Source organism: Salmo salar, chromosome 06, assembly GCF_965601325.2.
Source record: "Salmo salar chromosome 06, fSalSal1, whole genome shotgun sequence".
Classification (NCBI taxonomy): domain Eukaryota; kingdom Metazoa; phylum Chordata; class Actinopteri; order Salmoniformes; family Salmonidae; genus Salmo; species Salmo salar.
In genome coordinates this window covers 25,266,688-25,532,500 of record NC_138296.1, presented here as the reverse complement: position 1 = coordinate 25,532,500, position 265,813 = coordinate 25,266,688, and the positions used below count along the sequence as shown (strand labels likewise).

The following is a 265,813-nucleotide window of genomic DNA, read 5'->3' as shown; positions in this document are numbered from 1 at the left end:
ATTAGGTGGCCATGATGGTATGAGGACCAGATTGGGAATTTAGCCAGGACACCAGGGTTAACACACCTACTCTTACAATAAGTGTCATGGGATCTTTAGTGACCACAGAGAATCAGGACACACGTTTAACGTCCCATCCAAAAGACAGTGCCCTACACAGGGTAATGTCCCCAATCACTGCCCTGGGGCATTGGGATATTTTTTTAGACCAGAGGAAAGGGTGCCTCCTATTGGCCCTCCAACATCACCTGGTCTTCCATCCGGGGACTGACCAGGAAAAACCCTGCTCAGCTTCAGAAGCAAGTCAGCAGTGGGATGCAGTGTGGTATGATGCTGGCTAACCATGCACATAGATGCAGCTACAGCCACAGCCAAAGCCAGCCAAAGCCACAGCCAGCCAAAGCCACAGCCAGCCAAAGCCACAGCCAGCCAAAGCCACAGCCAGCCAAAGCCACAGCCAGCCAAAGCTACAGCCAGCCAAAGCCACAGCCAGCCAAAGCCACAGCCAGCCAAAGCCACAGCCAGCCAAAGCTACAGCCAGCCAAAGCCACAGCCAGCCAAAGCCACAGCCAGTCAAAGCCACAGACACAATCCTCCCACTTACAGTCTAACAGTCACGTAGACTGATTACATGGTCGGCCTTGTCTGCTGGTGACATTTCCTGGCCTGCAACGAATGGCTGATGCGAGGCAATCTATGTTTCCATGGAGACCAGCGAGCTGCAGTTGGGTTTAGATGTGCGTGGGGAGCAGAGAGAGCTGATGGGAAGGACTAGAGGGCCCAGAGGTTTCCACACCACATCTGTGGTCCCACCTGAGCATGATAAGTGGTTCACTCTCCAAACAGGAGTGCATAATTGCAGCGGTATTGAATGGATTTAGTTTAATCGCAGAGGCGACCTGAGTCGAGGTTTCGGACTCTGAGAAATCTCACCTCCCTTGCAGCAATATCTCCTTGCTGGCAACCAGGTCAGGTTTCATGATATATTACAAAGGGGACAATATTGGGCTCTCTAACCATGTGTGTGTGTGTGTGTGTGTGTGTGTGTGTGTGTGTGTGTGTGTGTGTGTGTGTGTGTGTGTGTGTGTGTGTGTGTGTGTGTGTGTGTGTGTGTGTGTGTGTGTGTGGGTGGGGGGTGGGGGTGGAGGGGGGGGGGGGGGCATGCGTAATACATGGTTGACTAACCTGCTGCAGCATTGGTATTCTTATTACCTCACTGTGTATAGAGATTCTGATTGACCCTGTGTATAGAGGTTCTGATAAACTCCTGTGTATAGAGATTCTGATTGACCCTGTGTATAGAGGTTCTGATAGACCCCTGTGTATAGAGGTTCTGATTGACCCCTGTGTATAGAGATTCTGATTGACCCCTGTGTATAGAGATTCTGATTGACCCTGTGTATAGAGGTTCTGATAGACCCCTGTGTATAGAGGTTCTGATTGACCCCTGTGTATAGAGATTCTGATTGACCCTGTGTATAGAGGTTCTGATAGACCCCTGTGTATAGAGGTTCTGATTGACCCCTGTGTATAGAGGTTCTGATAAACTCCTGTGTATAGAGGTTCTGATTGACCCCTGTGTATAGAGGTTCTGATTGACCCCTGTGTATAGAGGTTCTGATTGACCCCTGTGTATAGAGGTTCTGATTGACCCCTGTGTATAGAGGTTCTGATAAACTCCTGTGTATAGAGGTTCTGATTGACCCCTGTGTATAGAGGTTCTGATTGACACCTGTGTATAGAGGTTCTGATTGACACCTGTGTATAGAGGTTCTGATTGACACCTGTGTATAGAGGTTCTGATAGATCCCTGTGTATAGAGGTTCTGATAGACCCCTGTGTATAGAGGTTCTGATAGACCCCTGTGTATAGAGGTTCTGATTGACCCCTGTGTATAGAGGTTCTGATAGACCCCTGTGTATAGAGGTTCTGATTGACCCCTGTGTATAGAGGTTCTGATAGACCCCTGTGTATAGAGGTTCTGATAGACCCCTGTGTATAGAGGTTCTGATAGATCCCTGTGTATAGAGGTTCTGATTGACCCCTGTATATAGAGGTTCTGATAGATCCCTGTGTATAGAGGTTCTGATTGACCCCTGTGTATAGAGGTTCTGATTGACCCCTGTGTATAGAGGTTCTGATTGACCCCTGTCTATGGTGGTTTTGGTCCTGAATCAGCAGGGATGCTTTCCCTGTTAGAACGGGTGCTGATATGTAACTATGGCAACAGGGCCAACTTCTAGCTTCAGTCACTCTTCAAAAGGTCACATCTGCATGTTTAATAAAGATTAACACCCATACACACCACACTTACACACTCACGCACCCACCCACGCACACACGCATGTACGAACACACACAAAAACGTACAAACGTACACACAGACAGACACAGACAAACACACACACACACTTATAATGCTAAGCTTCCTCTCTACTTTGACTCCTTGCTTTAAAGAAATTGCTCAATTGCATCATAATTATGCAATAAAAAAAAAGTAAAGAGAGTCTACCATTTAATATAAGGAATTTGAAATGGTTTATACTTCTACTTTTTCTTTTATACTTAAGTATATTTTACCAATTACATTTACTTTTGATACTTAAGTATATTTAAAACCAAATACTTTTAGACTTTTACTCAAGTAGTATTTTACTGGGTGACTTTCACTTTTACTTGAGTCATTTTCTATTAAGGTATCTTTACTTTTACTCAAGAATGACAATCAGGTAGTTTTTCCACCACTGACACACATACAAACAGACACATACATAAACAAGCATGAACGCATGCAGACACAGACGCAGGCACACGCCAACACACACACACTGAGCGTATGACAGCCACAGGAGCTGACAGAAGGACACGTTTTTATTTTTATGGTTGTCCCCATCATTTGTCCCAGTAACACAAGCCTGTGACGATAATGACACAAAGGACTATAGCTCATCACATATCTCCACGCATCTCTTTATTAACCAGAGACAGCAGAGATATTCACACGTTCTCTGATTAGAGAGCTAGAGCTCCCACAGCTCTCATACCAAATCACTGAAAATAGATCTTTTTTTCTCCCATAGATCTCATTTCCACACCCTGATCTGTTTCACCTGTCTTTGTCTCCACCCCCCTCCAGGTGTCGCCCATCTTCCCCATTATCCCCTGTGTATTTATACCTGTGTTGTCTGTTGCCAGTTCGTCTTGTTTGCCAAGTCAACCAGCGTTTTTGTGTCTCAGTGCCTGCTTGTCGTAGTCTCTCTTTTTCTTGCCCTCCTGGTTTTGACCCTTGCCTGTCCTGACTCTAAGCCCGCCTGCCAACCTGTACTTTTTCCCCACCTCTGGATTATTGACCTCTGCCTATCCAGAGCCTGCCTGCCGTCCGGTACCATTGCTCCACTTCTGGTTTACTGATCCCAGCCCGCCTTGACCTGTCTATTGCCTGCCCCTGTTGGATTATTAAACCATTGTTAATTCAACGCTGTCTGTATTTGGGTCTTGCCTTCAAACCTGATACTCAAACCAAATCACTGAAAATATATATTTTTTTCTCCCACAGCTCTCAAACCAAATCACTGAAAATATATATTTTTTTCTCCCACAGCTCTCAAACCAAATCATTGAAAATATGTTTTTCTCCCACAGCTCTCATACCAAATCACTGAAAAAATCTATATAATTCTCTCACAGCTTTCAAACCAAATCACTGAATATATATTTTTTTTCTCCAACATCTCTCATACCAATATATATATATATATATATATATATATATTCCAGATGTGACTGTCTCATCTCCCTTTAATTTAGCATATATTTGATGAAGCCCATTCAAAGACAGTACAGGACTTCAACCAGGAAGTAGGCAGACGTTCATAGGGTATAGAGAATAGTGCCATTTGGATGAAACCTATGGTAGTTGTTCAACACAAAATGAGGACAATAGGGGTCTTATTAAATAGCTGGCTTATGGCTGGCTGGTTTGACTGTAATGTGCTGTTTTCTGTAAAGCGCTAACTGTTGTCTGTTGGAGGCCTCTCATTGACCTGCTGTATACTGGGTGTGTGTTGCTGTACTGAGTGTTCTGTCTGTCCTTCCTCCCCATCTGTCAGGGAAGCAGCAGGCTGCAGGGGTTCATCTCTGGGCTGACCTGGCCCCAGGCTGCAGGGGTTCATCTCTGGGCTGACCTGGCCCCAGGCTGCAGGGGTTCATCTCTGGGCTGACCTGGCCCCAAGCTGCAGGGGTTCATCTCTGGGCTGACCTGGCCCCAGGCTGCAGGGGTTCATCTCTGGGCTGACCTGGCCCCAGGCTGCAGGGGTTCATCTCTGGGCTGACCTGGCCCCAAGCTGCAGGGGTTCATCTCTGGGCTGACCTGGCCCCAGGCTGCAGAGGTTCATCTCTGGGCTGACCTGGCTACAGGCTGCAGGGGTTCATCTCTGGGCTGACCTGGCCCCAAGCTGCAGGGGTTCATCTCTGGGCTGACCTGGCCCCAGGCTGCAGGGGTTCATCTCTGGGCTGACCTGGCCCCGGGCTGCAGGGGTTCATCTCTGGGCTGACCTGGCCCCAGGCTGCAGGGGTTCATCTCTGGTTCATCTCTGGGCTGACCTGGCCCCAGGCTGCAGGGGTTCATCTCTGGTTCATCTCTGGGCTGACCTGGCCCCAGGCTGCAGGGATTCATCTCTGGTTCATCCCTGGGCTGACCTGGCTACAGGCTGCAGGGGTTCACCTCTGGGCTGACCTGGCCCCAGGCTGCAGGGGTTCATCTCTGGGCTGACCTGGCCCCAGGCTGCAGGGGTTCATCTCTGGGCTGACCTGGCTACAGGCTGCAGGGGTTCACCTCTGGGCTGACCTGGCCCCAGGCTGCAGGGGTTCATCTCTGGGCTGACCTGGCCCCAGACTGCAGGGGTTCACCTCTGGGCTGACCTGGCCCCAGGCTGCAGGGGTTCACCTCTGGGCTGACCTGTCTACAGGCTGCAGGGGTTCACCTCTGGGCTGACCTGGCTACAGGCTGCATGGGTTCATCTCTGGGCTGACCTGGCCCCAGGTTGCAGGGGTTCACCTCTGGGCTGACCTGGCTACAGGCTGCAGGGGTTCATCCCTGGGCTGACCTGGCTACAAGCTGCATGGGTTCATCTCTGGGCTGACCTGGCTACAAGCTGCATGGGTTCATCTCTGGGCTGACCTGGCTACAGGCTGCATGGGTTCATCTCTGGGCTGACCTGGCCCCAGTTTGCAGGGGTTCATCTCTGGGCTGACCTGGACCCAGCTGGAGGCCCATGAGCTGGACACAAGCTCGGATCCAGGAGGGAACATGCACATTTTCCTAGGTAATATTCATTAGGGCACAACCTCACAAAATGTTGGTGGACTCAGACTTTGTGATTATGTACACTATGTTGTAATCTTTGAAGCAGAGAGGCATGTTTGTGAGGGAGCAATGTCTTTCAGGCTTGGTTGCTAACCCAGTCATCTTGAATAGAGCAAGTCAAGTGTGTAAGTCAGTGGAGGCTGCTGAGGGGAGGACAGCTCATAATAACGTCTGGAATGGAGTCAATGGAATGGTATCAAATATATGGTTTCCATTTGGTTGATACCATTCCACTGAATCCGTTCCAGCCATTACTATGAGCCGTCCTCCCTTAGCAGCCTCCACTTGTGTATGTGTGTATGTGTGTGCTTGTGTGCTTGCGTACATCCGTGTGAATGCCAGAACGTGTGTGTGTGCGTATGCCTGAGTGTGTGTGCGTGTTTGGGAGAGCCTGTCAATCTGAATCAGCATCGGGACTGATAACGTCAGCTAGAGAGAAAACCGTTTTAATCAGAGGAGGACATTGAAGTGGATTGGTGTGAGCGTTTCACTCTCCAGTAGATATTTATTTTAGTGGGAGCATCAATCTGAGCAAGCTTCGTTCAAAGGCCGTGAGGAGGGAAAATTGTCCATGAGACAATTCAGGTCAACTCAGGTGTCAGGTGATAAACATGATAAATACTAGTACTCTCTCTGTTTCTGTTTTCATTACTTGTTCTCTCTCACGCTCTCTCTCTCTCTCTCTCTCTCTCTCTCTCTCTCTCTCTCTCTCTCGATGTCACAGGCTTATCTACGTGTCTGCTCCTCTCATTAGAGCGAGATACTCCTCCAGACGACTAATAGGAATTACCCACAAAACACACACACATGCAAGCACGGATGCAGGGAGGCATTTACACATACTTGGCACACGCACACACAAACACACACGCGAGCACAAAGACACACACACACACGTTTGTTTTACTATCCTTGTGGGGAACAAACAATTGATTCCCATTCAAAATCCTATTTTCCCTCATCCCTAACCCTAAAATTTACCCTAACCATTAACCTAACCCTAACCTTAACTCCAAACCCCTAAACCTAACCCCTGACCCTAACCCTAATTCTAACCCTAAACCTAACCCCTAAGCCAAAATTGCCGAAATGTCACCACTTGTCAGAATTGTCCTTGTTTTACTATCCTTGTGAGGACTTCAGGTTACCAAAAGGATAGTAAAAACCAAAACACACACACACACACACACACACACACACACACACACACACACACACACACACACACACAAGCAAAGTCACACACACGCACATCTGACCACGATGCGCTTAACCAGCCCCGACAAGACAACAACCAGAGGAAGGCCACAGCAACAGGTCCCGCACCACATATCTGATTTGATTTAACAGTGAAAGCTCTCTGTTGTCATGGCAATGGACATCCTTTCTGTTGTGAAAGGCAAAGCACCTTTTGAAGTAGAAAAATAAAGGTATGCATGCAGAAACATTGGAACGAGATTGTCTCTTTTACTCCCACATGGGTATTAGTCACTTAGAGAGAGTGGATTAGTTAGCCTGGTTAGTGGAGCTTGATCGTATACTGTACTTAGCACACAAGTAATGCTGCAAAACAAAAACCAAACAACCTCTGTGAATCACTGGCTACGTCTCAAATGGCACCCTATTCCCTACATAGTGCACTACTTTTGACCAGAGCCCGAAGCAGTGTATTATTTGGGATGCAGGATGATGATGAATGATGATTCTGGTACGTGGAAGTGAATATGTCCACATGGACTAGGGCAGTTATCAGAAGGAATTATCAATATTAAATAAAAGCAATATCAACTACCTCCTCCACCATCTCCTCCATCTCCTCCTCCTCCCTTTCCTCTTCCTCCCTCCTCTCTCCTCCTCCTCCATCTCTTTCTCCACCTCCCTGTACTCCTTCTCCCTGTGATCCTCCTCTTTTCTCTTCCTCCCTCCATCACCTCATTACCTTCTATCTTTTCATGTGTCACCTGAGACGATATGTTTTGAAGACATCTTATCAATCGCTTCTTATGAGAGCAGGGCTCAGGAGAGGAAGAGGGAGATAGAGGGATAAGGCGAGGGAGGGGAGAAGGGAGCGAGGGATAGGGAGAAGAGAGATAATGAGGAAAGGAGAAAGAGAGAAAACGCACATGTGTGGTAAGAGAGAGGAAGACAGAAAAATAAGTAAGAGAGAGAGACATTATTATGAGCCGTCCTCCCCTGAGCAGCCTCCTCTGGTGTGTACGTGCGTGTGTGCGTGGGTGGGTGGGTGTGTAATGGCAAGGCAGTTAATCCTCTCACAGTGTGTAATAGAAAAAACATAATCATCAAGCACAAATTGATCTTTCCACAAGGGCTGGATTGAATAACGCCCCCATGCTCATCAGAACATAAACATTGTTTCCTCGCTGGAACATGTAAGTGCAGCAATCACAGCTCCTTACTTCCACCACTCTTCTCCTCTCTGTGAAGACTGCTGATGTAAAAACTGTTTTAGAAAATTGATTACATTTTAATGGACAGTTTACCAAGAGGCATACAAATACATTAGCCTTTCTGAGAATTCACGGTCGCCCTTAGCAGCCAGTGTGTTTAGGAGGGCGCTTGTGTGTGTGTATACAGTAACACATGCCCTCTGAACTCTGTATCTAAAGCGAGTCAGTCCCCCTCTCCTCTCCCACTTCCCTCTGCTCCCATCTCTTCCCCACCTCCCTTGACTCTCTCCCTCTGGTAGTGCTTCAGTTGCTCTCCTGCTCTGACAGATAGAGGGTACTGGGACTACACTGTCACTGTCACTGTATATACTCTCACACTCTGACAAACAGACGCTCTTTCACCCCTCTCCCCTAACCCCCCTCCCCCCACCACTACTCATTCTACAGTACTTCCCCCTCCCCCAACTGTAGCCAAGCGTGCTTAAGGTAGAAAGTGCCATTTACCACAGATCTAGGATCAGATTACCCTTCCCCAAATCCTATTCTCCAAGACTGGAGGGGGGGTGAGACCGTTCTGATTTAATCTCTTCAGTTTTGGTTGGAAAGGAAAGGGTTAACCCCCGAAGAGAAAAAAAGATCCAATCAGGATTTTTCTCTGCTGGTCTCAGGGGAGATAAATCTAGCTAGCTAAGTCAGTCATTGGCTAGGCTAAGACATAAGAAGCTAGATAAAGGCATCTGCCATTCAACCAGTGTTGTATTCGAGACCACCTAAAGCCAGAACGATTCAAGACCAAGCCCGGAGCAAATCGAGTCTGAGTCAAGACCAAGACCGGGAGGGGGACAAGGGGTCCAAGACCGAGTCAAGACTGAGACCAAGTCCAATTTAAGACCATAATAGTAGTTTTGTCAAATCAGCACCATAATAAGAGTTCTAAATGTCCAGTATTTGTGGGTTCATATTTCAGAACAACATATGGATTCTTTAGACATTCAGAATAGTGACAAATGCATCCTGAGGGAAATTAGAGCCACTCTACAAAGTATTACTAACCAAACACAGTTCTGAACAATGGGCCTTCCACGCCTTATAAAATAATGATTATAATAATATAATAATGATAATTATATTATTATTTTCAATGATGTTCTGATTGAATGTCTTCAGCTTTTGTTGCAAAGGAAAGGGTTAACACTGAAGAGAAAAATGTCCAATCTTTCTTTGCTGGTCTCTGAGGAGATAAATCTAGCTAGCTATGTCAGCCATTGGGTAGGTCATCAGAAGCTAGATAAAGGCATCTGGCATTTAACTGTGTTAGGGCAACAGTTTGGACTGACAGTGGAATCAATCAATCACATTTTGACTGAATGAGTGGGATTGTTTTTAACAAAAACATATGGAAACTTCTACCTTCTTGAAGGCCAACAGGTCACTGCACAGTAGCGAGCAGTAGTTTTCCCACGGTCTAGATAGCTAGTTTTTGTTGTCGGCTAGTTTGCAGCGGCTGCAGCAGGTGTTATCAAGGAGGATGTTGTTGCTAATTTGTTAGATTCTCCCTTTTCAAGAATAACTTAACATGAAGTTAAGTTTCACATGATTATCATCTGGTGAGTGGAACTGTGTTTTTATTGCAGTGCGCTCGCTGTTGTTAGCCATCTCTGTGAAAATGACTTACGTGTGTGAAAAATTGTTGCATTTAAAGTGGAACTGCCAGCATTTTAGCAACATGAAATCATATTAAAATCTGTTCATATACACCCCCAGGAAGAATATGATACTTAAAAAAAATTATAATCTGACAAGCTTAGATATGGTCATTTTCATGTTTTCATAAATTCTTACAATGTTTAGGAATTACATATAATAAGGCAGTTGTGAAAATGATATAGCAATATAGAGTGGGAAACCGGCCGTGCATTTGGACAATTAATAAACACTGCAGTAAATAAAACCGAATAAAAACATTTATCAAGGCACAAAGTGAGACCCAAATGCAGACACAGGAGGTAGATGGTTGGAGTCTTACAATGTTTATTAATCCAAAGGGGCAGGCAAAAAGGTAAAAACCAGATCAGAGTCCAGGAGGTACAGAGTGGCAGACAGGCTCGTGGTCAAGGCAGGCAGAAAGGTCAGCGGGTACAAAGTCCAGAAACAGGCAAGGGTCAAAACCGGGAGGACTAGAAAAAAGAGAATGCAAAAAGCAGGAGAACGGGAAAAACACTGGTTGACTTGGAAACATACAAGACAAACTGGCACAGAGAGACAGGAAACACAGGGATAAATACACAGGGGAAAATAAGCGACACCTGGAGGGGGTGGAGACAATCACAAGGACAGGTGAAAGAGATCAGGGCGTGACAACATCTGTCTTGTCCAGGACCGTAGTCTTCACAGACTGGTGTGCTATATCCAATCACAGCTACAGTAGACCTTTATACAAACAAGCCATTTGCCACATGGGCTTGCCATCGTTCACTTTGAACTAGACTGTGTGTTTACAGGCATTTGTAACAGTACGACTTTAAATCATTACAACGCATTTGCCAAAAGCCACAAAATACACCTGAATGGATTTCTGCAAATACGTAAACATCACGGGAATCCTTACATTTGGGAACTTTACAGTCCTATTGATCAAACAACCATAAAAAGTTAGGCTCTCTCTCCCTTAGTTATGCACATCAACAACAACAAGATCAACAACTAATGCTAGCCGGAACAAGATGAGCTAAAATCTAACGAAGGAACATTAGATAAACCCTCTCAAACTAGTTGGCGGTCAAAATTGCACTGAAAAACGATTGTGAATTGTAGCCTACTCGTCCTTCTGCAGCTTGCCTGCCAATGCATGCTTGTCCCAACCAAGTACCCAAGCTAACTGGCTAAGGTGCGCTAGCTACTTCCAGACACAAATGAGAGAGAATTAAAGTTCTTGCTAGCTAACCAAATGACACCTGCATCTCTGGCTGTGTACAGCCACCGAAAAAACGATATGAGGGGAACAAGTCAGTCACTCACCCACTCCTCCAATGGCATGACATTCTCCTAGCTAACGTTAGGCTCCGTGTTTTTAGCTTGCTACGTAAATAAACTGGATCTCAGGAGCCCGTATAACTTGGTGCATATCCGGGAGGGAGATGAGTGGAAGACAGCGTTTAGTACCACATCCGGCCATTATGAGTACCTGGTCATGCCGTACGGGTTGAAGAATGCTCCAGCAGTCTTCCAATCCTTTGTAGACGAGATTCTCAGGGACCTGCACGGGCAGGGTGTGGTGGTTTATATCGATGTCATTCTGGTCTATTCCGCTACACGCGCCGTGCATGTGTCTCTGGTGCGCAAAGTGCTTGGGCGACTGGTGGAGCATGACCTATACGTCAAGGCTGAGAAATGCTTGTTCTTCAAACAGGCTGTCTCTTTCCTAGCGTATCGCATTTCCACATCAGGGTTGGTGATGGAGTGTGACGCATTGCAGCCGTGCGTAATTGGCCGACTCCAACCACGGTAAAGGAGGTACAGCGGTTTTTAGGGTTTGCCAACTACTACCGGAGGTTTATCCGGGGTTATGGGCAGGTGGCTGCTCCCATTACGTCACTGCTGCGGTGGTCGGCTGAGGCGGACAGAGCTTTTGGTCGCCTGAAGGCTCTGTTTACCTTGGCTCCCGTGCTGGCTCATCCGTGCTGGCTCATCCGTATCCCTCTTTGGCATTCATAGTGGAGGTGGACGTGTCCGAGGCTGGGATTGGAGCCGTGCTCTCACAACGCTCGGGTACGCCACCGAAGCAAAACTATGACGTGGGGAATCGGGAGTTGTTGGCTGTCGTCAAAGCTCTGAAGGGCATCGGGCATCGGTAGGACGGTGCGATGTCTTAGTGGGAAGTACTGGTGGTCCACTTTGGCCAAGGACGTGAGGGTTTATGTGTCCTCCTGCTCGGTGTGCGCTCAGTGCAAGGCTCTTAGGCACCTGCCCAGAGGGAAGTTACAACCCCTTCTCGTTCCACAGCGGCCGTGGTCACACCTGTCAGAGGACTTCCTGACAGATCTGCCTCCGTCACAGGGCAACACCATGATCCTGGTCGTTGTGGATCGGTTTTCTAAGTCCTGTCGTCTCCTCCCTTTACGCAGTCTTCCTTCGTCCCTACAGACTGCGGAGGCCCTGTTACCTCATGTCTTCCGGCACTACGGGGTGCCTGAGGACATAGTTTCTGACCGGGGTCCCCAGTTCACATCCAGGGTGTGGAGGGCGTTCATGGACCGTCTGGGTTTTCACCCCGAGAGTAATGGGCAGGTGGAGAGAGTGAACCAGGATGTGGGTAGGTTTCTGCGGTCGTATTGCCAGGACAGGCCAGGGGAGTGGGCGAAGTTCATCCCATGGGCAGAGATGGCCCAGAACTCACTCCGCCACTCCTCTACAAACCTGTTGCCCTTCCAGTGCGTGTTGGGGTATCAGCCGGTCCTGATACCATGGCATCGGAGCCAGACCGAGGCTCCTGTGGTGGACGATTGGGTGAGGCGCTCGAGGGAGACCTGGGAGGCCGCCCACGGGTACCTTAAACGGGCCGAAGGTCGGCAGAAGGCAAGCGCTGACCGGGTCTGGCTCTCGACCCAAAACCTGCCCCTCCGCCTGCCCTGCCGGAAGCTGGGTCTGCGGTTTGTGGGGCCATTTAAAGTCCTGAGGAGAATAAACGAGGTGTGTTATAGGTTACAGCTCCCCCCTTATTACTGTATTAACCCCTCGTTTCATGTGTCTCTCCTCAGGCCGGTGGTGGCTGGTCCGCTTCAAGAAGCTGAGGTGTGGGAGGTCCCTCCGCCCCCCCTGGACATCGAGGGGGCCCCGGCATATGCAGTTTGGTCCATACTGGACTCGAGGCGTCGGGTGATAGGCCTTCAGTACCTCGTGGATTGGGAGGGGTACGGCCCGGAGGAGAGATGCTGGGTGCCGGTGGAGGACGTATTAGACCCATCTATGCTGAGGGAGTTTCACCGCTTCCATCCGGAACGCCCTGCGCCTCGTCCTCCAGGTCGTCCTCGAGCCATCACCGATCCTTTTTTCCTTTTCCGTTTGTTTTGTCTGTGGTTCTTTCACACCTGGTTTCATTTGCCTTAATTTCTGTGTGTATAATTACCCCTGTTGCCTGCCTAGGTTTGTGCGGGATTATTCATGTGATGTTGCTCGTTAAGGTTGTGCCTTATTTGTTTTCACGTATTATACCAAGTGTGTATAACTTTAGGAGCGTTGGTTTTTTCCCTCCTTCCGTGAGTACTGGTTTCTCTGTTGTCAAGGGTGTTTAATTTGGTATTGTACCTAACCTGTATGTTTGTGGACTTGCCTATTAAAATACGCATCTCGTACACCTCTGCTCTCAGTGGTTGGGGTAAACATACTCAACAGCGTTCCCTTCTCTCTCCTAGTTCAGAGAACTGTTTAGCAACCAACCAAGCCACACCAAGCTACTCTGCTCTATATGGAGGATGTAGAAGTAGTGTTGTCCTCTTGATGTTTTTGTTCCCTTACCTACAGGTCATATTAGATAGCATGTGACAGTTCGCCCAAGGCCGTGTAGCATTTGTTAAAGGCCCAGTGTAGTCAAAAACGTGATTTCCTGTGTTTTATATTGACTATGAGTTTGGAATAATACTGTAAAATTTAGAAGAAATTATAATAATGACCGTCGTGTAAGAGCTGTTTGAAAAGACTGCCTGAAATTTCAGCCTGTTATGGTGGGATGGAATTTTGGCCTTTCATGGTGAAATGTGTTAATAGACCATGCAATAAGAAAGACAGTTCCAAACCTTTCTGCCAAAAACAGCAAGTTTTCAGTTCCCCCTCCCTACTCAGACCCCTCTCAGATAGTCCTAGCAAAATTATTTATTGAGACATTGCTCTTTGCTAAGAAACAATTTTTATTTATTTTTGACCATACGTACCAGTAAGGTACTTCCAGTGGTGAAAAAAGTATCCAATTGTCATACTTGAGCAAAAGTAAAGATACCTTAATAGAAAATGACTCAAGTAAAAGTCAAAGTTACCCAGTAAAATACTACTTGAGTAAAAGACTAAAAGTATTTGATTTTAAATATACTTGAGTATCAAAGTAAATGTAATTGCTAAAATATACTTAACTATCAAAGGTGCAAGTACAGTGGGGGAAAAAAGTATTTGATCCCCTGCTGATTTTGTACGTTTGCCCACTGATAAAGAAAGGATCAGTCTATAATTTTAATGGTAGGTTTATTTGAACAGTGAGAGACAGAAAAACAACAAAAATATCCAGAATAACGCATGTCAGAAATGTTATAAATTGATTTGCATTTTAATGAGGGAAATAAGTATTTCACCCCCTCTCAATCAGAAAGATTTCTGGCTCCCAGGTGTCTTTTATACAGGTAACGAGCTGAGATTAGGAGCACACTCTTAAAGGGAGTGCTCCTAACCGCAGCTTCTTACCTGTTAAAAAGACACCTGTCCACAGAAGCAATCAGTCAATCAGATTCCAAACTCTCCACCATGGCCAAGACCAAAGAGCTCTCCAAGGATGTCAGAGACAAGATTGTAGACCTACAAAAGGCTGGAATGGGCTACAAGACCATCGCCAAGCAGCTTGGTGAGAAGGTGACAACATTTGGTGCGATTATTCGCAAATGAAAGAAACACAAAAGAACTGTCAATATCCCTCGGCCTAGGGCTCCATGCAAGATCTCACCTCGTGGAGTTGCAATGATCATGAGAACGGTGAGGAATCAGCCCAGAACTACACGGGAGGATCTTGTCAATGATCTCAAGGCAGCTGGGGCCATAGTCACCAAGAAAACAATTGGTAACACACCGCCGTGAAGGACTGAAATCCTGCACCGCCCGCAAGGTCCCCCTGCTCAAGAATACATATACATGCCCGTCTGAAGTTTGCCAATGACCATCAGAATGACTCAGAGGACAACTGGTGAAAGTGTTGTGGTCAGATGAGACCAAAATGGAGCTCTTTGACATCAACTCAACTCGCCGTGTTTGGAGGAGGAGGAATGCTGCCCATGACCCCAAGAACACCATCTCCACCGTCAATCATGGAGGTGGAAACATGCTTTGGGGGTGTTTTTCTGCTAAGGGGACAGGAGAACTTCACCGCATCAAAGGGACGATGGACGGGGCCATGTACCGTCAAATCTTGGGTGAGAACCTCCTTTCCTCAGCCAGGGCATTGAAAATGGGTCGTGGATGGGTATTCCAGCATGACAATGACCCAAAACACACGGCCAAGGCAACAAAGGAGTGGCTCAAGAAGAAGCACATTAAGGTCCTGGAGTGGCCTAGCCAGTCTCCAGACCTTAATCCTATAGAAAATCTGTGGAGGGAGCTGAAGGTTCGAGTTGCCAAACGTCAGCCTCGAAACCTTAATGACTTGGAGAAGATCTGCAAAGAGGGGTGGGACAAAATCCCTCCTGAGATGTGTGCAAACTTGGTGGCCAACTACAAGAAACGTCTGACCTCTGTGATTGCCAACAAGGGTTTTGCCACCAAGTACTAAGTCATGTTTTGCAGAGGGGTCAAATACTTATTTCCCTCATTAAAATGCAAATCATTTTATAACATTTTTGACATGCGTTTTTCTGGATTTTTTTGTTATTCTGTCTCTCACTGTTCAAATCAACCTACTATTAAAATTATAGACTGATCATTTCTTTGTAAGTGGGCAAACGTACAAAATCAGCAGGGGATCAAATACTTTTTTCCCCCACTGTATAAATCATTTCAAATTCCTTATATTAATCAAAGCAGACGGCACCATTTTCTTGTTTTTAAAATGTTCGGATATCCAGGGGCACACTCCAACACTAGTTTAGTGAGTCTGCCAGATCAGAGACAGTAGGGATGACCAGGGATGCTATCTTGATAAGTGTGTGAATTGGACCATTTGTCTGTCCTGATAACCATTTATATTTGTATTTATTAAGGATCCCCAATAGCTGCTGACAAGGCAGAAGCTACTCTTCCTGGGGTCCAGCAACACTAAGGCAATTATACACTGCTCAAAAAAATAAAGGGAACACTAAAATAACACATCCTAGATCTGAATGAATGAAATAATCTTATTAAATACTTTTTTCTTTACATAGTTGAAAGTGCTGACAACAAAATCACACAAAAATAATCAATGGAAATCCAATTTATCAACCCGTGGAGGTCTGGATTTGGAGTCACACTCAAAATCAAAGTGGAAAACCACACTACAGGCTGATCCAACTTTGAAATAATGTCCTTAAAACAAGTCGAAATGAGGCTCAGTAGTGTGTGTGGCCTCCACGTGCCTGTATGACCTCCCTACAATGCCTGGGCATGCTCCTGATGAGGTGGCGGATGGTCTCCTGAGGGATCTCCTCCCAGACCTGGACTAAAGCATCCGCCAACTCCTGGACAGTCTGTGGTGCAACGTGGCATTGGTGGATGGAGCGAGACATGATGTCCCAGATGTGCTCAATTGGATTCAGGTCTGGGGAACGGGCGGGCCAGTCCATAGCATCAATGCCTTCCTCTTGCAGGAACTGCTGACACACTCCAGCCACATGAGGTCTAGCATTGTCTTGCATTAGGAGGAACCCAAGGCCAACCGCACCTGGTCTCACAAGCGGTCTGAGGATCTCATCTCGGCACCTAATGGCAGTCAGGCTACCTCTGGCGAGCACATGGAGGGCTGTGCGGCCCCCCAAAGAAATGCCACCCCACACCATGACTGACCCACCGCTAAACCGGTCATGCTGGAGGATGTTGCAGGCAGCAGAACGTTCTCCACGGCGTCTCCAGACTGTCACGTCTGTCACATGTGCTCAGTATGAACCAGCTTTCATCTGTGAAGAGCACAGGGCGCCAGTGGCGAATTTGCCAATCTTGGTGTTCTCTGGCAAATGCCAAACGTCCTGCACGGTGTTGGGCTGTAAGCACAACCCCCACCTGTGGACGTCGGGCCCTCATACCACCCTCATGGAGTCTGTTTCTGACCGTTTGAGCAGACACATGCACATTTGTGGCCTGCTGGAGGTCATTTTGCAGGGCTCTGGCAGTGCTCCTCCTGCTCCTCCTTGCACAAAGGCGGAGGTAGCGGTCCTGCTGCTGGGTTGTTGCCCTCCTACGGCCTCCTCCACGTCTCCTGATGTACTGGCCTGTCTCCTGGTAGCGCCTCCATGCTCTGGACACTACACTGACAGACACAGCAAACCTTCTTGCCACAGCTTGCATTGATGTGCCATCCTGGATGAGCTGCACTACCTGAGCCACTTGTGTGGGTTGTAGACTCTGTCTCATGCTACCACTAGAGTGAAAGCACCGCCAGCATTTAAAAGTGACCAAAACATCAGCCAGGAAGCATAGGAACTGAGAAGTGGTCTGTGGTTACCACCTGCAGAACCACTCCTTTATTGGGGGTGTCTTGCTAATTGCCTATAATTTCCACCTGTTGTCTATTCCATTTGCACAACAGCATGTGACATTTATTGTCAATCAGTGTTTCTTCCTAAGTGGACAGTTTGATTTCACAGAAGTGTGATTGACTTGGAGTTACATTGTGTTGTTTAAGTGTTCCCTTTATTTTTTTGAGCAGTATATAAAATGTAAAATATTACATGACATTAAATTTCATAACACTTTTCATAACACATTAAGTGTGTGCCCTCAGGCCACTAGTCTACTATCACAAATCTACAATACAAAATCCATGTGTATGTGTGTATAAAGTGTCTTATCATGTATATATGTGTCTGTGCCTGTGTCTCTTCACAGTCCCCGTTGTTCCATAAGGTGTATTTTCATCTGCTTTTTTTATCTGTTTCTACTGCTTGCGTCAGTTGCCTGAGGTGGAATCGAGTTCCAAGTAGCCATGTCTGTTCTTGACTTGGGGATTGAAAATGTAACGAGTACTTTTGGGTGTCAGGGAAAATGTATGGAGTAAAAAGTACATTATTTTCTTTAGGAATGTAGTGAAGTAAAAGTAAAAGATGTCAAAAATATAAATAGTAAAGTAAAGGTCAGATACCCCAAAAAACTACTTAAGTAGTACTTTAAAGTATTTTTACTTAATAACTTTAAATAACTGCGTACTTAATTGTTACCCAGAAATGATTTGATATTGAGATAAAAACGGAAGGGAGGAGGAGAGAGAGTGAAAAATAGGCGGAGAGGGATATAGAGAGGGTGAAGACAAAGCCATGGTTCACTGTCAGTCAGAGAGAGAGATAGAGAGAAAAAATGAAACAAAGTGTTTGTTCAGTGTCACTCAGGCCCAAGGGAGAGAGCTTGAGAGAGGGAGAGTGATGACAGTGAAGCAAAGCGATAGTCAGGGAAAATGGAGAGATACAGAGATACAGAGAAAGAACAATGAGAGAGGGACTGCAAGAGGGAGAGAGAGTTGGTGTACTGAATATAATGAGAGAAAGACAGTGAGAGAGAGAGAGAGAGAGAGAGAGAGCATAGCCTTGCTATTGAGAAAGGCCACCGTAGGCAAACCTGGCTCTCAAGAGTAGACAGGCTAGGTGTACACTGCCCACAAAAGTATGTGGAAACTGAGCTGCACTTCCTAACCTCCTGCCAAATGTATGACCATATTAGAGACACATATTTCCCTCAGATTACAAAGATACACAAGGAATTTGAAAACAAACCCATTTTTAATAAACTCCCATATCTACTGGGTGAAATACCACAGTGTACCATCAAAGCAGCAATATTTGTGACCTGTTGCCACAAGAAAAGGGCAACCCAACCAGTGAAGGACAAACACCATTGTAAATAAATGTATTTTTATTTATTTTCCCTTCTGTACTTGAACAATTTGCACATCGTTACAACACTGTATATAGACATTATATGAAAACAGAGAACTAGAGTAAAAACAGCTAGAGAGAGCGAGAGAGAGAGTGTAGGCCGAGGGCCAGAAGCAGAGGAGCTTCCTGCGAGTCATAGTACTCTACCAATCAAAACAAGAGCACTACCTCATTACTGGACAGCCACTCCAATTTAGCCCAAATCACCACTGACCAATACTGTGTGTTGGGGAGAGATGCAGAATGTCTTGTGAATGCCTCGTGAAAAAGCTTATGTCTCTAAATGTCCCAAAAACTGACCAAATAATAGTACTTTTATGTTGATCTGCTCCCTCGTGGGCAACAACATCCAAACTAGATATTAACTCAAAACAACTTGTAAGGCTATAGAATTTTATAGAAAAACACTACCAATGCAGTCAAAACAAAAACATGGTGGAGAGTAAACACGGAAAGAATGGAGAATCAAACTCTAAAAGAAAACTAAGATACTGTTTGACTGACATGGACAACCTATTTTCACCACCCTGTACGGTCAGCGTGCAACTGCTAAAATCTATAGATGATCAATTAGGCGTAGTTGAGTTATTGTACATATCTCCCCGGCATATGACATTGTTTATGCAGCAGCATACAATACATTTTTGGACTCACCTCCTTGTGCTGTGCTCACTTGAACAGGAAGGGGGCGCGGCAGTCCTTTGTGGGGAAATTTTGTCATCAAACTTTGTCATCAAAATCTGGCATTCCCTGGATTTATGGTGCTATCAAGACAACTGGGAACTTTCAAAATAACAAGGTTGAATCATGATGACGTCATTTATCTTTAGGTCGTAGCTGTAGAAAGGGGCCCAAGTTCCCGACATACAATTCCGAGTTGGATGACAGTTCAAAACCTATTTCCTAGTCGGAGCTTGTTTTTTTTGCCCGAGTTCCCAGTTGTCTTGAACTCACTGAAGTCAGATTTCCCAGTTCCGAGTTCCCAGTTGTCTTGAACTCACTGAAGTCAGATTTCCCAGTTCCGAGTTCCCAGTTGTCTTGAACTCACTGAAGTCAGATTTCCCAGTTCCGAGTTCCCAGTTGTCTTGAACTCACTGAAGTCAGAATTCCCAGTTCCGAGTTCCCAGTTGTCTTGAACTCCCTGAAGTCAGATTTCCCAGTTCCGAGTTCCCAGTTGTCTTGAATTCACTGAAGTCAGAATTCCCAGTTCCGAGTTCCCAGTTGTCTTGAACTCCCTGAAGTCAGATTTCCCAGTTCCGAGTTCCCAGTTGTCTTGAACTCACTGAAGTCAGATTTCCCAGTTCCGAGTTCCCAGTTGTCTTGAACTCACTGAAGTCAGATTTCCCAGTTCCGAGTTCCCAGTTGTCTTGAACTCACTGAAGTCAGAATTCCCAGTTCCGAGTTCCCAGTTGTCTTGAACTCACTGAAGTCAGATTTCCCAGTTCCGAGTTCCCAGTTGTCTTGAACTCACTGAAGTCAGATTTCCCAGTTCCGAGTTCCCAGTTGTCTTGAACTCACTGAAGTCAGATTTCCCAGTTCCGAGTTCCCAGTTGTCTTGAACTCACTGAAGTCAGATTTCCCAGTTCCGAGTTAACAGTTGTTGTGAGCGCGGCAGAAATCATGCTGGATTGACAGCATGGCCAATGTTGAATGTTTATCATTTTAAGCTTGAAAAAGAGACCCTTAAATCCAGACTTGGGACCACACATCCATGCTTGCAGGTAGCCACTGATTCCTTCCAAACCACTCATTGTTGAATTGACCTGTTTCTGTCCAATGGCCGATGAGCACCGGTACATTTTAGCTATAATTTCTCTTCATTATCTCTCTTCATATGACAAGGATTAAAAAGGATTTGCCAGTAGATTGTCGACTTGATTCATGATGATGACCGCTCACTAAGATTGTGAAAGTATGATGTTGCCATGATCAGTCCAATCAAAGCTGTTGTACATATAACGTGATTTGACCTAATTTTATCTGTGGCCAATGACCTTGAGCTTTAGGTTGCTTGATGGTTTCAATGTGACTGTTTGTCATTCTAATGGAGATGTGATAGGGAATACAACTTGATGGTTTCAATGTGACTGTTTGTCATTCTAGTGGAGATGTGATATGAAATACAACTTGATGGTTTCAATGTGACTGTTTGTCATTCTAATGGAGATGTGATATGGAACACAACTTGATGGTTTCAATATGCCTGTTTGTCATTCTAATGGAGATGTGATATGGAACACAACTTGATGGTTTCAATATGACTGTTTGTCATTCTAATGGAGATGTGATATGGAACACAACTTGATGGTTTCAATATGACTGTTTGTCATTCTAATGGAGATGTGATATTGAATACAACTTGATGGTTTCAATGTGACTGTTTGTCATTCTAATGGGGATGTGACTCATTCATAGGACATAGGATTTCTCTTGACTATTAAATTCGTACTGTGTACTGTACTGTACCATGTTTTCAAACTTGATTTGTTTTAATCTGCAGCTAGTTGATGCCTGTCGTGTTTGCTGAATAAAAACAGAATCAGCTGAAAGTGAAGCTTACAAACATAACTTTTCGATTAATCACCCAAAATAATTTTGGGACCAATGTCTAAATAATTGAAAAATACAGTACATCAGATCTTGTCTGATTGTTCTCTAATTCCATCAAGAGATCTGAAGTCTAGTATTGTGTGTGTTTGTGTGTTTGTGTGTGTGTGTGTATGTGTGTGTGTGTGTGTGTGTGTGTGTGTGTGTGTGTGTGTGTGCATCCGTGCACCCGTGTGAGTGCATCAGTGCACCTGCATGAGTGCGTCCATGTGTCCTTCTGAATGTGTATCTCTTGTTCAGTTTCTCATATCTCCTCAGTCAGTCTCTGTCAAAGCTAGTCTTTCCACTAAAGACTTCAAACTGCTATGGTGTCAAATGTGGATCTGTCATAACCATGTCAGTTGTTACCTGCAAAAGACCTGCAGAGGACTTATCACACTCATGGCAATTGGTTTTCTGTGAATCCACTTCTCCCAAACCTCTTTACAAGTTTACATCATCTTCTGTCGATCTCTGTTACAGATCACTGATGTCTCTCTCAGCCAGTTAGTTGTGTGTTACCTGATTTTACTGAGAAGCTCACTGTGATGGAGAAAGGGAAGCTCGGGCAAATACCAGATGTACAGGTTCATCTGTATGTCAGTGGGCTGGTCTACACTGGTTCATCTGTATCTCAGTGGGCTGGTCTACACTGGTTCATCTGTAGCTCAGTGGGCTGGTCTACACTGGTTCATCTGTAGCTCAGTGTTCTGGTCTACACTGGTTCATCTGTATCTCAGTGGGCTGGTCTACACTGGTTCATCTGTATGTCAGTGGGCTGGTCTACACAGGTTCATCTGTAGCTCAGTGGGCTGGTCTACACTGGTTAATCTGTAGCTCAGTGGGCTGGTCTACACTGGTTCATCTGTATCTCAGTGTTCTGGTCTACATTGGTTCATCTGTAGCTCAGTGGGCTGGTCTACATTAATTCATCTGTAGCTCAGTGGGCTGGTCTACACTGGTTCATCTGTATCTCAGTGGGCTGGTCTACACTGGTTCATCTGTGGCTCAGTGGGCTGGTCTACACTGGTTCATCTGTATCTCAGTGGGCTGGTCTACACTGGTTCATCTGTATCTCAGTGGGCTGGTCTACACAGGTTCATCTGTAGCTCAGTGGGCTGGTCTACATTGGTTCATCTGTAGCTCAGTGGGCTGGTCTACACTGGTTCATCTGTAGCTCAGTGGGCTGGTCTACACTGGTTCATCTGTATCTCAGTGGGCTGGTCTACACTGGTTCATCTGTATGTCAGTGGGCTGGTCTACACTGGTTCATCTGTAGCTCAGTGGGATGGTCTACACTGGTTCATCTGTAGCTCAGTGGGCTGGTCTACACTGGTTCATCTGTAGCTCAGTGGGCTGGTCTACACAGGTTCATCTGTAGCTCAGTGGGCTGTTCTACACTGGTTCATCTGTAGCTCAGTGGGCTGGTCTACACTGGTTCATCTGTAGCTCACTGGGCTGGTCTACACTGGTTCATCTGTATCTCAGTGTTCTGGTCTACACTGGTTCATCTGTATGTCAGTGGGCTGGTCTACACTGGTTCATCTGTATCTCAGTGTTCTGGTCTACACTGGTTCATCTGTGGCTCAGTGGGCTGGTCTACACTGGTTCATCTGTATCTCAGTGGGCTGGTCTACACTGGTTCATCTGTATCTCAGTGGGCTGGTCTACATTAATTCATCTGTAGCTCAGTGGGCAGGTCTACACTGGTTCATCTGTAGCTCAGTGGGCTGGTCTACACTGGTTCATCTGTAGCTCAGTGGGCTGGTCTACACTGGTTCATCTGTATCTCAGTGGGCTGGTCTACACTGGTTCATCTGTATCTCAGTGGGCTGGTCTACACTGGTTCATCTGTAGCTCAGTGGGCTGGTCTACATTTCACGCATAATGATCATTATTTGGCTAATAATGAGCGACTTGAGGGAAAACATGGGCTGGTATGACATTCTGGTCCCAGTCGGTCCCTGTTGTGATGGGGAATAGGTACGTACTCTCTATCCATGGGGAAATCCAAATAAAGTGATTACGTGGTTCTGTGCATTTAATGCATTTGTGCTATGGTGTTTATGAGTACATTAATCATTAATCAATGAATCCATATGACACTAATCATTTATAAAGCTCTATTTTATTAAGTTGTAATCAGGTGGGGGAGTTTGATCATTAACACCTGAAGAACTGAAGTTTGGTTTTATCATTCTTTTAGAAAAACCAAACACTTGTGTGTATGACAGGGATGATGTGCTGGAGGCTGACAGGGTACACTTTTAGAAAATAAGGTGCTACCTAGAACCAGAAAAGGTTCATCACTTTGAAAATAACTCTTTTTGGTTCCAAGTGGAACCCTTCCACGGATATCTTTCCACTAAGGTTCTATGTGGAACATTTTCACCACTAACAGGTTCTTAGTAAAACCTCTTTCACCCCAAAGGGTTCTACCTTGAACCAAAAAGTGTTATCTATGGGGACAAACAAAGAACCCTTTTAGTTCTAAAGGTACAGAGACATGCGTGCTGCTGCTTGGGTTCACTGCGACAGAGGCTACGTACCAAATGGCACCCTATTCCCTATATAGGGGACTACTTTTGACCATGGACCCTGGTAAAATTGAAAACACTGTAAAGGGAATAGGGTGCCATTTAGGACGTAGCCCAGGTAACAGAATGGATGTGCTACAGCAGCTAGAGGGTTAAAAGTAGAGAGGCGTGTTCTGCTGCCTGGGTCCACTGCAGACAGACAGAGACACAGCCTACTACTTTAAGTTAGCTGTCTGTCTGCCGGTGAACATTGGCTCTGAGGGGAGCAGAGCTAGAAATGATTTGTGAGCTCATTTGGGAAACAGAGCTCAGCTGTTTCCCAAATGGCACCAATTGGGCTCTGGTCAAAAGTAGTGCACTGTATAGGGAATCGGGTGCCATTTGGGATGCAGGTCAGTGTTCTGCATCCATTACGGCTTCTTCTCACAGAAGCCATGACCTCCAAGATACAATGTTTATGGAGCGTTTAGAAAATGTTTGTCTCTCAATCTAGAACAGCTTTCTGAATGAAATAGAAGTGAAAGCGTGTCATGGTGGGTTAGAGATGAAGCTGTGGGGTTTCTGGCTGAAGGAAGGGAATAAAGGTCTATATATGTAAACTGTATCTCTGTTTAAAGGGGCAATCTGCGATAGAGACATCCGTTATAATTTTTTTTAATTCCCATTGAAATGCCTCATTAGCTTGGTTCAACTGTCATACCACATCAGAACCCAAAATATAAGCTTTTTTTTACTCCACAATGTAATTGTAAACAAACACTGTATATCCTCAAAACATGGTTAAAACTATCATTGATCTAAAGGATGGCGAGTCCTTGCATCCATAGCTCTGTCTATACATTGAGAGTAGTTACATATTGTATCTCGAGTCCCATCTCTCAGCTGTTTACCAAATCAGTGGCAGGGTGATCCTTTGTTGTTGTTTCAACTCCAGATTGCCTCTTTAATAACTCTATGACTATATGCTTACGGCGAAACAGCAATGGTTAGGCCTTGTAGAAAATATATATTATACTGTACCTGTCAGAGAACCTGCTACAAAACAGTGGGTTAGGTGCTTATATGGGTGAGAACAAGGGATGTTTGTGTTTAGATGTACTTGAATCTGTCAGCACAGAACATTACTGCTTTGTAGCTATTGAAATCAGTGCCTATATAAAGTGTTCCCCAAAAACAGAACATGCCTGTCACTTGTTGACTGAAAATCACTACAATTTAGCTTGTCCAGCTGGCTATAATACTTTGACGATAATTCATTATGCAACAACTGTCCTGTGTCAATAGAAAGAAAGGAATTTATCACAACCGCTTTGAAACATTCTCACACTTCATCTTTTGATTTGGAACTTTAAGTGAAACAGATGGGAAGAAAGGGGGGAGAGAGAGATAATTAAACAGTAGAGAGAGAGAGAGAGAGAGAGAAATAGAGAGAGAGAGAGAATACAATATGAGGATAGGTACACAATGGGAGATATTGCCATTCAGTGGAGACAATGTATCTGTCCAATAAAAACTGTGGTGGGCTTTAATGTTTTGTGTTCAAGCTAGATTGCAATGGATTGTTTGATGAAGCTACTATTGAACAAAAAACAACATAATATCTATCATCTTTATAGGCCTATGTTTAAAACATACAAGTACTGTATATAGGCTGTACATTCTACGTTTCCTCTGTAAACAACAAGCAGCAGTATAGCTCCCTAACTAATACAGTAGATCCTTGTACAGGCATTGCACTGGAGTGTCAATATGGTTTAATCCATTGATACATGTTCAATAAATAAACATTGTTTGTAGCTGCCTGGACGGTTGAATATTTACAATGCAACGTTCATTAAAGCATTAACTTATTTCATTACAAAAATGTAGAACGCTAGAGCGGAAATGTATATTAGAAGTGTACAAGACAGATCAAACTATATGAAATTACACAGAGTAGCAGCTCACTATGTTGCCATGTTCTTTAGCTCTTTCTGTCTCTGTGGTCACTTTATAGCAAAAGTTACATTTTAATACTGTACATTATAGGTGCGTTCGTAAATTCACTTTAGAGTGTCAGAGTGCACTCGGAGTGTGCTTTGAGTGTTCGTAAATTCAGAACGTTGTCAGATTGTCCGTTCATAAATTCAGAGTGTTTCGCTCTCGGAGCGTTCAGAGCACACACTGGACACTCTGGCCGAGGTGTAGGGTTGATCTGAGCATTCTGACTTCACATCGGCAGTCAAGCACCCAAGCCAACTGGCTAAACTTGCTTAGCTTGCTTGCTAGCTACTTCCAGACACAAATGAGAGAACACCTCACTCTGAACATGTTACTCACCCTAGCAGAGCTGGTAGAAGTGCTAGAGTGTTTTCATGTTATCAAGAGGGTTAGTGACTGTAACTGTGTTACTGGCAACAATTAAGTTCTGTTTTTTAGCCGATATTTACTTACATCTGTCATAACAACTGAGTTTAGGCAGTTCGTAAATTCCTAAATTATTCTGCGCTCTGGCACTCTCCAACCAGTGGTCTGAAATCGAAGTAAGTTGCCATGGTGAATTTACTAACGCACCCTATATCAGGGCAGTCCTCAAGTGCCACAGAGTCTGTTGCTTAGTAACGGATGATATGGACCAGGAGAGCGGACACTCTCTGCAATCAATGACAGAAATGTATCAGTTAAGGACCAAAGAAAGGAAAATCTGTGGCCCTCGAGGACTGCTCAGAGATCCTGCCTTACATCTTTATCTGTACACTTAAAACCAAGCAGTGTAGTGCAGTGTTTCCCCTTCTACCATTACTTAGGCGGGGTGCCCCACTCTCATTCCTCTGTATCCTTAACTCTGTTGCCCCCACCACCAGCCTCAATTTAGTTTATCTTCAGTTGTATTCTATAAAAACATGTATGGTTTTGGCAGCCTTTGTTGAAGATTCCCCTGGACTAGACTAGTCTGGTCAGTTCTGTTTCAATCTTTTCTGATCTGGTCTGTTCTAGTGGAGTCTACTACTAGTCTAAGGGCTCCATGGAGTCTGGCTCTGCATCCATACAGGTCTCCCAGGGGTTGATCTGGTCAGGTCTAATCTGTTCTACTACTACTAGTCTAAGGGCTCCATGGAGTCTGGCTCTGCGTCCATACAGGTCTCCCAGGGGTTGATCTGGTCAGGTCTAATCTGTTCTACTACTACTAGTCTAAGGGCTCCATGGAGTCTGGCTCTGCGTCCATACAGGTCTCCCAGGGGTTGATCTGGTCAGGTCTAATCTGTTCTACTACTACTAGTCTAAGGGCTCCATGGAGTCTGGCTCTGTGTCCATACAGGTCTCCCAGGGGTTGATCTGGTCAGGTCTAATCTGTTCTACTACTACTAGTCTAAGGGCTCCATGGAGTCTGGCTCTGTGTCCATACAGGTCTCCCAGGGGTTGATCTGGTCAGGTCTAATCTGTTCTACTACTACTAGTCTAAGGGCTCCATGGAGTCTGGCTCTGTGTCCATACAGGTCTCCCAGGGGTTGATCTGGTCAGGTCTAATCTGTTCTACTACTACTAGTCTAAGGGCTCCATGGAGTCTGGCTCTGCATCCATACAGGTCTCCCAGGGGTTGATCTGGTCAGGTCTAATCTGTTCTACTACTACTAGTCTAAGGGCTCCATGGAGTCTGGCTCTGCGTCCATACAGGTCTCCCAGGGGTTGCGTGGCATCTGAGGCATGGAGATGATCAACAGGCTGAGACCACTGAAGACCAGGAGGACGAAGGAGGTGCAGGCACATTCAAAGGACCAGGAGTAGTAGTACTGTTCCCAGACGGTCTCCTCGCTGTCAATCATCCGCTTGGTGGAGTTCCGCATCACCTCAACAGAGATGATGATGCAGAGACCTAGAGGGAGAAGGGGTACAGGTGACGATGGATGGATGGGCAGACGGAAAAACGGATGGAGACACGGACAGAACAAACTAATTAACGAACTAACGAACAAATGAACGAATAACTGATGAACCTGGATGGACAGGCAGAAAAATGTACAATGTTCTTTGTAGTCATGCCTGATGTATGACGTGAATATCTCAGTCAAAGTAGATGTGTCTGACCTGCGAAGGCAAAGAACATCCCAGCAGGCCTCAGCAGGTAGTCCCTCCCCTTCCCGAAGGAGCACACGACACACAGCGACCCCAGGATCATGAAGGCCAGGCTGAACACAGCGATGGCCGCTGCTGAGAGGTTGTACTCTGAGAGAGTGAGAGAGTGAGAGAGCGAGTGAGAGAGCGAGTGAGAGAGAGAGAGAGAGAGAGAGAGAGAAAGAAATAGAGAGAGAGAGAGAGGGAGAGAGTTAACCTGGATTATTTTCAGTGGAGAGATAATGTTCTGGAATGGGGAGATACTATCTCAACTTGTCCAATAAGAACACATAGTCCCATTTTTCTGTTGCGAAACGTTTTGCTACAGTGTGTCTTATTAAAAAATGAACATGGCATGGCCAGTTTAACATTGCTTATGACAGTGCTAATAAGTCAACTTTGAGGTTTTGTATTGTAATGTTTTGTATTGTAATGCTAGAAAGAAGGATCCTCAAGTCAAGCATTTCGGAGGATCAGGGGCCCTCAATCTGTTTATCTTACCATCTTGATTTCCAACAGAAAATCATTCAGTTCTTACTGTAACTCATCTCCCATTCTAAGGCATTGGAACTCCCACTAACCCATCCCCCTCCAATTAACCTTAATCAGCATGAAGAGAATACAGCAGATTGCCCTCTTGAACAGTGTCTTCGTTAAGTATCACTGACTATATAGTTAGCCTGGTTGAACCAGCAGACTGAATGGTGCGATCCCCACTGTGTAATGTGGTCTGTGTGTAGCTGGTGTAGAGGAGTCAGGTGCAGGACAGCAGATATGAGTAAATAAATGTCAAAGACAATACAAAATAAGCGAGCCCACATAAACAAACCGTATTACACAAAAACAATCACTCACAAACAAACATGGGGGAACAGAGGGTTAAATAATGAACAAGTAATTGGGGAATTGAAACCAGGTGTGTAAGACAAAGACAAAACAAATGGAAAATGAAAAGTGGATCGGCGATGGCTAGAAGGACGGTGACGTTGACGTCGACCGCAGAACGCCGAACGCCGCCCGAACAAGGAGAGGGACCGACTTCGACGGAAGTCATGACAGTACCCCCCCTTGACGTGCGGCTCCAGCAGCGCGCCGACACCGACCTCGGGGACGACCCGGAGGACGAGGCGCAGGGCAATCCGGATGGAGACGGTGGAACTCCCGCAGTAACAAAGGGTCCAAGACGTCCTCCACCGGCACCCAGCATCTCTCCTCCGGACCGTACCCCTCCCACTCCACGAGGTACTGAAGGCCCCACGCCTGACGCCTCGAGTCCAGGATGGCTCGAACAGCATACGCCGGTGCCCCCTCGATGTCCAGAGGGGGCGGAGGAACCTCCCGCACCTCAGACTCCTGGAGTGGACCAGCCACCACCGGCCTGAGGAGAGACACATGGAACGAGGGATTAATACGGTAATCTGGGGGAAGCTGTAACCTATAGCATACCTCGTTCAGTCTCCTCAGGACTTTGAATGGCCCCATAAACCGCGAAGCCAGCTTCCGGCAGGGCAGGCGGAGGGGCAGGTTTCGGGTCGAGAGCCAGACCCGGTCCCCCGGTGCAGACACCGGGGCCTCACTACGGTGGCGGTCGGCGCTCGCCGTCTCCTCTGAGCGCTTAAACCATTCGTCCACCGCAGGAGCTTCGATCAGGCTCTGATGCCACGGTGCCAGAACCGGCTGATACCCCAGTACACACTGGAAAGGAGAGAGGTTAGTGGAGGAGTGGCGGAGTGAGTTTTGGGCCATCTCTGCCCAGGGGATGAACGCCACCCACTCCCCCAGCCGGTCCTGGCAATATGACCGCAGAAACCTACCCACATCCTGGTTTACTCTCTTCACCTGCCCGTTACTCTCAGGGTGAAAACCCGAGGTGAGGCTGACCGAGACCCCCAGATGTTCTATGAACGCTCTCCAGACTCTGGACGTGAACTGGGGACGCCGATCAGAGACTATATCCTCAGGCACCCCGTAGTGCCGGAAGACTTAGAAAACTGATCCACAACAACCAGGATCATGGTGTTGCCCTGTGAGGGAGGAAGATCTGTCAGGAAGTCCACCGACAGGTGTGACCACGGCCGTTGTGGAACGGGTAGGGGTTGTAACTTCCCTCTGGGCAGGTGCCTGGGAGCCTTGCACTGGGCGCACACCGAGCAGGAGGAAACATAAACCCTCACATCCTTGGCCAAGGTGGACCACCAGTACTTCCTACTAAGGCAACGCACCGTCTGACCGATGCCAGGGTGACCAGAGGAGGGTGACGTGTGGGCCCAATAGATCAAACGGTCGCAGACAACAGACAGAACGTACAGGCGCCCAGCTGGACACTGGGGGGGAGTGGGCTCTGTGCATAACGCCCGCTCTATGTCCGCGTCCAGCTCCCACACCACCGGTGCTACCAGGCAAGAGGCCGGAAGTATGGACCGCTCCTCTGTGTCATACATCCGGGACAGTGCGTCTGCATTAGCATTCTGGGAACCTGGTCTGTAGGACAGAGTGAAACAAAACGGGTAAAGAACTGGTCAGTCCAGATGAGAAAAGGGTGTTTAGCCCCCTCAAGCCAATGTCTCCACGCCTTCAGAGCCTTGACAACAGCCAACAGCTCCCGGTCCCCCACATCATAGTTTCACTCCGCCGGGCTGAGCTTCTTCGAAAAGAATGCACAGGGGCAGAGCTTTGGTGGCGTGCCCGAGCGCTGAGAGAGCACGGCTCCTATCCCAGCCTCGGATGTGTCCACCTCCACTATGAACGCCAAAGAGGGATCCGGATGAGCCAGCATGGTAGCCGAGGTAAACAGAGCCTTCAGGTGACCAAAAGCCATGTCCACCTCAGCCGACCACTGCAGCCGCACTGGTCCCCCCCTTCAGCAGTGAGGTAATGGGAGCTGCTACCTGACCAAAACCCCGGATAAACCTCCGGTAGTAGTTGGCATACCCTAGAAACCGCTGCACTTCCTTTACCGTGGTGGGAGTCGGCCAATTACGCACGGCTGAAATGCGGTCACTCTCCATCTCCACCCCTGAAGTGGAAATGCGGTACCCTAGGAAGGAGACGGACTGTTGGAAGAACAGACATTTCTCAGCCTTGACGTACAGGTCATGCTCCAACAGTCGACCAAGCACCTTGCGCACCAAGGACACATGTTCAGCGCGTGTAGCGGAGTATATCAGAATGTCGTCGATATACACCACTACACCCTGCCCGTGCAGGTTCCTGAAAATCTCGTCAACAAAGGCCTGGAAGACTGATGGAGCATTCATCAACCCGTACGGCATGACAAGGTACTCATAGTGCCCTGAGGTGGTACCAAATGCCGTCTTCCACTCGTCCCTCTCACGGATACGCACCAGGTTGTAAGCGCTCCTGAGATCCAATTTTGTGAAGAAGTGCGCCCCGTGCATTGACTCAATCACACTGGCGATGAGAGGCAGCGGGTAGCTGTACCTCACAGTGATCTGACTGATACCTTGATAGTCAATACACAGGCGCAGACCCTCATCCTTCTTCTTCACAAAAAATAAACTCGAGGAGGCAGGTGAAGTGGAGGGCCGAATGTATCCCTGCCCCAGGGATTCGGAGACATATGTTTCCATAGCCACTGTCTCCTCCTGTGACAGAGGATACACGTGACTCCTGGGAAGTGCTGTGTCTACCAGGAGATTCATCGCACAATCCCCCCGTCGATGAGGTGGTAATTTAGTCGCCCTCTTCTTACAGAAGGCGAGAGCCAAATCGGCATATTCTGAGGGGATGCGCACGGTGGAGAACTGGTCTGGACTTTCCACCGTAGTCGCACCGATGGAAACCCCCACACACCTCCCTGAGCACTCTTGTGACCACCACTTGAGAGCCTTTGTTGCCACGAAATAGTGGGGTCATAATAGGCCAACCAGGGTAGGCCCAGCACCATGGGAAATGCAGGAGAATCAATAATGAAGAGACTGATTCTCTCCTTATGACCCTCCTGCGTAACCATGTCTAGTGGAGCGGTGGCCTCCCTAATCAGCCCTGACCCTAATGGTCAACTATCTAGGGCATGCACAGGGAAGGGCATATCCACAGGAACAAGGGGGATCCCTAAACTATGGGCAAATGACCGGTCAATAAAATTCCCAGCTGCGCCTGAATCTACGAGCGCCTTATGCTGGGAATGCGGGGAAAACTCAGGAAATGAAATAAACACATACATGTGAGCAACAGGGGTCTCTGGGTGAGCCTGGTGCCGACTCACCTGGGGTGACATGACAGTGCCCTGCCTGCTGCCTCGACTCCCTGAGGAACCCCCCCCAGCACCGACCAGCAGTGTGCCCTCTGCAGCCACAGATGGTGCAGGGAATGGCCCCTCCTCCAGTCGCCCTAAGTGCAGCACCTCCCAGCTCCATGGGCATCGGAGCGGAGGTGCTGGGGGATGGAACTGACAGGCCCCGATCCGGAAGTCCGCGGGCAGTCAGCAGGTTGTCCAAATGTTTCAATATGGTCGCGTGCTGCTGGACGCGCTCCTCTATCTCCACAGGGAGGGCGTCTGCTCCTGCTGACTCCATTCTTCTGGTGAGTGATTCTGTAATGTGGTCTGTGTGTAGCTGGTGTAGAGGAGTCAGGCGCAGGACAGCAGATATGAGTAAATAAACATATTTTACAAAAAAATGTCAAAGACAATACAAAATAAGCGAGCCCACATAAACGGACTGTATTACATAAAAACAATCACTCACAAACAAACATGGGGGAACAGAGGGTTAAATAATGAACAAGTAATTGGGGAATTGAAACCAGGTGTGTAAGACAAAGACAAAACAAATGTAAAATGAAAAGTGGATGAGCGATGGCTAGAAGGCCGGTGACGTCGTCCGCCGAACGAACAAGGAGAGGGACCGACTTCGGTGGAAGTCGTGACACATTGTTTCACTGAGCTCAGCATTCAGTCTGGTTTAACCACGCTACAATACACTAAAACTGTCTATTAGCTCTCAGCATTCAGTCTGGTTTAACCATGCTACAATACACTAAAACTGTCTATTAGCTCTCAGCATTCAGTCTGGTTTAACCATGCTACAATACACTAAAACTGTTTATTAGCTCTCAGCATTCAGTCTGGTTTAACCATGCTACAATACACTAAAACTGTTTATTAGCTCCCAGCATTCAGTCTGGTTTAACCATGCTACAATACACTAAAACTGTCTATTAGCTCTCAGCATTCAGTCTGGTTTAACCATGCTACAATACACTAAAACTGTCTATTAGCACTGCTTCTAGCAGAGGAGTAATGAAGAAAGAAGCCATGTCTCCAGGTGACTCATCCGACTCTCCTTTCTAACCCCCCCTCCAATCCTCCAGGCCCATTGTACAGACTACGATAAGCCAGGGCTCACTTTCCAGTCGTAACGCCCTGACTGAGCAGCAGGAGAGCATGGAGCGTGAAATAAGCGTGATCGTTCTACTCAAGTAGCTACTTTTGTCATGGCTTGGCTGTGGAGAGACACAGAGGGAGACATACAATCTGTGTCTACATGCGTGTGACCTCAGACGTTAGGGTGGGCTGCATCTGCCTGTGATACCGACCTGCTAGGGATTATTATGGATGCGTCCCAAATGGCACCCAATTCCTTATATACAGTAGTGCACTACTTTTGACCAGAGTCCGTAGAGGCATTTTGGGACATAGGCACAGCCAATAGGTCCACATGGCAAAGTGACGTTTTCAACTAAATTCACGCAAGCAGGGATGAGAGGGTACGGAAGCAACCTTTCCTCCGTTGTAACGTCTGCTTCCAACTCACACTCTCAAACACGTAGATCCCCTGAACGCAGCTCACTTTCCAGCCCACTTTCCAGCTCACACTCTCAAACATATAGATCCCCTGAACGCAGCTCACTCTCCAGATCCCAATCGCATGAATTCTGATCACCTGTTCACACACCTGTATGTTATTATCACACACTATTTAGTTCAGTTCTTTGCACCCCATCATTGTGAGGTATTGTTTGTTTTGTGACACACTTCTATTTGGAGCTCTGGTTTTCCCGTAATTTACTCCTCCTGTGTATGATAGTTTTTGCCTGCCTCACAAACGACGCCTTTTGCCTATTCCCTACCTGTACTTTAGCCTATTGGATTTCCTGCTATCAACATATTGCCTAATCTCCCGGACAACGTTACTAGCCTTTTCCCTGCCTGTACTGTTGCCTTTTTGGACCCCCTGTGTATGACCTTCTGCCTGCCCCTGGACCCAGATACCTGCCTCCTCCTGTGGTCCTTTACAATAAACACCTGCTGCTCCCTGCGCTTGAAACCAGCACTCTGTCTCCCATCGTGTTCATTACAATAAGGACACACATAGTTAAAACATGTTTTACTATTACTGGATTCTAGCTCCTGTACAAACGTCACCAGTCAACTCCATTAAACTCAAAGGTTACTTCACCTTCAACCAGTAAATCCTGCTGATGGCTTTCTACCTGTCTGTCTTAATGAGTGTTATCATGCTTATAGCATACTCTGCACACAACAATGTATATCTGTAAGGGGTCTGCAGTAGTCTCCTAGAATAGCATCTGTTTTGAGAAGAGCAATGTGAGATGCAGAAAGAACTCGTTTTTTCCCTAAAGCAGGGATAATAACTAATAGCAGGCACGTCTGGCGTGTGTGTGTGTGTGTGTGTGTGTGTGTGTGTGTGTGTGTGTGTGTGTGTGTGTGTGTGTGTGTGTGTGTGTGTGTGTGTGTGTGTGTGTGAGAGAGAGAGGGAAAGGGAAAGGGAGAGAGAAAGTGTTTGCCAATCACAGAGGGTACCATTCATGTCTGTGTTTTGACTGAATGTGTTTTATTGTCATGCTGAGAGCCCAATGAGCAGTACCACAGACACATAGTATACATCTCATTCCAATTCACCATGCCTCCCCCTCTACAGCATAGGCCCCTCATTGCATGAAAACAAGGATTTACAGTTCTGATACTTAAGGAAATGCACCATATTTGAGGGAATTGTACTCATATATTACTCAATTTACAACTCAAAACTCAAGTTGTAAATTGCTTAAAATCGCCACAGAGAATTTCACAGTGGTGAAACTGACCGAATGTATATTTTTTATTTTTTTTTACAAAACCTTGTGTTGCACTGTGGCTCATTCACCGGAAGCCTGTAACGAAGGAGAGAGAGAGAGAACTCACCTTTCTGAGTTTTGGCTTCGAACCCTTTGGCCTCTTCTTCCTTAGTGAAGTGTTTGAAGTAGGAGCAGTTCTTGGCTGCGGAGGGAAAGAGATGAAAACATTTATTGAAGTGGGTGCAGGTGCATGGTGGCTCTGGGTTGTATCTGCCTCCCAATGCTCCAGCACTACCAATGAGCCTGGCAGCCATTTTATTTTCTCAAAGACCACTTCCGTGGTTGCCGTCGCACTGTGAGGTATTCTAGGCAGAGAGCTCTGTAAATGTTGTAAATCATTTTGTTATTTTTTGTGTTTTTTGTTTCATTATTGAAATACTTTTGGGGGTTTGACTCCTCTGGGGGTTGATAACTTACATCTCGTGGTCTTGACTCTCAGAGTTGAAGAATTGGGATGAAAAGTGTATATTTTTGGCTTATAGCTAGCTAGCTGGCTGTTTGGATTTAAATAATGTAGCCCTGGCTTTATTGTTTCATCTGTCAGGAAGAATAACAACAAGTACAGCATGCTGTGTCCAGAGATCATTTCATCATTAATAAACATTACTTCAAAAACTTTGCCTAAAATCTGGTGTTTCTATGTCAAATGGTCTGTTTCCTATCTCCCTGGACAGAGTGATGGAGAGGTATGGTCTGTTTCCTATCTCCCTGGACAGAGTGATGGAGAGGTATGGTCTGTTTCCTATCTCCCTGGACAGAGTGATGGAGAGTTATGGTCTGTTTCCCTGGACAGAGTGATGGAGAGTTATGGTCTGTTTCCCTGGACAGTGATGGAGAGGTATGGTCTATTTCCCTGGACAGAGAGATGGAGAGGTATAGTCTGTTTCCCTGGACAGAGTGATGGAGAGGTATGGTCTGTTTCCTATCTCCCTGGACAGTGATGGAGAGGTATGGTCTGTTTCCTATCTCCCTGGACAGTGATGGAGAGGTATGGTCTGTTTCCTATCTCCCTGGACAGTGATGGAGAGGTATGGTCTGTTTCCTATCTCCCTGGACAGTGATGGAGAGGTATGGTCTGTTTCCTATCTCCCTGGATAGAGTGATGGAGAGGTATGGTCTGTTTCCTATCTCACTGGACAGTGATGGAGAGGTATTGTCTGTTTCCTATCTCCCTGGACAGAGTGATGGAGAGGTATGGTCTGTTTCCTATCTCCCTGGACAGAGTGATGGAGAGGTATGGTCTGTTTCCTATCTCCCTGGACAGAGTGATGGAGAGGTGTGGTCTGTTTCCTATCTCCCTGGACAGTGATGGAGAGGTATGGTCTGTTTCCTATCTCCCTGGACAGAGTGATGGAGAGGTATCGCCTGTTTCCTATCTCCCTGGACAGTGAGGGAGAGGTTTGGTCTATTTCCCTGGACAGATTGATGGAGAGTTATGGTCTGTTTCCCTGGATAGAGTGATGGAGAGGTATGGTGTGTTTCCTATCCCCCTGGACAGAGTAATGGAGAGGTATGGTCTGTTTCCTATCTCCCTGGACAGAGTGATGGAGAGGTGTGGTCTGTTTCCTATCTCCCTGGACAGTGATGGAGAGGTATGGTCTGTTTCCTATCTCCCTGGACAGAGTGATGGAGAGGTATTGCCTGTTTCCTATCTCCCTGGACAGTGATGGAGAGGTTTGGTCTATTTCCCTGGACAGATTGATGGAGAGTTATGGTCTGTTTCCCTGGATAGAGTGATGGAGAGGTATGGTGTGTTTCCTATCCCCCTGGACAGAGTAATGGAGAGGTATGGTCTGTTTCCTATCTCCCTGGACAGTGATGGAGAGGTATGGTCTGTTTCCTATCTCCCTGGACAGTGATGGAGAGGTATGGTCTGTTTCCTATCCCCTTGGACAGAGTAATGGAGAGGTATGGTCTGTTTCCTATCTCCCTGGACAGTGATGGAGAGGTATGGTCTGTTTCCTATCTCCCTGGACAGTGATGGAGAGGTATGGTCTGTTTCCTATCTCCCTGGATAGAGTGATGGAGAGGCATGGTCTATTTCCTATCTCCCTGGACAGAGTGATGGAGAGGTATGGTCTGTTTCCTATCTCCCTGGACAGTGATGGAGAGGTATTGTCTGTTTCCTATCTCCCTGGACAGAGTGATGGAGAGGTATGGTTTGTTTCCTATCTCCCTGGACAGAGTGATGGAGAGGTATGGTCTGTTTCCCTGGACAGAGTGATGGAGAGTTATGGTCTGTTTCCCTGGACAGTGATGGAGAGGTATGGTCTGTTTCCCTGGACAGAGAGATGGAGAGGTATAGTCTGTTTCCCTGGACAGAGTGATGGAGAGGTATGGTCTGTTTCCTATCTCCCCGGACAGTGATGGAGAGGTATGGTCTGTTTCCTATCCCCCTGGACAGAGTAATGGAGAGGTATGGTCTGTTTCCTATCTCCCTGGACAGTGATGGAGAGGTATGGTCTGTTTCCTATCTCCTTAGACAGTGATGGAGAGGTATGGTCTGTTTCCTATCTCCCTGGACAGTGATGGAGAGGTATGGTCTGTTTCCTATCTCCCTGGACAGAGGGATGGAGAGGTATGGTCTGTTTCCTATCTCCCTGGACAGAGTGATGGAGAGGTGTGGTCTGTTTCCTATCTCCCTGGACAGTGATGGAGAGGTATGGTCTGTTTCCTATCTCCCTGGACAGAGTGATGGAGAGGTATTGCCTGTTTCCTATCTCCCTGGACAGTGATGGAGAGGTTTGGTCTATTTCCCTGGACAGATTGATGGAGAGTTATGGTCTGTTTCCCTGGATAGAGTGATGGAGAGGTATGGTGTGTTTCCTACCCCCCTTGACAGTGATGGAGAGGTATGGTCTGTTTCCCTGAACAGTGATGGAGAGGTATGGTCTGTTTCCCTGGACAGAGAGATGGAGATATATGGTCTGTTTCCTATCTCCCTGGGCAGTGATGGAGAGGTATGGTCTGTTTCCTACCCCCCTTGACAGTGATGGAGAGGTATGGTCTGTTTCCTATCTCCCTGGACAGAGTGATGGAGAGGTATGGTCTGTTTCCTATCTCCCTGGATAGAGTGATGGAGAGGCATGGTCTGTTTCCTATCTCGATGGACAGAGTGATGGAGAGGTATGGTCTGTTTCCTATCTCCCTGGACAGTGATGGAGAGGTATTGTCTGTTTCCTATCTCCCTGGACAGAGTGATGGAGAGGTATGGTCTGTTTCCTATCTCCCTGGACAGAGTGATGGAGAGGTATGGTCTGTTTCCCTGGACAGAGTGATGGAGAGTTATGGTCTGTTTCCCTGGACAGTGATGGAGAGGTATGGTCTGTTTCCCTGGACAGAGAGATGGAGAGGTATAGTCTGTTTCCCTGGACAGAGTGATGGAGAGGTATGGTCTGTTTCCTATCTCCCTGGACAGTGATGGAGAGGTATGGTTTGTTTCCTATCCCCCTGGACAGAGTAATGGAGAGGTATGGTCTGTTTCCCTGGACAGAGTGATGGAGAGTTATGGTCTGTTTCCCTGGACAGTGATGGAGAGGTATGGTCTGTTTCCCTGGACAGAGAGATGGAGAGGTATAGTCTGTTTCCCTGGACAGAGTGATGGAGAGGTATGGTCTGTTTCCTATCTCCCCGGACAGTGATGGAGAGGTATGGTCTGTTTCCTATCCCCCTGGACAGAGTAATGGAGAGGTATGGTCTGTTTCCTATCTCCCTGGACAGTGATGGAGAGGTATGGTCTGTTTCCTATCTCCCTGGACAGTGATGGAGAGGTATGGTCTGTTTCCTATCTCCCTGGACAGAGGGATGGAGAGGTATGGTCTGTTTCCTATCTCCCTGGACAGAGTGATGGAGAGGTGTGGTCTGTTTCCTATCTCCCTGGACAGTGATGGAGAGGTATGGTCTGTTTCCTATCTCCCTGGACAGAGTGATGGAGAGGTATTGCCTGTTTCCTATCTCCCTGGACAGTGATGGAGAGGTTTGGTCTATTTCCCTGGACAGATTGATGGAGAGTTATGGTCTGTTTCCCTGGATAGAGTGATGGAGAGGTATGGTGTGTTTCCTACCCCCCTTGACAGTGATGGAGAGGTATGGTCTGTTTCCCTGAACAGAGTGATGGAGAGGTATGGTCTGTTTCCCTGGACAGAGAGATGGAGATGTATGGTCTGTTTCCTATCTCCCTGGACAGTGATGGAGAGGTATGGTCTGTTTCCTACCCCCCTTGACAGTGATGGAGAGGTATGGTCTGTTTCCTATCTCCCTGGACAGAGTGATGGAGAGGTATGGTCTGTTTCCTATCTCCCTGGATAGAGTGATGGAGAGGCATGGTCTGTTTCCTATCTCGATGGACAGAGTGATGGAGAGGTATGGTCTGTTTCCTATCTCCCTGGACAGTGATGGAGAGGTATTGTCTGTTTCCTATCTCCCTGGACAGAGTGATGGAGAGGTATGGTCTGTTTCCTATCTCCCTGGACAGAGTGATGGAGAGGTATGGTCTGTTTCCCTGGACAGAGTGATGGAGAGTTATGGTCTGTTTCCCTGGACAGTGATGGAGAGGTATGGTCTGTTTCCCTGGACAGAGAGATGGAGAGGTATAGTCTGTTTCCCTGGACAGAGTGATGGAGAGGTATGGTCTGTTTCCTATCTCCCCGGACAGTGATGGAGAGGTATGGTCTGTTTCCTATCCCCCTGGACAGAGTGATGGAGAGGTATGGTCTGTTTCCTATCTCCTTAGACAGTGATGGAGAGGTATGGTCTGTTTCCTATCTCCCTGGACAGTGATGGAGAGGTATGGTCTGTTTCCTATCTCCCTGGACAGTGATGGAGAGGTATGGTCTGTTTCCTATCTCCCTGGACAGAGGGATGGAGAGGTATGGTCTGTTTCCTATCTCCCTGGACAGAGTGATGGAGAGGTATTGCCTGTTTCCTATCTCCCTGGACAGTGATGGAGAGGTTTGGTCTATTTCCCTAGACAGATTGATGGAGAGTTATGGTCTGTTTCCCTGGATAGAGTGATGGAGAGGTATGGTGTGTTTCCTACCCCCCTTGACAGTGATGGAGAGGTATGGTCTGTTTCCCTGAACAGAGTGATGGAGAGGTATAGTCTGTTTCCCTGGACAGAGAGATGGAGATGTATGGTCTGTTTCCTATCTCCCTGGACAGTGATGGAGAGGTATGGTATGTTTCCTACCCCCCTTGACAGTGACGGAGAGGTATGGTCTGTTTCCTATCTCCCTGGACAGAGTGATGGAGATATATGGTCTGTTTCCTATCCCCCTGGACAGAGTAATGGAGAGGTATGGTCTGTTTCCTATCTCCCTGGACAGTGATGGAGAGGTATGGTCTGTTTCCTATCTCCCTGGACAGTGATGGAGAGGTATGGTCTGTTTCCTATCTCCCTGGACAGAGTGATGGAGAGGTATGGTCTGTTTCCTATCTCCCTGGACAGAGTGATGGAGAGGTATTGTCTGTTTCCTATCTCCCTGGACAGTGATGGAGAGGTATGGTCTGTTTCCTATCTCCCTGGACAGAGTGATGGATAGGTATGGTCTGTTTCCTATCTCCCTGGACAGAGTGATGGAGAGTTATGGTCTGTTTCCCTGGACAGAGTGATGGAGAGTTATGGTCTGTTTCCCTGGTTAGTGATGGAGAGGTATGGTCTGTTTCCCTGGACAGAGAGATGGAGAGGTATAGTCTGTTTCCCTGGACAGAGTGATGGAGAGGTATGGTCTGTTTCCTATCTCCCTGGACAGTGATGGAGAGGTATGGTCTGTTTCCTATCTCCCTGGACAGTGATGGAGAGGTATGGTCTGTTTCCCTGGACAGAGAGATGGAGAGGTATAGTCTGTTTCCCTGGACAGAGTGATGGAGAGGTATAGTCTGTTTCCTATTCCCCTGGACAGAGTAATGGAGAGGTATGGTCTGTTTCCTATCTCCCTGGACAGTGATGGAGAGGTATGGTCTGTTTCCTGTCTCTCTGGACAGAGAGATGGAGAGGTATTGTCTGTTTCCTATCTCCCTGGACAGTGATGGAGAGGTATTGTCTGTTTCCGATCTCCCTAGACAGAGTGATGGAGAGGTATGGTCTGTTTCCTATCTCCCTGGACAGAGTGATGGAGAGTTATGGTCTGTTTCCCTGGACAGAGTGATGGAGAGTTATGGTCTGTTTCCCTGGACAGTGATGGAGAGGTATGGTCTGTTTCCCTGGACAGAGAGATGGAGAGGTATAGTCTGTTTCCCTGGACAGAGTGATGGAGAGGTATGGTCTGTTTCCTATCTCCCTGGACAGTGATGGAGAGGTATGGTCTGTTTCCTATCTCCCTGGACAGTTATGGAGAGGTATGGTCTGTTTCCTATCTCTCTGGACAGAGAGATGGAGAGGTATGGTCTGTTTCCTATCTCCCTGGACAGTGATGGAGAGGTATGGTATGTATCCTATCCCCTTGGACAGAGTAATGGAGAGGTATGGTCTGTTTCCTATCTCCCTGGACAGTGATGGAGAGGTATGGTCTGTTTCCTATCTCCCTGGACAGTGATGGAGAGGTATGGTCTGTTTCCTATCTCCCTGGATAGAGTGATGGAGAGGCATGGTCTGTTTCCTATCTCCCTGGACAGAGTGATGGAGAGGTATGGTCTGTTTCCTATCTCCCTGGACAGTGATGGAGAGGTATTGTCTGTTTCCTATCTCCCTGGACAGAGTGATGGAGAGGTATGGTCTGTTTCCTATCTCCCTGGACAGAGTGATGGAGAGGTATGGTCTGTTTCCCTGGACAGAGTGATGGAGAGTTATGGTCTGTTTCCCTGGACAGTGATGGAGAGGTATGGTCTGTTTCCCTGGACAGAGAGATGGAGAGGTATAGTCTGTTTCTCTGGACAGAGTGATGGAGCGGTATGGTCTGTTTCCTATCTCCCTGGACAGTGATGGAGAGGTATGGTCTGTTTCCTATCCCCCTGGACAGAGTAATGGAGAGGTATGGTCTGTTTCCTATCTCCCTAGACAGTGATGGAGAGGTATGGTCTGTTTCCTATCTCCCTGGACAGTGATGGAGAGCTTTGGTCTGTTACCTATCTCCCTGGACAGAGGGATGGAGAGGTATAGTCTTTTTCCCTGGACAGAGTGATGGAGAGGTATAGTCTGTTTCCTATTCCCCTGGACAGAGTAATGGAGAGGTATGGTCTGTTTCCTATCTCCCTGGACAGTGATGGAGAGGTATGGTCTGTTTCCTGTCTCTCTGGACAGAGAGATGGAGAGGTATTGTCTGTTTCCTATCTCCCTGGACAGTGATGGAGAGGTATTGTCTGTTTCCGATCTCCCTGGACAGAGTGATGGAGAGGTATGGTCTGTTTCCTATCTCCCTGGACAGAGTGATGGAGAGTTATGGTCTGTTTCCCTGGACAGAGTGATGGAGAGTTATGGTCTGTTTCCCTGGACAGTGATGGAGAGGTATGGTCTGTTTCCCTGGACAGAGAGATGGAGAGGTATAGTCTGTTTCCCTGGACAGAGTGATGGAGAGGTATGGTCTGTTTCCTATCTCCCTGGACAGTGATGGAGAGGTATGGTCTGTTTCCTATCTCCCTGGACAGTTATGGAGAGGTATGGTCTGTTTCCTATCTCTCTGGACAGAGAGATGGAGAGGTATGGTCTGTTTCCTATCTCCCTGGACAGTGATGGAGAGGTATGGTATGTATCCTATCCCCTTGGACAGAGTAATGGAGAGGTATGGTCTGTTTCCTATCTCCCTGGACAGTGATGGAGAGGTATGGTCTGTTTCCTATCTCCCTGGACAGTGATGGAGAGGTATGGTCTGTTTCCTATCTCCCTGGATAGAGTGATGGAGAGGCATGGTCTGTTTCCTATCTCCCTGGACAGAGTGATGGAGAGGTATGGTCTGTTTCCTATCTCCCTGGACAGTGATGGAGAGGTATTGTCTGTTTCCTATCTCCCTGGACAGAGTGATGGAGAGGTATGGTCTGTTTCCTATCTCCCTGGACAGAGTGATGGAGAGGTATGGTCTGTTTCCCTGGACAGAGTGATGGAGAGTTATGGTCTGTTTCCCTGGACAGTGATGGAGAGGTATGGTCTGTTTCCCTGGACAGAGAGATGGAGAGGTATAGTCTGTTTCTCTGGACAGAGTGATGGAGCGGTATGGTCTGTTTCCTATCTCCCTGGACAGTGATGGAGAGGTATGGTCTGTTTCCTATCCCCCTGGACAGAGTAATGGAGAGGTATGGTCTGTTTCCTATCTCCCTAGACAGTGATGGAGAGGTATGGTCTGTTTCCTATCTCCCTGGACAGTGATGGAGAGCTTTGGTCTGTTACCTATCTCCCTGGACAGAGGGATGGAGAGGTATGGTCTGTTTCCTATCTCCCTGGACAGAGTGATGGAGAGGTATGGTCTGTTTCCTATCTCCCTGGACAGAGTGATGGAGAGGTGTGGTCTGTTTCCTATCTCCCTGGACAGTGATGGAGAGGTATGGTCTGTTTGCTATCTCCCTGGACAGAGTGATGGAGAGGTATTGCCTGTTTTCTATCTCCCTGGACAGTGATGGAGAGGTTTGGTCTATTTCCCTGGACAGATTTATGGAGAGTTATGGTCTGTTTCCCTGGATAGAGTGATGGAGAGGTATGGTGTGTTTCTTACCCCCCTTGACAGTGATGGAGAGGTATGGTCTGTTTCCCTGAACAGAGTGATGGAGAGGTATGGTCTGTTTCCCTGGACAGAGAGATGGAGAGGTATGGTCTGTTTCCTATCTCCCTGGACAGTGATGGAGAGGTATGGTCTGTTTCCTGTCTCTCTGGACAGAGAGATGGAGAGGTATTGTCTGTTTCCTATCTCCCTGGACAGTGATGGAGAGGTATTGTCTGTTTCCGATCTCCCTGGACAGAGTGATGGAGAGGTATGGTCTGTTTCCTATCTCCCTGGACAGAGTGATGGAGAGGTATGGTCTGTTTCCCTGGACAGAGTGATGGAGAGTTATGGTCTGTTTCCCTGGACAGTGATGGAGAGGTATGGTCTGTTTCCCTGGACAGAGAGATGGAGAGGTATAGTCTGTTTCCCTGGACAGAGTGATGGAGAGGTATGGTCTGTTTCCTATCTCCCTGGACAGTGATGGAGAGGTATGGTCTGTTTCCTATCTCCCTGGACAGTTATGGAGAGGTATGGTCTGTTTCCTATCTCTCTGGACAGAGAGATGGAGAGGTATGGTCTGTTTCCTATCTCCCTGGACAGTGATGGAGAGGTATGGTATGTATCCTATCCCCTTGGACAGAGTAATGGAGAGGTATGGTCTGTTTCCTATCTCCCTGGACAGTGATGGAGAGGTATGGTCTGTTTCCTATCTCCCTGGACAGTGATGGAGAGGTATGGTCTGTTTCCTATCTCCCTGGATAGAGTGATGGAGAGGCATGGTCTGTTTCCTATCTCCCTGGACAGAGTGATGGAGAGGTATGGTCTGTTTCCTATCTCCCTGGACAGTGATGGAGAGGTATTGTCTGTTTCCTATCTCCCTGGACAGAGTGATGGAGAGGTATGGTCTGTTTCCTATCTCCCTGGACAGAGTGATGGAGAGGTATGGTCTGTTTCCCTGGACAGAGTGATGGAGAGTTATGGTCTGTTTCCCTGGACAGTGATGGAGAGGTATGGTCTTTTTCCCTGGACAGAGAGATGGAGAGGTATAGTCTGTTTCCCTGGACAGAGTGATGGAGCGGTATGGTCTGTTTCCTATCTCCCTGGACAGTGATGGAGAGGTATGGTCTGTTTCCTATCCCCCTGGACAGAGTAATGGAGAGGTATGGTCTGTTTCCTATCTCCCTGGACAGTGATGGAGAGGTATGGTCTGTTTCCTATCTCCCTAGACAGTGATGGAGAGGTATGGTCTGTTTCCTATCTCCCTGGACAGTGATGGAGAGGTATGGTCTGTTTCCTATCTCCCTGGACAGAGGGATGGAGAGGTATGGTCTGTTTCCTATCTCCCTGGACAGAGTGATGGAGAGGTATGGTCTGTTTCCTATCTCCCTGGACAGAGTGATGGAGAGGTGTGGTCTGTTTCCTATCTCCCTGGACCGTGATGGAGAGGTATGGTCTGTTTCCTATCTCCCTGGACAGAGTGATGGAGAGGTATTGCCTGTTTTCTATCTCCCTGGACAGTGATGGAGAGGTATGGTATGTATCCTATCCCCTTGGACAGAGTAATGGAGAGGTATGGTCTGTTTCCTATCTCCCTGGACAGTGATGGAGAGGTATGGTCTGTTTCCTATCTCCCTGGACAGTGATGGAGAGGTATGGTCTGTTTCCTATCTCCCTGGATAGAGTGATGGAGAGGCATGGTCTGTTTCCTATCTCCCTGGACAGAGTGATGGAGAGGTATGGTCTGTTTCCTATCTCCCTGGACAGTGATGGAGAGGTATTGTCTGTTTCCTATCTCCCTGGACAGAGTGATGGAGAGGTATGGTCTGTTTCCTATCGCCCTGGACAGAGTGATGGAGAGGTATGGTCTGTTTCCCTGGACAGAGTGATGGAGAGTTATGGTCTGTTTCCCTGGACAGTGATGGAGAGGTATGGTCTGTTTCCCTGGACAGAGAGATGGAGAGGTATAGTCTGTTTCCCTGGACAGAGTGATGGAGCGGTATGGTCTGTTTCCTATCTCCCTGGACAGTGATGGAGAGGTATGGTCTGTTTCCTATCCCCCTGGACAGAGTAATGGAGAGGTATGGTCTGTTTCCTATCTCCCTGGACAGTGATGGAGAGGTATGGTCTGTTTCCTATCCCCCTGGACAGAGTAATGGAGAGGTATGGTCTGTTTCCTATCTCCCTGGACAGTGATGGAGAGGTATGGTCTGTTTCCTATCTCCCTGGACAGTGATGGAGAGGTATGGTCTGTTTCCTATCTCCCTGGACAGAGGGATGGAGAGGTATGGTCTGTTTCCTATCTCCCTGGACAGAGTGATGGAGAGGTATGGTCTGTTTCCTATCTCCCTGGACAGAGTGATGGAGAGGTGTGGTCTGTTTCCTATCTCCCTGGACCGTGATGGAGAGGTATGGTCTGTTTCCTATCTCCCTGGACAGAGTGATGGAGAGGTATTGCCTGTTTTCTATCTCCCTGGACAGTGATGGAGAGGTTTGGTCTATTTCCCTGGACAGATTTATGGAGAGTTATGGTCTGTTTCCCTGGACAGAGAGATGGAGAGGTATGGTCTGTTTCCTATCTCCCTGGACAGTGATGGAGAGGTATGGTGTGTTTCTTACCCCCCTTGACAGTGATGGAGAGGTATGGTCTGTTTCCCTGAACAGAGTGATGGAGAGGTATGGTCTGTTTCCCTGGACAGAGAGATGGAGAGGTATGGTCTGTTTCCTATCTCCCTGGACAGTGATGGAGAGGTATGGTCTGTTTCCTACCCCCCTTGACAGTGATGGAGAGGTATGGTCTGTTTCCTATCTCCCTGGACAAAGTGATGGAGAGGTATGGTCTGTTTCATATCCCCCTGGACAGAGTAATGGAGAGGTATGGTCTGTTTCCTATCTCCCTGGACAGTGATGGAGAGGTATGGTCTGTTTCCTATCTCCCTGGACAGTGATGGAGAGGTATGGTCTGTTTCCTATCTCCCTGGACAGAGTGATGGAGAGGTATGGTCTGTTTCCTATCTCCCTGGACAGAGTGATGGAGAGGTATGGTCTGTTTCCTATCTCCCTGGACAGTGATGGAGAGGTATGGTCTGTTTCCTATCTCCCTGGACAGAGTGATGGAGAGGTATGGTCTGTTTCCTATCTCCCTGGACAGAGTGATGGAGAGTTATGGTCTGTTTCCCTGGACAGAGTGATGGAGGGTTATGGTCTTTTTCCCTGGACAGTGATGGAGAGGTATGGTCTGTTTCCCTGGACAGAGAGATGGAGAGGTATAGTCTATTTCCCTGGACAGAGTGATGGAGAGGTATTGTCTGTTTCCTATCTCCCTGGACAGTGATGGAGAGGTATGGTCTGTTTCCTATCTCCCTGGACAGTGATGGAGAGGTATGGTCTGTTTCCCTGGACAGAGAGATGGAGAGGTATAGTCTGTTTCCCTGGACAGAGTGATGGAGAGGTATGGTCTGTTTCCTATCCCCCTGGACAGAGTAATGGAGAGGTATGGTCTGTTTCCTATCTCCCTGGACAGTGATGGAGAGGTATGGTCTGTTTCCTATCTCCCTGGACAGAGTGATGGAGAGGTATGGTCTGTTTCCTATCTCCCTGGACAGAGTGATGGAGAGGTATGGTCTGTTTCCTATCTCCCTGGACAGTGATGGAGAGATATGGTCTGTTTCCTATCTCCCTGGACAGAGTGATGGATAGGTATGGTCTGTTTCCTATCTCCCTGGACAGAGTGATGGAGAGTTATGGTCTGTTTCCCTGGACAGAGTGATGGAGAGTTATGGTCTGTTTCCCTGGTTAGTGATGGAGAGGTATGGTCTGTTTCCCTGGACAGAGAGATGGAGAGGTATAGTCTGTTTCCCTGGACAGAGTGATGGAGAGGTATGGTCTGTTTCCTATCTCCCTGGATAGAGTGATGGAGAGGCATGGTCTGTTTCCTATCTCGATGGACAGAGTGATGGAGAGGTATGGTCTGTTTCCTATCTCCCTGGACAGTGATGGAGAGGTATTGTCTGTTTCCTATCTCCCTGGACAGAGTGATGGAGAGGTATGGTCTGTTTCCTATCTCCCTGGACAGAGTGATGGAGAGGTATGGTCTGTTTCCCTGGACAGAGTGATGGAGAGTTATGGTCTGTTTCCCTGGACAGTGATGGAGAGGTATGGTCTGTTTCCCTGGACAGAGTGATGGAGAGGTATGGTCTGTTTCCTATCTCCCTGGACAGTGATGGAGAGGTATGGTCTGTTTCCTATCCCCCTGGACAGAGAGATGGAGAGGTATGGTCTGTTTCCTATCTCCCTGGACAGTGATGGAGAGGTATGGTCTGTTTCCTATCTCCTTAGACAGTGATGGAGAGGTATGGTCTGTTTCCTATCTCCCTGGACAGTGATGGAGAGGTATGGTCTGTTTCCTATCTCCCTGGACAGAGGGATGGAGAGGTATGGTCTGTTTCCTATCTCCCTGGACAGAGTGATGGAGAGGTGTGGTCTGTTTCCTATCTCCCTGGACAGTGATGGAGAGGTATGGTCTGTTTCCTATCTCCCTGGACAGAGTGATGGAGAGGTATTGCCTGTTTCCTATCTCCCTGGACAGTGATGGAGAGGTTTGGTCTATTTACCTGGACAGATTGATGGAGAGTTATGGTCTGTTTCCCTGGATAGAGTGATGGAGAGGTATGGTGTGTTTCCTACCCCCCTTGACAGTGATGGAGAGGTATGGTCTGTTTCCCTGAACAGAGTGATGGAGATGTATGGTCTGTTTCCTATCTCCCTGGACAGTGATGGAGAGGTATGGTATGTTTCCTACCCCCCTTGACAGTGATGGAGAGGTATGGTCTGTTTCCCTGAACAGAGTGATGGAGAGGTATGGTCTGTTTCCCTGGACAGAGAGATGGAGAGGTATGGTCTGTTTCCTATCTCCCTGGACAGTGATGGAGAGGTATGGTCTGTTTCCTGTCTCTCTGGACAGAGAGATGGAGAGGTATTGTCTGTTTCCTATCTCCCTGGACAGTGATGGAGAGGTATTGTCTGTTTCCGATCTCCCTGGACAGAGTGATGGAGAGGTATGGTCTGTTTCCTATCTCCCTGGACAGAGTGATGGAGAGGTATGGTCTGTTTCCCTGGACAGAGTGATGGAGAGTTATGGTCTGTTTCCCTGGACAGTGATGGAGAGGTATGGTCTGTTTCCCTGGACAGAGAGATGGAGAGGTATAGTCTGTTTCCCTGGACAGAGTGATGGAGAGGTATGGTCTGTTTCCTATCTCCCTGGACAGTGATGGAGAGGTATGGTCTGTTTCCTATCTCCCTGGACAGTTATGGAGAGGTATGGTCTGTTTCCTATCTCTCTGGACAGAGAGATGGAGAGGTATGGTCTGTTTCCTATCTCCCTGGACAGTGATGGAGAGGTATGGTATGTATCCTATCCCCTTGGACAGAGTAATGGAGAGGTATGGTCTGTTTCCTATCTCCCTGGACAGTGATGGAGAGGTATGGTCTGTTTCCTATCTCCCTGGACAGTGATGGATAGGTATGGTCTGTTTCCTATCTCCCTGGATAGAGTGATGGAGAGGCATGGTCTGTTTCCTATCTCCCTGGACAGAGTGATGGAGAGGTATGGTCTGTTTCCTATCTCCCTGGACAGTGATGGAGAGGTATTGTCTGTTTCCTATCTCCCTGGACAGAGTGATGGAGAGGTATGGTCTGTTTCCTATCTCCCTGGACAGAGTGATGGAGAGGTATGGTCTGTTTCCCTGGACAGAGTGATGGAGAGTTATGGTCTGTTTCCCTGGACAGTGATGGAGAGGTATGGTCTGTTTCCCTGGACAGAGAGATGGAGAGGTATAGTCTGTTTCCCTGGACAGAGTGATGGAGCGGTATGGTCTGTTTCCTATCTCCCTGGACAGTGATGGAGAGGTATGGTCTGTTTCCTATCCCCCTGGACAGAGTAATGGAGAGGTATGGTCTGTTTCCTATCTCCCTGGACAGTGATGGAGAGGTATGGTCTGTTTCCTATCTCCCTAGACAGTGATGGAGAGGTATGGTCTGTTTCCTATCTCCCTGGACAGTGATGGAGAGGTATGGTCTGTTTCCTATCTCCCTGGACAGAGGGATGGAGAGGTATGGTCTGTTTCCTATCTCCCTGGACAGAGTGATGGAGAGGTATGGTCTGTTTCCTATCTCCCTGGACAGAGTGATGGAGAGGTGTGGTCTGTTTCCTATCTCCCTGGACCGTGATGGAGAGGTATGGTCTGTTTCCTATCTCCCTGGACAGAGTGATGGAGAGGTATTGCCTGTTTTCTATCTCCCTGGACAGTGATGGAGAGGTATGGTATGTATCCTATCCCCTTGGACAGAGTAATGGAGAGGTATGGTCTGTTTCCTATCTCCCTGGACAGTGATGGAGAGGTATGGTCTGTTTCCTATCTCCCTGGACAGTGATGGAGAGGTATGGTCTGTTTCCTATCTCCCTGGATAGAGTGATGGAGAGGCATGGTCTGTTTCCTATCTCCCTGGACAGAGTGATGGAGAGGTATGGTCTGTTTCCTATCTCCCTGGACAGTGATGGATAGGTATGGTCTGTTTCCTATCTCCCTGGATAGAGTGATGGAGAGGCATGGTCTGTTTCCTATCTCCCTGGACAGAGTGATGGAGAGGTATGGTCTGTTTCCTATCTCCCTGGACAGTGATGGAGAGGTATTGTCTGTTTCCTATCTCCCTGGACAGAGTGATGGAGAGGTATGGTCTGTTTCCTATCTCCCTGGACAGAGTGATGGAGAGGTATGGTCTGTTTCCCTGGACAGAGTGATGGAGAGTTATGGTCTGTTTCCCTGGACAGTGATGGAGAGGTATGGTCTGTTTCCCTGGACAGAGAGATGGAGAGGTATAGTCTGTTTCCCTGGACAGAGTGATGGAGCGGTATGGTCTGTTTCCTATCTCCCTGGACAGTGATGGAGAGGTATGGTCTGTTTCCTATCCCCCTGGACAGAGTAATGGAGAGGTATGGTCTGTTTCCTATCTCCCTGGACAGTGATGGAGAGGTATGGTCTGTTTCCTATCTCCCTAGACAGTGATGGAGAGGTATGGTCTGTTTCCTATCTCCCTGGACAGTGATGGAGAGGTATGGTCTGTTTCCTATCTCCCTGGACAGAGGGATGGAGAGGTATGGTCTGTTTCCTATCTCCCTGGACAGAGTGATGGAGAGGTATGGTCTCTTTCCTATCTCCCTGGACAGAGTGATGGAGAGGTGTGGTCTGTTTCCTATCTCCCTGGACCGTGATGGAGAGGTATGGTCTGTTTCCTATCTCCCTGGACAGAGTGATGGAGAGGTATTGCCTGTTTTCTATCTCCCTGGACAGTGATGGAGAGGTATGGTATGTATCCTATCCCCTTGGACAGAGTAATGGAGAGGTATGGTCTGTTTCCTATCTCCCTGGACAGTGATGGAGAGGTATGGTCTGTTTCCTATCTCCCTGGACAGTGATGGAGAGGTATGGTCTGTTTCCTATCTCCCTGGATAGAGTGATGGAGAGGCATGGTCTGTTTCCTATCTCCCTGGACAGAGTGATGGAGAGGTATGGTCTGTTTCCTATCTCCCTGGACAGTGATGGAGAGGTATTGTCTGTTTCCTATCTCCCTGGACAGATTGATGGAGAGGTATGGTCTGTTTCCTATCGCCCTGGACAGAGTGATGGAGAGGTATGGTCTGTTTCCCTGGACAGAGTGATGGAGAGTTATGGTCTGTTTCCCTGGACAGTGATGGAGAGGTATGGTCTGTTTCCCTGGACATAGAGATGGAGAGGTATAGTCTGTTTCCCTGGACAGAGTGATGGAGCGGTATGGTCTGTTTCCTATCTCCCTGGACAGTGATGGAGAGGTATGGTCTGTTTCCTATCCCCCTGGACAGAGTAATGGAGAGGTATGGTCTGTTTCCTATCTCCCTGGACAGTGATGGAGAGGTATGGTCTGTTTCCTATCCCCCTGGACAGAGTAATGGAGAGGTATGGTCTGTTTCCTATCTCCCTGGACAGTGATGGAGAGGTATGGTCTGTTTCCTATCTCCCTGGACACAGGGATGGAGAGGTATGGTCTGTTTCCTATCTCCCTGGACACAGGGATGGAGAGGTATGGTCTGTTTCCTATCTCCCTGGACAGAGTGATGGAGAGGTATGGTCTGTTTCCTATCTCCCTGGACAGAGTGATGGAGTGGTGTGGTCTGTTTCCTATCTCCCTGGACCGTGATGGAGAGGTATGGTCTGTTTCCTATCTCCCTGGACAGAGTGATGGAGAGGTATTGCCTGTTTTCTATCTCCCTGGACAGTGATGGAGAGGTTTGGTCTATTTCCCTGGACAGATTTATGGAGAGTTATGGTCTGTTTCCCTGGATAGAGTGATGGAGAGGTATGGTGTGTTTCTTACCCCCCTTGACAGTGATGGAGAGGTATGGTCTGTTTCCCTGAACAGAGTGATGGAGAGGTATGGTCTGTTTCCCTGGACAGAGAGATGGAGAGGTATGGTCTGTTTCCTATCTCCCTGGACAGTGATGGAGAGGTATGGTCTGTTTCCTACCCCCCTTGACAGTGATGGAGAGGTATGGTCTGTTTCCTATCTCCCTGGACAAAGTGATGGAGAGGTATGGTCTGTTTCATATCCCCCTGGACAGAGTAATGGAGAGGTATGGTCTGTTTCCTATCTCCCTGGACAGTGATGGAGAGGTATGGTCTGTTTCCTATCTCCCTGGACAGTGATGGAGAGGTATGGTCTGTTTCCTATCTCCCTGGACAGAGTGATGGAGAGGTATGGTCTGTTTCCTATCTCCCTGGACAGAGTGATGGAGAGGTATGGTCTGTTTCCTATCTCCCTGGACAGTGATGGAGAGGTATGGTCTGTTTCCTATCTCCCTGGACAGAGTGATGGAGAGGTATGGTCTGTTTCCTATCTCCCTGGACAGAGTGATGGAGAGTTATGGTCTGTTTCCCTGGACAGAGTGATGGAGGGTTATGGTCTTTTTCCCTGGACAGTGATGGAGAGGTATGGTCTGTTTCCCTGGACAGAGAGATGGAGAGGTATAGTCTATTTCCCTGGACAGAGTGATGGAGAGGTATGGTCTGTTTCCTATCTCCCTGGACAGTGATGGAGAGGTATGGTCTGTTTCCTATCTCCCTGGACAGTGATGGAGAGGTATGGTCTGTTTCCCTGGACAGAGAGATGGAGAGGTATAGTCTGTTTCCCTGGACAGAGTGATGGAGAGGTATGGTCTGTCTCCTATCCCCCTGGACAGAGTAATGGAGAGGTATGGTCTGTTTCCTATCTCCCTGGACAGTGATGGAGAGGTATGGTCTGTTTCCTATCTCCCTGGACAGAGTGATGGAGAGGTATGGTCTGTTTCCTATCTCCCTGGACAGAGTGATGGAGAGGTATGGTCTGTTTCCTATCTCCCTGGACAGAGTGATGGATAGGTATGGTCTGTTTCCTATCTCCCTGGACAGAGTGATGGAGAGTTATGGTCTGTTTCCCTGGACAGAGTGATGGAGAGTTATGGTCTGTTTCCCTGGTTAGTGATGGAGAGGTATGGTCTGTTTCCCTGGACAGAGAGATGGAGAGGTATAGTCTGTTTCCCTGGACAGAGTGATGGAGAGGTATGGTCTGTTTCCTATCTCCCTGGATAGAGTGATGGAGAGGCATGGTCTGTTTCCTATCTCGATGGACAGAGTGATGGAGAGGTATGGTCTGTTTCCTATCTCCCTGGACAGTGATGGAGAGGTATTGTCTGTTTCCTATCTCCCTGGACAGAGTGATGGAGAGGTATGGTCTGTTTCCTATCTCCCTGGACAGAGTGATGGAGAGGTATGGTCTGTTTCCCTGGACAGAGTGATGGAGAGTTATGGTCTGTTTCCCTGGACAGTGATGGAGAGGTATGGTCTGTTTCCCTGGACAGAGTGATGGAGAGGTATGGTCTGTTTCCTATCTCCCTGGACAGTGATGGAGAGGTATGGTCTGTTTCCTATCCCCCTGGACAGAGAGATGGAGAGGTATGGTCTGTTTCCTATCTCCCTGGACAGTGATGGAGAGGTATGGTCTGTTTCCTATCTCCTTAGACAGTGATGGAGAGGTATGGTCTGTTTCCTATCTCCCTGGACAGTGATGGAGAGGTATGGTCTGTTTCCTATCTCCCTGGACAGAGGGATGGAGAGGTATGGTCTGTTTCCTATCTCCCTGGACAGAGTGATGGAGAGGTGTGGTCTGTTTCCTATCTCCCTGGACAGTGATGGAGAGGTATGGTCTGTTTCCTATCTCCCTGGACAGAGTGATGGAGAGGTATTGCCTGTTTCCTATCTCCCTGGACAGTGATGGAGAGGTTTGGTCTATTTACCTGGACAGATTGATGGAGAGTTATGGTCTGTTTCCCTGGATAGAGTGATGGAGAGGTATGGTGTGTTTCCTACCCCCCTTGACAGTGATGGAGAGGTATGGTCTGTTTCCCTGAACAGAGTGATGGAGATGTATGGTCTGTTTCCTATCTCCCTGGACAGTGATGGAGAGGTATGGTATGTTTCCTACCCCCCTTGACAGTGATGGAGAGGTATGGTCTGTTTCCTATCTCCCTGGACAGAGTGATGGAGAGGTATGGTCTGTTTCCTATCCCCCTGGACAGAGTAATGGAGAGGTATGGTCTGTTTCCTATCTCCCTGGACAGTGATGGAGAGGTGTGGTCTGTTTCCTATCTCCCTGGACAGTGATGGAGAGGTATGGTCTGTTTCCTATCTCCCTGGACAGAGTGATGGAGAGGTATGGTCTGTTTCCTATCTCCCTGGACAGAGTGATGGAGAGGTATGGTCTGTTTCCCTGGACAGAGTGATGGAGAGGTATGGTCTGTTTCCCTGGACAGAGTGATGGAGAGGTATGGTCTGTTTCCTATCTCCCTGGACAGTGATGGAGAGGTATGGTCTGTTTCCTATCTCCCTGGACAGTGATGGAGAGGTATGGTCTGTTTCCCTGGACAGAGAGATGGAGAGGTATAGTCTGTTTCCCTGGACAGAGTGATGAGAGGTATGGTCTGTTTCCTATTCCCCTGGACAGAGTAATGGAGAGGTATGGTCTGTTTCCTATCTCCCTGGACAGTGATGGAGAGGTATGGTCTGTTTCCTGTCTCTCTGGACAGAGAGATGGAGAGGTATTGTCTGTTTCCTATCTCCCTGGACAGTGATGGAGAGGTATTGTCTGTTTCCGATCTCCCTGGACAGAGTGATGGAGAGGTATGGTCTGTTTCCTATCTCCCTGGACAGAGTGATGGAGAGGTATGGTCTGTTTCCCTGGACAGAGTGATGGAGAGTTATGGTCTGTTTCCCTGGACAGTGATGGAGAGGTATGGTCTGTTTCCCTGGACAGAGAGATGGAGAGGTATAGTCTGTTTCCCTGGACAGAGTGATGGAGAGGTATGTTCTGTTTCCTATCTCCCTGGACAGTGATGGAGAGGTATGGTCTGTTTCCTATCTCCCTGGACAGTTATGGAGAGGTATGGTCTGTTTCCTATCTCTCTGGACAGAGAGATGGAGAGGTATGGTCTGTTTCCTATCTCCCTGGACAGTGATGGAGAGGTATGGTATGTATCCTATCCCCTTGGACAGAATAATGGAGAGGTATGGTGTGTTTCATATCTCCCTGGACAGTGATGGAGAGGTATGGTCTGTTTCCTATATCCCTGGACAGTGATGGAGAGGTATGGTCTGTTTCCTATCTCCCTGGATAGAGTGATGGAGAGGCATGGTCTGTTTCCTATCTCCCTGGACAGAGTGATGGAGAGGTATGGTCTGTTTCCTATCTCCCTGGACAGTGATGGAGAGGTATTGTCTGTTTCCTATCTCCCTGGACAGAGTGATGGAGAGGTATGGTCTGTTTCCTATCTCCCTGGACAGAGTGATGGAGAGGTATGGTCTGTTTCCCTGGACAGAGTGATGGAGAGTTATGGTCTGTTTCCCTGGACAGTGATGGAGAGGTATGGTCTGTTTCCCTGGACAGAGAGATGGAGAGGTATAGTCTGTTTCCCTGGACAGAGTGATGGAGCGGTATGGTCTGTTTCCTATCTCCCTGGACAGTGATGGAGAGGTATGGTCTGTTTCCTATCCCCCTGGACAGAGTAATGGAGAGGTATGGTCTGTTTCCTATCTCCCTGGACAGTGATGGAGAGGTATGGTCTGTTTCCTATCTCCCTAGACAGTGATGGAGAGGTATGGTCTGTTTCCTATCTCCCTGGACAGTGATGGAGAGCTTTGGTCTGTTTCCTATCTCCCTGGACAGAGGGATGGAGAGGTATGGTCTGTTTCCTATCTCCCTGGACAGAGTGATGGAGAGGTATGGTCTGTTTCCTATCTCCCTGGACAGAGTGATGGAGAGGTGTGGTCTGTTTCCTATCTCCCTGGACAGTGATGGAGAGGTATGGTCTGTTTGCTATCTCCCTGGACAGAGTGATGGAGAGGTATGGTCTGTTTCCTATCTCCCTGGACAGAGTGATGGAGAGGTATGGTCTGTTTCCCTGGACAGAGTGATGGAGAGTTATGGTCTGTTTCCCTGGACAGTGATGGAGAGGTATGGTCTGTTTCCCTGGACAGAGTGATGGAGAGGTATGGTCTGTTTCCTATCTCCCTGGACAGTGATGGAGAGGTATGGTCTGTTTCCTATCCCCCTGGACAGAGAGATGGAGAGGTATGGTCTGTTTCCTATCTCCCTGGACAGTGATGGAGAGGTATGGTCTGTTTCCTATCTCCTTAGACAGTGATGGAGAGGTATGGTCTGTTTCCTATCTCCCTGGACAGTGATGGAGAGGTATGGTCTGTTTCCTATCTCCCTGGACAGAGGGATGGAGAGGTATGGTCTGTTTCCTATCTCCCTGGACAGAGTGATGGAGAGGTGTGGTCTGTTTCCTATCTCCCTGGACAGTGATGGAGAGGTATGGTCTGTTTCCTATCTCCCTGGACAGAGTGATGGAGAGGTATTGCCTGTTTCCTATCTCCCTGGACAGTGATGGAGAGGTTTGGTCTATTTACCTGGACAGATTGATGGAGAGTTATGGTCTGTTTCCCTGGATAGAGTGATGGAGAGGTATGGTGTGTTTCCTACCCCCCTTGACAGTGATGGAGAGGTATGGTCTGTTTCCCTGAACAGAGTGATGGAGATGTATGGTCTGTTTCCTATCTCCCTGGACAGTGATGGAGAGGTATGGTATGTTTCCTACCCCCCTTGACAGTGATGGAGAGGTATGGTCTGTTTCCTATCTCCCTGGACAGAGTGATGGAGAGGTATGGTCTGTTTCCTATCCCCCTGGACAGAGTAATGGAGAGGTATGGTCTGTTTCCTATCTCCCTGGACAGTGATGGAGAGGTGTGGTCTGTTTCCTATCTCCCTGGACAGTGATGGAGAGGTATGGTCTGTTTCCTATCTCCCTGGACAGAGTGATGGAGAGGTATGGTCTGTTTCCTATCTCCCTGGACAGAGTGATGGAGAGGTATGGTCTGTTTCCCTGGACAGAGTGATGGAGAGGTATGGTCTGTTTCCTATCTCCCTGGACAGTGATGGAGAGGTATGGTCTGTTTCCTATCTCCCTGGACAGTGATGGAGAGGTATGGTCTGTTTCCCTGGACAGAGAGATGGAGAGGTATAGTCTGTTTCCCTGGACAGAGTGATGAGAGGTATGGTCTGTTTCCTATTCCCCTGGACAGAGTAATGGAGAGGTATGGTCTGTTTCCTATCTCCCTGGACAGTGATGGAGAGGTATGGTCTGTTTCCTGTCTCTCTGGACAGAGAGATGGAGAGGTATTGTCTGTTTCCTATCTCCCTGGACAGTGATGGAGAGGTATTGTCTGTTTCCGATCTCCCTGGACAGAGTGATGGAGAGGTATGGTCTGTTTCCTATCTCCCTGGACAGAGTGATGGAGAGGTATGGTCTGTTTCCCTGGACAGAGTGATGGAGAGTTATGGTCTGTTTCCCTGGACAGTGATGGAGAGGTATGGTCTGTTTCCCTGGACAGAGAGATGGAGAGGTATAGTCTGTTTCCCTGGACAGAGTGATGGAGAGGTATGGTCTGTTTCCTATCTCCCTGGACAGTGATGGAGAGGTATGGTCTGTTTCCTATCTCCCTGGACAGTTATGGAGAGGTATGGTCTGTTTCCTATCTCTCTGGACAGAGAGATGGAGAGGTATGGTCTGTTTCCTATCTCCCTGGACAGTGATGGAGAGGTATGGTATGTATCCTATCCCCTTGGACAGAATAATGGAGAGGTATGGTGTGTTTCATATCTCCCTGGACAGTGATGGAGAGGTATGGTCTGTTTCCTATATCCCTGGACAGTGATGGAGAGGTATGGTCTGTTTCCTATCTCCCTGGATAGAGTGATGGAGAGGCATGGTCTGTTTCCTATCTCCCTGGACAGAGTGATGGAGAGGTATGGTCTGTTTCCTATCTCCCTGGACAGTGATGGAGAGGTATTGTCTGTTTCCTATCTCCCTGGACAGAGTGATGGAGAGGTATGGTCTGTTTCCTATCTCCCTGGACAGAGTGATGGAGAGGTATGGTCTGTTTCCCTGGACAGAGTGATGGAGAGTTATGGTCTGTTTCCCTGGACAGTGATGGAGAGGTATGGTCTGTTTCCCTGGACAGAGAGATGGAGAGGTATAGTCTGTTTCCCTGGACAGAGTGATGGAGCGGTATGGTCTGTTTCCTATCTCCCTGGACAGTGATGGAGAGGTATGGTCTGTTTCCTATCCCCCTGGACAGAGTAATGGAGAGGTATGGTCTGTTTCCTATCTCCCTGGACAGTGATGGAGAGGTATGGTCTGTTTCCTATCTCCCTAGACAGTGATGGAGAGGTATGGTCTGTTTCCTATCTCCCTGGACAGTGATGGAGAGCTTTGGTCTGTTTCCTATCTCCCTGGACAGAGGGATGGAGTGGTATGGTCTGTTTCCTATCTCCCTGGACAGAGTGATGGAGAGGTATGGTCTGTTTCCTATCTCCCTGGACAGAGTGATGGAGAGGTGTGGTCTGTTTCCTATCTCCCTGGACAGTGATGGAGAGGTATGGTCTGTTTGCTATCTCCCTGGACAGAGTGATGGAGAGGTATTGCCTGTTTTCTATCTCCCTGGACAGTGATGGAGAGGTTTGGTCTATTTCCCTGGACAGATTTATGGAGAGTTATGGTCTGTTTCCCTGGATAGAGTGATGGAGAGGTATGGTGTGTTTCTTACCCCCCTTGACAGTGATGGAGAGGTATGGTCTGTTTCCCTGAACAGAGTGATGGAGAGGTATGGTCTGTTTCCCTGGACAGAGAGATGGAGAGGTATGGTCTGTTTCCTATCTCCCTGGACAGTTATGGAGAGGTATGGTCTGTTTCCTATCTCTCTGGACAGAGAGATGGAGAGGTATGGTCTGTTTCCTATCTCCCTGGACAGTGATGGAGAGGTATGGTATGTATCCTATCCCCTTGGACAGAGTAATGGAGAGGTATGGTCTGTTTCCTATCTCCCTGGACAGTGATGGAGAGGTATGGTCTGTTTCCTATCTCCCTGGACAGTGATGGAGAGGTATGGTCTGTTTCCTATCTCCCTGGATAGAGTGATGGAGAGGCATGGTCTGTTTCCTATCTCCCTGGACAGAGTGATGGAGAGGTATGGTCTGTTTCCTATCTCCCTGGACAGTGATGGAGAGGTATTGTCTGTTTCCTATCTCCCTGGACAGAGTGATGGAGAGGTATGGTCTGTTTCCTATCTCCCTGGACAGAGTGATGGAGAGGTATGGTCTGTTTCCCTGGACAGAGTGATGGAGAGTTATGGTCTGTTTCCCTGGACAGTGATGGAGAGGTATGGTCTGTTTCCCTGGACAGAGAGATGGAGAGGTATAGTCTGTTTCCCTGGACAGAGTGATGGAGCGGTATGGTCTGTTTCCTATCTCCCTGGACAGTGATGGAGAGGTATGGTCTGTTTCCTATCCCCCTGGACAGAGTAATGGAGAGGTATGGTCTGTTTCCTATCTCCCTGGACAGTGATGGAGAGGTATGGTCTGTTTCCTATCTCCCTAGACAGTGATGGAGAGGTATGGTCTGTTTCCTATCTCCCTGGACAGAGTGATGGAGAGGTATGGTCTGTTTCCCTGGACAGAGTGATGGAGAGTTATGGTCTGTTTCCCTGGACAGTGATGGAGAGGTATGGTCTGTTTCCCTGGACAGAGAGATGGAGAGGTATAGTCTGTTTCCCTGGACAGAGTGATGGAGAGGTATGGTCTGTTTCCTATCTCCCTGGACAGTGATGGAGAGGTATGGTCTGTTTCCTATCTCCCTGGACAGTTATGGAGAGGTATGGTCTGTTTCCTATCTCTCTGGACAGAGAGATGGAGAGGTATGGTCTGTTTCCTATCTCCCTGGACAGTGATGGAGAGGTATGGTATGTATCCTATCCCCTTGGACAGAATAATGGAGAGGTATGGTGTGTTTCATATCTCCCTGGACAGTGATGGAGAGTTATGGTCTGTTTCCTATATCCCTGGACAGTGATGGAGAGGTATGGTCTGTTTCCTATCTCCCTGGATAGAGTGATGGAGAGGCATGGTCTGTTTCCTATCTCCCTGGACAGAGTGATGGAGAGGTATGGTCTGTTTCCTATCTCCCTGGACAGTGATGGAGAGGTATTGTCTGTTTCCTATCTCCCTGGACAGAGTGATGGAGAGGTATGGTCTGTTTCCTATCTCCCTGGACAGAGTGATGGAGAGGTATGGTCTGTTTCCCTGGACAGAGTGATGGAGAGTTATGGTCTGTTTCCCTGGACAGTGATGGAGAGGTATGGTCTGTTTCCCTGGACAGAGAGATGGAGAGGTATAGTCTGTTTCCCTGGACAGAGTGATGGAGCGGTATGGTCTGTTTCCTATCTCCCTGGACAGTGATGGAGAGGTATGGTCTGTTTCCTATCCCCCTGGACAGAGTAATGGAGAGGTATGGTCTGTTTCCTATCTCCCTGGACAGTGATGGAGAGGTATGGTCTGTTTCCTATCTCCCTAGACAGTGATGGAGAGGTATGGTCTGTTTCCTATCTCCCTGGACAGTGATGGAGAGCTTTGGTCTGTTTGCTATCTCCCTGGACAGAGGGATGGAGAGGTATGGTCTGTTTCCTATCTCCCTGGACAGAGTGATGGAGAGGTATGGTCTGTTTCCTATCTCCCTGGACAGAGTGATGGAGAGGTGTGGTCTGTTTCCTATCTCCCTGGACAGTGATGGAGAGGTATGGTCTGTTTGCTATCTCCCTGGACAGAGTGATGGAGAGGTATTGCCTGTTTTCTATCTCCCTGGACAGTGATGGAGAGGTTTGGTCTATTTCCCTGGACAGATTTATGGAGAGTTATGGTCTGTTTCCCTGGATAGAGTGATGGAGAGGTATGGTGTGTTTCTTACCCCCCTTGACAGTGATGGAGAGGTATGGTCTGTTTCCCTGAACAGAGTGATGGAGAGGTATGGTCTGTTTCCCTGGACAGAGAGATGGAGAGGTATGGTCTGTTTCCTATCTCCCTGGACAGTTATGGAGAGGTATGGTCTGTTTCCTATCTCTCTGGACAGAGAGATGGAGAGGTATGGTCTGTTTCCTATCTCCCTGGACAGTGATGGAGAGGTATGGTATGTATCCTATCCCCTTGGACAGAGTAATGGAGAGGTATGGTCTGTTTCCTATCTCCCTGGACAGTGATGGAGAGGTATGGTCTGTTTCCTATCTCCCTGGACAGTGATGGAGAGGTATGGTCTGTTTCCTATCTCCCTGGATAGAGTGATGGAGAGGCATGGTCTGTTTCCTATCTCCCTGGACAGAGTGATGGAGAGGTATGGTCTGTTTCCTATCTCCCTGGACAGTGATGGAGAGGTATTGTCTGTTTCCTATCTCCCTGGACAGAGTGATGGAGAGGTATGGTCTGTTTCCTATCTCCCTGGACAGAGTGATGGAGAGGTATGGTCTGTTTCCCTGGACAGAGTGATGGAGAGTTATGGTCTGTTTCCCTGGACAGTGATGGAGAGGTATGGTCTGTTTCCCTGGACAGAGAGATGGAGAGGTATAGTCTGTTTCCCTGGACAGAGTGATGGAGCGGTATGGTCTGTTTCCTATCTCCCTGGACAGTGATGGAGAGGTATGGTCTGTTTCCTATCCCCCTGGACAGAGTAATGGAGAGGTATGGTCTGTTTCCTATCTCCCTGGACAGTGATGGAGAGGTATGGTCTGTTTCCTATCTCCCTAGACAGTGATGGAGAGGTATGGTCTGTTTCCTATCTCCCTGGACAGTGATGGAGAGCTTTGGTCTGTTTCCTATCTCCCTGGACAGAGGGATGGAGAGGTATGGTCTGTTTCCTATCTCCCTGGACAGAGTGATGGAGAGGTATGGTCTGTTTCCTATCTCCCTGGACAGAGTGATGGAGAGGTGTGGTCTGTTTCCTATCTCCCTGGACAGTGATGGAGAGGTATGGTCTGTTTGCTATCTCCCTGGACAGAGTGATGGAGAGGTATTGCCTGTTTTCTATCTCCCTGGACAGTGATGGAGAGGTTTGGTCTATTTCCCTGGACAGATTTATGGAGAGTTATGGTCTGTTTCCCTGGATAGAGTGATGGAGAGGTATGGTGTGTTTCTTACACCCCTTGACAGTGATGGAGAGGTATGGTCTGTTTCCCTGAACAGAGTGATGGAGAGGTATGGTCTGTTTCCCTGGACAGAGAGATGGAGAGGTATGGTCTGTTTCCTATCTCCCTGGACAGTGATGGAGAGGTATGGTCTGTTTCCTGTCTCTCTGGACAGAGAGATGGAGAGGTATTGTCTGTTTCCTATCTCCCTGGACAGTGATGGAGAGGTATTGTCTGTTTCCCTGAACAGAGTGATGGAGAGGTATGGTCTGTTTCCCTGGACAGAGAGATGGAGAGGTATGGTCTGTTTCCTATCTCCCTGGACAGTTATGGAGAGGTATGGTCTGTTTCCTATCTCTCTGGACAGAGAGATGGAGAGGTATGGTCTGTTTCCTATCTCCCTGGACAGTGATGGAGAGGTATGGTATGTATCCTATCCCCTTGGACAGAGTAATGGAGAGGTATGGTCTGTTTCCTATCTCCCTGGACAGTGATGGAGAGGTATGGTCTGTTTCCTATCTCCCTGGACAGTGATGGAGAGGTATGGTCTGTTTCCTATCTCCCTGGATAGAGTGATGGAGAGGCATGGTCTGTTTCCTATCTCCCTGGACAGAGTGATGGAGAGGTATGGTCTGTTTCCTATCTCCCTGGACAGTGATGGAGAGGTATTGTCTGTTTCCTATCTCCCTGGACAGAGTGATGGAGAGGTATGGTCTGTTTCCTATCTCCCTGGACAGAGTGATGGAGAGGTATGGTCTGTTTCCCTGGACAGAGTGATGGAGAGTTATGGTCTGTTTCCCTGGACAGTGATGGAGAGGTATGGTCTGTTTCCCTGGACAGAGAGATGGAGAGGTATAGTCTGTTTCCCTGGACAGAGTGATGGAGCGGTATGGTCTGTTTCCTATCTCCCTGGACAGTGATGGAGAGGTATGGTCTGTTTCCTATCCCCCTGGACAGAGTAATGGAGAGGTATGGTCTGTTTCCTATCTCCCTGGACAGTGATGGAGAGGTATGGTCTGTTTCCTATCTCCCTAGACAGTGATGGAGAGGTATGGTCTGTTTCCTATCTCCCTGGACAGTGATGGAGAGCTTTGGTCTGTTTCCTATCTCCCTGGACAGAGGGATGGAGAGGTATGGTCTGTTTCCTATCTCCCTGGACAGAGTGATGGAGAGGTATGGTCTGTTTCCTATCTCCCTGGACAGAGTGATGGAGAGGTGTGGTCTGTTTCCTATCTCCCTGGACAGTGATGGAGAGGTATGGTCTGTTTGCCATCTCCATGGACAGAGTGATGGAGAGGTATTGCCTGTTTTCTATCTCCCTGGACAGTGATGGAGAGGTTTGGTCTATTTCCCTGGACAGATTTATGGAGAGTTATGGTCTGTTTCCCTGGATAGAGTGATGGAGAGGTATGGTGTGTTTCTTACCCCCCTTGACAGTGATGGAGAGGTATGGTCTGTTTCCCTGAACAGAGTGATGGAGAGGTATGGTCTGTTTCCCTGGACAGAGAGATGGAGAGGTATGGTCTGTTTCCTATCTCCCTGGACAGTGATGGAGAGGTATGGTCTGTTTCCTGTCTCTCTGGACAGAGAGATGGAGAGGTATTGTCTGTTTCCTATCTCCCTGGACAGTGATGGAGAGGTATGGTCTGTTTCCTATCTCCCTGGACAGAGTGATGGAGAGGTATGGTCTGTTTCCTATCTCCCTGGACAGAGTGATGGAGAGTTATGGTCTGTTTCCCTGGACAGAGTGATGGAGGGTTATGGTCTTTTTCCCTGGACAGTGATGGAGAGGTATGGTCTGTTTCCCTGGACAGAGAGATGGAGAGGTATAGTCTGTTTCCCTGGACAGAGTGAATGAGAGGTATGGTCTGTTTCCTATCTCCCTGGACAGTGATGGAGAGGTATGGTCTGTTTCCTATCTCCCTGGACAGTGATGGAGAGGTATGGTCTGTTTCCCTGGACAGAGAGATGGAGAGGTATAGTCTGTTTCCCTGGACAGAGTGATGGAGAGGTATGGTCTGTTTCCTATCCCCCTGGACAGAGTAATGGAGAGGTATGGTCTGTTTCCTATCTCCCTGGACAGTGATGGAGAGGTATGGTCTGTTTCCTATCTCCCTGGACAGAGTGATGGAGAGGTATGGTCTGTTTCCTATCTCCCTGGACAGAGTGATGGAGAGGTATGGTCTGTTTCCTATCTCCCTGGACAGTGATGGAGAGGTATGGTCTGTTTCCTATCTCCCTGGACAGAGTGATGGAGAGGTATGGTCTGTTTCCTATCTCCCTGGACAGAGTGATGGAGAGGTATGGTCTGTTTCCTATCTCCCTGGACAGTGATGGAGAGGTATGGTCTGTTTCCTATCTCCCTGGACAGAGTGATGGATAGGTATGGTCTGTTTCCTATCTCCCTGGACAGAGTGATGGAGAGTTATGGTCTGTTTCCCTGGACAGAGTGATGGAGAGTTATGGTCTGTTTCCCTGGACAGTGATGGAGAGGTATGGTCTGTTTCCCTGGACAGAGAGATGGAGAGGTATAGTCTGTTTCCCTGGACAGAGTGATGGAGAGGTATGGTCTGTTTCCTATCTCCCTGGGCAGTGATGGAGAGTTATGGTCTGTTTCCTATCTCCCTGGACAGTTATGGAGAGGTATGGTCTGTTTCCTATCTCTCTGGACAGAGAGATGGAGAGGTATGGTCTGTTTCCTATCTCCCTGGACAGTGATGGAGAGGTATGGTATGTATCCTATCCCCTTGGACAGAGTAATGGAGAGGTATGGTCTGTTTCCTATCTCCCTGGACAGTGATGGAGAGGTATGGTCTGTTTCCTATCTCCCTGGACAGTGATGGAGAGGTATGGTCTGTTTCCTATCTCCCTGGATAGAGTGATGGAGAGGCATGGTCTGTTTCCTATCTCCCTGGACAGAGTGATGGAGAGGTATGGTCTGTTTCCTATCTCCCTGGACAGTGATGGAGAGGTATTGTCTGTTTCCTATCTCCCTGGACAGAGTGATGGAGAGGTATGGTCTGTTTCCTATCTCCCTGGACAGAGTGATGGAGAGGTATGGTCTGTTTCCCTGGACAGAGTGATGGAGAGTTATGGTCTGTTTCCCTGGACAGTGATGGAGAGGTATGGTCTGTTTCCCTGGACAGAGAGATGGAGAGGTATAGTCTGTTTCCCTGGACAGAGTGATGGAGCGGTATGGTCTGTTTCCTATCTCCCTGGACAGTGATGGAGAGGTATGGTCTGTTTCCTATCCCCCTGGACAGAGTAATGGAGAGGTATGGTCTGTTTCCTATCTCCCTGGACAGTGATGGAGAGGTATGGTCTGTTTCCTATCTCCCTAGACAGTGATGGAGAGGTATGGTCTGTTTCCTATCTCCCTGGACAGTGATGGAGAGGTATGGTCTGTTTCCTATCTCCCTGGACAGAGGGATGGAGAGGTATGGTCTGTTTCCTATCTCCCTGGACAGAGTGATGGAGAGGTATGGTCTGTTTCCTATCTCCCTGGACAGAGTGATGGAGAGGTGTGGTCTGTTTCCTATCTCCCTGGACAGTGATGGAGAGGTATGGTCTGTTTCCTATCTCCCTGGACAGAGTGATGGAGAGGTATTGCCTGTTTTCTATCTCCCTGGACAGTGATGGAGAGGTTTGGTCTATTTCCCTGGACAGATTTATGGAGAGTTATGGTCTGTTTCCCTGGATAGAGTGATGGAGAGGTATGGTGTGTTTCTTACCCCCCTTGACAGTGATGGAGAGGTATGGTCTGTTTCCCTGAACAGAGTGATGGAGAGGTATGGTCTGTTTCCCTGGACAGAGAGATGGAGAGGTATGGTCTGTTTCCTATCTCCCTGGACAGTGATGGAGAGGTATGGTCTGTTTCCTACCCCCCTTGACAGTGATGGAGAGGTATGGTCTGTTTCCTATCTCCCTGGACAAAGTGATGGAGAGGTATGGTCTGTTTCATATCCCCCTGGACAGAGTAATGGAGAGGTATGGTCTGTTTCCTATCTCCCTGGACAGTGATGGAGAGGTATGGTCTGTTTCCTATCTCCCTGGACAGAGTGATGGAGAGGTATGGTCTGTTTCCTATCTCCCTGGACAGAGTGATGGAGAGGTATGGTCTGTTTCCTATCTCCCTGGACAGTGATGGAGAGGTATGGTCTGTTTCCTATCTCCCTGGACAGAGTGATGGAGAGGTATGGTCTGTTTCCTATCTCCCTGGACAGAGTGATGGAGAGGTATGGTCTGTTTCCTATCTCCCTGGACAGAGTGATGGAGAGTTATGGTCTGTTTCCCTGGACAGAGTGATGGAGGGTTATGGTCTTTTTCCCTGGACAGTGATGGAGAGGTATGGTCTGTTTCCCTGGACAGAGAGATGGAGAGGTATAGTCTGTTTCCCTGGACAGAGTGATGGAGAGGTATGGTCTGTTTCCTATCTCCCTGGACAGTGATGGAGAGGTATGGTCTGTTTCCTATCTCCCTGGACAGTGATGGAGAGGTATGGTCTGTTTCCCTGGACAGAGAGATGGAGAGGTATAGTCTGTTTCCCTGGACAGAGTGATGGAGAGGTATGGTCTGTTTCCTATCCCCCTGGACAGAGTAATGGAGAGGTATGGTCTGTTTCCTATCTCCTTGGACAGTGATGGAGAGGTATGGTCTGTTTCCTATCTCCCTGGACAGAGTGATGGAGAGGTATGGTCTGTTTCCTATCTCCCTGGACAGAGTGATGGAGAGGTATGGTCTGTTTCCTATCTCCCTGGACAGTGATGGAGAGGTATGGTCTGTTTCCTATCTCCCTGGACAGAGTGATGGAGAGGTATGGTCTGTTTCCTATCTCCCTGGACAGAGTGATGGAGAGGTATGGTCTGTTTCCTATCTCCCTGGACAGTGATGGAGAGGTATGGTCTGTTTCCTATCTCCCTGGACAGAGTGATGGATAGGTATGGTCTGTTTCCTATCTCCCTGGACAGAGTGATGGAGAGTTATGGTCTGTTTCCCTGGACAGAGTGATGGAGAGTTATGGTCTGTTTCCCTGGTTAGTGATGGAGAGGTATGGTCTGTTTCCCTGGACAGAGAGATGGAGAGGTATAGTCTGTTTCCCTGGACAGAGTGATGGAGAGGTATGGTCTGTTTCCTATCTCCCTGGATAGAGTGATGGAGAGGCATGGTCTGTTTCCTATCTCGATGGACAGAGTGATGGAGAGGTATGGTCTGTTTCCTATCTCCCTGGACAGTGATGGAGAGGTATTGTCTGTTTCCTATCTCCCTGGACAGTGATGGAGAGGTATGGTCTGTTTGCCATCTCCATGGACAGAGTGATGGAGAGGTATTGCCTGTTTTCTATCTCCCTGGACAGTGATGGAGAGGTTTGGTCTATTTCCCTGGACAGATTTATGGAGAGTTATGGTCTGTTTCCCTGGATAGAGTGATGGAGAGGTATGGTGTGTTTCTTACCCCCCTTGACAGTGATGGAGAGGTATGGTCTGTTTCCCTGAACAGAGTGATGGAGAGGTATGGTCTGTTTCCCTGGACAGAGAGATGGAGAGGTATGGTCTGTTTCCTATCTCCCTGGACAGTGATGGAGAGGTATGGTCTGTTTCCTGTCTCTCTGGACAGAGAGATGGAGAGGTATTGTCTGTTTCCTATCTCCCTGGACAGTGATGGAGAGGTATGGTCTGTTTCCTATCTCCCTGGACAGAGTGATGGAGAGGTATGGTCTGTTTCCTATCTCCCTGGACAGAGTGATGGAGAGTTATGGTCTGTTTCCCTGGACAGAGTGATGGAGGGTTATGGTCTTTTTCCCTGGACAGTGATGGAGAGGTATGGTCTGTTTCCCTGGACAGAGAGATGGAGAGGTATAGTCTGTTTCCCTGGACAGAGTGAATGAGAGGTATGGTCTGTTTCCTATCTCCCTGGACAGTGATGGAGAGGTATGGTCTGTTTCCTATCTCCCTGGACAGTGATGGAGAGGTATGGTCTGTTTCCCTGGACAGAGAGATGGAGAGGTATAGTCTGTTTCCCTGGACAGAGTGATGGAGAGGTATGGTCTGTTTCCTATCCCCCTGGACAGAGTAATGGAGAGGTATGGTCTGTTTCCTATCTCCCTGGACAGTGATGGAGAGGTATGGTCTGTTTCCTATCTCCCTGGACAGAGTGATGGAGAGGTATGGTCTGTTTCCTATCTCCCTGGACAGAGTGATGGAGAGGTATGGTCTGTTTCCTATCTCCCTGGACAGTGATGGAGAGGTATGGTCTGTTTCCTATCTCCCTGGACAGAGTGATGGAGAGGTATGGTCTGTTTCCTATCTCCCTGGACAGAGTGATGGAGAGGTATGGTCTGTTTCCTATCTCCCTGGACAGTGATGGAGAGGTATGGTCTGTTTCCTATCTCCCTGGACAGAGTGATGGATAGGTATGGTCTGTTTCCTATCTCCCTGGACAGAGTGATGGAGAGTTATGGTCTGTTTCCCTGGACAGAGTGATGGAGAGTTATGGTCTGTTTCCCTGGACAGTGATGGAGAGGTATGGTCTGTTTCCCTGGACAGAGAGATGGAGAGGTATAGTCTGTTTCCCTGGACAGAGTGATGGAGAGGTATGGTCTGTTTCCTATCTCCCTGGGCAGTGATGGAGAGTTATGGTCTGTTTCCTATCTCCCTGGACAGTTATGGAGAGGTATGGTCTGTTTCCTATCTCTCTGGACAGAGAGATGGAGAGGTATGGTCTGTTTCCTATCTCCCTGGACAGTGATGGAGAGGTATGGTATGTATCCTATCCCCTTGGACAGAGTAATGGAGAGGTATGGTCTGTTTCCTATCTCCCTGGACAGTGATGGAGAGGTATGGTCTGTTTCCTATCTCCCTGGACAGTGATGGAGAGGTATGGTCTGTTTCCTATCTCCCTGGATAGAGTGATGGAGAGGCATGGTCTGTTTCCTATCTCCCTGGACAGAGTGATGGAGAGGTATGGTCTGTTTCCTATCTCCCTGGACAGTGATGGAGAGGTATTGTCTGTTTCCTATCTCCCTGGACAGAGTGATGGAGAGGTATGGTCTGTTTCCCTGGACAGAGTGATGGAGAGTTATGGTCTGTTTCCCTGGACAGTGATGGAGAGGTATGGTCTGTTTCCCTGGACAGAGAGATGGAGAGGTATAGTCTGTTTCCCTGGACAGAGTGATGGAGCGGTATGGTCTGTTTCCTATCTCCCTGGACAGTGATGGAGAGGTATGGTCTGTTTCCTATCCCCCTGGACAGAGTAATGGAGAGGTATGGTCTGTTTCCTATCTCCCTGGACAGTGATGGAGAGGTATGGTCTGTTTCCTATCTCCCTAGACAGTGATGGAGAGGTATGGTCTGTTTCCTATCTCCCTGGACAGTGATGGAGAGGTATGGTCTGTTTCCTATCTCCCTGGACAGAGGGATGGAGAGGTATGGTCTGTTTCCTATCTCCCTGGACAGAGTGATGGAGAGGTATGGTCTGTTTCCTATCTCCCTGGACAGAGTGATGGAGAGGTGTGGTCTGTTTCCTATCTCCCTGGACAGTGATGGAGAGGTATGGTCTGTTTCCTATCTCCCTGGACAGAGTGATGGAGAGGTATTGCCTGTTTTCTATCTCCCTGGACAGTGATGGAGAGGTTTGGTCTATTTCCCTGGACAGATTTATGGAGAGTTATGGTCTGTTTCCCTGGATAGAGTGATGGAGAGGTATGGTGTGTTTCTTACCCCCCTTGACAGTGATGGAGAGGTATGGTCTGTTTCCCTGAACAGAGTGATGGAGAGGTATGGTCTGTTTCCCTGGACAGAGAGATGGAGAGGTATGGTCTGTTTCCTATCTCCCTGGACAGTGATGGAGAGGTATGGTCTGTTTCCTACCCCCCTTGACAGTGATGGAGAGGTATGGTCTGTTTCCTATCTCCCTGGACAAAGTGATGGAGAGGTATGGTCTGTTTCATATCCCCCTGGACAGAGTAATGGAGAGGTATGGTCTGTTTCCTATCTCCCTGGACAGTGATGGAGAGGTATGGTCTGTTTCCTATCTCCCTGGACAGTGATGGAGAGGTATGGTCTGTTTCCTATCTCCCTGGACAGAGTGATGGAGAGGTATGGTCTGTTTCCTATCTCCCTGGACAGAGTGATGGAGAGGTATGGTCTGTTTCCTATCTCCCTGGACAGTGATGGAGAGGTATGGTCTGTTTCCTATCTCCCTGGACAGAGTGATGGAGAGGTATGGTCTGTTTCCTATCTCCCTGGACAGAGTGATGGAGAGTTATGGTCTGTTTCCCTGGACAGAGTGATGGAGGGTTATGGTCTTTTTCCCTGGACAGTGATGGAGAGGTATGGTCTGTTTCCCTGGACAGAGAGATGGAGAGGTATAGTCTGTTTCCCTGGACAGAGTGATGGAGAGGTATGGTCTGTTTCCTATCTCCCTGGACAGTGATGGAGAGGTATGGTCTGTTTCCTATCTCCCTGGACAGTGATGGAGAGGTATGGTCTGTTTCCCTGGACAGAGAGATGGAGAGGTATAGTCTGTTTCCCTGGACAGAGTGATGGAGAGGTATGGTCTGTTTCCTATCCCCCTGGACAGAGTAATGGAGAGGTATGGTCTGTTTCCTATCTCCCTGGACAGTGATGGAGAGGTATGGTCTGTTTCCTATCTCCCTGGACAGAGTGATGGAGAGGTATGGTCTGTTTCCTATCTCCCTGGACAGAGTGATGGAGAGGTATGGTCTGTTTCCTATCTCCCTGGACAGTGATGGAGAGGTATGGTCTGTTTCCTATCTCCCTGGACAGAGTGATGGAGAGGTATGGTCTGTTTCCTATCTCCCTGGACAGAGTGATGGAGAGGTATGGTCTGTTTCCTATCTCCCTGGACAGTGATGGAGAGGTATGGTCTGTTTCCTATCTCCCTGGACAGAGTGATGGATAGGTATGGTCTGTTTCCTATCTCCCTGGACAGAGTGATGGAGAGTTATGGTCTGTTTCCCTGGTTAGTGATGGAGAGGTATGGTCTGTTTCCCTGGACAGAGAGATGGAGAGGTATAGTCTGTTTCCCTGGACAGAGTGATGGAGAGTTATGGTCTGTTTCCCTGGTTAGTGATGGAGAGGTATGGTCTGTTTCCCTGGACAGAGAGATGGAGAGGTATAGTCTGTTTCCCTGGACAGAGTGATGGAGAGGTATGGTCTGTTTCCTATCTCCCTGGATAGAGTGATGGAGAGGCATGGTCTGTTTCCTATCTCGATGGACAGAGTGATGGAGAGGTATGGTCTGTTTCCTATCTCCCTGGACAGTGATGGAGAGGTATTGTCTGTTTCCTATCTCCCTGGACAGAGTGATGGAGAGGTATGGTCTGTTTCCTATCTCCCTGGACAGAGTGATGGAGAGGTATGGTCTGTTTCCCTGGACAGAGTGATGGAGAGTTATGGTCTGTTTCCCTGGACAGTGATGGAGAGGTATGGTCTGTTTCCCTGGACAGAGTGATGGAGAGGTATGGTCTGTTTCCTATCCCCCTGGACAGAGTAATGGAGAGGTATGGTCTGTTTCCTATCCCCCTGGACAGAGTAATGGAGAGGTATGGTCTGTTTCCTATCTCCCTGGACAGTGACGGAGAGGTATGGTCTGTTTCCTATCTCCTTAGACAGTGATGGAGAGGTATGGTCTGTTTCCTATCTCCCTGGACAGTGATGGAGAGGTATGGTCTGTTTCCTATCTCCCTGGACAGAGGGATGGAGAGGTATGGTCTGTTTCCTATCTCCCTGGACAGAGTGATGGAGAGGTGTGGTCTGTTTCCTATCTCCCTGGACAGTGATGGAGAGGTATGGTCTGTTTCCTATCTCCCTGGACAGAGTGATGGAGAGGTATTGCCTGTTTCCTATCTCCCTGGACAGTGATGGAGAGGTTTGGTCTATTTCCCTGGACAGATTGATGGAGAGTTATGGTCTGTTTCCCTGGATAGAGTGATGGAGAGGTATGGTGTGTTTCCTACCCCCCTTGACAGTGATGGAGAGGTATGGTCTGTTTCCCTGAACAGAGTGATGGAGAGGTATAGTCTGTTTCCCTGGACAGAGAGATGGAGATGTATGGTCTGTTTCCTATCTCCCTGGACAGTGATGGAGAGGTATGGTATGTTTCCTACCCCCCTTGACAGTGATGGAGAGGTATGGTCTGTTTCCTATCTCCCTGGACAGAGTGTTGGAGAGGTATGGTCTGTTTCCTATCTCCCTGGACAGTGATGGAGAGGTATGGTCTGTTTCCCTGGACAGAGAGATGGAGAGGTATAGTCTGTTTCCCTGGACAGAGTGATGGAGAGGTATGGTCTGTTTCCTATTCCCCTGGACAGAGTAATGGAGAGGTATGGTCTGTTTCCTATCTCCCTGGACAGTGATGGAGAGATATGGTCTGTTTCCTGTCTCTCTGGACAGAGAGATGGAGAGGTATTGTCTGTTTCCTATCTCCCTGGACAGTGATGGAGAGGTATTGTCTGTTTCCGATCTCCCTGGACAGAGTGATGGAGAGGTATGGTCTGTTTCCTATCTCCCTGGACAGAGTGATGGAGAGGTATGGTCTGTTTCCCTGGACAGTGATGGAGAGGTATGGTCTGTTTCCCTGGACAGAGAGATGGAGAGGTATAGTCTGTTTCCCTGGACAGAGTGATGGAGAGGTATGGTCTGTTTCCTATCTCCCTGGACAGTGATGGAGAGGTATGGTCTGTTTCCTATCTCCCTGGACAGTTATGGAGAGGTATGGTCTGTTTCCTATCTCTCTGGACAGAGAGATGGAGAGGTATGGTCTGTTTCCTATCTCCCTGGACAGTGATGGAGAGGTATGGTATGTATCCTATCCCCTTGGACAGAGTAATGGAGAGGTATGGTCTGTTTCCTATCTCCCTGGACAGTGATGGAGAGGTATGGTCTGTTTCCTATCTCCCTGGACAGTGATGGAGAGGTATGGTCTGTTTCCTATCTCCCTGGATAGAGTGATGGAGAGGCATGGTCTGTTTCCTATCTCCCTGGACAGAGTGATGGAGAGGTATGGTCTGTTTCCTATCTCCCTGGACAGTGATGGAGAGGTATTGTCTGTTTCCTATCTCCCTGGACAGAGTGATGAAGAGGTTTGGTCTGTTTCCTATCTCCCTGGACAGAGTGATGGAGAGGTATGGTCTGTTTCCCTGGACAGCGTGATGGAGAGTTATGGTCTGTTTCCCTGGACAGTGATGGAGAGGTATGGTCTGTTTCCCTGGACAGAGAGATGGAGAGGTATAGTCTGTTTCCCTGGACAGAGTGATGGAGCGGTATGGTCTGTTTCCTATCTCCCTGGACAGTGATGGAGAGGTATGGTCTGTTTCCTATAACCCTGGACAGAGTAATGGAGAGGTATGGTCTGTTTCCTATCTCCCTGGACAGTGATGGAGAGGTATGGTCTGTTTCCTATCTCCCTGGACAGTGATGGAGAGGTATGGTCTGTTTCCTATCTCCCTAGACAGTGATGGAGAGGTATGGTCTGTTTCCTATCTCCCTGGACAGTGATGGAGAGCTTTGGTCTGTTTCCTATCTCCCTGGACAGAGGGATGGAGAGGTATGGTCTGTTTCCTATCTCCCTGGACAGAGTGATGGAGAGGTATGGTCTGTTTCCTATCTCCCTGGACAGAGTGATGGAGAGGTGTGGTCTGTTTCCTATCTCCCTGGACAGTGATGGAGAGGTATGGTCTGTTTGCTATCTCCCTGGACAGAGTGATGGAGAGGTATTGCCTGTTTTCTATCTCCCTGGACAGTGATGGAGAGGTTTGGTCTATTTCCCTGGACAGATTTATGGAGAGTTATGGTCTGTTTCCCTGGATAGAGTGATGGAGAGGTATGGTGTGTTTCTTACCCCCCTTGACAGTGATGGAGAGGTATGGTCTGTTTCCCTGAACAGAGTGATGGAGAGGTATGGTCTGTTTCCCTGGACAGAGAGATGGAGAGGTATGGTCTGTTTCCTATCTCCCTGGACAGTGATGGAGAGGTATGGTCTGTTTCCTGTCTCTCTGGACAGAGAGATGGAGAGGTATTGTCTGTTTCCTATCTCCCTGGACAGTGATGGAGAGGTATTGTCTGTTTCCGATCTCCCTGGACAGAGTGATGGAGAGGTATGGTCTGTTTCCTATCTCCCTGGACAGAGTGATGGAGAGGTATGGTCTGTTTCCCTGGACAGAGTGATGGAGAGTTATGGTCTGTTTCCCTGGACAGTGATGGAGAGGTATGGTCTGTTTCCCTGGACAGAGAGATGGAGAGGTATAGTCTGTTTCCCTGGACAGAGTGATGGAGAGGTATGGTCTGTTTCCTATCTCCCTGGACAGTGATGGAGAGGTATGGTCTGTTTCCTATCTCCCTGGACAGTTATGGAGAGGTATGGTCTGTTTCCTATCTCTCTGGACAGAGAGATGGAGAGGTATGGTCTGTTTCCTATCTCCCTGGACAGTGATGGAGATGTATGGTATGTATCCTATCCCCTTGGACAGAGTAATGGAGAGGTATGGTCTGTTTCCTATCTCCCTGGACAGTGATGGAGAGGTATGGTCTGTTTCCTATCTCCCTGGACAGTGATGGAGAGGTATGGTCTGTTTCCTATCTCCCTGGATAGAGTGATGGAGAGGCATGGTCTGTTTCCTATCTCCCTGGACAGAGTGATGGAGAGGTATGGTCTGTTTCCCAACTCCCTGGACAGTGATGGAGAAGTATTGTCTGTTTCCTATCTCCCTGGACAGAGTGATGGAGAGGTATGGTCTGTTTCCTATCTCCCTGGACAGAGTGATGGAGAGGTATGGTCTGTTTCCCTGGACAGAGTGATGGAGAGTTATGGTCTGTTTCCCTGGACAGTGATGGAGAGGTATGGTCTGTTTCCCTGGACAGAGAGATGGAGAGGTATAGTCTGTTTCCCTGGACAGAGTGATGGAGCGGTATGGTCTGTTTCCTATCTCCCTGGACAGTGATGGAGAGGTATGGTCTGTTTCCTATCCCCCTGGACAGAGTAATGGAGAGGTATGGTCTGTTTCCTATCTCCCTGGACAGTGATGGAGAGGTATGGTCTGTTTCCTATCTCCCTAGACAGTGATGGAGAGGTATGGTCTGTTTCCTATCTCCCTGGACAGTGATGGAGAGGTATGGTCTGTTTCCTATCTCCCTGGACAGAGGGATGGAGAGGTATGGTCTGTTTCCTATCTCCCTGGACAGAGTGATGGAGAGGTATGGTCTGTTTCCTATCTCCCTGGACAGAGTGATGGAGAGGTGTGGTCTGTTTCCTATCTCCCTGGACAGTGATGGAGAGGTATGGTCTGTTTCCTATCCCCCTGGACAGAGTAATGGAGAGGTATGGTCTGTTTCCTATCTCCCTGGACAGTGACGGAGAGGTATGGTCTGTTTCCTATCTCCTTAGACAGTGATGGAGAGGTATGGTCTGTTTCCTATCTCCCTGGACAGTGATGGAGAGGTATGGTCTGTTTCCTATCTCCCTGGACAGAGGGATGGAGAGGTATGGTCTGTTTCCTATCTCCCTGGACAGAGTGATGGAGAGGTGTGGTCTGTTTCCTATCTCCCTGGACAGTGATGGAGAGGTATGGTCTGTTTCCTATCTCCCTGGACAGAGTGATGGAGAGGTATTGCCTGTTTCCTATCTCCCTGGACAGTGATGGAGAGGTTTGGTCTATTTCCCTGGACAGATTGATGGAGAGTTATGGTCTGTTTCCCTGGATAGAGTGATGGAGAGGTATGGTGTGTTTCCTACCCCCCTTGACAGTGATGGAGAGGTATGGTCTGTTTCCCTGAACAGAGTGATGGAGAGGTATAGTCTGTTTCCCTGGACAGAGAGATGGAGATGTATGGTCTGTTTCCTATCTCCCTGGACAGTGATGGAGAGGTATGGTATGTTTCCTACCCCCCTTGACAGTGATGGAGAGGTATGGTCTGTTTCCTATCTCCCTGGACAGAGTGTTGGAGAGGTATGGTCTGTTTCCTATCTCCCTGGACAGTGATGGAGAGGTATGGTCTGTTTCCCTGGACAGAGAGATGGAGAGGTATAGTCTGTTTCCCTGGACAGAGTGATGGAGAGGTATGGTCTGTTTCCTATTCCCCTGGACAGAGTAATGGAGAGGTATGGTCTGTTTCCTATCTCCCTGGACAGTGATGGAGAGATATGGTCTGTTTCCTGTCTCTCTGGACAGAGAGATGGAGAGGTATTGTCTGTTTCCTATCTCCCTGGACAGTGATGGAGAGGTATTGTCTGTTTCCGATCTCCCTGGACAGAGTGATGGAGAGGTATGGTCTGTTTCCTATCTCCCTGGACAGAGTGATGGAGAGGTATTGCCTGTTTCCTATCTCCCTGGACAGTGATGGAGAGGTTTGGTCTATTTCCCTGGACAGATTGATGGAGAGTTATGGTCTGTTTCCCTGGATAGAGTGATGGAGAGGTATGGTGTGTTTCCTACCCCCCTTGACAGTGATGGAGAGGTATGGTCTGTTTCCCTGAACAGAGTGATGGAGAGGTATAGTCTGTTTCCCTGGACAGAGAGATGGAGATGTATGGTCTGTTTCCTATCTCCCTGGACAGTGATGGAGAGGTATGGTATGTTTCCTACCCCCCTTGACAGTGATGGAGAGGTATGGTCTGTTTCCTATCTCCCTGGACAGAGTGTTGGAGAGGTATGGTCTGTTTCCTATCTCCCTGGACAGTGATGGAGAGGTATGGTCTGTTTCCCTGGACAGAGAGATGGAGAGGTATAGTCTGTTTCCCTGGACAGAGTGATGGAGAGGTATGGTCTGTTTCCTATTCCCCTGGACAGAGTAATGGAGAGGTATGGTCTGTTTCCTATCTCCCTGGACAGTGATGGAGAGATATGGTCTGTTTCCTGTCTCTCTGGACAGAGAGATGGAGAGGTATTGTCTGTTTCCTATCTCCCTGGACAGTGATGGAGAGGTATTGTCTGTTTCCGATCTCCCTGGACAGAGTGATGGAGAGGTATGGTCTGTTTCCTATCTCCCTGGACAGAGTGATGGAGAGGTATGGTCTGTTTCCCTGGACAGTGATGGAGAGGTATGGTCTGTTTCCCTGGACAGAGAGATGGAGAGGTATAGTCTGTTTCCCTGGACAGAGTGATGGAGAGGTATGGTCTGTTTCCTATCTCCCTGGACAGTGATGGAGAGGTATGGTCTGTTTCCTATCTCCCTGGACAGTTATGGAGAGGTATGGTCTGTTTCCTATCTCTCTGGACAGAGAGATGGAGAGGTATGGTCTGTTTCCTATCTCCCTGGACAGTGATGGAGAGGTATGGTATGTATCCTATCCCCTTGGACAGAGTAATGGAGAGGTATGGTCTGTTTCCTATCTCCCTGGACAGTGATGGAGAGGTATGGTCTGTTTCCTATCTCCCTGGACAGTGATGGAGAGGTATGGTCTGTTTCCTATCTCCCTGGATAGAGTGATGGAGAGGCATGGTCTGTTTCCTATCTCCCTGGACAGAGTGATGGAGAGGTATGGTCTGTTTCCTATCTCCCTGGACAGTGATGGAGAGGTATTGTCTGTTTCCTATCTCCCTGGACAGAGTGATGGAGAGGTTTGGTCTGTTTCCTATCTCCCTGGACAGAGTGATGGAGAGGTATGGTCTGTTTCCCTGGACAGCGTGATGGAGAGTTATGGTCTGTTTCCCTGGACAGTGATGGAGAGGTATGGTCTGTTTCCCTGGACAGAGAGATGGAGAGGTATAGTCTGTTTCCCTGGACAGAGTGATGGAGCGGTATGGTCTGTTTCCTATCTCCCTGGACAGTGATGGAGAGGTATGGTCTGTTTCCTATAACCCTGGACAGAGTAATGGAGAGGTATGGTCTGTTTCCTATCTCCCTGGACAGTGATGGAGAGGTATGGTCTGTTTCCTATCTCCCTGGACAGTGATGGAGAGGTATGGTCTGTTTCCTATCTCCCTAGACAGTGATGGAGAGGTATGGTCTGTTTCCTATCTCCCTGGACAGTGATGGAGAGCTTTGGTCTGTTTCCTATCTCCCTGGACAGAGGGATGGAGAGGTATGGTCTGTTTCCTATCTCCCTGGACAGAGTGATGGAGAGGTATGGTCTGTTTCCTATCTCCCTGGACAGAGTGATGGAGAGGTGTGGTCTGTTTCCTATCTCCCTGGACAGTGATGGAGAGGTATGGTCTGTTTGCTATCTCCCTGGACAGAGTGATGGAGAGGTATTGCCTGTTTTCTATCTCCCTGGACAGTGATGGAGAGGTTTGGTCTATTTCCCTGGACAGATTTATGGAGAGTTATGGTCTGTTTCCCTGGATAGAGTGATGGAGAGGTATGGTGTGTTTCTTACCCCCCTTGACAGTGATGGAGAGGTATGGTCTGTTTCCCTGAACAGAGTGATGGAGAGGTATGGTCTGTTTCCCTGGACAGAGAGATGGAGAGGTATGGTCTGTTTCCTATCTCCCTGGACAGTGATGGAGAGGTATGGTCTGTTTCCTGTCTCTCTGGACAGAGAGATGGAGAGGTATTGTCTGTTTCCTATCTCCCTGGACAGTGATGGAGAGGTATTGTCTGTTTCCGATCTCCCTGGACAGAGTGATGGAGAGGTATGGTCTGTTTCCTATCTCCCTGGACAGAGTGATGGAGAGGTATGGTCTGTTTCCCTGGACAGAGAGATGGAGAGGTATAGTCTGTTTCCCTGGACAGAGTGATGGAGAGGTATGGTCTGTTTCCTATCTCCCTGGACAGTGATGGAGAGGTATGGTCTGTTTCCTATCTCCCTGGACAGTTATGGAGAGGTATGGTCTGTTTCCTATCTCTCTGGACAGAGAGATGGAGAGGTATGGTCTGTTTCCTATCTCCCTGGACAGTGATGGAGATGTATGGTATGTATCCTATCCCCTTGGACAGAGTAATGGAGAGGTATGGTCTGTTTCCTATCTCCCTGGACAGTGATGGAGAGGTATGGTCTGTTTCCTATCTCCCTGGACAGTGATGGAGAGGTATGGTCTGTTTCCTATCTCCCTGGATAGAGTGATGGAGAGGCATGGTCTGTTTCCTATCTCCCTGGACAGAGTGATGGAGAGGTATGGTCTGTTTCCCAACTCCCTGGACAGTGATGGAGAAGTATTGTCTGTTTCCTATCTCCCTGGACAGAGTGATGGAGAGGTATGGTCTGTTTCCTATCTCCCTGGACAGAGTGATGGAGAGGTATGGTCTGTTTCCCTGGACAGAGTGATGGAGAGTTATGGTCTGTTTCCCTGGACAGTGATGGAGAGGTATGGTCTGTTTCCCTGGACAGAGAGATGGAGAGGTATAGTCTGTTTCCCTGGACAGAGTGATGGAGCGGTATGGTCTGTTTCCTATCTCCCTGGACAGTGATGGAGAGGTATGGTCTGTTTCCTATCCCCCTGGACAGAGTAATGGAGAGGTATGGTCTGTTTCCTATCTCCCTGGACAGTGATGGAGAGGTATGGTCTGTTTCCTATCTCCCTAGACAGTGATGGAGAGGTATGGTCTGTTTCCTATCTCCCTGGACAGTGATGGAGAGGTATGGTCTGTTTCCTATCTCCCTGGACAGAGGGATGGAGAGGTATGGTCTGTTTCCTATCTCCCTGGACAGAGTGATGGAGAGGTATGGTCTGTTTCCTATCTCCCTGGACAGAGTGATGGAGAGGTGTGGTCTGTTTCCTATCTCCCTGGACAGTGATGGAGAGGTATGGTCTGTTTCCTATCTCCCTGGACAGAGTGATGGAGAGGTATTGCCTGTTTTCTATCTCCCTGGACAGTGATGGAGAGGTTTGGTCTATTTCCCTGGACAGATTTATGGAGAGTTATGGTCTGTTTCCCTGGATAGAGTGATGGAGAGGTATGGTGTGTTTCTTACCCCCCTTGACAGTGATGGAGAGGTATGGTCTGTTTCCCTGAACAGAGTGATGGAGAGGTATGGTCTGTTTCCCTGGACAGAGAGATGGAGAGGTATGGTCTGTTTCCTATCTCCCTGGACAGTGATGGAGAGGTATGGTCTGTTTCCTACCCCCCTTGACAGTGATGGAGAGGTATGGTCTGTTTCCTATCTCCCTGGACAAAGTGATGGAGAGGTATGGTCTGTTTCATATCCCCCTGGACAGAGTAATGGAGAGGTATGGTCTGTTTCCTATCTCCCTGGACAGTGATGGAGAGGTATGGTCTGTTTCCTATCTCCCTGGACAGTGATGGAGAGGTATGGTCTGTTTCCTATCTCCCTGGACAGAGTGATGGAGAGGTATGGTCTGTTTCCTATCTCCCTGGACAGAGTGATGGAGAGGTATGGTCTGTTTCCTATCTCCCTGGACAGTGATGGAGAGGTATGGTCTGTTTCCTATCTCCCTGGACAGAGTGATGGAGAGGTATGGTCTGTTTCCTATCTCCCTGGACAGAGTGATGGAGAGTTATGGTCTGTTTCCCTGGACAGAGTGATGGAGGGTTATGGTCTTTTTCCCTGGACAGTGATGGAGAGGTATGGTCTGTTTCCCTGGACAGAGAGATGGAGAGGTATAGTCTGTTTCCCTGGACAGAGTGATGGAGAGGTATGGTCTGTTTCCTATCTCCCTGGACAGTGATGGAGAGGTATGGTCTGTTTCCTATCTCCCTGGACAGTGATGGAGAGGTATGGTCTGTTTCCCTGGACAGAGAGATGGAGAGGTATAGTCTGTTTCCCTAGACAGAGTGATGGAGAGGTATGGTCTGTTTCCTATCCCCCTGGACAGAGTAATGGAGAGGTATGGTCTGTTTCCTATCTCCCTGGACAGTGATGGAGAGGTATGGTCTGTTTCCTATCTCCCTGGACAGAGTGATGGAGAGGTATGGTCTGTTTCCTATCTCCCTGGACAGAGTGATGGAGAGGTATGGTCTGTTTCCTATCTCCCTGGACAGTGATGGAGAGGTATGGTCTGTTTCCTATCTCCCTGGACAGAGTGATGGATAGGTATGGTCTGTTTCCTATCTCCCTGGACAGAGTGATGGAGAGTTATGGTCTGTTTCCCTGGACAGAGTGATGGAGAGTTATGGTCTGTTTCCCTGGTTAGTGATGGAGAGGTATGGTCTGTTTCCCTGGACAGAGAGATGGAGAGGTATAGTCTGTTTCCCTGGACAGAGTGATGGAGAGGTATGGTCTGTTTCCTATCTCCCTGGATAGAGTGATGGAGAGGCATGGTCTGTTTCCTATCTCGATGGACAGAGTGATGGAGAGGTATGGTCTGTTTCCTATCTCCCTGGACAGTGATGGAGAGGTATTGTCTGTTTCATATCTCCCTGGACAGAGTGATGGAGAGGTATGGTCTGTTTCCTATCTCCCTGGACAGAGTGATGGAGAGGTATGGTCTGTTTCCTATCCCCCTGGACAGAGTAATGGAGAGGTATGGTCTGTTTCCTATCCCCCTGGACAGAGTAATGGAGAGGTATGGTCTGTTTCCTATCTCCCTGGACAGTGATGGAGAGGTATGGTCTGTTTCCTATCTCCTTAGACAGTGATGGAGAGGTATGGTCTGTTTCCTATCTCCCTGGACAGTGATGGAGAGGTATGGTCTGTTTCCTATCTCCCTGGACAGAGGGATGGAGAGGTATGGTCTGTTTCCTATCTCCCTGGACAGAGTGATGGAGAGGTGTGGTCTGTTTCCTATCTCCCTGGACAGTGATGGAGAGGTATGGTCTGTTTCCTATCTCCCTGGACAGAGTGATGGAGAGGTATTGCCTGTTTCCTATCTCCCTGGACAGTGATGGAGAGGTTTGGTCTATTTCCCTGGACAGATTGATGGAGAGTTATGGTCTGTTTCCCTGGATAGAGTGATGGAGAGGTATGGTGTGCTTCCTACCCCCCTTGACAGTGATGGAGAGGTATGGTCTGTTTCCCTGAACAGAGTGATGGAGAGGTATAGTCTGTTTCCCTGGACAGAGAGATGGAGATGTATGGTCTGTTTCCTATCTCCCTGGACAGTGATGGAGAGGTATGGTATGTTTCCTACCCCCCTTGACAGTGATGGAGAGGTATGGTCTGTTTCCTATCTCCCTGGACAGAGTGTTGGAGAGGTATGGTCTGTTTCCTATCCCCCTGGACAGAGTAATGGAGAGGTATGGTCTGTTTCCTATCTCCCTGGACAGTGATGGAGAGGTATGGTCTGTTTCCTATCTCCCTGGACAGTGATGGAGAGGTATGGTCTGTTTCCTATCTCCCTGGACAGAGTGATGGAGAGGTATGGTCTGTTTCCTATCTCCCTGGACAGAGTGATGGAGAGGTATGGTCTGTTTCCTATCTCCCTGGACAGTGATGGAGAGGTATGGTCTGTTTCCTATCTCCCTGGACAGAGTGATGGATAGGTATGGTCTGTTTCCTATCTCCCTGGACAGAGTGATGGAGAGTTATGGTCTGTTTCCCTGGACAGAGTGATGGAGAGTTATGGTCTGTTTCCCTGGTTCGTGATGGAGAGGTATGGTCTGTTTCCCTGGACAGAGAGATGGAGAGGTATAGTCTGTTTCCCTGGACAGAGTGATGGAGAGGTATGGTCTGTTTCCTATCTCCCTGGACAGTGATGGAGAGGTATGGTCTGTTTCCTATCTCTCTGGACAGTGATGGAGAGGTATGGTCTGTTTCCCTGGACAGAGAGATGGAGAGGTATAGTCTGTTTCCATGGACAGAATGATGGAGAGGTATGGTCTGTTTCCTATTCCCATGGACAGAGTAATGGAGAGGTATGGTCTGTTTCCTATCTCCCTGGACAGTGATGGAGAGGTATGGTCTGTTTCCTGTCTCTCTGGACAGAGAGATGGAGAGGTATTGTCTGTTTCCTATCTCCCTGGACAGTGATGGAGAGGTATTGTCTGTTTCCGATCTCCCTGGACAGAGTGATGGAGAGGTATGGTCTGTTTCCTATCTCCCTGGACAGAGTGATGGAGAGGTATGGTCTGTTTCCCTGGACAGTGATGGAGAGGTATGGTCTGTTTCCCTGGACAGAGAGATGGAGAGGTATAGTCTGTTTCCCTGGACAGAGAGATGGAGAGGTATGGTCTGTTTCCTATCTCCCTGGACAGTGATGGAGAGGTATGGTATGTATCCTATCCCCTTGGACAGAGTAATGGAGAGGTATGGTCTGTTTCCTATCTCCCTGGACAGTGATGGAGAGGTATGGTCTGTTTCCTATCTCCCTGGACAGTGATGGAGAGGTATGGTCTGTTTCCTATCTCCCTGGATAGAGTGATGGAGAGGCATGGTCTGTTTCCTATCTCCCTGGACAGAGTGATGGAGAGGTAAGGTCTGTTTCCTATCTCCCTGGACAGTGATGGAGAGGTATTGTCTGTTTCCTATCTCCCTGGACAGAGTGATGGAGCGGTATGGTCTGTTTCCTATCTCCCTGGACAGAGTGATGGAGAGGTATGGTCTGTTTCCCTGGACAGAGTGATGGAGAGTTATGGTCTGTTTCCCTGGACAGTGATGGAGAGGTATGGTCTGTTTCCCTGGACAGAGAGATGGAGAGGTATAGTCTGTTTCCCTGGACAGAGTGATGGAGCGGTATGGTCTGTTTCCTATCTCCCTGGACAGTGATGGAGAGGTATGGTCTGTTTCCTATCCCCCTGGACAGAGTAATGGAGAGGTATGGTCTGTTTCCTATCTCCCTGGACAGTGATGGAGAGGTGTGGTCTGTTTCCTATCTCCCTAGACAGTGATGGAGAGGTATGGTCTGTTTCCTATCTCCCTGGACAGAGGGATGGAGAGGTATGGTCTGTTTCCTATCTCCCTGGACAGAGTGATGGAGAGGTGTGGTCTGTTTCCTATCTCCCTGGACAGTGATGGAGAGGTATGGTCTGTTTGCTATCTCCCTGGACATAGTGATGGAGAGGTATTGCCTGTTTTCTATCTCCCTGGACAGTGATGGAGAGGTTTGGTCTATTTCCCTGGACAGATTTATGGAGAGTTATGGTCTGTTTCCCTGGATAGAGTGATGGAGAGGTATGGTGTGTTTCTTACCCCCCTTGACAGTGATGGAGAGGTATGGTCTGTTTCCCTGAACAGAGTGATGGAGAGGTATGGTCTGTTTCCTTGGACAGAGAGATGGAGAGGTATGGTCTGTTTCCTATCTCCCTGGACAGTGATGGAGAGGTATGGTCTGTTTCCTGTCTCTCTGGACAGAGAGATGGAGAGGTATTGTCTGTTTCCTATCTCCCTGGACAGTGATGGAGAGGTATTGTCTGTTTCCGATCTCCCTGGACAGAGTGATGGAGAGGTATGGTCTGTTTCCTATCTCCATGGACAGAGTGATGGAGAGGTATGGTCTGTTTCCCTGGACAGAGTGATGGAGAGTTATGGTCTGTTTCCCTGGACAGTGATGGAGAGGTATGGTCTGTTTCCCTGGACAGAGAGATGGAGAGGTATAGTCTGTTTCCCTGGACAGAGTGATGGAGAGGTATGGTCTGTTTCCTATCTCCCTGGACAGTTATGGAGAGGTATGGTCTGTTTCCTATCTCTCTGGACAGAGAGATGGAGAGGTATGGTCTGTTTCCTATCTCCCTGGACAGTGATGGAGAGGTTTGGTATGTATCCTATCCCCTTGGACAGAGTAATGGAGAGGTATGGTCTGTTTCCTATCTCCCTGGACAGTGATGGAGAGGTATGGTCTGTTTCCTATCTCCCTGGACAGTGATGGAGAGGTATGGTCTGTTTCCTATCTCCCTGGATAGAGTGATGGAGAGGCATGGTCTGTTTCCTATCTCCCTGGACAGAGTGATGGAGAGGTATGGTCTGTTTCCTATCTCCCTGGACAGTGATGGAGAGGTATTGTCTGTTTCCTATCTCCCTGGACAGAGTGATGGAGAGGTATGGTCTGTTTCCTATCTCCCTGGACAGAGTGATGGAGAGGTATGGTCTGTTTCCCTGGACAGAGTGATGGAGAGTTATGGTCTGTTTCCCTGGACAGTGATGGAGAGGTATGGTCTGTTTCCCTGGACAGAGAGATGGAGAGGTATAGTCTGTTTCCCTGGACAGAGTGATGGAGCGGTATGGTCTGTTTCCTATCTCCCTGGACAGTGATGGAGAGGTATGGTCTGTTTCCTATCCCCCTGGACAGAGTAATGGAGAGGTATGGTCTGTTTCCTATCTCCCTGGACAGTGATGGAGAGGTATGGTCTGTTTCCTATCTCCCTAGACAGTGATGGAGAGGTATGGTCTGTTTCCTATCTCCCTGGACAGTGATGGAGAGGTGTGGTCTGTTTCCTATCTCCCTGGACAGAGTGATGGAGAGGTATGGTCTGTTTCCCTGGACAGAGTGATGGAGAGTTATGGTCTGTTTCCCTGGACAGTGATGGAGAGGTATGGTCTGTTTCCCTGGACAGAGAGATGGAGAGGTATAGTCTGTTTCCCTGGACAGAGTGATGGAGAGGTATGGTCTGTTTCCTATCTCCCTGGACAGTTATGGAGAGGTATGGTCTGTTTCCTATCTCTCTGGACAGAGAGATGGAGAGGTATGGTCTGTTTCCTATCTCCCTGGACAGTGATGGAGAGGTTTGGTATGTATCCTATCCCCTTGGACAGAGTAATGGAGAGGTATGGTCTGTTTCCTATCTCCCTGGACAGTGATGGAGAGGTATGGTCTGTTTCCTATCTCCCTAGACAGTGATGGAGAGGTATGGTCTGTTTCCTATCTCCCTGGACAGTGATGGAGAGGTATGGTCTGTTTCCTATCTCCCTGGACAGAGGGATGGAGAGGTATGGTCTGTTTCCTATCTCCCTGGACAGAGTGATGGAGAGGTATGGTCTGTTTCCTATCTCCCTGGACAGAGTGATGGAGAGGTGTGGTCTGTTTCCTATCTCCCTGGACAGTGATGGAGAGGTATGGTCTGTTTCCTATCTCCCTGGACAGAGTGATGGAGAGGTATTGCCTGTTTTCTATCTCCCTGGACAGTGATGGAGAGGTTTGGTCTATTTCCCTGGACAGATTTATGGAGAGTTATGGTCTGTTTCCCTGGATAGAGTGATGGAGAGGTATGGTGTGTTTCTTACCCCCCTTGACAGTGATGGAGAGGTATGGTCTGTTTCCCTGAACAGAGTGATGGAGAGGTATGGTCTGTTTCCCTGGACAGAGAGATGGAGAGGTATGGTCTGTTTCCTATCTCCCTGGACAGTGATGGAGAGGTATGGTCTGTTTCCTACCCCCCTTGACAGTGATGGAGAGGTATGGTCTGTTTCCTATCTCCCTGGACAAAGTGATGGAGAGGTATGGTCTGTTTCATATCCCCCTGGACAGAGTAATGGAGAGGTATGGTCTGTTTCCTATCTCCCTGGACAGTGATGGAGAGGTATGGTCTGTTTCCTATCTCCCTGGACAGTGATGGAGAGGTATGGTCTGTTTCCTATCTCCCTGGACAGAGTGATGGAGAGGTATGGTCTGTTTCCTATCTCCCTGGACAGAGTGATGGAGAGGTATGGTCTGTTTCCTATCTCCCTGGACAGTGATGGAGAGGTATGGTCTGTTTCCTATCTCCCTGGACAGAGTGATGGAGAGGTATGGTCTGTTTCCTATCACCCTGGACAGAGTGATGGAGAGTTATGGTCTGTTTCCCTGGACAGAGTGATGGAGGGTTATGGTCTTTTTCCCTGGACAGTGATGGAGAGGTATGGTCTGTTTCCCTGGACAGAGAGATGGAGAGGTATAGTCTGTTTCCCTGGACAGAGTGATGGAGAGGTATGGTCTGTTTCCTATCTCCCTGGACAGTGATGGAGAGGTATGGTCTGTTTCCTATCTCCCTGGACAGTGATGGAGAGGTATGGTCTGTTTCCCTGGACAGAGAGATGGAGAGGTATAGTCTGTTTCCCTAGACAGAGTGATGGAGAGGTATGGTCTGTTTCCTATCCCCCTGGACAGAGTAATGGAGAGGTATGGTCTGTTTCCTATCTCCCTGGACAGTGATGGAGAGGTATGGTCTGTTTCCCTGGACAGAGAGATGGAGAGGTATAGTCTGTTTCCCTGGACAGAGTGATGGAGAGGTATGGTCTGTTTCCTATCTCCCTGGATAGAGTGATGGAGAGGCATGGTCTGTTTCCTAACTCGATGGACAGAGTGATGGAGAGGTATGGTCTGTTTCCTATCTCCCTGGACAGTGATGGAGAGGTATTGTCTGTTTCATATCTCCCTGGACAGAGTGATGGAGAGGTATGGTCTGTTTCCTATCTCCCTGGACAGAGTGATGGAGAGGTATGGTCTGTTTCCTATCCCCCTGGACAGAGTAATGGAGAGGTATGGTCTGTTTCCTATCCCCCTGGACAGAGTAATGGAGAGGTATGGTCTGTTTCCTATCTCCCTGGACAGTGATGGAGAGGTATGGTCTGTTTCCTATCTCCTTAGACAGTGATGGAGAGGTATGGTCTGTTTCCTATCTCCCTGGACAGTGATGGAGAGGTATGGTCTGTTTCCTATCTCCCTGGACAGAGGGATGGAGAGGTATGGTCTGTTTCCTATCTCCCTGGACAGAGTGATGGAGAGGTGTGGTCTGTTTCCTATCTCCCTGGACAGTGATGGAGAGGTATGGTCTGTTTCCTATCTCCCTGGACAGAGTGTTGGAGAGGTATTGCCTGTTTCCTATCTCCCTGGACAGTGATGGAGAGGTTTGGTCTATTTCCCTGGACAGATTGATGGAGAGTTATGGTCTGTTTCCCTGGATAGAGTGATGGAGAGGTATGGTGTGCTTCCTACCCCCCTTGACAGTGATGGAGAGGTATGGTCTGTTTCCCTGAACAGAGTGATGGAGAGGTATAGTCTGTTTCCCTGGACAGAGAGATGGAGATGTATGGTCTGTTTCCTATCTCCCTGGACAGTGATGGAGAGGTATGGTATGTTTCCTACCCCCCTTGACAGTGATGGAGAGGTATGGTCTGTTTCCTATCTCCCTGGACAGAGTGTTGGAGAGGTATGGTCTGTTTCCTATCCCCCTGGACAGAGTAATGGAGAGGTATGGTCTGTTTCCTATCTCCCTGGACAGTGATGGAGAGGTATGGTCTGTTTCCTATCTCCCTGGACAGTGATGGAGAGGTATGGTCTGTTTCCTATCTCCCTGGACAGAGTGATGGAGAGGTATGGTCTGTTTCCTATCTCCCTGGACAGAGTGATGGAGAGGTATGGTCTGTTTCCTATCTCCCTGGACAGTTATGGAGAGGTATGGTCTGTTTCCTATCTCCCTGGACAGAGTGATGGATAGGTATGGTCTGTTTCCTATCTCCCTGGACAGAGTGATGGAGAGTTATGGTCTGTTTCCCTGGACAGAGTGATGGAGAGTTATGGTCTGTTTCCCTGGTTAGTGATGGAGAGGTATGGTCTGTTTCCCTGGACAGAGAGATGGAGAGGTATAGTCTGTTTCCCTGGACAGAGTGATGGAGAGGTATGGTCTGTTTCCTATCTCCCTGGACAGTGATGGAGAGGTATGGTCTGTTTCCTATCTCCCTGGACAGTGATGGAGAGGTATGGTCTGTTTCCCTGGACAGAGAGATGGAGAGGTATAGTCTGTTTCCATGGACAGAGTGATGGAGAGGTATGGTCTGTTTCCTATTCCCCTGGACAGAGTAATGGAGAGGTATGGTCTGTTTCCTATCTCCCTGGACAGTGATGGAGAGGTATGGTCTGTTTCCTGTCTCTCTGGACAGAGAGATGGAGAGGTATTGTCTGTTTCCTATCTCCCTGGACAGTGATGGAGAGGTATTGTCTGTTTCCGATCTCCCTGGACAGAGTGATGGAGAGGTATGGTCTGTTTCCTATCTCCCTGGACAGAGTGATGGAGAGGTATGGTCTGTTTCCCTGGACAGTGATGGAGAGGTATGGTCTGTTTCCCTGGACAGAGAGATGGAGAGGTATAGTCTGTTTCCCTGGACAGAGTGATGGAGAGGTATGGTCTGTTTCCTATCTCCCTGGACAGTGATGGAGAGGTATGGTCTGTTTCCTATCTCCCTGGACAGTTATGGAGAGGTATGGTCTGTTTCCTATCTCTCTGGACAGAGAGATGGAGAGGTATGGTCTGTTTCCTATCTCCCTGGACAGTGATGGAGAGGTATGGTATGTATCCTATCCCCTTGGACAGAGTAATGGAGAGGTATGGTCTGTTTCCTATCTCCCTGGACAGTGATGGAGAGGTATGGTCTGTTTCCTACCCCCCTTGACAGTGATGGAGAGGTATGGTCTGTTTCCTATCTCCCTGGACAAAGTGATGGAGAGGTATGGTCTGTTTCATATCCCCCTGGACAGAGTAATGGAGAGGTATGGTCTGTTTCCTATCTCCCTGGACAGTGATGGAGAGGTATGGTCTGTTTCCTATCTCCCTGGACAGTGATGGAGAGGTATGGTCTGTTTCCTATCTCCCTGGACAGAGTGATGGAGAGGTATTGCCTGTTTCCTATCTCCCTGGACAGTGATGGAGAGGTTTGGTCTATTTCCCTGGACAGATTGATGGAGAGTTATGGTCTGTTTCCCTGGATAGAGTGATGGAGAGGTATGGTGTGCTTCCTACCCCCCTTGACAGTGATGGAGAGGTATGGTCTGTTTCCCTGAACAGAGTGATGGAGAGGTATAGTCTGTTTCCCTGGACAGAGAGATGGAGATGTATGGTCTGTTTCCTATCTCCCTGGACAGTGATGGAGAGGTATGGTATGTTTCCTACCCCCCTTGACAGTGATGGAGAGGTATGGTCTGTTTCCTATCTCCCTGGACAGAGTGTTGGAGAGGTATGGTCTGTTTCCTATCCCCCTGGACAGAGTAATGGAGAGGTATGGTCTGTTTCCTATCTCCCTGGACAGTGATGGAGAGGTATGGTCTGTTTCCTATCTCCCTGGACAGTGATGGAGAGGTATGGTCTGTTTCCTATCTCCCTGGACAGAGTGATGGAGAGGTATGGTCTGTTTCCTATCTCCCTGGACAGAGTGATGGAGAGGTATGGTCTGTTTCCTATCATCTGGACAGTGATGGAGAGGTATGGTCTGTTTCCTATCTCCCTGGACAGAGTGATGGAGAGTTATGGTCTGTTTCCCTGGACAGAGTGATGGAGAGTTATGGTCTGTTTCCCTGGTTAGTGATGGAGAGGTATGGTCTGTTTCCCTGGACAGAGAGATGGAGAGGTATAGTCTGTTTCCATGGACAGAGTGATGGAGAGGTATGGTCTGTTTCCTATTCCCCTGGACAGAGTAATGGAGAGGTATGGTCTGTTTCCTATCTCCCTGGACAGTGATGGAGAGGTATGGTCTGTTTCCTGTCTCTCTGGACAGAGAGATGGAGAGGTATTGTCTGTTTCCTATCTCCCTGGACAGTGATGGAGAGGTATTGTCTGTTTTTCCGATCTCCCTGGACAGAGTGATGGAGAGGTATTGTCTGTTTCCTATCTCCCTGGACAGAGTGATGGAGAGGTATGGTCTGTTTCCCTGGACAGTGATGGAGAGGTATGGTCTGTTTCCCTGGACAGAGAGATGGAGAGGTATAGTCTGTTTCCCTGGACAGAGTGATGGAGAGGTATGGTCTGTTTCCTATCTCCCTGGACAGTGATGGAGAGGTATGGTCTGTTTCCTATCTCCCTGGACAGTTATGGAGAGGTATGGTCTGTTTCCTATCTCACTGGACAGAGAGATGGAGAGGTATGGTCTGTTTCCTATCTCCCTGGACAGTGATGGAGAGGTATGGTATGTATCCTATCCCCTTGGACAGAGTAATGGAGAGGTATGGTCTGTTTCCTATCTCCCTGGACAGTGATGGAGAGGTATGGTCTGTTTCCTATCTCCCTGGACAGTGATGGAGAGGTATGGTCTGTTTCCTATCTCCCTGGATAGAGTGATGGAGAGGCATGGTCTGTTTCCTATCTCCCTGGACAGAGTGATGGAGAGGTATGGTCTGTTTCCTATCTCCCTGGACAGTGATGGAGAGGTATTGTCTGTTTCCTATCTCCCTGGACAGAGTGATGGAGCGGTATGGTCTGTTTCCTATCTCCCTGGACAGAGTGATGGAGAGGTATGGTCTGTTTCCCTGGACAGAGTGATGGAGAGTTATGGTCTGTTTCCCTGGACAGTGATGGAGAGGTATGGTCTGTTTCCCTGGACAGAGAGATGGAGAGGTATAGTCTGTTTCCCTGGACAGAGTGATGGAGCGGTATGGTCTGTTTCCTATCTCCCTGGACAGTGATGGAGAGGTATGGTCTGTTTCCTATCCCCCTGGACAGAGTAATGGAGAGGTATGGTCTGTTTCCTATCTCCCTGGACAGTGATGGAGAGGTGTGGTCTGTTTCCTATCTCCCTAGACAGTGATGGAGAGGTATGGTCTGTTTCCTATCTCCCTGGACAGAGGGATGGAGAGGTATGGTCTGTTTCCTATCTCCCTGGACAGAGTGATGGAGAGGTATGGTCTGTTTCCTATCTCCCTGGACAGAGTGATGGAGAGGTGTGGTCTGTTTCCTATCTCCCTGGACAGTGATGGAGAGGTATGGTCTGTTTGCTATCTCCCTGGACAGAGTGATGGAGAGGTATTGCCTGTTTTCTATCTCCCTGGACAGTGATGGAGAGGTTTGGTCTATTTCCCTGGACAGATTTATGGAGAGTTATGGTCTGTTTCCCTGGATAGAGTGATGGAGAGGTATGGTGTGTTTCTTACCCCCCTTGACAGTGATGGAGAGGTATGGTCTGTTTCCCTGAACAGAGTGATGGAGAGGTATGGTCTGTTTCCCTGGACAGAGAGATGGAGAGGTATGGTCTGTTTCCTATCTCCCTGGACAGTGATGGAGAGGTATGGTCTGTTTCCTGTCTCTCTGGACAGAGAGATGGAGAGGTATTGTCTGTTTCCTATCTCCCTGGACAGTGATGGAGAGGTATTGTCTGTTTCCGATCTCCCTGGACAGAGTGATGGAGAGGTATGGTCTGTTTCCTATCTCCCTGGACAGAGTGATGGAGAGGTATGGTCTGTTTCCCTGGACAGAGTGATGGAGAGTTATGGTCTGTTTCCCTGGACAGTGATGGAGAGGTATGGTCTGTTTCCCTGGACAGAGAGATGGAGAGGTATAGTCTGTTTCCCTGGACAGAGTGATGGAGAGGTATGGTCTGTTTCCTATCTCCCTGGACAGTTATGGAGAGGTATGGTCTGTTTCCTATCTCTCTGGACAGAGAGATGGAGAGGTATGGTCTGTTTCCTATCTCCCTGGACAGTGATGGAGAGGTTTGGTATGTATCCTATCCCCTTGGACAGAGTAATGGAGAGGTATGGTCTGTTTCCTATCTCCCTGGACAGTGATGGAGAGGTATGGTCTGTTTCCTATCTCCCTGGACAGTGATGGAGAGGTATGGTCTGTTTCCTATCTCCCTGGATAGAGTGATGGAGAGGCATGGTCTGTTTCCTATCTCCCTGGACAGAGTGATGGAGAGGTATGGTCTGTTTCCTATCTCCCTGGACAGTGATGGAGAGGTATTGTCTGTTTCCTATCTCCCTGGACAGAGTGATGGAGAGGTATGGTCTGTTTCCTATCTCCCTGGACAGAGTGATGGAGAGGTATGGTCTGTTTCCCTGGACAGAGTGATGGAGAGTTATGGTCTGTTTCCCTGGACAGTGATGGAGAGGTATGGTCTGTTTCCCTGGACAGAGAGATGGAGAGGTATAGTCTGTTTCCCTGGACAGAGTGATGGAGCGGTATGGTCTGTTTCCTATCTCCCTGGACAGTGATGGAGAGGTATGGTCTGTTTCCTATCCCCCTGGACAGAGTAATGGAGAGGTATGGTCTGTTTCCTATCTCCCTGGACAGTGATGGAGAGGTATGGTCTGTTTCCTATCTCCCTAGACAGTGATGGAGAGGTATGGTCTGTTTCCTATCTCCCTGGACAGTGATGGAGAGGTGTGGTCTGTTTCCTATCTCCCTGGACAGAGTGATGGAGAGGTATGGTCTGTTTCCCTGGACAGAGTGATGGAGAGTCATGGTCTGTTTCCCTGGACAGTGATGGAGAGGTATGGTCTGTTTCCCTGGACAGAGAGATGGAGAGGTATAGTCTGTTTCCCTGGACAGAGTGATGGAGAGGTATGGTCTGTTTCCTATCTCCCTGGACAGTTATGGAGAGGTATGGTCTGTTTCCTATCTCTCTGGACAGAGAGATGGAGAGGTATGGTCTGTTTCCTATCTCCCTGGACAGTGATGGAGAGGTTTGGTATGTATCCTATCCCCTTGGACAGAGTAATGGAGAGGTATGGTCTGTTTCCTATCTCCCTGGACAGTGATGGAGAGGTATGGTCTGTTTCCTATCTCCCTGGACAGTGATGGAGAGGTATGGTCTGTTTCCTATCTCCCTGGATAGAGTGATGGAGAGGCATGGTCTGTTTCCTATCTCCCTGGACAGAGTGATGGAGAGGTATGGTCTGTTTCCTATCTCCCTGGACAGTGATGGAGAGGTATTGTCTGTTTCCTATCTCCCTGGACAGAGTGATGGAGAGGTATGGTCTGTTTCCTATCTCCCTGGACAGAGTGATGGAGAGGTATGGTCTGTTTCCCTGGACAGAGTGATGGAGAGTTATGGTCTGTTTCCCTGGACAGTGATGGAGAGGTATGGTCTGTTTCCCTGGACAGAGAGATGGAGAGGTATAGTCTGTTTCCCTGGACAGAGTGATGGAGCGGTATGGTCTGTTTCCTATCTCCCTGGACAGTGATGGAGAGGTATGGTCTGTTTCCTATCCCCCTGGACAGAGTAATGGAGAGGTATGGTCTGTTTCCTATCTCCCTGGACAGTGATGGAGAGGTATGGTCTGTTTCCTATCTCCCTAGACAGTGATGGAGAGGTATGGTCTGTTTCCTATCTCCCTGGACAGTGATGGAGAGGTATGGTCTGTTTCCTATCTCCCTGGACAGAGGGATGGAGAGGTATGGTCTGTTTCCTATCTCCCTGGACAGAGTGATGGAGAGGTATGGTCTGTTTCCTATCTCCCTGGACAGAGTGATGGAGAGGTGTGGTCTGTTTCCTATCTCCCTGGACAGTGATGGAGAGGTATGGTCTGTTTCCTATCTCCCTGGACAGAGTGATGGAGAGGTAATGCCTGTTTTCTATCTCCCTGGACAGTGATGGAGAGGTTTGGTCTATTTCCCTGGACAGATTTATGGAGAGTTATGGTCTGTTTCCCTGGATAGAGTGATGGAGAGGTATGGTGTGTTTCTTACCCCCCTTGACAGTGATGGAGAGGTATGGTCTGTTTCCCTGAACAGAGTGAGGGAGAGGTATGGTCTGTTTCCCTGGACAGAGAGATGGAGAGGTATGGTCTGTTTCCTATCTCCCTGGACAGTGATGGAGAGGTATGGTCTGTTTCCTACCCCCCTTGACAGTGATGGAGAGGTATGGTCTGTTTCCTATCTCCCTGGACAAAGTGATGGAGAGGTATGGTCTGTTTCATATCCCCCTGGACAGAGTAATGGAGAGGTATGGTCTGTTTCCTATCTCCCTGGACAGTGATGGAGAGGTATGGTCTGTTTCCTATCTCCCTGGACAGTGATGGAGAGGTATGGTCTGTTTCCTATCTCCCTGGACAGAGTGATGGAGAGGTATGGTCTGTTTCCTATCTCCCTGGACAGAGTGATGGAGAGGTATGGTCTGTTTCCTATCTCCCTGGACAGTGATGGAGAGGTATGGTCTGTTTCCTATCTCCCTGGACAGAGTGATGGAGAGGTATGGTCTGTTTCCTATCTCCCTGGACAGAGTGATGGAGAGTTATGGTCTGTTTCCCTGGACAGAGTGATGGAGGGTTATGGTCTTTTTCCCTGGACAGTGATGGAGAGGTATGGTCTGTTTCCCTGGACAGAGAGATGGAGAGGTATAGTCTGTTTCCCTGGACAGAGTGATGGAGAGGTATGGTCTGTTTCCTATCTCCCTGGACAGTGATGGAGAGGTATGGTCTGTTTCCTATCTCCCTGGACAGTGATGGAGAGGTATGGTCTGTTTCCCTGGACAGAGAGATGGAGAGGTATAGTCTGTTTCCCTGGACAGAGTGATGGAGAGGTATGGTCTGTTTCCTATCTCCCTGGACAGAGTGATGGAGAGGTATGGTCTGTTTCCTATCTCCCTGGACAGAGTGATGGAGAGGTATGGTCTGTTTCCTATCTCCCTGGACAGTGATGGAGAGGTATGGTCTGTTTCCTATCTCCCTGGACAGAGTGATGGATAGGTATGGTCTGTTTCCTATCTCCCTGGACAGAGTGATGGAGAGTTATGGTCTGTTTCCCTGGACAGAGTGATGGAGAGTTATGGTCTGTTTCCCTGGTTAGTGATGGAGAGGTATGGTCTGTTTCCCTGGACAGAGAGATGGAGAGGTATAGTCTGTTTCCCTGGACAGAGTGATGGAGAGGTATGGTCTGTTTCCTATCTCCCTGGACAGTGATGGAGAGGTATGGTCTGTTTCCTATCTCCCTGGACAGTGATGGAGAGGTATGGTCTGTTTCCCTGGACAGAGAGATGGAGAGGTATAGTCTGTTTCCCTGGACAGATTGATGGAGAGGTATGGTCTGTTTCCTATTCCCCTGGACAGAGTAATGGAGAGGTATGGTCTGTTTCCTATCTCCCTGGACAATGATGGAGAGGTATGGTCTGTTTCCTATCTCCCTGGACAGTGATGGAGAGGTATGGTCTGTTTCCTATCTCCCTGGACAGAGTGATGGATAGGTATGGTCTGTTTCCTATCTCCCTGGACAGAGTGATGGAGAGTTATGGTCTGTTTCCCTGGACAGAGTGATGGAGAGTTATGGTCTGTTTCCCTGGTTAGTGATGGAGAGGTATGGTCTGTTTCCCTGGACAGAGAGATGGAGAGGTATAGTCTGTTTCCCTGGACAGAGTGATGGAGAGGTATGGTCTGTTTCCTATCTCCCTGGACAGTGATGGAGAGGTATGGTCTGTTTCCTATCTCCCTGGACAGTGATGGAGAGGTATGGTCTGTTTCCCTGGACAGAGAGATGGAGAGGTATAGTCTGTTTCCCTGGACAGATTGATGGAGAGGTATGGTCTGTTTCCTATTCCCCTGGACAGAGTAATGGAGAGGTATGGTCTGTTTCCTATCTCCCTGGACAATGATGGAGAGGTATGGTCTGTTTCCTGTCTCTCTGGACAGAGAGATGGAGAGGTATTGTCTGTTTCCTATCTCCCTGGACAGTGATGGAGAGGTATTGTCTGTTTCCGATCTCCCTGGACAGAGTGATGGAGAGGTATGGTCTGTTTCCAATCTCCCTGGACAGAGTGATGGAGAGGTATGGTCTGTTTCCCTGGACAGAGTGATGGAGAGTTATGGTCTGTTTCCCTGGACAGTGATGGAGAGGTATGGTCTGTTTCCCTGGACAGAGAGATGGAGAGGTATAGTCTGTTTCCCTGGACAGAGTGATGGAGAGGTATGGTCTGTTTCCTATCTCCCTGGACAGTGATGGAAAGGTATAGTCTGTTTCCTATCTCCCTGGACAGTTATGGAGAGGTATGGTCTGCTTCCTATCTCTCTGGACAGAGAGATGGAGAGGTATGGTCTGTTTCCTATCTCCCTGGACAGTGATGGAGAGGTATGGTATGTATCCTATCCCCTTGGACAGAGTAATGGAGAGGTATGGTCTGTTTCCTATCTCCCTGGACAGTGATGGAGAGGTATGGTCTGTTTCCTATCTCCCTGGACAGTGATGGAGAGGTATGGTCTGTTTCCTATCTCCCTGGATAGAGTGATGGAGAGGCATGGTCTGTTTCCTATCTCCCTGGACAGAGTGATGGAGAGGTATGGTCTGTTTCCTATCTCCCTGGACAGTGATGGAGAGGTATTGTCTGTTTCCTATCTCCCTGGACAGAGTGATGGAGAGGTATGGTCTGTTTCCTATCTCCCTGGACAGAGTGATGGAGAGGTATGGTCTGTTTCCCTGGACAGAGTGATGGAGAGTTATGGTCTGTTTCCCTGGACAGTGATGGAGAGGTATGGTCTGTTTCCCTGGACAGAGAGATGGAGAGGTATAGTCTGTTTCCCTGGACAGAGTGATGGAGCGGTATGGTCTGTTTCCTATCTCCCTGGACAGTGATGGAGAGGTATGGTCTGTTTCCTATCCCCCTGGACAGAGTAATGGAGAGGTATGGTCTTTTTCCTATCTCCCTGGACAGTGATGGAGAGGTATGGTCTGTTTCCTATCTCCCTAGACAGTGATGGAGAGGTATGGTCTGTTTCCTATCTCCCTGGACAGTGATGGAGAGGTATGGTCTGTTTCCTATCTCCCTGGACAGAGGGATGGAGAGGTATGGTCTGTTTCCTATCTCCCTGGACAGAGTGATGGAGAGGTGTGGTCTGTTTCCTATCTCCCTGGACAGTGATGGAGAGGTATGGTCTGTTTCCTATCTCCATGGACAGAGTGATGGAGAGGTATTGCCTGTTTTCTATCTCCCTGGACAGTGATGGAGAGGTTTGGTCTATTTCCCTGGACAGATTTATGGAGAGTTATGGTCTGTTTCCCTGGATAGAGTGATGGAGAGGTATGGTGTGTTTCTTACCCCCCTTGACAGTGATGGAGAGGTATGGTCTGTTTCCCTGAACAGAGTGATGGAGAGGTATGGTCTGTTTCCCTGGACAGAGAGATGGAGAGGTATGGTCTGTTTCCTATCTCCCTGGACAGTGATGGAGAGGTATGGTCTGTTTCCTACCCCCCTTGACAGTGATGGAGAGGTATGGTCTGTTTCCTATCTCCCTGGACAAAGTGATGGAGAGGTATGGTCTGTTTCATATCCCCCTGGACAGAGTAATGGAGAGGTATGGTCTGTTTCCTATCTCCCTGGACAGTGATGGAGAGGTATGGTCTGTTTCCTATCTCCCTGGACAGTGATGGAGAGGTATGGTCTGTTTCCTATCTCCCTGGACAGAGTGATGGAGAGGTATGGTCTGTTTCCTATCTCCCTGGACAGAGTGATGGAGAGGTATGGTCTGTTTCCTATCTCCCTGGACAGAGTGATGGAGAGGTATGGTCTGTTTCCTATCTCCCTGGACAGTGATGGAGAGGTATGGTCTGTTTCCTATCTCCCTGGACAGAGTGATGGAGAGGTATGGTCTGTTTCCTATCTCCCTGGACAGAGTGATGGAGAGTTATGGTCTGTTTCCCTGGACAGAGTGATGGAGGGTTATGGTCTTTTTCCCTGGACAGTGATGGAGAGGTATGGTCTGTTTCCCTGGACAGAGAGATGGAGAGGTATAGTCTGTTTCCCTGGACAGAGTGATGGAGAGGTATGGTCTGTTTCCTATCTCCCTGGACAGTGATGGAGAGGTATGGTCTGTTTCCTATCTCCCTGGACAGTGATGGAGAGGTATGGTCTGTTTCCCTGGACAGAGAGATGGAGAGGTATAGTCTGTTTCCCTGGACAGAGTGATGGAGAGGTATGGTCTGTTTCCTATCCCCCTGGACAGAGTAATGGAGAGGTATGGTCTGTTTCCTATCTCCCTGGACAGTGATGGAGAGGTATGGTCTGTTTCCTATCTCCCTGGACAGAGTGATGGAGAGGTATGGTCTGTTTCCTATCTCCCTGGACAGAGTGATGGAGAGGTATGGTCTGTTTCCTATCTCCCTGGACAGAGTGATGGAGAGGTATGGTCTGTTTCCTTTCTCCCTGGACAGTGATGGAGAGGTATGGTCTGTTTCCTATCTCCCTGGACAGAGTGATGGAGAGTTATGGTCTGTTTCCCTGGACAGAGTGATGGAGAGTTATGGTCTGTTTCCCTGGTTAGTGATGGAGAGGTATGGTCTGTTTCCCTGGATAGAGAGATGGAGAGGTATAGTCTGTTTCCCTGGACAGAGTGATGGAGAGGTATGGTCTGTTTCCTATCTCCCTGGACAGTGATGGAGAGGTATGGTCTGTTTCCTATCTCCCTGGACAGTGATGGAGAGGTATGGTCTGTTTCCCTGGACAGAGAGATTGAGAGGTATAGTCTCTTTCCCTGGACAGAGTGATGGAGAGGTATGGTCTGATTCCTATCTCCCTGGACAGTGATGGAGAGGTATGGTCTGTTTCCTGTCTCTCTGGACAGAGAGATGGAGAGGTATTGTCTGTTTCCTATCTCCCTGGACAGTGATGGAGAGGTATTGTCTGTTTCCGATCTCCCTGGACAGAGTGATGGAGAGGTATGGTCTGTTTCCTATCTCCCTGGACAGAGTGATGGAGAGGTATGGTCTGTTTCCCTGGACAGAGTGATGGAGAGTTATGGTCTGTTTCCCTGGACAGTGATGGAGAGGTATGGTCTGTTTCCCTGGACAGAGAGATGGAGAGGTATAGTCTGTTTCCCTGGACAGAGTGATGGAGAGGTATGGTCTGTTTCCTATCTCCCTGGACAGTGATGGAGAGGTATGGTCTGTTTCCTATCTCCCTGGACAGTTATGGAGAGGTATGGTCTGTTTCCTATCTCTCTGGACAGAGAGATGGAGAGGTATGGTCTGTTTCCTATCTCCCTGGACAGTGATGGAGAGGTATGGTATGTATCCTATCCCCTTGGACAGAGTAATGGAGAGGTATGGTCTGTTTCCTATCTCCCTGGACAGTGATGGAGAGGTATGGTCTGTTTCCTATCTCCCTGGACAGTGATGGAGAGGTATGGTCTGTTTCCGATCTCCCTGGACAGAGTGATGGAGAGTTATGGTCTGTTTCCCTGGACAGTGATGGAGAGGTATGGTCTGTTTCCCTGGACAGAGAGATGGAGAGGTATGGTCTGTTTCCTATCTCCCTGGACAGTGATGGAGAGGTATGGTCTGTTTCCTATCTCCCTGGACAGTGATGGAGAGGTATGGTCTGTTTCCTATCTCTCTGGACAGAGAGATGGAGAGGTATGGTCTGTTTCCTATCTCCCTGGACAGTGATGGAGAGGTATGGTCTGTTTCCTATCTCCCTGGACAGTGATGGAGAGGTATGGTATGTATCCTATCCCCTTGGACAGAGTAATGGAGAGGTATGGTCTGTTTCCTATCTCCCTGGACAGTGATGGAGAGGTATGGTCTGTTTCCTATCTCCCTGGACAGTGATGGAGAGGTATGGTCTGTTTCCTATCTCCCTGGATAGAGTGATGGAGAGGCATGGTCTGTTTCCTATCTCCCTGGACAGAGTGATGGAGAGGTATGGTCTGTTTCCTATCTCCCTGGACAGTGATGGAGAGGTATGGTCTGTTTCCTATCTCCCTGGACAGAGTGATGGAGAGGTATGGTCTTTTTCCTATCTCCCTGGACAGAGTGATGGAGAGGTATGGTCTGTTTCCTATCTCCCTGGACAGTGATGGAGAGGTATGGTATGTATCCTATCCCCTTGGACAGAGTAATGGAGAGGTATGGTCTGTTTCCTATCTCCCTGGACAGTGATGGAGAGGTATGGTCTGTTTCCTATCTCCCTGGACAGTGATGGAGAGGTATGGTCTGTTTCCTATCTCCCTGGATAGAGTGATGGAGAGGCATGGTCTGTTTCCTATCTCCCTGGACAGAGTGATGGAGAGGTATGGTCTGTTTCCTATCTCCCTGGACAGTGATGGAGAGGTATTGTCTGTTTCCTATCTCCCTGGACAGAGTGATGGAGAGGTATGGTCTGTTTCCTATCTCCCTGGACAGAGTGATGGAGAGGTATGGTCTGTTTCCCTGGACAGAGTGATGGAGAGTTATGGTCTGTTTCCCTGGACAGTGATGGAGAGGTATGGTCTGTTTCCCTGGACAGAGAGATGGAGAGGTATAGTCTGTTTCCCTGGACAGAGTGATGGAGCGGTATGGTCTGTTTCCTATCTCCCTGGACAGTGATGGAGAGGTATGGTCTGTTTCCTATCCCCCTGGACAGAGTAATGGAGAGGTATGGTCTGTTTCCTATCTCCCTGGACAGTGATGGAGAGGTATGGTCTGTTTCCTATCTCCCTAGACAGTGATGGAGAGGTATGGTCTGTTTCCTATCTCCCTGGATAGTGATGGAGAGGTATGGTCTGTTTCCTATCTCCCTGGACAGAGGGATGGAGAGGTATGGTCTGTTTCCTATCTCCCTGGACAGAGTGATGGAGAGGTGTGGTCTGTTTCCTATCTCCCTGGACAGTGATGGAGAGGTATGGTCTGTTTCCTATCTCCCTGGACAGTGATGGAGAGGTTTGGTCTATTTCCCTGGACAGATTTATGGAGAGTTATGGTCTGTTTCCCTGGATAGAGTGATGGAGAGGTATGGTGTGTTTCTTACCCCCCTTGACAGTGATGGAGAGGTATGGTCTGTTTCCCTGAACAGAGTGATGGAGAGGTATGGTCTGTTTCCCTGGACAGAGAGATGGAGAGGTATGGTCTGTTTCCTATCTCCCTGGACAGTGATGGAGAGGTATGGTCTGTTTCCTACCCCCCTTGACAGTGATGGAGAGGTATGGTCTGTTTCCTATCTCCCTGGACAAAGTGATGGAGAGGTATGGTCTGTTTCATATCCCCCTGGACAGAGTAATGGAGAGGTATGGTCTGTTTCCTATCTCCCTGGACAGTGATGGAGAGGTATGGTCTGTTTCCTATCTCCCTGGACAGTGATGGAGAGGTATGGTCTGTTTCCTATCTCCCTGGACAGAGTGATGGAGAGGTATGGTCTGTTTCCTATCTCCCTGGACAGAGTGATGGAGAGGTATGGTCTGTTTCCTATCTCCCTGGACAGTGATGGAGAGGTATGGTCTGTTTCCTATCTCCCTGGACAGAGTGATGGAGAGGTATGGTCTGTTTCCTATCTCCCTGGACAGAGTGATGGAGAGTTATGGTCTGTTTCCCTGGACAGAGTGATGGAGGGTTATGGTCTTTTTCCCTGGACAGTGATGGAGAGGTATGGTCTGTTTCCCTGGACAGAGAGATGGAGAGGTATAGTCTGTTTCCCTGGACAGAGTGATGGAGAGGTATGGTCTGTTTCCTATCTCCCTGGACAGTGATGGAGAGGTATGGTCTGTTTCCTATCTCCCTGGACAGTGATGGAGAGGTATGGTCTGTTTCCCTGGACAGAGAGATGGAGAGGTATAGTCTGTTTCCCTGGACAGAGTGATGGAGAGGTATGGTCTGTTTCCTATCCCCCTGGACAGAGTAATGGAGAGGTATGGTCTGTTTCCTATCTCCCTGGACAGTGATGGAGAGGTATGGTCTGTTTCCTATCTCCCTGGACAGAGTGATGGAGAGGTATGGTCTGTTTCCTATCTCCCTGGACAGAGTGATGGAGAGGTATGGTCTGTTTCCTATCTCCCTGGACAGAGTGATGGATAGGTATGGTCTGTTTCCTATCTCCCTGGACAGAGTGATGGAGAGTTATGGTCTGTTTCCCTGGACAGAGTGATGGAGAGTTATGGTCTGTTTCCCTGGTTAGTGATGGAGAGGTATGGTCTGTTTCCCTGGACAGAGAGATGGAGAGGTATAGTCGGTTTCCCTGGACAGAGTGATGGAGAGGTATGGTCTGTTTCCTATCTCCCTGGACAGTGATGGAGAGGTATGGTCTGTTTCCTATCTCCCTGGACAGTGATGGAGAGGTATGGTCTGTTTCCCTGGACAGAGAGATGGAGAGGTATAGTCTGTTTCCCTGGACAGAGTGATGGAGAGGTATGGTCTGTTTCCTATTCCCCTGGACAGAGTAATGGAGAGGTATGGTCTGTTTCCTATCTCCCTGGACAGTGATGGAGAGGTATGGTCTGTTTCCTGTCTCTCTGGACAGAGAGATGGAGAGGTATTGTCTGTTTCCTATCTCCCTGGACAGTGATGGAGAGGTATTGTCTGTTTCCGATCTCCCTGGACAGAGTGATGGAGAGGTATGGTCTGTTTCCCATCTCCCTGGACAGAGTGATGGAGAGTTATGGTCTGTTTCCCTGGAACGTGATGGAGAGGTATGGTCTGTTTCCCTGGACAGAGAGATGGAGAGGTATAGTCTGTTTCCCTGGACAGAGTGATGGAGAGGTATGGTCTGTTTCCTATCTCCCTGGACAGTGATGGAAAGGTATGGTCTGTTTCCTATCTCCCTGGACAGTTATGGAGAGGTATGGTCTGTTTCCTATCTCTCTGGACAGAGAGATGGAGAGGTATGGTCTGTTTCCTATCTCCCTGGACAGTGATGGAGAGGTATGGTATGTATCCTATCCCCTTGGACAGAGTAATGGAGAGGTATGGTCTGTTTCCTATCTCCCTGGACAGTGATGGAGAGGTATGGTCTGTTTCCTATCTCCCTGGACAGTGATGGAGAGGTATGGTCTGTTTCCTATCTCCCTGGATAGAGTGATGGAGAGGCATGGTCTGTTTCCTATCTCCCTGGACAGAGTGATGGAGAGGTATGGTCTGTTTCCTATCTCCCTGGACAGTGATGGAGAGGTATTGTCTGTTTCCTATCTACCTGGACAGAGTGATGGAGAGGTATGGTCTGTTTCCTATCTCCCTGGACAGAGTGATGGAGAGGTATGGTCTGTTTCCCTGGACAGAGTGATGGAGAGTTATGGTCTGTTTCCCTGGACAGTGATGGAGAGGTATGGTCTGTTTCCCTGGACAGAGAGATGGAGAGGTATAGTCTGTTTCACTGGACAGAGTGATGGAGCGGTATGGTCTGTTTCCTATCTCCCTGGACAGTGATGGAGAGGTATGGTCTGTTTCCTATCCCCCTGGACAGAGTAATGGAGAGGTATGGTCTGTTTCCTATCTCCCTGGACAGTGATGGAGAGGTATGGTCTGTTTCCTATCTCCCTAGACAGTGATGGAGAGGTATGGTCTGTTTCCTATCTCCCTGGACAGTGATGGAGAGGTATGGTCTGTTTCCTATCTCCCTGGACAGAGGGATGGAGAGGTATGGTCTGTTTCCTATCTCCCTGGACAGAGTGATGGAGAGGTATGGTCTGTTTCCTATCTCCCTGGACAGTGATGGAGAGGTATGGTCTGTTTCCTATCTCCCTGGACAGAGTGATGGAGAGGTATTGCCTGTTTTCTATCTCCCTGGACAGTGATGGAGAGGTTTGGTCTATTTCCCTGGACAGATTTATGGAGAGTTATGGTCTGTTTCCCTGGATAGAGTGATGGAGAGGTATGGTGTGTTTCTTACCCCCCTTGACAGTTATGGAGAGGTATGGTCTGTTTCCCTGAACAGAGTGATGGAGAGGTATGGTCTGTTTCCCTGGACAGAGAGATGGAGAGGTATGGTCTGTTTCCTATCTCCCTGGACAGTGATGGAGAGGTATGGTCTGTTTCCTACCCCCCTTGACAGTGATGGAGAGGTATGGGCTGTTTCCTATCTCCCTGGACAAAGTGATGGAGAGGTATGGTCTGTTTCATATCCCCCTGGACAGAGTAATATAGAGGTATGGTCTGTTTCCTATCTCCCTGGACAGTGATGGAGAGGTATGGTCTGTTTCCTATCTCCCTGGACAGTGATGGAGAGGTATGGTCTGTTTCCTATCTCCCTGGACAGAGTGATGGAGAGGTATGGTCTGTTTCCTATCTCCCTGGACAGTGATGGAGAGGTATGGTCTGTTTCCTATCTCCCTGGACAGAGTGATGGAGAGGTATGGTCTGTTTCCTATCTCCCTGGACAGTGATGGAGAGGTTTGGTCTATTTCCCTGGACAGAGTGATGGAGAGTTATGGTCTGTTTCCCTGGACAGTGATGGAGAGGTATGGTCTGTTTCCCTGGACAGAGAGATGGAGAGGTATAGTCTGTTTCCCTGGACAGAGTGATGGAGAGGTATGGTCTGGTTCCTATCTCCCTGGACAGTGATGGAGAGGTATGGTCTGTTTCCTATCTCCCTGGACAGTGATGGAGAGGTATGGTCTGTTTCCCTGGACAGAGAGATGGAGAGGTATAGTCTGTTTCCCTGGACAGAGTGATGGAGAGGTATGGTCTGTTTCCTGTCGCCCTGGACAGAGTAATGGAGAGGTATGGTCTGTTTCCTATCTCATTGGACAGTGATGGAGAGGTATGGTCTGTTTCCTATCTCCCTGGACAGTGATGGAGAGGTATGGTCTGTTTCCTATCTCCCTGGACAGTGTTGGAGAGGTATGGTCTGTTTCCTATCTCCCTGGATAGAGTGATGGAGAGGTATGGTCTGTTTCCTATCTCCCTGGACAGAGTGATGGAGAGGTATGGTCTGTTTCCTATCTCCCTGGACAGTGATGGAGAGGTATTGTCTGTTTCCTATCTCCCTGGACAGAGTGATGGAGAGGTATGGTCTGTTTCCCTGGACAGAGTGATGGAGAGGTATGGTCTGTTTCCCTGGACAGAGTGATGGAGAGTTATGGTCTGTTTCCCTGGACAGTGATGGAGAGGTATGGTCTGTTTCCCTGGACAGAGAGATGGAGAGGTATAGTCTGTTTCCCTGGACAGAGTGATGGAGAGGTATGGTCTGTTTCCTATCCCCCTGGACAGAGTAATGGAGAGGTATGGTCTGTTTCCTATCTCCCTGGACAGTGATGGAGAGGTATGGTCTGTTTCCTATCTCCCTAGACAGTGATGGAGAGGTATGGTCTGTTTCCTATCTCCCTGGACAGTGATGGAGAGGTATGGTCTGTTTCCTATCTCCCTGGACAGAGGGATGGAGAGGTATGGTCTGTTTCCTATCTCCCTGGACAGAGTGATGGAGAGGTATGGTCTGTTTCCTATCTCCCTGGACAGTGATGGAGAGGTATGGTCTGTTTCCTATCTCCCTGGACAGAGTGATGGAGAGGTATTGCCTGTTTTCTATCTCCCTGGACAGTGATGGAGAGGTTTGGTCTATTTCCCTGGACAGATTTATGGAGAGTTATGGTCTGTTTCCCTGGATAGAGTGATGGAGAGGTATGGTGTGTTTCTTACCCCCCTTGACAGTGATGGAGAGGTATGGTCTGTTTCCCTGAACAGAGTGATGGAGAGGTATGGTCTGTTTCCCTGGACAGAGAGATGGAGAGGTATGGTCTGTTTCCTATCTCCCTGGACAGTGATGGAGAGGTATGGTCTGTTTCCTACCCCCCTTGACAGTGATGGAGAGGTATGGGCTGTTTCCTATCTCCCTGGACAAAGTGATGGAGAGGTATGGTCTGTTTCATATCCCCCTGGACAGAGTAATATAGAGGTATGGTCTGTTTCCTATCTCCCTGGACAGTGATGGAGAGGTATGGTCTGTTTCCTATCTCCCTGGACAGTGATGGAGAGGTATGGTCTGTTTCCTATCTCCCTGGACAGAGTGATGGAGAGGTATGGTCTGTTTCCTATCTCCCTGGACAGTGATGGAGAGGTATGGTCTGTTTCCTATCTCCCTGGACAGAGTGATGGAGAGGTATGGTCTGTTTCCTATCTCCCTGGACAGTGATGGAGAGGTTTGGTCTATTTCCCTGGACAGAGTGATGGAGAGTTATGGTCTGTTTCCCTGGACAGTGATGGAGAGGTATGGTCTGTTTCCCTGGACAGAGAGATGGAGAGGTATAGTCTGTTTCCCTGGACAGAGTGATGGAGAGGTATGGTCTGGTTCCTATCTCCCTGGACAGTGATGGAGAGGTATGGTCTGTTTCCTATCTCCCTGGACAGTGATGGAGAGGTATGGTCTGTTTCCCTGGACAGAGAGATGGAGAGGTATAGTCTGTTTCCCTGGACAGAGTGATGGAGAGGTATGGTCTGTTTCCTGTCGCCCTGGACAGAGTAATGGAGAGGTATGGTCTGTTTCCTATCTCATTGGACAGTGATGGAGAGGTATGGTCTGTTTCCTATCTCCCTGGACAGTGATGGAGAGGTATGGTCTGTTTCCTATCTCCCTGGACAGTGTTGGAGAGGTATGGTCTGTTTCCTATCTCCCTGGATAGAGTGATGGAGAGGTATGGTCTGTTTCCTATCTCCCTGGACAGAGTGATGGAGAGGTATGGTCTGTTTCCTATCTCCCTGGACAGTGATGGAGAGGTATTGTCTGTTTCCTATCTCCCTGGACAGAGTGATGGAGAGGTATGGTCTGTTTCCCTGGACAGAGTGATGGAGAGGTATGGTCTGTTTCCCTGGACAGAGTGATGGAGAGTTATGGTCTGTTTCCCTGGACAGTGATGGAGAGGTATGGTCTGTTTCCCTGGACAGAGAGATGGAGAGGTATAGTCTGTTTCCCTGGACAGAGTGATGGAGAGGTATGGTCTGTTTCCTATCTCCCTGGACAGTGATGGAGAGGTATGGTCTGTTTCCTATCTCCCTGGACAGTGATGGAGAGGTATGTTCTGTTTCCTATCTCTCTGGACAGAGAGATGGAGAGGTATGGTCTGTTTCCTATCTCTCTGGACAGAGAGATGGAGAGGTATGGTCTGTTTCCTATCTCCCTGGACAGTGATGGAGAGGTATGGTATGTTTCCTATCCCCTTGGACAGAGTAATGGAGAGGTATGGTCTGTTTCCTATCTCACTGGACAGTGATGGAGAGGTATGGTCTGTTTCCTATCTCCCTGGACAGTGATGGAGAGGTATGGTCTGTTTCCTATCTCCCTGGATAGAGTGATGGAGAGGCATGGTCTGTTTCCTATCTCCCTGGACAGAGTGATGGAGAGGTATGGTATGTTTCCTATCTCACTGGACAGTGATGGAGAGGTATTGTCTGTTTCCTATCTCCCTGGACAGTGATGGAGAGGTATGGTCTGTTTCCTATCTCCCTGGACAGAGTGATGGAGAGGTATGGTCTGTTTCCCTGGACAGAGTGATGGAGAGTTATGGTCTGTTTCCCTGGACAGTGATGGAGAGGTAGGGTCTGTTTCCCTGGACAGAGAGATGGAGAGGTATAGTCTGTTTCCCTGGACAGAGTGATGGAGAGGTATGGTCTGTTTCCTATCTCCCTGGACAGTGATGGAGAGTTATGGTCTGTTTCCTATCCCCCTGGACAGAGTAATGGAGAGGTATGGTCTGTTTCCTATCTCCCTGGACAGTGATGGAGAGGTATGGTCTGTTTCCTATCTCCCTAGACAGTGATGGAGAGGTATGGTCTGTTTCCTATCTCCCTAGACAGTGATGGAGAGGTATGGTCTGTTTCCTATCTCCCTGGACAGTGATGGAGAGGTATGGTCTGTTTCCTATCTCCCTGGACAGAGGGATGGAGAGGTATGGTCTGTTTCCTATCTCCCTGGACAGAGTGATGGAGAGGTATGGTCTGTTTCCTATCTCCCTGGACAGAGTGATGGAGAGGTGTGGTCTGTTTCCTATCTCCCTGGACAGTGATGGAGAGTTATGGTCTGTTTCCTATCTCCCTGGACAGAGTGATGGAGAGGTATTGCCTGTTTCCTATCTCCCTGGACAGTGATGGAGAGGTTTGGTCTATTTCCCTGGACACATTGATGGAGAGTTATGGTCTGTTTCCCTGGATAGAGTGATGGAGAGGTTTGGTGTGTTTCCTACCCCCCTTGACAGTGATGGAGAGGCATGGTCTGTTTCCCTGAACAGAGTGATGGAGAGGTATGGTCTTTTTCCCTGGACAGAGAGATGGAGAGGTATGGTCTGTTTCCTATCTCCCTGGACAGTGATGGAGAGGTATGGTCTGTTTCCTACCCCCCTTGACAGTGATGGAGAGGTATGGTCTGTTTCCTATCTCCCTGGACAGAGTGATGGAGAGGTATGGTCTGTTTCCTATCCCCCTGGACAGAGTAATGGAGAGGTATGGTCTGTTTCCTATCTCCCTGGACAGTGATGGAGAGGTATGGTCTGTTTCCTATCTCTCTGGACAGAGAGATGGAGAGGTATGGTCTGTTTCCTATCTCCCTGGACAGTGATGGAGAGGTATGGTATGTATCCTATCCCCTTGGACAGAGTAATGGAGAGGTATGGTCTGTTTCCTATCTCCCTGGACAGTGATGGAGAGGTATGGTCTGTTTCCCTGGACAGAGAGATGGAGAGGTATAGTCTGTTTCCCTGGACAGAGTGATGGAGCGGTATGGTCTGTTTCCTATCTCCCTGGACAGTGATGGAGAGGTATGGTCTGTTTCCTATCTCCCTGGACAGTGATGGAGAGGTATGGTCTGTTTCCTATCTCCCTGGACAGTGATGGAGAGGTATGGTCTGTTTCCTATCTCCCTAGACAGTGATGGAGAGGTATGGTCTGTTTTCTATCTCCCTGGACAGTGATGGAGAGGTATGGTCTGTTTCCTATCTCCCTGGACAGAGGGATGGAGAGGTATGGTCTGTTTCCTAACTCCCTGGACAGAGTGATGGAGAGGTATGGTCTGTTTCCTATCTCCCTGGACAGAGTGATGGAGAGGTGTGGTCTGTTTCCTATCTCCCTGGACAGTGATGGAGAGGTATGGTCTGTTTCCTATCTCCCTGGACAGAGTGATGGAGAGGTATTGCCTGTTTTCTATCTCCCTGGACAGTGATGGAGAGGTTTGGTCTATTTCCCTGGACAGAGTGATGGAGAGTTATGGTCTGTTTCCCTGGACAGTGATGGAGAGGTATGGTCTGTTTCCCTGGACAGAGAGATGGAGAGGTATAGTCTGTTTCCCTGGACAGAATGATGGAGCGGTATGGTCTGTTTCCTATCTCCCTGGACAGTGATGGAGAGGTATGGTCTGTTTCCTATCCCCCTGGACACAGTAATGGAGAGGTATGGTCTGTTTCCTATCTCCCTGGACAGTGATGGAGAGGTATGGTCTGTTTCCTATCTCCCTAGACAGTGATGGAGAGGTATGGTCTGTTTCCTATCTCCCTGGACAGTGATGGAGAGGTATGGTCTGTTTCCTATCCCCCTGGACACAGTAATGGAGAGGTATGGTCTGTTTCCTATCTCCCTGGACAGTGATGGAGAGGTATGGTCTGTTTCCTATCTCCCTGGACAGAGGGATGGAGAGGTATGGTCTGTTTCCTATCTCCCTGGACAGAGTGATGGAGAGGTATGGTCTGTTTCCTATCTCCCTGGACAGAGTGATGGAGAGGTGTGGTCTGTTTCCTATCTCCCTGGACAGTGATGGAGAGGTATGGTCTGTTTCCTATCTCCCTGGACAGAGTGATGGAGAGGTATTGCCTGTTTTCTATCTCCCTGGACAGTGATGGAGAGGTTTGGTCTATTTCCCTGGACAGATTTATGGAGAGTTATGGTCTGTTTCCCTGGATAGAGTGATGGAGAGGTATGGTGTGTTTCTTACCCCCCTTGACAGTGATTGAGAGGTATGGTCTGTTTCCCTGAACAGAGTGATGGAGAGGTATGGTCTGTTTCCCTGGACACAGAGATGGAGATGTATGGTCTGTTTCCTATCTCCCTGGACAGTGATGGAGAGGTATGGTCTGTTTCCTACCCCCCTTGACAGTGATGGAGAGGTATGGTCTGTTTCCTATCTCCCTGGACAGAGTGATGGAGAGGTATGGTCTGTTTCCTATCCCCCTGGACAGAGTAATGGAGAGGTATGGTCTGTTTCCTATCTCCCTGGACAGTGATGGAGAGGTATAGTCTGTTTCATATCTCCAATGGACAGTGATGGAGAGGTATGGTCTGTTTCCTATCTCCCTGGACAGAGTGATGGAGAGGTATGGTCTGTTTCCTATCTCCCTGGACAGAGTGATGGAGAGGTATGGTCTGTTTCCTATCTCCCTGGACAGTGATGGAGAGGTATGGTCTGTTTCCTATCTCCCTGGACAGAGTGATGGAGAGGTATGGTCTGTTTCCTATCTCCCTGGACAGAGTGATGGAGAGTTATGGTCTGTTTCCCTGGACAGAGTGATGGAGAGTTATGGTCTTTTTCCCTGGACAGTGATGGAGAGGTATGGTCTGTTTCCCTGGACAGAGAGATGGAGAGGTATAGTCTGTTTCCCTGGACAGAGTGATGGAGAGGTATGGTCTGGTTCCTATCTCCCTGGACAGTGATGGAGAGGTATGGTCTGTTTCCTATCTCCCTGGACAGTGATGGAGAGGTATGGTCTGTTTCCCTGGACAGAGAGATGGAGAGGTATAGTCTGTTTCCCTGGACAGAGTGATGGAGAGGTATGGTCTGTTTCCTATTGCCCTGGACAGAGTAATGGAGAGGTATGGTCTGTTTCCTATCTCCTTGGACAGTGATGGAGAGGTATGGTCTGTTTCCTATCTCCCTGGACAGTGATGGAGAGGTATGGTCTGTTTCCTATCTCCCTGGACAGTGTTGGAGAGGTATGGTCTGTTTCCTATCTCCCTGGATAGAGTGATGGAGAGGTATGGTCTGTTTCCTATCTCCCTGGACAGAGTGATGGAGAGGTATGGTCTGTTTCCTATCTCCCTGGACAGTGATGGAGAGGTATTGTCTGTTTCCTATCTCCCTGGACAGAGTGATGGAGAGGTATGGTCTGTTTCCCTGGACAGAGTGATGGAGAGGTATGGTCTGTTTCCCTGGACAGAGTGATGGAGAGTTATGGTCTGTTTCCCTGGACAGTGATGGAGAGGTATGGTCTGTTTCCCTGGACAGAGAGATGGAGAGGTATAGTCTGTTTCCCTGGACAGAGTGATGGAGAGGTATGGTCTGTTTCCTATCTCCCTGGACAGTGATGGAGAGGTATGGTCTGTTTCCTATCTCCCTGGACAGTGATGGAGAGGTATGGTCTGTTTCCTATCTCTCTGGACAGAGAGATGGAGAGGTATGGTCTGTTTCCTATCTCTCTGGACAGAGAGATGGAGAGGTATGGTCTGTTTCCTATCTCCCTGGACAGTGATGGAGAGGTATGGTATGTTTCCTATCCCCTTGGACAGAGTAATGGAGAGGTATGGTCTGTTTCCTATCTCACTGGACAGTGATGGAGATGTATGGTCTGTTTCCTATCTCCCTGGACAGTGATGGAGAGGTATGGTCTGTTTCCTATCTCCCTGGATAGAGTGATGGAGAGGCATGGTCTGTTTCCTATCTCCCTGGACAGAGTGATGGAGAGGTATGGTATGTTTCCTATCTCACTGGACAGTGATGGAGAGGTATTGTCTGTTTCCTATCTCCCTGGACAGTGATGGAGAGGTATGGTCTGTTTCCTATCTCCCTGGACAGAGTGATGGAGAGGTATGGTCTGTTTCCCTGGACAGAGAGATGGAGAGGTATAGTCTGTTTCCCTGGACAGAGTGATGGAGAGGTATGGTCTGTTTCCTATCTGCCTGGACAGTGATGGAGAGTTATGGTCTGTTTCCTATCCCCCTGGACAGAGTAATGGAGAGGTATGGTCTGTTTCCTATCTCCCTGGACAGTGATGGAGAGGTATGGTCTGTTTCCTATCTCCCTAGACAGTGATGGAGAGGTATGGTCTGTTTCCTATCTCCCTGGACAGAGGGATGGAGAGGTATGGTCTGTTACCTATCTCCCTGGACAGAGGGATGGAGAGGTATGGTCTGTTTCCTATCTCCCTGGACAGAGTGATGGAGAGGTATGGTCTGTTTCCTATCTCCCTGGACAGAGTGATGGAGTGGTGTGGTCTGTTTCCTATCTCCCTGGACAGTGATGGAGAGGTATGGTCTGTTTCCTATCTCTCTGGACAGAGAGATGGAGAGGTATGGTCTGTTTCCTATCTCCCTGGACAGTGATGGAGAGGTATGGTATGTATCCTATCCCCTTGGACAGAGTAATGGAGAGGTATGGTCTGTTTCCTATCTCCCTGGACAGTGATGGAGAGGTATGGTCTGTTTCCCTGGACAGAGAGATGGAGAGGTATAGTCTGTTTCCCTGGACAGAGTGATGGAGCGGTATGGTCTGTTTCCTATCTCCCTGGACAGTGATGGAGAGGTATGGTCTGTTTCCTATCTCCCTGGACAGTGATGGAGAGGTATGGTCTGTTTCCTATCTCCCTGGACAGTGATGGAGAGGTATGGTCTGTTTCCTATCTCCCTAGACAGTGATGGAGAGGTATGGTCTGTTTTCTATCTCCCTGGACAGTGATGGAGAGGTATGGTCTGTTTCCTATCTCCCTGGACAGAGGGATGGAGAGGTATGGTCTGTTTCCTAACTCCCTGGACAGAGTGATGGAGAGGTATGGTCTGTTTCCTATCTCCCTGGACAGAGTGATGGAGAGGTGTGGTCTGTTTCCTATCTCCCTGGACAGTGATGGAGAGGTATGGTCTGTTTCCTATCTCCCTGGACAGAGTGATGGAGAGGTATTGCCTGTTTTCTATCTCCCTGGACAGTGATGGAGAGGTTTGGTCTATTTCCCTGGACAGAGTGATGGAGAGTTATGGTCTGTTTCCCTGGACAGTGATGGAGAGGTATGGTCTGTTTCCCTGGACAGAGAGATGGAGAGGTATAGTCTGTTTCCCTGGACAGAATGATGGAGCGGTATGGTCTGTTTCCTATCTCCCTGGACAGTGATGGAGAGGTATGGTCTGTTTCCTATCCCCCTGGACACAGTAATGGAGAGGTATGGTCTGTTTCCTATCTCCCTGGACAGTGATGGAGAGGTATGGTCTGTTTCCTATCTCCCTAGACAGTGATGGAGAGGTATGGTCTGTTTCCTATCTCCCTGGACAGTGATGGAGAGGTATGGTCTGTTTCCTATCCCCCTGGACACAGTAATGGAGAGGTATGGTCTGTTTCCTATCTCCCTGGACAGTGATGGAGAGGTATGGTCTGTTTCCTATCTCCCTGGACAGAGGGATGGAGAGGTATGGTCTGTTTCCTATCTCCCTGGACAGAGTGATGGAGAGGTATGGTCTGTTTCCTATCTCCCTGGACAGAGTGATGGAGAGGTGTGGTCTGTTTCCTATCTCCCTGGACAGTGATGGAGAGGTATGGTCTGTTTCCTATCTCCCTGGACAGAGTGATGGAGAGGTATTGCCTGTTTTCTATCTCCCTGGACAGTGATGGAGAGGTTTGGTCTATTTCCCTGGACAGATTTATGGAGAGTTATGGTCTGTTTCCCTGGATAGAGTGATGGAGAGGTATGGTGTGTTTCTTACCCCCCTTGACAGTGATTGAGAGGTATGGTCTGTTTCCCTGAACAGAGTGATGGAGAGGTATGGTCTGTTTCCCTGGACACAGAGATGGAGATGTATGGTCTGTTTCCTATCTCCCTGGACAGTGATGGAGAGGTATGGTCTGTTTCCTACCCCCCTTGACAGTGATGGAGAGGTATGGTCTGTTTCCTATCTCCCTGGACAGAGTGATGGAGAGGTATGGTCTGTTTCCTATCCCCCTGGACAGAGTAATGGAGAGGTATGGTCTGTTTCCTATCTCCCTGGACAGTGATGGAGAGGTATAGTCTGTTTCATATCTCCAATGGACAGTGATGGAGAGGTATGGTCTGTTTCCTATCTCCCTGGACAGAGTGATGGAGAGGTATGGTCTGTTTCCTATCTCCCTGGACAGAGTGATGGAGAGGTATGGTCTGTTTCCTATCTCCCTGGACAGTGATGGAGAGGTATGGTCTGTTTCCTATCTCCCTGGACAGAGTGATGGAGAGGTATGGTCTGTTTCCTATCTCCCTGGACAGAGTGATGGAGAGTTATGGTCTGTTTCCCTGGACAGAGTGATGGAGAGTTATGGTCTTTTTCCCTGGACAGTGATGGAGAGGTATGGTCTGTTTCCCTGGACAGAGAGATGGAGAGGTATAGTCTGTTTCCCTGGACAGAGTGATGGAGAGGTATGGTCTGGTTCCTATCTCCCTGGACAGTGATGGAGAGGTATGGTCTGTTTCCTATCTCCCTGGACAGTGATGGAGAGGTATGGTCTGTTTCCCTGGACAGAGAGATGGAGAGGTATAGTCTGTTTCCCTGGACAGAGTGATGGAGAGGTATGGTCTGTTTCCTATTGCCCTGGACAGAGTAATGGAGAGGTATGGTCTGTTTCCTATCTCCTTGGACAGTGATGGAGAGGTATGGTCTGTTTCCTATCTCCCTGGACAGTGATGGAGAGGTATGGTCTGTTTCCTATCTCCCTGGACAGTGTTGGAGAGGTATGGTCTGTTTCCTATCTCCCTGGATAGAGTGATGGAGAGGTATGGTCTGTTTCCTATCTCCCTGGACAGAGTGATGGAGAGGTATGGTCTGTTTCCTATCTCCCTGGACAGTGATGGAGAGGTATTGTCTGTTTCCTATCTCCCTGGACAGAGTGATGGAGAGGTATGGTCTGTTTCCCTGGACAGAGTGATGGAGAGGTATGGTCTGTTTCCCTGGACAGAGTGATGGAGAGTTATGGTCTGTTTCCCTGGACAGTGATGGAGAGGTATGGTCTGTTTCCCTGGACAGAGAGATGGAGAGGTATAGTCTGTTTCCCTGGACAGAGTGATGGAGAGGTATGGTCTGTTTCCTATCTCCCTGGACAGTGATGGAGAGGTATGGTCTGTTTCCTATCTCCCTGGACAGTGATGGAGAGGTATGGTCTGTTTCCTATCTCTCTGGACAGAGAGATGGAGAGGTATGGTCTGTTTCCTATCTCTCTGGACAGAGAGATGGAGAGGTATGGTCTGTTTCCTATCTCCCTGGACAGTGATGGAGAGGTATGGTATGTTTCCTATCCCCTTGGACAGAGTAATGGAGAGGTATGGTCTGTTTCCTATCTCACTGGACAGTGATGGAGATGTATGGTCTGTTTCCTATCTCCCTGGACAGTGATGGAGAGGTATGGTCTGTTTCCTATCTCCCTGGATAGAGTGATGGAGAGGCATGGTCTGTTTCCTATCTCCCTGGACAGAGTGATGGAGAGGTATGGTATGTTTCCTATCTCACTGGACAGTGATGGAGAGGTATTGTCTGTTTCCTATCTCCCTGGACAGTGATGGAGAGGTATGGTCTGTTTCCTATCTCCCTGGACAGAGTGATGGAGAGGTATGGTCTGTTTCCCTGGACAGAGAGATGGAGAGGTATAGTCTGTTTCCCTGGACAGAGTGATGGAGAGGTATGGTCTGTTTCCTATCTGCCTGGACAGTGATGGAGAGTTATGGTCTGTTTCCTATCCCCCTGGACAGAGTAATGGAGAGGTATGGTCTGTTACCTATCTCCCTGGACAGAGGGATGGAGAGGTATGGTCTGTTTCCTATCTCCCTGGACAGAGTGATGGAGAGGTATGGTCTGTTTCCTATCTCCCTGGACAGAGTGATGGAGTGGTGTGGTCTGTTTCCTATCTCCCTGGACAGTGATGGAGAGGTATGGTCTGTTTCCTATTTCCCTGGACAGAGTGATGGAGAGGTATTGCCTGTTTCCTATCTCCCTGGACAGTGATGGAGATGTTTGGTCTATTTCCCTGGACAGATTGATGGAGAGTTATGGTCTGTTTCCCTGGATAGAGTGATGGATAGGTTTGGTGTGTTTCCTACCCCCCTTGACAGTGATGGAGAGGTATGGTCTGTTTCCTATCTCCCTGGACAGAGTGATGGAGAGGTGTGGTCTGTTTCCTATCTCCCTGGACAGTGATGGAGAGGTATGGTCTGTTTCCTATCTCCCTGGACAGAGTGATGGAGAGGTATTGCCTGTTTCCTAACTCCCTGGACAGTGATGGAGAGGTTTGGTCTATTTCCCTGGACAGATTGATGGAGAGTTATGGTCTGTTTCCCTGGATAGAGTGATGGATAGGTTTGGTGTGTTTCCTACCCCCCTTGACAGTGATGGAGAGGTATGGTCTGTTTCCCTGAACAGAGTGATGGAGAGGTATGGTCTGTTTCCCTGGACAGAGAGATGGAGAGGTATGGTCTGTTTCCTATCTCCCTGGACAGTGATGGAGAGGTATGGTCTGTTTCCTATCTCCCTGGACAGTGATGGAGAGGTATGGTCTGTTTCCTACCCCCCTTGACAGTGATGGAGAGGTATGGTCTGTTTCCTATCTCCCTGGACAGAGTGATGGAGAGGTATGGTCTGTTTCCTATCCCCCTGGACAGAGTAATGGAGAGGTATGGTCTGTTTCCTATCTCCCTGGACAGTGATGGAGAGGTATGGTCTGTTTCCTATCTCCCTGGACAGTGATGGAGAGGTATGGTCTGTTTCCTATCTCCCTGGACAGAGTGATGGAGAGGTATGTACTGTTTCCTATCTCCCTGGACAGAGTGATGGAGAGGTATGGTCTGTTTCCTATCTCCCTTGACAGTGATGGAGAGGTATGGTCTGTTTCCTATCTCCCTGGACAGTGATGGAGAGTTATGGTCTGTTTCCTATCCCCCTGGACAGAGTAATGGAGAGGTATGGTCTGTTTCCTATCTCCCTGGACAGTGATGGAGAGGTATGGTCTGTTTCCTATCTCCCTAGACAGTGATGGAGAGGTATGGTCTGTTTCCTATCTCCCTGGACAGTGATGGAGAGGTATGGTCTGTTTCATATCTCCCTGGACAGAGGGATGGAGAGGTATGGTCTGTTTCCTATCTCCCTGGACAGAGTGATGGAGAGGTATGGTCTGTTTCCTATCTCCCTGGACAGTGATGGAGAGGTATGGTCTGTTTCCTATCTCCCTGGACAGAGTGATGGAGAGGTATTGCCTGTTTCCTATCTCCCTGGACAGTGATGGAGAGTTATGGTCTGTTTCCCTGGACAGAGTGATGGAGAGGTATGGTCTGTTTCCCTGGACAGTGATTGAGAGGTATGGTCTGTTTCCCTGGACAGAGAGATGGAGAGGTATAGTCTGTTTCCCTGGACAGAGTGATGGAGAGGTATGATCTGTTTCCTATCTCCCTGGACAGTGATGGAGAGGTATGGTCTGTTTCCTATCTCCCTGGACAGTGATGGAGAGGTATGGTCTGTTTCCTATCTCCCTGGATAGAGTGATGGAGAGGTATGGTCTGTTTCCTATCTCCCTGGACAGAGTGATGGAGAGGTATGGTCTGTTTCCTATCTCCCTGGACAGTGATGGAGAGGTATTGTCTGTTTCCTATCTCCCTGGACAGAGTGATGGAGAGGTATGGTCTGTTTCCTATCTCCCTGGAAAGAGTGATGGAGAGGTATGGTCTGTTTCCCTGGACAGAGTGATGGAGAGGTATGGTCTGTTTCCTATCTCCCTGGACAGAGTGATGGAGAGGTATTGCCTGTTTCCTATCTCCCTGGACAGTGATGGAGAGTTATTGTCTGTTTCCTATCTCCCTGGACAGAGTGATGGAGAGGTATGGTCTGTTTCCTATCTCCCTGGACAGAGTGATGGAGAGGTATGGTCTGTTTCCCTGGACAGAGTGATGGAGAGTTATGGTCTGTTTCCCTGGACAGTGATGGAGAGGTATGGTCTGTTTCCTATCTCCCTGGACAGTGATGGAGAGGTATGGTCTGTTTCCTATCCCCCTGGACAGAGTAATGGAGAGGTATGGTCTGTTTCCTATCTCCCTGGACAGTGATGGAGAGGTATGGTCTGTTTCCTATCTCCCTAGACAGTGATGGAGAGGTATGGTCTGTTTCCTATCTCCCAGGACAGTGATGGAGAGGTATGGTCTGTTTCCTATCTCCCTGGACAGAGGGATGGAGAGGTATGGTCTGTTTCCTATCTCCCTGGACAGAGTGATGGAGAGGTGTGGTCTGTTTCCTATCTCTCTGGACAGTGATGGAGAGGTATGGTCTGTTTCCTATCTCCCTGGACAGAGTGATGGAGAGGTATGGCCTGTTTCCTATCTCCCTGGACAGTGATGGAGAGGTTTGGTCTATTTCCCTGGACAGATTGATGGAGATTTATGGTCTGTTTCCCTGGATAGAGTGATGGAGAGGTATGGTGTGTTTCTTACCCCCCTTGACAGTGATGGAGAGGTATGGTCTGTTTCCCTGAACAGAGGGATGGTGATGTATGGTCTGTTTCCCTGGACAGAGAGATGGAGAGGTATGGTCTGTTTCCCATCTCCCTGGACAGTGATGGAGAGGTATGGTCTGTTTCCTACCCCCCTTGACAGTGATGGAGAGGTATGGTCTGTTTCCTATCACCCTGGACAGAGTAATGGAGAGGTATGGTCTGTTTCCTATCTCCCTGGACAGAGTGATGGAGAGTTATGGTCTGTTTCCCTGGACAGAGTGATGGAGAGTTATGGTCTGTTTTCCTGGACAGTGATGGAGAGGTATGGTCTGTTTCCCTGGACAGAGTGATGGAGAGGTATGGTCTGTTTCCTATCTCACTGGACAGTGATGGAGAGGTATGGTCTGTTTCCTATCTCCCTGGACAGTGATGGAGAGGTATGGTCTGTTTCCCTGGACAGAGGGAATGAGAGGTATAGTCTGTTTCCCTGGACAGAGTGATGGAGAGGTATGGTCTGTTTCCTATCTCCCTGGACAGTGATGGAGAGGTATGTTCTGTTTCCTATCTCCCTGGACAGTGATGGAGAGGTATGGTCTGTTTCCTATCTCTCTGGACAGAGAGATGGAGAGGTATGGTCTGTTTCCTATCTCCCTGGACAGTGATGGAGAGGTATGGTCTGTTTCCCTGGACAGAGGGAATGAGAGGTATAGTCTGTTTCCCTGGACAGAGTGATGGAGAGGTATGGTCTGTTTCCTATCTCCCTGGACAGTGATGGAGATGTATGTTCTGTTTCCTATCTCCCTGGCCAGTGATGGAGAGGTATGGTCTGTTTCCTATATCCCTGGACAGTGATGGAGAGGTATGGTATGTTTCCTATCTCCCTGGACAGTGATGGAGAGGTATGGTCTGTTTCCTATATCCCTGGACTGTGATGGAGAGGTATGGTATGTTTCCTATCCCCCTGGACAGAGTAATGGAGAGGTATGGTTTGTTTCCTATCTCCCTGGACAGTGATGGAGAGGTATGGTCTGATCCTATCTCCCTGGACAGTGATGGAGAGGTATGGTCTGTTTCCTATCTCCCTGGATAGAGTGATGGAGAGGCATGGTCTGTTTCCTATCTCCCTGGACAGAGTGATGGAGAGGTATGGTCTGTTTCCTATCTCCCTGGACAGTGATGGAGAGGTATTGTCTGTTTCCTATCTCCCTGGACAGAGTGATGGAGAGGTATGGTCTGTTTCCTATCTCTCTGGACAGAGTGATGGAGAGGTATGGTCTGTTTCCTATCTCCCTGGATAGAGTGATGGAGAGGCATGGTCTGTTTCCTATCTCCCTGGACAGTGATGGAGAGGTTTGGTCTATTTCCCTGGACAGATTGATGGAGAGTTATGGTCTGTTTCCCTGGATAGAGTGATGGAGAGGTATGGTGTGTTTCCTACCCCCCTTGACATTGATGGAGAGGTATGGTCTGTTTCCCTGAACAGAGTGATGGAGAGGTATGGTCTGTTTCCCTGGACAGAGAGATGGAGAGGTATAGTCTGTTTCCCTGGACAGAGTGATGGAGAGGTATGGTCTGTTTCCTATCTCCCTGGACAGTGATGGAGAGGTATGGTCTGTTTCCTATCTCTCTGGACAGAGAGATGGAGAGGTATGGTCTGTTTCCTATCTCCCTGGACATTGATGGAGAGGTATGGTCTGTTTCCTATCTCCCTGGACAGTGATGGAGAGGTATGGTCTGTTTCCTATCCCCCTGGACAGAGTAATGGAGAGGTATGGTCTGTTTCCTATCTCCCTGGACAGTGATGGAGAGGTATGGTCTGTTTCCTATCCCCCTGGACAGAGTAATGGAGAGGTATGGTCTGTTTCCTATCTCCCTGGACAGTGATGGAGAGGTATGGTCTGTTTCCTATCTCCCTGGACAGAGGGATGGAGAGGTATGGTCTGTTTCCTATCTCCCTGGACAGAGTGATGGAGAGGTATGGTCTGTTTCCTATCTCCCTGGACAGAGTGATGGAGAGGTGTGGTCTGTTTCCTATCTCCCTGGACAGTGATGGCGAGGTATGGTCTGTTTCCTATCTCCCTAGACAGAGTGATGGAGAGGTATTGCCTGTTTCCTATCTCCCTGGACAGTGATGGAGAGGTTTGGTCTATTTCCCTGGACAGATTGATGGAGAGTTATGGTCTGTTTCCCTGGATAGAGTGATGGAGAGGTTTGGTGTGTTTCCTACCCCCCTTGACAGTGATGGAGAGGTATGGTCTGTTTCCCTGAACAGAGTGATGGAGAGGTATGGTCTGTTTCCCTGGACAGAGAGATGGAGAGGTATGGTCTGTTTCCTATCTCCCTGGACAGTGATGGAGAGGTATGGTCTGTTTCCTACCCCACTTGACAGTGATGGAGAGGTATGGTCTGTTTCCTATCTCCCTGGACAGAGTGATGGAGAGGTATGGTCTGTTTCCTATCCCCCTGGACAGAGTAATGGAGAGGTATGGTCTGTTTCCTATCTCCCTGGACAGTGATGGAGAGGTATGGTCTGTTTCCTATCCCCCTGGACAGAGTAATGGAGAGGTATGGTCTGTTTCCTATCTCCCTGGACAGTGATGGAGAGGTATGGTCTGTTTCCTATCTCCCTAGACAGTAATGGAGAGGTATGGTCTGTTTCCTATCTCCCTGGACAGTGATGGAGAGGTATGGTCTGTTTCCTATCCCCCTGGACAGAGTAATGGAGAGGTATGGTCTGTTTCCTATCTCCCTGGACAGAGTGATGGAGAGGTATGGTCTGTTTCCTATCTCCCTGGACAGAGTGATGGAGAGGTGTGGTCTGTTTCCTATCTCCCTGGACAGTGATGGAGAGGTATGGTCTGTTTCCTATCTCCCTGGACAGAGTGATGGAGAGGTATTGCCTGTTTCCTATCTCCCTGGACAGTGATGGAGAGGTATTGTCTGTTTCCTATCTCCCTGGACAGAGTGATGGAGAGGTATGGTCTGTTTCCTATCTCCCTGGACAGAGTGATGGAGAGGTATGGTCTGTTTCCCTGGACAGAGTGATGGAGAGTTATGGTCTGTTTCCCTGGACAGTGATGGAGAGGTATGGTCTGTTTCCTACCTCCCTGGACAGTGATGGAGAGGTATGGTCTGTTTCCTATCTCCCTGGACAGAGTGATGGAGAGGTATTGCCTGTTTCCTATCTCCCTGGACAGTGATGGAGAGGTATTGTCTGTTTCCTATCTCCCAGGACAGTGATGGAGAGGTATGGTCTGTTTCCTATCTCCCTGGACAGAGGGATGGAGAGGTATGGTCTGTTTCCTATCTCCCTGGACAGAGTGATGGAGATGTGTGGTCTGTTTCCTATCTCCCTGGACATTGATGGAGAGGTATGGTCTGTTTCCTATCTCCCTGGACAGTGATGGAGAGGTTTGGTCTATTTCCCTGGACAGATTGATGGAGATTTATGGTCTGTTTCCCTGGATAGAGTGATGGAGAGGTATGGTGTGTTTCTTACCCCCCTTGACAGTGATGGAGAGGTATGGTCTGTTTCCCTGAACAGAGTGATGGTGATGTATGGTCTGTTTCCCTGGACAGAGAGATGGAAAGGTATGGTCTGTTTCCCATCTCCCTGGACAGTGATGGAGAGGTATGGTCTGTTTCCTACCCCCCTTGACAGTGATGGAGAGGTATGGTGTGTTTCCTATCTCCCTGGACAGAGTGATGGAGAGGTATGGTCTGTTTCCTATCACCCTGGACAGAGTAATGGAGAGGTATGGTCTGTTTCCTATCTCCCTGGACAGTGATGGAGAGGTATGGTCTGTTTCCTATCTCCCTGGACAGAGTGATGGAGAGTTATGGTCTGTTTCCCTGGACAGAGTGATGGAGAGTTATGGTCTGTTTTCCTGGACAGTGATGGAGAGGTATGGTCTGTTTCCCTGGACAGAGTGATGGAGAGGTATGGTCTGTTTCCTATCTCACTGGACAGTGATGGAGAGGTATGGTCTGTTTCCTATCTCCCTGGACAGTGATGGAGAGGTATGGTCTGTTTCCTATCTCTCTGGACAGAGAGATGGAGAGGTATGGTCTGTTTCCTATCTCCCTGGACAGTGATGGAGAGGTATGGTCTGTTTCCCTGGACAGAGGGAATGAGAGGTATAGTCTGTTTCCCTGGACAGAGTGATGGAGAGGTATGGTCTGTTTCCTATCTCCCTGGACAGTGATGGAGAGGTATGGTCTGTTTCCTATATCCCTGGACAGTGATGGAGAGGTATGGTATGTTTCCTATCCCCCTGGACAGAGTAATGGAGAGGTATGGTTTGTTTCCTATCTCCCTGGACAGTGATGGAGAGGTATGGTCTGTTTCCTATCTCCCTGGACAGTGATGGAGAGGTATGGTCTGTTTCCTATCTCCCTGGATAGAGTGATGGAGAGGCATGGTCTGTTTCCTATCTCCCTGGACAGAGTGATGGAGAGGTATGGTCTGTTTCCTATCTCCCTGGACAGTGATGGAGAGGTATTGTCTGTTTCCTATCTCCCTGGACAGAGTGATGGAGAGGTATGGTCTGTTTCCTATCTCTCTGGACAGAGTGATGGAGAGGTATGGTCTGTTTCCCTGGACAGAGTGATGGAGAGTTATGGTCTGTTTCCCTGGACAGTGATGGAGAGGTATGGTCTGTTTCCCTGGACAGAGAGATGGAGAGGTATAGTCAGTTTCCCGTGACAGAGTGATGGAGAGGTATGGTCTGTTTCCTATCTCCCTGGACAGTGATGGAGAGGTATGGTCTGTTTCCTATCTCCCTAGACAGTGATGGAGAGGTATGGTCTGTTTCCTATCTCCCTGGACAGTGATGGAGAGGTATGGTCTGTTTCCTATCTCCCTGGACAGAGGGATGGAGAGGTATGGTCTGTTTCCTATCTCCCTGGACAGAGTGATGGAGAGGTATGGTCTGTTTCCTATCTCCCTGGACAGTGATGGAGAGGTATTGTCTGTTTCCTATCTCCCTGGACAGAGTGATGGAGAGGTATGGTCTGTTTCCTATCTCTCTGGACAGAGTGATGGAGAGGTATGGTCTGTTTCCCTGGACAGAGTGATGGAGAGTTATGGTCTGTTTCCCTGGACAGTGATGGAGAGGTATGGTCTGTTTCCTATCTCCCTGGACAGTGATGGAGAGGTATGGTCTGTTTCCTATCCCCCTGGACAGAGTAATGGAGAGGTATGGTCTGTTTCCTATCTCCCTGGACAGTGATGGAGATGTATGTTCTGTTTCCTATCTCCCTGGACAGTGATGGAGAGGTATGCTCTGTTTCCTATCTCCCTGGACAGAGGGATGGAGAGGTATAGTCAGTTTCCCGTGACAGAGTGATGGAGAGGTATGGTCTGTTTCCTATCTCCCTGGACAGTGATGGAGAGGTATGGTCTGTTTCCTATCTCCCTAGACAGTGATGGAGAGGTATGGTCTGTTTCCTATCTCCCTGGACAGTGATGGAGAGGTATGGTCTGTTTCCTATCTCCCTGGACAGAGGGATGGAGAGGTATGGTCTGTTTCCTATCTCCCTGGACAGAGTGATGGAGAGGTATGGTCTGTTTCCTATCTCCCTGGACAGAGTGATGGAGAGGTGTGGTCTGTTTCCTATCTCCCTGGACAGTGATGGAGAGGTATGGTCTGTTTCCTATCTCCCTGGACAGAGTGATGGAGAGGTATTGCCTGTTTCCTATCTCCCTGGACAGTGATGGAGAGGTTTGGTCTATTTCCCTGGACAGATTGATGGAGAGTTATGGTCTGTTTCCCTGGATAGAGTAATGGAGAGGTATGGTGTGTTTCCTACCCCCTTGACAGTGATGGAGAGGTATGGTCTGTTTCCCTGAACAGAGTGATGGAGAGGTATGGTCTGTTTCCCTGGACAGAGAGATGGAGAGGTATGGTCTGTTTCCTATCTCCCTGGACAGTGATGGAGAGGTATGGTCTGTTTCCTATCTCCCTGGACAGTGATGGAGAGGTATGGTCTGTTTCCGATCCCCCTGGACAGAGTAATGAAGAGGTATGGTCTGTTTCCTATCTCCTTGGACAGTGATGGAGAGGTATGGTCTGTTTCCTATCTCCCTGGACAGTGATGGAGAAGTATGGTCTGTTTCCTATCTCCCTGGATAGAGTGATGGAGAGGTATGGTCTGTTTCCTATCTCCCTGGACAGAGTGATGGAGAGGTATGGTCTGTTTCCTATCTCCCTGGACAGAGTGATGGAGAGGTATGGTCTGTTTCCTATCTCCCTGGACAGAGTGATGGAGAGGTATGGTCTGTTTCCTATCTCCCTGGACAGAGTGATGGAGAGTTATGGTCTGTTTCCCTGGACAGAGTGATGGAGAGTTATGGTCTGTTTCCCTGGATAGAGTGATGGAGAGGTATGGTGTGTTTCCTACCCCCCTTGACATTGATGGAGAGGTATGGTCTGTTTCCCTGAACAGAGTGATGGAGAGGTATGGTCTGTTTCCCTGGACAGAGAGATGGAGAGGTATAGTCTGTTTCCCTGGACAGAGTGATGGAGAGGTATGGTCTGTTTCCTATCTCTCTGGACAGAGAGATGGAGAGGTATGGTCTGTTTCCTATCTCCCTAGACAGTGATGGAGAGGTATGGTCTGTTTCCTATCTCCCTGGACAGTGATGGAGAGGTATGGTCTGTTTCCTATCTCCCTGGACAGAGGGATGGAGAGGTATGGTCTGTTTCCTATCTCCCTGGACAGAGTGATGGAGAGGTATGGTCTGTTTCCTATCTCCCTGGACAGTGATGGAGAGGTATTGTCTGTTTCCTATCTCCCTGGACAGAGTGATGGAGAGGTATGGTCTGTTTCCTATCTCTCTGGACAGAGTGATGGAGAGGTATGGTCTGTTTCCCTGGACAGAGTGATGGAGAGTTATGGTCTGTTTCCCTGGACAGTGATGGAGAGGTATGGTCTGTTTCCTATCTCCCTGGACAGTGATGGAGAGGTATGGTCTGTTTCCTATCCCCCTGGACAGAGTAATGGAGAGGTATGGTCTGTTTCCTATCTCCCTGGACAGTGATGGAGATGTATGTTCTGTTTCCTATCTCCCTGGACAGTGATGGAGAGGTATGCTCTGTTTCCTATCTCCCTGGACAGAGGGATGGAGAGGTATAGTCAGTTTCCCGTGACAGAGTGATGGAGAGGTATGGTCTGTTTCCTATCTCCCTGGACAGTGATGGAGAGGTATGGTCTGTTTCCTATCTCCCTAGACAGTGATGGAGAGGTATGGTCTGTTTCCTATCTCCCTGGACAGAGTGATGGAGAGGTATGGTCTGTTTCCTATCTCCCTGGACAGTGATGGAGAGGTATTGTCTGTTTCCTATCTCCCTGGACAGAGTGATGGAGAGGTATGGTCTGTTTCCTATCTCTCTGGACAGAGTGATGGAGAGGTATGGTCTGTTTCCCTGGACAGAGTGATGGAGAGTTATGGTCTGTTTCCCTGGACAGTGATGGAGAGGTATGGTCTGTTTCCCTGGACAGAGAGATGGAGAGGTATAGTCAGTTTCCCGTGACAGAGTGATGGAGAGGTATGGTCTGTTTCCTATCTCCCTGGACAGTGATGGAGAGGTATGGTCTGTTTCCTATCTCCCTAGACAGTGATGGAGAGGTATGGTCTGTTTCCTATCTCCCTGGACAGTGATGGAGAGGTATGGTCTGTTTCCTATCTCCCTGGACAGAGGGATGGAGAGGTATGGTCTGTTTCCTATCTCCCTGGACAGAGTGATGGAGAGGTATGGTCTGTTTCCTATCTCCCTGGACAGTGATGGAGAGGTATTGTCTGTTTCCTATCTCCCTGGACAGAGTGATGGAGAGGTATGGTCTGTTTCATATCTCTCTGGACAGAGTGATGGAGAGGTATGGTCTGTTTCCCTGGACAGAGTGATGGAGAGTTATGGTCTGTTTCCCTGGACAGTGATGGAGAGGTATGGTCTGTTTCCCTGGACAGAGAGATGGAGAGGTATAGTCAGTTTCCCGTGACAGAGTGATGGAGAGGTATGGTCTGTTTCCTATCTCCCTGGACAGTGATGGAGAGGTATGGTCTGTTTCCTATCTCCCTAGACAGTGATGGAGAGGTATGGTCTGTTTCCTATCTCCCTGGACAGTGATGGAGAGGTATGGTCTGTTTCCTATCTCCCTGGACAGAGGGATGGAGAGGTATGGTCTGTTTCCTATCTCCCTGGACAGAGTGATGGAGAGGTATGGTCTGTTTCCTATCTCCCTGGACAGAGTGATGGAGAGGTGTGGTCTGTTTCCTATCTCCCTGGACAGTGATGGAGAGGTATGGTCTGTTTCCTATCTCCCTGGACAGAGTGATGGAGAGGTATTGCCTGTTTCCTATCTCCCTGGACAGTGATGGAGAGGTTTGGTCTATTTCCCTGGACAGATTGATGGAGAGTTATGGTCTGTTTCCCTGGATAGAGTAATGGAGAGGTATGGTGTGTTTCCTACCCCCCTTGACAGTGATGGAGAGGTATGGTCTGTTTCCCTGAACAGAGTGATGGAGAGGTATGGTCTGTTTCCCTGGACAGAGAGATGGAGAGGTATGGTCTGTTTCCTATCTCCCTGGACAGTGATGGAGAGGTATGGTCTGTTTCCTATCTCCCTGGACAGTGATGGAGAGGTATGGTCTGTTTCCGATCCCCCTGGACAGAGTAATGAAGAGGTATGGTCTGTTTCCTATCTCCTTGGACAGTGATGGAGAGGTATGGTCTGTTTCCTATCTCCCTGGACAGTGATGGAGAAGTATGGTCTGTTTCCTATCTCCCTGGATAGAGTGATGGAGAGGTATGGTCTGTTTCCTATCTCCCTGGACAGAGTGATGGAGAGGTATGGTCTGTTTCCTATCTCCCTGGACAGAGTGATGGAGAGGTATGGTCTGTTTCCTATCTCCCTGGACAGAGTGATGGAGAGGTATGGTCTGTTTCCTATCTCCCTGGACAGAGTGATGGAGAGTTATGGTCTGTTTCCCTGGACAGAGTGATGGAGAGTTATGGTCTGTTTCCCTGGATAGAGTGATGGAGAGGTATGGTGTGTTTCCTACCCCCCTTGACATTGATGGAGAGGTATGGTCTGTTTCCCTGAACAGAGTGATGGAGAGGTATGGTCTGTTTCCCTGGACAGAGAGATGGAGAGGTATAGTCTGTTTCCCTGGACAGAGTGATGGAGAGGTATGGTCTGTTTCCTATCTCTCTGGACAGAGAGATGGAGAGGTATGGTCTGTTTCCTATCTCCCTGGACATTGATGGAGAGGTATGGTCTGTTTCCTATCTCCCTGGACAGTGATGGAGAGGTATGGTATGTTTCCTATCCCCCTGGACAGAGTAATGGAGAGGTATGGTCTGTTTCCTATCTCCCTGGACAGTGATGGAGAGGTATGGTCTGTTTCCTATCCCCCTGGACAGAGTAATGGAGAGGTATGGTCTGTTTCCTATCTCCCTGGACAGTGATGGAGAGGTATGGTCTGTTTCCTATCTCCCTGGACAGAGGGATGGAGAGGTATGGTCTGTTTCCTATCTCCCTGGACAGAGTGATGGAGAGGTATGGTCTGTTTCCTATCTCCCTGGACAGAGTGATGGAGAGGTGTGGTCTGTTTCCTATCTCCCTGGACAGTGATGGAGAGGTATGGTCTGTTTCCTGTCTCTCTGGACAGAGAGATGGAGAGGTATGGTCTGTTTCCTATCTCCCTGGACAGTGATGGAGAGGTATGGTATGTTTCCTATCCCCCTGGACAGTGATGGAGAGGTATGGTCTGTTTCCCTGGACAGAGGGAATGAGAGGTATAGTCTGTTTCCCTGGACAGAGTGATGGAGAGGTATGGTCTGTTTCCTATCTCCCTGGACAGTGATGGAGAGGTATGGTCTGTTTCCTATATCCCTGGACAGTGATGGAGAGGTATGGTATGTTTCCTATCCCCCTGGACAGAGTAATGGAGAGGTATGGTTTGTTTCCTATCTCCCTGGACAGTGATGGAGAGGTATGGTCTGTTTCCTATCTCCCTGGACAGTGATGGAGAGGTATGGTCTGTTTCCTATCTCCCTGGATAGAGTGATGGAGAGGCATGGTCTGTTTCCTATCTCCCTGGACAGAGTGATGGAGAGGTATGGTCTGTTTCCTATCTCCCTGGACAGTGATGGAGAGGTATTGTCTGTTTCCTATCTCCCTGGACAGAGTGATGGAGAGGTATGGTCTGTTTCCTATCTCTCTGGACAGAGTGATGGAGAGGTATGGTCTGTTTCCCTGGACAGAGTGATGGAGAGTTATGGTCTGTTTCCCTGGACAGTGATGGAGAGGTATGGTCTGTTTCCCTGGACAGAGAGATGGAGAGGTATAGTCAGTTTCCCGTGACAGAGTGATGGAGAGGTATGGTCTGTTTCCTATCTCCCTGGACAGTGATGGAGAGGTATGGTCTGTTTCCTATCTCCCTAGACAGTGATGGAGAGGTATGGTCTGTTTCCTATCTCCCTGGACAGTGATGGAGAGGTATGGTCTGTTTCCTATCTCCCTGGACAGAGGGATGGAGAGGTATGGTCTGTTTCCTATCTCCCTGGACAGAGTGATGGAGAGGTATGGTCTGTTTCCTATCTCCCTGGACAGTGATGGAGAGGTATTGTCTGTTTCCTATCTCCCTGGACAGAGTGATGGAGAGGTATGGTCTGTTTCCTATCTCTCTGGACAGAGTGATGGAGAGGTATGGTCTGTTTCCCTGGACAGAGTGATGGAGAGTTATGGTCTGTTTCCCTGGACAGTGATGGAGAGGTATGGTCTGTTTCCTATCTCCCTGGACAGTGATGGAGAGGTATGGTCTGTTTCCTATCCCCCTGGACAGAGTAATGGAGAGGTATGGTCTGTTTCCTATCTCCCTGGACAGTGATGGAGATGTATGTTCTGTTTCCTATCTCCCTGGACAGTGATGGAGAGGTATGCTCTGTTTCCTATCTCCCTGGACAGAGGGATGGAGAGGTATAGTCAGTTTCCCGTGACAGAGTGATGGAGAGGTATGGTCTGTTTCCTATCTCCCTGGACAGTGATGGAGAGGTATGGTCTGTTTCCTATCTCCCTAGACAGTGATGGAGAGGTATGGTCTGTTTCCTATCTCCCTGGACAGTGATGGAGAGGTATGGTCTGTTTCCTATCTCCCTGGACAGAGGGATGGAGAGGTATGGTCTGTTTCCTATCTCCCTGGACAGAGTGATGGAGAGGTATGGTCTGTTTCCTATCTCCCTGGACAGAGTGATGGAGAGGTGTGGTCTGTTTCCTATCTCCCTGGACAGTGATGGAGAGGTATGGTCTGTTTCCTATCTCCCTGGACAGAGTGATGGAGAGGTATTGCCTGTTTCCTATCTCCCTGGACAGTGATGGAGAGGTTTGGTCTATTTCCCTGGACAGATTGATGGAGAGTTATGGTCTGTTTCCCTGGATAGAGTAATGGAGAGGTATGGTGTGTTTCCTACCCCCTTGACAGTGATGGAGAGGTATGGTCTGTTTCCCTGAACAGAGTGATGGAGAGGTATGGTCTGTTTCCCTGGACAGAGAGATGGAGAGGTATGGTCTGTTTCCTATCTCCCTGGACAGTGATGGAGAGGTATGGTCTGTTTCCTATCTCCCTGGACAGTGATGGAGAGGTATGGTCTGTTTCCGATCCCCCTGGACAGAGTAATGAAGAGGTATGGTCTGTTTCCTATCTCCTTGGACAGTGATGGAGAGGTATGGTCTGTTTCCTATCTCCCTGGACAGTGATGGAGAAGTATGGTCTGTTTCCTATCTCCCTGGATAGAGTGATGGAGAGGTATGGTCTGTTTCCTATCTCCCTGGACAGAGTGATGGAGAGGTATGGTCTGTTTCCTATCTCCCTGGACAGAGTGATGGAGAGGTATGGTCTGTTTCCTATCTCCCTGGACAGAGTGATGGAGAGGTATGGTCTGTTTCCTATCTCCCTGGACAGAGTGATGGAGAGTTATGGTCTGTTTCCCTGGACAGAGTGATGGAGAGTTATGGTCTGTTTCCCTGGATAGAGTGATGGAGAGGTATGGTGTGTTTCCTACCCCCCTTGACATTGATGGAGAGGTATGGTCTGTTTCCCTGAACAGAGTGATGGAGAGGTATGGTCTGTTTCCCTGGACAGAGAGATGGAGAGGTATAGTCTGTTTCCCTGGACAGAGTGATGGAGAGGTATGGTCTGTTTCCTATCTCTCTGGACAGAGAGATGGAGAGGTATGGTCTGTTTCCTATCTCCCTGGACATTGATGGAGAGGTATGGTCTGTTTCCTATCTCCCTGGACAGTGATGGAGAGGTATGGTATGTTTCCTATCCCCCTGGACAGAGTAATGGAGAGGTATGGTCTGTTTCCTATCTCCCTGGACAGTGATGGAGAGGTATGGTCTGTTTCCTATCCCCCTGGACAGAGTAATGGAGAGGTATGGTCTGTTTCCTATCTCCCTGGACAGTGATGGAGAGGTATGGTCTGTTTCCTATCTCCCTGGACAGAGTGATGGAGAGGTATGGTCTGTTTCCTATCTCCCTGGACAGTGATGGAGAGGTATTGTCTGTTTCCTATCTCCCTGGACAGAGTGATGGAGAGGTATGGTCTGTTTCCTATCTCTCTGGACAGAGTGATGGAGAGGTATGGTCTGTTTCCCTGGACAGAGTGATGGAGAGTTATGGTCTGTTTCCCTGGACAGTGATGGAGAGGTATGGTCTGTTTCCCTGGACAGAGAGATGGAGAGGTATAGTCAGTTTCCCGTGACAGAGTGATGGAGAGGTATGGTCTGTTTCCTATCTCCCTGGACAGTGATGGAGAGGTATGGTCTGTTTCCTATCTCCCTAGACAGTGATGGAGAGGTATGGTCTGTTTCCTATCTCCCTGGACAGTGATGGAGAGGTATGGTCTGTTTCCTATCTCCCTGGACAGAGGGATGGAGAGGTATGGTCTGTTTCCTATCTCCCTGGACAGAGTGATGGAGAGGTATGGTCTGTTTCCTATCTCCCTGGACAGTGATGGAGAGGTATTGTCTGTTTCCTATCTCCCTGGACAGAGTGATGGAGAGGTATGGTCTGTTTCATATCTCTCTGGACAGAGTGATGGAGAGGTATGGTCTGTTTCCCTGGACAGAGTGATGGAGAGTTATGGTCTGTTTCCCTGGACAGTGATGGAGAGGTATGGTCTGTTTCCCTGGACAGAGAGATGGAGAGGTATAGTCAGTTTCCCGTGACAGAGTGATGGAGAGGTATGGTCTGTTTCCTATCTCCCTGGACAGTGATGGAGAGGTATGGTCTGTTTCCTATCTCCCTAGACAGTGATGGAGAGGTATGGTCTGTTTCCTATCTCCCTGGACAGTGATGGAGAGGTATGGTCTGTTTCCTATCTCCCTGGACAGAGGGATGGAGAGGTATGGTCTGTTTCCTATCTCCCTGGACAGAGTGATGGAGAGGTATGGTCTGTTTCCTATCTCCCTGGACAGAGTGATGGAGAGGTGTGGTCTGTTTCCTATCTCCCTGGACAGTGATGGAGAGGTATGGTCTGTTTCCTATCTCCCTGGACAGAGTGATGGAGAGGTATTGCCTGTTTCCTATCTCCCTGGACAGTGATGGAGAGGTTTGGTCTATTTCCCTGGACAGATTGATGGAGAGTTATGGTCTGTTTCCCTGGATAGAGTAATGGAGAGGTATGGTGTGTTTCCTACCCCCCTTGACAGTGATGGAGAGGTATGGTCTGTTTCCCTGAACAGAGTGATGGAGAGGTATGGTCTGTTTCCCTGGACAGAGAGATGGAGAGGTATGGTCTGTTTCCTATCTCCCTGGACAGTGATGGAGAGGTATGGTCTGTTTCCTATCTCCCTGGACAGTGATGGAGAGGTATGGTCTGTTTCCGATCCCCCTGGACAGAGTAATGAAGAGGTATGGTCTGTTTCCTATCTCCTTGGACAGTGATGGAGAGGTATGGTCTGTTTCCTATCTCCCTGGACAGTGATGGAGAAGTATGGTCTGTTTCCTATCTCCCTGGATAGAGTGATGGAGAGGTATGGTCTGTTTCCTATCTCCCTGGACAGAGTGATGGAGAGGTATGGTCTGTTTCCTATCTCCCTGGACAGAGTGATGGAGAGGTATGGTCTGTTTCCTATCTCCCTGGACAGAGTGATGGAGAGGTATGGTCTGTTTCCTATCTCCCTGGACAGAGTGATGGAGAGTTATGGTCTGTTTCCCTGGACAGAGTGATGGAGAGTTATGGTCTGTTTCCCTGGATAGAGTGATGGAGAGGTATGGTGTGTTTCCTACCCCCCTTGACATTGATGGAGAGGTATGGTCTGTTTCCCTGAACAGAGTGATGGAGAGGTATGGTCTGTTTCCCTGGACAGAGAGATGGAGAGGTATAGTCTGTTTCCCTGGACAGAGTGATGGAGAGGTATGGTCTGTTTCCTATCTCTCTGGACAGAGAGATGGAGAGGTATGGTCTGTTTCCTATCTCCCTGGACATTGATGGAGAGGTATGGTCTGTTTCCTATCTCCCTGGACAGTGATGGAGAGGTATGGTATGTTTCCTATCCCCCTGGACAGAGTAATGGAGAGGTATGGTCTGTTTCCTATCTCCCTGGACAGTGATGGAGAGGTATGGTCTGTTTCCTATCCCCCTGGACAGAGTAATGGAGAGGTATGGTCTGTTTCCTATCTCCCTGGACAGTGATGGAGAGGTATGGTCTGTTTCCTATCTCCCTGGACAGAGGGATGGAGAGGTATGGTCTGTTTCCTATCTCCCTGGACAGAGTGATGGAGAGGTATGGTCTGTTTCCTATCTCCCTGGACAGAGTGATGGAGAGGTGTGGTCTGTTTCCTATCTCCCTGGACAGTGATGGAGAGGTATGGTCTGTTTCCTGTCTCTCTGGACAGAGAGATGGAGAGGTATGGTCTGTTTCCTATCTCCCTGGACAGTGATGGAGAGGTATGGTATGTTTCCTATCCCCCTGGACAGAGTAATGGAGAGGTATGGTCTGTTTCCTATCTCCCTGTACAGTGATGGAGAGGTATGGTCTGTTTCCTATCTCCCTGGACAGTGATGGAGAGGTATGGTCTGTTTCCTATCTCCCTGGATAGAGTGATGGAGAGGTATGGTCTGTTTCCTATCTCCCTGGACAGAGTGATGGAGAGGTATGGTCTGTTTCCTATCTCCCTGGACAGTGATGGAGAGGTATTGTCTGTTTCCTATCTCCCTGGACAGAGTGATGGAGAGGTATGGTCTGTTTCCTATCTCCCTGGACAGAGTGATGGAGAGTTATGGTCTGTTTCCCTGGACAGAGTGATGGAGAGTTATGGTCTGTTTCCCTGGACAGTGATGGAGAGGTATGGTCTGTTTCCTATCTCCCTGGACAGTGATGGAGAGGTATGGTCTGTTTCCTATCTCCCTGGATAGAGTGATGGAGAGGTATGGTCTGTTTCCTATCTCCCTGGACAGAGTGATGGAGAGGTATGGTCTGTTTCCTATCTCCCTGGACAGTGATGGAGAGGTATTGTCTGTTTCCTATCTCCCTGGACAGAGTGATGGAGAGGTATGGTCTGTTTCCTATCTCCCTGGACAGAGTGATGGAGAGTTATGGTCTGTTTCCCTGGACAGAGTGATGGAGAGTTATGGTCTGTTTCCCTGGACAGTGATGGAGAGGTATGGTCTGTTTCCTATCTCCCTGGACAGTGATGGAGAGGTATGGTCTGTTTCCTATCTCCCTGGACAGAGGGATGGAGAGGTATGGTCTGTTTCCTATCTCCCTGGACAGAGTGATGGAGAGGTATGGTCTGTTTCCTATCTCCCTGGACAGAGTGATGGAGAGGTGTGGTCTGTTTCCTATCTCCCTGGACAGTGATGGAGAGGTATGGTCTGTTTCCTATCTCCCTGGACAGAGTGATGGAGAGGTATTGCCTGTTTCCTATCTCCCTGGACAGTGATGGAGAGGTTTGGTCTATTTCCCTGGACAGATTGATGGAGAGTTATGGTCTGTTTCCCTGGATAGAGTAATGGAGAGGTATGGTGTGTTTCCTACCCCCCTTGACAGTGATGGAGAGGTATGGTCTGTTTCCCTGAACAGAGTGATGGAGAGGTATGGTCTGTTTCCCTGGACAGAGAGATGGAGAGGTATGGTCTGTTTCCTATCTCCCTGGACAGTGATGGAGAGGTATGGTCTGTTTCGTATCTCCCTGGACAGTGATGGAGAGGTATGGTCTGTTTCCGATCCCCCTGGACAGAGTAATGAAGAGGTATGGTCTGTTTCCTATCTCCTTGGACAGTGATGGAGAGGTATGGTCTGTTTCCTATCTCCCTGGACAGTGATGGAGAAGTATGGTCTGTTTCCTATCTCCCTGGATAGAGTGATGGAGAGGTATGGTCTGTTTCCTATCTCCCTGGACAGAGTGATGGAGAGGTATGGTCTGTTTCCTATCTCCCTGGACAGAGTGATGGAGAGGTATGGTCTGTTTCCTATCTCCCTGGACAGAGTGATGGAGAGGTATGGTCTGTTTCCTATCTCCCTGGACAGAGTGATGGAGAGTTATGGTCTGTTTCCCTGGACAGAGTGATGGAGAGTTATGGTCTGTTTCCCTGGACAGTGATGGAGAGGTATGGTCTGTTTCCTATCTCCCTGGACAGTGATGGAGAGGTATGGTCTGTTTCCTATCCCCCTGGACAGAGTAATGGAGAGGTATGGTCTGTTTCCTATCTCCCTGGACAGTGATGGAGAGGTATGGTCTGTTTCCTATCTCCCTGGACAGAGTGATGGAGAGGTATTGCCTGTTTCCTATCTCCCTGGACAGTGATGGAGAGGTATTGTCTGTTTCCTATCTCCCTGGACAGAGTGATGGAGAGGTATGGTCTGTTTCCTATCTCCCTGGACAGAGTGATGGAGAGGTATGGTCTGTTTCCCTGGACAGAGTGATGGAGAGTTATGGTCTGTTTCCCTGGACAGTGATGGAGAGGTATGGTCTGTTTCCTATCTCCCTGGACAGTGATGGAGAGGTATGGTCTGTTTCCTATCCCCCTGGACAGAGTAATGGAGAGGTATGGTCTGTTTCCTATCTCCCTGGACAGTGATGGAGAGGTATGGTCTGTTTCCTATCTCCCTAGACAGTGATGGAGTGGTATGGTCTGTTTCCTATCTCCCAGGACAGTGATGGAGAGGTATGGTCTGTTTCCTATCTCCCTGGACAGAGGGATGGAGAGGTATGGTCTGTTTCCTATCTCCCTGGACAGAGTGATGGAGAGGTGTGGTCTGTTTCCTATCTCCCTGGACAGTGATGGAGAGGTATGGTCTGTTTCCTATCTCCCTGGACAGAGTGATGGAGAGGTATGGCCTGTTTCCTATCTCCCTGGACAGTGATGGAGAGGTTTGGTCTGTTTCCCTGAACAGAGTGATGGTGATGTATGGTCTGTTTCCCTGGACAGAGAGATGGAGAGGTATGGTCTGTTTCCCATCTCCCTGGACAGTGATGGAGAGGTATGGTCTGTTTCCTATCTCCCTGGACAGAGTGATGGAGAGGTATGGTCTGTTTCCTATCTCCCTGGACAGAGTGATGGAGAGTTATGGTCTGTTTCCCTGGACAGAGTGATGGAGAGTTATGGTCTGTTTTCCTGGACAGTGATGGAGAGGTATGGTCTGTTTCCCTGGACAGAGTGATGGAGAGGTATGGTCTGTTTCCTATCTCACTGGACAGTGATGGAGAGGTATGGTCTGTTTCCTATCTCCCTGGACAGTGATGGAGAGGTATGGTCTGTTTCCCTGGACAGAGGGAATGAGAGGTATAGTCTGTTTCCCTGGACAGAGTGATGGAGAGGTATGGTCTGTTTCCTATCTCCCTGGACAGTGATGGAGAGGTATGTTCTGTTTCCTATCTCCCTGGACAGTGATGGAGAGGTATGGTCTGTTTCCTATCTCTCTGGACAGAGAGATGGAGAGGTATGGTCTGTTTCCTATCTCCCTGGACAGTGATGGAGAGGTATGGTCTGTTTCCCTGGACAGAGGGAATGAGAGGTATAGTCTGTTTCCCTGGACAGAGTGATGGAGAGGTATGGTCTGTTTCCTATCTCCCTGGACAGTGATGGAGATGTATGTTCTGTTTCCTATCTCCCTGGACAGTGATGGAGAGGTATGGTCTGTTTCCTATATCCCTGGACAGTGATGGAGAGGTATGGTATGTTTCCTATTCCCCTGGACATAGTAATGGAGAGGTATGTTTTGTTTCCTATCTCCCTGGACAGTGATGGAGAGGTATGGTCTGTTTCCTATCTCCCTGGACAGTGATGGAGAGGTATGGTCTGTTTCCTATCTCCCTGGATAGAGTGATGGAGAGGCATGGTCTGTTTCCTATCCCCCTGGACAGAGTGATGGAGAGGTATGGTCTGTTTCCTATCTCCCTGGACAGTGATGGAGAGGTATTGTCTGTTTCCTATCTCCCTGGACAGAGTGATGGAGAGGTATGGTCTGTTTCCTATCTCTCTGGACAGACTGATGGAGAGGTATGGTCTGTTTCCCTGGACAGAGTGATGGAGAGTTATGGTCTGTTTCCCTGGACAGTGATGGAGAGGTATGGTCTGTTTCCCTGGACAGAGAGATGGAGAGGTATAGTCAGTTTCCCGTGACAGAGTGATGGAGAGGTATGGTCTGTTTCCTATCTCCCTGGACAGTGATGGAGAGGTATGGTCTGTTTCCTATCTCCCTAGACAGTGATGGAGAGGTATGGTCTGTTTCCTATCTCCCTGGACAGTGATGGAGAGGTATGGTCTGTTTCCTATCTCCCTGGACAGAGGGATGGAGAGGTATGGTCTGTTTCCTATCTCCCTGGACAGAGTGATGGAGAGGTATGGTCTGTTTCCTATCTCCCTGGACAGAGTGATGGAGAGGTATGGTCTGTTTCCTATCTCCCTGGACAGAGTGATGGAGAGGTATTGCCTGTTTCCTATCTCCCTGGACAGTGATGGAGAGGTTTGGTCTATTTCCCTGGACAGATTGATGGAGAGTTATGGTCTGTTTCCCTGGATAGAGTGATGGAGAGGTATGGTGTGTTTCCTACCCCCCTTGACATTGATGGAGAGGTATGGTCTGTTTCCCTGAACAGAGTGATGGAGAGGTATGGTCTGTTTCCCTGGACAGAGAGATGGAGAGGTATAGTCTGTTTCCCTGGACAGAGTGATGGAGAGGTATGGTCTGTTTCCTATCTCCCTGGACAGAGTGATGGAGAGGTACTGCCTGTTTCCTATCTCCCTGGACAGTGATGGAGAGGTTTGGTCTATTTCCCTGGACAGATTGATGGAGAGTTATGGTCTGTTTCCCTGGATAGAGTTATGGAGAGGTATGGTCTGTTTCCTATCTCCCTGGACAGAGTGATGGAGAGGTATGGTCTGTTTCCTATCTCCCAGGACAGTGATGGAGAGGTATTGTCTGTTTCCTATACCCCTGGACAGAGTAATGGAGAGGTATGGTCTGTTTCCTATCTCCCTGGACAGTGATGGAGAGGTATGGTCTGTTTCCTGTCTCTCTGGACAGAGAGAATGAGAGGTATGGTCTGTTTCCTATCTCCCTGGACAGTGATGGAGAGGTATGGTATGTTTCCTATCCCCCTGGACAGAGTAATGGAGAGGTATGGTCTGTTTCCTATCTCCCTGTACAGTGATGGAGAGGTATGGTCTGTTTCCTATCTCCCTGGACAGTGATGGAGAGGTATGGTCTGTTTCCTATCTCCCTGGATAGAGTGATGGAGAGGTATGGTCTGTTTCCTATCTCCCTGGACAGAGTGATGGAGAGGTATGGTCTGTTTCCTATCTCCCTGGACAGTGATGGAGAGGTATGGTCTGTTTCCTATCTCCCTGGACAGTGATGGAGAGGTATGGTCTGTTTCCTATCTCCCTGGACAGAGGGATGGAGAGGTATGGTCTGTTTCCTATCTCCCTGGACAGAGTGATGGAGAGGTATGGTCTGTTTCCTATCTCCCTGGACAGAGTGATGGAGAGGTGTGGTCTGTTTCCTATCTCCCTGGACAGTGATGGAGAGGTATGGTCTGTTTCCTATCTCCCTGGACAGAGTGATGGAGAGGTATTGCCTGTTTCCTATCTCCCTGGACAGTGATGGAGAGGTTTGGTCTATTTCCCTGGACAGATTGATGGAGAGTTATGGTCTGTTTCCCTGGATAGAGTAATGGAGAGGTATGGTGTGTTTCCTACCCCCCTTGACAGTGATGGAGAGGTATGGTCTGTTTCCCTGAACAGAGTGATGGAGAGGTATGGTCTGTTTCCCTGGACAGAGAGATGGAGAGGTATGGTCTGTTTCCTATCTCCCTGGACAGTGATGGAGAGGTATGGTCTGTTTCCAATCTCCCTGGACAGAGTGATGGAGAAGTATGGTCTGTTTCCTACCCCCCTTGACAGTGATGGAGAGGTATGGTCTGTTTCCTATCTCCCTGGACAGAGTGATGGAGAGGTAAGGTCTGTTTCCGATCCCCCTGGACAGAGTAATGGAGAGGTATGGTCTGTTTCCTATCTCCCTGGACAGTGATGGAGAGGTATGGTCTGTTTCCTATCTCCCTGGACAGTGATGGAGAAGTATGGTCTGTTTCCTATCTCCCTGGATAGAGTGATGGAGAGGTATGGTCTGTTTCCTATCTCCCTGGACAGAGTGATGGAGAGGTATGGTCTGTTTCCTATCTCCCTGGACAGAGTGATGGAGAGGTATGGTCTGTTTCCTATCTCCCTGGACAGAGTGATGGAGAGGTATGGTCTGTTTCCTATCTCCCTGGACAGAGTGATGGAGAGTTATGGTCTGTTTCCCTGGACAGAGTGATGGAGAGTTATGGTCTGTTTCCCTGGACAGTGATGGAGAGTTATGGTCTGTTTCCCTGGACAGTGATGGAGAGGTATGGTCTGTTTCCTATCTCCCTGGACAGTGATGGAGAGGTATGGTCTGTTTCCTATCTCCCTGGACAGAGGGATGGAGAGGTATGGTCTGTTTCCTATCTCCCTGGACAGAGTGATGGAGAGGTATGGTCTGTTTCCTATCTCCCTGGACAGAGTGATGGAGAGGTGTGGTCTGTTTCCTATCTCCCTGGACAGTGATGGAGAGGTATGGTCTGTTTCCTATCTCCCTGGACAGAGTGATGGAGAGGTATTGCCTGTTTCCTATCTCCCTGGACAGTGATGGAGAGGTTTGGTCTATTTCCCTGGACAGATTGATGGAGAGTTATGGTCTGTTTCCCTGGATAGAGTAATGGAGAGGTATGGTGTGTTTCCTACCCCCCTTGACAGTGATGGAGAGGTATGGTCTGTTTCCCTGAACAGAGTGATGGAGAGGTATGGTCTGTTTCCCTGGAGAGAGAGATGGAGAGGTATGGTCTGTTTCCTATCTCCCTGGACAGTGATGGAGAGGTATGGTCTGTTTCCAATCTCCCTGGACAGAGTGATGGAGAAGTATGGTCTGTTTCCTACCCCCCTTGACAGTGATGGAGAGGTATGGTCTGTTTCCTATCTCCCTGGACAGAGTGATGGAGAGGTGTGGTCTGTTTCCTATCTCCCTGGACAGTGATGGAGTGGTATGGTCTGTTTCCTATCTCCCTGGACAGAGTGATGGAGAGGTATTGCCTGTTTCCTATCTCCCTGGACAGTGATGGAGAGGTTTGGTCTATTTCCCTGGACAGATTGATGGAGAGTTATGGTCTGTTTCCCTGGATAGAGTAATGGAGAGGTATGGTGTGTTTCCTACCCCCCTTGACAGTGATGGAGAGGTATGGTCTGTTTCCCTGAACAGAGTGATGGAGAGGTATGGTCTGTTTCCCTGGACAGAGAGATGGAGAGGTATGGTCTGTTTCCTATCTCCCTGGACAGTGATGGAGAGGTATGGTCTGTTTCCAATCTCCCTGGACAGAGTGATGGAGAAGTATGGTCTGTTTCCTACCCCCCTTGACAGTGATGGAGAGGTATGGTCTGTTTCCTATCTCCCTGGACAGAGTGATGGAGAGGTAAGGTCTGTTTCCGATCCCCCTGGACAGAGTAATGGAGAGGTATGGTCTGTTTCCTATCTCCCTGGACAGTGATGGAGAGGTATGGTCTGTTTCCTATCTCCCTGGACAGTGATGGAGAAGTATGGTCTGTTTCCTATCTCCCTGGATAGAGTGATGGAGAGGTATGGTCTGTTTCCTATCTCCCTGGACAGAGTGATGGAGAGGTATGGTCTGTTTCCTATCTCCCTGGACAGAGTGATGGAGAGGTATGGTCTGTTTCCTATCTCCCTGGACAGAGTGATGGAGAGGTATGGTCTGTTTCCTATCTCCCTGGACAGAGTGATGGAGAGTTATGGTCTGTTTCCCTGGACAGAGTGATGGAGAGTTATGGTCTGTTTCCCTGGACAGTGATGGAGAGTTATGGTCTGTTTCCCTGGACAGTGATGGAGAGGTATGGTCTGTTTCCTATCTCCCTGGACAGTGATGGAGAGGTATGGTCTGTTTCCTATCTCCCTGGACAGAGGGATGGAGAGGTATGGTCTGTTTCCTATCTCCCTGGACAGAGTGATGGAGAGGTATGGTCTGTTTCCTATCTCCCTGGACAGAGTGATGGAGAGGTGTGGTCTGTTTCCTATCTCCCTGGACAGTGATGGAGAGGTATGGTCTGTTTCCTATCTCCCTGGACAGAGTGATGGAGAGGTATGGCCTGTTTCCTATCTCCCTGGACAGTGATGGAGAGGTTTGGTCTATTTCCCTGGACAGATTGATGGAGAGTTATGGTCTGTTTCCCTGGATAGAGTAATGGAGAGGTATGGTGTGTTTCCTACCCCCCTTGACAGTGATGGAGAGGTATGGTCTGTTTCACTGAACAGAGAGATGGAGAGGTATGGTCTGTTTCCCTGGACAGAGAGATGGAGAGGTATGGTCTGTTTCCTATCTCCCTGGACAGTGATGGAGAGGTATGGTCTGTTTCCTATCTCCCTGGACAGAGTGATGGAGAGGTATGGTCTGTTTCCTATCTCCCTGGACAGTGATGGAGAGGTATGGTCTGTTTCCTATCTCCCTGGACAGAGTGATGGAGAGGTATGGTCTGTTTCCTATCTCCCTGGACAGAGTGATGGAGAGTTATGGTCTGTTTCCCTGGACAGAGTGATGGAGAATTATGGTATGTTTCCCTGGACAGTGATGGAGAGGTATGGTCTGTTTCCCTGGACAGAGTGATGGAGAGGTATGGTCTGTTTCCTATCTCCCTGGACAGTGATGGAGAGGTATGGTCTGTTTCCTATCTCCCTGGACAGTGATGGAGAGGTATGGTCTGTTTCCCTGGACAGAGAGAATGAGAGGTATAGTCTGTTTCCCTGGACAGAGTGATGGAGAGGTATGGTATGTTTCCTATCCCCCTGGACAGAGTAATGGAGAGGTATGGTCTGTTTCCTATCTCCCTGGACAGTGATGGAGAGGTATAGTCTGTTTCCTATCTCCCTGGACAGTGATGGAGAGGTATGGTCTGTTTCCTATCTCCCTGGATAGAGTGATGGAGAGGCATGGTCTGTTTCCTATCTCCCTGGACAGAGTGATGGAGAGGTATGGTCTGTTTCCTATCTCCCTGGACAGCGATGGAGAGGTATTGTCTGTTTCCTATCTCCATGGACAGAGTGATGGAGAGGTATGGTCTGTTTCCTATCTCCCTGGACAGAGTGATGGAGAGGTATGGTCTGTTTCCCTGGATAGAGTGATGGAGAGGTATGGTGTGTTTCCTACCCCCCTTGACATTGATGGAGAGGTATGGTCTGTTTCCCTGAACAGAGTGATGGAGAGGTATGGTCTGTTTCCCTGGACAGAGAGATGGAGAGGTATAGTCTGTTTCCCTGGACAGAGTGATGGAGAGGTATGGTCTGTTTCCTATCTCCCTGGACAGTGATGGAGAGGTATGGTCTGTTTCCTATCTCCCTGGACAGTGATGGATAGGTATGGTCTGTTTCCTATCTCTCTGGACAGAGAGATGGAGAGGTATGGTCTGTTTCCTATCTCCCTGGACAGTGATGGAGAGGTATGGTCTGTTTCCTATCTCCCTGGACAGTTATGGAGAGGTATGGTATGTTTCCTATCCCCCTGGACAGAGTAATGGAGAGGTATGGTCTGTTTCCTATCTCCCTGGACAGTGATGGAGAGGTATGGTCTGTTTCCTATCTCCCTGGACAGAGGGATGGAGAGGTATGGTCTGTTTCCTATCTCCCTGGACAGAGTGATGGAGAGGTATGGTCTGTTTCCTATCTCCCTGGACAGAGTGATGGAGAGGTGTGGTCTGTTTCCTATCTCCCTGGACAGTGATGGAGAGGTATGGTCTGTTTCCTATCTCCCTGGACAGAGTGATGGAGAGGTATTGCCTGTTTCCTATCTCCCTGGACAGTGATGGAGAGGTTTGGTCTATTTCCCTGGACAGATTGATGGAGAGTTATGGTCTGTTTCCCTGGATAGAGTAATGGAGAGGTATGGTGTGTTTCCTACCCCCCTTGACAGTGATGGAGAGGTATGGTCTGTTTCACTGAACAGAGAGATGGAGAGGTATGGTCTGTTTCCCTGGACAGAGAGATGGAGAGGTATGGTCTGTTTCCTATCTCCCTGGACAGTGATGGAGAGGTATGGTCTGTTTCCTATCTCCCTGGACAGAGTGATGGAGTGGTATGGTCTGTTTCCTATCTCCCTGGACAGTGATGGAGAGGTATGGTCTGTTTCCTATCTCCCTGGACAGAGTGATGGAGAGGTATGGTCTGTTTCCTATCTCCCTGGACAGAGTGATGGAGAGTTATGGTCTGTTTCCCTGGACAGAGTGATGGAGAATTATGGTATGTTTCCCTGGACAGTGATGGAGAGGTATGGTCTGTTTCCCTGGACAGAGTGATGGAGAGGTATGGTCTGTTTCCTATCTCCCTGGACAGTGATGGAGAGGTATGGTCTGTTTCCTATCTCCCTGGACAGTGATGGAGAGGTATGGTCTGTTTCCCTGGACAGAGAGAATGAGAGGTATAGTCTGTTTCCCTGGACAGAGTGATGGAGAGGTATGGTATGTTTCCTATCCCCCTGGACAGAGTAATGGAGAGGTATGGTCTGTTTCCTATCTCCCTGGACAGTGATGGAGAGGTATGGTCTGTTTCCTATCTCCCTGGACAGAGTGATGGAGAGGTATGGTCTGTTTCCCTGGATAGAGTGATGGAGAGGTATGGTGTGTTTCCTACCCCCCTTGACATTGATGGAGAGGTATGGTCTGTTTCCCTGAACAGAGTGATGGAGAGGTATGGTCTGTTTCCCTGGACAGAGAGATGGAGAGGTATAGTCTGTTTCCCTGGACAGAGTGATGGAGAGGTATGGTCTGTTTCCTATCTCCCTGGACAGTGATGGAGAGGTATGGTCTGTTTCCTATCTCCCTGGACAGTGATGGATAGGTATGGTCTGTTTCCTATCTCCCTGGATAGAGTGATGGAGAGGTATGGTCTGTTTCCTATCTCCCTGGACAGAGTGATGGAGAGGTATGGTCTGTTTCCTATCTCCCTGGACAGAGTGATGGAGAGGTAAGGTCTGTTTCCTATCTCCCTGGACAGAGTGATGGAGAGTTATGGTCTGTTTCCCTGGACAGAGTGATGGAGAGTTATGGTCTGTTTCCCTGGACAGTGATGGAGAGGTATGGTCTGTTTCCTATCTCCCTGGACAGTGATGGAGAGGTATGGTCTGTTTCCTATCCCCCTGGACAGAGTAATGGAGAGGTATGGTCTGTTTCCTATCTCCCTGGACAGTGATGGAGAGGTATGGTCTGTTTCCTATCTCCCTAGACAGTGATGGAGAGGTATGGTCTGTTTCCTATCTCCCTGGACAGTGATGGAGAGGTATGGTCTGTTTCCTATCTCCCTGGACAGAGGGATGGAGAGGTATGGTCTGTTTCCTATCTCCCTGGACAGAGTGATGGAGAGGTATCGTCTGTTTCCTATCTCCCTGGACAGAGTGATGGAGAGGTGTGGTCTGTTTCCTATCTCCCTGGACAATGATGGAGAGGTATGGTCTGTTTCCTATCTCCCTGGACAGAGTGATGGAGAGGTATGGTGTGTTTCCTACCCCCCTTGACAGTGATGGAGAGGTATGGTCTGTTTCCCTGAACAGAGTGATGGAGAGGTATGGTCTGTTTCCCTGGACAGAGAGATGGAGAGGTATGGTCTGTTTCCTATCTCCCTGGCCAGTGATGGAGAGGTATGGTCTGTTTCCTATCTCCCTGGACAGAGTGATGGAGAGGTATGGTCTGTTTCCTACCCCCCTTGACAGTGATGGAGAGGTATGGTCTGTTTCCTATCTCCGTGGACAGAGTGATGGAGAGGTATGGTCTGTTTCCGATCCCCCTGGACAGAGTAATGGAGAGGTATGGTCTGTTTCCTATCTCCCTGGACAGTGATGGAGAGGTATGGTCTGTTTCCTATCTCCCTGGACAGAGGGATGGAGAGGTATGGTCTGTTTCCTATCTCCCTGGACAGAGTGATGGAGAGGTATCGTCTGTTTCCTATCTCCCTGGACAGAGTGATGGAGAGGTGTGGTCTGTTTCCTATCTCCCTGGACAATGATGGAGAGGTATGGTCTGTTTCCTATCTCCCTGGACAGAGTGATGGAGAGGTATGGTGTGTTTCCTACCCCCCTTGACAGTGATGGAGAGGTATGGTCTGTTTCCCTGGACAGAGAGATGGAGAGGTATGGTCTGTTTCCTATCTCCCTGGCCAGTGATGGAGAGGTATGGTCTGTTTCCTATCTCCCTGGACAGAGTGATGGAGAGGTATGGTCTGTTTCCTACCCCCCTTGACAGTGATGGAGAGGTATGGTCTGTTTCCTATCTCCGTGGACAGAGTGATGGAGAGGTATGGTCTGTTTCCGATCCCCCTGGACAGAGTAATGGAGAGGTATGGTCTGTTTCCTATCTCCCTGGACAGTGATGGAGAGGTATGGTCTGTTTCCTATCTCCCTGGACAGTGATGGAGAGGTATGGTCTGTTTCCTATCTCCCTGGACAGAGTGATGGAGAGGTATGGTCTGTTTCCTATCTCCCTGGACAGAGTGATGGAGAGGTATGGTCTGTTTCCTATTTCCCTGGACAGTGATGGAGAGGTATGGTCTGTTTCCTATCTCCCTGGACAGAGTGATGGAGAGGTATGGTCTGTTTCCTATCTCCCTGGACAGAGTGATGGAGAGGTATGGTCTGTTTCCCTGGACAGAGTGATGGAGAGTTATGGTCTGTTTCCCTGGACAGTGATGGAGAGGTATGGTCTGTTTCCCTGGACAGAGTGATGGAGAGGTATGGTCTGCTTCCTATCTCCCTGGACAGTGATGGAGAGGTATGGTCTGTTTCCTATCTCCCTGGACAGTGATGGAGAGGTATGGTCTGTTTCCTATCTCCCTGGACAGAGGGATGGAGAGGTATGGTCTGTTTCCTATCTCCCTGGACAGAGTGATGGAGAGGTATGGTCTGTTTCCTATCTCCCTGGACAGAGTGATGGAGAGGTGTGGTCTGTTTCCTATCTCCCTGGACAGTGATGGAGAGGTATGGTCTGTTTCCTATCTCCCTGGACAGAGTGATGGAGAGGTATTGCCTGTTTCCTATCTCCCTGGACAGTGATGGAGAGGTTTGGTCTATTTCCCTGGACAGATTGATGGAGAGTTATGGTCTGTTTCCCTGGATAGAGTAATGGAGAGGTATGGTGTGTTTCCTACCCCCCTTGACAGTGATGGAGAGGTATGGTCTGTTTCCCTGAACAGAGAGATGGAGAGGTATGGTCTGTTTCCCTGGACAGAGAGATGGAGAGGTATGGTCTGTTTCCTATCTCCCTGGACAGTGATGGAGAGGTATGGTCTGTTTCCTATCTCCCTGGACAGAGTGATGGAGAGGTATGGTCTGTTTCCTATCTCCCTGGACAGTGATGGAGAGGTATGGTCTGTTTCCTATCTCCCTGGACAGAGTGATGGAGAGGTATGGTCTGTTTCCTATCTCCCTGGACAGAGTGATGGAGAGTTATGGTCTGTTTCCCTGGACAGAGTGATGGAGAGTTATGGTATGTTTCCCTGGACAGTGATGGAGAGGTATGGTCTGTTTCCCTGGACAGAGTGATGGAGAGGTATGGTCTGTTTCCTATCTCCCTGGACAGTGATGGAGAGGTATGGTCTGTTTCCTATCTCCCTGGACAGTGATGGAGAGGTATGGTCTGTTTCCCTGGACAGAGAGAATGAGAGGTATAGTCTGTTTCCCTGGACAGAGTGATGGAGAGGTATGGTCTGTTTCCTATCTCCCTGGACAGTGATGGAGAGGTATGTTCTGTTTCCTATCTCCCTGGACAGTGATGGAGAGGTATGGTCTGTTTCCTATCTCCCTGGACAGTGATGGAGAGGTATGGTCTGTTTCCTATCTCCCTGGACAGTGATGGAGAGGTATTGTCTGTTTCCTATCTCCATGGACAGAGTGATGGAGAGGTATGGTCTGTTTCCTATCTCCCTGGACAGAGTGATGGAGAGGTATGGTCTGTTTCCCTGGATAGAGTGATGGAGAGGTATGGTGTGTTTCCTACCCCCTTTGACATTGATGGAGAGGTATGGTCTGTTTCCCTGAACAGAGTGATGGAGAGGTATGGTCTGTTTCCCTGGACAGAGAGATGGAGAGGTATAGTCTGTTTCCCTGGACAGAGTGATGGAGAGGTATGGTCTGTTTCCTATCTCCCTGGACAGTGATGGAGAGGTATGGTCTGTTTCCTATCTCCCTGGACAGTGATGGATAGGTATGGTCTGTTTCCTATCTCCCTGGATAGAGTGATGGAGAGGTATGGTCTGTTTCCTATCTCCCTGGACAGAGTGATGGAGAGGTATGGTCTGTTTCCTATCTCCCTGGACAGAGTGATGGAGAGGTATGGTCTGTTTCCTATCTCCCTGGACAGAGTGATGGAGAGTTATGGTCTGTTTCCCTGGACAGAGTGATGGAGAGTTATGGTCTGTTTCCCTGGACAGTGATGGAGAGGTATGGTCTGTTTCCTATCTCCCTGGACAGTGATGGAGAGGTATGGTCTGTTTCCTATCCCCCTGGACAGAGTAATGGAGAGGTATGGTCTGTTTCCTATCTCCCTGGACAGTGATGGAGAGGTATGGTCTGTTTCCTATCTCCCTAGACAGTGATGGAGAGGTATGGTCTGTTTCCTATCTCCCTGGACAGTGATGGAGAGGTATGGTCTGTTTCCTATCTCCCTGGACAGAGGGATGGAGAGGTATGGTCTGTTTCCTATCTCCCTGGACAGAGTGATGGAGAGGTATGGTCTGTTTCCTATCTCCCTGGACAGAGTGATGGAGAGGTGTGGTCTGTTTCCTATCTCCCTGGACAATGATGGAGAGGTATGGTCTGTTTCCTATCTCCCTGGACAGAGTGATGGAGAGGTATGGTGTGTTTCCTACCCCCCTTGACAGTGATGGAGAGGTATGGTCTGTTTCCCTGAACAGAGTGATGGAGAGGTATGGTCTGTTTCCCTGGACAGAGAGATGGAGAGGTATGGTCTGTTTCCTATCTCCCTGGACAGTGATGGAGAGGTATGGTCTGTTTCCAATCTCCCTGGACAGAGTGATGGAGAAGTATGGTCTGTTTCCTACCCCCCTTGACAGTGATGGAGAGGTATGGTCTGTTTCCTATCTCCCTGGACAGAGTGATGGAGAGGTAAGGTCTGTTTCCGATCCCCCTGGACAGAGTAATGGAGAGGTATGGTCTGTTTCCTATCTCCCTGGACAGTGATGGAGAGGTATGGTCTGTTTCCTATCTCCCTGGACAGTGATGGAGAAGTATGGTCTGTTTCCTATCTCCCTGGATAGAGTGATGGAGAGGTATGGTCTGTTTCCTATCTCCCTGGACAGAGTGATGGAGAGGTATGGTCTGTTTCCTATCTCCCTGGACAGAGTGATGGAGAGGTATGGTCTGTTTCCTATCTCCCTGGACAGAGTGATGGAGAGGTATGGTCTGTTTCCTATCTCCCTGGACAGAGTGATGGAGAGTTATGGTCTGTTTCCCTGGACAGAGTGATGGAGAGTTATGGTCTGTTTCCCTGGACAGTGATGGAGAGTTATGGTCTGTTTCCCTGGACAGTGATGGAGAGGTATGGTCTGTTTCCTATCTCCCTGGACAGTGATGGAGAGGTATGGTCTGTTTCCTATCTCCCTGGACAGAGGGATGGAGAGGTATGGTCTGTTTCCTATCTCCCTGGACAGAGTGATGGAGAGGTATGGTCTGTTTCCTATCTCCCTGGACAGAGTGATGGAGAGGTGTGGTCTGTTTCCTATCTCCCTGGACAGTGATGGAGAGGTATGGTCTGTTTCCTATCTCCCTGGACAGAGTGATGGAGAGGTATTGCCTGTTTCCTATCTCCCTGGACAGTGATGGAGAGGTTTGGTCTATTTCCCTGGACAGATTGATGGAGAGTTATGGTCTGTTTCCCTGGATAGAGTAATGGAGAGGTATGGTGTGTTTCCTACCCCCCTTGACAGTGATGGAGAGGTATGGTCTGTTTCCCTGAACAGAGTGATGGAGAGGTATGGTCTGTTTCCCTGGACAGAGAGATGGAGAGGTATGGTCTGTTTCCTATCTCCCTGGACAGTGATGGAGAGGTATGGTCTGTTTCCAATCTCCCTGGACAGAGTGATGGAGAAGTATGGTCTGTTTCCTACCCCCCTTGACAGTGATGGAGAGGTATGGTCTGTTTCCTATCTCCCTGGACAGAGTGATGGAGAGGTGTGGTCTGTTTCCTATCTCCCTGGACAGTGATGGAGAGGTATGGTCTGTTTCCTATCTCCCTGGACAGAGTGATGGAGAGGTATTGCCTGTTTCCTATCTCCCTGGACAGTGATGGAGAGGTTTGGTCTATTTCCCTGGACAGATTGATGGAGAGTTATGGTCTGTTTCCCTGGATAGAGTAATGGAGAGGTATGGTGTGTTTCCTACCCCCCTTGACAGTGATGGAGAGGTATGGTCTGTTTCCCTGAACAGAGTGATGGAGAGGTATGGTCTGTTTCCCTGGACAGAGAGATGGAGAGGTATGGTCTGTTTCCTATCTCCCTGGACAGTGATGGAGAGGTATGGTCTGTTTCCAATCTCCCTGGACAGAGTGATGGAGAAGTATGGTCTGTTTCCTACCCCCCTTGACAGTGATGGAGAGGTATGGTCTGTTTCCTATCTCCCTGGACAGAGTGATGGAGAGGTAAGGTCTGTTTCCGATCCCCCTGGACAGAGTAATGGAGAGGTATGGTCTGTTTCCTATCTCCCTGGACAGTGATGGAGAGGTATGGTCTGTTTCCTATCTCCCTGGACAGTGATGGAGAAGTATGGTCTGTTTCCTATCTCCCTGGATAGAGTGATGGAGAGGTATGGTCTGTTTCCTATCTCCCTGGACAGAGTGATGGAGAGGTATGGTCTGTTTCCTATCTCCCTGGACAGAGTGATGGAGAGGTATGGTCTGTTTCCTATCTCCCTGGACAGAGTGATGGAGAGGTATGGTCTGTTTCCTATCTCCCTGGACAGAGTGATGGAGAGTTATGGTCTGTTTCCCTGGACAGAGTGATGGAGAGTTATGGTCTGTTTCCCTGGACAGTGATGGAGAGTTATGGTCTGTTTCCCTGGACAGTGATGGAGAGGTATGGTCTGTTTCCTATCTCCCTGGACAGTGATGGAGAGGTATGGTCTGTTTCCTATCTCCCTGGACAGAGGGATGGAGAGGTATGGTCTGTTTCCTATCTCCCTGGACAGAGTGATGGAGAGGTATGGTCTGTTTCCTATCTCCCTGGACAGAGTGATGGAGAGGTGTGGTCTGTTTCCTATCTCCCTGGACAGTGATGGAGAGGTATGGTCTGTTTCCTATCTCCCTGGACAGAGTGATGGAGAGGTATGGCCTGTTTCCTATCTCCCTGGACAGTGATGGAGAGGTTTGGTCTATTTCCCTGGACAGATTGATGGAGAGTTATGGTCTGTTTCCCTGGATAGAGTAATGGAGAGGTATGGTGTGTTTCCTACCCCCCTTGACAGTGATGGAGAGGTATGGTCTGTTTCACTGAACAGAGAGATGGAGAGGTATGGTCTGTTTCCCTGGACAGAGAGATGGAGAGGTATGGTCTGTTTCCTATCTCCCTGGACAGTGATGGAGAGGTATGGTCTGTTTCCTATCTCCCTGGACAGAGTGATGGAGAGGTATGGTCTGTTTCCTATCTCCCTGGACAGTGATGGAGAGGTATGGTCTGTTTCCTATCTCCCTGGACAGAGTGATGGAGAGGTATGGTCTGTTTCCTATCTCCCTGGACAGAGTGATGGAGAGTTATGGTCTGTTTCCCTGGACAGAGTGATGGAGAATTATGGTATGTTTCCCTGGACAGTGATGGAGAGGTATGGTCTGTTTCCCTGGACAGAGTGATGGAGAGGTATGGTCTGTTTCCTATCTCCCTGGACAGTGATGGAGAGGTATGGTCTGTTTCCTATCTCCCTGGACAGTGATGGAGAGGTATGGTCTGTTTCCCTGGACAGAGAGAATGAGAGGTATAGTCTGTTTCCCTGGACAGAGTGATGGAGAGGTATGGTATGTTTCCTATCCCCCTGGACAGAGTAATGGAGAGGTATGGTCTGTTTCCTATCTCCCTGGACAGTGATGGAGAGGTATAGTCTGTTTCCTATCTCCCTGGACAGTGATGGAGAGGTATGGTCTGTTTCCTATCTCCCTGGATAGAGTGATGGAGAGGCATGGTCTGTTTCCTATCTCCCTGGACAGAGTGATGGAGAGGTATGGTCTGTTTCCTATCTCCCTGGACAGCGATGGAGAGGTATTGTCTGTTTCCTATCTCCATGGACAGAGTGATGGAGAGGTATGGTCTGTTTCCTATCTCCCTGGACAGAGTGATGGAGAGGTATGGTCTGTTTCCCTGGATAGAGTGATGGAGAGGTATGGTGTGTTTCCTACCCCCCTTGACATTGATGGAGAGGTATGGTCTGTTTCCCTGAACAGAGTGATGGAGAGGTATGGTCTGTTTCCCTGGACAGAGAGATGGAGAGGTATAGTCTGTTTCCCTGGACAGAGTGATGGAGAGGTATGGTCTGTTTCCTATCTCCCTGGACAGTGATGGAGAGGTATGGTCTGTTTCCTATCTCCCTGGACAGTGATGGATAGGTATGGTCTGTTTCCTATCTCTCTGGACAGAGAGATGGAGAGGTATGGTCTGTTTCCTATCTCCCTGGACAGTGATGGAGAGGTATGGTCTGTTTCCTATCTCCCTGGACAGTTATGGAGAGGTATGGTATGTTTCCTATCCCCCTGGACAGAGTAATGGAGAGGTATGGTCTGTTTCCTATCTCCCTGGACAGTGATGGAGAGGTATGGTCTGTTTCCTATCTCCCTGGACAGAGGGATGGAGAGGTATGGTCTGTTTCCTATCTCCCTGGACAGAGTGATGGAGAGGTATGGTCTGTTTCCTATCTCCCTGGACAGAGTGATGGAGAGGTGTGGTCTGTTTCCTATCTCCCTGGACAGTGATGGAGAGGTATGGTCTGTTTCCTATCTCCCTGGACAGAGTGATGGAGAGGTATTGCCTGTTTCCTATCTCCCTGGACAGTGATGGAGAGGTTTGGTCTATTTCCCTGGACAGATTGATGGAGAGTTATGGTCTGTTTCCCTGGATAGAGTAATGGAGAGGTATGGTGTGTTTCCTACCCCCCTTGACAGTGATGGAGAGGTATGGTCTGTTTCACTGAACAGAGAGATGGAGAGGTATGGTCTGTTTCCCTGGACAGAGAGATGGAGAGGTATGGTCTGTTTCCTATCTCCCTGGACAGTGATGGAGAGGTATGGTCTGTTTCCTATCTCCCTGGACAGAGTGATGGAGTGGTATGGTCTGTTTCCTATCTCCCTGGACAGTGATGGAGAGGTATGGTCTGTTTCCTATCTCCCTGGACAGAGTGATGGAGAGGTATGGTCTGTTTCCTATCTCCCTGGACAGAGTGATGGAGAGTTATGGTCTGTTTCCCTGGACAGAGTGATGGAGAATTATGGTATGTTTCCCTGGACAGTGATGGAGAGGTATGGTCTGTTTCCCTGGACAGAGTGATGGAGAGGTATGGTCTGTTTCCTATCTCCCTGGACAGTGATGGAGAGGTATGGTCTGTTTCCTATCTCCCTGGACAGTGATGGAGAGGTATGGTCTGTTTCCCTGGACAGAGAGAATGAGAGGTATAGTCTGTTTCCCTGGACAGAGTGATGGAGAGGTATGGTATGTTTCCTATCCCCCTGGACAGAGTAATGGAGAGGTATGGTCTGTTTCCTATCTCCCTGGACAGTGATGGAGAGGTATGGTCTGTTTCCTATCTCCCTGGACAGAGTGATGGAGAGGTATGGTCTGTTTCCCTGGATAGAGTGATGGAGAGGTATGGTGTGTTTCCTACCCCCCTTGACATTGATGGAGAGGTATGGTCTGTTTCCCTGAACAGAGTGATGGAGAGGTATGGTCTGTTTCCCTGGACAGAGAGATGGAGAGGTATAGTCTGTTTCCCTGGACAGAGTGATGGAGAGGTATGGTCTGTTTCCTATCTCCCTGGACAGTGATGGAGAGGTATGGTCTGTTTCCTATCTCCCTGGACAGTGATGGATAGGTATGGTCTGTTTCCTATCTCCCTGGATAGAGTGATGGAGAGGTATGGTCTGTTTCCTATCTCCCTGGACAGAGTGATGGAGAGGTATGGTCTGTTTCCTATCTCCCTGGACAGAGTGATGGAGAGGTAAGGTCTGTTTCCTATCTGCCTGGACAGAGTGATGGAGAGTTATGGTCTGTTTCCCTGGACAGAGTGATGGAGAGTTATGGTCTGTTTCCCTGGACAGTGATGGAGAGGTATGGTCTGTTTCCTATCTCCCTGGACAGTGATGGAGAGGTATGGTCTGTTTCCTATCCCCCTGGACAGAGTAATGGAGAGGTATGGTCTGTTTCCTATCTCCCTGGACAGTGATGGAGAGGTATGGTCTGTTTCCTATCTCCCTAGACAGTGATGGAGAGGTATGGTCTGTTTCCTATCTCCCTGGACAGTGATGGAGAGGTATGGTCTGTTTCCTATCTCCCTGGACAGAGGGATGGAGAGGTATGGTCTGTTTCCTATCTCCCTGGACAGAGTGATGGAGAGGTATCGTCTGTTTCCTATCTCCCTGGACAGAGTGATGGAGAGGTGTGGTCTGTTTCCTATCTCCCTGGACAATGATGGAGAGGTATGGTCTGTTTCCTATCTCCCTGGACAGAGTGATGGAGAGGTATGGTGTGTTTCCTACCCCCCTTGACAGTGATGGAGAGGTATGGTCTGTTTCCCTGAACAGAGTGATGGAGAGGTATGGTCTGTTTCCCTGGACAGAGAGATGGAGAGGTATGGTCTGTTTCCTATCTCCCTGGCCAGTGATGGAGAGGTATGGTCTGTTTCCTATCTCCCTGGACAGAGTGATGGAGAGGTATGGTCTGTTTCCTACCCCCCTTGACAGTGATGGAGAGGTATGGTCTGTTTCCTATCTCCGTGGACAGAGTGATGGAGAGGTATGGTCTGTTTCCGATCCCCCTGGACAGAGTAATGGAGAGGTATGGTCTGTTTCCTATCTCCCTGGACAGTGATGGAGAGGTATGGTCTGTTTCCTATCTCCCTGGACAGAGGGATGGAGAGGTATGGTCTGTTTCCTATCTCCCTGGACAGAGTGATGGAGAGGTATCGTCTGTTTCCTATCTCCCTGGACAGAGTGATGGAGAGGTGTGGTCTGTTTCCTATCTCCCTGGACAATGATGGAGAGGTATGGTCTGTTTCCTATCTCCCTGGACAGAGTGATGGAGAGGTATGGTGTGTTTCCTACCCCCCTTGACAGTGATGGAGAGGTATGGTCTGTTTCCCTGAACAGAGTGATGGAGAGGTATGGTCTGTTTCCCTGGACAGAGAGATGGAGAGGTATGGTCTGTTTCCTATCTCCCTGGCCAGTGATGGAGAGGTATGGTCTGTTTCCTATCTCCCTGGACAGAGTGATGGAGAGGTATGGTCTGTTTCCTACCCCCCTTGACAGTGATGGAGAGGTATGGTCTGTTTCCTATCTCCGTGGACAGAGTGATGGAGAGGTATGGTCTGTTTCCGATCCCCCTGGACAGAGTAATGGAGAGGTATGGTCTGTTTCCTATCTCCCTGGACAGTGATGGAGAGGTATGGTCTGTTTCCTATCTCCCTGGACAGTGATGGAGAGGTATGGTCTGTTTCCTATCTCCCTGGACAGAGTGATGGAGAGGTATGGTCTGTTTCCTATCTCCCTGGACAGAGTGATGGAGAGGTATGGTCTGTTTCCTATTTCCCTGGACAGTGATGGAGAGGTATGGTCTGTTTCCTATCTCCCTGGACAGAGTGATGGAGAGGTATGGTCTGTTTCCTATCTCCCTGGACAGAGTGATGGAGAGGTATGGTCTGTTTCCCTGGACAGAGTGATGGAGAGTTATGGTCTGTTTCCCTGGACAGTGATGGAGAGGTATGGTCTGTTTCCCTGGACAGAGTGATGGAGAGGTATGGTCTGCTTCCTATCTCCCTGGACAGTGATGGAGAGGTATGGTCTGTTTCCTATCTCCCTGGACAGTGATGGAGAGGTATGGTCTGTTTCCTATCTCCCTGGACAGAGGGATGGAGAGGTATGGTCTGTTTCCTATCTCCCTGGACAGAGTGATGGAGAGGTATGGTCTGTTTCCTATCTCCCTGGACAGAGTGATGGAGAGGTGTGGTCTGTTTCCTATCTCCCTGGACAGTGATGGAGAGGTATGGTCTGTTTCCTATCTCCCTGGACAGAGTGATGGAGAGGTATTGCCTGTTTCCTATCTCCCTGGACAGTGATGGAGAGGTTTGGTCTATTTCCCTGGACAGATTGATGGAGAGTTATGGTCTGTTTCCCTGGATAGAGTAATGGAGAGGTATGGTGTGTTTCCTACCCCCCTTGACAGTGATGGAGAGGTATGGTCTGTTTCCCTGAACAGAGAGATGGAGAGGTATGGTCTGTTTCCCTGGACAGAGAGATGGAGAGGTATGGTCTGTTTCCTATCTCCCTGGACAGTGATGGAGAGGTATGGTCTGTTTCCTATCTCCCTGGACAGAGTGATGGAGAGGTATGGTCTGTTTCCTATCTCCCTGGACAGTGATGGAGAGGTATGGTCTGTTTCCTATCTCCCTGGACAGAGTGATGGAGAGGTATGGTCTGTTTCCTATCTCCCTGGACAGAGTGATGGAGAGTTATGGTCTGTTTCCCTGGACAGAGTGATGGAGAGTTATGGTATGTTTCCCTGGACAGTGATGGAGAGGTATGGTCTGTTTCCCTGGACAGAGTGATGGAGAGGTATGGTCTGTTTCCTATCTCCCTGGACAGTGATGGAGAGGTATGGTCTGTTTCCTATCTCCCTGGACAGTGATGGAGAGGTATGGTCTGTTTCCCTGGACAGAGAGAATGAGAGGTATAGTCTGTTTCCCTGGACAGAGTGATGGAGAGGTATGGTCTGTTTCCTATCTCCCTGGACAGTGATGGAGAGGTATGTTCTGTTTCCTATCTCCCTGGACAGTGATGGAGAGGTATGGTCTGTTTCCTATCTCCCTGGACAGTGATGGAGAGGTATGGTCTGTTTCCTATCTCCCTGGACAGTGATGGAGAGGTATTGTCTGTTTCCTATCTCCATGGACAGAGTGATGGAGAGGTATGGTCTGTTTCCTATCTCCCTGGACAGAGTGATGGAGAGGTATGGTCTGTTTCCCTGGATAGAGTGATGGAGAGGTATGGTGTGTTTCCTACCCCCTTTGACATTGATGGAGAGGTATGGTCTGTTTCCCTGAACAGAGTGATGGAGAGGTATGGTCTGTTTCCCTGGACAGAGAGATGGAGAGGTATAGTCTGTTTCCCTGGACAGAGTGATGGAGAGGTATGGTCTGTTTCCTATCTCCCTGGACAGTGATGGAGAGGTATGGTCTGTTTCCTATCTCCCTGGACAGTGATGGATAGGTATGGTCTGTTTCCTATCTCCCTGGATAGAGTGATGGAGAGGTATGGTCTGTTTCCTATCTCCCTGGACAGAGTGATGGAGAGGTATGGTCTGTTTCCTATCTCCCTGGACAGAGTGATGGAGAGGTATGGTCTGTTTCCTATCTCCCTGGACAGAGTGATGGAGAGTTATGGTCTGTTTCCCTGGACAGAGTGATGGAGAGTTATGGTCTCTTTCCCTGGACAGTGATGGAGAGGTATGGTCTGTTTCCTATCTCCCTGGACAGTGATGGAGAGGTATGGTCTGTTTCCTATCCCCCTGGACAGAGTAATGGAGAGGTATGGTCTGTTTCCTATCTCCCTGGACAGTGATGGAGAGGTATGGTCTGTTTCCTATCTCCCTAGACAGTGATGGAGAGGTATGGTCTGTTTCCTATCTCCCTGGACAGTGATGGAGAGGTATGGTCTGTTTCCTATCTCCCTGGACAGAGGGATGGAGAGGTATGGTCTGTTTCCTATCTCCCTGGACAGAGTGATGGAGAGGTATGGTCTGTTTCCTATCTCCCTGGACAGAGTGATGGAGAGGTGTGGTCTGTTTCCTATCTCCCTGGACAATGATGGAGAGGTATGGTCTGTTTCCTATCTCCCTGGACAGAGTGATGGAGAGGTATGGTGTGTTTCCTACCCCCCTTGACAGTGATGGAGAGGTATGGTCTGTTTCCCTGAACAGAGTGATGGAGAGGTATGGTCTGTTTCCCTGGACAGAGAGATGGAGAGGTATGGTCTGTTTCCTATCTCCCTGGCCAGTGATGGAGAGGTATGGTCTGTTTCCTATCTCCCTGGACAGAGTGATGGAGAGGTATGGTCTGTTTCCTACCCCCCTTGACAGTGATGGAGAGGTATGGTCTGTTTCCTATCTCCGTGGACAGAGTGATGGAGAGGTATGGTCTGTTTCCGATCCCCCTGGACAGAGTAATGGAGAGGTATGGTCTGTTTCCTATCTCCCTGGACAGTGATGGAGAGGTATGGTCTGTTTCCTATCTCCCTGGACAGTGATGGAGAGGTATGGTCTGTTTCCTATCTCCCTGGACAGAGTGATGGAGAGGTATGGTCTGTTTCCTATCTCCCTGGACAGAGTGATGGAGAGGTATGGTCTGTTTCCTATCTCCCTGGACAGTGATGGAGAGGTATGGTCTGTTTCCTATCTCCCTGGACAGAGTGATGGAGAGGTATGGTCTGTTTCCTATCTCCCTGGACAGAGTGATGGAGAGGTATGGTCTGTTTCCCTGGACAGAGTGATGGAGAGTTATGGTCTGTTTCCCTGGACAGTGATGGAGAGGTATGGTCTGTTTCCCTGGACAGAGTGATGAAGAGGTATGGTCTGCTTCCTATCTCCCTGGACAGTGATGGAGAGGTATGGTCTGTTTCCTATCTCCCTGGACAGTGATGGAGAGGTATGGTCTGTTTCCTATCTCCCTGGACAGAGGGATGGAGAGGTATGGTCTGTTTCCTATCTCCCTGGACAGAGTGATGGAGAGGTATGGTCTGTTTCCTATCTCCCTGGACAGAGTGATGGAGAGGTGTGGTCTGTTTCCTATCTCCCTGGACAGTGATGGAGAGGTATGGTCTGTTTCCTATCTCCCTGGACAGAGTGATGGAGAGGTATTGCCTGTTTCCTATCTCCCTGGACAGTGATGGAGAGGTTTGGTCTATTTCCCTGGACAGATTGATGGAGAGTTATGGTCTGTTTCCCTGGATAGAGTAATGGAGAGGTATGGTGTGTTTCCTACCCCCCTTGACAGTGATGGAGAGGTATGGTCTGTTTCCCTGAACAGAGAGATGGAGAGGTATGGTCTGTTTCCCTGGACAGAGAGATGGAGAGGTATGGTCTGTTTCCTATCTCCCTGGACAGAGTGATGGAGAGGTATGGTCTGTTTCCTATCTCCCTGGACAGAGTGATGGAGAGTTATGGTCTGTTTCCTATCTCCCTGGACAGTGATGGAGAGGTATGGTCTGTTTCCTATCTCCCTGGACAGAGTGATGGAGAGGTATGGTCTGTTTCCTATCTCCCTGGACAGAGTGATGGAGAGGTATGGTCTGTTTCCTATCTCCCTGGACAGAGTGATGGAGAGTTATGGTCTGTTTCCTATCTCCCTGGACAGTGATGGAGAGGTATGGTCTGTTTCCTATCTCCCTGGACAGAGTGATGGAGAGGTATGGTCTGTTTCCTATCTCCCTGGACAGAGTGATGGAGAGTTATGGTCTGTTTCCCTGGACAGAGTGATGGAGAGTTATGGTATGTTTCCCTGGACAGTGATGGAGAGGTATGGTCTGTTTCCCTGGACAGAGTGATGGAGAGGTATGGTCTGTTTCCTATCTCCCTGGACAGTGATGGAGAGGTATGGTCTGTTTCCTATCTCCCTGGACAGTGATGGAGAGGTATGGTCTGTTTCCCTGGACAGAGAGAATGAGAGGTATAGTCTGTTTCCCTGGACAGAGTGATGGAGAGGTATGGTCTGTTTCCTATCTCCCTGGACAGTGATGGAGAGGTATGTTCTGTTTCCTATCTCCCTGGACAGTGATGGAGAGGTATGGTCTATTTCCTATCTCCCTGGACAGTGATGGAGAGGTATGGTCTGTTTCCTATCTCCCTGGACAGTGATGGAGAGGTATGGTCTGTTTCCTATCTCCCTGGATAGAGTGATGGAGAGGCATGGTCTGTTTCCTATCTCCCTGGACAGAGTGATGGAGAGGTATGGTCTGTTTCCTATCTCCCTGGACAGCGATGGAGAGGTATTGTCTGTTTCCTATCTCCATGGACAGAGTGATGGAGAGGTATGGTCTGTTTCCTATCTCCCTGGACAGAGTGATGGAGAGGTATGGTCTGTTTCCCTGGATAGAGTGATGGAGAGGTATGGTGTGTTTCCTACCCCCCTTGACATTGATGGAGAGGTATGGTCTGTTTCCCTGAACAGAGTGATGGAGAGGTATGGTCTGTTTCCCTGGACAGAGAGATGGAGAGGTATAGTCTGTTTCCCTGGACAGAGTGATGGAGAGGTATGGTCTGTTTCCTATCTCCCTGGACAGTGATGGAGAGGTATGGTCTGTTTCCTATCTCCCTGGACAGTGATGGAGAGGTATGGTCTGTTTCCTATCTCCCTGGATAGAGTGATGGAGAGGTATGGTCTGTTTCCCTGGATAGAGTGATGGAGAGGTATGGTGTGTTTCCTACCCCCCTTGACATTGATGGAGAGGTATGGTCTGTTTCCCTGAACAGAGTGATGGAGAGGTATGGTCTGTTTCCCTGGACAGAGAGATGGAGAGGTATAGTCTGTTTCCCTGGACAGAGTGATGGAGAGGTATGGTCTGTTTCCTATCTCCCTGGACAGTGATGGAGAGGTATGGTCTGTTTCCTATCTCCCTGGACAGTGATGGATAGGTATGGTCTGTTTCCTATCTCCCTGGATAGAGTGATGGAGAGGTATGGTCTGTTTCCTATCTCCCTGGACAGAGTGATGGAGAGGTATGGTCTGTTTCCTATCTCCCTGGACAGAGTGATGGAGAGGTATGGTCTGTTTCCTATCTCCCTGGACAGAGTGATGGAGAGTTATGGTCTGTTTCCCTGGACAGAGTGATGGAGAGTTATGGTCTGTTTCCCTGGACAGTGATGGAGAGGTATGGTCTGTTTCCTATCTCCCTGGACAGTGATGGAGAGGTATGGTCTGTTTCCTATCCCCCTGGACAGAGTAATGGAGAGGTATGGTCTGTTTCCTATCTCCCTGGACAGTGATGGAGAGGTATGGTCTGTTTCCTATCTCCCTAGACAGTGATGGAGAGGTATGGTCTGTTTCCTATCTCCCTGGACAGTGATGGAGAGGTATGGTCTGTTTCCTATCTCCCTGGACAGAGGGATGGAGAGGTATGGTCTGTTTCCTATCTCCCTGGACAGAGTGATGGAGAGGTATGGTCTGTTTCCTATCTCCCTGGACAGAGTGATGGAGAGGTATGGTCTGTTTCCTATCTCCCTGGACAGAGTGATGGAGAGGTGTGGTCTGTTTCCTATCTCCCTGGACAATGATGGAGAGGTATGGTCTGTTTCCTATCTCCCTGGACAGAGTGATGGAGAGGTATGGTGTGTTTCCTACCCCCCTTGACAGTGATGGAGAGGTATGGTCTGTTTCCCTGAACAGAGTGATGGAGAGGTATGGTCTGTTTCCCTGGACAGAGAGATGGAGAGGTATGGTCTGTTTCCTATCTCCCTGGCCAGTGATGGAGAGGTATGGTCTGTTTCCTATCTCCCTGGACAGAGTGATGGAGAGGTATGGTCTGTTTCCTACCCCCCTTGACAGTGATGGAGAGGTATGGTCTGTTTCCTATCTCCGTGGACAGAGTGATGGAGAGGTATGGTCTGTTTCCGATCCCCCTGGACAGAGTAATGGAGAGGTATGGTCTGTTTCCTATCTCCCTGGACAGAGTGATGGAGAGGTGTGGTCTGTTTCCTATCTCCCTGGACAGTGATGGAGAGGTATGGTCTGTTTCCTATCTCCCTGGACAGAGTGATGGAGCGGTATTGCCTGTTTCCTATCTCCCTGGACAGTGATGGAGAGGTTTGGTCTATTTCCCTGGACAGATTGATGGAGAGTTATGGTCTGTTTCCCTGGATAGAGTAATGGAGAGGTATGGTGTGTTTCCTACCCCCCTTGACAGTGATGGAGAGGTATGGTCTGTTTCCCTGAACAGAGAGATGGAGAGGTATGGTCTGTTTCCCTGGACAGAGAGATGGAGAGGTATGGTCTGTTTCCTATCTCCCTGGACAGTGATGGAGAGGTATGGTCTGTTTCCTATCTCCCTGGACAGAGTGATGGAGAGGTATGGTCTGTTTCCTATCTCCCTGGACAGTGATGGAGAGGTATGGTCTGTTTCCTATCTCCCTGGACAGAGTGATGGAGAGGTATGGTCTGTTTCCTATCTCCCTGGACAGAGTGATGGAGAGTTATGGTCTGTTTCCCTGGACAGAGTGATGGAGAGTTATGGTATGTTTCCCTGGACAGTGATGGAGAGGTATGGTCTGTTTCCCTGGACAGAGTGATGGAGAGGTATGGTCTGTTTCCTATCTCCCTGGACAGTGATGGAGAGGTATGGTCTGTTTCCTATCTCCCTGGACAGTGATGGAGAGGTATGGTCTGTTTCCCTGGACAGAGAGAATGAGAGGTATAGTCTGTTTCCCTGGACAGAGTGATGGAGAGGTATGGTCTGTTTCCTATCTCCCTGGACAGTGATGGAGAGGTATGTTCTGTTTCCTATCTCCCTGGACAGTGATGGAGAGGTATGGTCTGTTTCCTATCTCCCTGGACAGTGATGGAGAGGTATGGTCTGTTTCCTATCTCCCTGGACAGTGATGGAGAGGTATGGTCTGTTTCCTATCTCCCTGGATAGAGTGATGGAGAGGCATGGTCTGTTTCCTATCTCCCTGGACAGAGTGATGGAGAGGTATGGTCTGTTTCCTATCTCCCTGGACAGCGATGGAGAGGTATTGTCTGTTTCCTATCTCCATGGACAGAGTGATGGAGAGGTATGGTCTGTTTCCTATCTCCCTGGACAGAGTGATGGAGAGGTATGGTCTGTTTCCCTGGATAGAGTGATGGAGAGGTATGGTGTGTTTCCTACCCCCCTTGACATTGATGGAGAGGTATGGTCTGTTTCCCTGAACAGAGTGATGGAGAGGTATGGTCTGTTTCCCTGGACAGAGAGATGGAGAGGTATAGTCTGTTTCCCTGGACAGAGTGATGGAGAGGTATGGTCTGTTTCCTATCTCCCTGGACAGTGATGGAGAGGTATGGTCTGTTTCCTATCTCCCTGGACAGTGATGGATAGGTATGGTCTGTTTCCTATCTCCCTGGATAGAGTGATGGAGAGGTATGGTCTGTTTCCTATCTCCCTGGACAGAGTGATGGAGAGGTATGGTCTGTTTCCTATCTCCCTGGACAGAGTGATGGAGAGGTATGGTCTGTTTCCTATCTCCCTGGACAGAGTGATGGAGAGTTATGGTCTGTTTCCCTGGACAGAGTGATGGAGAGTTATGGTCTGTTTCCCTGGACAGTGATGGAGAGGTATGGTCTGTTTCCTATCTCCCTGGACAGTGATGGAGAGGTATGGTCTGTTTCCTATCCCCCTGGACAGAGTAATGGAGAGGTATGGTCTGTTTCCTATCTCCCTGGACAGTGATGGAGAGGTATGGTCTGTTTCCTATCTCCCTAGACAGTGATGGAGAGGTATGGTCTGTTTCCTATCTCCCTGGACAGTGATGGAGAGGTATGGTCTGTTTCCTATCTCCCTGGACAGAGGGATGGAGAGGTATGGTCTGTTTCCTATCTCCCTGGACAGAGTGATGGAGAGGTATGGTCTGTTTCCTATCTCCCTGGACAGAGTGATGGAGAGGTGTGGTCTGTTTCCTATCTCCCTGGACAATGATGGAGAGGTATGGTCTGTTTCCTATCTCCCTGGACAGAGTGATGGAGAGGTATGGTGTGTTTCCTACCCCCCTTGACAGTGATGGAGAGGTATGGTCTGTTTCCCTGAACAGAGTGATGGAGAGGTATGGTCTGTTTCCCTGGACAGAGAGATGGAGAGGTATGGTCTGTTTCCTATCTCCCTGGCCAGTGATGGAGAGGTATGGTCTGTTTCCTATCTCCCTGGACAGAGTGATGGAGAGGTATGGTCTGTTTCCTACCCCCCTTGACAGTGATGGAGAGGTATGGTCTGTTTCCTATCTCCGTGGACAGAGTGATGGAGAGGTATGGTCTGTTTCCGATCCCCCTGGACAGAGTAATGGAGAGGTATGGTCTGTTTCCTATCTCCCTGGACAGTGATGGAGAGGTATGGTCTGTTTCCTATCTCCCTGGACAGTGATGGAGAGGTATGGTCTGTTTCCTATCTCCCTGGACAGAGTGATGGAGAGGTATGGTCTGTTTCCTATCTCCCTGGACAGAGTGATGGAGAGGTATGGTCTGTTTCCTATCTCCCTGGACAGTGATGGAGAGGTATGGTCTGTTTCCTATCTCCCTGGACAGAGTGATGGAGAGGTATGGTCTGTTTCCTATCTCCCTGGACAGAGTGATGGAGAGGTGTGGTCTGTTTCCTATCTCCCTGGACAGTGATGGAGAGGTATGGTCTGTTTCCTATCTCCCTGGACAGAGTGATGGAGAGGTATTGCCTGTTTCCTATCTCCCTGGACAGTGATGGAGAGGTTTGGTCTATTTCCCTGGACAGATTGATGGAGAGTTATGGTCTGTTTCCCTGGATAGAGTAATGGAGAGGTATGGTGTGTTTCCTACCCCCCTTGACAGTGATGGAGAGGTATGGTCTGTTTCCCTGAACAGAGAGATGGAGAGGTATGGTCTGTTTCCCTGGACAGAGAGATGGAGAGGTATGGTCTGTTTCCTATCTCCCTGGACAGTGATGGAGAGGTATGGTCTGTTTCCTATCTCCCTGGACAGAGTGATGGAGAGGTATGGTCTGTTTCCTATCTCCCTGGACAGTGATGGAGAGGTATGGTCTGTTTCCTATCTCCCTGGACAGAGTGATGGAGAGGTATGGTCTGTTTCCTATCTCCCTGGACAGAGTGATGGAGAGTTATGGTCTGTTTCCCTGGACAGAGTGATGGAGAGTTATGGTATGTTTCCCTGGACAGTGATGGAGAGGTATGGTCTGTTTCCCTGGACAGAGTGATGGAGAGGTATGGTCTGTTTCCTATCTCCCTGGACAGTGATGGAGAGGTATGGTCTGTTTCCTATCTCCCTGGACAGTGATGGAGAGGTATGGTCTGTTTCCCTGGACAGAGAGAATGAGAGGTATAGTCTGTTTCCCTGGACAGAGTGATGGAGAGGTATGGTCTGTTTCCTATCTCCCTGGACAGTGATGGAGAGGTATGTTCTGTTTCCTATCTCCCTGGACAGTGATGGAGAGGTATGGTCTATTTCCTATCTCCCTGGACAGTGATGGAGAGGTATGGTCTGTTTCCTATCTCCCTGGACAGTGATGGAGAGGTATGGTCTGTTTCCTATCTCCCTGGATAGAGTGATGGAGAGGCATGGTCTGTTTCCTATCTCCCTGGACAGAGTGATGGAGAGGTATGGTCTGTTTCCTATCTCCCTGGACAGCGATGGAGAGGTATTGTCTGTTTCCTATCTCCATGGACAGAGTGATGGAGAGGTATGGTCTGTTTCCTATCTCCCTGGACAGAGTGATGGAGAGGTATGGTCTGTTTCCCTGGATAGAGTGATGGAGAGGTATGGTGTGTTTCCTACCCCCCTTGACATTGATGGAGAGGTATGGTCTGTTTCCCTGAACAGAGTGATGGAGAGGTATGGTCTGTTTCCCTGGACAGAGAGATGGAGAGGTATAGTCTGTTTCCCTGGACAGAGTGATGGAGAGGTATGGTCTGTTTCCTATCTCCCTGGACAGTGATGGAGAGGTATGGTCTGTTTCCCTGGACAGAGAGAATGAGAGGTATAGTCTGTTTCCCTGGACAGAGTGATGGAGAGGTATGGTCTGTTTCCTATCTCCCTGGACAGAGTGATGGAGAGGTATGGTCTGTTTCCTATCTCCCTGGACAGAGTGATGGAGAGGTATGGTCTGTTTCCCTGGATAGAGTGATGGAGAGGTATGGTGTGTTTCCTACCCCCCTTGACATTGATGGAGAGGTATGGTCTGTTTCCCTGAACAGAGTGATGGAGAGGTATGGTCTGTTTCCCTGGACAGAGAGATGGAGAGGTATAGTCTGTTTCCCTGGACAGAGTGATGGAGAGGTATGGTCTGTTTCCTATCTCCCTGGACAGTGATGGAGAGGTATGGTCTGTTTCCCTGGACAGAGAGAATGAGAGGTATAGTCTGTTTCCCTGGACAGAGTGATGGAGAGGTATGGTCTGTTTCCTATCTCCCTGGACAGTGATGGAGAGGTATGTTCTGTTTCCTATCTCCCTGGACAGTGATGGAGAGGTATGGTCTATTTCCTATCTCCCTGGACAGTGATGGAGAGGTATGGTCTGTTTCCTATCTCCCTGGACAGTGATGGAGAGGTATGGTCTGTTTCCTATCTCCCTGGATAGAGTGATGGAGAGGCATGGTCTGTTTCCTATCTCCCTGGACAGAGTGATGGAGAGGTATGGTCTGTTTCCTATCTCCCTGGACAGCGATGGAGAGGTATTGTCTGTTTCCTATCTCCATGGACAGAGTGATGGAGAGGTATGGTCTGTTTCCTATCTCCCTGGACAGAGTGATGGAGAGGTATGGTCTGTTTCCCTGGATAGAGTGATGGAGAGGTATGGTGTGTTTCCTACCCCCCTTGACATTGATGGAGAGGTATGGTCTGTTTCCCTGAACAGAGTGATGGAGAGGTATGGTCTGTTTCCCTGGACAGAGAGATGGAGAGGTATAGTCTGTTTCCCTGGACAGAGTGATGGAGAGGTATGGTCTGTTTCCTATCTCCCTGGACAGTGATGGAGAGGTATGGTCTGTTTCCTATCTCCCTGGACAGTGATGGATAGGTATGGTCTGTTTCCTATCTCTCTGGACAGAGAGATGGAGAGGTATGGTCTGTTTCCTATCTCCCTGGACAGTGATGGATAGGTATGGTCTGTTTCCTATCTCTCTGGACAGAGAGATGGAGAGGTATGGTCTGTTTCCTATCTCCCTGGACAGTGATGGAGAGGTATGGTCTGTTTCCTATCTCCCTGGACAGTGATGGAGAGGTATGGTCTGTTTCCTATCTCCCTGGATAGAGTGATGGAGAGGTATGGTCTGTTTCCTATCTCCCTGGACAGAGTGATGGAGAGGTATGGTCTGTTTCCTATCTCCCAGGACAGTGATGGAGAGGTATTGTCTGTTTCCTATACCCCAGGACAGAGTAATGGAGAGGTATGGTCTGTTTCCTATCTCCCTGGACAGTGATGGAGAGGTATGGTCTGTTTCCTATCTCCCTGGACAGAGTGATGGAGAGGTATTGCCTGTTTCCTATCTCCCTGGACAGTGATGGAGAGGTTTGGTCTATTTCCCTGGACAGATTGATGGAGAGTTATGGTCTGTTTCCCTGGATAGAGTAATGGAGAGGTATGGTGTGTTTCCTACCCCCCTTGACAGTGATGGAGAGGTATGGTCTGTTTCCCTGAACAGAGTGATGGAGAGGTATGGTCTGTTTCCTATCTCCCTGGACAGTGATGGAGAGGTATGGTCTGTTTCCTACCCCCCTTGACAGTGATGGAGAGGTATGGTCTGTTTCCTATCTCCCTGGACAGAGTGATGGAGAGGTATGGTCTGTTTCCTATCTCCCTGGACAGAGTGATGGAGAGGTATGGTCTGTTTCCTATCTCCCTGGACAGTGATGGAGAGGTATGGTCTGTTTCCTATCTCCCTGGACAGAGTGATGCAGAGGTATGGTCTGTTTCCTATCTCCCTGGACAGAGTGATGGAGAGTTATGGTCTGTTTCCCTGGACAGAGTGATGGAGAGTTATGGTCTGTTTCCCTGGACAGTGATGGAGAGGTATGGTCTGTTTCCCTGGACAGAGAGAATGAGAGGTATAGTCTGTTTCCCTGGACAGAGTGATGGAGAGGTATGGTCTGTTTCCTATCTCCCTGGACAGTGATGGAGAGGTATGTTCTGTTTCCTATCTCCCTGGACAGTGATGGAGAGGTATGGTATGTTTCCTATCCCCCTGGACAGAGTAATGGAGAGGTATGGTCTGTTTCCTATCTCCCTGGACAGTGATGGAGAGGTATGGTCTGTTTCCTATCTCCCTGGACAGTGATGGAGAGGTATGGTCTGTTTCCTATCTCCCTGGATAGAGTGATGGAGAGGCATGGTCTGTTTCCTATCTCCCTGGACAGAGTGATGGAGAGGTATGGTCTGTTTCCCTGGATAGAGTGATGGAGAGGTATGGTGCGTTTCCTACCCCCCTTGACATTGATGGAGAGGTATGGTCTGTTTCCCTGGACAGAGAGATGGAGAGGTATAGTCTGTTTCCCTGGACAGAGTGATGGAGAGGTATGGTCTGTTTCCTATCTCCCTGGACAGTGATGGAGAGGTATGGTCTGTTTCCTATCTCCCTGGATAGAGTGATGGAGAGGTATGGTCTGTTTCCTATCTCCCAGGACAGTGATGGAGAGGTATTGTCTGTTTCCTATACCCCTGGACAGAGTAATGGAGAGGTATGGTCTGTTTCCTATCTCCCTGGACAGTGATGGAGAGGTATGGTCTGTTTCCTGTCTCTCTGGACAGAGAGATGGAGAGGTATGGTCTGTTTCCTATCTCCCTGGACAGTGATGGAGAGGTATGGTATGTTTCCTATCCCCCTCGACAGAGTAATGGAGAGGTATGGTCTGTTTCCTATCTCCCTGTACAGTGATGGAGAGGTATGGTCTGTTTCCTATCTCCCTGGACAGTGATGGAGAGGTATGGTCTGTTTCCTATCTCCCTGGATAGAGTGATGGAGAGGTATGGTCTGTTTCCTATCTTCCTGGACAGAGTGATGGAGAGGTATGGTCTGTTTCCTATCTCCCTGAACAGTGATGGAGAGGTATTGTCTGTTTCCTATCTCCCTGGACAGAGTGATGGAGAGGTATGGTCTCTTTCCTATCTCCCTGGACAGAGTGATGGAGAGTTATGGTCTGTTTCCCTGGACAGAGTGATGGAGAGTTATGGTCTGTTTCCCTGGACAGTGATGGAGAGGTATGGTCTGTTTCCTATCTCCCTGGACAGTGATGGAGAGGTATGGTCTGTTTCCTATCTCCCTGGACAGTGATGGAGAGGTATGGTCTGTTTCCTATCTCCCTAGACAGTGATGGAGAGGTATGGTCTGTTTCCTATCTCCCTGGACAGTGATGGAGAGGTATGGTCTGTTTCCTATCTCCCTGGACAGAGGGATGGAGAGGTATGGTCTGTTTCCTATCTCCCTGGACAGAGTGATGGAGAGGTATGGTCTGTTTCCTATCTCCCTGGACAGAGTGATGGAGAGGTGTGGTCTGTTTCCTATCTCCCTGGACAGTGATGGAGAGGTATGGTCTGTTTCCTATCTCCCTGGACAGAGTGATGGAGAGGTATTGCCTGTTTCCTATCTCCCTGGACAGTGATGGAGAGGTTTGGTCTATTTCCCTTGACAGATTGATGGAGAGTTATGGTCTGTTTCCCTGGATAGAGTAATGGAGAGGTATGGTGTGTTTCCTACCCCCCTTGACAGTGATGGAGAGGTATGGTCTGTTTCCCTGAACAGAGTGATGGAGAGGTATGGTCTGTTTCCCTGGACAGAGAGATGGAGAGGTATGGTCTGTTTCCTATCTCCCTGGACAGTGATGGAGAGGTATGGTCTGTTTCCTACCCCCCTTGACAGTGATGGAGAGGTATGGTCTGTTTCCTATCTCCCTGGACAGAGTGATGGAGAGGTATGGTCTGTTTCCTATCCCCCTGGACAGAGTAATGGAGAGGTATGGTCTGTTTCCTATCTCCCTGGACAGTGATGGAGAGGTATGGTCTGTTTCCTATCTCCCTGGACAGTGATGGAGAGGTATGGTCTGTTTCCTATCTCCCTGGACAGAGTGATGGAGAGGTATGGTCTGTTTCCTATCTCCCTGGACAGAGTGATGGAGAGGTATGGTCTGTTTCCTATCTCCCTGGACAGTGATGGAGAGGTATGGTCTGTTTCCTATCTCCCTGGACAGAGTGATGGAGAGGTATGGTCTGTTTCTTATCTCCCTGGACAGAGTGATGGAGAGTTATGGTCTGTTTCCCTGGACAGAGTGATGGAGAGTTATGGTCTGTTTCCCTGGACAGTGATGGAGAGGTATGGTCTGTTTCCCTGGACAGAGTGATGGAGAGGTATGGTCTGTTTCCTATCTCCCTGGACAGTGATGGAGAGGTATGGTCTGTTTCCTATCTCTCTGGACAGAGAGATGGAGAGGTATGGTCTGTTTCCTATCTCCCTGGACAGTGATGGAGAGGTATGGTATGTTTCCTATCCCCCTGGACAGAGTAATGGAGAGGTATGGTCTGTTTCCTATCTCCCTGGACAGTGATGGAGAGGTATGGTCTGTTTCCTATCTCCCTGGACAGTGATGGATAGGTATGGTCTGTTTCCTATCTCTCTGGACAGAGAGATGGAGAGGTATGGTCTGTTTCCTATCTCCCTGGACAGTGATGGAGAGGTATGGTCTGTTTCCTATCTCCCTGGACAGTGATGGAGAGGTATGGTCTGTTTCCTTTCTCCCTGGACAGAGTGATGGAGAGGTGTGGTCTGTTTCCTATCTCCCTGGACAGTGATGGAGAGGTATGGTCTGTTTCCTATCTCCCTGGACAGAGTGATGGAGAGGTATTGCCTGTTTCCTATCTCCCTGGACAGTGATGGAGAGGTTTGGTCTATTTCCCTGGACAGAGTGATGGAGAGTTATGGTCTGTTTCCCTGGACAGATTGATGGAGAGGTATGGTCTGTTTCCTACCCCCCTTGACAGTGATGGAGAGGTATGGTCTGTTTCCCTGGACAGAGTGATGGAGAGTTATGGTCTGTTTCCCTGGACAGAGAGATGGAGAGGTATGGTCTGTTTCCTTTCTCCCTGGACAGTGATGGAGAGGTATGGTCTGTTTCCTACCCCCCTTGACAGTGATGGAGAGGTATGGTCTGTTTCCTATCTCCCTGGACAGTGATGGAGAGGTATGGTCTGTTTCCTATCTCCCTGGACAGTGATGGAGAGGTATGGTCTGTTTCCTATCTCCCTAGACAGTGATGGAGAGGTATGGTCTGTTTCCTATCTCCCTGGACAGTGATGGAGAGGTATGGTCTGTTTCCTATCTCCCTGGACAGAGGGATGGAGAGGTATGGTCTGTTTCCTATCTCCCTAGACAGTGATGGAGAGGTATGGTCTGTTTCCTATCTCCCTGGACAGTGATGGAGAGGTATAGTCTGTTTCCTATCTCCCTGGACAGAGGGATGGAGAGGTATGGTCTGTTTCCTATCTCCCTGGACAGAGTGATGGAGAGGTATGGTCTGTTTCCTATCTCCCTGGACAGAGTGATGGAGAGGTGTGGTCTGTTTCCTATCTCCCTGGACAGTGATGGAGAGGTATTGCCTGTTTCCTATCTCCCTGGACAGTGATGGAGAGGTTTGGTCTATTTCCCTTGACAGATTGATGGAGAGTTATGGTCTGTTTCCCTGGATAGAGTAATGGAGAGGTATGGTGTGTTTCCTACCCCCCTTGACAGTGATGGAGAGGTATGGTCTGTTTCCCTGAACAGAGTGATGGAGAGGTATGGTCTGTTTCCCTGGACAGAGAGATGGAGAGGTATGGTCTGTTTCCTATCTCCCTGGACAGAGTGATGGAGAGGTATGGTCTGTTTCCTACCCCCCTGGACAGAGTGATGGAGAGGTATGGTCTGTTTCCTATCTCCCTGGACAGTGATGGAGAGGTATGGTCTGTTTCCTATCTCCCTGGACAGAGTGATGGAGAGGTATGGTCTGTTTCCTATCTCCCTGGACAGAGTGATGGAGAGTTATGGTCTGTTTCCCTGGACAGAGTGATGGAGAGTTATGGTCTGTTTCCCTGGACAGTGATGGAGAGGTATGGTCTGTTTCCCTGGACAGAGTGATGGAGAGGTATGGTCTGTTTCCTATCTCCCTGGACAGAATGATGGAGAGGTATGGTCTGTTTCCTATCTCCCTGGACAGAGTGATGGAGAGTTATGGTCTGTTTCCCTGGACAGAGTGATGGAGAGTTATGGTCTGTTTCCCTGGACAGAGTGATGGAGAGTTATGGTCTGTTTCCCTGGACAGATTGATGGAGAGTTATGGTCTGTTTCCCTGGATAGAGTGATGGAGAGGTATGGTGTGTTTCCTACCCCCCTTGACAGTGATGGAGAGGTATGGTCTGTTTCCCTGAACAGAGTGATGGAGAGGTATGGTCTGTTTCCCTGGACAGAGAGATGGAGAGGTATAGTATGTTTCCCTGGACAAAGTGATGGAGAGGTATGGTCTGTTTCCTATCTCCCTGGACAGTGATGGAGAGGTATGGTCTGTTTCCAATCTCCCTGGACAGTGATGGATAGGTATGGTCTGTTTCCTATCTCCCTAGACAGTGATGGAGAGGTATGGTCTGTTTCCTATCTCCCTGGACAGTGATGGAGAGGTATGGTCTGTTTCCTATCTCCCTGGACAGAGTGATGGAGAGGTGTGGTCTGTTTCCTATCTCCCTGGACAGTGATGGAGAGGTATGGTCTGTTTCCTATCTCCCTGGACAGAGTGATGGAGAGGTATTGCCTGTTTCCTACCCCCCTTGACAGTGATGGAGAGGTATGGTCTGTTTCCCTGGACAGAGTGATGGAGAGTTATGGTCTGTTTCCCTGGACAGAGAGATGGAGAGGTATGGTCTGTTTCCTATCTCCCTGGACAGTGATGGAGAGGTATGGTCTGTTTCCTACCCCCCTTGACAGTGATGGAGAGGTATGGTCTGTTTCCTATCTCCCTGGATAGAGTGATGGAGAGGTATGGTCTGTTTCCTATCTCCCTGGACAGAGTGATGGAGAGGCATAGTCTGTTTCCTATCTCCCTGGACAGAGTGATGGAGAGGTATGGTCTGTTTCCTATCTCCCTGGACAGTGATGGAGAGGTATGGTCTGTTTCCTATCTCCCTGGACAGTGATGTAGAGGTATGGTCTGTTTCCTATCTCTCTGGACAGTGATGGAGAGGTATGGTCTGTTTCCTATCTCCCTGGACAGTGATGGAGAGGTATGGTCTGTTTCCTATCTCCCTGGATAGAGTGATGGAGAGGCATGGTCTGTTTCCTATCTCCCTGGACAGAGTGATGGAGAGGTATGGTCTGTTTCCCTGGACAGTGATGGAGAGGTATAGTCTGTTTCCCTGGACAGAGTGATGGAGAGGTATGGTCTGTTTCCTATCTCCCTGGACAGTGATGGAGAGGTATGGTCTGTTTCCTATCTCCCTAGACAGTGATGGAGAGGTATGGTCTGTTTCCTATCTCCCTGGACAGTGATGGAGAGGTATGGTCTGTTTCCTATCTCCCTGGACAGAGGGATGGAGAGGTATGGTCTGTTTCCTATCTCCCTGGACAGAGTGATGGAGAGGTATGGTCTGTTTCCTATCTTCCTGGACAGAGTGATGGAGAGGTGTGTTCTGTTTCCTATCTCCCTGGACAGTGATGGAGAGGTATGGTCTGTTTCCTATCTCCCTGGACAGAGTGAGGGAGAGGTATTGCCTGTTTCCTATCTCCCTGGACAGTGATGGAGAGGTTTGGTCTATTTCCCCGGACAGATTGATGGAGAGTTATGGTCTGTTTCCCTGGATAGAGTGATGGAGAGGTATGGTGTGTTTCCTACCCCCCTTGACAGTGATGGAGAGGTATGGTCTGTTTCCCTGAACAGAGTGATGGAGAGGTATGGTCTGTTTCCCTGGACAGAGAGATGGAGAGGTATAGTATGTTTCCTATCTCCCTGGACAGAGTGATGGAGAGGTATGGTCTGTTTCCTATATCCCTGGACAGTGATGGAAAGGTATGGTCTGTTTCTCTGGACAGAGTGATGGAGAGGTATGGTCTGTTTCCCTGGACAGAGAGATGGAGAGGTATGGTCTGTTTCCCTGGACAGAGAGATGGAGAGGTATGGTCTGTTTCCCTGGACAGAGAGATGGAGGGGTATGGTCTGTTTCCCTGGCAGAGAGATGGAGAGGTATGTTCTGTTTCCCTGGACAGAGTGATGGCGAGTTATGGTCTGTTTCCCTGGACAGAGTGATGGAGAGGTATGGTCTGTTTCCCTGGACAGAGTGATGGAGAGGTATGGTTTGGTTCCTATCTCCCTGGACAGTGATCGAGAGGTATGGTCTGTTTCCCTGGACAGAGAGAATGAGAGGTATAGTCTGTTTCCCTGGACAGAGTGATGGAGAGGTATGGTCTGTTTCCTATCTCCCTAGACAGTGATGGAGAGGTATGTTCTGTTTCCTATCTCCCTGGACAGTGATGGAGAGGTATGGTCTGTTTCCTATCTCTCTGGACAGTGATGGAGAGGTATGGTCTGTTTCCTATCTCCCTGGACAGTGATGGAGAGGTATGGTCTGTTTCCTATCTCCCTGGATAGAGTGATGGAGAGGCATGGTCTGTTTCCTATCTCCCTGGACAGAGTGATGGAGAGGTATGGTCTGTTTCCTATCTCCCTGGACAGTGATGGAGAGGTATTGTCTGTTTCCTATCTCCCTGGACAGAGTGATGGAGAGGTATGGTCTGTTTCCTATCTCCCTGGACAGAGTGATGGAGAGGTATGGTCTGTTTCCTATCTCCCTGGACAGTGATGGAGAGGTATGGTCTGTTTCCTACCCCCCTTGACAGTGATGGAGAGGTATGGTCTGTTTCCTATCTCCCTGGACAGAGTGATGGAGAGGTATGGTCTGTTTCCTATCTCCCTGGATAGAGTGATGGAGAGGTATGGTCTGTTTCCTATCTCCCTGGACAGAGTGATGGAGAGGCATAGTCTGTTTCCTATCTCCCTGGACAGAGTGATGGAGAGGTATGGTCTGTTTCCTATATCCCTGGACAGTGATGGAAAGGTATGGTCTGTTTCTCTGGACAGAGTGATGGAGAGGTATGGTCTGTTTCCCTGGACAGAGAGATGGAGAGGTATGGTCTGTTTCCCTGGACAGAGAGATGGAGAGGTATGGTCTGTTTCCCTGGACAGAGAGATGGAGGGGTATGGTCTGTTTCCCTGGCAGAGAGATGGAGAGTTATGGTCTGTTTCCCTGGACAGAGTGATGGAGAGGTATGGTCTGTTTCCCTGGACAGAGAGATGGAGAGTTATGGTCTGTTTCCCTGGACAGAGAGATGGAGAGATATCGTCTGTTTCCCTGGACAGAGAAATGGAGAGTTATGGTCTGTTTCCCTGGACAGAGAGATGGAGAGGTATGTTCTGTTTCCCTGGACAGAGTGATGGCGAGTTATGGTCTGTTTCCCTGGACAGAGTGATGGAGAGGTATGGTCTGTTTCCCTGGACAGAGTGATGGAGAGGTATGGTCTGGTTCCTATCTCCCTGGACAGTGATGGAGAGGTATGGTCTGTTTCCCTGGACAGAGAGAATGAGAGGTATAGTCTGTTTCCCTGGACAGAGTGATGGAGAGGTATGGTCTGTTTCCTATCTCCCTGGACAGTGATGGAGAGGTATGTTCTGTTTCCTATCTCCCTGGACAGTGATGGAGAGGTATGGTCTGTTTCCTATCTCTCTGGACAGTGATGGAGAGGTATGGTCTGTTTCCTATCTCCCTGGACAGTGATGGAGAGGTATGGTCTGTTTCCTATCTCCCTGGATAGAGTGATGGAGAGGCATGGTCTGTTTCCTATCTCCCTGGACAGAGTGATGGAGAGGTATGGTCTGTTTCCTATCTCCCTGGACAGTGATGGAGAGGTATTGTCTGTTTCCTATCTCCCTGGACAGAGTGATGGAGAGGTATGGTCTGTTTCCTATCTCCCTGGACAGAGTGATGGAGAGGTATGGTCTGTTTCCCTGGACAGTGATGGAGAGGTATGGTCTGTTTCCCTGGACAGAGAGATGGAGAGGTATAGTCTGTTTCCCTGGACAGAGTGATGGAGAGGTATGGTCTGTTTCCTATCTCCCTGGACAGAGTGATGGAGAGGTGTGTTCTGTTTCCTATCTCCCTGGACAGTGATGGAGAGGTATGGTCTGTTTCCTATCTCCCTGGACAGAGTGAGGGAGAGGTATTGCCTGTTTCCTATCTCCCTGGACAGTGATGGAGAGGTTTGGTCTATTTCCCCGGACAGATTGATGGAGAGTTATGGTCTGTTTCCCTGGATAGAGTGATGGAGAGGTATGGTGTGTTTCCTACCCCCCTTGACAGTGATGGAGAGGTATGGTCTGTTTCCCTGAACAGAGTGATGGAGCGGTATGGTCTGTTTCCCTGGACAGAGAGATGGAGAGGTATAGTATGTTTCCCTGGACAAAGTGATGGAGAGGTATGGTCTGTTTCCTATCTCCCTGGACAGTGATGGATAGGTATGGTCTGTTTCCTATCTCTCTGGACAGAGAGATGGAGAGGTATGGTCTGTTTCCTATCTCCCTGGACAGTGATGGAGAGGTATGGTCTGTTTCCTATCTCCCTAGACAGTGATGGAGAGGTATGGTCTGTTTCCTATCTCCCTGGACAGTGATGGAGAGGTATGGTCTGTTTCCTATCTCCCTGGACAGAGTGATGGAGAGGTGTGGTCTGTTTCCTATCTCCCTGGACAGTGATGGAGAGGTATGGTCTGTTTCCTATCTCCCTGGACAGAGTGATGGAGAGGTATTGCCTGTTTCCTATCTCCCTGGACAGTGATGGAGAGGTTTGGTCTATTTCCCTGGACAGAGTGATGGAGAGTTATGGTCTGTTTCCCTGGACAGATTGATGGAGAGGTATGGTCTGTTTCCTACCCCCCTTGACAGTGATGGAGAGGTATGGTCTGTTTCCCTGGACAGAGTGATGGAGAGTTATGGTCTGTTTCCCTGGACAGAGAGATGGAGAGGTATGGTCTGTTTCCTATCTCCCTGGACAGTGATGGAGAGGTATGGTCTGTTTCCTACCCCCCTTGACAGTGATGGAGAGGTATGGTCTGTTTCCTATCTCCCTGGACAGAGTGATGGAGAGGTATGGTCTGTTTCCTATCTCCCTGGATAGAGTGATGGAGAGGTATGGTCTGTTTCCTATCTCCCTGGACAGAGTGATGGAGAGGCATAGTCTGTTTCCTATCTCCCTGGACAGAGTGATGGAGAGGTATGGTCTGTTTCCTATATCCCTGGACAGTGATGGAAAGGTATGGTCTGTTTCTCTGGACAGAGTGATGGAGAGGTATGGTCTGTTTCCCTGGACAGAGAGATGGAGAGGTATGGTCTGTTTCCCTGGACAGAGAGATGGAGAGTTATGGTCTGTTTCCCTGGACAGAGTGATGGAGAGGTATGGTCTGTTTCCCTGGACAGAGAGATGGAGAGTTATGGTCTGTTTCCCTGGACAGAGAGATGGAGAGATATGGTCTGTTTCCCTGGACAGAGAGATGGAGAGTTATGGTCTGTTTCCCTGGACAGAGAGATGGAGAGGTATGTTCTGTTTCCCTGGACAGAGTGATGGCGAGTTATGGTCTGTTTCCCTGGACAGAGTGATGGAGAGGTATGGTCTGTTTCCCTGGACAGAGTGATGGAGAGGTATGGTCTGTTTCCCTGGACAGAGACATGGAGAGGTATGGTCTGTTTCCCTGGACAGAGAGATGGAGAGGTATGGTCTGTTTCCCTGGACAGAGAGATGGAGAGGTATGTTTTGTTTCCCTGGACAGAGTGATGGCGAGTTATGGTCTGTTTCCCTGGACAGAGTGATGGAGAGGTATGGTCTGTTTCCCTGGACAGAGAGATGGAGAGGTATGGTCTGTTTCCCTGGACAGAGAGATGGAGAGGTATGGTCTGTTTCCCTGGACAGAGAGATGGAGAGTTATGGTCTGTTTCCCTGGACAGAGAGATGGAGAGGTATGGTCTGTTTCCCTGGACAGAGAGATAGAGAGTTATGGTCTGTTTCCCTGGACAGAGTGATGGAGAGGCATGGTCTGTTTCCCTGGACAGAGAGATGTAGAGTTATGGTCTGTTTCCCTGGACAGAGAGATGGAGAGGTATGATCTGTTTCCCTGGACAGAGAGATGGAGAGTTATGGTCTGTTTCCCTGGACAGAGTGATGGAGAGGTATGGTCTGTTTCTCTGGACAGAGAGATGGAGAGTTATGGTCTGTTTCCCTGGACAGAGAGATGGAGAGGTATGATCTTTTTCCCTGGACAGAGTGATGGAGAGTTATGGTCTGTTTCCCTGGACAGATTGATGGAGAGGTATGGTCTGTTTCCTACCCCCCTTGACAGTGATGGAGAGGTATGGTCTGTTTCCCTGGACAGAGTGATGGAGAGTTATGGTCTGTTTCCCTGGACAGAGAGATGGAGAGGTATGGTCTGTTTCCTATCTCCCTGGACAGTGATGGAGAGGTATGGTCTGTTTCCTACCCCCCTTGACAGTGATGGAGAGGTATGGTCTGTTTCCTATCTCCCTGGACAGAGTGATGGAGAGGTATGGTCTGTTTCCTATCTCCCTGGACAGAGTGATGGAGAGGCATAGTCTGTTTCCTATCTCCCTGGACAGAGTGATGGAGAGGTATGGTCTGTTTCCTATATCCCTGGACAGTGATGGAAAGGTATGGTCTGTTTCTCTGGACAGAGTGATGGAGAGGTATGGTCTGTTTCCCTGGACAGAGTGATGGAGAGGTATGGTCTGTTTCCCTGGACAGAGAGATGGAGAGTTATGGTCTGTTTCCCTGGACAGAGAGATGGAGAGATATGGTCTGTTTCCCTGGACAGAGAGATGGAGAGTTATGGTCTGTTTCCCTGGACAGAGAGATGGAGAGGTATGTTCTGTTTCCCTGGACAGAGTGATGGCGAGTTATGGTCTGTTTCCCTGGACAGAGTGATGGAGAGGTATGGTCTGTTTCCCTGGACAGAGTGATGGAGAGGTATGGTCTGTTTCCCTGGACAGAGACATGGAGAGGTATGGTCTGTTTCCCTGGACAGAGAGATGGAGAGGTATGGTCTGTTTCCCTGGACAGAGAGATGGAGAGGTATGGTCTGTTTCCCTGGACAGAGAGATGGAGAGGTATGTTTTGTTTCCCTGGACAGAGTGATGGCGAGTTATGGTCTGTTTCCCTGGACAGAGTGATGGAGAGGTATGGTCTGTTTCCCTGGACAGAGAGATGGAGAGGTATGGTCTGTTTCCCTGGACAGTGAGATGGAGAGGTATGGTCTGTTTCCCTGGACAGAGAGATGGAGAGTTATGGTCTGTTTCCCTGGACAGAGAGATGGAGAGGTATGGTCTGTTTCCCTGGACAGAGAGATAGAGAGTTATGGTCTGTTTCCCTGGACAGAGTGATGGAGAGGTATGGTCTGTTTCCCTGGACAGAGAGATGTAGAGTTATGGTCTGTTTCCCTGGACAGAGAGATGGAGAGGTATGATCTGTTTCCCTGGACAGAGAGATGGAGAGTTATGGTCTGTTTCCCTGGACAGAGTGATGGAGAGGTATGGTCTGTTTCTCTGGACAGAGAGATGGAGAGTTATGGTCTGTTTCCCTGGACAGAGAGATGGAGAGGTATGATCTGTTTCCCTGGACAGAGTGATGGAGAGGTGTGGTCTGTTTCCCTGGACAGAGAGATGGAGAGGTATGGTCTGTTTCCCTGGACAGAGAGATGGAGAGGTATGGTCTGTTTCCCTGGACAGAGAGATGGAGAGGTATGGTCTGTTTCCCTGGATAGAGTGAAGGAGAGGTAAGGTCTATTTCCCTGGACAGAGTGATGGAGCGGTATGCATGTATAGACCAAGGAGACCCCTCTTCCTCTCTCCCTCTACTCTTCTTCCCTCCTCTTCCCCTCTCCCTATCTCCCTCTCTTGCTCCCTCCCTTTCCCCCTATCTTCTCCTCCCATGTTTGTTCCCCAGGATGGAAAATCACTAAAGAGGTAGCCTAGCAACAGGCTGCTCAGTTTTTTTTTGCTGGTGTTTTTTCAAGTAAAGGCCCATCGAATGGGACAGGAAGGGGAGGGGGGCAGTGGAGAGGATGTGGAGGTTAGAGCATGCTGAAGCTTTCAAGCCTGAATATCAGCTCCATTTGGCTAGCCTATTTCCATCAGAGAGGTGATTGTGCTGTATATGTGCCTGTGTCAATGCAGGCCTGAAGAGAAGACTTGTGGTAAGAGATACTAGGTCTGACACTTAAACTGAGGATATACTGTGGTTCTGCTTTATCTTGCTGTATCTTGACTGAACCATTGAACCATTACAAACAGCTAAATGTTGTCTCTTTAATCCAGCTAGATATCATATTGTACAAACAACTGAATGTTGTCTCTTTAATCCAGCTAGATATCATATTGTACAAGCAGCTGAATGTTGTCTCTTTAATCCAGCTAGATATCATATTGTACAAGCAGCTGAATGTTGTCTCTTTAACCCAGCTAGATATCATATTGTACAAGCAGCTGAATGTTGTCTCTTTAATCCAGCTAGATATCATATTGTACAAGCAGCTGAATGTTGTCTCTTTAATCCAGCTAGATATCATATTGTACAAGCAGCTGAATGTTGTCTCTTTAATCCAGCTAGATATCATATTGTACAAGCAGCTGAATGTTGTCTCTTTAATCCAGCTAGATATCATATTGTACAAGCAGCTGAATGTTGTCTCTTTAATCCAGCTAGATATCATATTGTACAAGCAGCTGAATGTTGTCTCTTTAATCCAGCTAGATATCATATTGTACAAGCAGCTGAATGTTGTCTCTTTAATCCAGCTAGATATCATACTGAATGTTAGCCTGGTCTCAGGCCTGTTGATGCTGTCTAGCCAACTATTGTGACCACTGTGGTACAGGAGCACAAACAGGTATGGGATCAGGCTAACTTTATACCTCTCCTGGGACTGGAACTAGGACTGTTTAAAGTAGGGAAGGTAAAGAAAGGCCGTTTCATCAGGCTATAGAACCCTCAAACTCAACTCTGGACCTGGAAGCCAGTTCCGCTGTGTTTTTTATTGTTGCCCTCTAATCAGGGACTGATTTAGACCTGGTAAACCAGATGTGTGCAATTAATTATCAGGTAGAACAGAAAACCAGCAGGCTCCGGCCCTTGTAAGGTAAGAGTTGAATACCCCTGCTCTAGAGGCACCCTTGCTTTGTGTTGCCAATCACTGAGAGAGCTACTCTTTGCCATTACAACAGCACTCAACATATACTGTACACAGGCTGTGAAGACTCACATGGTGCTGATATGTGAGATTCTGGGGATAATATTTGGGGCTGTATCACTGAAACTTAATTCCAGTGAAGTAGGCAATTAGGAGGTGGTATCGCCTGTCAGTTTCGGTTTTCATTCCTCCATTAGACCTCCTCATCCTCTTCTTTCTCTATCCTCCCTATTCATCTTCCTCTGTTTCCTCTACTCCCTTCTCCAGGCTGTATCACAACCGGCCGTGATTGGGAGTCCCATAGGGCGGCACACAATTGGCCCAGCGTTGTCCAGGTTTGGCCGGGGTAGGCCGTCATTGTAAATAAGAATTAGTTCTTAACTGACTTGCCTAGTTAAATAAAGATTTAAAAAATATAATTCTCCTCCTCCCCCTCCTCTATCCTCCCGATATTCCTCTTCATATCATTATTCCCATCTCCCTCTTCCTCCCTCCATTCCTCATCCGTCCTTCTTCTTTCTTTCCTCTCCTCCTCATCCATCTTCTTCCTTCCTCCTCTTCACTCGTCCTTAACTCTCTTCCCTCATACTTCATCCTCTTCCTTTCCCTCTGCCACAATGGATGTGGTGTCCTAGACATGAGGTAATGGTCTTCAAAATGAATTGACTTTTAACAGGTTTACTTGTGTTTTCTACTCTTTCTAATCAAAGTGGAAAGAAGTCCACTACCTTTCTGCCCTCAATTTAACCCCTGGAAATGGCTTCCTTCTGGTAGCAGTGCTTAAGGGGAGATGGCATTGTCAACAGGAGAACAATGGCTGTATGAGAGGGAGTGGTGAGGAGAAAACGGTGAGGAGAAAACGGTTCTTTTTAAGTCCAGGTGCAGAATGACTGTCAGATTCTGGGTCAATGTGAATCGGGGGGCTTTTAAAAAGGCTAACCCGCACCAAGCATTCATAACTGGGTCACAATGGCCTAGGATGGTACTCAGGGGTGTGTGTGTCTGTGCATGTGTGTAATTTTAATGGCATAACCCTCCTGAGAGAACAAAGTTACAATCTGTGGTTTAGTTCAAAATAAAAACAAGTCCCATTACTAGAGTTGTCCGGTTACCATCTTACTTTATCACCACTATCACCACCACGGTCACCATTACCATCACCATTACCGTCACCATCACCCACACCGTCACCATTACCACCACCAGCAAAATCACCGTCACCATCATTAAATCCACACACCTGCCAGGTTGTTTTCTGAACGCTACAGTTTGTCACACACACACAACCCCCTGCTGTCAGCTAGTCTGGGCTCCGTGCCAACAACCAGGACAAGCAAACACAAAGCGGAAAAATGGATTAGGTGTTTAAGTGCCAACATGTTTGCTCAAGGCTACATCTGGGCATTTAAAGAAACTCACCACTTTAGCCGTACCTATCTCTCGACTGAGCAGGCTGAGAAACTGGTGTGAAATTGGGGCACCTGTCTCATGGCACATGGGGTGAAGGTGGAGGTGGATGGGGAAGCGGACCTGGTGTTAGGGAGGGTCTGTCTTGCTTGACTATCTGGGGGAAGGCTCACCTTCTGGGAGGCTGAGGATGAGGGAGGGAGGGGACTGGTAGGGAAAAAGGTATGGGAGGGAGGGATGGAGGGATGGAGAGAGGGAGGGGACAGGTAGGGAGAAAGGTATGGGGAGATAGGGATGGAGGGAGGGAGGGGACTGGTAGGGAGGAAGGTATGGGGAGATAGGGATGGAGGGAGGGAGGGGACTGGTAGGGAGAAAGGCACGGGGAGGGATGAATGGAGGGAGGGAGGGATGGAGGGAAGGAGGGGACAGGTAGGGAGATAGGTACGGGGAGGGAGGGATGGAGGGAGAGAGGAGACAGGTAGGGAGAAAGGTATGGGGAGAGAGGGATGGAGGGAGGGAGGGGACTGATAGGGAGAAAGGTACGGGAGGGAGGGAGGGATGGAGAGAGGGAGGGGACAGGTAGGGAGAAAGGTATGGGGAGAGAGGGATGGAGGGAGGGAGGGGACTGGTAGGGAGAAAGGCACGGGGAGGGATGAATGGAGGGAGGGAGGGAGGGAGAGAGGAGACAGGTAGGGAGAAAGGTATGGGGAGAGAGGGATGGAGGGAGGGAGGGGACTGATAGGGAGAAAGGTACGGGAGGGAGGGAGGGATGGAGAGAGGGAGGGGACAGGTAGGGAGAAAGGTATGGGGAGAGAGGGATGGAGGGAGGGGACTGGTAGGGAGAAAGGCACGGGGAGGGATGAATGGAGGGAGGGAGGGAGGGAGGGAGGGAGGGAGGGAGGGAGGGAGGGGGAGGGAGGGAGGGAGGGAGGGAGGGAGGGAGGGAGGGAGGGAGGGAGGGAGGGAGGGAGAGAGGAGACTGGTAGGGAGAAAGGTACAGGGAGGGAGGGATGTAGGGAGGGAGGAGACTGGTAGGGAGAAAGGTACAGGGAGGGAAGGATGGAGGTAGGGAGGGGACAGGTAGGGAGGGGGAGGGAGGGAGGGAGGGAGGGAGGGAGGGAGGGAGGGAGGGAGGGAGGGAGGGAGGGAGGGAGGGAGGGAGGGAGGGAGGGAGGAAGGTACGGGGGGAGGGATGGAGAGAGGGAGGGGACAGATAGGGAGAAAGGGATGGGGAGGGATGGAGGGAGGGAGGGCAGTTAGAGGAGTCTGGGAAGGAGCTGTCATGCCCATAACGTGCTCAATGACCCCCATTTTTCAGATTAATTTTCTAAACTTAATTTTCAAGCCCACTTTTTATCATAATTATTTCTAAAAAGAGTATCCCCCTCCCCTTTTCTCCCTAGTAAGTGGTTTCTTCCAAAGTGACCCAGGAGCAAAGATATGCTAGGCAGGATGTTAGATACTCTAGTGGTGCAGGACGTTAGATACTCTAGTGGTGGTGGATGTTAGATACTCTAGTGGTGCAGGATGTTAGATACTCTAGTGGTGCAGGATGTTAGATACTCTAGTGGTGCAGGATGTTAGATACTCTAGTGGTGCAGGACGTTAAATACTCTAGTGGTGCAGGATGTTAGATACTCTAGTGGTGCAGGAACTAGATACTCTAGTGGTGCAGGATGTTAGATACTCTAGTGGTGCAGGAACTAGATACTCTAGTGGTGCAGGATGTTAGATACTCTAGTGGTGCAGGACGTTAGATACTCTAGTGGTGCAGGACGTTAGATACTCTAGTGGTGCAGGATGTTAGATACTCTAGTGGTGCAGGATGTTAGATACTCTAGTGGTGCAGGACGCTAGATACTCTAGTGGTGCAGGACGCTAGATACTCTAGTGGTGCAGGATCTAGATACTCTAGTGGTGCAGGATGTTAGATACTCTAGTGGTGCAGGATGTTAGATACTCTAGTGGTGCAGGACGTTAGATACTCTAGTGGTGCAGGACGTTAGATACTCTAGTGGTGCAGGATGTTAGATACTCTACTGGTGCAGGATGTTAGATACTCTAGTGGTGCAGGACGCTAGATACTCTAGTGGTGCAGGATGTTAGATACTCTAGTGGTGCAGGATGTTAGATACTCTAGTGGTGCAGGACGTTAGATACTCTAGTGGTGCAGGACGTTAGATACTCTAGTGGTGCAGGACGTTATATACTCTAGTGGTGCAGGACGTTATATACTCTAGTGGTGCAGGACGTTAGATACTCTAGTGGTGCAGGACGTTAGATACTCTAGTGGTGCAGGATGTTAGATACTCTAGTGGTGCAGGATGTTAGATACTCTAGTGGTGCAGGACGCTAGATACTCTAGTGGTGCAGGATGTTAGATACTCTAGTGGTGCAGGATGTTAGATACTCTAGTGGTGCAGGATGTTAGATACTCTAGTGGTGCAGGATGTTAGATACTCTAGTGGTGCAGGATGTTAGATACTCTAGTGGTGCAGGATGTTAGATACTCTAGTGGTGCAGGACGTTAGATATTCTAGTGGTGCAGGATGTTTGATACTCTAGTGGTGCAGGATGTTAGATACTACACCTGCAATAACATCTGCTAATCACTTGTATGAGACCAATACAATTTTATTTGATTTGATCTGCCGGGGATGGGCAGGATTCACAGGATTCGCAGGAGGTATGTTTTTAAATGAATTTGATCAGGCTTTGTAGCCTATTGACTCCTTCTTGATGAATAAATAAAAAATCTAATAAATTGTTTCTCTGTAATAACTAGCAATTGAATTAAATTGGCTTTGGCTAACCAGCTAGTTAAGTTCCCAATCTTCCAAACTTTTAACTAACTACCAAGCCATTTCAGGTTGTCATCTAAAATAATGGGTGCATGACACCCTGTCTACATCAGTTGCCACAACATGACTTTTTGACAGCTTATTTAGTTCATCCGAATTTACACTACAGTTCCAGAACACCGGGGTTGAGAAACACTACACTTCCAGAACACCGGGGTTGAGAAACACTACACTTCCAGAACACCGGGGTTGAGAAACACTACAGTTCCAGAACACCGGTGTTGAGAAACACTACAGTTCCAGAACACCGGGGTTGAGAAACACTACAGTTCCAGAACACCGGGGTTGAGAAAGACTACAGTTCCAGAACACCGGGGTTGAGAAACACTACAGTTCCAGAACACCGGGGTTGAGAAACACTACAGTTCCAGAACACCGGGGTTGAGAAACACTACACTTCCAGAACACCGGTGTTGAGAAACACTACAGTTCCAGAACACCGGTGTTGAGAAACACTACAGTTCCAGAACACCGGGGTTGAGAAACACTACAGTTCCAGAACACCGGGGTTGAGAAACACTACAGTTCCAGAACACCGGGGTTGAGAAACACCTCAGTTCCAGAACACCGGGGTTGAGAAACACTACACTTCCAGAACACCGGTGTTGAGAAACACTACAGTTCCAGAACACCGGGGTTGAGAAACACTACAGTTCCAGAACACCGGGGTTGAGAAACACTACAGTTCCAGAACACCGGGGTTGAGGAACTTCAGTTTACATCCATCTCCATTTATCCAGCTGTGTCTCATCCTGAACTAATTGCCTTGATCAGGGACTCCAAAAATACTACCCTCCTGAGAGTTAAGCCAATAACCATCTGGTCCCTTCCTTCCAAATGAACAGGTAATTCAACTGTCTACTATCTACTGTCTATCTGTCTGTGAGGCACTTACATTCCTCCCAACACACACACACACACACACACACACACACACACACACACACACACACACACACACACACACACACACACACACACACACACACACACACACACACACACACACACACACACACACACACACACACACACACACACACACACACACACACACACACACACACACACACACACACACACACACACACACACACCGAGAGAGAGAGAGAGAGAGACACAGACAAAGACACACACGAAAACATACATCACTCCAACAATATGCCCCTAATGTTATTTCCTGGCTGACGTGACGGTGGTGTTCATTAAAGTGTTGGTTCAATTTAAAACCAGTCAAGAAGTCATGCATCATTTATAGGGAAGGTCAGTCAGTTTAAGGTCAGTTTAAGAAGTCATCAAGGCATCTTGTTGCCGGGGACAAATGCCTTGTAATTACGGCGGTAAATGACAAAAGTGTACGGCGAACAGGAGTGAACAGAAATGAACGGGAGCGCATGCCACACGTTGATCAGCTCCAATCGTTTTGGAATGCAAAGCATGTTATTAAGGTGAGTCACCCTGACTCCCACCATGGGTAGACATTTAGGTGGGTATAATCCTGTTGTGTTTTTCACACAATTCAATCACAGACTATTCTTTGCTGGCGTTGCGCTGTGTTGATGTATTCTGCCTCACATCCAACCCCTGTCCAACCCCCAGCCCCAACAGTGTGTCTTAATCAGTAGCTAACACATAACATCAGGTGACTGTGTGGCTGGAAACCTGGATAAATCCCATTATGCTTCACTTTCCTCTGGGTCACTAACAGCCCCTAATCTAACAGGAGGATGAAGAAATGTCCCTGTCTCCAAGGGCCCTCGCTGTGTTCTACAGGAGCACCATCGAGAGCATACTGTCGGGCTGCCTCACAGCCTGGTACAGCAACTACACGCAACAGACTGGCCAATAGCTTCCAACCCCAGACCATCAGGCTGCTGAATAGCCACCACTAGTAAGCTACCTGAATTTCACTGTGCCCTGTAATTACATCTGTAACCCTGTACATGTGACTATTAAACTAATCTAATAGCCTAACCACTGATCAAAACATTATGGACTAAATGTTCAAATCCTGTTGCTGCAGGATTATTTTTGCTGTGACAATATAGGTCAGATTATGATCCTACATCTCTCTGTAGTGAAGTCTATAACCACCAAACACAACTGGATCCACAATACCACAGATTGTGGTTGAATGGTATGCAGCAATGCATTGAATGGCAGCAATTGTCCCAGTGAATTTCCTCCTTGAACAAGACCATATGGCATCTAATCGAACACCCATTCACAGGCAGTATTGAGTGAATACTGGCCTGAACATAGCGGAATAGTCACTTCCAACACTGACAATGTTGTAATTATTCAAAGCCAATGCTATCTTTATACTTGCACTTAAAAATACATGTATTCTCATGTCCATATCTGTAACCTTGAATTATTTACATAGTTGCACATCCCCATGGCTTCCACAGCTGTATTTAGACAGTTCCCACTGCCTGTCTTCCATATCTCCATGGCTTCCACACCTGTATTTAGACAGTTCCCACTGCCTGTTTTCCACATCCCCATGGCTTCCACAGCTGTATTTAGACAGTTCCCACTGCCTGTCTTCCATATCTCCATGGCTTCCACAGCTGTATTTAGACAGTTCCCACTGCCTGTCTTCCACATCCCCATGGCTTCCACAGCTGTATTTAGACAGTTCCCACTGCCTGTCTTCCATATCTCCATGGCTTCCACAGCTGTATTTAGACAGTTCCCACTGCCTGTCTTCCACATCCCCATGGCTTCCACAGCTGTATTTAGACAGTTCCCACTGCCTGTCTTCCACATCCCCATGGCTTCCACAGCTGTATTTAGACAGTTCCCACTGCCTGTCTTCCAAGTGTGAATGACTGAATGTAGTACATCTAGCACATCCAGTTTAGCGAGTCAATTCACACACCTCGGTTGGACTAGCGAGTCAATTCACACACCTCGGTTGGACTAGCGAGTCAATTCACACACCTCGGTTGGACTAGCGAGTCAATTCACACACCTCGGTTGGACTAGCGAGTCAATTCACACACCTCGGTTGGACTAGCTAGTCAATTCACACACCTCGTTTGGACTAGCGAGTCAATTCACACACCTCGGTAGGAGTAGCGAGTCAATTCACACACCTCAGTTGGACTAGCGAGTCTGAATGTTAGTTTACGGAAGGCAATTTCCTAAACAGGGGTGCTGTGGGAATTTTCAACATACTCTTTGAAGAGATAGGGTTTCAGACGTTTTTGGAAGACGGGCAGGGACTCTGCTGTCCTAGCTTCAGGGGGAAGGTGCTTCCACCATTTGGGTGCCAGGAAGGAGATGAGCTTTGACTGGGCTGAGCGGGTGCTGACCTCCTGTTGGGGTGGGAGGGCCAAGAGACCAGAGGTGGCAGAACGGGGTACTCGGGTTGGGGTGTACAGTTTGAGCATAGCCATAAGGTAGGGAGAGACAGTTTCTCTTTCTGCTCCAGTAAGTACCATGGTCTGTAGTGGATGCGAGCTTCGACTGGAAGCCAGTGGGATGGGGTGTGGAGCAAGGTGACATGGGTGAACTTGGGAAGTTTGAACACAAGGGGGGTTGCGGTGTTCTGGATAAATTGCAGGGGTTTGATGGCACAAGCAGGGAGCCCAGCCAACAGCGAGTTGCAGTAGTCCAGACGGGAGATGACAAGCGCCTGGATTAGGACCTGCGCCACTTCCTGTGTGAGGTAGGGTCATACTCTATGGATTTTGTTGAGCATGAACCTGCAATACCAAGTCAGTGCTTTGATGTTTGCAGAGAATGACAGGATGCTGTCCAGGGTCATGCAAACGTTCTTTGATGGAGAGGTTATGGAGCGAGTAGGCCTTCCCCGGGAGGAAGAGCAGCTCTGTCTTGTCCACACTCACACACACAAACCAGCCTCTCTCTCGCTCTCTCACTCTCTCTCTGTCTCTTTCAATCTCTGTCTCTCTCTCTCTCTGTATCTCCCTCACAGTTAAACCTGTCTCTCTCTGTCTCTCTCACTCTCTCTGTGTCTCTTTCAATCTCTGTCTCTCTCTGTATCTCCCTCACAGTTAAACCTGTCTCTCTCTCTCTCTCTCTCAATTTCAATTCAAAGGGCTTTATTGGCATGGGAAACATATGTTAACATGGCCAAAGTAAGTGAAATAGATAATAAACAAAGGTGAAATAAACAATACAAAATAACAGTAAACATTACTCTCACAAAAGTTCCAAAAGAATAAAGACATTTCAAATGTCATATTATGTCTATATACAGTGTTGTAATGATGTGTAAATAGTTATAAATAAACATAAATATAGGATGTATTTATAATGGTGTTTGTTCTTCACTGGTTGCCCTTTTCTTGTGGCAACAGGTCACAAATCGTGCTGCTGTGATTGCACACTGTGGTATTTCACCCAGTAGATATGGGAGTTTATCAAAATTGGATTTGTTTTCATATTCTTTGTTGGTCTGTGTGATCAGAGGGAAATATGTGTCTCTAAAATGGTCATACATTTGGCAGGAAGATAGAAAGCAGCTCAGTTTCCACCTCATTTTGTGGGCAGTGTACACATAGCCTGTCTTCTCTTGAGAGCCAGGACTGCCTTCATCATTCATTATCTTTTTGTTTTCTCATGACTTGGTTGGGTCTAATTGTGTTGCTGTCCTGGGGCTCTGTGGGGTCTGTTTGTGTTTGTGAACAGTGCCTCAGAACTAGCTTGCTTAGGGGGCTCTTCTCCAGGTTCATCTCTCTGTAGGTAATGGCTTTGTTATGGAAGGTTTGGGAATCGCTTCCATTTAACTGGTTGTAGAATTTAATGTCTCTTGTCTGGATTTGGATAATTAGCGGGTATCGGCCTAATTCTGCTCTGCATACATTATTTGGTATTTTACGTTGTACACAGAGGATATTTTTGCAGAATTCTGCATGCGGAGTCTCAAATTGGTGTCCCATTTTGTGAATTCTTGGTTGGTGAGCAGACCCCAGACCTCACAACCATGAAGGGCAATGGGTTCTATAACTGTCAAATTTTGTTCCCTTTTCATGTCAAAGAAATCTCTCTCTCACACACACACACACACACACACACACACACACACACACACACACACACACACACACACACACACACACACACACACACACACACACACACACACACACACACACGTTAGAGCTGCCCCACCCGCAGACACAGTAACTCTGGGGGGCTGTGTGTGTGTGTGTGTGTGTGTGACGTAGAAGTCCGTCACTGGCCGCGGGCAGCATTTGGTACTTTAACACACGCACACATTCATCACTCCTCCCTGCTCCGTTATCAGATAAGTTAACAATGTGGGTCGACACACAAGTTAACGTCTCTATCTTAGTACATACATTTCACACTTACTTCAGTAACCAGTTAGGGTATAAAGAAATAAAGACAGGTGTTCATATTTAATATAAGCAATATTTAGTATACTTATCGATGTTATGGATGAGCGCGGTTGTTTGTTCTGTTCCTCTCTCTCTCCATCTCTGTAGCTTCCAGGTATGCTGGATAAGGACCCGAGCTAAGGGAATTGGGCTTACTTTGTAGTGCCTGTCCGGAATGGCTCATTATTGTAAACGGGCATATTGGAAGACACTGTCAGTAGTGATGTAATTTTGTAAATGTTATATTGTGATGTTGTTTCATAAACGTGTTGCAATGTATATATTTTGGTATGTTTAGATAAATGGTTTGTATGTTGAATAGGTAATTGCTTAATTAATTAGTGTTAATTGTTCTGAGGGGAGGGGCTACCCCTACAAAAGGAGCCTCTCTTTCAGTTCAAGGAGAGGCATTTTGGATTGAGCTGTGGGTGGGGCAGCTTTGTTTTTAAGCTGTCCCATAAGGTATATGTTTGATGGCAGTACTGTTGTTTTGTTCCGGAATCACTATGTAAATAAACACCGTTGCACAGAATAACTTTTGCGGCTCCGCCATCTTTTTATTTTTTATAGAGGTTAGGTTTTCCAGTTTAGCCTTCTGGCCTACTCTACGTGACATATGGTGGCAGCAGTGGGATGGCGCACCGCAAATCAGTGAATTCCAACAAGAGAGGTAAAGGAATGCGTACAGGATTGCGTTCTCAGCAGCAGCATCAACTGTCATAAAAGGTAATTGAAGTTGAAACTGGGTGGAATACCATGGAATCTTCTGGTGAAGAGGTTAATTATGAGAAACTAGGAGCCCGACCAAGGGGCCAAACACAACCAGAACTGTTTGAACTACCGGTTGAACCAGCAGATACAGCAATAAGAGACCAGCTGACTGAAGGAGCAGTTGGGGGACCAGAACCACACCCAACCATGGTAGCCCTTTTCCAGCAACTTTTCACCTGCCTTGAGAAGAGGGACGAAGACCTCAAGCAGGAGTTTCGGGGCCTACGCCAATCTATCCTCACAGCTCCTCACCAAGCGGAACTCGTCAGTGAGAGCCCAAGATTGGGTCTGCCAACACCAGGATGACAAAGGCTCGACGCAGCAGGGACTTCAACTCCACAGCAGGATCCCCAAGCAGTAATGAGGCCAGCACCAGGAGACCAGTCCAGCAGTGTTAACGTTCATCTTCCAGCATTCCTGAGGAAGGAGCCAAAGATGCCCTCATACCAGCAGGGGGAGGACATTGAAAACTACTTGCTGAGGTTTGAGCGAATGGCCAAGACGTGGCAGTGGCCGGAGGTAGAGTGGGCCTGCAGGCTTGTCCCATTGCTCACGGGCAAGGCCTTAGAGGCTTACACAGCAATGGATGAGGGGCTGTCCAACGTCTACAAGGGCTTGAAGGAAGCGCTGCTGATGAAGTTCGACATCTCCTCGGAGACCTACCGTCAACGCTTTAGAGCTGCATCGACGCCATCGGGTGAGTCACCGACAGAGACGTACCAGCGCCTCAAGGGTCTCTACCGACGATGGGTTCGACCAGAGGAGAAGACACAAGACGAGATCGGTGAGGTCATCATCCTCGAGCAACTTCTACAAGTTCTACCACATGACATTCGAACCTGGGTTCGAGAGCACGAGCCCAAGGACGGGCTTATGGCGGCCAAGCTTGCGCTGCAGTACCTTAATGCACGTAAAGGGGGCCCACCACGACCTGCAGCACCCGCTCCAAGGAGTCTCCGAGACACAAGGGACATCAGAGATACCCGAGATGGTGGAGGTAACTCTGGGGGTTATGTGTCTGGGAGGAGGGAGGTAAGGGATCATGCAGTTCGCTCTGATGGGAGGGGTCTGACCTGTTTTTACTGCCGACAGCAGGGGCACAAGGCTTCAATGTGTCCACTACGTAAATCCAAGCTCTCAGGTTACTGTTATGTGCCCAGAGAGGGGGATGGTGTTCAGAATAGACAGACTGGGGAAGGGTCAGTCTTGGTACCTGTAAAAGTGAATGGTAAAAGTCTTACTGCAATGATTGACACCGGCAGTTCACTGTCGTTGATCAGAAAATGTAATGTACCTGTTAATGACATTGATTACGGTCACCAGACACTGATCCAATGTGTCCATGGTGACCAGTCACAGCAGCCCACAGCTGAACTCACAGTGGAGATTCAGGGTCAGAAATACCTCCTCAAAGTTGGGGTAATGGAGAAGCTACCTTTTGAGATGATTTTGGGGAGGGATGTGCCTGTACTCTCTGATCTGTTGGGAAGTGTGGGGGGTCAGCTATATGAGCAGTCAGTTTGCCAGTCTGATGTTCAGGTGTCATGTTCAGTTGTCACTCGTGCACAGGCCAAAGCTGGTTTACAACCTCTGCCTGACTTGTGTGATAGTCTGTGTGAGGGGGGAACCAAAGGGCCCAGAAAGTCACGCTGCCAGCGGCGTCTTGAGAAGTATGTGGGAACCCCTGTACCTGTTGCTGATGTGTCTGGGTTAGAAGTGCAATGGGAAGTTCCACAAAATTTTGCTACACTGCAGAAGTCTGATGCAACCTTGAAAGGTTTATTTGATAAGGCCTTAGCTGGGGACAGCCAATCTTCATGTGGGGGAATATACACAGACAACCACATACTCTACCTTGGGTCAGAAGCAGATAGCAGGAAGTTAGTGGTGCCATCTACATGTAGACCACTTGTTCTCAACCTTGCACATACAGTTCCATGGGCAGGCCATCTAGGGCAACATAAGACCTATCTTAGGCTAGGCTCCCGTTTCTTTTGGCCCTCCATGTATACTGATGTACAAACATACTGCAAAACATGCCCCACGTGCCAGAAAACCAGTGCTGTCCGTAGGTCTGACCGGGCTCCTCTATGTTCACTGCCAGTTATCTCTACCCCATTCAAGAGAATTGCAATGGACATTGTTGGACCCTTGGAGAAGAGTAGTGCAGGTTACCAGTATATATTGGTGATCTGTGACTATGCCACCCGGTTCCCAGAAGCCTTCCCACTCCGTTCCATAACCACTCCAAAAATAATCAGTGCTCTTGTTCAGCTCTTTTCTCGTGTAGGAATCCCAGATGAAATCCTGACGGACCAAGGCACAAACTTCACTTCACGACTGATGGTTCAACTCCACCGACAGCTGGGCATTAAAGGCTTGAGGACCACTCCCTACCATCCCCAAACGGATGGGCTTGTAGAGAGATTCAATCAAACGCTCAAGAATATGCTGAGGAAGTTTGTGGCTGACACTGGTAAAGACTGGGATAAGTGGTAACCCTTTCTGCTTTTTGCTTACAGGGAGGTGCCTCAGGCATCGACAGGTTTCTCACCATTCGAACTCCTCTATGGATGGCCAGTGCAGGGACCACTGGACCTGCTGAAGAAGTGCGGGAAGGTTCCCCAGTAGCTACCTCAGGACAGGGGATTGTCCAGTACGTTCTCCAGATGCGAGACAGGCTGGAGCGGTACCGAGAGGAAGCTAGGGCAAACCTTCAGCAAGCCCAGAAGGCCCAGAAGCGAGGGTATGACCAGCACGCTCGCCACAGAGCGTTTGAGCCAGGACAGAAAGTCCTGCTCCTCCTTCCCTCGTCTACCAGCAAGCTCCTTGCGCAGTGGCAAGGGCCGTACCTAATCGGGAGGAAGATGGGCCCGGTGACCTACGAGGTGCTGCACCCGGACAAGGGTAAGGAGAAGCAAACCTACCATGTGAACCTCCTCAAGGCCTGGGAGGAGAAAGGGGAACTCTCCAAGGTAAAGTCCTTTCTGGTCCGCAGAGTAGAAGAAGAGGACGAGTCAGATGGGGTCACAGAGGCATGGAAAGGACGAGCAGAGGTCATACTGGCTCACCTAGAAGAAGACAAGCAAGATGAGCTGAAGCAGCTGTTTGGCAAGTATCCGGCCCTCTTCAGTCAGAGGCCAGGAAGAACCAAAGTCCTGGAACACGTCATTCGTTTGAAGCCTGGCCAGAACCCTGTCCGCCAGCATCCTTACCGTGTGCCTGAGAGGCTGGTGGTAGCCCTCAAAGAGGAGGTCCACACCATGATAGACATGGATGTTGTCGAGCCATCGTCAAGTGAATGGAGCAGCCCTATTGTCATTGTCCCAAAGAAGGATGGCTCTTTGCGCGTCTGCATGGACTTCCGTAAGGTGAATGCCATCTCCCAGTTTGATGCCTACCCCATGCCCCGCATTGACGACTTACTGGAGAGAATAGGTAGAGCTCATTACATCACCACATTGGATCTCTGCAAAGGGTACTGGCAGGTGCCCCTGGACGAACAATCCAAGGCCTACACTGCCTTCCGGACACCGATGGGCCTGTTCCAGTTTAAGGTCATGCCGTTTGGCCTTCATGGGGCCTCTGCAACTTTCCAGAGGCTTATGGACAAGGTCCTCCAGGACTGTGACGATTACTGTGCTGCTTACTTGGATGACGTGGTGATCTACAGCCACTCCTGGGAGGAGCACATACAGCATCTTAGCAGAGTCCTGGGGAAGATCCATGATGCAGGCCTCACGCTTAACCTCCTGAAGTGTGAGTGGGCAAAACAGGAGACTAAGTATCTGGGTTACCAGCTGGGTAAGGGTGAAGTTCGACCTCAGGTGGACAAAGTGGAGTCCATCAGGAACAGCCCTCAACCCAGAACCAAGACACGAGTGAAGTCCTTCCTAGGTCTGGCAGGATGGTACCGGAGATTCATTCCGCAGTTTTCGACCATCGCTGTCCCTCTAACCAACCTCACTTCAAAGGTGGCCAGCAACCCTGTGAAGTGGACTGAGGAGTGTGAGGAAGCCTTCAGGATACTGAAAAAACGACTGTGCTCATTCCCTGTTCTCCAGACCCCTGATTTTCAGAAGAGGTTTCTCGTGCAGGTGGACGCTTCGGCTGTGGGAATTGGAGCTGTACTGGCCCAAGGGGAGCCAGGAGAAGAGCTTCCTGTACTGTACCTGAGTCGGAAGCTGTTGCCGAGGGAAACCAGGTATTCGACAATCGAGAAGGAGTGCCTGGCTATAAAGTGGGCCCTAGATAGCCTCCGTTACTACCTTCTTGGGAGGGAATTTGACCTGCACACAGACCACAGAGCACTGACCTGGATCCAGACCATGAAGGACCGGAATTCTCGTGTGACCAGGTGGTATCTGGAGCTCCAGCCTTTCAGGTTCTGTGTCCGTCATAAGGCAGGAAAAGAAAATGTCACGGCAGACTACCTATCCAGACTCCCGAACCTGGTCGCTTCAGGAGAGGAGGAAGGTAATGTGACGTAGAAGTCCGTCACTGGCCGCGGGCAGCATTTGGTACTTTAACGCACGCACACATTCATCACTCCTCCCTGCTCCGTTATCAGATAAGTTAACAATGTGGGTCGACACACAAGTTAACGTCTCTATCTTAGTACATACATTTCACACTTACTTCAGTAACCAGTTAGGGTATAAAGACAGGTGTTCATATTTAATATAAGCAATATTTAGTATACTTATCGATGTTATGGATGAGCGCGGTTGTTTGTTCTGTTCCTCTCTCTCTCCATCTCTGTAGCTTCCAGGTATGCTGGATAAGGACCCGAGCTAAGGGAATTGGGCTTACTTTGTAGTGCCTGTCCGGAATGGCTCATTAATGTAAACGGGCATATTGGAAGACACTGTCAGTAGTGATGTAATTTTGTAAATGTTATATTGTGATGTTGTTTCATAAACGTGTTGCAATGTATATATTTTGGTATGTTTAGATAAATGGAAACTGTATGTTGAATAGGTAATTGCTTAATTAATTAGTGTTAATTGTTCTGAGGGGAGGGGCTACCCCTACAAAAGGAGCCTCTCTTTCAGTTCAAGGAGAGGCATTTTGGATTGAGCTGTGGGTGGGGCAGCTTTGTTTTTAAGCTGTCCCATAAGGTATACGTTTGATGGCAGTACTGTTGTTTTGTTCCGGAATCACTATGTAAATAAACACCGTTGCACAGAAGAACTTTTGCGGCTCCGCCATCTTTTTATTTTTTATAGAGGTTAGGTTTTCCAGTTTAGCCTTTGGCCTACTCTACGTGACAGTGTGTGTGTCTGTGTGTCTGTGTGTGCGCGTGCATATGAGAGTGTACCACTCACTCTCAGCTCTCTCTCCTCTGACATCTGAAGAGATGAATCTGGAAGTGGAGAGGGACAGGTCTACTGTACGCTCAGACAGAAAAGCAGGGGGAGAGTCCCTGAATCCCTGACAAGTTAGTCAAATTGTAAGGCCGCATATTGGTAAGGACCCCCACCAGCAACAACATGATACAATGAATGAAAGCCAGGAGATTAATATCTGCAGCCCATGTAACCCCTCACCCTTACTGTAGCTCACTAATAGAGACAGATATGGTCAAGAGCCCCTTGCCTCTGGGGAGACAGTACTAGACAGAGAAAGGGTTTAACCGTGTTTTTTTAGCCTCAGAAGAAACAGGGTTAGAAAAAAACCACCTTCCTGGCAAGCAGACATTAACACAGAGACAGGAGGGCAAAGAGCCATTTACTGCTCTGCTAGTTATTCAACTCTACCTGTGTCCCAAATGGCACCCTATTCCCTGTGTGGTGTCTGGTCAGAAGTACTACACTGTGTAGGGAATAGGGTTTCATTTGGGACACAGCCTTACACTAACTGACACAGAGGGTTAGAAACAATCACACTGCACCACCTGCAGGTTGGCATTTATTGGGATGACCCTTACAGCTCTGCAGGGTGGTCACTACCTGGCACAGCCACAAAGTCATACATTTGATTTTAAACCGAACCCTAACCTGAACTCTAACCTAAACCACACTACTAACCTTATGCCTAACCCTAACCTTAAATTAAGAAAAAAAAGCTAATAGTTTTCATACATTTTTACGATATATAGCCAATTTTGACATTGCAGCTGGCCAAACAAGTGGACATCGCTCAGCTCAGCTCTGCCTGCAGGACAAGATTCATCCCAATAAACGTTGACCTGCGTACCACCTGGAGGATATACAGTAAAGGCCTCCTAGCTCTTGGTAGACTCCCTGACCCTAACAAAGACAGAGGGTAGAAGCAGCCCTTACCTCCGGGCAGACTGATGGGGCCACAGCCCTGGCCCTCTGGGTCCTCCTCCACCATGAAGACGGTCTTCATGCAGAGCTTCCAGAGGCCAAAGTGGACCGTCTCACAGGTGGCGTTGAACTTGTCGAACGGCGGGCTCAGTACAGTCCAGTGGTCCGTCACCATGGCAGCCAGCATGCAGGAGATGCCCACCAGGATGATGAAGAACGTGATCTTCACCTTGGTCTTCTTCTCTTCCAACATGGTGCTGAGAGAGTGTATGAAGTGTGTGTGTTGTTGTGTATTATAGTAAAGGTCCCTGTGAGATTGTCTAGCTCCTAGAAAGCAGTATTAACAATTAGTCTTCTCCAACAGCCTCAATAAAGCACGAAACGTCTCCTCTCTCTCTCTCCAGCTCTCTCCATCCACAGATCTCTGCTTCTGCTCGAAGAAAAGAGGCCAGATAACAGTGCCCTAGATTCCTACTCTCACTCTCCCTCCCAGGAACATGTTTACAGTGTTTAGCCCGAGTCTATACAGCACTGCTGTGAAGAAGGATGTGAAGTATTTACCAAAACCGTCTCCACTTCGACCAGTCTGAGCTACTTGGGGTCAGGGGTTAGGTGCTGTGATGGGGTACGATCGAACAAGACAGGTTGAGGGCTCGACCTGGTTTAAGCTTTCATACGACATTGACGATTCAGAGGTGGAAAAGACTAATATCTAAGCCAAAGTAAATATTGCACACATTCTGTAGATATTGTTGTTCTAGATACCCTTGAAATCAAACGTGAATATTTAGAACATGTTCTTGTTAATAGATTCCCGTGTTATTTCTACCTATCAGAAAGTGTCTTGTTGCTCTCTGGCTCCATTTAAGGGGCTCATGGGAGAGTTCCTTTATTACGAGCTGATCTATTTTTCCGCCAATCACTGAGGGGCCTGAGACACGGGGGGCCCCACCTGACGGCTGCACCCAATCCAAATTCGGGAAAGGGAAGGATATATTTAAATCTAACAGAGGACTACAGAGGACTAAAGATAATATATCTTTACACCTTAATAGTTGACAGTGAAGGAATCATGAAAGGACTGTATTTAACCTACTGTCTAGTGGTGTAAATCCTTTGTTATTCAAGTACATCCATTCTGCAGATGAATGTGTTTAGTCCTTGAAAGGGCATGTAATTGTATAGCAACAGGTGTCTCCACTTGTTCCTCTGTTATTTCACATTATTTTGGTTGTTGTGTTTTAAGTGTCTGGTATTCTATATGTATAGCTGCTTGAAGATGCTACTAAATCCACCATTTATACTATACTGGAATATAAATGTAATGAATCCTCAGACTAAATAGTGAAAAAGGGACTTTTTTGGACTTAATGAATGAAACCGAATCAGAGAGAATGTGTGATGAAATCCTCCTCCACCATGAAGACGGTCTTCATGCAGAGCTTCCAGAGGCCAAAGTGGACCGTCTCACAGGTGGCGTTGAACTTGTCGAACGGCGGGCTCAGTACAGTCCAGTGGTCCGTCACCATGGCAGCCAGCATGCAGGAGATGCCCACCAGGATGACGAAGAACGTGATCTTCACCTTGGTCTTCTTCTCCTCCAACATGGTGCTGAGAGAGTGAGTGTGGGGTGGGTGAGGGGTGGGGAGTGTGTGGGTTCAGAGTATGTGTGGGTTAGAGAGTGTATGGGTTCAGAGGGTGTATGGATTCAGAGAGTGTGTGTGGGTTCAGAGTATGTGTGGGTTAGAGAGTGTATGGGTTCAGAGGGAGTGTGGGTTCAGAGGGTGTGTGGATTCAAAGAGTGTGTGTTGGTTCAGGGGGTGTGTGGTTCAGAGGGTGTGTGTGGGTTCAGAGGGTGTGTGGGTTCAGAGGGTGTGTGTGGGTTCAGAGGGTGTGTGGGTTCAGAGTGTGTGTGTGGGTTCAGAGGGTGTTTGTGGGTGTTTGTGGGTTCAGAGGGTGTGTGGGTTCAGAGGGTGTGTGTGGGTTCAGAGGGTGTGTGTGGGTTCAGAGGGTGTGTGTGGGTTCAGAGGGTGTGCGGGTTCAGAGGGTGTGTGTGGGTTCAGAGGGTGTGTGGGTTCAGAGGGTGTTTGTGGGTTCAGAGGGTGTGTGTGGGTTCAGAGGGTGTGTGTGTGTGTGGGATGAAACAGAATCAGAGAGAATGTGTGAAATAGTAGAATCGTCATTATAGACACTTTAATTCAACCTTTCATACTGTATTTCACTGTGTAAGACATGAGGATACGAATGTCTGGGATTTTTATAAACTACTGTGCCCCACTTTAGGCAGGGACTCTGGCCCATTTTCTGTAGTGACAAGTTTCTCACAGCCCGCGGTTTAAACACAATAAATGGAGGGCGACGACGTGACAAAAGGGGAAAAAGGCACACTCTGCGGTGTGTGTGTGTGTGTGTGTGCGCAATTGTGTGTGTTTATGTGCACGTGCACGAATGCGCGTGTGTATCTGCTTAAAAAGACCCAGAGAATCATAATGTTTCACACTTACAGAAACAGAATGCACTCTGATAGAACTAACGTGCTCTTCAGAAACACAATCAGAAGCCTACTGAACCAGCAGATGGTCAGTAATCAGCCACACTGGAAGACAAACTAAGTCCCATGGAGTTGAATCAAGACCTTGGTGTTCATTAGCACTTTTGTTCACCTGGATTCATTCTCTGTGAAACCTCTCTTTCTCAACCCAGCCCTCCTCCCACCCTTCTTGAGAGAAAGATTAGCCATTTCTCTCTCTCTCTCTCTCTTTCTCAACCCAGCCCTCCTCCCACCCTTCTTGAGAGAAAAATTAGCAATGTCTCTCTCTCTCTCTCTTTTGAGCTCTCTCCCTCTCCTCCTCTCACTTTCGCTCTCTTTCTCTCCCTTTCTCTCCCTCCCTCTCTCTCTCTATCTCTGATGACATGTCAGTTGGGAGACCTTTCTATATTTGTAATAATGGTATATTTACATGCCGCCTGTCTCCCCAGCTAACCTCCTATCTGTGCCGGTGTAGAATCAAACACCATCCACCTGCGGTGTCGCCAAGCAACAGCCAACAGCGACAACACATGTCCCCAGCGTCCCTGGCGATGATGATCAACATCATCACACCACAGCACCTCTGTCAACCTGTGAAGGATGAGAAACATCATCACACCACAGAACCTCTGTCAACCTGTGAAGGATGAGAAACATCATCACACCACAGAACCTCTATCAACCTGTGAAGGATGAGAAACATCATCACACCACAAAACCTCTGTCAACCTGTGAAGGATGAGAAACATCATCACACCACAAAACCTCTGTCAACCTGTGAAGGATGATCAACATCATCACACCACAGAACCTCTGTCAACCTGTGAAGGATGAGAAACATCATCACACCACAGAACCTCTGTCAACCTGTGAAGGATGAGAAACATCATCACACCACAGAACCTCTATCAACCTGTGAAGGATGAGAAACATCATCACACCACAAAACCTCTGTCAACCTGTGAAGGATGATCAACATCATCACACCACAGAACCTCTGTCAACCTGTGAAGGATGATCAACATCATCACACCACAGAACCTCTGTCAACCTGTGAAGGATGAGAAACATCATCACACCACAGAACCTCTGTCAACCTGTGAAGGATGAGAAACATCATCACACCACAGAACCTCTATCAACCTGTGAAGGATGAGAAACATCATCACACCACAGAACCTCTGTCAACCGTGAAGGATGAGAAACATCATCACACCACAGAAGCTCTATCAACCTGTGAAGGATGAGAAACATCACACCACAGAACCTCTGTCAACCTGTGAAGGATGAGAAACATCATCACACCACAGAACCTCTATCAACCTGTGAAGGATGAGAAACATCATCACACCACAGAACCTCTGTCAACCTGTGAAGGATGAGAAACATCATCACACCACAGAACCTCTGTCAACCTGTGAAGGATGAGAAACATCATCACACCACAGAACCTCTATCAACCTGTGAAGGATGAGAAACATCATCACACCACAGAACCTCTGTCAACCTGTGAAGGATGAGAAACATCATCACACCACAGAACCTCTGTCAACCTGTGAAGGATGAGAAACATCATCACACCACAGAACCTCTATCAACCTGTGAAGGATGAGAAACATCATCACACCACAGAACCTCTGTCAACCTGTGAAGGATGAGAAACATCATCACACCACAGAACCTCTGTCAACCTGTGAAGGATGAGAAACATCATCACACCACAGAACCTCTATCAACCTGTGAAGGATGAGAAACATCATCACACCACAGAACCTCTGTCAACCTGTGAAGGATGAGAAACAGTGAATAGACTCAACACCGTACGGCAGGAGACTGTCTGTCTCTGTCTCTCACCTGGGAGTGTTACTCAGTCAACTCCCAGGCCATTTTCCTTTAATACTGTATCTCCTTAATGTTCTCCCTTAATCGTTTCTGAATTATCCTTTTTTTTCTTTCGAAAAACAGCCTTAATTGGTGGCTAATTTTACCCGGCGCAGATCATCATTTTAGGGCCTTCTGAGGGACCGATTGTATTCCTTTGCTAATGACAGACAACATTACTCAAGCTAAATTAGATTAGCCCGGCCCCAAGGCCATTTCTAGTAGGGTCATGTTAACACTTAGCTATCACACAATGAATCAACAAGTATGTAGCATTAGTGCTAGTTTACACTAATGTGCCTGTTGTTATGCTAACATTGCGCTAGCTTCAACCACGGATCAGATCAGAATTCAAAACAGGAACATTATGAGGTGCAATTATGCAATCATGAGGGCTGGCAGTTAATGAGCGCAATATCATACAAAAACTCAATTAAATGTAAATGTTCAAGGGCTCGCATGGCCTTTGTAGTCTGGTATCAGATATTCATATCCAAGGATAATTTCCCCTGCTAGATCAATTGCGCTGATGCCTCTTTATTATAAATTACATTCGACAACCTCAGTAAACGTGAACTAGACAGTGAGGAAGATGTCGCCTTTGTAGTGAGTGTCAATACACTATCGTGTTCATATAGTTTCTACGTCTGTGTTTATCGTTTTAGAACAGTTAAAGGTTGATTAGAATCTTAGATAATAGTATTTTTCCACTGGAGTAATGGAACTGTAAGCATTTTTCTCCAAATCAAGTATTTTCAGTTGACTGATGGGCTATAGATTTGATGCACAGTTCCTTCACTTTATGTATGAAAAGGCATTTTAAAGACCACATTATGCCTCTGAACGTCTCGTTCTATTGTGAAGGGTCAATTACAAAGTGATGGGCCAACATTAATGTTTGGTGCATGATGACAAGAAAAGAGAGAGGAAAAGAGAGAGAAAATAATATGTTTGAGATTGCGTCATCATGTGGTATGAATGGCCTCCCAACAGAAGTTGTTCATTCGACACGCTGCTTTTTCGGCCACTGGTGATTGGCTAGTTTCAGAGGCAGGACTGTCGTCACAACCGGGGTCACCTAAACCCACTGCCTCTGTCTCCATCTGCAGCCTGTGACTTCAATTAGATGAAGTAGAGTTAAAGGGGCACTTCAGATTCTTTAAGGAGCACAGTTCCGTGTCGTGTTCAGTTACGGATCCTTCTGGAAGACATATATTGTGAAGAGCAGACGTCTTTCTTGTGGAATCTATCAGCTCCATTACATCTATCCTGTTAAAAACGTTATACCTGCATTATTTTCTTGGATTGATTATATTTCCCCTGACAGTGTGATTGATGGACATATTGTTAGCATGTGCACTGCTGCTTGTATTGAAAGCACTGTGATTGATAGACATTTTGTTAGCATGTGCACTGTTGCTTGTATTGAAAATACCAGTCTGTTCATCTAATATTCCACTACCTGTACTCCGTGTCATTTACAAATATGTTTGATATTTTTATTAGAAATTGTGCACAAATATTGAATTTAAAGCCTGCTTCATTAAATGAAGTGCCCTTCAATATAGACCACATGGAACATTCAATAAAAGTTTTTTATATGAATAAAGACTTGTTAAATTGGCCATTGGCCATTTACTTGGCTATTATCTGGTGTTTTGTGGTGGGAAACTGAGCGGGTGGAGCATAACATGACAACCCTGTTACCCATTGACAGACAGGCTAGAAATACTTGCTTTATTTCACCTCTTGAGATGGGAAAAGTGTTTTTATTAAGTAAAAATTCTGTGAAATCTGGAGAAATAAAATAAGGAAGTTAAAAACTTGAACGACCCTCATAAAGTTAAACATTTAGCAAACTGAAAGAGAAAGTAACTTTTGAGGAGTCTTATACCGCACTGAGCCAGGATAAGTGACGAGTGTTAAGAGTGAGGAAGAAAGATTTCTTACATTATCTTATTTGACCTTTTCATGTCCATAATGTCCTTGTCAAGGTAATTAAAACATACAAATTATTGACCATTTACTGGAATAACAAAGTGAATACAAAGAGTTTCACTGCAGAGATTCAAACATCACGTGTCAACATTCAGTACAGGTCAGTGATTCACTATTTGACAGGCTGTGCGTTTGCATTTCCTGACTCAGTTAATTGAGTTCCACAATAAATGCACTCCCAGGAATCCCAGTTCCACAATAAATGTTTGTTTTGTTTCGATAAAGTCCATATTTATGTCCAAATACCTCCTTTTTGTTCGTGCATTCAGTTCACTATTCCAAATGCAAAATGCGCGAGCACTAAGTTCAGACGAAAAGTCAAAAAAGTTCTATTACAGTTCATAGAAACATGTCAACATGTATGGAATCAATCTTTAGGATGTTTTTATCATAAATCTTCAATAATATTCCAACCGGACAATTCCTTTGTCTTCAGAAATGAAAAGGAACTCAGCTCACTCTCACGGCCGCGCATGTGATTGAGCTCATGCGATTCTGCCAGACACCTGATTCCAATAGCTCTTATTCTCTCCCCATTCACAGTAGAAGCCTGAAACAACATTCTAAAGACTGTTGACATCTAGTGGAAGCCTTAGGAAGTGCAATATGACCCCACAGACACTGTGTATTGGATAGGCAATCAAAACTACAAACCTCAGATTTCCCACTTCCTGGTTGGATTTTTCTCAGGTTTTCACCTGCCATATGAGTTATGTTAAACTCACAGACATCATTCAAACAGTTCTAGAAACTTCAGAGTATTTTCTATCCAAATCTACTAATAATATGCATATCCTAGTTTCTGGGCCTAAGTAGCAGGCAGTTTACTCTGGGCACGCTTTTCATCCGGACGTGAAAATACTGCCCCCTACCCCAAAGAAGTTTTAACTGACTTGCCTAGTTAAATAAAGGTTTAAAAAATTCTGATCTTTAAATGTGTGAGGTGAACTTTTGCCACCGTAAGACTAATGGAGTCACAGACAGTCACATTTACATTTAGAACATTAGAACAGAGCTAAATGATGTCATTGTGATTCTGTATTAATGTCATTGTGCTTCTGTATTAATGTCATTGTGATTCTGTATTAATGTCATTGTGATTCTGTATTAATGTCATTGTGATTCTGTATTAATGTCATTGTGCTTCTTAATGTCATTGTGATTCTGTATTAATGTCATTGTGCTTCTGTATTAATGTCATTGTGCTTCTGTATTAATGTCATTGTGCTTCTGTATTAATGTCATTGTGCTTCTGTATTAATGTCATTGTGATTCTGTATTAATGTCATTGTGCTTCTGTATTAATGTCATTGGAACAGGAACAGTTAGTCCTGGGTTCTTGTTGAAATCTCTTATATCATATTCCACTGATTTCTGTCTCGTTTTTAGATATGGAGTGTGACTGTGAGTGTGACAAAAAGAAAGAATGGCTGGTTGGTGTCTGTAACTTTGCTGGTGTTGACCGTTGTTCTTTACTATACACTGGTGACATATTTATTCACTGTTCATTATATTATACATATTTAATTGTCATTGATTGCCCTCGATCAGTGTATACCAAACTCTATTACAAGCACCTTCATCCTGGGGTAGCCAAGCCATCGCTCCGTCATACAATTCATCCTGGGGTTGCCAAGCCATCGCTCCATCATACAATCCATCCTGTGGTCGCCAAGCCATCGCTCCATCATACAATCCATCCTGGGGTCGCCAAGCCATCGCTCCATCATACAATCCATCCTGGGGTCGCCAAGCCATCACTCCATCATACAATCCATCCTGTGGTCGCCAAGCCATCGCTCCATCATTACAATCCATCCTGGGGTCGCCAAGCCATCGCGCCATCATACAATCCATCCTGGGGTCGCCAAGCCATCGCTCCATCATACAATCCATCCTGGGGTCGCCAAGCCATCGCTCCATCATACAATCCATCCTGTGGTCGCCAAGCCATCGCTCCATCATACAATCCATCCTCACCACTACTGCTGTTTGCAAATGTGATTTCAAGCACTGGACTGTTTCCATTAAAAAAAATCCTCTGGGATGTAGGGACCTGGCATGTCTTTATTTGACACTATGAAATGTTTTTACAGTTCAAGCCGTTCCCACTGGACATGGCCCCAGATTCTATTGATGACAAATATGAAAGTTGCACAACCTAAAATGTACACAAAGGCAGCCAACTATCTCCAGGATGAGAAACAAACCAACTGAAAGTTCGATGAAGCCTGGAAGATAGCCGAACAAAAAGCAAAGTCACATAGACATGGTCTGAACAGAGAGCATTCCAATGCTATGTATTTATACACAAATAACAAACCTAAATCACAACCCTTCTACTTTGACTTCAACAAAGCGGTTAGAAATGGCAAATCACAGTATGGAAAAACATTCCAGTACCATTCCCTGCACTTCTATCTGACGGATACCATTTGCATCCTTTAACTAAGTCAAACAACATGTAGGACCACCTACCGCACGTCTTTTAATCAGAGTGTTGTTGACAAAGAGATCCGTTTCGGTTCGTTCACCTCGAGCTCTCAACTCAAAACCTTACTTTCAGTAACGCTTCCTGCTTTGAGATCAACACATGTTTTGGGGCTAACCTTACATATTACTCTGCCTACACAAATGAGAGTGAGGTTTTAATTCCGCCCTATGAGGTACTCAAAGGCACTGAAGTCCAGAAGAACCAGTGGTGTGAGGTTGTCTACACGGTAGAGAGCACTAGATCTCAGAGCAACCTGAATTGTAGATTGCTAAATGGAGTGCAATCAAACCAGAGAGGCAGTTTTTTTCCATTCAGCAGAATATCAGATAGGCCTACAGGCTTCATCATTTTATGTTCATTTTATGTTCATATTTACTGTATATTACTGATCATTCCCCAGCAATGTACAATGACACGTCATCTGAAACAAAGAAAACCGTTTCATCTGATTTGTGCTTTTACAAAGGTTTAGCTCTCAGTGTAACGGGCGTCATATAGAGGAGACCAAGCCGCAGCGTGTTGAGTGCTCATCGTTATATTTTAATGAAAACGAACACTAGACAAAATAAACAAAATGACAGCCAACAGTTCCGTCAGGTTATGCAAACTAAACAGAAAGCAACTACCCACGAAAACCAAGGGGAAAAAGGCTGCCTAAGTATGGCTTCCAGTGCGGACCACTGCTGAAGACTCCGGGCTGCGGACCGCCTCTGAAGACTCCGGGCTGCGGACCGTCGCCGGAGGCTCGGGACTGGGTGGTGTCGCTGGAGGCTCCGGACTGAGGAGCGTCGCCGGAGGCTCCGGACTGGAGAGCGTCGTTGTAGGTTCCGGACTAGGGACCGTTGCTGCAAGCTCCATGCCATGGATCATCAGTACAGGTTCGGCGCCATGGATCATCACTGGAGGCTTTGTGCCATGGATCATCTCTACAGGCTCCGGGCCATGGATTACCTCTGGAGGCTTCGTGTCATGGAACATCCCTACAGGCTTCGGACCATAGATTAACACTGGAGGCTTTTCTCGTGGAGCTGGAACAGGTCTCACCGGACTGGAGAGACGCACTGAAGACCAGGTGCTCAGAGCAGGCACCGGCCGTACTGGGCTATGGAGGCGCACTGGAGGGAGAGTGCGAGGGGCAGGCACAGGATGTACTGGGCTATGGAGGCGCACTGGAGGGAGAGTGTGAGGAGCAGGCACGGGACGTACTGGGCTATGGAGGCGCACTGGAGGGAGAGTGCGAGAGGCAGGCACATGCTCACCACAATAAGCACGGGGAGTTGGCTCAGGTCTCACCCCTGGCCCAGCCAAACTGCCCGTGTGCCCCCCCCAAAAAAAAATGTTTGGGGCTGCCTCTCGTTCTTCCCCGGTAGGCTACAATACCTGTCTATTACCTGGCCCCAAGTCCAGTTTCTCCTTTCGGTCCACTCCTTCATCGACCAGGTATCCATCTCTGCTCGGGCCCGCCACTTGATCCAATCGTGGTGGGTAGTTCTGTAACGGGCGTCATATAGAGGAGACCAAGCCGCAGCGTGTTGAGTGCTCATCGTTATATTTTAATGAAAACGAACACTAGACAAAATAAACAAAATGACAGCCAACAGTTCCGTCAGGTTATGCAAACTAAACAGAAAGCAACTACCCACGAAAACCAAGGGAAAAAAGGCTGCCTAAGTATGGCTTCCAATCAGAGACAACGATAGACAGCTGCCTCTGATTGGAAACCATACCCAGCCAAAACATAGAAATACCAACATAGAATGCCCACCCCCTATCACACCCTTACCTACCTAAACAGAGAAAAGCCAGCTCTCTTAGGTCAGAGCGTGACACTCAGATCAATATTAAAAGCCTGTTTAAAACCTGCATTGCTTGCTCAGTTAAGATTGTTGTGTTGTTTTCCTGACATTGTACAGTTAATCTATGGATAAAAAAGAATGAGGCTTAACATGAATTGCAGCTTCTATTGAAACCAATAAAGAAAAACACTGAGAATGAATAGATGAATACTGACACTGTTTATGTTCTGTTATACCTATGCATTAGATTTGAGATGTGATACGTTTTACACTTGTCTTGCCTGAAAGAGAATAAACAATAGGGAAGTTGAAGGGAATCAGACACACAATAGAATGACAGACAAAACATACACAAGCCAAAGAACAAGAGGTTGCACCCCGATTTTATTTATTCTCATTCATATTAACAACTTTATGTTGACTGTTGGATGGAGACTGAAAGAAATATAGAGAACAGCAATATCAGCAAACAGAGATGTGATGGGAATAACAGGTAGTTCCTCAGAGTTAGGAGAGGAGAAGAGTACAGGCATACTGAGTGTGTGTGTGTGTGTGTGTGTGTGTGTGTGTGTGTGTGTGTGTGTGTGTGTGTGTGTGTGTGTGTGTGTGTGTGTGTGTGTGTGTGTGTGTGTGTGTGTGTGTGTGTGTGTGTGTGTGTGTGTGTGTGTGGGTCGTTCCGTGCGTGTGTGTTTTATTGTTATAACAGCAAGGCGCAATAGTAGTCCTGTTTAAAACATTGAAAGCACATTAAAGCTGTTGAACACAGTCATAGAAAAGATGTGTTCCTCTCCCTCTACGTTCATCACTCTACAGAAGGGAACAGGAATGTGTTCAGTGTATTAAATGGCATCCCAGACAGGAACAATGGTATCCACATCCATGAGTAAAAAGCATGACCCATGCAACAAACTATCAAAGTATTTTTCCATCATCACATCTTGTCTGATATATTATTCTATTAAAAGATGTGATGTGAATTCAGCAATACTCTATACATGGTTTGTGTTGGCTTGACTTTTGTATATACATTTTCACATTTCAAACCACCACACGTTTGTTTCCAATTGTAACAGATGAGTAAGAACAGAGTTAGAACTACTCTCAATGGTCCCACAATGATATCAGCATTTTCTGTTTACGGTGGCTCCTCAGGGACAAACATCCACTTTGAAATCCCCCGCCCATAGTCCAGTTCTCTGCCTCACAACAATGGCAATAAAGCAGTGAATCCTTGAATCTCCTCCTTAAGGGGTTGAACTGTAGAAGCTATAATGGAATATTTCCTGAGAAACCAAAATGAAAGAGAAGGTTGGAGGACAAGGATGCCATGGATGACTGGAGCTCCAGGTTACAGATGTGGATTGTCGCAAGGCCTCTCGAGAGATGGCTCACTTTTCTTTCTCCCAACCTTCAGATTGACTTCTCTGTTCTGCACTGGACGGTGGAGACCTAGAACACATCTACCCAGACAGAGAGCAGACAGACAGGTAGGCAGGCAGGCAGACAGACAGACAGGTAGCCTTTCAGCTACTTCATTCTCTGTCGGTCCCCGATCCTTATCCAACCACCGGCCTGGCTGTTGAAAAGCTGAAAGAAGTCCTGTGCTCTCTTAATTCCTGGGCGAGTCGGCTTTTGTTAGCTGCTCTTTTCCTGTGACCAGTGCCCCCACAATGTCAAATCTCAGTAGGGTTTTTGATTAGAACACTGAAGGAAGGGGACTGACATAGAAATAAATAAAGATTGCAGAATGTCCATAGGTGTTCCACTGACATCATCAGGTCAGTCATATTGGACTGGACTCTATGGGGACTGAGCAGTAGGAATGATCTTTGACACTGAGATGATATGAGATAAGATGGGGATGAATTGAGATTGCTATAGGATGAAGGGTATCAGAGATAAGTTTTAAGACAGCTGGTTAGACTTAGCAGTTATGGATGAAATGTCATCAATCCAGTATCAATTTAAAAAAGAATTAAACATACACTGAGTGTACCAAATATTATTAACATCTTCCTAATAGCAAGTTCCACCCCCTTTTGCCCTTTCGAACAGCCTCAATTCGTCAGGGCATGGACTCTATAAGGTGTCGAAAGCATTCCATAGGGATGCTGGCTCATGTTGACTCTAATGCTTCCCACAACTTGTGTCAAGTTGGCTGGATGTCCTTTGGGTGGTGGACCATTCTTGATACACACTGGAAACTGTTGAGCATGAAAAACCAAGCAGCATTGCAGTTCTTGACACAAACCGGTTCGCCTGGCACCTACTAACATACCCTGTTCAAAGACACTTTTGTATTTCCCATTCACCCTCTGAGTGGCACACATACACAATTCATGTCTCAATTGTCTCAAGGCTTAAATCCTTCTTTAACCGCTCCTCCCCTTCATTTACACTGATTGAAGTGGATTTAACAGGTGACATCAATAAGGGATCATAGCTTTCACCTGTATTCACCTGGTCAGTATATGTCATGGAAAGAGCAGGTGTTCTTAATGTTTTGTACATTCAGTGTATGCACATTCAAAGGTGCTATTTGTCTTTTAAACTTGAAAATGTACAACAACACATTCTTAATCCGGAAATTAGCAGTCGTTTGGATGTGTTTTTGTTTATAACAGATGGTCATTTAATCATAGAAGTGTCCAGAATTAAATGACTATGGTTGCAAGAAAAAAGGGGCATGATATAACATAACTCTAACCCTAACCTTAACCCTCACCTTAACCAAACCCCTAACCTTAACCTAACTACGACCAATTAAGTTTAACATGGGTTCGCTGGTCAGTCATGTCCCTTTAGTTTTTCCCAGATACAAATGAATGGCTTTGTTGAGAACTCAATCCTTGGATTTTATTTCTCTATTAAACTGACAGTGACACACAGTAAGGCTGGACAGCAGTAGCTACTAACAGATGTAACAGAGACACAGAGCTCTACTCCAGTAGGCTATACAGTAGCATGCACAGGTGACAGAGGGCTTCACGTTGGACAATACATTTAGTTGAACTACGTTCGATACTTAAAGCAGGTAAAATAGTGTGAAATGTTGTACATTGAACAATTCACTCAACAGTTTCCCAACACACACTGGCAATCAAAATCCATTAACAAGAGGACATTCCACTCTCTTCTCTTTTACGCGGTTCAAGGACACATTTTAAAGGGAATGGTTTTCTTGTATGTAGTGTACGACACAAACAATGATGGTGACTAGTCTGTTGCAGTCAAAAAGCACAAAGGAACACCATGAAAGAAGCAAGCACTCTTTATGTCCAGTGACCCTTAGAAACCATGTCACGGGCAACATTTTCTATCCTTATATCTCTGTCCATGTCCTCAGTCCTCGTTCTCATGTTGTTTTTCACTGAGGAGGGGCTTTGTCTTTTCACTGGCTCCGTCTTTCCCTAGAACCACGGACTCTGACTCTGATTCTCCAGTGTGACGGGCTACCATGGGGTCCTCCATCCCCAAAGGCCCACCTCCATCCTCCATCCACATCAGGGGGGCCTCCTCACTCCACCGGCCCGTCTAAAGCTCTTCTCACACGGGCGTGGTCCGCCGGTTGACCCCGTCCTTCAGGTCATTGGGGAAGCAGTTGTGCAACTGCAGGAAATCGCCTGAGCCGTGCTCGGGGCTGTATGCGTTCTCCGTCATGCCCCCTTTCAGACCCCCCTCACGGGTCAACGTGTACATGGTCAATTCTCCCAACGGCCCCGTTGCCGAGGTCCCACCCTTCAGCCTCACCGGCGAGTTCTCCTGCGAAGCGTCAGAGGAGCGCGAGCTGGAGTGGGACGTCCGCCGGCGGAAGCGGTAACTGGGTATGCGTGAGTAGGGTGAGGAGGAGGACATGGAGCGGATGAAGTCGCGGCGAGCGTGGAAGCGGACCTCCTTGTTCTTCTCGATGTAGATGTTGACAGCCAGGACGGCCACCATCTCAGCCACGATGAAGGACAGAGCTCCGAAGTAGAAGGACCAGCCGTAGCTGTAGGTGTTCTTCTTGTCCTCGTCGCGCTTGTCACTGGGGTCACCGGCATTGCTGGAGATGTAGACAATGATGCCGATGATGTTACTCAGGCCTGAGAGAGTTATAGAAAGACAGAAACACAGAGAGAGAGTGTATATGAGGAAGACACCGAAACAGAGACAGAGAGAGACAGAACATCAGACAATCTCTCAGCCCATTGGTTTTCCTATTAGGCTTCAGCCCTGACTTGAGGAGCGTGTAATCAGACCTCTGGATAATACTAGTCATCAGTCAGAGATCCCAGGACACATCTTCTCTCTGGTCTGATAAGTAATGAACAGTCTTAATGATCGGTGCCACTTCTCTACATGACTGACCTCCCCAGCCCTAACACACTGCTCTAATGTATGTAGAGGACAGCTCATGGCCTTCTCAGCCTGCGCTGTGAATGGACTTCACAATTCAGACCGAGCACAGGTAACTGATGAGCGTGTGTGTGTGTGCATGCATGTGTGTGTCAGGCCCTGAAGGGCGTGTGTGTGTCAGGCCCTGAAGGGGGCGTGGCTTACCTGCGGCTACGAACAGGATGCCGGCGCTAAGCAGGATGCTGTTCCTGTTGCTATAGATACGTCCCACGGCCAAACACAGCCCCCCCAGCATCAACAGACAGGTGCTGAGGATAGGAAACACACTGGACGCCCGCACAATACCTGGAGTAGAGAGAGGTATGGTTAGTCACACACACACATGCGCACACACACACACACTCACACACACTCTGGCACGATTAATAGTCAGAGGAAAAACTCCCTGCAGCTTTTTTCTGTACACACTGAGTGCTACTGTGGGTATTAGACATTGAATAAAATCACTCTTTAAAGTCTAACGTCTTGGGGGAATATAAGAAAAAATACCCATAACTTTATATGACGAGCAGTAACAACAGTTAGGATTACTACACACACAGTCACGAGGTCTGAACATTTATTAGAAGAGAAGTGGAGAAGAGAAGTGAAGTGAAGAAGAAAAGTGAAGAAGAGAAGAGAAGTGAAGAGAAGGACAGGAGAGAAGAGAAGAGAGGAGAAGAGAGGAGAAGAGAAGAGAAGAGAAGAGAAGAGAAGAGAAGAGAAGAGAAGAGAAGAGAAGAGAAGAGAAGAGAAGAGAAGAGAAGAGAAGAGAAGAGAAGAGAAGAGAAGAGAAGAGAAGGGAAGAGAAGAGAAGAGAGGAGAAGAGGAGAGGAGAGAAGGACAGGAGAGGAGAGAAGAGAAGAGAAGAGAAGAGAAGAGAAGAGAAGAGAAGAGAAGAGAAGAGAAGAGAAGAGAAGAGAAGAGAAGAGAAGAGAAGAGAAGAGAAGAGAAGAGAAGAGAAGAGAAGAGAAGAGAAGAGAAGAGGAGAGGAGAGAAGGACAGGAGAGGAGAGAAGAGAAGAGAAGAGAAGAGAAGAGAAGAGAAGAGAAGAGAAGAGAAGAGAAGAGAAGAGAAGAGAAGAGGAGAGGAGAGAAGGACAGGAGAGGAGAGAAGAGAAGAGAAGAGAAGAGAAGAGAAGAGAAGAGAAGAGAAGAGAAGAGAAGAGAAGAGAAGAGAAGAGAAGAGAAGAGAAGAGAAGAGAAGAGAGAGAAGAGAAGAGAAGAGAAGAGAAGAGAAGAGAAAAGAAGTGAAGGGGAGAGAAGTCAAGAAGAGAAGAGATAATGACCACTCACGCAGGAGGTATTCTGAGCTGTCTGTGTCATAGTCATTATCATCTGGGAAATGGTTGATACGGTAACAGCTCCCTACGTTAATCCCTGCAGGACATTGAAAGAAACATTGCATTGAAAGAGGGAGGGAGGGAGGGCGCTAGAGAGCGCGAGAGAGAGGTGGTCGAAAACAGTAGGTCCGGGATAAGGTAGCACGGCTGGTGAACAGGTCAGGGTTTCATAGCCACAGGCAAAAAGGCAGAAACTGGAGCAGCAGCACGACTAGGTGGACTGGGGAGAGCCAGGAGTCATCAGGCCAGGTAGACCTGAGGCAAGGTTCTAGGGCTCAGGTCCTCAGAGAGAGGGAGAGACAGTGAGACAGACAGACAGACAGACAGACAGACAGACAGACAGACAGACAGACAGACAGACAGACAGACAGACAGACAGACAGACAGACAGACAGACAGACAGACAGACAGACAGACAGACAGACAGACAGACAGACAGACAGACAGACAGACAGACAGACAGACAGACAGACAGACAGACAGACACAGACACAGACAGACACAGAAAGACAGAGACAGACAAAGAGAGGGAGAGAGAGGGAGAGAGAGAGATGTAAGAATTAGAAGGAGCATACTTAAGTTCACAAAGGAAACCAGATAAAAAAGGAGAATTTCACCAGATAGGACAGACGGACCCTAGCCCCCCAGCACATAGACTATTGCAGAATATACACAGGAGGCTGAGACAGGGGGGGTCAGTGAACATGATCAATTTGGGGTTCTAGTCAAGATTGTAGCAGCCGTGTTTAGCACTAACTGAAGTTTATTTAGTGCTTTATCCGGGTAGCCGGAGAGTACAGCACTGCAGTAGGCTATCTAGAATATATAGTGAAAACAATAGTGGTTCTACAATGGAACCTCGACGAATATTGAAACCTACAATTGATTTGTCAGAAGACAAACCATCCACAGAGACTAACTGATATCTTTCTGACAGATAAGATCTAAACCAGGCAAGAACTTGGCCGTGTAGACAAAGGGTTTCCAATCTCTCCAAAAGAATGTGGTGATCGATGGTGTCAAAAAGTGGTACTAAGGTCTAGGAGCACGAGGACAGAGGCAGAGCCTTGGTCTGAAGCCATTAAAAGGTCATTTACCACCTTCACAAGTGCAGTCTCAGTACTATGATGGGGTCTAAAATCAGACTGGAGCGTTTCGTATACATTATTTGTCTTCAGGAATGCAGCTTTTAAAAAAATGTTTGAGAGTAATGAATGGGAGATTCGATGTAGGCCTTTAGTGGGGGGAGGGGGGGTCAGGCTTTGGCATTTTCAGAAGAGGCTTCATTACTGCCACTTTTAGTGGGTTTGATACACATTATGTTCATCATAGGAGGGCCAAGCACAGGAAGTAGCTCTTTCAGTAGTGTAGTTGGAATAGGGTCCAGTACAGTGACGTGTATTCATGGCTGCCATTTTTTTTCTTCTCCATTCGCAACAGGCTGAATGTATCTCACAAGAGAAAGCATCTGAGCGAAACAGAGTCTCTCTGTTTCTCTACATGTAGGTCGACTATCTGATGCTGTCTGGTCCAAAACAATATGACATTGTTGCCGCCCGTAGCATTGAATCCAAGGGAAGCCAGCAAGCATCTGGCCTCCATTTACAAAAAAAGTACACAAAACTAGCCAATCACTGTTGAGCTAAACTGAGCGACCTCAGCTGTGCATGGTCCAGGTGCATAAAAAAAGTGTTAACGACTATCAAATACCATTGAGAGCATATGTAATTGCCAGAAAAACTTTAATTGTTGCATCTTGTTGTGTTGTTTTCCTCCGGTAGCTAGCCAGCTAGTTAAAATTGGCCCTTTCCTAAATTATGCTATGGATGGAGATAGGGATTTGGAGTTTGGTTTTTCTTAATTCTCCGTACTGGCTAATGATTAAAAGGATGGAAGTTCATTATGTAGCTAGATGTAGAAGGCTAATGTTAACTAGCTAATGTTGCCCATATAAGGTAGTTAGGCTAGCGAGCAAGTATTTTAGCCAGGTAGCCTAGGACAGCAAAAAAGTGTGTGTATGTCGCGACTTCCACCGAAGTCGTTTCCTCTCCTTGTTTGGGCGGTGTTCGGCGGTCGGCATCACTGGTCTTCTATCCATCGTCGATCCACTTTTCATTTTCCATTTGTTTTGTCTTGTTTTCTTACACACCTGGTTTCAATTTCCTTCATTAATTGTTGTGTATTTAACCCTCTGTTTCCCCCCATGTCCTTGTGTGGAATTGTTTGTTTGTAAGTGCTTGTACTCTATGTTACTGGTGCGCGTCGGGTTTTTGTACCCATGTTGGTTCTTTTTGTATTGCCGTGGGTTTTGTAATTAAACTGCTCCAGCTATTACCTATTTCTGCTCTCCTGTGTCTGACTTCACTGCCACCAGATCCGCAACCCTTACAGAATTCCACACCAACCATAGGGGTCGAGGAGCGCGTCCTGGAGCAAGAGGCGATGATCCACCATCTCGGCGCCGCCATGGACCGCGTTGTCCAAATCATGGACCGCTGGGAGAGACAGGGAGTTCCTCCAGCACCTCCCCCAGCACAACAGGGGCCTCCACTACTCACTCCCCCTGCACCCGGTTTCAGTGGGATTCGCCTCACCCTCCCCGGGGAGTACGATGGGACGGCTGCCCGCTGCCAGGGGTTCCTGCTGCAGTTGGATTTATACCTGGCAACCGTCCACCCGGCTCCTTAGGGCCGTGAGAGGGTGTCCACCCTCATCTCATGCCTCTCAGGGAAAGCCCTGGAGTGGGTCAACGCCATGTGGGTGGAAGGAGATGCGGTGCTGGACCAGTTTGAAGAGTTCCGGGCAGTCTTCGACCACCCGCCTGAGGACAGAGTGGCGGGTGAACGTCTTTTCCACCTACGGCAGGGGACGAGGAGCGCACAGGAGTTCGCTTTGGACTTTCGGACCCTGGCCTCCGGAGCGGGATGGAACGACAGGGCCCTGATCGACCACTATCGCTGCAGTTTGATAAAACAGATGTTCGACGAGCATGTGTCCACATACTTTTGGTCATATAGGTTTAAAGGCCGAGACAATAAGAAGATAGAGTAGCAGAATAAATTCAACCACACCTTCGTTTCATCACAAAACCGGAGACCAACCTCTGTCCAGTGAAGTCCACAAAGCATATTGCATGTATTGTAACAAACAGTATCATGACCTACAGCGTGGTCAAGCAAGTTATTGTTTCCGACATTTTCAGACTACTAAACAACTGTTGATTTAGAACCATGGAGAGTTATCACAAGTCACAAAGAGAACAGGAGCTGCCTCCACTATTCCGGCACTATTTCAACATTTCAACAACTAAAATATACCAAAAACAATTTAGTCCAATCAACGTAAGCTAAATAAGATGTCACAGTCCATGGTTCTGATTTCTCTGTGTGTGTGTGTGTGTGTGTGTGTGTGTGTGTGTGTGTTTAAGTAGAAAAACATGTAGACTCACCCTACTTGTAGAGAAACACCAATGCCATCCTCCTCTCTTTCATGTTGACAAAACGGTCTATGACTCTGTCATACAGTACACGCTTTTATTTTTTGTTGTCCTAGGCTACCTGACTAAAATGCTTGCTCACTAGCCTAACTTCCTTTCATGGGCAACGTTAGCTAGTTAACATTAGCCTTCTACATCTAGCTACATGTTCAACTTCCATCCTCTCAGTCCAGGGGCACAATGTATGAATTAATGGTTGGATCAGAATCGCCTTTATAATCATTGGCCAGTACGGATAACTAAGTAAAACCACAAGCCCAAATCCCCATCTCCATCCATGGCTAATTTAGGAAAGGGCCAATTTTCGCTAGCTAGCCACTGAAGGACAACAACACAATGAAATGCAACAGTAAAGATGTTTCTGTCAATGACGTATGCTCTCAATGCGATTTGATAGGAGTGAAGCCAAATCCAAGCTGGCTTCTTTTGACACTCAGTTTAGCTCAACGCTGATTGACTATTTTATACTATTTTGGTCAAGGGCGGCCAGACGCTCGCTGCCTTCCCTTGTCTTCAATGCTACGGGCGGTAACAATGTCATCCTCTTTTTGACCAGACTGCATCAGATAGATGGCCTACACATAGAGAAACAGAGAGACACTGTTTCATCCAGATTCTTTCTCTGGTGAGATACATTCAGCCTCTTGCGAATTGAAAGAAAATTACGAAAACACAGAGAGACGAAAGATAGATAATTTAATGTTTTCTTAATTTTGGGGGAAGCCTGGCTTCTCTTGGAATCCATGAATACACACCACTGTCGTTACCAAGACTGTTATTCTCATCTGTGTTTTGTTCTTCCTAACAGAAGAGATGTTTGGACATGACAATGACATTGCTAGAATAGACGTAATGGGTGAGCAGTCATTTATTTATGTCCAGCATTTCCCCTCTCTTGCCTCTTCCCTCCTCACCCATCTCATCTCATCCCCTCCCCCTCCTCCCTCCCCCAGAGCATCTCACTCAGACCCCAGCTCCAACCTCCCCAGTCTGTCTGCCGCCATGGCCCCTTCCACCTGTCTCTGCGTGCGTGCGTGCGTGTACGTGTCTGTCTAGGGGACGAGGTAAAGAGAATATTGCATCTGATTTGTAATCCGATTAGAGACAGGCTCCTGGGCTTGTGATTTACGAGCGGTGGTTATCAGTCTGTCTAAGGTATGTGTGTGTGTGTGTGTGTGTGTGTGTGTGTGTGTGTGTGTGTGTGTGTGTGTGTGTGTGTGTGTGTGTGTGTGTGTGTGTGTGTGTGTGTGTGGTGTGTGTGTGTGTGTGTGTGTGTGTGTGTGTGTGTGTGTGTGTGTGTGTGTGTGTGTGTGTGTGTAACAGAGAGTAAGAAAGAGACAGAGAGACAGACAGAGTGTGAGAGAGAGACCAGTCCCTGAGGCCTTCCTGTGAGACCACCGCTGGGCACATCCTCTCCATGGCAACCCCAGTTCTGTTCCAACAGCCTGATTTCCATAATGTCTCTAAGGATGCCTTTGACATCTTCATTGTGCTTTAGTACAGCTGGCAACCACCGACAGCCTGTCACATGACTCCCTGTCAACAGCCCCCTAAGCCCTCAAGAAATATATCCCCCAACACACATACACATCTGTCTATACCTGTTGTTTACGAAGCATGTGTCAAATACATTTTGATTTGAAACAGAAAACACAGATATTACATAATGTACCCCCACACACACACACACACATGCCCTGTGAGTGAAACAGATATCACAGCACATCACTGCTGTGGGTGACAGGGTGATGTACTTTGCCATTATTGTGAATTATCTCAGCTCAGCCAATAACGCGAGAGCCTCAGTGGAATAGACCAATCGCATTACAGTATCACAGCATCATATCCTACACTCTCTCAGCTCTCCCTGGTGTCTACCTGCCTTTTTCCTCAAGACATATCATCTCTCCAGTTGAATATTTTAATGGGCAGAGTAATTAAGGAAACCCTCCAAATGAACATCAGTACATATATCTATAATATATAGTATAGACACATCATTAATACAGCCTGGGGGCTATAATGTAATGGTACATGAGGTGGCTGTAGAGTACAGTCAGTGAATGTAAGGCAGAGTCCCGAATGTCACCTTATTTCCTTTAAAGTACACTACTACGCTACTTTCAACCAGGGACCATATGTCTCTGGTCAAAAGTAATGCACTATATGGGTGCAATTTGGGACTCAGCCTTACATTCACTGACTGTACTATACAGCCGCATAGTATACCATTACATCATGAAAAGGGGCCAGTGAGGCTGTGGGTTGGAGTCTATCAGGGGGAGTAATCTGGTTTTATAGAGCTGTAAACAGATAGGACACTGTTCCCCAGCCTATAAAACAACCAGCCACTGTTCCCTGGTCCTCTCAGGTGGTAGCATAGAAATGTAATTACTAGAAGGGACAATTATTCTGTGATGGGTGGTCCAGCTCCCAGCGGCCATATTAATATGTTTCTATGGTGGTATAAGCTGCTGGGAGTGCTGAAGGCTGGGATCGCTAGGGGTGCGACTTAATAGTGCAGACTGGCTTCCTCTCCTTGTCTCCTTTCCTTCATCTTGACCAACGTGAATACCGGGGTGCATCTCAATAGGCTAAAGTGGCATTCTCTCCTTGTCTCTTTTCCTGCATCTGCAGTCTGCTACAATGTGATAAAACTGGATAGGTTAAATTCAAGTCACTTGTAAGGATCCTCCATTTCGCATTCAAACCTGTGTTTTCAGATCAGTACAACTGAATGAGAGGAGGTGAGGATGAGGTGAGGAAGCCACTTTAGACTATTGAGATGCACCCAGCATCTCCATAGATCCAGCCCACCCACATAATAAGCTGGCTCTTAGGTTTGGGCTTCAGAACTAAATATAGGAATAAATGAATCATTCAGTAATGATAGAGTTTGAGTGGCGGTTCACTGATTGAAATGTCACCTGTGTGTAATTTGTAACACAAGGAACCAAGCAGCGCTCCACCTGATTTTGTACTCCATTGGCCTATAGTTAGTCATCAGGGTAAATAATGTTATGGGGTTGTCCCCTTATTGGCTCAATAGACCCCCATATAAACTCAGCAAAAGAAAGAAACGTCCCTTTTTCAGGACCCTGTCTTTCAAAGATAATTCGTACACTTATCTCCCTCACTAGCTTTAAGCACCAGCTGTCAGAGCAGCTCACAGATTACTGCACCTGTACATAGCCCATCTATAATTTAGCCCAAACAACTACCTCTTCCCCTACTGTATTTATTTATTTATTTATTTTGATCCTTTGCACCCCATTATTTATATTTCTACTTTGCACTTTCTTCCATTGCAAATCTACCATTCCAGTGTTTTACTTGCTATATTGTATTTACTTCGCCACCATGGCCTTTTTTTGCCTTCACCTCCCTTATCTCACCTCATTTGCTCACATTGTATATAGACTTGTTTTTGTACTGTATTATTGACAGTATGTTAGTTTTACTCCATGTGTAACTCTGTGTTGTTGTATGTGTCAAACTGCTTTGCTTTATCTTGGCCAGGTCGCAATTGTAAAAGAGAACTTGTTCTCAACTTGCCTACCTGGTTAAATAAAGGTGAAATAAAGAAATTAATAAAATCAACATCAAAATAACTGCACAGATCTTCATTGTAAAGGGTTTAAACACTGTTTCCCATGCTTGTTCAATGAACCATAAACAATTAATGAACATGCACCTGTGGAACGGTCGTTAAGACACTAACAGCTTACAGACGGTAGGCAATTAAGGTCACAGTTATGAAAACTTAGGACACTAAAGAGGCCTTTCTACTGAAAATCACCAAAAGAAAAATTCCCAGGGTCCCTGCTCATCTGTGTGAACGTGCCTTAGGCATGCTGCAAGGAGGCATGAGGACTGCAGATGTGGCCAGGGCAATAAATTGCAATGTCCGTACTGTGAGATGCCTAAGACAGCACTACAGGGAGACAGGATGGACAGCTGATCGTCCTCACAGTGGCAGACCATGTGTAACAACACCTGCACATGATCGGTACATCCGAACATCACACCTGCAGGACAGGTACAGGATTGCAACAACAACTGCCCGAGTTACACCTGGAATGCACAATCCCTCCATCAGTGCTCAGACTGTCCGCAATAGGCTGAGAGAGACTGGGGGCTGTAGGCCTGTTGTAAGACAGGTCCTCACCAGACATCACCGGCAACAACGTCGCCTATGGGCACAAACACACCGTCACTAGACCAGACAGGACTGGCAAAAAGTTCTCTTCACTGACGAGTTGCGGTTTTGTCTCACCAGGGGTGATGGTCGGATTCGCGTTTATCGTCGAAGGAAAGAGCGTTACACCGAGGCCTGTACTCTGGAGCGGGATCGATTTGGAGGTGGAGGGTCCGTCATGGTCTGGGGCGGTGTGTCACAGCATCATCGGACTGAGTATGTTGTCATTGCAGGCAATCAATGCTGTGCATTAAAGGGAAGACATCCTCCTCCCTCATGTGGTACCCTTCCTGTAGGCTCATCCTGACATGACCCTCCAGCATGACAATGCCACCAGCCATACTGCTCATTCTGTGCGTCATTTCCTGCAAGACAGGAATGTCAGTGTTCTGCCATGGCCAGCGAAGAGCCCAGATCTCAATCCCATTGAGGACGTCTGGGACCTGTTGGATCGGAGGGTCAGGCCTAGAGCCATTCCCCCCAGAAATGTCCGGGAACTTGCAGGTGCCTTGGTGGAAGAGTGGGGTAACATCTCACAGCAAGAGCTGGCAAATCTGGTGCAGTCCATGAGGAGGAGATGCACTGCAGTACTTAATGCAGCTGGTGGCCACACCAGATACTGTATGTTACTTTTGATTTTGACCCCCCCTTTATTGCATTTCTGTTAGTCACATGTCTGTGGAACTTGTTCAGTTTATGTCTCAGTTGTTGAATCTTGTTATGTTCATACAAATATTTACACATGTTAAATTTGCTGAAAATAAACGCAATTGACAGGGAGAGGACGTTTCTTTTTTTGCTGAGTTTAGAAGGACAGAAGAAAAGAAGAGAGGTGTAGAAGAGAGAAGAGTATGAGTGAGTGAAGCAAAGAGAAGAGAATAGGAGGAGAAGGGTGGGGAGGGGCAGAGCTGAGGGCAGTATACAAGAGGAGAGGAGAGGAGAGGAGAGGAGAGGAGAGGAGAGGAGAGGAGAGGAGAGGAGAGGAGAGGAGAGGAGAGGAGAGGAGAGGAGAGGAGAGGAGAGGAGAGGAGAGGAGAGGAGAGGAGAGGAGAGGAGAGGAGAGGAGAGGAGAGGGGTGGAAGGTGGAGAAGGAAGGAAAAGGTAGAGATGAGAGGAAAACAGAGGAGAGTAGAAAAGTGGCAGTGCTGGTGGAAGTGAGAGCCCAGTGGCTAATTAGCACTCTTGTGGCCTTTCGGCTGACACATTTTAATTACAGACCTGTGGAGCATGCTGAGAATGCCAAGCGAGATTCAAAATAAGCTAATTATGAGCACTATAGTGAGAAGGAGCTGTCCAGTGCTGAAATTAAACTAACAAATGACAGGGGTTTGATTTCAGCACTGGACAGCTTCTTACTCTCTGCTACAGCTAATAGCATAGACGGCAGGGATGCTGATGGGTGGGGATGCTGGACAAAAGGGATTCTTCTTCTGCTGACAAACGTATTCAAAGATGTACAGCTCCACACTCTGTGGACAGCGCTCAAGCTCTCTGCTCTGTCTGCGAATGGAACCAGTGACTGGAACCAGTGATTGGAACACAAAGTGCTTGTGGAATAGTGATTTCCAGAGCACTAAATTATGAATTTCTGAAATTACAATCACAAGGGAATAGAATTAAAGATGGCCATTGACCAATCTGAAGATAGAATTTGTGAAACAAGCCACTAGGATACATGCTGCTTTTACATTTTTATCCCATGTATCTACATGGTGAAAGAATGAACACTTCCTTAGCAGAACACGGAGAAATGAGCTGTCCAGTGCTGAAATGAAACTAGCACAGAGGCTAATATGAACACATTAGTGGGCTGTGTTCATGCTAATAGCTCTTGCTTATGTGTTACTTTAATTTCAACACTGGACAGCTCAAGATTCACTCTGCTCAACAAGTGCTTACTGTCCCCATGTTTTAGATGTGTTACAATGTGTTTCTACTGTTTGGTGTCACAGCCGCTGACTCCTCGAGAGGCTACATATCTCACACTTAATGCATGGACCTGGAAGTTGGATTGTGAGGTCAGGTGACAAATACCTTTTCGCACTGACTACACTATCAATTGCATTAACCAGAATGCTTTTTCAAGTATCAAGTTTTCATCACAGATAGAACTATGAGCCAGATATTTCACCAGATGTACAAATGTGAAGCGTCCGGTTGGCGTTTCCACTCACTACCAAATATGGTGATGAGAGGAAGCCCAGTGGCCCACATTCTGCTAATTTTCTCATCGATGAAACATTTCATCTTCATACAGTTTTCTTTTTCCTAACTACAATTTTTAACAAACAGAGTGGACTGCGTTTTGTAGACTTTACCCATTCCCAAACTTTCAAAAAATTCCATTGTTTAGATTTAGAAGGAGTGCAAGGGCGAATTGCACACACAAACGTCACTGAGTAGGCATTCCCTAGCAGAAATATGCAAATAAATATTGGAAAGCGCCAATAGTATCTCACTAGTTCGTTCTTGGCTCTGCCCACCGCCTTGCTTGTTCTGCCTACTATGATTCATTTGCTCCGATGAAAACGACAGACTTTGATCTATCTTGGGTTAGTAATAAAAACTCTTCGTTTTTATTGTCACAAGTAGGCCTACAGTGAAATACTTTTCTTGCTTGCTCTTTCCCAACAATGCAGTAATCAAGAAGTAGTGCAAAAAAGAAATACAAAAGTCAAGTAGGACCAAAACACATGAGAAATAGTTCTAAGAAGAAAAGGAGAACATGAGTAAGCTATATACTGTACAGAGTCAGTTCCAGGGTCAGTTCCAATACCATATTTACAATGTGCAGGGATACTGGAGTGGTAGGGGTAGATATGTATAGGGGTAAGGTGACTAGGCATCAGGATATATGATAAACGGAGTAGCAGCAGAGTATATGATGGCTATTTTAAGTTACGTATGTATTGTCATGTGCACTAGTACAGTGAATTGTGCACAGTCAATTGACCTTTCTTGCTTGCTCTAAGATCTGGCATGCGTCAACAACGCCTGAGCACAGTCTCTTCCTCTTGTGTTCTTATCTACTGATGATTGTCCCCATGACAACCGAGGGACACTTGTCCACTCAAATGGCGTCTGGTGTGTTGATAGTGGTACATTGATCTGTTAGCCTTGTAATACATGTTGATCTAAATGTCAGAAAGATTGTCTGAATAAATAGCATTTCTAGCCATAATGTACTGTACTGTAGATAGCCTATGTATAGTCAATTCAGATATAGAGTACTGTAGATAGGTCTATTTATAGTCTATTCAGATATACAGTACAGTAGATAGATCTATTTATAGTCTATTCAGATATAAAGTACTGTAGATAGCCTATGTATAGTCTATTCAGATATATAGTACTGTAGATAGCCTATGTATAGTCTATTCAGATATACAGTACTGTACATAGGTCTATTTATAGTCTATTCAGATATACAGTACTGTAGATAGCCTATGTATAGCCTATTCAGATATACAGTACTGTAGATAGATCTATTTATAGTCTATTCAGATATACAGTACTGTACATAGGCCTATTTATAGTCTATCCAGATATATACAATAACTGTGGAACCTCTGTACATGCAAGAACTGTAGCAAACAAACATAACAGTCAAAAATATAGAAATGCTTGTTTGCTTTTTTCCCTTTCCTTGATGACTTCTGGTTTCTTTAGGCTACTTATAGAACTGCATACTGCTCCATTCAGCTTTCAGCTACATAATAAAAATGAAACTTGGCTAAACAAAACTAAACTATCCTAAATAAAAAGACATACAGAGACTGGATTCTCTTTTCAGACTTTTATTTTGCTACATGTGTAAAAAATAAAGGTTACAACTAAATCTTGTAAGGAAAAAAGTGTCTGTCTTGCTTGTCTTTAGGTGACAGAGGTGTGCTGGCTGTACATCTCCCAGCTGTATGTGTTATAGTACACCTGAGGTGGCGCATAACAGCCGCAGCAATAGGCCATGGGCTGGACAGTCGCCCATGTGTATGTCATCTGCATCTGCTCGCTGAAATCATAACCCGATGTCTGCACCGACCCGGAGTCGGTTGCACGCGCTCCAGGGGTCTCAATGATCTCGAGGGTCTCTGAGGTCTTGGTAGCCGCTGCGGCGGTGCCACGGTTACCAGAAGACGAGGCGATGGCCGCGGCGAGTCCATTAGCAATGGTTGTACCAATGGCAGCAGCGGCGAGGTCACAGTTGATGGCCGAAGCAGTAGTCACGCGGAAATCACCTGAGCCCAGCGGGGTCTCAAGGTTCTGGATGGCTTTTGGAGCGAGTTTCTCCGCGGGGCTAGTATTGGGAATGGGGCTCCAATCCCCGGCCTCAGGTCGAAGGCTCAGTCCTTGGGCGGTAGCAACGACTCGTTTCAAACGCTCAGTTAATTCTCGAGACTTCACTCTCTTGTCCATTTCAATTGCCATCTTGATTGACAGGGTCAAGGTGTCAACTAAGTCGATGTGGGTGTCCATGTCTGATGGATTTATGATGGTTGATGGACGATGCAGCGCTTTTATAGCGTGGCGTCATAATGGATGCGAACATTTCGTCACACGTTTACATCATTCATACACATCAAGCACTGTTATCTTATTTGGTGTCATAGATTGTTTGGTTCCTGTTATGTTTACTACCGTGCTGTATGTTACACGGAATAGATAGGCTATTTGCAGGGCTGAAAGAAACGACAGGGAATAGGATGTTGAAAAACGGCGGGGATATATTGAAAAATCAACTAGGTTGTCCTAATTAGACTATCATGGCCTGTAATATATTTGATAGCCTACATAACTACTGATGTGTTGAAAAGCTATACCAATCATAGGTCTGCCATCATCCATGCTCATCAAACTTGCTCAGCCTTTCCTTTTCCAGCTGTTCTTTTCCTATAGAAAGCAGCCAGTAGGTGCAATAAACCATTCATGCAGTGACAGCACTGTGTGATAACCACATCAGAGATACTGCAATCCGGCTGCCAAGCCATTTGTAATCTCTGATGGGCCTGTCCATGCCACGCAGAGGGGGCCCGAGCCACGCCTGATTTTCAAAAAATTACCGGCATCAGGCGCGTCCATGCGCTCGTGGATGTCTGTGGTGTGGAGCGGACATGGATAGATCAGGAAAGATGAATCATTTGTCTTGAATAGGAGCTGAACACACAGAAACAGACATAGGCCTACCTTTTGGATGACATAAATTGATTATGCCGCCGAAGCCTCGTGTAAAATAACCTGGCTTATCTTGTAAACTTTTCTAGCTTTTTCAAATTGATAGTGTGTTAAAATGTTGTCCATATTTATAATTTCAACCGTGTTGCTTATTAGCAAATACATTCACTATCAGGAGGCCAACATCTTGTATGATGACGAGTTCTGGCTTTAGTCGACGTCAAACATTCTGGCCGCGTAGTTCAGCACCACCGTCAGCATCGAGCGCTCTGCTCTGTCTGCGATTGGAACACAACAAAGTGCTTCTAGAATAGTGACTTCCCGCGCGCTAAATTATACATGCCTACTTGCTAGTGATATCCACACCCCTCAGCACACGTATTCTCAAACCATTACTAACAGCATTGAGGTCAGGAGTGACTGTGGGTTGACCGAAGGGACACCTGCTTGCAAATAGGGGTGGTAAGCTCTAAGGTCCCATGAAGATAAGACAACCTTGTCATATAGGCTAGGATAAATCCCAAAGCCTTGGAAAAAACTAAACAAATACAGGTAAATAAAGTCAGTGATTTGTTGGACAGCAATTCCAGCAGCTTTGTTTCACCCACTTAAGCTAATGCACCTCAAACTGTCATGGAACATTGTTATTCAAGTAGAGTTTGATACAAGAACATACACCTTGAAAACGTCTTAATTCCAATGGTTCTAAAAGGCTGAATGGTAATATAGTGTTGCCCTTGCCTCCGCCTCTGACCAATTAGACTACGAGCCATGTAGGCCTATTGGCTCTAGCCTATACACGACGTATTATCAAAATACTTCACATAAAACTACATTAAGCAAGCATGTCTAGCTATACCTATAAAAAAATATATATGCATTTGTACATCTTTAAATGGCATAAGAACATCATATTTTACTTTGCTTGGACAATGAGATCTCTGTACAAATTCGTCTTTATTTTTAAAACCTAGTCTCTCATGTTTCCATAGCAATTAGAGAGACGTTGCCAAGCAACACCCTCAAATACAATAAAGATGTGAATGAAGGCAGAGCTCGTCCTGAAGGCAGGACTCATAAAGGTCCTCAGAGCGTCTTTAAGTTTAGGAAACAGCAACAGTGTAGTGAAAATATAAACCAACTTCACTCTGTTCAGTGATTTATGAACTTTTTAAACAAGTGTGTTGATAAACTTGTTTTCTCCATTATCTCCCACAATCCACTCATAGAATTATAGCGTCGTTTCTGATAGAAACATATTCCCTGTATTTAAACTAGATCATTGTTACGGCCAACACCTGCTGCGTTTAATGTATTTGTCATGCACATATCACTGCCAAACAGTCCTTATTAAAGACTACCCTACTTACTCTCACCTTGTTTGGCGCGCGTAAAAACGCACCCTTTGACGGCGTTATTAAGTCTCTTCCTCTCTCTTAGTGAAGAGAAGCCAATACAGTTGATAGTAGAAACAAAACAGCCCCTCTATGAGACAGACAATTACCTTGATCATTCTTCCTCCAAATACGTAACATGAAGCCAAATACTTTTCCCTTTTCTGTTCTTAATATATTAGGCTACCCATAAGCACCCTTTCTCCACATGAACTCAACATGACTTCACATTACCAAAGTATAATAGAAAGAGTAACCTATTTCAGCTTTCCTTACCTTCAATACAACAGATTCTCCACAACCCGGAGTGCGTAAGATCTCCCCTTGCCTTCTTGGGTTGTGACTGGGTGTCATCCGTACTGGCATTGGTTGCGTTGCATATGTATGCCCGTGAGTACAGCCAGTAGTCCGTCCCGACGGCTATGGTCATGAGGCTGAAAGCGGCAAAAGCCCCCACGGTAGCCAGCAGTGTCTGAACCCCACGGTCACACCACGCCATGGCGCTTCATATTATTCAACAGAGCCCCGTCTACACACACCTGGAGAGCGTCACGGCGCGGCGGGTCAACTGGTCACACCGCATGTCCACTGCGCTTTGCTCGCTCCTCTCTCCTCTCCAAGGATCTGAGACGTAGGCTTCGTGTTGACTATGGGTGACACCGGATCAAAATGTTCACTTGGAGCTGTAGCGCTCACTTCGTGTGACGGCCAGCTTGAGTGATCAGAGCGGGAGAGAAATCGGTGTCCACACTGATCTGACGCGCGCAGACAGCCCACATGTTTGGCCATTCATAGTTTCTGAATCGCCTGATATTTAACCCCAGGTTGATTTTATGTTCCAGGTTTGCTCCTGCCCCATATACCAACTTTTATTGGAATCATAACCTGTCAATATATCTGATCTATGGAGAGATGTCACTAGGAAGGGAGGGGCTGCAGAGAATAATGACAGTCTGGTATTGACATCTCTCACTGTGGTCTACCCCTCAAGCCAGGTCAAGCCTGGTTCATGTGCCAAAGACATGGATACTTGAATTACCCTCCTAAACCCCAGATATCTTGCCCAAGATATCACCCAGATACGTGGTGTTTACCAGTATTGCCTTAGACCTACTCTCACTACTTACCGCTGCCCTCAATGCCACGAAAATGGCGACAGTCACTCGTTTAATTCTTGATTATAATTTAAGCTAAACAGACTGGCAATCAGGATAGCCCAAGCCCTCTGTACAGGCTGTAAAAAATGCACTTAGATGTTTACTGAGTACATGTTACTATCAAACACACTATAAATCACAGCAGACAGTAGGACACCACTGTTCTTCACATGTAAAATGTTCTTCACATGTAGCCTGAGGCCTATATGCTATTATAGGTATTGATGAAACAATATTATGCCACATTAACTTTTGGAGAAGACTATAGACAAGCCAATAAGACAGCCTGCATCTCAAATGGCACACTATTCCCTTTTTATTGCACTACTTTTAACCAGGACCCATAGGGCTCTGGTCAAGTAGTGCACTATATAGGGAATATGGTGCCATTTGAGATGCACAAAGAGCTACCTGGCTGCGCTAGCCAGCCTGTGACAATGACTGATACTGTATGTAGGCACAGCATGTAACAAGAGGCAGTAAAAGTCACAGTGGCCAGAATTTACAGGCTATTGTCCCTCTGTGAAGGAGCAACAGGAAGCACCATCCACCCCGATGTCATGCTGGGCTTCTGATTGGTTGGCTTCCACCAGGCCCAGTAGATGTAGTCTGGGGGTCAATAGTTTGTGTGTGTGTGTGTGTGTGTGTGTGTGTGTGTGTGTGTGTGTGTGTGTGTGTGTGTTGTGTGTGTGTGTGTGTGTGTGTGTGCCTGACACGATGGTCGATCACTTACTGGAGTCTGAAGAGAGCCGAGAACAACTACCCATTGCAGCTGATGAGCGTTTACTATAGTCAATATGGAAGCAAACCCTGTGGCAACAGAGAGTCAGTTAATTGTGTGGCTGGCTGTAAGCTTTACAGCAAATTATTAGGGCCAGGAGTCTTTTATGACCATGTGACCTGATCAAGAAAAACTCCTGGGTCCTTATTCAAAAAGTGTCTCAGAGTAGGAGTGCTGATCTAGAAACAGTTCCCCTGTCTGTGATCAGTAGATGGTTTTGTGTCTTTATGTCATTGTTGTCACACTCATAAGCATGTTCACTCTAGAGTAGTGTCCCAAATGGCACCCTATTCCCTTAATAGTGCACTACTTCTCCCCAGGGCCCATAGCGCTTTATAGGGAATATGCTGCCATTTCAGTCTAATTCACCTTGGAGAATTGTTCAACTGAGCATCGCCTTTCATATAATCTATCCCTTTATCCTCCACTCTTTCCTACATTCTTTCCCATGTAGTTCTGTCCACCCTACTCCCTAACATCTACTGTTCTATCCTCCTCCATCCACCTCTCTCTGCTGTTGTTCTGTTCTTCAGTCGACCCCTCCCTAATTCAACCATACTCTCTGATGTTGTTCTGTTCTTCAGTCGACCCCTCCCTAATTCAACCATACTCTCTGATGTTGTCCTGTTCTTCAGTCGACCCCTCCCTAATTCAACCATACTCTCTGATGTTGTTCTGTTCTTCAGTCGACCCCTCCCTAATTCAACCATACTCTCTGATGTTGTTCTGTTCTTCAGTCGACCCCTCCCTAATTCAACCATACTCTCTGATGTTGTTCTGTTCTTCAGTCGACACCTCCCTAATTCAACCATACTCTCTGCTGTTGTTCTGTTCTTCAGTCGACCCCTCCCTAATTCAACCATACTCTCTGCTGTTGTTCTGTTCTTCAGTCGACCCCTCCCTAATTCAACCATACTCTCTGCTGTTGTTCTGTTCTTCAGTCGACACCTCCCTAATTCAACCATACTCTCTGCTGTTGTTCTGTTCTTCAGTCGACCCCTCCCTAATTCAACCATACTCTCTGCTGTTGTTCTGTTCTTCAGTCGACCCCTCCCTAATTCAACCATACTCTCTGCTGTTGTTCTGTTCTTCAGTCGACCCCTCCCTAATTCAACCATACTCTCTGATGTTGTTCTGTTCTTCAGTCGACCCCTCCCTAATTCAACCATACTCTCTGATGTTGTTCTGTTCTTCAGTCGACCCCTCCCTAATTCAACCATACTCTCTGATGTTGTTCTGTTCTTCAGTCGACCCCTCCCTAATTCAACCATACTCTCTGATGTTGTTCTGTTCTTCAGTCGACCCCTCCCTAATTCAACCATACTCCCTGGTGTTGCTTCCTACCACATCACCTCCCCCCCACAACCATACTCTCTGATGTTGCTTCCTACCACATCACCTCCCTCCCACAACCATACTCCCTGGTGTTGCTTCAAACCACGTCACCTCCCTCCCACAACCATACTCCCTGCTGTTGCTTCCTACCACGTCACCTCCCCTCCCACAACCATACTCCCTGGTGTTGCTTCATACCACGTCACCTCCCCTTCCACAACCATACTCTCTGATGTTGCTTCATACCACGTCACCTCCCTCCCACAACCATACTCCCTTATGTTGCTTCATACCACGTCACCTCCCCCCCACAACCATACTCCCTTATGTTGCTTCATACCACGTCACCTCCCTCCCACAACCATACTCCCTTATGTTGCTTCATACCACGTCACCTCTCTCCCACAACCATACTCCCTTATGTTGCTTCATACCACGTCACCCTCCCTCCCACAACCATACTCCCTTATGTTTCTTCATACCACGTCACCTCCCTCCCACAACCATACTCCCTTATGTTGCTTCATACCACGTCACCTCCCCCCCACAACCATACTCCCTTATGTTGCTTCATACCACGTCACCTCCCTCCCACAACCATACTCCCTTATGTTGCTTCATACCACGTCACCTCCCTCCCACAACCATACTCCCTTATGTTGCTTCATACCACGTCCCCTCCCTCCCACAACCATACTCCCTGGTGTTGCTTCATACCACGTCACCTCCCTCCCACAACCATACTCTCTGATGTTGCTTCATACCACGTCACCTCCCCCCCACAACCATACTCCCTTATGTTGCTTCATACCACGTCACCTCCCTCCCACAACCATAGTCCCTTATGTTGCTTCATACCACGTCCCCTCCCTCCCACAACCATACTCCCTTATGTTGCTTCATACCACGTCACCTCCCTCCCACAACCATACTCCCTGGTGTTGCTTCATACCACGTCACCTCCCTCCCACAACCATACTCCCTTATGTTGCTTCATACCACGTCACCTCCCTCCCACAACCATACTCCCTGGTGTTGCTTCATACCACATCACCTCCCTCCCACAACCATACTCCCTGGTGTTGCTTCATACCACGTCACCTCCCCTCCCACAATCATACTCCCTGGTGTTGCTTCATACCACATCACCTCCCCTCCCACAACCATACTCTCTGATGATGCTTCCTACCACGTCATCTCCCTCCCACAACCATACTCTCTGATGATGCTTCCTACCACGTCACCTCCCTCCCACAACCACACTCTCTGATGATGCTTCCTACCACGTCACCTCCCTCCCACAACCATACTCTCTGATGTTGCCTCATATGTCCATACCACGTCACCTTCCTCTCTCAACCATACAACTTTTCCCTCCTTATAGACACTCACCCAATTCCTGGTGTTCTCCCTCCATCTATACACCCCCACTGCCATCTTCCACCAGCCACCCTCCCCCTCTCCTATACAGACTGATTCCCCAAAGCCCATCCCCCACATTCCACAGTGAGTGTGATCATACAGCTGACAAATAGCTTTAGTAAACATGGAACAGCAATATCAATGGCTACGTAAACGCTGTGAAATTCAGGTTTCAAGACTATGGAACATAAAGATGAAAATATGAATGGAATCATAACTTTATATGACAGGCAGTAAATCAAGTTCTTATTTTCTTCTCATATCGCCCCCAAGACAGACTATACAGTGATTTCATTCAAGATCTAAAACCCACAGTAGTGTGTACAGAGAACCTCATCAGCAGGGAGTCTTTCCTCTGAGTGCCGATCGTGCCAGTGTGTGTGTGACTGCCTTCAGTGTCTCCTCAGTGTATTCTGAGCCTCACAGCCAACTGACAGACAGGAGGTTTGGTCTCATCAGGCGGTCGCCAGGAGACAAGACAGAGACTCCTTGCACTTTCCTGACTCCTGTTCAATACGAATGCCCAGTCAGACAGAGGCAGATAGACAGAAGGCAGGCAGACACAGACAGACGGGTGGGCAGACGGACAAATCACCTTTATTCTGCAAATATATTCACATTCTGTTAAAGCTCCCCAAAGCGCACACATCCCTGGGTCGCTCCTCTTTTCAGTTCACTGCGGTTAGCGACTGGAACGAGCTGCAACAAGCACTCAAACTGGACAGTTTTATCTCAATCTCTTCATTTAGACTCAATCATAGACACTCTTACTGACAGTTGTGGCTGCTTTGTATGATGTATTGTTGTCTCTTTCTTCTTGACCGTTGTACTTTTGACTTTGCCCAATAATGTTTGTACCATGTTTTTGTGTTGCTACCATGTTGTTGTCATGTTGTGTTGCTACCATGCTGTGTTGTCATGTGTTGCTGCCTTGCTATGTTGTCTAAGGTCTCTATGTAGGGTTGTGTCTCTCTTGTTGTGATGTGTGTCTTGTCCTATATTTATATTTATATATATATATATATATTTTTTTTATCCCAAGCCCGTGTCCCCACAGGAGGCCTTTTGCCTTTTGATAGGCAGTCATTCTAAATAAGAATTTGTTCTTAAATAAAGGTTAAATAAAATACAAATATTTGCATGTACAGGAATATGACTCTGTGAAATGGTGCTGCCACAATAAACAAACAGGATATACAGACAACCTACAGTACCATTCAAAAGTTTGGACACACCTACTCACTCAAGGGTTTTTCTTTATTTTGACTATTTTTTACATTGTAGAATAATAGTGAAGACATCAAAACTATGAAGTAACATACAGAATCATGTAACAAAAAAAGTGTTAAACAAATTCTTCAAAGTAGCCACCCTTTGCCTTGATGACAGCTTTGCACACTCTTGCCATTCTCTCAACCAGCTTCATGAGTTAGTCACCTGGAATGCATTTAAATTAACAGGTGTGCCTTGTTAAAAGTTAATTTGTGGAATTTCTTTCCTTCATGCGTTTGAGCCAATCTGTTGTGACAAGGTAGGGGTGGCATACAGAAGATAGCCCTATTTGGTAAAAGACCAAGTCCATATTATGTCAAGAACAGCTCAAATAAGCAAAGAGAAACGACAGTCCAACATTACTTTAAGACATGAAGGTCAGTCAATCCGGAAGATTTTAAGAACTTTGAAAGTTTCTTCAAGTGCCGTTGCAAAAACCATCAAGCGCTATGATGAAACTGGCTCTCATGAGGACCGCCACAGGAAAGGAAGACCCGGAGTTACCTCTGCTGAAAAGGACACGTTCATTAGTAACCAGACTCAGATTGCAGCATGAATAAATGCTTCAGAGTTCAAGTAACAGACACATCTCGACATCAACTGTTCAGAAGAGACTGTGGGAATCAGGCCAAGGACACCAATAAGAAAAAGAGACTTGCTTGGGCCAAGAAACACGAAATCTGTCCTTTGGTCCGATGAGTCCAAATTTGAGATTTTTGGTTCCAACCGTAGTGTCTTTGTGAGATGAAGAGTAGGTGAACGGATGATCTCTGCATGTGTTGTTCACATCGTGAAGCACGAAGGTGGTGTGATGGTGCTTTGCTGGTGACACTGTCAGTGATTTATTTAGAATTGAAGGCACACTTAACCAGCATGGCTACCACAGCATTCTGGAGCGATACCCCATCCCATCTGGTTTGCACTTAGTGGGACTATAATTCGTTTTTCAAAAAGCACAATGACCCAACACACCTCCAGGCTGTGTAAGGGCTACTTTACCAAGAAGGAGAGCGAAGGAGTGCCGCATCAGATGACCTGGCCTCCACAATCACCCGACCTCAACCCAATTGAGATGGTTTGCGTTGAGTTGTACCGCAGAGTGAAGGAAAAACAGCCAACAAGTGCTCAGCATATGTGGGAACTCCTTCAAGACTGTTGGAAAAGCATTCCAGGTGAAGCTGGTTGAGAGAATGCCAAGAGTGTGCAAAACTGTTATCAAGGCAAAGTGTAGCTATTTTGAAGAATATTTTGATTTGTTTAACATTTTTTGCTTACATCATTCCATATGTGGCATTTCATAGTTTTGATTTCTTCACTATTATTCTACAATGTAGAAAATAGTATAAAATAAAGAAAAATCCTTGAATGAGTAGGTGTGTCCAAACATTTGACTGGTACTGTATGTAAACTCAGCAAAAAAAGAAAGGCCCCTGTCTTTCAAAGATAATTAGTCAAATCCAAATAACTTCACAGATCTTCATTGTAAAGGGTTTAAACACTGTTTCCCATGATTGTTCAATGAACCATAAACAATTAATGAACATGCACCTGTGGAACGGTCGTTAAGACACTAACAGCTTACAGACGGTAGGCAATTAAGGTCACAGTTATGAAAACTTAGGACACTAAAGAGGCCTTTCTACTGACTCTGAAAAACACCAAAAGAAAGCTGCCCAGGGTCCCTGCTCATCTGCGTGAACGTTCCTTAGGCATGCTGCAAGGAGGCATGAGGACTGCAGATGTGGCCAGGGCAATAGCAATGTCCGTACTGTGAGACGCCTAAGACAGCGCTACAGGGAGACAGGACGGACAGCTGATCGTCCACGCAGTTGCAGACCACGTGTAACAACACCTGCACAGGATCGGTACATCCAAACATCACACCTGCGGGACAGGATGGCAACAACAACTGCCCGAGTTACACCAGGAACGCACAATCCCTCCATCAGTGCTCAGACTGTCCGCAATAGGCTGAGAGAGGCTGGACTGAGAGCTTGTAGGCCTGTTGTAAGACAGGTCCTCACCAGACATCACCGGCAACGACGTCGCCTATGGGCACAAACCCACCGTTGCTGGACCAGACAGGACTGGCAAAAAGTGCTCTTCACTTACGAGTCGCGGTTTTGTCTCACCAGGGGTGATGGTCGGATTTGCGTTTATCGTCGAAGGAAGAAGCGTTATACCGAGGCCTGTACTCTGGAGAGGGATCGATTTGGAGGGTCCGTCATGGTTTGGGGCGGTGTGTCACAGCATCATCAGACTGAGCTTGTTGTCATTGCAGGCAATCGCAACGCTGTGCATTACAGGGAAGACATCCTCCTCCCTCATGTGGTACCCTTCCTGCAGGCTCATCCTGACATAGCCCTCCAGCATGCCAATGCCACCAGCCATACTGCTCGTTCTGTGCATCATTTCCTGCAAGAAAGGAATGTCAGTGTTCTGCATGGCCAGCGAAGAGCCCGGATCTCAATCCCATTGAGGACGTCTGGGACCTGTTGGATCGGAGGGTGAGGCCTAGGGTCATTCCCCACAGAAATGTCCGGGAACTTGCAGGTGCCTTGGTGGAAGAGCGGGGTAACATCTCACAGCAAAAACTGGAAAATCTGGTGTAGTCCATGAGATGCACTGCAGTACTTAATGCAGCTGGTGGCCACACCAGATACTGACTGTTACTTTTGATTTTGACCCCCCCTTTGTTCAGGGACACATTATTCAATTTCTGTTAGTCACATGACTGTGGAACTTGTTCAGTTTCTGTCTCAGTTATTGAATCTTGTTATGTTCATACAAATATGTACACATGCTAAGTTTGCTGAAAATAAACACAGTTGACAGTGAGGACGTTTCTTTTTTTGCTGAGTTTACATGAATGTTTACTGAATGTCTTTTGGAAAAGTGTCTATAGTAGAAACAATTAACTTTTTACCTGCTGGATTATTCTGTTCCCACCTCTTGGCATACTGCGTTATATGAACTGATCTGTGAAAAACCTGGATGGGCAAAAAGATTAGTTTGTCAAGCCATAGTAAATGACTCACCTGCCACCTATTGGACAGATGGGGTACTACTGAATAATTTACACTTTCTTGGCAATCCAGATTAATTTGGTTTAATCAGTGGTGCATTTAGGTAATTAAATCGTTTTTTGGGGTATCTGACAACTTTTACTTCACTTCATTCCTAATAAAAAATAATGTACTTTAGATACATTTTTCTTGACACCCAAAAGTACTAGTCAGTGGTGGAAAAAGTACCCAATTCTCATACTCAAGTAAAAGTGAAAGTTACCCAGTAAAATACTACTTGAGTAAAAGTTAAAGTATTTGGTTTTAAATATAGTTCAGTATCAAAAGTAAATGTAATTGCAAAAATATACTTAAGTATCAAAAGTACTGATACAAAAGTATTTGCTTAATAAGGAATTTGAAATGAGTTATAACTTTACTTTGATAATTAAGTACATTTAACCAATTACATTTGATACTTAAGTATATTCAAAACCAAATATTCAAAAACTATTTTTAAACTTTTACTTAAGTAATATTTTTCTGGGTGACTTTCACTATAACTTGAGTCACTTTCTATTAAGGTATCTTTACTTTTACTCAGATATGACAATTGGGTAGTTTTTCTACCACTGGGTTTAATATAGAACATAATATAGAAAATAACTTTGAGAGTCTAGGAAGAATATAGAAATACCATTATGTGATGACATAATAAAAGTGTTTCAGCCAGACAGTACATTCTGTTCCTCTTCTTAGTGTTTGTCACCAGCTGTGAAACCCCATACAACCTACTGCAGTAGTTAGTGCTTGCTTTACCAACCTAACTTACAATAGATCAGATGTGGCATTAAGTTCATATTCATCTCAGTCTAAAATTGATTGTGTAGCTCAATTAAGTTACTTTAAGATGATGCAGACATGAAGCGCAAAGAAAACCTAATATAGGGGATATTGACTTGCATTGGATTTGTGCCACATATGCTAAAAAGTTGTCATTTGGAGACAGTGACCAGGTAAACCAGAGCATAGATTGATGTCTGACCTTGTCCATAGACTTCTGGTATGGTAAGGAAACCAGGGGCACAACTTTTACTGGGAACGGGGGGACATGCCCCACCCACACATTCTGAAATTGCATTTTTGCCCCCCCAGTTTTATAATTGGAAAGTGATACAAAACAAGGCCTGGAGGAAACCAAGAGGTCATTTTGTAATGTGGGTGAACTATCCCTTCAAGGTCATTCTGTGTGTAACACCTAACACATACACTGAGTGTACAAAACATTAGGAACGCTGTCCTAATATTGACTTAGCCCCTCTTCTGCTCTCAGAACAGCCTCATTTCATCAGGGCATTCCATAGGGATACTGGCCCATGTTGACTCCAGTTGGCTGGATGCCCTTTGGGTGGTGGACCATTCTTGATACACATGGGAGACTGTTGAGCATGAAAATTATTATTATTATATGATTATTATTATTTGACCATGCTGGTCATTTATGAACATTTTAACATCTTGACCATGTTCTGTTATAATATCCACCCGGCACAGCCAGAAGAGGACTGGCCACCCCTCATAGCCTGGTTCCTCTCTAGGTTTCTTCCTAGGTTTTGGCCTTTCTAGGGAGTTTTTCCTAGCCACCGTGCTTCTTTCACATGCATTGCTTGCTGTTTGGGGTTTTAGGCTGGGTTTCTGTACAGCACTTTGAGATATCAGCTGATGTATGAAGGGCTATATAAATAAATTTGATTTGAAAAACTCAGCAGCGTTGCAGTTCTTGACACAAACCGGTGCGCCTGGCACCTACTACCATACCCCGCTCAAAGGCACTTAAATATTTTGTCTTGCCCATTCACCCTTTGAATGGCACATATACACAATCCATGTCTCAATTGTCTCAAGGTTTAAAAATCCTTCTTTAACCTGTCTCCTCCCCTTCATCTACACTGATTGAAGTGGATTTAACAGGTGACATTTCACCTGGATTCACCTGGTCAGTCTGTCATGGAAAGAGCAGGTGTTTCTAATGTTTTGTACAGTTACACTCATCGATGTCACAAAGTAACAGTCTCATTCTTTCTCAGGTTATATAAGTGAAGGTTCAAGCGATGAATGAAAGCTGAAACTAACCATACATACTGACAAAAGAAACGGGGGAAACCACAGTTCAAAGTTTGATCCAAAGTGGACATTTTAGTGATTTAAGAACAAAAACGCTACAAAGTTTTACTTTTCATACTGTAGATATCACACCAGTAGGTCCTGTTGCGTCACATTTTTCAACCGCTTCTTTAGTTAAACAGCAAGTCACACCCCATTACCACACACACACACCCCCCCCCCCCCCCCCCCCCATCTGGTTAGATCATCTTGTTAGGCACGAGGGAGGGAGAACTGTGTTTACAGCCCTTTTAGAATTCAATTCATGCCCATGGCAGCGTCCAAATCAACTTAAAATGCTCCCTTCAAGAAATCAACAATCCACAATGACTAAAAACAGGTGAAAGTAATGTGTCAGAAACAATGCTATTTCCGGCACCACCATACCGCCTTCACTCTCTATATCTGTTCAGTCATTGCAAAGCTTAGATACACAAGTGAGTAAGGGAGCATTTCTAGAGTATTGGGATGTGACATTCAATTATTCCCTTTTCGTTCTGAGCACAGTGCAGAGATACAGTTAAATCCCATAGGCTGGGCCCTGGTGGCGCTGCAGGTAGAAGTCACCCTTACACAAATCTAGGGTCAGACTACTACTTCACCCCCAAACCTCTATTCCCAACAAGGGGACTGGGGCAATATCTGACTCTGGATCAATGGCTAGTGGGTATCTTCTACCTACTCCCTGAAAGCACCCTGAGATCTGCTAGGCAGTTGTGGTCACTGCAGTAGAGGGTGGGCGGGGCCAAAGTGGCCCAGGTTCTCACACGCTTTAAGCCAGCGCTGGACGTTGGCCGGAGAAGAGGCGGCGGGGCCTGTCTGGAGGACGCAGCAGTAACAGGCGATGTCAGCCAGCGAGAGCTCGGGACCGGCCAGCCAGGGGTCGCGACCCAAAGCGCCGTTGAGGGCGCGGAGGACTGCTGACCGCTCCTTAGCGCTGCCCTCGGCCAGCTGGAAGAAGGCTGTGTCCACCCAACTGTCCACCAGTGTAGCCAGGGCGGGGTCGCTGGGGTAAGGGGCAACGAGGCGGAACAAGAAGCGCGCCACGTTGGCCTCGCCCTCGATGGGGCACATGTTCTGAATGCTGAACTTCATCTGCAGTTTGGAGACTAGAGATACAGAGAGATACAGAGAGAGAGAGAGACAGAGAGAGAGAGAGAGAGAGAGAGAGAGAGAGAGAGAGAGAGAGAGAGAGAGGGGAGACAGAGAGAGGGGGAGACAGAGAGAGAGCGAGAGGGGAGACAGAGAGAGAGGGGAGACAGAGAGAGGGTAAGGGACAAGAGGAGAAAGGTATATTTACTCCAGAGATAATCTAAATAGGTGTTAAAAATGTTGAAAGCACCTAACAATGAAAGGACACATTGTCTATACATATGAATAGTAAATGGTGAGCGATACTAGTACGTCTGAAATCACATCTCCCTAATCTAGCTCAGTCACGTCAGTTCAAAGCTAGGTGACATTCCTAGCCATACCCTGTCTCTCACTCCACTACTCTTTCTACCCCCCCTCCTAACATTCCCCTGTTTTTCTACCCAGTCTCTCCAACCCCTTCACTTAACCCAATCTGCCCACCCCATATTTCTCCACCTACCGTCCCCACTCTAAACCTTCTACTCTTTTACTACCCCCATCCTCACCATCTTTCCATATAAGGGTGAAGCCTAGCTGGAAACGCTGGCGGACGTAGCTGTCTGCGTGGCGCGGCCCCAGGCAGGAGAGGAGCTGCGCGGGCACACCGGAAACTGACGAGTGGACATGCACGCTGGAGAGCACCCGGTAGCGCTTGCACAGCATTGCGTGGAGCACCAGCAGGGTAAGGGGCGGTCGTGCCGGATTGGCGTTGATCACAATGTCCCGGAGGGCACCCAGGTCCTAATGGGTACAGAACAAATTATGATGATACCCTCATAAGGCGTTTCCACCAAACTTGAGTCGTGGCACAGCCGAAATAGACAAATTAAGCGGAGTATTGACAAAACTCAACTTAATGAATTGCTATTCCTATAAGATCCCTAACAGACACGAGCTCTATTCCTATAAGATCTCTAACAGACACAAGCTCTATTCCTATAAGATCCCTAACAGACACGAGCTCTATTCCTATAAGATCTCTAACAGACACGAGCTCTATTCCTATAAGATCCCTAACAGACACGAGCTCTATTCCTATAAGATCCCTAACAGACACGAGCTCTATTCCTATAAGATCCCTAACAGACACGAGCTCTATTCCTATAAGATCCCTAACAGACACGAGCTCTATTCCTATAAGATCCCTAACAGACACGAGCTCTATTCCTATAAGATCCCTAACAGACACGAGCTCTATTCCTATAAGATCCCTAACAGACACGAGCTCTATTCCTATAAGATCTCTAACAGACACGAGCTCTATTCCTATAAGATCCCTAACAGACATGAGCTCTATTCCTATAAGATCTCTAACAGACACGAGCTCTATTCCTATAAGATCTCTAACAGACACGAGCTCTATTCCTATAAGATCCCTAACAGACACGAGCTCTATTCCTATAAGATCTCTAACAGACAAGAGCTCAATTCCTATCAGAGCTCTAATTGACAAGAGCTCTATTCCTCACCTTGCCCAGTAGGGAGTCCAGGTCTGCAGTGCCTCTAAAGGCTGTGGCTGTGGGGCTCTGGGAGAGAGAGGTCACAGTCTGGTCCAGATCAGCGTCGGGTGTGGTCACAGTCTTGGCCAGGCCATCCACGGCTGCCTTCAGTTCATAGAGCCTGCGCATGATCTTATCCTGACGTACCTCCAGGTCTCTGAACGCAGGGTCCACCTCTGTCCCTCCATTCTACCGGGGGGGTGGGGGGGGGGGGGGGTGGAGAGCTATGGTTAACACATATATATAGCACATTACGACAAACGCACACATCAGCGGTCACACTTGATTTTATGCTGCCGCAGCTCCAAAGCCTGTACTGCAGGGTCCACCTGTCTGTTATTCAAGACAAAAAGACAACGTAAACACACCCTGCCACAAACACACACACCCATGCTGCCCTCAGGGCCCTGTGAAAGAAACATGTTAACACAATACACACACATTACATGATCATTCATGTTAGGCCCAATGTTCCCTCCAAGCTGCAGGCAGGCACGCAGCTCCCCCGAACACAACGTTTCCCTTTACTGTGATCGAATCAACACAATATTAGCAACTTTCAGTGCAACATTGGTTAGGCCTTTGTCACACTGAGGGACTACATAGTCAAGCAGATAATTGTTTGAGGGGGAATGAATACTGAGAAAGGTGAAGGGATTGATTGCCAAGAAAGCTGTGTTTCCTGAGGAAATATTTAGGTGAGCTGTCAACAAAACACCAAATGTGAAAACAGAAATGTGTCATTGAGGCATTCTTATAAACTAGCTAGATAATTTGGTCTGATGATTGTAAACAGGGAGTCATTGTTGATAAGGCTGAATTCAGAGCCATTTCTATAGCCAGCTAGCAACATTATAATATAAGGCTCGGCTATGGCTGAATCCATTAGCCTACATGGCATACCTTCATATAGAAAAAGGCTACTAGAAATTACTACTCGGCTATATAACCTAGTTGTTCATCATACTGTATAATGACATGTTTTTGCTGCTGTCTCGCTAACGTTAGCTAGCTAGCTACAGTAGTAAATTACTGGCAGTCAGTTACACCCACCCATATAATCCAGATTCAGTCTAGGACACAAAATGTCTGACCTGGGCCAATCATATGCTGGCTGCTAAAATCTATCTAACTCTGTAGAGGAAAATATCATTTTTGAGTAGTGTACTAGTAACGTCCTGTCACAAATTCTGGGGGGCACAACCAAAACATCTAGCTACAGTAGTTAACTCAACTAACGTTAGTCAGCCACACATCATTGCATCAGCCGAATAGGAGATCGGTAGGGTTGAAGCTAGGCTAACGTTAGATAATTTGCCAGATAATTAACTAACTGTTATTGTTGTGGGGCTATGCAACGTTAGCTGAATTTTTGACGACAAAATGTCACATTTATTAGCTGGCTAGTTAATTCATAACATTAGTGAGATTAGCTAGTCCATTTATGGTCGGAATTCAAATAACGTTAGTTACCTGAAGCGCATGTTCGGAGCAGCCACTTGCACTTCTCTGCGCGTGGATATTCGGCAACTTGTACATGCAGGTTGGCAAATCAATCTTTATGTCATCCCCAAAGACGGGCTTTACCTGGTACATGGCCATATTGTTGGGTGGTTAGTGCCCTCCAAAAGAACCAATATTCCAGCAACAGCTGACTTCTGGGGACCTTACTTGTCAGACCGCTGCAGCTACGTGCAGCCTGCGACCGAAAGGAAGGATGCACGACTCGGTGTCTTACGTCACATCCGGTGAAAGTGATTTGCTCTGAGAGGAGTTACGTTAGCTGCTAGCCGACATCTTTGATTTGATCAGGTCCGTCCGGACCAGGTACGATTTTGTGTGTATAAAGAACATTTCTCTCTATGCAGACTAGTCCTGGTCTAATATACTGTAGCTTCTGCAGTTATTGCTTAATATCAGCATCAGTGGCGACGCGTCATTCAGGGCAGGTGGGAAGACAACCAGTTTAGCTAAAATATATATACTGCTCAAAAAAATAAAGGGAACATTTAAACAACACATCCTAGATCTGAATGAAATAAATAATCTTATTAAATACTTTTTTCTTTACATAGTTGAATGTGCTGACAACAAAATCACACAAAAACAATCAATGGAAATCCAATTGATCAACCCATGGAGGTCTGGATTTGGAGTCACACTCAAAATTAAAGTGGAAAACCACACTACAGGCTGATCCAACTTTGATGTAATGTCCTTAAAACAAGTCAAAATGAGGCTCAGTAGTGTATGTGGCCTCCACGTGCCTGTATGACCTCCCTACAATGCCAGGGCATGCTCCTGATGAGGTGGCGGATGGTCTCCTGAGGGATCTCCTCCCAGACCTGGACTAAAGCATCCGCCAACTCCTGGACAGTCTGTGGTGCAACGTGGCATTGGTGGATGCAGCGAGACATGATGTCCCAGATGTGCTCAATTGGATTCAGGTCTGGGGAACGGGCAGGCCAGTCCATAGCATCAATGCCTTCCTCTTGCAGGAACTGCTGACACACTCCAGCCACATGAGGTCTAGCATTGTCTTGCATTAGGAGGAACCCAGGGCCAACTGCACCAGCATATGGTCTCACAAGGGGTCTGGGGATCTCATCTCGGTACCTAATGGCAGTCAGGCTACCTCTGGTGAGCACATGGAGGGCTGTGCAGCCCCCCAAAGAAATGCCACCCCACACCATGACTGACCCACCGCCAAACCGGTCATGCTGGAGGATGTTGCAGGCAGCAGAACGTTCTCCACAGCGTCTCCAGACTCTGTCACGTCTGTCACGTGCTCAGTGTGAACCTGCTTTCATCTGTGAAGAGCACAGGGCGCCAGTGGCGAATTTGCCAATCTTGGTGTTCTCTGGCAAATGCCAAACGTCCTGCACGGTGTTGGGCTGTAAGCACAACCCCCACCTGTGGACGCTGGGCCCTCATACCACCCTCATGGAGTCTGTTTCTGACAGTTTGAGCAGACACATGCACATTTGTGGCCTGCTGGAGGTCATTTTGCAGGGCTCTGGCAGTGCTTCTCCTGCTCCTCCTTGCACAAAGGCGGAGGTAGCGGTCCTGCTGCTGGGTTGTTGCCCTCCTACGGCCTCCTCCACGTCTCCTGATGTACTGCCCTGTCTCCTGGTAGCGCCTCCATGCTCTGGACACTACGCTGACAGACACAGCAAACCTTCTTGCCACAGCTCGCATTGATGTGCCATCCTGGATGAGCTGCACTACCTGAGCCACTTGTGTGGGTTGTAGACTCCGTCTCATGCTACCACTAGAGTGAAAGCACCGCCAGCATTCAAAAGTGACCAAAACATCAGCCAGGAAGCATAGGAACTGAGAAGTGGTCTGTGGTCCCCACCTGCAGAACCACTCCTTTATTGGGGGTGTCTTGCTAATTGCCTATCATTTCTACCTGTTGTCTATTCCATTTGCACAACAGCATGTGAAATTTATTGTCAATCAGTGTTGCTTCCTAAGTGGACAGTTTGATTTCACAGAAGTGTGATTGACTTGGAGTTACATTGTGTTGTTTAAGTGTTCCCTTTATTTTTTTGAGCAGTGTATATATATTCTTCCTGTTTTGCACGTTATTTTGGCATTAATACGTGTCACATATCAGTAAAAAATATATAGATAATTGAGTTAATAAATCCGCATACAAACATGGTCTCTTTTTTGTTTCCTTGTGTAAAGCAGCTCCAAAATGCAGGTGTTTCAGCCTAGCTCAGCACTTTCTGTTGTGGTGGGGCAGCCAGCGGAAAATAGTGAGTGCAGGGGTTGGTAATATTCTCTAGTTGCGCTGTGATTGGCTCAGTGTTCTGTCACTCATGGGGACACTACGTCACCACAAAGTCTACAGGTAGAGCTCGAAAATTCAAGCACCTTGGGTGCTGCCATAGACTTACATTAGAAGTGCCCAAAATCTTAGCTAGCAAGCCAGACAAGCAGTCATCATCATGCATAAAACTGGCAATCTACTGGCAAATCCTTTTCATATGAAGAGATATTATAGATAAAACGTGTTGGTGCTCATCGGCCTTTCGACATAAACATTACACAACAAGTTGGAAATCGCAAATTCAACAATGAGTGCTAAGGAGCCACTGCGCCCCGGATCAATGGCGCCGGAGGAGATGGCTGCCGTTTTACGGGCTCCTAACAAATTGTTCTATTGTGTGTGTTTTTTCACGTTATTTGTAACTTATTTTGTACATAATGTTTCTGCCACCGTCTATTATGACCGAGAAGAGCTTCTGGATATGAGGACAGTGATTACTCACCTCGTACAGGACGAAGATTTTTTCTTTAACGAGTCGGCGGTAAAGGATTTACTTCAGATCCCCGACAAGGACCAAATCCCCGTCATTCTCATGAAGAAGAGACGGAGATATCGGGGACGTAGGTTCGGGTGCCTTGTAAGGATCCGCCTCTACCATCAGTCCTTTTAGCCAACGTGCAATAATTTCATAAAAAATGGATGATATCCGATCAAGACTATCTTACCTCCGGGACATTAAAAACTGTAATATCTTGTTTCACCACGTCGTAGCTGAACGACTACATGGATAACATACAGCTGGCTGGGTTTTCGGTGCATTAGCAAGATAGAACAGCTGCCTCCGGTAAGATAAGGGGTGGCGGTCTGTGTCTATTTGTAAATAACAACTGGTGTACAAAATCTAATATTAAGGAAGTCTCAAGGTTTTGCTCGCCTGAGGTAGAGTATCTCATGATAAGCAGTAGACCACACTATTTACCAAGAGTTTTCATCTCTATTTTTCGTAGCTGTCTATTTACCAGCACAAACCGATGCTGGCGTTAAGACCACACTCAACGAGCTGTATAAGGCCATAAGCAAATAAGAAAAAGCTAATCCAGAGGCTCCTAGTGGCTCGGGGACTTTAATGCAGGGAAACTTAAATCCGTTTTACCTAATTTCTACCAGCATGTTACATGTGCAACCAGAGGAAAAAAACTCTAGACCACCTTTACTCTAGATACAGAGACGTGTACAAAGCTCTCTTTCGTCCTCCATTTGGCACATCTGACCAGAACTCTATCCACCTGTTTCCTGCTCACAAGCAAAAACTAAAGCAGGTAGTACCAGTGACTCGCTCAATCGGAAATGTTCAGATGACGCATGTGCTAAGCTACCGAACTGTTATGCTAGCATAGACTGGAATATGTTCCGGGATTCTTCCGATGGCATTGAGGAGTACACCACATCAGTCACTGGCTTCATCAATTAATTTGTAATTTTTTTATTCAACCTTTATTTAACTAGGCAAGTCAGTTAAGAAGAAATTCTTATTTACAATGACGGCCTACCGGGGAACAGTGGGTTGACTGCCTTGTTCAGGGGCAGAACGACAGATTTTTACCTTGTCAGCTTGGGGATTCAATCAGCTTGGGTTACTGGCCCAACGCTCTAACCACTAGGCTACCTGCCACCCCATCAATAAGTGCATCGATGACATTGTCCCCACAGTGACCGCACGTACATGCCCCAAACAGAAGCCATGGATTACAGGCAACATCCGCACTGAGCTAAAGGGTAGAGCTGCCGCTTTCAAGGAGCAGGACTCTAACCCGGACGCTTATAAGAAATCCCACTATGACCTCAGATGAACCATCAAACAGGCAAGCGTCAATACAGGATTAAGATTGGATCGTACTACACTGTCTCCGATGCTCGTCGGATGTGGCAGGGCTTGCAAACTATTATGGACTACAAAGGGAAGCACAGCCGTGAGCTGCCCAGTGACACGAGCCTACCAGACAAGCTAAATTACTTCTATGCTCGCTTCAAGGCAAGCAACACTGAAGCATGCATGAGAGCATCAGCTGTTCCGTACGACTGTGTGATTACCAGGATGTGTACTCCGAGCATGCGCTGACCAACTGGCAAGTGTCTTTACTGACATTTTCAACCTGTCCCTAACCGAGTCTGTAATATCAACATGTTTCAAGCAAACCACCATAGTCCCTGTGCCCAAGAACACCAGGTTAACCTGCCTAAATGACTACCGACCCGTAGCAATCACATCTGTAGCCATGAAGTGCTTTGAAAGGCTGGTCATGACTCACATCAACACCATTATCCCAGAAACCCACTCTTATTTTCATACCGTGCCAACAGATCCACAGATGATGCAATCTCTATTGCACTCCACACTGCCCTTTCCCAGCTGATCCTGATCCTCAACACGGGGGCCCCTCAGGGGTGCGTGCTATGTCTCCTCCTGTACTCCCTGTTCACCCATGACTGCATGGCAAAGCATGACTCCTACACCATCATTAAGTTTGCCGACAACACAACAGTGGTAGGCCTGATCACACACAACGATGAGACAGCCAATAGGGAGGAGGTCAGAGACCTGGCATTGTGGTGCCAGGTAAACAACCTCTCACTCAACATGATCAAGACAAAGGAGATGATTGTGGACTACAGGAAAAAGAGGACGGAGCACGCCCCCATTCTCATCGACAGGGATGTAGTGGAGCAGGTTGAGAGCTTCAAGTTCTTTAGTGTCCACATAACCAACAAACTATCATGGACCAAACACACCAAGACAGTCATGAAGAGGGCACGACAACACCTATTCCCCCTCAGGAGACTGAAAAATTGTGGTCCTCAGATCCTCAAAAAGTTTTACAGCTGCACCATTGAGAGCATCCTGACTGGTTGCATCACCGCCTGGTATGGCAACTGCTCGGCCTCTGACCGCAAGGCGCTACAGAGGGTAGTGAGTATAAAATACAAGAATGTATTACTGTATATACAGGGGTACCAGATCGGGGCCAAGCTTCCTGACATCCAGGACCTCTATACCAGGCGGTGTCAGAGGAAGGCCCTAACTCCAGCCACCCTAGTCATAGAACGTTCTTTCTGCTACCGCACGGGAAGCTGTTCCGGATCGACAAGTCTAGGTCCAAAAGGCTTCATAGCAGCTTCTACCCCCAAGCCATAAGACTCCTGAACAGCTAATCAAATGGCTATCCGGACTATTTGTATTTCATGTTTTTTTTAAAGGCAGTAAATGAGGCTGAATGAACTGTTTCGCTGCCAGACAAGGCTCAGCTGATGTTGTGATGGTAAGGATTCACTCCATGGTGCTGAAAACAGAGCTCTGCTGTTGGGACAGCTTTATGTAGGCCCTAACAGTTTGTGTGCATCGTTTGTCACCGTTATAGTGCAATGAATGTATTGTTTAGTGTTGTGTTGTGTCTTTGCTGGCATGCATAAAAAAATGTTTAGTTTGCCCCACCAAGGTTTACATGCTAAAATCACCACTGATCCTCAGGAAGAATCCTGAAATACTGTTCTACTGCACTCCATCATGCCTCCACTAGAGGGCCTCCTACCACCAGGAAGACATTTGGAGAAGCAGGGAAAGGGAAAGACGTCAGCATACCACATAGAGATAGATAGAGGACTCGTCTTTATATCTGTGCTATTATAGCGTCTGTGACAGCATGGGCAGTTTGATTGAGGCTACAACCCATAGGAAGCCCCACCCAGTTGACTACTTGAACTACTTTAAAATGGTGGAAGCATGGTGGAAGCACTCAATGGCAATGTCCATGCTAAAACAGTTTAAATCCATGATGACTCCTCAATTTCTATGACACAGCAGCACATCTCTGATAGACTCCTAGACCTCTCATCATTAGAGCCCACTAGCCCAGTCCCCCTGACTATGTGACCGGACCAGGAAACACTCTAGGCCCCAGCTGAATATATATTTCTGGACATGTGGAGTTCAGCAGAGCCTGGAATCATCATTTTACATTTTACATTTACGTCATTTAGCAGACGCTCTTATCCAGAGCGACTTCCATCCCATTGGTTATTTCATTTGGCATAATTTGCATCTCGCAGTAGGCTAAACACAGAGGTAGAAAAATAAGAGGTGTGTGTAGGTGTGAGTGTGTGCGTGCATGCGTGTGCATGTGTGTGTATTTGAGACCAAAGGACAGTATCACATGTCTTCAATGACAAGGTAGTCTGCGTTTATTATTGCTGAGACCACAGGGCCAAATCCTATGTTGCAGTAGCGTTAACCTTATAGGTGCAGACAGGACAGGTGTACAGTGTGAGTTTCTAAGCATGTGTATGTGGTGTGTATACACAAAAGGATGAATGTGTCTGTCTTTCTTCCTTTTCCAGTTATGCTTCCTGTATACTGTATTTGCTCAGTCCAGCTGTCATAGCTCAGTCCAGCTAGTAATAATAAGATTGGCATTTAGCAGTTGTTTTATCCAATGTGACTTACAGAACTGTTGACATTGAGAGTCATACAGCATTCACACACAGACACACACACACACACACACACACACACACACACACACACACACACACACACACACACACACACACACACACACACACACACACACACACAGGGACTTGTATGAGTTTATGTGTATGTGCACGTTCACAGTAAAGGTTGAATGTGTGACTGTGTCTTTCATTGTTTCTAGTCTGTGTGTGTGTGTGTATACAGTATGTCACATTTATTCAGTACATGTGGCCCATGCGGGACTCAAACCCTGGTTTTGCCAGCCCCATACTCTACCCACTGAGCCATTGGAACTACATGTTTAGGGCTATGGGATGGTTTCTAGTGGCAGAACCCAATATAAAAAAACAGAGTGGTTATATTTGAATAGCTATGCAAATGTCAATGTACCAGAGTCTGGTCTTGTGGTAGTGCTGCTGCCGGACCACGCATACCCGCTGGCAACGGGGTTACGAATCCTACCTCTGTCTCCCTCCGTTGAATTAGCTTTCTCTTACTCCCACATAGCATTCCAGGATGTATGCAACAAGCATGCCCCTTTCAAACAATGCATAGTTAAGGGCAGAGACTACCCTTGGTTCTCAGGTGAACTAGCTGAAATCATAAGGAAACGGAGTGCTGTGTGGGCTAAAGAAAGAAGGTCTGATTCGACTGATGATTGGATGGCTTTTGTCCTACCTGTTTTGAATGGAAGTGATCTCATTCTATAGAATAACTATTGGCCCATATCTAAATTGTCTCATGGCAAAAGTAACAGAGTTCCTAGTCAATAAGCAGCTTAAAGACTACCTCCAGGAAAACAATATTTTGAATGGTTTGCAATCAGGTTTCAGGTCAAGCCACAGCACTGTTACAGCGACATGTATGGTTTTAGATGATATTCACTGTGCTCTGAATAAGAAGTTGCATTGTGCCATGTTAATAGATTTGTCAAAGGCATTTGACACTGTGGACCCTACCGTATTGGTGCAGAGACTGAAGTGTATTGGGATTACCGGTCATGCTCTACAGTGGTTTGTGAACTACACGTCAAATAGAACCCAGTTTAATAAGGCAGATGGTTGTAAGTCTGACATCATAGAGCTTCACTCAGGTGTTCCTCAAGGATCAATTGTATGTCCCCTGTTGTTCATTATCTAGATCAACAACATTGGGAGACATATTGAGACAGTTGATGTAAAATTGTAGTGCGGATGACAGTGTTCTCTATTCAAGTGGCAGCAGTTTGACTTTGGCTTTTGAAAAAGCTCAAACAACTTTTAACATCATTCAACAGAATCTGTAGGATTTGAAGCTTGTTCTGAATTCCTCTAAAACAAAATACATGGTATTTTCCAATACTAAACACTGAAAACCATGCCATTACTACCTTGGAAGGAAATTCAATAGAGCAATTCAAGACGTACAAATATCTGGGAGTTTGGGTGGGTGAGAAGCTGAGCTTCACTAATCATGTTGAGAACCTGGTAAAGAAGGTCAAGTTGAGAATAGGTTTTTATTACCGGCATTAGGCTTGTTTTTCTTTGGAGGCCAGAAAAGAGCTGGTACGGTGTACATTCCTGTCTGTCTTGGACTACAGTGATGTCATTTATATGCAGACCTCAAACACTACCCTGAAGGCACTTGATTCCGTGTATCATGCAGCTCTTAGTTTAATTACCAACCAAAAGCGTCTGACACGCCACTGTGATCTCTATAGTGCTGTTGGCTGGTCTTCATTGACTCTATGTAGGCTCAAACATTGGTATACTATGATCTATAAGGCCATTTTGGGAAAACTGACTCTTTCTCTCTGTTCTTCTTTGATAAGGTCAGAAAATAAATACCAATAATGGTCTCACTCCTAGTTACTTTTAACAGTTTCTAAAACCAGAATGGCTCATGGCAAAAAGTGTTTTAGCTACTCAGCTCTGTGGTCTTGGAATCCTCTCCAGACCAGCTGGAAATCGCAGGAGCTTGTTTCCTTGGAGGAGTTTGAAAGTTTATTTGATTCACGTTACTGAGGAATGTGATTGTCATTCGGACTTGATGCGGTGATACATATGATAGATTTTTTAAATCTATGACGCTTGAATGATTCTGTAATTGAAAAAATATATATATGGTGTGTCTGTCAGTTGTTACATATTTGTCTAAAACATTGTCCCCCCTGCTGCTGTCTTGGTTGGACCAGGTCTCTCTTGAAAAATAGATTTTTATCTCAATCAGACTAACCTGGATAAATGAAGGTTAAATAAAAATCTGTCTCCCTTTCTACTGTCTCTGTCCTTTGAACAAATAAAGTACTTAAGAAGACATATTAACAAAAAACAAGGTACTGTCCCGATTATTTAATGAATTAACTGTGTGTACTGTAAGTTGCTTAAATAAAATATTTCAATAACAGGAGATAACATGATTAAATAATTTGGAAACCCAATCGTTCCCCCAGTCCAGGAATGACCTGAAAGCAAGCAGCAGAGACAAGAGAGCTGGCACAGCATTAGATCCAACAGCATCTCCTCTAACATGTTACACCTGTTTGGTTCACCTTCCACCTTCCTCCCCTCACTCACCTGTCAAGGGACCTCTCTGTCTTAGTGGACTGAGTCTACTGTTACACCATACATCATGACATCATCAACCCACATACCATACCATACGATATGCATGGAAATTCATTTTGTGAAGCCAGCATACAAATACACAAAACGATACAATACACAATACACTATAATACATTCAAACTGGAAAACACTGGAAAGATAATAATTAATGTACAACATAATTATTCCATCTCTGCAGTCTACTGTCCGACCATGTATTGTGCCTACATCTGTCCTATGTCCCACTGTTCAGCATTCTACATCTGTCCTATGTCCTACTGTTCAGCATTCTACATCTGTCCTATGTCCCACTGTTCAGCATTCTACATCTGTCCTATGTCCCACTGTTCAGCATCCTACATCTGTCCTATGTCCCACTGTTCAGCATCCTACATCTGTCCTATGTCCCACTGTTCAGCATCCTACATCTGTCCTATGTCCTACTGTTCAGCATCCTACATCTGTCCTATGTCCCACTGTTCAGCATCCTACATCTGTCCTATGTCCCACTGTTCAGCATCCTACATCTGCCCTATGTCCTACTGTTCAGCATCCTACATCTGTCCTATGTCCCACTGTTCAGCATCCTACATCTGTCCTATTTCCTACTGTTCAGCATCCTACATCTGTCCTATGTCCCACTGTTCAGCATCCTACATCTGTCCTATGTCCCACTGTTCAGCATCCTACATCTGCCCTATGTCCTACTGTTCAGCATCCTACATCTGTCCTATGTCCCACTGTTCAGCATCCTACATCTGTCCTATGTCCTACTGTTCAGCATCCTACATCTGTCCTATGTCCCACTGTTCAGCATCCTACATCTGTCCTATGTCCCACTGTTCAGCATCCTACATCTGTCCTATGTCCCACTGTTCAGCATCCTACATCTGCCCTATGTCCTACTGTTCAGCATCCTACATCTGCCCTACGTCCTACTGTTCAGCAGCCTGATGGCCATCGGAATGAAACTTGCCTTGCTCCTATTCTTGCTGAACAGTGACAGGGCAAAATCTCAAAACATTGGGCAAGATTGTGTGTAGGATCCTCTACAATGTGTTTGGCCATGTCCCTTGTGGACCCCAGGGAGAGTAACTGCTACTTTTTCAACAGCTAATGGGGATCCTAATAAAATACCCCCCAAAAAGACCTTACCCATCTATTATAGAGGCCCTGAATCCCCCTGCACTGCAGCCCACAGAGCTTGGACCCCAGGTTTACAGTCCTCCTGAGGATGCCCTTGTTGGCTGCTGACAGCCCAGTGTACCAGCCCAGGAAACAGACAGACGGCACACTCTCTATATGACAGCTGTAGTAGTTGGAGAGTATCTGGGTGTTGACATTCAGTTGTCTCAGTCTGTGCAAGAGGTGCAGCCATTGTTGAACATTTTTATAGATTTTTATTGAGTGTTGGCATTAACACTTCTTCCTCAAAGCAAAGAACAAGAGAGAGATTTAATTAAAATGAACAATTGAGTTTGGTGTTCCCACAGCTTGTTAGGCTTGAATAATTGACATGGCTGCTGAGTTCCTGGAGGAGAGAGAGAGAGAAATGGAGAGAGAGACTGAGACCAGGGAGCCCATGTGCTTAGGTAATGGTGGGATCTAGTTATACTGGGGCTAGAACCTGAGACTAGCAGCGTGAAACCTGACAGGGCACTGTAAATCATGTAGGAACAAGGGCGGAGAGGGAAACAGCGCCCAGGAGGCAGCCAGTAGAACTAGAGGCTAGTGTGTCAGTTAGCTATCTGCTTGAAGTCCAGTAGAACTAGAGGCTAATGTGTCAGTTAGCTATCTGCTTGAAGGCCAGTAGAACTAGAGGCTAATGTGTCAGTTAGCTATCTGCTTGAAGGCCAGTAGAACTAGAGGCTAATGTGTCAGTTAGCTATCTACTAGAAGGCCAGTAGAACTAAAATCAAATCAAATCAAATGTATTTATATAGCCCTTCGTACATCAGCTGATATCTCAAAGTGCTGTACAGAAACCCAGCCTAAAACCCCAAACAGCAAGCAATGCATGTGAAAGAAGCATGGTGGCTAGGAAAAACTCCCTAGGAAAAACTCCCTATTAAGGCCAAAAACCTAGGAAGAAACCTAGAGAGGAACCAGGCTATGAGGGGTGGCCAGTCCTCTTCTGGCTGTGCTGGGTGGATATTATAACAGAACATGGTCAAGATGTTAAAATGTTCATAAATGACCAGCATGGTCAAATAATAATAATCATAGTAGTTGTCGAGGGTGCAACAAGCACGTCCGGTGAACAGGTCAGGGTTCCATAGCCGCAGGCAGAACAGTTGAAACTGGAGCAGCAGCACGGCCAGGTGGACTGGGGACAGCAAGGAGTCATCATGCCAGGTAGTCCTGAGGCATGGTCCTAGGGCTCAGGTCCTCAGAGAGAAAGAGAGAAAGAGAGAGAGAATTAGAGAGAGCATATTTAAATTCACACAGGACACCGGATAAGACAAGAGAAATACTCCAGATGTAACAGACTGATCCTAGCCCCCCGACACATAAACTACTGCAGCATAAATACTGGAGCCTGAGACAGGAGGGATCAGGAGACACTGTGGCCCCATCCGATGAAATCCCCGGACAGGGCCAAACAGGCAGGATATAACCCCACCCACTTTGCCAAAGCACAGCCCCCACACCACTAGAGGGATGTCTCCAACCACCAACTTACCGTCCTAAGACAAGGCCGAGTATAGCCCACTAGAGGCTAGTGGGCTAATGTGGGCTAACTAGAGGCTAATGTGGGCTAACTAGAGGATAATGTGTCAGTTAGCTATCTGCTAGAAGGCCAGTAGAACTAGAGGCTAATGTGTCAGTTAGCTATCTACTACCCACACTTACCGGCACTGGCTCCTTGCTGCCTAGCCAGCACAGCAGGTACTAACACTACTGTATCATTCTCTTACTGGGTCACACAGACTTGAAGAAATTACTTGAAAAACTAGAGAAAAAACTAGACCAAATAGAGTGGACAAGGGATACATCTTTGCTTGAGATTTTCTAAGCTAGGTTAGAGCTAGTTGCGCCGTCAGAGGGACCAGGGGTTGAATTGGGTAAAAATGAGTTCGAAATTGACTTTCACTGTCTCATAGGGAGATAGCGGTTTAGTCACGGAACTCTCATTCAAAAATCATCTTGTAGAGTATGGTACCCATATTAGGGCAGCCTCAGTAGGTTGTCCTACTATGGACACCATATGGCCTAGAGCTACATTTTGAAGGAATTTGCAACACTTATAATCAATGTAATCCCTTAAGTGTAACAGAGCACTTAAGTCCCAGTCCTTCATTTACATTTTAGTCATTTAGCAGACACTCTTACCCAGAGCGACTTACTGTAGTGAATACATACATTTCATGCCTTTTTTTTGTGTTTTTGTACTGGCCCCCCCGTGGGAATCAAACCCACAACCCTGGCATTGCACACACCATGCTGGCATTGCAAACACCATGCTCTACCAACTGAGCCACAGGGAAGACAAACATATAGTAAAAGGAAATGGTTTAATCAGACATATACTGTTGTTGATCATCAATGTTGGACAACTGCTGCAATTTTACCTTCTGCAACCTCTTAAAGGGATATATTTAGTCCACATATGACACATACAAGTGAGTAAGTCTATGATGTCCTTGAAGGGTCAGGGGGACTAAATGACGAAACACACTGTGCCAACAATATGCTGTGGGTGTTCGTCCTATTGCCTCTGACCAGAACATCGGCCATCATTTTCTGTTCATTCATTGACGATTCTACGTGTTGAGTAGCACCCTGCATGTGGACACTTTACAAAGAGTCATCCTGCCACCTGTAATCGGACCCTCAAACTTAACTGTTACACTCAAATTGTTACCTATACACACATAATGATTAGGTGCACGTTAGGACACGTCTGCCAACACCTCTTGTAGTTAAACCTAGACAGCACGGGCCTCCTAAAATGGCCTCCATTAACTAACGACTAACCAGTCCAATAGTGGACTGTCTCTCAGTATCTGATGATGCTCCCTCATTTGGAAAAGTCCACAAAGTGCCTGTCTTCCTCTGCACAGTAATACAATTAACTCATTGTCAGGGTGGACATTTACAGCACCTTTCAGATTGAGGCGTAGTCTCGTCTACAGTACAACCATGCATTATCGCTAATGCAATTTGGCTTTAGTCTACTTACTGTAGTCTAGCCTCCTATTATAACCAATCACCTGTTCTCACTATTCTTGATGACTGATCAAGTTTTCTAGCACTGGCCAGTGGAGGCTGGTGGATGGAGAAATTGGGAGGATGTGCTCCCTAATTTTCCCCTCCCCCAGCCTCCACTGGAGTAGGAATGGTACAACACTTTTGAATTTTATTTATTAAAGGTGCAACATGCAGAAATCGCTCCACCATTTCCTTTATCCTCATTGTACCATCTATAACGCTGTGAAATATATTTTCCATAAGCAAAAATATTGTATTTTGAGCTGTTTGAAGCTGGTGTACAAAACCGAAAGTAAAAGATGCAAACATGAAACATCAGAACGGAAAGCCTAGAAATAGCGCAGATAGAACAGATCTACCGCTTCTTAGACTTGCTTTCAACGGGAATGGTGAGATCGCCCAAAAAGTTACATATTGCAGCTTTAAACTTTTATTTAACCAAGAAGACCCATTGAGGTCAGAGGGCAGCAGGTAGCCTAGCTGTTATAGCGTTGGGCCAGTAATCGAAAGGTTGCTATTTCAAATCCCCGAGCTGACAAGGTGAGAAATCTGTTGATCTGCCCTTGAGGAAAGCACTTAATTCTAATTGCTCCAGGATCGCTGATCCCTGGCTGTGAACCCACTCAGGGAGAGTTGGATATGCAAAAAAACACTTTTTATGTCACGTCTCACACTCGTACAGGTTACCTGCTTGTACATGCAGTGAAGCAGGACAAATATAAGCACTACCCTATTTGACCATTGAGGTCACAAGTGAGACCTGGCCAAAATGGATAGCTCAATGGATGATCCATGACGAGGGTGCTATTTAGAGTGCTATTTCTCACTGTCTGTCGAACATCTTAACAAAGCAGGACTAAAGCATTGTGATAAAAAAGAGGCAGTGCTGTCGTCCATTGCGTTAAACATGGGATCCTACACGGAGCTCACTGAGCCCATTGAGTCATTCTAACACGCTGGCTGAAACTTTTATGGCGTTCATCCCTGTATAGACAAGTATCAGGTGACTTCAACAGACTAGATTGGTTCCCAATAGAGACAAAGAGGAACGGCATGAGAAAAGAGAGAACAAAGAAAATCTATGTTTTTCTAAATGTTGCGCAGCACTGACTGAGTAAACAGTGACCTGGGAACTTGCACGGTGCAGGGGGACTTGAACGTCCACCTCCATGGGTATCTGTGAGTATTGCTTGTTTCATTCCCACCAGCCACCGCATCAATTTGTTATCAGCGGTGGAGGATGGGGTGCGCATTAAAGTTTCAGATAGACTTAATCAGTAAGGTGAGGTATGACCTTTTTGGTGACAATGAGGCGAAGGCATAAATTATTGAACCATTGCCTGTGAGACAAGCAAGGACTGTATAGGTTGTGTCAGAGTCGGACCAAGTCTCTTCAGACCTACGTCCAGGCCTAATGCATTGTGTCAAGTCCAGGGCCTGTGTGTGCTCGGTAGACCAACTTATCCCATCTCGTAAATGTATTTTGGTCAACATTAACCTACACTTACAAGCATCATTGGAGAAGCCAGTCAAATCTCCCTGAAGGGCAGGCTCTAGTTTCAACCTACTAACCCTAAACAGGGAGTCAGGCACATGGGTCGTAGGGGTCAGGACAGATAAAATGCTGTTTGGTTGTGTTGGGTTTTCAGATTCAGAACTTTCAGGTAGAAATTATATAATTTGATATTGTGCCTCATAACCCTACAATAATATAGATCGCATCACAATATCTAATGATACATTTTCTTTAAAGTTCCCCTTTAACTTGAAGCACATAGAAATGTGTAACTTTAAATGAGTAACTTGAACCAATTAAACATTTCAGCTGTAAAAGCTGCATGTGCAGCAGACACAATTCAAACTTGGCTGTTTTCAAAAGTTTCAGTCTGTGTTTTTATGGGGGAATTGAAAGCATCCTTCAGCCTATAAAAACACATACAACTCAAGACTTCATTCCCCTTTATAAACCATATTTCTTGGATTTTCACAGAAATCCCCTCATTGCTGCTATGTGATCCAAGGGCCTTCAAAAGCGGGGCTGCCGCCAGTTGCCCATCCCTGGCCTAGATTTAGCCAATATTACGTTATCTAAGAAACAAACAATAATCTAGTTGCTGTTTTAATACTGTACAACTGAACACATGTAGGATATGTGTAGATTACCCTTTTCTTTAATTTGTCTCTGCAAAATATTGTAGGAAAAGCCCAGCGTAAACTGAATACACTAAAGTCCAAATAACATTTAATGTCATGCTTTTGAATCTAAAGTCAAACAAACATCGTTCAGTGAGCCACATCCATCCACCTTTGTATCAGCAAAGGATTGTGTTTGCTGACTGACATTTTCTCCACATTTGCACTGTCTGTGTCTACTGGCCATTATCTCACCATCACAGTTGCCTCTCTCTCTCCCTCCCGCTGCCCTTGAGCCATGATAATCGGCAGAGGATGGGGTGCACATTAAAGTTTCAGACAGACTTAATCAGTAAGGTGAGCCTGACACTCTTTTCTTGGTATGAAATTTTGGTGACAATGAAGCGAAGGCATCAATTATTGAACTGTTGCCTGTGAGGCAAGCAAGGACTGTATAGGCTGAGTCGGAGACGGACCAGGCCTCTTCAGTCCTAGGTCCAGGCCTAATGCATGGTGTCAGGTCCCCGGGACTATATGTGTCCTCCCAGTAGACCCACTTATCTCATCTCCTAAATGTCTTTTGGTCAACAACATTAGCCTACATTTCCCAGCATCATTGGAGGAGCCAGTCACATCTCCCTGAAAGGCAGACTTTGAGTTTCAACCTACTAACCCTTGACAGGGGGCTTGTTCAACATTGCAGCTGACAGTGCAGGTGACTGCCAACTGACTGATCTACAAATCCCCAATTGCATCATAAATAACTAGTCATTATTATTTGTAGATCAGTCAGTCACCATTTACCCACAATGCATTATGGATGTGATGCTCTCGAACATGGCCACTGTCTTTTGATCAACATTAACCTACATTTCACAGCATCATTGGAGGACCCAGTCAAATCTCCCTGAAGGGCAGGCTCTAGTTTCAACCTACTAACCCTAAACAGGGAGTCAGGCACATGGGTCGTAGGGGTCAGGACAGATAAAATGCTGTTTGGTTGTGTTGGGTTTTCAGATTCAGAACTTTCAGGTATAAATTATATAATTTGATATTGTGCCTCTAACCCTACAATAATATAGATCGCATCACAATATCAAATGATACATTTTCAATAAAGTTCCCCTTTAACTTGAAGCACATAGAAATCTGCAACTTCAAGTCAATAACTTGAACCAATTAAACATTTCAGCTGTAAAAGCTACATGTACAGCAGGTACAATTCAAACTTGGCTGTTGTTTTCAAGCGCTTCAGTTCGTCTGTGCTTTTATGCGGGAATTGATAGCATCTTTCACAGCCTATAAAGACGAATAAAACTCAAGGGTTCATAACCCTTTGTTAACCATATTACATTTACATTTACGTCATTTAGCAGACGCTCTTATCCAGAGCGACTTACAAATTGGTGCATTCACCTTATGATATCCAGTGGAACAACCACTTTACAATAGTACATCTATATATTTTTTTTTGGGGGGGGGGGGGGGGGGGGGTGCCAGAGCAGCGAACAGTTTTGACTGGGCTGAGTGGGAACTGTGCTTCGGATCTTCACAGAAATCCCCTCAGTGATGCTATAAGTGGCTTTAACCTATTAGCCTTTTTGGTGCGTTGTATTGAATACTTAAAGGGATACTTCAGGATTTTGGCAATGAGGCCCTTCGTCTACTTCCACAGAGTCAGATACCATGCCAAAATCCCAAAGTATCCCTTTAAATCTGTCCTTACAGTGTGTGCACACATACAGACACAAAACCCCCTCTTTAGCCTGTCATAATCACAGACTACTGACCAAAATGTGTACCTGGAACAAAAATATGAATGAATCCTAGCTCAGTGTTTTACATAGAGTAACAACAACATTGTTAGCCTCGGCCAGTGAGAGAGTCTACAGTCTTCTATAATGTAGGACAGAGGGCTATGCTTTTATTGAAGATATTTGAGAATGATTACCCTAGATTTAGCCACAATTACATTATCTGAGAACAAACAATAATCTAATCGCTGTGTTAATACAACTAGAGGTGCGTAGGACAGGCTCCAACTACATGTGTGGATTAGCCTTTTTTGTCATTGTCTCCGCAATATATTGCAGAAAATATATTTATTGTCATGCTTTTGAATCTAAAGTCAAACAAACATCGTTCAGTGAGCCACATCCATCCACCTTTGTATCAGCAAAGGATCTTGTTTGCTGACTGACATTTTCTCCGCATTTGCACTGTCTGTGTCTACTGGGCATTATCTCACCATCACAGTTGCCTCTCTCTCTTTCCCTCCCGCTGCCCTTGAGCCATGATAATCTGCCTGTCACATGATCTTGTTCCCCTGTCCCCATGCTGCAGGCCGAGCAGTTCTAGGTCCTGTTCATTGGGGCATGCAAAGGAAAACATTTTTGCAACAGAAAAGGGAACTAAGCATTTACCATTGGACAGGTTCAGTCTGTTTTCTTCTGTTTGTTGATTAATGACCATGACCCTGTTGTGTTCCATTTCCTTTCTGTTTATCAGTCATGGCTGCTGACCCAACAGAGGTCACCGCTCGGTTCCATTGTGTTCCCCACCCGGCAGCTTGTGTTACCCACTGGCTTCCCCAACCTTGTCCCCCTCCCCCCGACCTGCACTTCCCCGAGCACTTACAGTATAGGGTCCTAGATTGAAGGCATGTCACAGAAGATGACTCTATTGCTGTGTCTCTCTTTCTTTCTTTCACACTGCACGCATGTATGCACACACACACACACACACACACACACACACACACACACACACACACACACACACACACACACACACACACACACACACACACACACACACACACACACACATGCACACACCATTATTTTCTTCTCTGTGTGCGTCTCCTGTGGTCCTGGAGAGCAGGTATCTGGGAGATTCCCTCTGATAAGGTGGTGTGAACCTTTGAAATAAAGAGTACAGCCCACTGTCCTACTGTAAGTGATGTACTGTATGTCATAGACTGTTTCTCTCTGTTACCGCATGGCAAGCGGTACCGGAGAGTGCCACGTCTAGGTCCAAAAGGCTTCTTAACAGCTTCTACTCCCAAGACATAAGACTCATGGACAGCTAATCAAAGGGCTACCCAGAACCCTCTTTTACGCTGCTGCTACTCTCTGTTTATTATCTGTGCATAGTCACTTTAACTCTACCTACATGTACATATTACCTCAATTACCTAGACTAACCCGTACCCTCGCACCTTAACTCTGTACCCCCTGTATATAGCCTCGTTATTGTTATTTTACTGCTGCTGTTTAATCATGCTTACTTTTCTATATTTCTTAAAACTTCTTAAAGCATTGTTGGTTAAGGGCTTGTAAGTAAGCATTTCATTGTAAGCTCTACACCTGTTGTATTCAGCACATGTGACAAATAAAATGTTATTTGATTCAATTTTATGTTTGGACTGATTGACATGTATCAGGCTTATATACTGTAGTTGGGAGTAGTAACTTCCTGGTCAAATCTAGCGTACAACTAGAAATGTCTGGCTTGGTCCCATTGCTGCACTCTAATTACAGTACAGTGTAGTGGCATGCCCATAATTTCATTAGAGATTAAATACAGTTTGAGAGGGCAGCAGCTGGTGAATGAGTAGCCAGGTGTGGGTTTGTAGGGTTTGGTGTTATGGTGCTCCCGTGTCCTTAGAAGCCCATCTAAACAGACTGCTGGGAACAGGTCAGGAATGGAATGGGCAGAGAACACAGAGACAGACTGTTGGGAACAGGTCCGGAATGAGATGGGTAGAGAACACATAGACAGACTGTTGGGAACAGGTCAGGAATGAGATGGGTAGAGAACACAGAGACAGACTGTTGGGAACAGGTCAGGAATGGGATGGGTAGAGAACACAGAGACAGACTGTTGGGAACAGGTCAGGAATGAGATGGGTAGAGAACACAGAGACAGACTGTTGGGAACAGGTCAGGAATGGGATGGGTAGAGAACACAGAGACAGACTGTTGGGAACAGGTCAGGAATGGGATGGGTAGAGAACACAGAGACAGACTGTTGGGAACAGGTCAGGAATGGGATGGGTAGAGAACACAGAGACAGACTGTTGGGAACAGGTCAGGAATGGGATGGGTAGAGAACACAGAGACAGACTGTTGGGAATAGGTCCGGAATGAGATGGGCAGAGAACACAGAGACAGACTGTTGGGAATAGGTCCGGAATGAGATGGGCAGAGAACACAGAGACAGACTGTTGGGAACAGGTCAGGAATGAGATGGGTAGAGAACACAGAGACAGACTGTTGGGAACAGGTCAGGAATGAGATGGGTAGAGAACACAGAGACAGACTGTTGGGAACAGGTCAGGAATGAGATGGGTAGAGAACACAGAGACAGACTGTTGGGAACAGGTCAGGAATGAGATGGGTAGAGAACACAGAGACAGACTATTGGGAACAGGTCCGGAATGAGATGGGTAGAGAACACAGAGACAGACTGTTGGGAACAGGTCAGGAATGAGATGGGTAGAGAACACAGAGACAGACTGTTGGGAACAGGTCAGGAATGAGATGGGTAGAGAACACAGAGACAGACTGTTGGGAACAGGTCAGGAATGAGATGGGTAGAGAACACAGAGACAGACTGTTGGGAACAGGTCAGGAATGGAATGGGTAGAGAACACAGAGACAGACTGCTGGGAACAGGTCAGGAATGGGATGGGTAGAGAACACAGAGACAGACTGTTGGGAAGAGGTCAGGAATGGAATGGGTAGAGAACACAGAGACAGACTGTTGGGAACAGGTCAGGAATGAGATGGGTAGAGAACACAGAGACAGACTGTTGGGAATAGGTCCGGAATGAGATGGGCAGAGAACACAGAGACAGACTGTTGGGAACACGTCAGGAATGAGATGGGTAGAGAACACAGAGACAGACTGTTGGGAACAGGTCAGGAATGAGATGGGTAGAGAACACAGAGACAGACTGTTGGGAATAGGTCCGGAATGAGATGGGCAGAGAACACAGAGACAGACTGTTGGGAACACGTCAGGAATGAGATGGGTAGAGAACACAGAGACAGACTGTTGGGAACAGGTCCGGAATGGGATGGGTAGAGAACACGTGTGTTATAACATGATGTGGTAGTCCTCTCTTTTCCTAATGGTGCTTTATTATTTTACTGTACAAGTTTTCAGTCCTGTACAATTACAGGACTGAAAAAGCATTAACCATGTTATTTTGACATGAAGTGTCTGCGAATTAGTTATATGTACAGTCACAGGACCTAACAGATACTCCCCGTGTAAAGCAGGTCCCCGGCCGGTAATGGGAGCATGGTTGAAATGCCAAGGCAAATTGCCAGCAGGAATGAAGTCTGATGAAGCATGGTGCCCAAGCCAGTGTCTATTGTAGCCCACATGCAGAATACCGCAGTGTGTCTGGCACTGGGTCTCTAATGGTCTGGTAATCTGGTTGTCTCAATACAAGGGTGGGAACTATGTTCTGTCAACGGCTGCTCTCTATAATGGCCAGGTTCTTGCCTCAATGTTGAGGTTTCTGAGCAAAAACGTGTCATTTAATGGCGAGGCTCTAATATTTGGGTGTCTGCTTTACTGTAATACAGGGTGTTGTTTCTTTGTGGTTACTAGTTCTAATCCAATGTGCCTCTTAATTAAATGCAGAGATTAAGTTAAATGCATGCAGGTGCACAGAGCAGTGACAAGTTCTCACAAGTAATCATTTATCTTTGAGTGTCAACACTGCTTGTAGGTACAAACCTAATCAAAGAGCGTCTCACGCCTACTGTATCTGTTAAGCAAATGATACACAATAACATAGAATTGAACTGTCTCACACCGTGTCAATACAATTTTGGGCCAAATCCTAACAATTCAACACAAATCATGTATTGAGGTCAGGGGGAGATTGACGTGAATCCTGTGCACATACAGGGTCTTCAAGGATTCGGTCCTGTGTGCATTGCTCTCCTATCTGTGGCCCTATAAATCAAATCAAATCACATTGTATTGGTCACATACACATGGTTAGCAGATGTTATTGCGAGTGTAGCGAAATGCTTGTGCTTCTAGTTCCGACAGTGCAGCAATATCTAACATGTAATCTAACAATACCACAACAACTACCTAATACACACAAATATAAGTAAAGGGATGGAGTAAGAATATGTACATATAAATATATTGATGAGCAATGACTGAGCGGCATAGGCAAGAAGCGGTAGATGGTATAAAATACAGTATATACATATGAGATGAGTAATGCATATATACCATTCTATTACACTAAGTATGTCAGACAGCTTTATTACAAAGCTTAGGTCAGGTGTCACACGATCCTGCCATGGTGACCCTCAGGTGTCTATAAAGGTCACCTCCTCAGGTCCCCCCCAATCACACACACATTGTCCCACTTCTCCTCACATCCGATACCAACTTCTCTGTCAATCAACCCACTGCTGATTGTTGCTGAATTAGATAAGGTGAAGAAAAGCCTAAATGAAATGTTTTAGACAGGTGTCATGACTTTGCCCTGTTGGGTGAGGTTTATGACCCGTCAGACACGACACGGGTAAGGATGTTGCTCAGACTGCTTACCGAGAGGAACGATTTGCTGTGTGCAAGATTAAAATCAGTATGCGAATTTACATGTCAAAATGTTCCCACTGAGATTTTAACTTGGGAACCTACTTCCTAAGGATTCTCCCCAATTCTAGCGCCAGTCTGTTTGTGCTATCATACCAGGTCCGTGTCACTTACTGTGATGCCAAACCGTTTGGCTTGACAAGGACAGAAATGGGGTAGGCAACAGCACAAACAGATCTGGGACCAGGCTACCATAATTCCACCTGTGATTATACTGTCATTGGCTATTGTTACACTTTCTTCTTGAGACCCAATTCAATCTTATCTTTCAAGAGCATCTGTTATGCAGGAATTATGTTTTGTATAGATATAATGAAATGCTTTGAGACTGTGAACTTAAAATATTTAA

General features: G+C 47.6%; 3 protein-coding genes across 4 annotated transcripts; all 3 read right to left on the bottom strand.

Annotated features, from left to right (window-relative positions):
- Positions 1–23,803: 23,803 nt before the first annotated feature.
- On the bottom strand, positions 23,804–197,577 carry LOC106606705 (voltage-dependent calcium channel gamma-1 subunit). The gene is made up of 4 exons (XM_014203061.3): positions 197,162–197,577; positions 34,965–35,039; positions 27,770–27,907; positions 23,804–27,557 (listed from the first exon to the last, which is right to left on the bottom strand). Exons 1-4 carry the CDS (start codon positions 197,400–197,402, stop codon positions 27,316–27,318), a joined length of 696 nt encoding a protein of 231 aa, XP_014058536.2. The 5' UTR covers positions 197,403–197,577; the 3' UTR covers positions 23,804–27,315.
- A 10,948-nt stretch (positions 197,578–208,525) lies between these two features.
- On the bottom strand, positions 208,526–228,568 carry LOC106606650 (voltage-dependent calcium channel gamma-4 subunit). The gene is made up of 4 exons (XM_014202993.3): positions 228,098–228,568; positions 213,518–213,601; positions 212,388–212,528; positions 208,526–211,930 (listed from the first exon to the last, which is right to left on the bottom strand). The coding sequence occupies exons 1-4, from the start codon at positions 228,318–228,320 to the stop codon at positions 211,395–211,397; spliced, it is 984 nt and encodes a 327-aa protein (XP_014058468.3). The 5' UTR covers positions 228,321–228,568; the 3' UTR covers positions 208,526–211,394.
- A 10,780-nt stretch (positions 228,569–239,348) lies between these two features.
- Positions 239,349–243,318, bottom strand: LOC106606656 (aminoacyl tRNA synthase complex-interacting multifunctional protein 2). Of its 2 annotated transcripts, none has more exons than XM_014202997.3 (4): positions 243,063–243,318; positions 241,560–241,778; positions 240,597–240,831; positions 239,349–240,065 (listed from the first exon to the last, which is right to left on the bottom strand). In XM_014202997.3, the coding sequence occupies exons 1-4, from the start codon at positions 243,189–243,191 to the stop codon at positions 239,677–239,679; spliced, it is 972 nt and encodes a 323-aa protein (XP_014058472.2). In that variant the 5' UTR covers positions 243,192–243,318; the 3' UTR covers positions 239,349–239,676. The 2 variants fall into 2 exon arrangements, with proteins under 2 accessions (XP_014058472.2, XP_014058473.2); XM_014202998.3 differs by having other exon boundaries at positions 243,177–243,311.
- Between the last annotated feature and the right edge of the window lie 22,495 nt (positions 243,319–265,813).

Coding starts and splice junctions, on each gene's coding strand:
- LOC106606650 (XM_014202993.3), bottom strand. CDS start 228,320: ATGGCGTGGTGTGACCGTGGGGTTCAGACACTGCTGGCTACCGTGGGG. Junction 212,529..213,517: donor CAGCTCAGAATACCTCCTGC/GTGAGTGGTCAT, acceptor TCTCTACTCCAG/GTATTGTGCGGGCGTCCAGT. Junction 211,931..212,387: donor CATCCTGTTCGTAGCCGCAG/GTAAGCCACGCC, acceptor TAACTCTCTCAG/GCCTGAGTAACATCATCGGC.
- LOC106606656 (XM_014202997.3), bottom strand. CDS start 243,191: ATGGCCATGTACCAGGTAAAGCCCGTCTTTGGGGATGACATAAAGATT. Junction 241,779..243,062: donor GCTCCGAACATGCGCTTCAG/GTAACTAACGTT, acceptor CCCCCCCGGTAG/AATGGAGGGACAGAGGTGGA. Junction 240,066..240,596: donor CACCCTTATATGGAAAGATG/GTGAGGATGGGG, acceptor CTGTATCTCTAG/TCTCCAAACTGCAGATGAAG.
- LOC106606705 (XM_014203061.3), bottom strand. CDS start 197,402: ATGTTGGAAGAGAAGAAGACCAAGGTGAAGATCACGTTCTTCATCATC. Junction 27,908..34,964: donor CGAAGCCAAAACTCAGAAAG/GTGAGTTCTCTC, acceptor TCACTCTCTCAG/AGTACAACCTCTCAGCAGCG. Junction 27,558..27,769: donor GATGTTCTTTGCCTTCGCAG/GTCAGACACATC, acceptor TTCTCCCTCTAG/GTCTCTGCATCATCATCTCT.